This window comes from Myotis daubentonii, chromosome 14 (assembly GCF_963259705.1).
Source record: "Myotis daubentonii chromosome 14, mMyoDau2.1, whole genome shotgun sequence".
In the NCBI taxonomy this organism is placed as follows: domain Eukaryota; kingdom Metazoa; phylum Chordata; class Mammalia; order Chiroptera; family Vespertilionidae; genus Myotis; species Myotis daubentonii.
In genome coordinates this window covers 27171368-27425512 of record NC_081853.1, presented here as the reverse complement: position 1 = coordinate 27425512, position 254145 = coordinate 27171368, and the positions used below count along the sequence as shown (strand labels likewise).

Below are 254145 nucleotides of genomic sequence, written 5' to 3'. Positions count from 1 at the left end.
GTGAAGAAGAGCTATGTGGTGCTGTGAGGACATCCGATGGGGAGACCTAACCTAGTCTGGAATTTCAAGGGAAGTCATCCTGGGGAAGTAACTTGAGCTGAGGTCTGAAAGATGAGTAAGAGTGAAAGAGAAGAGGGTGTCCATCCAGGCAGAGGGAACAGCGTGTAGCGAAGTCTGCTTCTAGAAGGAGCACGGTGCATCAGAAGCCGGAGGTGGCCAGAGTGCAAGGAGATGGATCTGAAATGTCTGGAAGACAGGAGCCATACCATGCAGGGCCTCCCAGGTTATGCTAAGAAAGTGAATCTTCTATTATGAGCAATAACAAGCCATTGAATTGTTTAAAGCAGATTAGGACACAAAGAGGTATTTTAATCAAATTTGTATCGTGAAAAAGTCACTGTGGCTGAAATGTAGAGAATGATTTAGAAGATGGTAGTATCCAGAGGTACAGCAGTGAGGAAGCTATTGCAGTGGTCCAGGCTGGAGGTGAGCGTGACTGGGATCATGTATTGTCAGTAAAGATGGAGAGAAGGGGGTGGAATGAGAGCTATTTAGGAGATAAAATCAGCAGGACTTGATGTTGGATTGATATGGAAAGGGGGGGGGAGGTCGAGGATAACCTTTTGGTTTCAGAATTGTTGAAACACACGGGGGCTCGATCCCCAGGGTGAGGCGTGCAGGAGGCAGCCGATCAATGATTCTCTTTCATCATTGATGTTTCTATCTCTCTCTCTGCCTCTCCCTTCCTCTCTGAAATCAATAATATATTTTTAGGTGAAGAAGCTTAGCTATGTATGGGGAGAAGAAAAAGAAAGGATTTTACCATTTGCGGGGAGGGAAGAACAAAGGATGAAGAGGCAAGGAAGCTGAGGTATTGGCAAGAGACTGGTTGCAGCAAAGAACTACGGGGCCTGGGTTTAAGGAAGTGCAGACCTCAGTGTGTGGTGTGGGGGCGGGGGGGGGTCAGAAATGAGGTGTCTCAGTAAAGGCTAAAGAATCTATGTTCTTCAAAGCCCGTTCACAGCTGTTTTCCAGTTTCTCCCCCAAGCAGTCTTGTGGTGGCAGAGCCATAAAGGAGCGAAGGGGCTTTCTGGGCTCAAAGACAGGACAGTACCCTTTGCTTTTCAGAACAGTATTTTCACCACCAACAACTGACTCCATATTGACTAAAGTTTATATAAAGACCAGGGACTGGGACAGTGACAACGACTACTTTCCTCAAAATGAGCATCTGTTAGCTTGAGACTCTAACACAGTGGTTCTCAACCTTGGCTGCACGTTAGAATCACCTGGGAATCTTTTTAAAATCCTGATTTCTGGGCCTCGGATGATGTGCAGCCTAGGTTGAGAACCACTGCTCTAATACCTTCAGAGCACTAGGTCATTCTTTTGTTGTTGTTGTTCAAAATGTTCTTCTATGGCCATTGGAATTACCAGGCACTGTTCTGAGCATCTAACGGATATTCACTCATTTAATCCTCATATCAACCCTTTGAGGCGGACACTGTTGTTATCACCCCATCCATGTGTAGTGTGGTTATCTCTTGCTGCATGGTGCCACCAAACTTAGTGGCTTAAAAGAACCATTTATTACTATTTCACAGGGTTCCGTGGTTTTTCTGTGATTGGCTGAGTGGGCCTCCCATGTCGATGCAATCAGCGAGCAGTGAGGCCAGAGTCCTCTCAGGCTCGACAGCCCTGGGCACCACCCAGTCCAGATCTAGGAGGGTGGAGGGATGGGCTACACCTCTCAATGGTGTGGGGGTGGCAGGCACATGCAGGGAGGGGAGGAAGGGATGATTCCCAGTGAGAAAACCAAGGCACAGAGAAGTCACATCACTTACTCAAGGTCACACAGCCGGTCTGTGGAGAAACAGAGTTAATCCCAGACAGTTGAGTTCCTGAGCCCAGGAGCACAGCACAGCCTCTCAGAGCAAAGCTGTGGGGGTTCAGAGCACAGCATTCTTCACAGTAGAACCGGAGTGCTCCCGGGGTTACCTTCCAGGGGTTTGAGAGAGAGGAAGACATTCTAAAAGTACTATGAGTGGAAAGATGATGTGGGTACAGATTTTAAGGACTATCTAAGTAAGGCTCTGTGTCTCTATCCAATTAGGAAAGAATGGACATATAAGTGTGTGTGTGTGTGTGTGTGTGTGTGTGTGTGTGTGTGTGTGTTTTCCTTCGTAAGTAACTAAATCTGAAACGTTAGTCAGCTGTTACAAGGGATATGGGGGAGCCTATGGCTGGGACCAGGGAGTTAGGATGGGAGGTGTCCAGCAGCCGCAGAAGGGATGAAGCTCCTTGAGTGCCCCCTGCTGTAGAATGTCACATCTCTACTTCGGAAAGGTTACTGCCTTCACATGAGCCAGCGGGGATTGTCAGAGAGAAGCTGACTCACGGCCAAGCGGCCAGTTTCTCTCCCAAACTCTGACACCCCGCGATGGTGCACAGCTCAGGTCCTGTTCATTTCTAGTGTCTCCGTTTCACTGGACCAAAAGGCCAGGCTCCACACCTCGACTTGGACATGCCCAACTTCTGTGTAAATGTGGTGAGTAGAATGGCAAGCTGTTTCCCAGGCCGTTTCTGATGTTTCTCTTCCTAAAAAACAAAACGCAGGGTCACTATTTGTGTCATCTCTCACAGGAATAGGAACCGGCCTCCGCCGCTATTGCTTATGCCGAGTATGACCACGTCCCAGCGGCAGACCGCCTTACCACTCAGTATCGTTCTTCCACCAGGCAGGAAGCCCCTCCCTGGCCTCCTCCGGAGTCGCCCCTCCACGGGGCAGAGAGTCTGCAGGGCCCACGGGGGTGTGCCCACCCAGAGTGTGTGCCCACCCCAGATGGCACTCTGAGTACCCAGGCCCTGAGAAATCCCCACCCACCTCCAGGGCCGGCTCAGGCCTCTTCCCTACTGAGCAAGCTGTTTGCAGGGGACGTGGACAGAGTTTGTGATGTCGTGTCAGGGTCCACATGTGTGTGCATAAGGCCCCCAGCAGGGTTTGGGGGTAGGAAGAAGCTATGGGACCAGACCTAGGCTCCGCCCTTCTGTGTGGTCTCCTTCCAGCCAGAACACCAGAGGGCCTGGGAATCCCACACGCTCACCTGGCCTCCCGGCTGGTTATGGAAGGCAGCTATGCTCACCACTACACCACCAACGCCAACCCAGCTGGTTATGAAGGTATGTTTGTCAAGGGGAGAGAATGCAGGGATCCTCAAACTTTTTAAACAGGGGGCCAGTTCACTGTCCCTCAGACCGTTGGAGGGCCGGACTATAGTTTAAAAAAAAAAAACTATGAACAAATTCCTATGCACACTGCACATATATTATTTTGAAGTAAAAAAACAAAACGGGAACAAATACAATATTTGTATTTACATGTGGCCCGCGGGCCGTAGTTTGAGGACCCCTGGAATAGGGCATTTCTATTCATGTTAGCCTGACTTAAAATTTGTAAATATTTAGACACGTGATATATAGGCTTCTATCTATGGGCTTGCCCTTGACCCTGCAAATGTTTGGTGAGGGTTAGGGGGGCTGTCACTGCTCCCCCAAGTGGCTGGTTCTCATCACACTAAGTCTGTGCACAAGCTCCTGGCCATATTTAAATGTTCCTTCCCACCCCCAAGCATGGGGCCCCACCTCCAGACTTCTACTAAAATCCTTTCGTTATTTCGCAAAGACTCCCTCTATGCTCATTTCTCTGATGACCTCCTGGGGAACCCAGCTCATCATTCAACTTCCAGCTGCTCACACAAAGCATTGCATAGAGTCCACTCTCAGTATAAGCGATTGTTCGATTCTTTCCGCTCCTCTCCCCGCCCTTCCACCCCAACCCCGGTCTGTCCTGCTAAGTGTGGTGGGTAGCTATGGGTTTTCCTGCTGGGTCCTTTTCTGTTTTTATGATGAAAGCACCCGAATTTCCTTTAGAAACCACCCCTCACTCCCTGATTCCTCAGCCCTACTTTCAGACCGTATGGATCATGTTGGGGGCAGCCGGGTGAGTGAGAAACACATGGCCCGGTTTCCGGTGCACTGTGTCTCTGCATCTCAACCCAAGAACAGGAAACCGAGTCAGAGTCTCGGTTTCCACAGACAGTTACCACAGGCAGAAGAATTGGCTTTAAGCAAAGATGGGTCCAAAGGCTCAAGCAAACTGATTCATATTTTCTCTCTCTCTCTCTCTCTCTCTCTCTCTCTCTCTCTCTCTCTCTCTCTCTCCTACCTCCTTCTGTCTCTCCCTTCTCTCTCTGCCCTACTTTCCTCCATGTTGGTTTTGGTCTCAGGCTGGTTCTCTCCAGTTGATGGCAAAGATATGCAGGCTTAAGGAAATAACCCCCCGCCCAAAAAATAAATAGTCTCCAAAGAGAGTGAGGACACTCTGGTAATAATCTCCTCTAAACATCAGAGCCTGCATTAAACCCATGACATCCAACACCAGTGACACTCTCAGGTAGATTACGCGCCTCCTTCTAGGACACAAAGAAGAAAAGTCCATCAAAATGACCACAACGCACACTGCCTGCAGCTCAAACTAACCGAGCCGGGCACTCCACCCGCCAGGCGCTCTCGTCTTTATTCCTCAGTAGGACCCAGAAAGAAGGCATTGCTGTCCCCTCTAACAGATGCCAAAAGGGCCAGGTCAAGGACCTCAGCCACAGTGCATGCCGCTAGGGAGAAACCTGGGGACAGAATGAGAGGAAAACATTTTTAACATACTGTTTAAAAAGTGTGTTCTTTTTTTTTTTTTTTTTTTTGCTGTATTTATGTAGTAGCTCTTTACTGATACATAATACATAAGCAGATACAGATGCATTAGCCTGCTCTCCACTCCTATTAAGTACAGAGCAGTTATTCCCCTTAACCGTGCCAGTTCCTGGAAACTGGAGTAGACAGATCCTCATAAATGTCCACATTGCTGGGGTCACCTGTAAAGGCCTCGACTGACCAGACAAAGGCGCTGAGAAGTGAAGGCCTGGTGTTCCTTGAGCAGCACAGGTAAGGGGACAGGTGAAAGGAGAAAGGGTGTGGCCTGAGCCCCAGCAAGTTGATCCCTGGGGGTAAGGAACTGCCAGTCACTGGGCTCCCGGCTCCTCTGTGGTCACCTTTACTCCTTCTCCCTGTGCTGACCAGCCTCCCCTGCCTCCAGTGGGAGATGCTGCCAGCCGCACAGGACCTTACAGCGAAGTGTCCGTCAGAAATTGACTGTCATCCCTGGGTCCTATTTGCCAGTTTCTGGAAGAGGATATCTGACACCCTTCCCTCCCCCGCCCCCCTTCCCCCTTGGCTGGGTGTCCTTGGTCAATTTACTCCGGTTCAATTAGTTCATCTCCTCTCCTAGTTAAAGGACAGAGCCTAATAGAAGATGGCTGCAGAGCCCAGACCCCCAGGGCAAACTTCAATAATCGAAGAAAGCAGAGTGGGTGGGAGAGGCCCTCAAGTGCCCCCCAGGTGGTCCCCCGGGGACAGGAGCTGCACCGTCAGTAACTGGAGACCTGTCCTGGTGGCTGCGGCTTTGCCATCCAGTTATAGGAAGGGCTGCCTGGCTGAGGGGTGGGCTGGGCCCTGTTGGACAGTGGCATTTCACGTGTTAGTGGAGGGGGGGGGGATGTCACGTGGCAACGTGAAGCGCGTGCTTTGAGTAGGTATTTGTGAAGGATGCCTCATCCCCTGACCTACGGACGTAAAAACGTGAGTTCATTCTGACAGTGTTTTCATCTCACTTTGTCTAATTGCAGACATGTTATTCTTAAGAAATTTCATCAAATGGAATATGTGGAACTTGTTTTTGAATATGTTCTTTGTGGGGAAAGCATGTTTTAAAAAGAAAATGTGTTTGTGTCTGGAAAATGGGTAATGTAAGCAAGCCGCCTGCATTTGAGAGAAAGCTGGTGGAGGCGGGGATCGGACCTGTGCTTAATTCCCAACCGCTGCCACCTCCAAACCCCTGGCTGACTTTCAGGGTGGAAGCCCAGGCGGCCCTCCCTCGCTGGGCGGGGGTCTTGCAGTGTCTCTGAAGAACCCTGAAGCAGACAGACAGACCTGGAGGGGACTCGGGCCTTCGTGTGGACCAGAGGACAATCTCGCCAGCAGAGGTCACTGACGCTCCAGCTGGGACTCCGCGCAGCTGAGCACATCACAGTCACGCGCCTCCCGCCTCTTCATTAACCTGCTCCCTGCCTTGCTTTTGGAAGGAAATATCGGTGTCGCCGTAACCAAGTGTGTGCATGCTATGCCCAGTTTTTCTCAGTAGTACTTTACCCTTTGATATTCCAAACCTGAGGGGTTTTGTTTAACATTAAGTTAATACTCAATACGACAGGCACTAACGCGAGACACAGAATAGGTTCTGCTTCAACCTTGGATTGTGCCTGACCAGGTGGAGTCCATTCCATAATCTAGTTACACTTGCTTCTTGCCTGGGTTACTGGGAGTTTACCCCCTCTCACGCGCGTGCGCATACACACACACACACACACACACACACACACACGTCTAAGTTAACATGCAAAGACCCCAACAGAGTAAGGATGGGCGCTGTGGTATAGCGTGGAGTAGTATAACCCAGTGATGGGAGCGAAAAGAGAAGGTACCTGTGGAATGACTGCAAAGAACGAGAAGCATCGGTGAGCCAGCCGCCTGTGGGCCCAGAGCTAGCCGTGGACAACAGCTGCACACAATGGACCAACTTGCCAGTGTTCTCAAGTGGCCACCAATAGAGCAAAGAGATGCCACCAAGGGTGGAGGAGAAGAAACTGCATTTTCAGAATGAGGGAGGACGTACTCGGGCACCTAAAAACCACTGGATTGCCACATGACAGCGCCCATCTCTCAGGGCTAAGAGGCTCCATCCACAGAGGCCAGATGAGAATACCAGCTTCATGAGCCATTAGGATGTGTAGCCTGTTCCCCACCCAGGCAGACAGGTAACCGCACCTCACAGACACTGGTCAGTAGATGGGTGATGGTCCTATGAGACCAGAAAGAGGTACAGAGGCACAGTGGCAGCAGGAGGTCCCGTGGGAAGAGAAGGAAGCTGTCCATTTATCTGGGAGGAGCTCTGAGAAAGAAGCATGTGACCTAGGCCTAAGCCAATCAAAACATTGCATGTCCACGGTCACAGTGATTGGCTCAGCAATCCACGTAGAGCCAATAAGACTTAATGGCCCCCGGGAATGCTGTAAGCGAGAACGTGCGTTTCTCCCCTGACTGGACTTGAAGCTGAGGAGGTGTGGGATTTGGAGACACTGCCTCCTTCTTGTCAGCATGAGGAACACCTGGGGCCGAGGGGGACCACCCGGGGTTCCTGAGACTGTGAGTAACCCACTGGGAGAACCTCAAGATAGGGGACATTGAGTCCTGGTAGCATTGGTTGAGCCCTAAATCCAGCCACACCTGCAGTTAATGCTACTCCTGGGTTTCCAGTGAGCCTGTGATCTCCCCTTGTGCCAATTAGAACCTCACTCCTGTGCCTGCTGGGGTGGAAGAGATAAGGTAGGTGTCCTCCAAGCCACTCCTGATGTCTGATACCTTTATTCGCTTCTGTCAACTCTGTCTGTAAAATCTACCCTCACAATCAGAAGATGGACAAAGCCAGCCCAAGCATCAGGCCCTCGCACAAGTCCAAGGGCAAGAAGAAGAGCAGCATCGCACACTTATCCTCTTCCTCAAAGGCCTTCAGCAATCCATCATTTAGACCAATTCTTGGCAGAGAGGAAAGAGATGGCCATAATATGGGTTATCACCTGGGGTTGGGTTCACCATCACCCAATAACTGTACAACATTGGGGACCTTTGAGCATGGAAGGAAAAGACATGAATTATGAGTGAGCAGCCAATATCTTTGTCATAGGATGGCCACATTGGCGATCATCCAGGCCAATCCCAATTCAACTAAACAAATTATTTTTTAACTTTAAATAACCCATTGCCATAGTAAAATTGGATGACAGCCATTGACCAGGCAAGCAAGGGTGCTGTGCAAATACCTCTGGTGGCTTTTGGAGGCCCTTGGTGACAATAAGGGCCTTCTTGCTCTGTTTACCACAGATTCTCTCCAGCAAAGGCAGAGACTTGATAAGTGTGCTCGGCCTCTTCCTGGGTAAAGGTCACCCCTCTGGGAGAAAGCGGCTCATTGTGTGGCCTTGCAGAACAGTCATCATTTGTTTCTTCTCCGTGAAACTCAGCAGTCTGGGAACAGAACTGAAAACCCTTTAACTCTCCTTGCTAGCTCCACCTCAAGAGCACACCCACATGAGCCCGGATAAATGGCCCTGTGAGGGAGGCATGTGGGGGTTGGCAATGACCCTGGGAGGGCACGAGGTTGAGGGCAAGGGGTGATTTCCCAGGAAGTACCAAAAATGTCACCTAAGAGGCTCATGTACTAACAATTGGCCTTTTATTTCCATTCTTTGTCCACAGTGATAGAGGCAGAACGAAGGCTATCCTTGCTGCAGGTAGAGACTGTGTGTGTGTGTGTGTGTGTGTGTGTGTGTGTGTGTGTGTTAACCGTGAACAGGGTCTGTGTACGTGTATGAGTGGGAGGGAAATAAGGAAGCACCAGAGAACCAGAGAGTGAGTTGTGCCTGCTGCAGTTAACCCACTTCCCAGGAACCACCTGGTTCCACAGGGTGACACTGTTTTCCCTCCCTCCCAGGGTTGGGAGAAGCCCATGGGACCTACTGGGTGAAAGAACAGGTGGGTGCTGGATCATGATCATTGTTGTGTGCTCTCTTAGCCTCTTTTCTACCTTGGTCCATGTTCTGCTCTCATCCTTTCTCCTTGTCTCTACATATAGCTGCAGTTAGGAACCCACTGCCCCAAGAACAGAGTATGTGTACCACTAGGGGCACTGGGATAATTACAGGGGAACACATCAAACATTCTGTAATTTAACTAAAGGCACGGTGCATGAATTCTTGCACAGGTGGGGTCCCTTGCTGTGGCTGGCGATAGGGCCTATCTGGGCCATCTCACCAAGTCCCAGTCGGGGCCAATTGGGGCTGGCGGGCCAGGGGGAGGGACCACGGGAGGTTGGCTGTGGGAGCCAACTTTGAGCATCTGCCCCCTGGTGGTCAGTGCACTTCATAGCAACCAGTCGACCAGTTGTGCGGTCTACTGGTCTTACAGGTCACTTAGGCTTTTATATATATAGATAGGTTCTGCATTAATTTTACTTTTTATTACAAAAAAAATTGTAATGAGAATCACAATTTGTAAGGTGGTCATGAGAATCCATTGGTCCTTGAGCTCTTCCTACAGAAGAATGTTGAACGCCCCCTAGAGGCTGGAGGAAAACAAGACCCAGATGGTGGGAATCTGAGTGGCATCCTGGAGCATAAAAGCAGTGGCTTCAGTATTTAAAAGCACATCTTTTTTTTTTTTTTTTAATACATTTTATTGATTTTTTACAGAGAGGAAGGGAGAGAGACAGAGAGTTAGAAACATCGATGAGAGAGAAACATCGATCAGCTGCCTCCTGCACATCTCCTACTGGGGATGTGCCCACAACCCAGGTACATGCCCTTGACCGGAATCGAACCTGGAACCTCTCGGTCTGCAGGCCGACGCTCTATCCACTGAACTAAACCGGTTTCGGCTAAAAGCACATCTTTGGTCTCCTAATAGAATGCTCTCTTCCTACGCCATACTTCTGTTAAATACATCTATCTCATCTTAAGCACTTTCTGTTTTTACATTAACAGAATTCTATAAATTACTCAATGGAAATAGCTGCTTTCTAGGGGACAGCACAGAGAGCTGTAAATTCCTGGATTCTACACTGATTTCTAGTTCCACTTTCATTTAAGTCTTTTAACATGTCTCTAACTATGTTTTTCTTTTTATTCCATCATCCAAGAAATTACAGGACATTACTGACATATTAATGAGTTTTTAGTTAAGAATTTAAAAGGAAATAATTCTCTAGAGCTTGGTTTCAAAGCAAGTTTCATTGAAATTACACTTCAGTGCCCCACATAACAAGCTACATCGTATAGAAGATTACACAGCCCACATGGTGTGGCAATCTTTTTTGTAAATTCCTCTTTTCTCATTGCAGACTCAATGCAACTGAGACATCTAGTGTCCAGTTCTAAGAAAAACAAATATCCGTGGGTTCTAGGTTTAAATAAAATCACCAAATCTGTTTTATGGTACTTGAAAGTAAAACTTGAATTTCTCCCCACCCCCATCTTGGAAACCCATGGTGTTTCCCAGGTGAAAAATGTGTTCATATTTCAGCAGCTCAAGAAATGGTTCCCACATCTAGTGTTCTTATTACAACAGTGTTGCCATTCACGTGAATGAAATATACCCCCTCAGTCCCACCTCATTCTCTTCCAACTTTTTAAAGCAATTGTCCCCGATAGAAAACGTCTCTTTTCCAGTGGCATTTGAGTCCAGGTCACACCTTGTTTCTGGATTTCCAGTCACTAAGAATTTCCTCAAGAAGAATGTACATATAAACTCAAGGTATGTAAAGTATTTTCTAAATACATAAACTACATATTATATAAATATAAAATATTTTATAATATACTAGAGGCCCAGTGCATGAATTTGTGCATGGGTGGGGTCCAGCCGGCCTGCCCTATGGGGACTGATCAGGGCTGGGCTGGCTGTGGGGAGGGGCCACGGGAGGTTGGCCAGCCAGCCCTGTGCCCCTGATCAGGCCGGTTGGCCGGCCGCAGTGGGCGTCATAGCGACTGGTCGTTCTGGTCATTCCAATCATTCCAGTGTTCTGGTCACTGGCTTTTTATATATATAGATGTCATATAAAATATATATGCACAAATAATACATATTCATTTCTATCACATAATAAATAATATTTTCATATAAATTTGTAAAGTGAATTATATCTTAAAAATGACACCAACAAAAGAAAAAAATAGATAAATTGGACATCATTAAAGTTAAAAACTTTTGTATTTCAAAGGGCATCATCAAGAAAATGAAAAGACAGTCCTCAGAATGGTAGAAAATATTTGAAAATCATATATTTGGTAACAGTCTTTTATCTAGAATATATAAAGTACAATTACAACTCAATAATAAAAAGACAAATATAGCAATCCAATTTAAGAATGGGCAAAGGATCCAAATTGACATTTTCCAAAGGAAATGTTAGGTCCTCTCAGGCATCTGAGTTGCCTCACAGAATAAAGTTATAAATTTAAAAAACAAAATCATAGTAAATTCATCAAAAAGTAATAAGTATATTAAATAAAAGTTATAGAACTAAATCAAATTCACTTAAACATTCAAACTCTTCACAGACTTAACGTTATCAAAATACTTTCTAATTAAAGTCTTCATTTTTCCAATAACACAAATAAAAACACAGGTTATAATGATGATTATAAAACATATAGTGAACCCTATTTTTTAATAGTATTGGTCAGTTTACTGGACCCAACCTTTTTCCTCTCTCTTCCCACAACTGCAAAGGCTGTTTGTTATCCAAGGCAGGTGCAGAGGTGTGACCTCAGATCCGTGGTCTGTGAACCCAGGACCCAGAATGCACGGTGCTGATGCCAACCTGGGGCCTGCTCATGTGCCGTCTCTCATTTTATTTTTTTAAAATATATTTCTTTATTGATTTCAGAGAGGAAGGGAAAAGGAGAGAGAGATAGAAGCATCAGTGATGAGAGAGAATCATTGATCGGCTGCCTCCTGCACACCCCCTACCAGGGAACGAGCCCGCAACCCAGGCATGTGCCTTTGGCCGGAATCGAACCCGGAACCCTTCAGTCCGCAGGCTGACGCTCTATCCACTGAGCCAAGCCGGCTTGGGCCGTCTCTCATTTTAGAGTGTGGGACTCTCTAAGCCCATGGGTCCCCATTCCCAATCTCAGCCTTCACCTCTTCTATGGCATTTAACTTTCTGATTCGAACTGAAGAGATTCTGAGTCCTGTGTGTGCTCCATCCCCTAGTCCCCTCACGGTTTAGGGCTTTTCCCCTTCTTTACGCCTGCCTGAAATGGTGTGTTCAAGTATTCTGAAACTCCTCGATGATGCCCCTTCAAACCTTTAAAACACCTTGCCAATATAAGGAAATAAACACTTACAAATGCTGCTGCCATTATGATTTGGTCAATATTTATTAGCTCCTTCATATCAGTTCTCAATGAACACTTGTTGAATCGCATGTAAAAGAGTGAATCACAATGTTAATAGCTGTATTTTGGGAAATAGTTCATCTGGAAGAGAAAGCAAACATGAATGGTAACAAACATGCCAAAGGGAACAGTGATGAGAAAGACTTGGCTGTTGAAAGTTAGTAAATGGTTACTGTGGTGAAAAATACATGGTGTTGGCACATAACTGACAGGCTGCATAAGGGAACAGAAATGCAAGTCATGAAATTGATATTGACATGTAAGATTGTGCCATTTATACTCAAGGCATGAGCACAAATCAGTGGAAAAGCAAATGGTCTGTTAAACAAATGATGTTGAGATTATTGCCTATTTGGGGGAAATATGTGAAGTTTGGTTCACACAACTCACTAAAGTAAATTTCAAATAAATTAAAAAGTGCAATGGGAAAAATAAAAACTAAGTGCACATATATCTGATCTCTGGAAAGAAGAGATATTCTGAGCACAAAAATGATGACAGAAATGATCACAAAGAAAAAGACTGAGTATGGATTTATAAAAATTAACAATTTCTACATGATGAAATATGACAAACAAGGCTAGAGAGAGAGAGAGAGACTAAGAGAAAATGTCTATATATATGTGTGTGTGTATATATATATATATATATATATATATATATATATATATATCTCGTATCCATTGTGGGTAAATATTTTCTACATTCTCCCCCCTTTCACCACCCCAACTAAAAGGATCATAAAATGCATCTACTGCTGATATGGAGCCAGGAACCAGGAAAGGAAAGATAAGACATCAAATGCCAAAAATATAAGATTTTAAAAAAGATTTTGGAAATCTCTCCAGAAGTGGAGAAAGCAAGCCAAAAACTCCACGTAACAACACTGGCAGGATTAAACCACAGACAGGAGACAACGGGAGCTCAACATCATGTGAGCCGATAAGCTTTTCTGCTGACATGGACAAATAGGCCAAGGCGTGCGTAAGTACTTGACATAAACTGTCTAGAATATATGTGTCCTTGTAAAGCACAATCAGTAACATCATTGGCCAGGATTCTCGTAACCATTATTTTTATGCGTTTCCAGCCTCATGACAGATGTTTACAATAAATGGCTGAGGAGCTGCCCGTTTTTCTTTTCAATCATCTTTTCTCAGTGACGTCTTGCCACCCTGCCACTATAGAATGTATTTCTATCACAGATATCGGTGTCTCCAAGTGACACCGGCAAGGCACACAGGTCATTCTATCGATGGTTCCCTCCCCTGACTACTTTTGCGTAACAGAAATGTTGCTACAATTTAATGTACAGATCCCTTTATCTGAAATGTCGAGAACGGAATTAAACAAAGCAACTGTTTCCTAGAGAAAGGGTAAGAAAACAGCCAGTGTAGCTGAAGACATGAAGCCAAGTTTAAAAATGTACAAAGCCTCTAAATGCCAGAGAAGGTCCTCAATGAGCACAAGTTAGAAGGGACCGCAGCGTGTTTATTTGCAGAGATTGTGCAAAAAGCTGGGTTTTTCCGTTTTATCCCACAGGTGGCACTACACCAGCACCCTGCCTGTGAACACCAGCGAAGGGGAAAGAGAGCCGGGAGCCATCTAGACCACTTCCTGTAGCAGCGATCATGGGACCCATTTTTTGTCTGTGTTTGATTGTGGCCTTCGAGAACCTCACTCTCTCACAAACCATAGCAACACAGGACCACACACAGGAAGGCACTTCGTAAAGGGTATTTGTTGACGCTGATTCAAACCATTCTTCCTAGAGGTAAATTCACTTATTCATTCGCTCATTTACTTTGTCAGTAAGTGTTCTGGGGATATCTATCCTATGTCAGGCCCTGTGCTTGGTACTGGGGATTTAATGGTTAAAAAAAATCCATGGACCCTGTTTTTATGGTCCTTATGGTTTAGTGGAGGGAAGAGAGATTACTGAAATGCTCACATTAATGAAATAATCATGGACTGTGGTAACTCAAAGGAAAAGTATAGAAGCCATATACCAATACAGACATCAGAATCCAGGTAGAAAGCCTGTATAAATATGGACTACATTCTGTATAGAATGAAATAGGAATTGTCTGAAATGTGAAAATCTACCCTGTGCATATCTGTTATGTTATTAGGAGTATCTGTGGCACTATTTAAAATCACCTCCCAAACCTAGTACACTGCTGGTGGGAATGCAGACTGGTGCAGCCACTGTGGAAAACAGTATGGAGTTTCCTCAAAAAATGAAAAATGGAACTTTTTGTTTGACCCAGCGATCCCATTTCTGGGAATATATCCTAAGAATCCTGAAACACCAGTCTGAAAGAATATATGCACCCCTATGTTCATAACAGCATTATTTACAACTAGAGGCCTGGTGCACGAAATTCTGGCATGGGTAGAGTCCCTAGGCCTGGCTGGTGATCAGGGCCGATCAGGGCCTTTTGTCTGCTGTCTGGGCCTTCCTTCATTCCACGCCACGCCTGGTGGTCAGCGCATGTCATAGCAAGTGATTGAACTTCCAGTCTCCCAGTCAAACTTCTGAGGGGACACTTTGCCTATTAGCCTTTTATATATATGCTAGTGGCTCAGTGCGCAGATTCGTGCACATTAAAAGCAAATTAATTAGAAGAAATATTTTAATATCACAGCAAGCTAACCCATGGCCAATTCTGCAAGGAATTGGGCTCCCTCCTCCCTCCTCTCTGGATCTGGGGTGCGGGTGAACCAGATTCGGGGCTGACAGGGCCTCAGCAGCAAGCTAACTCACAGTCAGCAACCTAACCTACCAGTTAGAACATCTGCCCCTGGTGGTCAGTGCGCATCATAGCTACCGGTCGAACGGTCACTTGGGCTTTTATATATATAGATAGATATAGATAAACTAGAGGCCTGGTGCATGAAATTCATGCACGGGTAGGGTCCCTAGGCCTGGCCGGCAACCAGCCGGGGCCTTCCTTCATTCCGCGCTGCCCCTGGTGGTCAGTGCATGTCATAGCGAGCAGTCAAACTCCCAGTCAGTCGAACTCCCGAGGGGAACATTTGCGTATTAGCCTTTTGCTATATAGGATAGTCAAGATCTGGAGACAGCCCAAGTGCCCATCAGTGGGATAAGTGGATAAAAAAAGACGTGGTACAATACACAATGGAATACTACGTGACTGTAAAAAAGAAGGAACTCTTATCCTTTGAGACAGCATGGAGGGACTTGGAAAGTATTCTGCTCAGTGAAATAAGCCAGTCAGAGAAAGACAAATATCACACGATCTCATTTATATGTGGAATCTAATGAACAAAAGGAACTGACAAACAAAATAGGACCAGAGTCATGGAAGCGTGGAACAGACTGATAGATCTCAGAAGTGAGGGGTGTGTGTGTGTGGGGGGGGGGGGGGACAGGAAGAGATTAAAAAGAGAATCTGCATATATGGACACAGACAATAGTGTGGTAAAGGTGGAGGGGGGAGGGGAGATATGGGGGACACCTGTAACAGTGCCAACAATAAAAAATAAAATAAATTCGACTCCTAGCCCCACCATGATAACCTATAGATACAATAACCAACAGATACAGAAAAAGTGTCCCAGTCATTGCTCATCAAACCTTACACTTCAGCCAAAGTCTAGCATGGGTTCCAAATTTCCCCTCCTAAATGGCTTTCCTCCCGCCTCTTGCCCTCAAAATGCAGTAACTCCACCAGAGACTGCAATAATCTACAACTTAAATTTCCCAGGCCTGGTTTTCTTCGAGTCAGTTTCCTTCTCATGGACCAGTCAGATCCTCTGACGCTGTCAGAGCTGACATGTTAGTTTCTCACCCGATTACTCAAGGATCTCTGAGACATGCTCTAAGCTCCTTTCGGTCCCGCCTCCCATTGGCCCCTGCACAAATCCTGGAGGGCAAAGGAGTATAGCTACACCCCTGGAAAAGATATGCCTCCCTCCCTTCCCTGCCTCTCTCCTATGCCTTTGATCCATGCTATTCTGGCATCTGAAATGGCTTTCTGTCTTATCAATAAATGATGTCTTCCTTAAAATAAAACCACCAACTTTTTAGGTGTTAAAAGTCCTTTGTTTATTAAAAAATAACAAACCTTGATGGCAAAAATAGTGGTTTAAAGATACTTGCTTGACAATGCCAGCCCTCCCATTGACAACATTTCATTACACCCGTCTTCCAAACTGTAGGGCTGGGGAAGCACAGTCCTGCAGCGAAGTCTCCCTTTGCAGGCCCAGGGCCTAACTCCTCGGGGGAGAAAATGAGCCCGCACCTGGGCAGCCCTTACTGGTCCGGAGGCCCCTGTGAGTCAGGGACCTGGAGGATGGGAAAGAGCCCTTTCACCTGTTTGTTGAGATTTGTCCTCAGAGTTCTGGTTTCCTGTCTGCAGACCTACATCTTCTCCCGGCCATTCACTGGACAGATGCGGTCTACCCACAGGGCTGCGGTCCCGCCCTGCAGGCCTCAATGGAGCATCCACCCTAAAGCATGACATGGGGAAGGGAAAATTATCAGTTTATAGAATGGTGATAACAGTTCTGGAATACTCGCATACGCTGCTTTCCTTTATACAGGGGCAGGCAAAAGTAAGTTAATAATAATAATAAATATAATAATTAATAAATAATAATACAGGAATAAACTCTATTTCCTGTACTCACACTGTAGACCTACTTTTCTTATACTGACCTCTCCTTCCCCTCCCGCCCTACCCGCCCCATCCCCACCCCCACCCCCGCCTTTGAGACCTTTCCATTGGCCTGGAGGAGGTTTGGGATTGTTACAGAAGGAATACTAGTACAGGCAAAAAGAGAAAGGGGAAGAAAAAGTTAAGAATCAGCTTCCAAATAGGATTTTGGGATTTTTCAGCCACCTTATCTGAAAGGCTAAGCTATGTAAGAGAGAAAAGATGTTCTAGATTTCTTTCTTTCTCCTGTTGGCATATCACAAACTAACCTGCTCACCGTTTTACACGGGGAAGTCCTGGCGTGGGCAGGAAAAGAAAGAGGAACATCCCCCCTGTCTGTCCTGGTGGAATACACAGGGGAAGGGGAGAGAGAGCTGGCTGGGGAGCGTCAGAGGTGACTCTGATCTCTGGTCTCAGGATTCCACCCATGGCGGGAGGTGTGCTGAGCAGGCGGAGGAAGGCCAGGGCCTCTGCAGACTTCTCTGGGCCTCGGGGAGGGGCTCCTCCTGCAGGTTGGCGGGCATCGCCCTGGGAGCGGCTGTATCTGGGTTGCACTCAACAGCACAGCATGATTCTGCAGGGAGGGAGAGGGAATGTCATTTCCTGGGCTGCCCCCAGGACCAGTAGGGAATGAATTGCACCAAGAAGTTCTCACCTGCTCCTGATTAGAGGCCAGGGAAGTAGCTGATTTGACAGCCAACAGGCCTCCAGGCATCAGTGATCACGAGGGAAAGGTGAGTCAGCAACAAGACTCGTGGTGGACATTCTGGGCAAGAGTCAGATGGGGTTGTGGGGGCCGTAGCGGCAGCCAGAGCAGAGGCTGAGTCATGAAGAAGCACCAGCAGGCCCTTCCCACCAGTAGGAACCTCAGCAGATAGAGCCTCAGCAGCGGGGACTCACAGGACTCCGGGGGATGAGTTGGATACAGCCCAGGGAGTGTCCCGGCCACCACCACAGCAGCAAGCAGCCAAGATGCAGAGATGCTAATGACCTGAGAATCCCATCTTCTCTCGGCGTTGAGGGGAGTGCATGAGCCACAACGCCACCCAGAACCCAGACACCATCTCGCAGAGACAGAGAGGGAGGATGCAGATATCTAGACACTAAGCATGTTTTACATAAAGAGATGGACCAGCCCTAACTGGTTTGGCTTGGTGGGTAGAGCGTCGGCCCGCAGACTGAAGGGTCCTGGGTTCGATTCCAGTCAAGGGCATGTACCTTGCTTGCTGAATTGATCCCCAGTAGGGGGCATGTAGGAGGCAACTGATCAGTGTTTCTCATCAATGTTTTTAACTCTCTATCCCTCTCCCTTTCTTTCTGTAAAAAATATATATATATATATATATATATATATAGAGAGAGAGAGAGAGAGAGAGAGAGAGAGAGAGAGAGAGAGAGAGAGAGAGATGGACCATTTACCTTACATGTGTATTTATTTTTAATGTATTTTTTATTGATTTCAGAGAGTAGAGGTGAGGGAGATAGATAGATAGATAGATAGATAGATAGATAGATAGATAAACATCAATGATGAGAGATAATCCTTGATCAGCTGCCTATTGCATACCCCACAACCTGGGCATGTGCCCTGACTAGGAATCAAACGTTGACATCTGATTTATAGGTTGACACTCAACCACTGAGCACCCCGGACCGGGCCCTAACATGTCTATTTAAACTGTGGTGCCAGAGTATTTCCCAGCTATTCGGTAGTTGGAGGCTCCTAAGGAAGATAAGAATAATTTTTAGAGAAATAAAGATGGTACATTTTCTCTGCACATGTGTGAGCAGGGTGAAAAAACCTGCCACCCTTCACACATATCGGCATTGCCAGCTTTTCCCGTCCTCCTCCTGCTGCTAAATTTGGCGCTGCTTGGGCTGCTCGGTTCCTCCCATCCACCCACACCCAACTGTGGAGAAGCGCGTGGAGAGTCCAGACCAGATTTCTGGGATTTTCGATGCAGAATTGGGGACGTGGGGAGAGGGAGAGAAGTGGTATTCGCCGCATGGGTAGATTCTAAGGAGAAAAGAATGAAAAACAAGCTCCTCTAGCAAGAAGCCATGGAGAGCAGGGGCATGAACGTGTGCAGCCGCATGGGGTGGGCATGGGAGAGGGACAGAGAGGGATGCAGCAGGGAGCATGTTACTCAGGCAACAGAGTGAGAGATGGAATGGCTGGACATTCAAGGAGAGGAAAGGTTACATACTTGGATCTCATTTCTATTCCTTGAGATGAAGAGTAGAATTTCTGCCCTGGCTGGTTTGGATAGAGTGTTGGTCCGCGGACTGAAGGGTCCCAGGTTCGATTCCAGTCAAGGGCACATGCCTGCGTTGTGGGCTTGGTCCAATGTGCAGGAGGCAGCCAATCAATGATTCCCTCTCATCATATCTCTTTCTTCCTCTCCCCTCCTCTCTGAAATCAATAAAAATATTTTTTAAAAGGGGGGAAAAGGAGTAGAATTTCTATCAGACTGCCTTCCGTTGCCTCCATCACTTTGTTGAAGACCTGTCTCCTTCCTCCAGTAGCAGCAAATGGCAGGCAGGGCCACCAAGTGATGAATCAAGAGCATTGCCCATCAGGTGACTCATGAATGAACAACTTGGACTCCAAGAGATGGTTTCATAGCATCAGCACATAAAATGTGCAAAAGTCCAGCTTGCAACAACTGGGATCATGCTTTGGGCTCCAATAACTGCCAAGCGGTAGCTTAAACTAACGGGCACCTATTTTTCTCCCTCATAACAAGCCTGGAGGAAAGCAGTTCAAAGCTCGTGTAGAGGCTGGAAGATTTCAGGACAGGAATTCTCTTGGCCTTTTTAAAAACGTATTTATTGTTGACACTATTACAAATGTCCCCATTCCCCGCTCTGCCCCCCTCCCGCGGGCCCCGCCCCCCTCCCCTAGCCTTCACCACACTATTGTCTGTGCCCAGGGGCTACACATACATATATTCTGTGGCCAATCTCTTCGCCTTCTTTTACCCAGCCCCTCCCACCCGCCTCCCCTCTGACAGCTGTCAGTCTGTTCCATGCGTCCGTGCCTCTGGTTCTATTTTGTTCGTCAGTTTATTTTGTTCATTAGATTCCACATATGAGTGAGACATGGCACGTGTCTTTCCGTGACTGTGCCTTTCTGTGGCCTTTTTGTTATGGTCACAAGAAAGCAGCTGCATTTCCAAACGTTGTATCGTGTTTAATGAAGGAAGAAGGTAAGGGGGCCACAGAGAGCAGGTGTGGTGGCAGCCTCATCTGTCCCTTCTGCCGGGAAAAGCAAAAGGCTCCTGGAAGCCCCAGGAAGGCTCCCCCTCGTGCCTCGTTAGGCATAACCAAGTCTAGCTGTCGGGGAGGCTGACACGGCACATCTGCCTTTACTGACCCCTACACTGAAGGCAGCAGAGCAGAACAGCCCTCGTGGTTGTAAACCCAGTGGAAGCGGAGAGGCTCAAATTGACCTCCCGGGCCAGGGCTGTTGTTAGTCTTCTCCCAGGTGTCTTCTTTCTGCCTTCAGCCGAAAGGGGATGAGACCAGGAATGTAATTAGAAAATGAAGCCCCTGGCCAAGCCGGTTTGGCTCGGCGGATAGAGCGTCGGCCTGCGGACTGAAGGGTCTCAGGTTCGATTCCAGTCAAGGGCACATGCCTGGGTTGCGGACTCGATCCCCAGTGTGGGGTGTGCAGGAGGCAGCCGATCGATGATTCTCTCTCATCCTTGATGTTTCTATCTCTCCCTCTTCCTTCCTCTCTGAAATCAATAAAAATATATTTAAAAAAAGAAAAGAAAATGAAGCCCTGACCCTTTATAACATGAATAAGTATAGCATGTTTTTAAAATCTAGTTTTATCTAGAAATGGGAAGTATCTGTTGAGTTAACTGCAATATAAAAGTCTCCTCCTGCCAGCCTGGCCTTTTTGACTCGTTGGAGGTCTGATGGGAAAAGAAAGGAGATCAGAGCTGAGCGTTGACTTTATGAGAGATCCTGAACCCAAGCTGTGCTGTTTGGGGGCCTAGAATTGGGAAGATGGCCTTTCTTGTCAGCTTTGCTGACACCTGGAAGCTGAATAGGCTCTGAAAGGCCGTGTTCTCGGTTTTGGCCTGGACAGTCTCACAGCAGGCACCACACGGTGGTGAGAGTCCCTCAGGCTACCTCCTGAGTGTTCACAGTGACAGAGGGAAGCCAGAGCAGGAAAGGAAGAACATATCAAACCCAGCAGCCCCCTCTCTGCCAATGGCGAGTCTAACTGAACACTTGGGCACTCCTGGAAAGAAATCGTTGGGGAGAGGTTGAATTATTCAGGCAAGTGAACGGCAGAGGCAAGATCAAGAACTTTGGGTTAATGATGTTAGCAAGGTTTCACGTGTAGCCACAAGCTGATATGGTTGCCTGGAGATTCGACCATAATAACAAATATGGAAACAACTTGTACTTTGAAATAAGGTTTTCCAACTTCCACAACAACCCACACAACATGGGAGATGTTTAGACCTAGCCCACCACTAGACAACAGTTCATGACCCGTGAGCTTCTCTCTCCTTGGTGTCTCTGCCAAAATGAGCTTCTTGTGACACACACAGCCCCAGCCCAAGGGGAGGATTGCAAACCCCAAACCCTGCCTCCTTCCCCTTCTCCTTCCTCATCTGACTTCTGAGGTGTTGCCTTTTCTCTGCACCTAAGCTTCCTGCAAAGCCCAGGCTCAGCCCAACATGGTTATGTGGTCGGCTCTGGTTTCCCTTGTGGGTTTTAAATTCAGAATGCTGAGTTCATTTATTAGCAGCTTCTCTCAACAGGCCACCCCATTCATTTGCTCATTCATTCATTCCTTTATTCATTCATCACTCATCAAACATTTAGTAAGTGCTTTCTGTGTTCTTTTATGTTTCATATATGCACTAGAGAGGCAAAGACAAATAAAATATTGTCCAGTCTTTGAGAATCTTACATACCGGCAAACAAGTAGGAATGGTAAGGGTGTTATGAAGATTCCAGTGAATGTATACACAGTGTACTATAGTGGCACAAAGGAAGAAGAGGCCAGTTCTATGGGGAAAACCAGGATGTAAATCGTGGGTATTACACATATTGAAATATCTTCAGTTGAACTTACTATTGAAATATAAGTTGTATGGTGGTCAGAGTTGGCTGCCTACTCTACGGCTATGGGTTTCCTTTCTTTCACAGGAGAACATGGGTTTGGCTTAGCTCTCGGGTCTCAGACAGCATGGCACTTTTGGAACGAGAGTCCATCTCCAAGTCCAGGGACTGTGTTCTCCTGCACGCCCCTACTGGGGATCAAGCCCGCAACCCAAGCAGGTGACCTTGATCAGAATCGAGCCCAGGACCCTTCCATCCACAGGACCGACGCTCTATCCACTGAGCCAAACCAGCTAGGGCCAGATCCAGGAGCTATTGATCAGGCTAAGATAATTATACATTCGTGATTATGAGTGAGATGTAAGGAAAATATACCTGGACAGGGTGGGAAGGAGCATGCGGGGAGAGGGAGTTGACTTCCAGAAAAAATTATCTGGGAAGGGTTGAGAGAGAGAGAGAGAGAGAGAGAGAGGAAATACTTCTACCTGCCATTGGATGTGAAGATGTTTAGAGCTTCAGCAGTCATCTTGTGACCATGAGGCCAAAACCAAAAGAATTGCATAGAAGCTAACCCATTACCTTGCCGTCATTGAGTTGATGAATTAATCATCCCTTGGACTGTGTCTCTAAGGACATTTTTCCCTCAAGTTTTATTGTGATAAAATATACATAACATAAAAGTGACCTTCTGAGCCATTTTAGAGTGTACAATTCAGAGGCATTAACTACATTCATATTGTTGTGCAACCATTACCACCATCCATTTCCAGAACTCCTTTCATCTTGCAAAACTGAAACTCTGCACCGATCAAACTGTAACTCTTCAATCCTCTCCTTGCTCAGCCCCTGACAACTACCATTCTATTTCTGTCTCTAGGATTTTGACTACTCTAGGAACCTCCTATAAGTAGGATCATACATATTTGTCTTTTGTGACTGGCTTATAAACTCACCTGCCTGGGTACACATCTGAATCAGGGAAGAGGGGACACTTTTACTTTGAAATAAGAAGTTTTGATTATTATTCTGCAGTGGACACTTTACATTACTGACATGAGTGTCCTGTATACACTTCACTGAGGGCAGGAGAGAAGTTGAGTCCCAGAGCAGGGGGAAAGGAGATGGAGGGGGAAATAAAGTGGCTTTTACCCACAGAATTCTGCTTATGCCATAAAATGACTAGTACAGGAATTGCTGGCTGCTCCTCCTCCTCCTCCTCCTCCTCCAAACTGCCCTGCTCTTCCAGTCCCTTCCTTGTGGGTTCCTTTTTGTCTCTAGGAGCAACTTGTGCCCTTCTTGGCTCAAATGAGATTCCCCTATGATTCTCTTCTGGAGCCAGCTTTTCCGCTTTGGGATTAACCCCTCAACCAGCCTTTTCACCTTCAAAATGCCATGGGAGCTGCTCAGAAGTTGCTCTCACCATCAGGAATGACTTCCTCTAAGAACTGGACTCACCCAAACCCTCAACACTGGGAAAGCTGCCAAGTGGGAGATGGCCTCTCCTAGGATGGCGCTGGAGTAGCGTGACTGGGTGTGTGTGTGCACTGCAGTGGGACCACATCATGTCCAATGCCAGATGTCCTACTGACTAGCTGCCTGACCCACGGAAGTCTCCTCGCCCTTCTGCGCTCAGAGACATGGTCTCTAAAATAGGAATTGCAACAACAGCAAAAATAACAACAAACAGTAATGATATCATCCACATACAGGTCCACATACAGAGTACATGGCACTAGTACTTTCAGAGACATTCCCCTTGGGCCTGCACTGTTGAATCTCTCCTTACTGATGTTTTCCCCACCCTGGGTTTTGCTGTCAAAGGGGGCTTGGGGCCAGCCCTGTAGCCAGTTCCTTTCTAGTTCCACTCAAGCCTCCTTTCTCCTACCTCAGGGTTTGGAAAAACACAAAGGCATTAATCTACCCAACCACCCTTTCACTGTCCTCCCATGGCACTGAGAAGAGGACCGAGAGGTGACATGTTGGTGTCTAACCTCCCGTGAGTGCAGCCAGCTGGGTCTCCAGCCCCACCCTCCTTTGCTGGAGGCACAAATTCAAATGTGTGTCAACCAGGTGAGTGAGAGTGTTCTCCAACTCAGGAGACCTTGGCTGTGTCTTTACATTATGAAAATCAGCTGGGCCATGGCCTGGTTCTCACCAACTGGATGGAGCATTTCCCTAGGTTTCACGGTGATGGACAAACCTGCCCAGACAGAGAAATCCCTTGAGTACAGACTAGCAAGTGAAACAAGTGCATCTTTGCCCAACGTTCCAGGTTTCTTTTCAGAGCCATGGTTTTTCCAGTTTAAAATGACTAGAAGAGTGCAGTGGAGGTGGAGTGGGTATGCCATCCAGTTCAAAAGCAGGGAGGCTGAGAAACAGCTGAAGTCAGACGGGCCTTCCATCATCGATGGTCCCAGTTCTAACACTCAGGCCTTCAGTGTCCTCCTCGGGCACCGAGCAAATTTGAAAATGTTTCTAATGGAGGAACTGGGAGCTTTAGCATAAAAACTTGCCCATTTTGGGGGGCACATCCTTGTTATGGCCAGGTGTGATCTTAAGGTAAAATGTTAAAAGTACATTTTGAATATTCTGCAAAAATATTCTGAGTTTTTAAGTTCTTGCCTCACCTTCCACCTCTCCAACTTTGTCAAAACAAAAAAAAAAATGCTGATTGGTTTAGAGGTTGTTTGTACAATGTAACTGAATGAATAATGCTTAATAGACAAATGGTACTCTGATGAGGTGATGGGGGAAATTGTGTTATCAATGACCAACTTGCCTTCCCACAGGCCCGCTGGAAGTAGTTCTGCCTCATGAGTGGACAGCCCTAGGAAAATGATCTGCGTTCAAATACTAGAAAGCCAGCACACTTTTCTTCTCCTGGCTCACCAGAAAGAAGGTAATAAATAACTCAGGACCAAGCGATACCCCTTTTATTGCCATGTTTGAGGTTGAAGGGTGCTGATTCAAAACAATGCTGTGCAACGCCAAGTTCTGGAATTCGTTTCTAGCTGTAGGACATTGTCTTATTACGAGGGAAGCCATTTTCCTACCTCAGGCACCATGAAGCAAGCAATGGGTGAAAATGACTGAATGGGTTAAACACTGGTGAAGAAAGAGGAAAAGGACTTAGTAGTGAATGGTTGCTCATCAGAGCAGAGAGGGTAGAGTTAGGAGAGGTGGCCTTTAAATACATTCATTAATAATTTGAGGAAGGAAGTGAAGTGCAAGTTTGTGCATGATGCAATATTGTTCCAGTTACTAAACATCATGAAGAAATGAGAGGAACTCTAGAGGAGTTTAAACACAATGCAAGGGCAATAAAGGGAGGGGAGGTGTAACAGCTTCTTGTAATTGTACTGTGAGTAAGTATTATTAGTCTCTATAAAATTTTATTTCCCAAATATTTTACATGAAGGAAGCACTGACTCTGCTAAAGATCTCTGCAATCGGCCCAGTATCAGTAAAAGAATAATGATGTCCTTAAATGTCTATTCAAAGTCAGAGTAATTAGGAATCATTTTAGATGAAGAAAAATGGGTTTTAGTGAAACAGTGTGATAATTCTGAAATGTGCAATAGGAAGGCTGCTTGAGAGGGGAAAAAAGTGGAGGGCGCACTTCATGTAAAATTGTTTTCATATCTCTAGTGACAATTTCTTAATAGAGCCATGGACTTGGGGTTAAGATAGTGAAAAGGCAGAGAAATTAGGAGAATCTGGTATAGATATTGATATTTTAAAGAAGGGAACACAACTTTAAAAACTAGCTTTTCCTTTCAAATTGCAGAATATTGTTAAAGTTTCCCATTTTAACCATTTGGACGGGTAGGATGATGAATAATAAATACAAATCAGAATTTTCAAAACAGGAAAACTTCAAGTCTGCCGAGTGGAGGAAGTAGATGAGCAACTATGATTGGATCCGTTTTATTCAACAGATAGTTTTTGAGGGAGTTAAAAACATGAAGCAAGGAGAAGAGATAAACAAGCACACAGGTACATAATACCACGTAGAAAGTGCTCAGGGCCCCAGAAAGGTACAGAGAAGAAGCTGTGTCGAGGAGAGAAGGAGACAGATGGCTGTGGCAGCATTTGGCCAGGCGGGAAGAAGGTGGACACTGACGGACTCAGGCCCGAGAGAAAAGTGACTCAGTGTGGCCGGTGGTCAGAGGAGTCAGGTAGGCTGGGTTCATTTCCGACACAGGACGTTTGCCTGAGGAATTTTTACTTTCCTCTGCTGTCATTTCTAGCACTCTTCATGACCTGCAGGGTAGCTTGCTGGCTGGCGGAAGGGATGAATCAAGCCATTGACGTTTTCTGGAGCTGACAAGTGACCAGCTCCAATTTTTGTTTTAGGAAGATTAACTTAAGTGGTGAGTAGGAGGATGGGAGACCTCTTAGACAAGAGCATGAGGCGGTGTTTACTGAATTAATCCTACTACATGCCCAGCATTCCACTAGATACCCCACACACATACTATCAATCCTAAGAACAACTCTTTGGAGAAGGGGAAGTAAGAATAGCATTCCCTTTTTACTGTTAAAAATCAGGTTCAGAAAGGCTGAGTAACTTGCCCAAATGTTGCACATATAAAAGTGGTAGAATTAGGCTCCAACCCACGTCGGCCTGTCTCATAAGCTCATGTCTTTTTAAAAACAACCAAAACAAACCCTGTAACATGTCGGTACTATTCAAATGAGGAGAATTTTAACAAGGACAATGACAGGGACTGGAAAGGAAGGGAAGGGAGAGAAGAGATTTTGGCAGAGTCAGAAGGATGTGGCAACTGAAAACATATGGTGACAAGGGATTTTAAAAAAAAGAGAGTCAAAGTTGTTAGCCCAGATAACAGAATATGGCTGTGAGCTCAGCCTTGGAAAGAAAAATGAGAAATCAAATTTTGGACTTATTGTTTGAAAGGACGGCAAAACACCCACATAAGAGGAGGTAAGCTGACTTTCTCCAAAATGTGTAAAACTCATATAGAGATCACTGGCAACACACCCCAAACTGGAAGTGTTGCTCCTCGGCGACAGGCACGCGCTGATTCTCTCTGGCTGCCCAGCCTTTGCACAGTGGCTTCTCCTCCTTGTCACGTTTCTGCCTCTCCTGGCTTGTTTTCCGTTCACTCCGCAGGGCATTTCCCAGGATGAGGCCCCCCAGTTTCCTCATCTCCCTTCTTTTCTCCCAGGGCCTCTGTCCTTTTCTGACTCCCCACAGACCGAGCTGCTGGAAGGCGGGAGCTCTCTTCACCTTGACCGTTGTGCAGTCTCTGAGGCCATCACTAAGTCTGACCCTCAAAAAAACATTTGTTGACAGACTGACGGATTCCTATTGTTGCCCTGGAAAACAAATACCCTGCCCGGTTAAGTCACAGTTTCTTCCTTCTTAGGGCAATGCAGGGCACAACCTCAAGACCAGGAAATCATCTTCCTCATCACATACCAGGGCATTATTCATGCCGTTTACTCACTGCATGGAGTTCCCTTGAAATAAAGCTGACAACTAGTCAGAGATGGACACATTTCCTAGCGTCAATCAACTTTTTAACAAGCCCGCTTGTGGGGGAGGTTGGGAAGGGGGAGAGGGGGGCGGAGAAACCCCACCCTTCTCCCTTCTGTTTCCGAAATACACAAATCGTGATAAAGGCTTCAGCGTTTCTCTGCGGGTGGGTGTCAGGCACTAGGGTTCTTTTTTGCACCAGCTTTTGCAAAGCAGTAATTTTACTTAAAAATAAAGATGTGTGTGTGTAGTGTGTGGCTAGGGGTGGGGGGATCTACGGATATTATTGAGGGGATCTCTAATGCACCCCTTGCTCCTTTTGAACATGGGGGTTTGAGGTCCACCGGCCTAACTGCATCCTACTCCACCGGCAGTTAGGAGAGGGAAGTCGGCGGGTGCAGAGCGCACTTCCCCGGAGGACTTGGGGGTTCGGGAGGGCCGGTTCCCTCTAAGGGGGTTTCAAGGCTGCTCACAGCCAGGACTTGGGAGCCGCACTCGGCTGGCGCCTCGGCGTTTATGGGGCAAAGAGCAGGAAAGCCAGGAGCGCAGTTCCCGCGGGGGGCGGCGGCCGGGCTCGGGGCAGGACGGCGGGGACTGTGCTGACCGGGTGGGGCGGGGCGGGGCCGCGGGGGCGGGGCGAGCGGCCGGGGGCGGGGCCGGGGGCGGGGCCAGGCGCGCGGCGCCCTCGCTCGGCCGCTGGGCTCCGCCTCGCCGGCTACGCAGGCGGCGGGGCTGCGGCACGGGCCGGGCAGCACCATGGCGGCAGCGGCGGCGCCTGATGCTGCGGCGGCGGCTTCCGAGGCGCCGGCGGCGACTGCGACGGCGGAGCCCGAGGCTGGGGACGAGGACAGTCGCGAGGTCCGAGTGCTGCAGAGTCTGCGGGGCAAGATCTGTAAGCGGGGGCCGGGCTGACGGGACCCGCCCAGCGGCGGCCGCGGGGCTGAGGGGGCGGCGGGCGCGCGGAGGTGCTGGCGCCGCGCCGCGCCGGGGTCGCGGGACCGGGAGGGGGCTCGGGCGAGACGCGCGGGGAGGGCGGGCGCGGGCGAGGCTGGAAGGGGGGTGTGTTGGGGGCGGCGGCGCCCGGACGGGGCGGCGTGGACTGGGCTGCCCGGTCCGGAGGGAGTGGAGCCGGGAATTCGTCCGGGAGGGGGTGCCCGGGCAGCGCCCGCGTGAGGGGCTCGGCCTGGGGGCGCGGCCTGGGCGCGGGGACGCCCCAGCTCGGGGCGCGGCCGGGGGCGCGGGCCGGGGGCGTGAGTCGCTTCCGGCCGCCCGGAGACGCAGGCCTGCGGGCGGTGCGGGCGCCGGGAGGGAGCAGCCCGGAGGTGGCAGCCGAGCGGTAATTACCGGGAGGCGCGGCCGGAGGGGGAGGAGGAGGGCGGGGAAGCGGGGCCGGCCCGAGGGGAGGGGGCTGCCCGTTTCCTGGGCTCCCGTAAAGGGCGCCCCGACCTGGAGGAGACGGGCCGCCGCGGGGCTCCGGGGGCCGCCGCCGCCGGGGTCGGGGAGGGGCGCGGCGGACACCTGTGCTCGCCCGGCTCGCGGCGGCGGGACTTGTACCGAGAGACGGCGTGACTGGCGGTGACGGGCAGGATGTAGTGGCTTCCTGTGAGCAGGTCTCAAAACACACTCCTCCAGCCGGCACTTAACCCACTTAATTCATTTCCTTCGCGTGCATGTAATTACTTCTGTGAACGAGCCGTGCGAGCTGACTTCATACACATTTTTTGCTTAGAGGCTCTGAGCACTACCATGGACCGACTGTTTGAGTCCAGTTATTTGGATTTTTTTTTGGAAATAAAACGACCCTTTGGCGTCAGATTGCCCCCCACCCCCACCCAGTATTGAATGCAGAGGAAAAACTTTTATTTTTCTATTTGTAATCTATAGCAATAAAACTTACTTTTGCCTTTGTCAAATGTCACATTTTCTTTATTCCGTATCCTCAGACGCAACGTGCTTCGTGGAAATAACTCTGAGTTTTGAGGCATGCTTGTGACTTTGTATTGAAGGAAATCCAATTACATTCACATGGCAAACAATGCTCTTTCCTACACAGGATGTAAATTTTTCCTCTTTCTGAATGAGTAGTAGTATTGATTGAGCTTGGATTCTCCCACTTTCCTCTTTTCAAGTTGCTCTCCCGTTGAAGTATTTCTGACTTTATTAAACCTCAGAGGCAGATGTGTTAAACTTTTCCACCTTGTTATTCTCAGAAGTAATCCTCAGGGCCTTAAGAGGGTACAGTTTTTAAAACCTGGAAAATGACGCCAGAAAAGTAGATCTTGTCTGTATCTAACTTCTCCAAATTGAAGTTACCTTCTAGGGTATAAACTCTTATAATTTAATATTTGGGGAAAGTATAAGTGGGCCAGAGTTTCCCCCTTGATCTAATTTTCCCAGTTTTTTTTACTCCTTTACATTTTATGTATTTACTTATTTTTATATTTTTATTGATTTCAGAGAGGAAGGAAGAGGGAGAGATAGGTAGAAACATCCATGATGGGACAGAATCATGGTGGATCGGCTGCCTCCTGCAAGTCCCCCACTGGGGATCGAGCCCACAACCCGGGCATGTGCCCTTGACTGGAATTGAACCTGGATCCTTTCAGTTCGCAGGCGGACGCTCTACCCACTGAGCCAAACCGGCTAGGGCACTCCTTTACATTTTAGTGTCACTTGGTGCTAGGTATTCTCCATTGGAGCCTCACTGATTTACATGGCTGCAGGTTCCATGGAATTGTGGGTTGGGCTCTTTGCAGAACTTACCTGCCCTGTACTTTCACCTGCTCCATGGCAAAGATATCACAGTAGGAGATACCACTGTAAGTGTACTTGGGCCAACAAATTAAAAAAACACACAAATTTGTTTCTATGGTTTAGACTCGCAGTGGCTCTCAACCTTCCTAATGCCGCGCGACCCTTTAATACAGTTCCTCATGTTGTGGTGACCCCCAACCATAAAATTATTTTCGTTGCTACTTCATAACTGTAATTTTGCTACTGTTATGAATCGTAATGTAAATATCTGATATGCAGGATGTATTTTCAGGGGTCGCGACCCACAGGTTGAGAACCGCTGGTTTAGAGCAACCCCACTACCCAGATGTGAAGATTGATCATCCAATTGCTAGGAATATTACCGCTTTAACCATAGTCAAAGTATTCTGTTAGCTCAGTCAGTTAGTTTCTTGCTTTTTTAACTGCTCAGTTTATAGCTCAGATCATAGCGTGTCTGCTTCATAGAAAAAAAAAACGTATCAGGACACATACATGAAGTTTCTCCCCACCTCCCTCGCCATTTCTTTGCCCTCCTTTTAGCTGGTGTGATCCAGAGTTGGTCGACCTTCAGAGCACCGTGAGGAGATGCTGTTTTCTGTTTCCCTGAAACTGACATGTGGGTTTTGCATGGTGGGGGGTTGGGGATGGAAGAGTCACTAGCAGGTGCTAAAGTCACAGAAATGGGAAGAGGGTGGTGGCGCTGAAGATATTGAGCAGCTTGGGAATCATGTCAGCTTCCCTTTTCCTCATCCTGGGAGCTTGGAGGAAAGCGATAGTGCCCACTAGCCTGGAGATTGTGGCAGGTTCCAGACTGCTGAGCGAGAGTCTTTGATCTGGAGAATGAGAGGCCCATCAGGCTGAAAGGGGAGTCCTAGAGGAAATGTCCTTTTTCCTCAACTGGGGTAGAACCCTTCAACTCCAAATCATATCAGCAAAAAAGTGAGGATGGGTTGATTTGTGTATATACCAGTATATATTTGAAGTTCTAGAGCTAACAGTCCATAGCCTTTTCTAGGGGTTTCATTCCATATTTATTAGTTTTCCCATATACTTTTCAAGGTGAAATACCCAGTTGACAGAAGGAAAAACCATTTTGTGGTGTCAGTTTCAAATAATCAATCGACATTAGCAAATCCATTGTTGCTGACAATATTTTGATCCCAAATTCCCTGAGGTCCTTTGAGTGCCCTAGAAAACCATGGCCGTTCCAAATGGTCTGCCTGGTTAATTAATATTCAAGAGGCAGGTTTGGTTGCTGGATGTCCTACCGTTGTCATATGAACCCTGGAAGGAAAGGAAGGGTTATTTCAGACTCCATGCTTTGGTCTGAAGTCCTATGCAGTGAGTGGCAGGTATGCTAGTGCAGAGGAAGCAATTTTGCATTGCTCCCCAAAATAACACAAACCCACACATGAGCAAAAGGGAATTGGGGCTTTCTCCTTTATACTGTCAGGCTTCGTGCTGTTATTTTATGTTGTCCTTTTTGTTTGCTGCTTTTTGTTAAGTTTGTTCTTGTCTAATGAAATCGAATTGTAAAACTTTCCTGAAAGAGCCCATGTCACCTCATTCATGGGTTTACCTATTCAGGAGGGACCAGATTTGTAAGGGAGCCAAATTTGAGGATTTGTGTGAACATTGAGACCTGTTGTATGGTATCAAATTTGGGAACATGATGTGTCCCAGAACTTACTTGGTTTCCCTGACATCATCTTTAGAGAAGAATGGCCCAGGCCAGTGGTTCTCAACCTGTAGGTCACGACCCCTTTGGGGGTCGAACGACCCTTTCACAGGGGTCGCCTAAGACCATCGGAATACACCTATATAATTACATATTGTTTTTGTGTTTAATTATGTTCAATTTGTAACAATGAAATTGAGGGTCACCACAACATGAGGAACTGTATTAAAGGGTCGCGGCATTAGGAAGGTTGAGAACCGCTGGCCTAGGCTGTTTGGCCAGGAAGGATCTGTAGGGTATGCTGGAGTATAGACGGATTCTTGGTCAGGTTAGTCACTTAATTTCCAACTTTCGTTAACCTCTGTGTGCCTCTGTATTCTCATGTGTAAAATGGGGATAGTGAAAACATCTCTATCTCACAGGATTGATTTGAGGATTAAATAAATCCTGTCCCCCCAGAATCTGGGATAGACATGAACCATCTCTCAAGAAGGAGTAAAGTAGGAGATAAAAATTAATCTTTATTTGGTGTTCTTTTCCAACATGCACTGGCATTACTGGTGTGCAAAGCTGATTAAAATCAGAAGAGACCTGTATTCTGTTTCTACATTGTTAATTATTATTCATGTGACGACTTTAAGCAGCTCACTTATGTTTGAGCTTATCTTCCTCATCTTTAAAATGGGAATAATGCTTCATCATGTACATGTTGTTCCCTCTGCCTGGGAGTGTCTTTCTCCTTTTTTCCACCCCATATATTTATATCAGAGAACTCCTGCTCATCCTTCAAAAACCTGCTCCATGTCATGTCTCTTCTCTGGGGTACTGTCACACCCCCGTCCCTGGAGAGAAGGTCTTAAGACTGTATTGCAGAGGAATCACAATTCCCTGTCCATTTCCTTATTATTTAGCACATTTCTTTTCTTTTTTTTTTATTATTAGTTAAGGTATTACAAATGTGCACATTTCTTAAAAATTATTTTCTTTGTTAGACTGTGAGCTCTTCCAAGGTAGAATTTATTCTTACTCATTTAAAAAAACAAAACAAAACAAAAACACGATTCCAGTGTCAGCATGGTGCCTACAACAGAAGAGGCCTTTAGAAAATGCCCTGCCTCTCACTATGTTTTCCTGAGGAGGATTTGAAACACAAGATAGGAAAGTGTTTTGTAAATTTTACAACTAAACAAAAAAAGAAGAGATGGCATTATTAAGAGAAAACTGCATGATCTGTGGCAGAAAGTTCATCCCTTTCAAAATCACAGTGCCAGCTGAGCTTAGGTTTGAACTGTTGCCAAAGTTGCCTCATTAGGAAAAGGATTAAATTTTTCTAAATGCTTTGATTGCTCATTATTAGTGGATTTGAATATTGTTACCTGACTGTATTCCATGATTATTGTTACTAATTGGCCCTGAGTCTGGTAAAGAAAAATCTCATACACCTTACCCATTAAATATTTTTATTTGTCATGGCAGGTTTGAGGGTTTTTTGGTAATAAAATATAAATTGAAACATTTTATTGACCATACAATACAATCGAGAGGGAGAGATTAAAAAGAGTTTTATTCATGCTAAGAATTCATTATTATCAGATATTTGAAATGAGATAAGTTATTTAATAAATTAATAGAGGAAAAGATTTTAAAAGGGTTGGCTCATGCTAAGAATTCATTATTGTCAGAAATTTGAAATGAGATGAGTTATTTAGAATGAAGGAAGAATCCATCTTTCAGAGGGATAGAAATGAGAGAAAAGGGTTCTTTGTAAAAGTTCACAGAGCAGTCTGCTAATCATTTGCTCTGAGGAAGACAGGAGGTAAACCTCAATGAGTTCATAGATTTTTCTTTGTGTTTTGTTTTGTTTTTTAACTTAGAACTCTTTGAGTAGACTCTAAGAGACTGTGGAACTAACCTAGCTGAATTAAACTATCGTTTCATCCTTTAATCATAGATGCTAATCTTATTTCCTTGTTAATGTTCTTTATGAAATTATTTGGCAATAATATCAAATTACATGTTTTATGTATTAATGAAGTTTTATGCTCTAAAAGTTTTATTGTATAGCCATTGATTAATGTAATTTAAGAAACTTTTTTATGTATAGTAAGAAATTCCTATCATATATCTTTAATTTTAGATATCAAAAATCTCTAAAGTAATATACCTTATGAGGTTACACCAGTACACATCAGTGAATAATTGACAAATTTTTATTAAGAGCATGTTTCTAAGAATATCATTAATGACAGAATGACTTTGGAAAAATTCTTTAACTTTGCTGAGTCCCTGTTTTCTTGTAAAATGAGAGGTTTGGATATGGTCTTTCAGATCCCTTTTAGCACCTAGTCTTTGATTATTTCTTTTAAACTTGACCTATTTACTTTAAGACAGTGCATCAGATGCTTTTTAATGCTTAAATGTATTTAGTATGCCTTTTTGGCATAAGATACACTATTTAAAAAACATTTATCTAAGATTTATTAGATCAGATTGTTTGAATCCTAAAATATTTTTTTCTGTGAGTGTTAATTACTTTATTCAGCAGTACATAGTACATATCTGAGTTGTAGGGCACTAGCTGATTGGACCGTGAATTGGACCTAGGCTGTGAATGGAATGCAAAAGTTCCTTACTAGTTTTTCCTAAAGTGTAACTAAGCAATCGTTGTTTTTTAGACCCCTGTATTAGAGGATTATAGAAGTTTAGGGCTGGAAGATAGAGAATGTCTCTTGTTTTTTCCCCTCATTTTACAAATAAAGTCGACAGAGAGTTCAGACAGTTAATGACTGGTGGACACTAGTTCACTAGTATTATCAAAGTTCTTTATAAAATGCTACATAGGATGAATTCATTAGTACTAATGTTGCAAATGTACTGCATTTAATATATGAAGATTACACTGCCTATCTAGTGATATATTCAATGGTAATAGATTTTTGTTGTGCTATCAACACACTCTCATCTGTTCCTTTTTAAGAATTTTGTGAAGTGGTTAGGATTACTGATGAGACAGAGTATGATTGTGACTTGAGTGGAGATTGAGCCTGGATGCTTCCCTGTTTGTGTCATGCTCTAACTCAGCTGTTTTTTGTCCTGACTGCCCATCAGCATCACCTGTGAATTTAAATTCTGCTACCCATGCTCTACTCCAGACCTACTCAATCAGAATTTCTGGGGTGGTACCTGGACATCTGTAGGTTTAAAACCTTCCACAGAGGGTGCTAATGGGCAGCTAGGATGGCAACTCTGCTTTTGCCAGTTGAACAGACTCACCACAAATTACCCGAGTGGCAGCAATCTGCTGTGTGCGTGACCATTTAAAGGGGACCAATAGAAAGTTTGGTGTGATCACAAGGAGGTTTTAATTTGTTTATTTTTAAAAAGATTTATTTATTTGATTAGTTAATACAAATACTTGTTATAAGATACAAAAGGGTATACACTGACAAGTACGTTTTCTTATTTCTGTTGTCTCCCTAACCATTCCCTCTTCATAAACAAGCATTACCAGTTTTTTGTGTGATCCTTACAGAGATTATTTAATATTTACACGCATAAATGTATGAGTATCACACCATACAAGTAATAGCAACATATACACATTGTTTGCATCTTGCTTCTTTTCTTTTTCGTTCTTCCTTTGGTTAATCCTCATCTGAGGATATTTTCTCCGTTGCTTTTCAGAGAGTGTGGCATGAGAGAGGCGCATCGACTGGCTGCCTCCCACATGTGCCCCGATGGGGCAGGGAGTGAACTGGCAACCCAGGCATGTGCTCTTGACCAGAAATTGAACCCGTGACCCTTTGGTGTGTGGGCCAATGCTCTAAACACTGAGCATACTGGCAAGGGCTTGCTTTTTTATACTTAACAATAGTAGTTTGATGATTTTTCATCTATCTATCTAGGGAGCTGCCTCATTTTTAATAGCTGCATAATATTCCATCACCTGGATATACCACAGTTGATTTAACCAGTCCCCTATGATGTTCATTTAGGTTGTTTCTATTCTTTGCTATTACAAACATTACTACAATAAATAACCTCATATGTATGTCATTTTTAATATGAGTGTATGTGCCTGTCAGTAGGATAAATTCCTAGATTTTATGAATTCAGTTGATGAATTGAATGGTATGTGCATTTTTATTTGGAAGGACAATGCCAAGCTGCTTTTCTTGGAAACTATAGCAGTTTATGCTCCTACCGGCAATGTATGAATGCCTATTTCTTTACACCCACATAATGTGTATTTTAAAACTTCTTGATCTTTACTAGTCTGTAAGATGAAAAGAAATGTCTAGTTTGTAGTTTATTTTGCACTTCTTCTAAATGAGGTTAAGGATCTATTTTTTTTTTTTTTGGCTTCATATTTTTAAGAACCATTATTCCATTTTTTTGTGTGTGTGTAAACTTGTCTATTTCTTTTGTCCTTTTTTCTACTGGCTTATTATTTTTACTGGTTGTGGGAAAGCTTTATGCAACAAGGAATATATATATATATATATATAGTTTTTTTTTTAAAGGAAAGCTCTGACTGATGCTTGCATTTATTCTTGAGAACTTGATTGTGAGACCAAGTGAGGGCAATCAGTTGTTGATTTCATCTTTTTATGTAATTTCTGATATTAGAATAGAGATGGAGAAAGAACTGTTTAAGGAAAGGTAAGTGAAGACTTATAAACTGGAGTTAAAAGATAAACAATAGCTTGGGAGAAAATACTTGCAGCAAATCCTACAGACAAAAAGAAAACATATAGCACTTATTCTGTGCCAACCACTTTTAAAACACTTTAAGCATATTAACGTATTTAATCCTCACAGTAATTTTAAGTACAGTCATTGTCCACATTTTGCAGATGAAGAAACTGAGGCTCAGAGTAGCTAAACTAAGTAACTTGACCAAGATCAGACAGTTAGTGAGTGTTGGAACTGTTATTCAAACTGGGCAGGCTGGCTCTCTAGTCCATCCTGTTACTCTGAACATACTATGCTATACTACATCTGTCTTTATTAGTGTCTATGATATATAAAAAGTTCTTGCAAACTTTAAAGAGGAAAAGGCCATTAGAAAAAACAAAGGATCTGACTAGGCATTTCACAGAAAAGGAGATACAAAGGGTTAGGAAACAAAGGAAAATACTGGTAAGATTTAACAGAATTTAATCAGGGAAATACAAATTTTAAAAAGTCACTAGTTTGTGAAAACAGAAAACTTCGTTAATTTTTGGTGAGGATTTATGGGCAAGGTACTTTCCTCACTGTTGCTGTAAATTTAAATGGTAAAGCAGTGTTGGAGAACATTTTGACAGTATCTGTTAAAAATTTAAATGTATATACCCTATGCATTTTTATGTCTACATATCTACCTTACAGAAACACTTGTACATTTGCAGAAAAGACATATACAAAGATGTTTAATGTTGCCTTGTTGGTAAAACAAAGCAATTAGAGACAACTTAAGTGTCCATCAGTAGAAAATAGCTAAATAATCTATATAATAAAAGTCTAAGCGACCGTTATGGCGGAACGACCAGACCGACTAGTCGCTATGATGAGCACTGACCACCAGGGGGCAGATGCTCAACGCAGGAGCTGCCCCCTTGTCAGTATGCTCCCACGGGGAGCGCTGCTCAGCCAGAAGCTGGGTTTATGGCTGGCGAGCACAGCAGCAGTGGCGGGAGCCTCTCCCGCCTCCTTGGCAGTGCTAAGGAGCAGCGAGTCAAGCTGTACAGAGCAGGGAGCAGGCGGGCAGTAAGGAGCAAGGGATCCTGGATTGCGAGGGAGGACATCCCCCAAGGAGCCCTGGACTGCAAGAGTGTGCACCCCCCCAAAGGGGTCCCCCCCCCCACACACACACAGTGCACAAATTTTGTGCACCGGGCCTCTAGTATATTCATAAGTATCTTTTATAGTAGCTAAAAAAAAAAAAAAAAGAGGTGTATCTATAGTATGCAAGGAAACAACTTTGACATATTGTTGAGTTAAAAAAAGCAGTTTGTCAGAGTCATGTGTATAGTATCATGTGTTTTGTTTTTTCTATATATATATGAGAAATGACCAGAAAGAGGTTTTAAAAGATGTACGACATTGGTTACCTCAGGGGTGGACAAAGGGAAATTAGCCTTACTTACATGGTTTAATTTTCTATAGTGTATATTTGTGTATTAGCTGTGTTATAAAAAATGACCATTTGTATAAATGAATTTGATACAATATTAAGCTGTGAGAGCCTCTCTTGCTCTAATGTTGAAGAATATCCTATCTGCAAAAATAAGGGTAACCAAGTGTTAAGCTTCCTAACATTTTAAGTGCACATAGAAATAAAGTCAACTTCTCTGTCAAGATTTGGGGTAACTTTATTTCCTATATTTTGCCTATTTTCACCATTTGTGTTCAAAAAGTTGACTAAAAAGCCAATGTTTTGTTTCAGAGAAATGAAGTAAAAAGAATAATCTTGATCCTTTAAAATATTAAAACATTTGTGTGAATGTTTTGAATTTGGACAATCTTATTTTAGATAACATTTTCTTAGGATGAGGAAATGAACTAACACTTATTGGGTATTTACTCTTTTCTAGGTACTTTGTTAGGCTACTTTTGCTAATTGTTTCTTTAATCCAACTTTGTGAAGAAGAGTGTTATTTTCCTCTTTTAGTGAAGAAGAAGCAGACAGAAAGGTTGTTTGTTCAGGATGCACAGCTGCAGAGCCAGGTTTTCAGGTCTTTAAGTTATCAAAAGTCCCTATTCTTTTCTCTACAAAGTTGCCTATCAGAAGGTATATTGGAAAGAACTGATGAGTACATTTCTCTTGTCAAGAAGTTGACAATTATCCCTAAATTGGTTATGATCTAATGTAATGGATAGTCAATAAAATTAGAATGTTGGAATGCTATAACTTTAGTCCTGTTTTGGGGATTGACATGCACACAAAAATGTTACTCTTCTTTCTGCCTATTTTCATGTGGGTTTGTCTTGCTAGAACACATATACACACAGAGACACACATTCACCTATATACCTTTTTTATATCTAGGTACCACTTTTTTTTTTTGAAAAGCAGTAGGTCATAATGAGTCCCCATTTGGCTCCCTGGATGCTGTTACCAGGAATAGTGGCCATATTCCATATATGGCCTGTCCATGGAGCCCTTAGTTCTGGCTTTTGTTTGCTTGCCCTATGAGGCCCTCTTGGTCAGCTTGGGAGCCTTGTTAAACTTCATGTAGCTGCAGGAACCTTTGGCCTATCTTAGGAGAGAGTCTTACCATTTGTGCTTCAGAGTTTGATTTGCTATTTGAGAAGGGGGCTGTAGGAAGCTTAGGGTTCAACACACGTTCAAAACCGAAACAGGAAGTGGGCAAGGCAAACCACAGGAAGATCCTGCCTGCATCTTGGTGACGTATCTGTATAACCCATGGACGCTTCCTGGCAGTACCTTGTGAAACTTGCCTTTTTATGTACAGTGGTTTCCTAACTTCTTGTTCTGCACTAAGCTTCAGTCAAAGGTGATTAATACAATAGTAATAGAGATAACTGTGTGATTATTGTGCACATGACATGTACTAAAGAACTGGCCCCTAACGATGCTCTGTAGACTTTCCCACTGAGGAGTTGCATCTTACCTAGTAGGACATTTTTAAAGAGTTGCTGTAACTTACGCTCTAACTTTGACTTCATGTATTGTCAAGAATTGTACTTATTGTTCAGGTTTTATAGCTATAAAACAGTTCTTTGTTTGCTGAGTTTAGGCCAACCACCTACATTATGCTGGATTCCTAGAGTCCTTTGCCCACTCAGGTGCTTGCTCTGTGGTGTTACTTTGATTTTAGGCACCTTGATGATTGCATGGCACCTATTTCCATGATGGAATAGGGATTGTTATGATTTTGTAAGGGGTGCTTATCTGCAGTTTCTACTCAGAACCATGTTGCCAGGTCTTTGATTATTAAAGAGAAACCAGAAATAATGTATATATATTATTAACTCTCCCAATTTCTAGATGTTGGCTGCATTTTCTTTTTTTTTTAATACTAAGCAGGCCAAGCAAATCTCTGGCTACCTAACCCCCAATTTGTGTCCTCTAAAATAGTTCAAATCCCTCATTTTAGAGATGTGGAGCCTGAGTTATAAGAAAGGCCAGGTGTTTTTCCACATATTTCTTAAAATAGAAATGTATTACTTCTGAAATAATCTAATTTTTTAAAAATAAATGAGCTCCTCTGGTGTATCCAGTTGTTAAATAACGGATTATCTTTGGTTAGGACTAAATGGCTTGGGTAAAGGGAATTGTGTGCAGATGCTAACTTTTAGGAATCTCTAACCAAGGAAGGGTACTACTACTATTCACTGAGTGCTCACTCTGTTCCAGGCATTGTGGTAAGTGCTTTACCTCAGTTAATGCTCACAGCAACCCTGTAACATAGTTACCCCCCCCCCTTTTTTTTTAAATATATTTTATTGATTTTTTTACAGAGAGGAAGGGAGAGAGATAGAGAGTTAGAAACATCGATGAGAGAGAAACATCGATCAGCTGCCTCCTGCACATCTCCCACTGGGGATGTGCCCGCAACCCAGGTACATGCCCTTGACCGGAATCGAACCTGGGACCCCTCAGTCCGCAGGCTGACGCTCTATCCACTGAGCCAAACCGGTTTCGGCAGTTACCCCTTTTTATAGAGGAGTTTGAGATTAAAGACATAAAATGAAGTACAAAGATTATATTGAAACTCAAATCTCTGTCTCCAAAATGAATTCATGTAACTTGCTATACTTTACTAATACTGAATATGTTTTCAGAATCATGTGCCCCTTTTATTGCAAACATTTCAATTAAACTTTATAAGAAAATTTGAAAGACCTTATGATGTGTTAACGTTACATAGGATTGTCTTGTTTATGTATAATAAGAGAGCATAACAGCTATTAATTTAATTTAGAATTAAATTTTAATTTTACTCTAAACTTGTCAACACCAAGACTATTATATTTTAAGTGTACATTTACTTCATATTTCACTTCTTTTGTGTGTGTGTGAATTTAAATAATAAAGTTTGCATGTTTTTGTATCTTTTCCCCATCTAAAGTTCCATTCCTCCATTTAAGTTTATATTCCTGTTATTAGAACATCACCTCCTGAGTCACTTAAGCCAAGTTATTCTATCTCTGTAGTATCTCTTCCATTTTTCTTTTCCTCCCATTGCCTGTTCATTACTTTAGTTTAGGCCATTTGACTGTCAGAGTGATTTCTCTGAAGCATAGTCTTAACCACACAAACTTTCAGTGTGACCTTTCTTGCTTACTGAATACTGTTAAAACTCTTTAAATTAGCATTTCAGGACCTGTTTGATTCCACCCTTCCTTTACAATCTTATTCCTTCTGAGTCCCCTTTCAGCTCCCTTTATGCTTTAACCCAGTGGTCGGCAAACTGCGGCTCGCGAGCCACATGCGGCTCTTTGGCCCCTTGAGTGTGGCTCTTCCTAAGCCTTAGGAGTACCCTAATTAAGTTAATAACAATGTACCTACCTATATAGTTTAAGTTTAAAAAATTTGGCTCTCAAAAGAAATTTCAATCGTTGTACTGTTGATATTTGTTTCTGTTGACTAATGAGTTTGCCGACCACTGCTTTAACCAATTTGTACTATTCACTGCCTCTTTGAAGGTGCTCCTGCTGTTTCCAACTCCAGACTGTGTCCTCCTACTTCTGGAATATTATCCCTCCATTCTCAGTTTCTATACTTTGGGGGGGGGCGGGGTGGGGAACCAGTTGGAAGAAGTTATTGTGAAGATTAAGTGAAGTAACATATATGAAGTCCCTAAAAAAAAAAATCTATGTGTAGTATATGTATTAACTTATTCAGTAAAGGGTAGCTATTTTTTACGATTTAGCTTTCCTCCCACGTAAGTCTTTGTGTTTACGGTTATCTTGTCCAGGATCCTGGCCTTTTGCAATTTCTCTTGGGGTTTAATCTAATCGTACTGAGATCTGTCTTGGCTCTTATCCCTGTTCTTAAGTTATCCTTTGAATAGACTTGGGCCTACAGGATCTCTTAGGATAATTTCAGAAAGGAATAGCTGTCTGTGCCTCTCAGCACTTCTCTATTCAGAAAGACTAAGCTTTGATTTTTGTCAAATCACCTTATCAGATATGTAAATGAATTTTTAAAATTTTATAAAAAGAAACGGTAATACCTCACAAGGTTGTTGTATAGATCTAATGAGATATTTGAGAAAATGTTTAACATTAATCTTGGAGTATCCAGCTACTGGATAAATATTTATCTTCCTTTCTTACTTATCCCAGTAGTGTCTTTCTCTAGGACACACAGAAACATACATACGAACCTACAGATATCAATGCATGCGTATATTTCCCCCCAAACATACACAGAAGCACATATGTGCATACTAGCACACATGTCCAGAAGCATATATGCCAGATCTGTACCCAGTAGCCTGACACTTGAAATTCTAGTTCTAGGTAAAATTTATATGTATTTACTATCTGGCAACCTTTACATACTAGTAGAATCATTGATCTTGTACACAAAAAGTTGGCCATTTTTCCGTTTTGTTCATCTGTTACCAGTTTTGATTCCCAGTGGTGTTTATCTTCTTAGTTTAAATTGTTTACTTTTTGACAATGACCAAAACCTACTATTTTCTAGAAAATATGTACTTGTCTCCCCTCTTTCTTCAGGTATTTATGCAGAAGTTTCCTTTTCAATGGAGTCTTCCTTGGTTCCCCTTCCTCTGCCTTTCATGTGGTGTCCATTCCTGCTTAACCCTTAGTAGTAACATACCATTCTTATTTATTTATCTTATTTGTTGCCTGTCCACTTATGTTAGCTCAATAAAGATACAATTTTGTCTTTTTTTCTCACTGTTGTATCTCTAGCATATTAATAGACCTAACTCAGTAAGTATTTGGATGTGTGGATTTCTGGATTTGCTTGTTTGTTTTCAATATAATAACTCTGTGTTAACATTATAAAGATTACTATAGTTAGTGCTTTAGGTAACTGTATACAGGAAACATTTTTTTTAACCTTTGGAGCAGTGACATAGATCAACTTACATCAACTGGAAAAAAGAAGCTTATATGCAATTTTGTAATTTGTGATATGATAGTAGAACTCTTTTTTTGCCCATGTTAAAGTTCTAAACACATACTCTTATACTTATTCAGTAGATATCTCAATATCTGTTATTAGCTAAGCATGGTTCTAAGAATTGATCCTTTCCCTTAAGAAGTTTATTATTTAGTGAAGAGACACATAGCAGTTCCTTCTCATCTCTACTAACTCAAAATGATGGAAACCTCTGAGAGGCTCCATCTTCAAATCTTTTTACTTTTCTATCCATATTTGCTCTCCTTGTGATCTTGTATAGTCTTATGGTTTTACAAATATTATGTACTTCCTGATGATTTTCAAATTTTATCTCCATCCAGGACTTCTTTGCCCAATTTTTAATTGCTTGATTTGAGAGAGAGAGCGAGCAGATTGGGGTTGAGGGGGAGAGAAAGAGAGAACGAGAAACATTGATTTGTTGTTCCACTTATATATTCATTGGTTGATTTTTGGATGTGACCACAACCTTGGCACATAGGGATAATGCTCCAACCAACTTTGCCCTCTTGAGATCTGCACTTGGATAGCTAATAGACATCTCAGATTTAATGTGCAAACTCTTTATAAAAATTTTTTTTTATTGATTTCAGAGAGGGTGAGGAAGAGAGAGACATAGAGACATCAATGATGAGAGAGAATCATTGATTGGCTGACTCCTGCATGCCCTGTAATGGGAATCGAGCCTACCACCCAGGCATGTGCCCTGACCTGGACTTCCTGGTTCATAGGTCGATGCTCAACCACTGAGCTACACCAGCCGGCCCCAGTACAAACTCTTGGTCCCTCTCCTCCATCAGGAGGCTCCTCCCTCTGGAAATGGCATCTCTGTTCATCCAGCTGCTCAGGCTGAAACTCTGGGAAGTCATCCTTGACCCCTCTTTCTCTCACACCTACATCCAAAATAACAAAAATCCTGTTGGCTCTATCTTCAATATGTATACTCAGTTGACCACCTCTCTCCATGTCAGGACTGCCTTCCACCCCAGCTTATCTCTAATCATGATTATTACAATAACCTATCTAGTCTTCTGCCTCCACCTTTCCCTTCTGCAATGAGTCTTCTAAAACAAAAGTTAGCCCTAGCCGGTTTGGCTCAGTGGATAGAGCGTTGGCCTGTGGACTGAAGGGTCCCGGGTTCGATTCCGGTCAAGGGCATGTACCTTAGTTTCGGGCACATCTCCAGTGGGAGGTATGAAGGAGGCAGCTGATCGATGTTTCTCTCTCATCAATGTTTCTATCTCTCTATCCCTCTCCCTAAAAAATCAATAAAATATATTAAAAAGAAAACAACAAAAACAAAAGTTAAATGGTGCCATTCTTCTGTTCAAAATCTTTCAATAGCTTTCCATCTCACTCAAAGGCTTTCTATTGGCCTATAAGACCTATTTAACTTACTTCTTTCCCCACCCCTACCTCATCTCTTACATTTTCCTCCCTCTCTCCACTTGGCTTATTGTTTTAGTCATACTGGCTATTTCTTCAGTGTGCCAAATTATCCTGTCTCAGAGCCTTTACATATTTTATTCTTTTTGTCTGTTCATCCCTTTCCTCAGATATCCACATGGCTCAGTCCTTCATTAACTTCCTTCAGGTATATGCTCAAATGCCTTAATAGAAAGGCCTTCCCCGATTCCCTGTATAAAATAACAGTGCTCTCCTCCCATTCTCTACCCTCTGGGCCTGGCACTCTCTAACCCTCTTACCCTACTTTATTTCTTCCATGGCAATAAATATTATTTATTTACTTGTTTAAGAGTCTATGATGTTTGTTTCCCCTGCCTAGATTATACAGCAGTTCTGTGTGGGCAGAGATCTATTTTTATTCATTGTTATATGCCCAGCATTTAGAAAAGTTCCTGGCATGTTGTAGGCACTTAATAAATATTTGCTGAATGAAATATAACAAGTGCAATACAATATGATTATTATAGTAGAAGTACATATGAGGAAATAACGAAAGAGTGACATGACTACCTAGGGATTGAGGGAAGACTTTATGAGGATGCCCTTAAACATCTTTTTTTGGGGGGAAGCAGGTAACAGCATTCCATGCAGTGAAAATAACATTGCAGATGTACGGAGGCATGGGAGAATATAGTTGAGTACTGCTAGAGCATAACCTGTGGAGGTAAAGATTAAGTAAGGAGAGGCCAAATGTGTAGTAGATGGTGTCAGATTATGAAGGGTTCTTATGCCAGACTAAGGAATTTTAGATTTCATTCTGCAAAGTGGGTAGTGTGGCACCATTAACGATTTTTGAGCAAGGGGTGATATATATGTTTACATATTAAAATGGTAACTGGCAACAGTTCGACAGATGGGGAGCTAAGCTAAACAGGGCATTTTATTTAAGCTATATATGATGTTGCAAGCTATGTGTGGTGCAGAGAAACAATTACTATCACATGAGTAGGCAAGAGGCTGTTTCATTTTATGGTTGGACAAAAACCACTGATGTGTAGTGTGAAGGTGTTCTTGGTATACTTGCAGTACATCTATGAGGGAGAAGAAATGCCCTGTGGAGATTAGTTTGCTCATCTCTCAAAATCCATGCTTTTGGAAATTTTTTAAAAATTTAGTTAACAATTATAGAAGTCATAATGTAGACTAGAAAAGATCTTAAGGAGTACCATTTATGAATTCAACAAGAAAGGATGTTGTTACACAATAGAAGGTATTGAGCTTGAAAGCCAGCTTCCTTTCTTCATAGAGGAACAGTTGTTTTGTCAATAATATACCTCCTGATCTTGATTCACTGTTGAAGGAAATAGTGACATTTGAAAATATAATCAGGACTATACTATTTGGTGTAGGGCCAATGCATCTGCTTTTGTAGACAAATATCTTCCTTTGCATATTGCAGTACTCTGGCATGTGCAGAATTTTTTAAATGAGGGATAAGCTAAAAACATTTCTTTCATTCAAATGCAAGTAAAAACCACTTCCATTATTTCATTTGTCTTGCTTAAGTGTCCTATCTCAGCCATATATTGAATGTCTGGAATACTTTAATCTTATTACTTTAAAACATGATGTGTATAAATTTAAGGATAAGATAGAGGTACTCAGGCCAGATAGCTCATTTGGTCTGATATGCCAAGGTTGTGGGTTCGATCTCCAATCAGGGCACATACAGAAATAAACTAATGAATGCATAAATAAGTGGAACAATAAATCTATATCTCTCTATCCTTTCCTCTTTCTCTCTCTAAAATCAATCAATAAAAACTTTTATGTTAGAAAATAATATTGTTTTAAAAGATGGAGTTACCAAAATGGTGCATATGGTTTGAATGTTGAAAAGTTGATACTCCCAGATTCATGGAAACATGACACTGTATTATTGAGCCTATTTTAAAAACCACATCCAAATGCTGCAGTAGAAAATGAAGAAATGTTTGTCAGAGACAGATACAACAGTACAGAGAATTAAGATCCATCTGTCTCCGTTTCCCAGGTTGAAGCATTTACCATTGGATCATGCTGTGCTATTCAACTCACTATCTACTGCAGCCGTGGCCCGTTTGAAATGAATAAAACTAAAAAAAAAAAAAAAAAAAAAAAAAAAAAAAAAAAAAAGACCGTACCCTTTTATGTAATGATGTTTACTTTGAATTTATATTAGTCACACAAACACTCCATCCATGCTTTTGTTCCGGCCCTCCGGTCCAGTTTAAGAACCCATTGTGGCCCTCGAGTCAAAAAGTTTGCCCACCCCTGAATTCTACTGGAACAATAAAAGTCGTTTTTAGTGAGATATTGCTCTGTCATTTCTGAGTCCAAGTTTGATCCAGATAGCCACATCTAGCTGAAAGATTTCCCAAACTCTGATGACTAGTAATGTAGGATGAAATTTTCTAATTTGTTTAGAAATAAAGGGCAAGAAAAGAAACTAGTCTAGGATTAAGTTTATAGAATCAGCTCTAGCTAGTTTAAGCAGAAAGAGATTTAGTAAAATATTTTAAGTGGCTTATAGAATTGTTGGAAAGACTGCGGAAACGGATTCGATGTTGAATTTTCAGCAATGACATTCAGAAGTCACAATGCAACTGGACCACCAACAGAGTTACTATCTCTTTTAGGATTAGAAAGGTGCCTGCAGAATTGGGAAGCTGTAATTTTTAGCTGTTTGTCTTATAACCTTGCCGCCTCTGCATGATCAGGAATCTGCCACTCTTAGGAAATAACCATCAGCAAGCAGCCATCTTCATCAGTAATCTGTTGTCACTACAGTTGGCTCTAGAACAGCCGTGGGCAAACTATGGCCCGCAGGCCGGATCCGGCCCATTTGAAATGAATAAAACTAAAAAAAAAAAGACCGTACCCTTTTATGTAATGATGTTTACTTTGAATTTATATTAGTTCACACAAACACGCCATCCATGCTTTTGTTCCGGCCCTCCGGTCCAGTTTAAGAACCCATTGTGGCCCTCAAGTCAAAAAGTTTGCCCACCCCTGCTCTAGAACCAAGCTACACCTACCACAACCTGTATGATAGAATGGATGCCTTGTGCCTTTCTTCTTTATACCTATGAAACCTGTAACTAGACACAAGGACTTCTGCAAATGCCGCTGCAGAAAATCTGGACATCTTCATGACAGTGCTTGTCAGTAGAAGCAGCCTAAATGCAACTTCCCTTCTCTTCTGCCCTCCAAATTTCTAATGAGTGCATCTGATTGGTAGAATTTAAGTCACATCCACAATCCTAACTGCAAGAGAGGCTGGGAAATGTAGTTTTTAGCTTTCTAGTTTCTGCAGTGCAGAAAGTCATACACCAAAGGACATTGGAATGGGTGAAGAATACTGATCCACCATATGTACCGCAGATATAGATCCTGATTCTCTTTAAGGATAGCCACCATTGAATGGGCTATGGATAAATTGAGAAAATTTGCAGATAATACCATCAATGTTGAGAAATGTATAAGTATTTGTTTTTGTTTATGTATATATATGTATATGTATGTGTGTGTGTGTGTATGTGTGAGTGTATATATGTGTGTGTGTGTGTGTATATATATATATATATATATATATATATATATATATATAGAGAGAGAGAGAGAGAGAGAGAGAGAGAGACTTCAAAGAGGAAGGGAAAGAGAGAAAGAGATAGAAACATCAATGATGAGAATCATTGATTGGCTGCCTCATGCGTGCCCCACACGGAGGACTGAGCCCGCAACTCGGGCATGTGCCTTGACCAGAAATTGAACCATGACCTTCTTGTTCATAGGTCGATGCTCAACCACTTAGCCACACTGGCTCGGCTGTTTGTTTTTTAGTGTGTGTGTGTGTGTGTATTATATCTCCCTATATAATGAAAGCCAAATATGCAAATAGACCAAACAGCAGAACAACCCGTTGGTGGTGGTGGGGGGGCAGCAAGCAGGTGGTGCCAGGCCAGCCAAGACGGGTGCCAGGGGGCAGAGGGAGGGGACGGTGGTGACCAGTGGTGGTGGAGGGGCGGAAGGGGGAGGGGCCACTGGCCAGCGCCATTCTCTGATCACCCCACCGGTTGCTTTCCGCAGAGAGAGGCCACCAGCGGTGGTGGCGGCAGGGCGATGGGGGGTGGGGCTGGCCAGTAAGCGGGTCGCTTCTCACAGAAGGAGGCTAAACTGGGGAGTGGGCCTAAGCTGTCAGTCAGATATCCCATGAGGGCTCCTGGTCTGCAAGAGGGTACAGGCTGGGCTGAGGGACCCCCCCTGAGTGCACGAATTTTTGTGCACTCGGGCCTCTACAATTTGCATAATAGGCTTTTACATACATATAGATTTTTTTAAAATTTAATTTTAGAGAGGAAGGGAGAGGGGGAGAGAGATAGAAACATCAATGATAAGAGAGAATCATTGATTGGCTGCCTGCTGCACACCTTCACTGTATCCCAGGCATGTGCCCTTTACCAGAATTGAACCCGGGACCTTCAGTCTGAGGCCAATTCTCTACCACTGAGCAAAACTAGATAGGGCTGTTTTTTAGGATATTTTTGTCTTTTTATAGTGAAAAATTTTTTAATATACCTAAAATTGGTGTTCCACCTATATTTAGTGGCATATGGATGCCAAAAGTTTTCTCACATTTAAGGTGTGGGTAATAGGGAGTAAGAGAAAATCAGGAGTGGGTTCCCTAACCTGAAGCTAGATCAGTGCTATCAAATACTGAAGCATGGTTAAATAAGGTAGGAACTGAAAAGCAATCATTTGATTTGGTAGCACTTAGTATTATTATTCTTGAAGGATCTAGTTAAGAAATACCACAAATTGCAGGTTCAGGCTATGAGTAGGAGCAGAGTTTATAGAATAAGTTTTCAAGAAGCTTGCCTTTTAAGGAGCAGTAGTTGTTTTGTTTTGTTGTTTTTTGGTTTAATGCACTTGCTTATTTATATACCATAATTAACTAGAACTAGTGAGGCTCAAAGCAAATGCACATGCAAGACTAGTACCATCTTCCAAATTTCCTTAGTTTTCTCTTTTTGTGTAGCTTGATATAAAGTGTGTGCTATGAAGATAATCTCCTTTTGCTTAGAGATATAATGGGTACAATATTATTTTTCTAACCTTCACTTTTGATTTTTTTTTTTGCAAAGTGGCAGTTATTTTGATTTATGTCTTTTATAAAATGCCAATTAAATACTATATTTTGGAGTTGCAGTTTACAGTCTTGATAGCTGGCTTAATCAACATATTTGTACTAGAGGCCCAGTGCACAAATTCGTGCATGGGTGGGGTTCCTCAGGGTGGCCTGCAGAGATCAGGCCCCAGCTCGCACCCCTAGCCCTGCAGCCCCACCTGGCACCCCGCCTTGGCCTGGCTCTGTCCCCTCACCTGCTCCACCATCCCACCTGCAGAGCGATCAGTCGGGGTCAGGCCCCCTGCCTGGCTCCCTCAGCAGGCGGCGGCCCTGCTCGTGCTGCTGGTCACTGTCTGCAGGGTGATTGGCAGGACGATCAGGCCCCTGCTTGCACCTGCTTTGGCCTGGCGCCGCTTGCTCACCTGCTTCACCATCCTGCTGGGGTCACGCTCTTGTCAGGGCCCATTGGGGCCAGCAGTGCCTCCACTGCCGCCTGCTGCCAGTGCCACGTCGCTGATGCCCGCCATGTTCTGCAGTGCCCCCTGGTGGTCAGCGCACGTCATAGTGAGTGGTCAAATGACCACCCAAGGGGACAATTTGCATATTAGGCTTTTATTATATAGGATGCTTGGTGAGTTGGGCACTGATTAGATGAATTCACTGTCAGTGTAATTTATTTGAACATTACTGACAGATACTCAAAGAGTACAGATTATATAACTGCTTTTATAGGAAATGATATGAGTGCATTTTATATATCATATAGAACTTAAGTTTTTATTCTAAGTAAATATGTGATAATATCAAGGTCATTGGATGCTGCAGACAACATAATCTCCATTGTCTCTCTCTTTAAAAGGTGGGCAGTGGAAATGTGTACATTTAATATTATAGTTTTCTTAAACTTCACTTTTATGTGAATGAAACAGGAACATATTCAAGGCCAGTGATTTAGTGTTCCAAGTTTTCTCATTAGATATGGAGCATGCCTATTTTAATTCCAAATTTCTTTACATTCCAGGCCCTATAGAGTGACCTAGTTGGATTTTTGGTTAAAAATAAAACACAGATTATACAGAGGGGAGATATCAAAGAAAGAGAGACTTAAAGGAGCAGAAGGTTGAAAATATTGAAAACAGAATTGCTGAGTGCTCTGGAGTGAAAGGGAGGAGATGGGGTAGAGAGAGCACAGGTAGATGGATGACTCCAGATGAGCCTTGTTTAAGAGGAGGGACATCTAGGGGAAGAGAATGGATGGATACAAAATCAAATATATATTCTTTTTCCTGTTAAGAAACAGCCCAACACATCTGAAGCAATTTTAGGGTTATTTAAAAGATTAGATTCCTTGATTCTTACTTGAGATGAACATAAGTATTTTTACATACTCCATTTAAGTGGTAAATTGAATTTTTTCTAGTTTCCCAATGACAAGTTTAGTAACAATGAGTATCTAACTGGTACCTTTTCATTGATTTTTCTCATTTTAATTTTTTAAAAGTATTTGTTTATTGAGTTTTATTCATAGGTGTTTCTTAACTTTCTGATAAACTTCTTTAAAATGTATTGGTTTAAGTGGCCTTTAATTTTAAAGTTGATAAATAATTAGAGACTTAAGTTTATCTATTCCAAACTTTCACCAGGAAAGCTGTGCTTCAGTGATGTGTCTGAAGTCATTTAGCCACTTGGTAGCAGAGGTAAGACAGGAACATTGATTTCATGATTGTTAGGGCAAAGCTCTTTTCCTTATGCCAACTGTCTTGCTTTTCTAATTTAGTACCTTGGTGTCTGATTTCAGCACCCACACTTTTGTGTGTCCTTGTGGCCCAAGCACATCTTACAAGAACTTCAAACTAGACTTATTGGTTTCCTTAATATGCATTCAACAAATTCAAGTGTCTTCCTTACTGTGTGGCAGTCACTATTTTAGACCTGGGGGATCAACAAATTCTCAGGCCTCAAGAATGAGGGAATCAGAAAATAGACACTTAAGTAATATTAACAGAGTTTCAGATAGTTATAAATGCTATCATGAAAAGAAACAGAGAAATAAAATGTGGTAACAATAGTCAGAGAAGGTTTCACTGAGGAAGGGACATTTGAGCTGAGACCTGAGTGATAAGAGCCAGCTATGGGTTAGAGCACTCCAGGCAGAGGCCCTAAGCTTGAGCAAGCTTGACATGGCTCATGAATGGAAAGAAGGTGAACACAGGGGAAAGTGGGAGGAGAAGAGGTCAAAGAGGAGAAGACAGTTCAGTAGGGCTGTCTAGGGAATTTAGAAATGGGATTGTATTAAGTGAAATGGAATGGCATTGGAGCAGGTAAGTGGCTGACCTGAATGATGTGTTCAAAAGATCACACTGTGTGATGCTGAGTAGAGTATAGGGTGCAACCAGTGAAGGTGATTGAGGAGTGGTTGGATTTAGGATTTATTTTGGAGGGTCTGTTGGACTTGTTGATGGACTTGATGTGTGGGTGGGAGGTTTGGGGAGGATGGTGAGAAAAAGAGGAAGGTGGTAGTAGACTGGGGGAAGAGCCTGTTTTAAGGGAGGAAGTCAGATGATTTGTCTGGGACTTGTTACATTTGAGATTTCTACAGATTCCAAGGAGGCACTTGGGTATTCATAGCTAGTGTTGACAAGAAGGTATCAGACCTGAAAATGTAGATTTGGGAAGCATCAGCATTAACATCATATACTGAAGGAGTTTGCATGGGAAAGGAAGAGAAGGTGGTTCACAACAGAGCTGTGAAGCATTGTAAGATTTAGAGGTGAGGAGGAAGAGAAGTCAGGAGAGAGGGCCAGTGATGTAGGAGGAAAGCCAGAGTTGTGGAAGCCAAGAAAGAGGACAATTTAAGGATGGATGTTAATATTAACTTATTTTTTAACTTATTTTAAATTAGAGGCCCGGTGCACAAGATTCGTGCACTCGGGGCGAGGGGTGGGGTCCCTCAGCCTGGCCTGCGCCCTCTCGCAGTCCGGGAGCCCTTGGGGGATGTCTGACTGACAGCTTATGGCCTGCTCCCCGCAAAGCCCTCAGTTGGACATCCTTAGCACTGCCACACATGCGGGAGAGGCTCCTGCCACCGCCAGTGTGCTCGCCAGCCATGAGCTGTGAGCCTAGCTTCTGGCTGAGCGGCGCTCCCCCTGTGGGAGCACACTGACCACCAGGGGGCAGCTCCTGCATTGAGCGTCTGCCCCCAGGTGGTCAGTGCACGTCAACTGGTCATTTCTGCTGTTCAGTCTATTTGCATATTACCCTTTTATTTATAGGATAGTGCTGCCAGATCAGGTAGGAGAACAGAGAAATGAGTGTTGGTCTTGGCCAAAGGCGAGACAGTTTCAGTGTCATCATGGAGTTAGAAGCTGGTTGGAAAGAGTTGAAGAATGAATGGAAGATGAGAAGTTAGGGAATGCCTGGAGATAATTGCTTTCAAGAAGTTTTGCTGTGAAAGGGACTCTAAAGATGGAATGATACCACAAGGGAGGAGGTGGAGTCAAAGGAAATTTTCCTTTTGTGCTTTTTTAAAATTGGGAAATACCAAAGCTTGTTCATGTGCTGATGGGAATGATTTACTAGAAAGGAAAATTACGATGATATAAGAAAGAAGGATTAATTGTAGAGTCAAGTTCTTGAGTTGGTGCTGGTGGGATGGGGTGGACAGCACATGTTGGAGGATTGCCCCTTTCTAATAACAGGGATACAGTGATGTAATATGACCTCACACGCCCCTTTAAACACAGCTCCTCCCTCAGTATCACCAAACCCCTTTACAAGTTAATCTTTTTTTCCTAATCACTAATTTTTTTTTCCTGTGCCACATCTTTTATGTTCTTTTGGATGAATTAATCCTGTATAAGGTTTAGCATGAAGCAGCTGGTGATATTTAACACCAGTTTCAATTTTTATGCCAACAGGTGAAGCAAAAAATTTATTGCCTTATCTTGGACCCAACAAAATGAGAGATTGTTTCTGCACCATAAATTTGGATCAGGAAGAAGTTTATCGTACTCAAGTTGTTGAAAAATCTTTAAGGTTTGTATAAAATTGGTAAATTATAATTCATATGATATATTTATTAATAAATTGTATACACTTTTCAGACTTTATCAAAAAGACTTTCTTCATATGAAACTTTTATTTTTCTTTTACCTTCTGAGTTTAATTTTGGAATTACAGAGTCTCAGAGTTTGAAGGAGCCTTAATAGGCATTGAGCTCGACTGCCTTAATGCTTGTTTTCTTCTGACAGTTATCTTTGACAGGTGGTCCCTGGCATTTGCTTGATGATGTACCAGTGCCCAAGGAGTTCACTGCCTCCTAATCAGCCTGTCTGGTCTTGGAAATATTTTGACTCTTAGAAAGCTATTATTTTTAGTCGATTAATGTCTAATAAAAGAATTTTCTATGTGCTAAAAAAGTGCTGGGAGCTATGTATTAATATATCCATGAGAACAAGTTAGACACAGTGCTTACTTGCTTTCGTGTGGCTTTTCATTGCCTCAAAGTATATCTTCCTCTTAATTGTTCTTAATTATGTCCCTTGGATTACAGGAAAACAAGTTTCACATGACACTCTCAAGTTTTTTAAAACAACTGTCATATGCCTCAGTTTACTCTCTAGGCTGAATTTTGTCCATTCATTTGAACTTTTCTCAAACTACATCATTATTTTATTTCTCTTAAAAAGAAATAAATTCTTACAGTTTATACAAGCCACTTATCTTTGAAAATGCAATAGCACTTTGAGAGTATCATAGTAAATTCTAACTCATAAAATTGAAGTTGCCACCTCTGCCCTGTGGCAGTGTTTGTGGACAGTGCAGTGCAGAGCAGAGCTGGAAGGGTGCAGCCTTGTTCAGACAGCAGAGTCAAAACAAGGGTCCTGTGGGAGTTGTTGGAATGAACATGTGGTGGATGAAATATTGAATATCATGACAGGTAAATTGTATGTCACGTATATATTATTCAGTTTTATATATTTTTCCTTTATACTTGCCCTTTTTTTTCTCTGAAGTTTTCCCCATTATGTCTTTATTGTCAATATTTATAATTTTGAATGTCTATTAAATTCTTCATAAGAAAGACATTGTATAAAGCTGAAAATACTTTAGCAACTCAAAAAGATTTGAAATAATACACTTCATATCTTTAGTTATAAATTACCTGTCTGTTATATTAGAATTGTTGTTATTTATATGTTATAAATGATGAAACTAAGTCACCAAAAGGCTGAATAATTTGTGCATATAATAAAGGAAGTTAGAAGCAAAACTAAGATTGGGACCTGAAACTATTAAAATCTCAATTTGTTACTTAATGTATACTGATTCCATATCACACAAAAAAATCAGTGATATACAAAACTAGTAATTGTTCATAAATTGAATATTTGTGGTAATTTCTAATATGTAACCTTGTAAATGAGCAACTAAAATTAGCTTACTTTTTTTAACCCTGGCCTTTCCATATATTTGTGTAGAGGAAAATGAAATGATAAAACAATTATTTTTGTCCTTCTTAAGTTATTTTTCTAGATACATAGCAACTTGGAAGATATTTTAAAGTTCGCAGTAGTTATCTTAGGTCATTCAATACAGATTATGTACTAGTTAGACTAAGTACTTTTTCAATTCTAGGTGTCCCCTAGTATTTTTGCTTGTGGAATAGTGTGAAAGAATCTAAACACTTGTTCACATGGTGCTCATTTCAGTGTTGTTTTTTTTTTATCCTTTTGCATATTGTGGTAAGCTGTTAAGTTAAAAATCAGTAGATACCACTTAGATCTTTTGTGGGTTCTGGATATTACAGTTTTTATAGGTAGTCTGTATATAGCGTTTTCATGACAGGTAAGTGGGAATTACATATGGAATCTATAGCTCCTAAATCTTTACCTCACTCAAATCTATATATCAGAGAGGAAGGGAGAGGGAGAGAGAGATAGAAACATCAGTAATGACAGAGAATCATTGATGGGCTGTCTCCTGCATGCCCCCTACTGGGGATCAAACCTGAAACCTAGGCATGTACCCCTGACCAGAATCGAACCCGGGACCTTTCAGTCTGCAGGCTGATGCCCTATCCACTGAGCAAAACCAGCTAGGGCCAAATCCTTTTTAAAAGTATGTGATATATAAACAAGCTGAGGGCTGGCAGTACTACTTGTGCCTGGGGCTCCTCTTCTCCACACCAGGAATTTCCTTAGGAGTCATATGCATGATCTAGTCATTGCTTCTTATGAACCTTGTTGAAAAGTTTTCTTCAAGTGGATTGATTGATTAATTTATTTATAAAATAAAGGTGTGGCCAACCAAATATAGGTATTGTTGAGATTGGGATGATACAGTGACACAGATTACTTGGTAAATAAGTCTCATGTTGTTATTATTAGGCTTTAGAATGTGTTTTAAAAATAATATTCAAGTGTGGGTGTATGATATATAAAAGAAAGTCTACATTTTATAATTGTTTGTAAAATGATACAAAGGAGACAAATATCTGAACATGCCATGCCTTTGCCTAATAGTTGTTATTATATCAATTTCTATGTTGAGACTAATTAGAAGACAATTATTATGACAGTCCAACTTTTAAGAATTTGGTTACAGTTGTTGTGAAACAAGTATTAACAAAAGTTGATGAGGCATTATAACAACTGAAAAGCTGAGTCAACTGTTTTCTGGACAAATTTGGAAATGACTTCTCAAAGAGCATTTTACTTTGCATTTCAGCTTCTCTTTAAGTTGTGACATCCTAAAGAAAGTGCATTTAATGGTGATATTTTCAAAGTATTTTTGAACTAAACATTCTCAGGAAAGAGGAATGCTTGACAAGATGTCCACTAGCATTTTAGAGATTTGTCTTCACAGAATAATTTAAATATCAAAATAGCATTCTTCAAATGCACTTGTAAAAATAAACTATTGCATAGGAAAAACTCTTAGAAACTTGGGGGTAGGCAAAGATATTTACTTAGGATGCAAAAAATACTCATCATAAAAGAGAAAAATTGATAAACTGGATTTCATAAAAAACTCAGCCTTTTGCTCTTCAACAGACACTATCAAGAAAATGAAATTGCAAGCCCCAACTGGGAGAAAATATTCTGACAAAGGACTTGTATCCAGAATTTACTTTTTAAATAAAGGACAACCCATTAAAAAAAAGAAAGAAAACCCAAATAGATATTTCCCAAAAGAAAATAGACAAGTGGCCAACAAGCACATGAAAAAATATTCAACATCATTAGTTATCAGGGAAATGCTATTTTTAAACTGTTTCTGTCACTATAGATTCTTGAACATAATGTGTCAATATAAAAATTAGATCACTAGTTCCTGTGACAGTGTGGAGGGGAACTTTTTGGGGAGATAGAAATGGTCTATATCTTGATTTGGGTAGAGATTACACAGGTGTATAAATTTATCATGTCACATTCACTAGAATAGCTAATTTTAAAAAGACTTTCAGTTGACAATGATACAGAGCAATCAGAAGCTCTCACACATTTCTTGTAGGAATGTAAAAAAAGGTTGGAAAACAGTTTGACCATTTTTTATAAATTAAAATTTCACCTACCCTTTAACCCAGCAATTCCATTCTTAGTTATCTACCCAAAAGAATTGAAAGCATATATCCAAGAAAAGTCTTGTATAAAAATATTAACAGCAGCTTAATTTTTAATAGCCCAAACTGGAAATAACTCAAATGATATCACTAGGAGAATGGATTGTGGGATATTCACAAATGAAATATTACTCAGCAAATGAACTGCTGATATACACAGAAAATGGAAAAAAATCTTGTAGACGTTAGCTGAGTGAAAGAAGCTGGATGCAAGAGTACATACTATTTGCCCTGACCAGTTTGGCTCAGTGGATGGAGCGTCGGCCTGCAGACCCAAGGTCCCAGGTTCGGTTCTGGTCAAGGGCATATACCTTGGTTGCGGGCACATACCCAGTGGGCTGTGTGCAGGAGGCAGCTGATCGATGTTTCTCTCTCATCAGTGTTTCTAACTCTCTATTCCCTCTCCCTTCCTCTGTAAAAAATCAATAAAATATATATATTTTTTAAAAGTACATACTATTTGATTTCATTTGTATGAAATTCTACACCAGGTCTGTCTATAGCAGTGGTTCTCAACCTTCCTAATGCCGTGACCCTTTAAATATATTTCTTGACTGATTTCAGAGAGAGAGGGAGAGAGAGATAGAAACATCAATGATGAGAGAGAATCATTGATCGGCTGCCTCCTGCACATCCCTACTGGGAATCGAGCCTGCAACCCAGGCATGTGCCCTAGGCTGGAATCGAACCTGGGACCCTTCAGTCCGCAGGCTAATGCTCTATCCACTGAGCCAAGCTGGCTAGGGCTGCTGCGACCCTTTAATACAGTTCCTCATATTGTGGTGACCTCCAATTTCATTGTTACAAATTGAACATAATTAAAGCATGTGATTAATCACAAAAATAATATGTAATTATATATGTGTTTTCCGATGGTCTTAGGTGACCCCTCTGAAAGGGTCGTTCAACCCCCAAAGGGGTTGCAATCCACAGGTTGAGAACCGCTGGTCTATAGTGATAGAAATCAGATCACTTGTTGCCTGTGGCAGGTATGGTAGGGTAACTGCAGAAGAGCATAAGGAAACTATGGGGATATAGTTACCATATCTTAATTGAGAAGGAGGCTACACAGTTTATAAACTTATCAAAAATAATTAATCTTTATACTTTGAATTTTATTATATGTAATTTATATCTCAGTAAAGTTGATTAAAAAATAACTTATATTTTAAAATATATTTTAAAGTAGCGTGTTATGTGACATTACCCATTTTAGGTGTTACGTATTATTGTAATTAATGTAGCTTTACATATTTCTGAGATGATGATGACACTGTCCTCCGCTCTTATTTGTGTCCACTTTAGGTGAGCATGACCCTAGACAATTCCTTCAGTTCACATGACTCCTGAAAAGCTGTGTGTTCAGAGCTCAACCTCGCAGTTGAGGTCCTTTCAGAGTTCAACTTGGTTTGTACAGTATTTGGTTGAAATTTAGCATAGAGAATTATTTTGGAGCTTTTGAAGCTTTTCTTACAGTTTTTTAGCGTGTAATTTAATTTTATTGAAAATATTATTTGAGGATACTGTTAAATTTATAATAATGAACTTTCCCCTTTTTCTCTCTAGCCCATTTTTCAGTGAAGAATTTTACTTTGAGATTCCAAGAACTTTCCAGTATTTGTCTTTCTATGTTTATGATAAGAATGTTTTACAAAGAGACCTTCGTATAGGTAAGTAAAGATAATTACTACTCATAATTATCTTTAATCACAACAGTGGTTTTTATGTTCATTCTTTCTCTAAGTATAGAGTGTTGTAAACAACAATAATATATGCTCAGCATTTCTAATCCTTTTCTCTAGTTAGTCTTCATGTTCATTTGTTCATCTGATTTTTAATTTGATCCTTCCTGGTCTTGGTGTCCTATGTTTCCTTTTACCTGATGGGTCCTTCTCCAAAGTACCCATTACGCTTGTTCATCAGTTTGTTGTTTAATATCTAGTTGAATATGATATTTATGGAGCAGAGGCTATCGCTCACAGAGTGTCTTACATTTAGTAAATGTTCAGTACGTATTATGTTAAATGGTTCAAGAATGTTTTATACAAAGATCAGAGTATTTGATACCCCAAAGAACTTCTGTTTTTGAAGTTTTTCTAATAGAACTAATTAATTCACTCTAATATGATAATATGTTTTCTGTCTGTTTATATTGATGACCAATAACTCTACTTCTTAAATAATTGTCTGAGCCTCAGTGGACTACATATGTGTCACATTCATGATCTTTGTACCAGTATCTTTGTATTTTAATAACAGGTAGAGGTCTATAATTTACATGTATTATTCTCTTCCCTTTAGTATCCTGAATTTCATCATCAGCATCTCTCCTTTCTGATTTGAAATATGTCCAAGTCTCCTACAGTTTAAATGATTAAGCTTATTTGACTTAGTTCTCTTAACCACCATTTGTTTCTGCTTTGCTATTGAACTCTTTTTAACAAACGGTCTATATTCTTCCTTTAAGTTTGCAAAAATCATTTAGGGAAAATCAAGTAACCTTAAAAACAACATAGTTTTTCTTAATTTTAAAACTATTACATAATCTTAGTGACTAATAATGACTCTGCACAGGAGTAACTATACATAGTTAAGAATTTGTATATTTCTTCCCATTTTGTATTCCATTCAATGTTCAGTTTTTTCTTTTTTCATTTAATAGCAAGCTATGATCTTCTTCCTATGTTAGTAAATATGTTTTAAAAATATTTGTTACATAATATCTTTTGCATAGGAATGCATTATTTTAACTGTTTCTTTGTTGGTAAACATCTATGATTCCAGATTTTTGGTGCTCTAAATGGTGCTGCTGTGAACATCCTTGTGCATATATTTTTGCATGTCCATTTTTTTAGTATAAATTTTTAGAAGTGAAAATACTGAGGCAAAGGGTATGAATATTTTTAGGATTTCCTCTATATGTTTTAACATTGGTCCCAGAAATATTGTACTAATTTACATTACCCCCAGACATGCATGGGCATAACCATTTCATATCCTCATCCTTCTGGATATTGTTATTGAAAACATTTTACAATTTGATAGGTGAAAAATTAATATTTAATTTTTTAACTTGTATTTTTCTGATTATTAGTGCATTTGGGGAATTTCTTATGTCTTTCATTTTTCTTTTATGAGTTAGTTGCTCATTTTTTTACCCATTTTATATTTGCTGGAGTTATATCTTTTAGTTATTCTTATGTATCTTTATTTGTTAAATATGTTAACTCTTGTCAGCTATATTCATAGCAATACTTTTTCTGTCACAAAAAGCGGATTTTTAATCCTCATCTGCATCCGTCACATTTCACTCTTTAGATTGCCAAGGAAAAAAACAGTTTAATGACATTGTTTTTTCCTAGTTGTCTTTCTTCTGACTTCTTTTTCCTCCATGCATATTCTCCTCTCTCTAGCAAACCCTTAATTATAGATCACCCCTGAGGCTTCATCCTCAATTCAATTAAATAAACATTTATACACACTTTTATGTGGCATACAATGGATGGGAATGTTAAAATGAATAGGACTCAGGCTATCAGAGGCAGACTTGTACTCTAATACTAATATATTATGATAGATTCAGTGCTAGGGGTATGAACAAAGTATTTGGGGGCAGAGAGGGGAGAACAGTTCATTTTGTTTGGTGGAAGATTAACAGACTACTTAGGTAGGAAGATGTTTCAAGGAAATAGGGATTGACAGAAGCAGAGGAGAAAAGTTGAATCATATTTGTGGTGTATCTGCTGGAGTACTAAGAGGAGGATGGTAGACAATGAAGTTGGGAATAATAATTGGGGTAAAGTTGTGATGGACCCTAAAAGCTGTGCTAAGGGATTTGAACCTTATTCTATAGACAGTAGTGTTGAGCCTCTTAAGAATAAGGAACCTTTTAAAAATTACATATAGCTGTATATCTGTAATAATAAAAGGGTAATATGCTAATTAGAATGGACATCCTTCTGGACGACCTTCCAGACGAAGGGAAGCCCGGGTCCTAGGTGCCAGAGGGAAGCTGGTGCCAGCAGCTGGGGGAAAGAAGGCCTACCCTGGCACGAATTTCGTGCATCAGGCCTCTAGTACATATATACTTTTATGGTTTTACAACTTCCTACAACAGTAACTTTCAAACTATAAACTCAGTCTATTGATTACATATTTAAAGTATTATATGTAATTATATATAGCTATATATACACACATGTTTTTAAATAAATATAGTAAGTAAATATATATACACATATACTATATAGTTTATAATTTAGATTAGAGAGATTAGAGGGAGAGAGACCAACCAGAAGGCTGTTACCAAATTAGATGAATAGGGTGATGGCAGTGGAAATGTACTTCACAGGAGTAGTTTCAAATAGGATTTAGGGACTGTTGTGCCCAGATTTCAAAGTTCCCAAGACCCCCAGGGAGCCAGTCAGTCCGATGCAAAAGCAAAGAGTCCTTTATTATGCAAGCCGGCCTGCGCTCCCCGTTCACCAGACCCACCGACACAGCAGAAAGTCCAGTGGCAGAGAGAGCGAGGCCTGATGGGACAGGGGGTTTTAAAGGGGGGTGGAGTGAGGGCAGGAGAGGGCACTGTGGGCCCTGCTGATTGGCCAGGCACGAGTCGGTACAGGATGTGGTCATAGTGATGGCGTGCACTTCCCTTGATCACCATTGGTTAATCCAGAGAAATCCTGGGTGTGGCTAGCAGCGGCTTCTTCCCGTGAGGAAGCACATGGCCCCATCCCAAAATGGAGGATCCAAGGCAAGATGGAGGGCGCAGTCCTTGTCCGGCTCCTGCTGCTGCCGCTCTAACTCGCCACAAGGCAGGATGGCCCTCCCGCACAGCACCCGCAGCTGGCCTGCAGGCAGACCGGGACTCCAGCGCATCTGGGCGGCACAGGCCCAGCAAACGGGGTGCAGCCGGTGGAGCGGCCCAGCTCTGGGGGAGCGGCATCCGCTCGGAGCAGGCCCGGCCCATGGGGCCGGCGCACTGCAGCATGGCGGCCTCCCCGAGCCAGGGCACGCGCCCCACTCCGCTGCCGCCGCTGCTGCACTGGGCCCGGTCCGGGGATGGGGGCAGCCCGCGCTGGGCTCCCGCTGTGGGCTGGGGAGCCAATGCCCCCCACATGGGGCCCGGCAGCCGGCCCACGCAGCCGGTCCGGAGACTCGGACCCGCTCCAGGGAGGCCAGGCCCTACTGCGGGCGCGGAGGGATCTCAGAGCCGGGCGGTCAGACTCCTCCCCCCGCACCGCCCGGAGAGGCAGTGCGCCTTTCAGGGACTAAGGGGCAAAGAGGATGTGAGAAGAGAAAGAGCTGAAAATGTCTTGTTAGTATGGCTACAGTTAACTGGTATAAGGAACCCAGTAGGAGCATTCAGTTTTTGTTTGTTTGTTTGTTCGTTTATCCTTACTCGAGGATATTTTTTCCATTGATTTTTTTTAGAGAGTGGAAGGGAGGGAGGGGGAGAAAAAGAAAAAAAGGGAGAAGCATCAATGTGAGACACATCGATTTGGTTGCCTCCCTCACGCACCCCAACAAAGGTCAGGGATTGAACCTGCAACACAGGTATGTACCCTTGACAGGGAATCGAACCTGTGATTCTTCGATGCATAGGCTGCTGCTCTAACCACTGACCACACTGGCCAGGACAGGAGCATTCAGTTTTGAGTGGAGAATGGGAAGGGGAGAGGATGCTTTTGGTTTAAGGCAAGTTAAATTTGTATTACCTGGGGAACATCTTGGTGGAACATCTTTGGTTGACTGGAATGCAGATCTGAAGCTTAGAGAAAAGAGCTGGAGATGTGGATTTGAGAGTCATTAGTATTAAGTGATACTTGAAGCCTCTGCTGGAATGAATGAAATTTCCTCAGGAGAAGATAAGGAGTGTGTTTTAGGGAAAATGAGGCTTCAGTAAAGATTGATAAGGTGGCCCTAACCGGTTTGGCTTAGTGGATAGTGTGTCGGCGTGCGGAATGAAGGGTCCCAGGTTTGATTCCGGTCAAGGGCATGTACCTTGGTTGCGGGCACATCCCCAATAGGGGGTGTGCAGGAGGCAGCTGATCGATGTTTGTCTCTCATCAATGTTTCTAACTCTATCCTTCTCCTTTCCTCTCTGTAAAAAATCAATAAAATATATATTTTTTAAAAAGATTGATAAGGTATTAGGAAGGTAGAAAGAGATAAGAGAGACTACTATCAGTGGAAGCAAGGAGATTTAATGTTAGCAACTAGAGAGAGGTAGACTAGGATGAGGCTGTTGGTGATTATTAGAGACTATGTCTTAAGAAAATAATTTGTAATTTTCATTGTCTGTTTACACATAACATAGTTATCATATAGTGTTTCTTGAAAAGGCCTTTAGTTGAAGTTTATGATTTTCAAAAGTTGCCTTTGTGTGTGTCTTTTTGCGTGTTTCAAAGTAAAAATTAATTTTATTTTGAGTAAAAATCAGTTCTTTGTGGGTTGGTATCAGAAAACCATGAACTTGGAATGAGAGCTTTTTTCAAGTAAGTTTATTCTTATTAATAGATAACATTTATATATTTAATGGAAATTTTTTTCCTTTTACACATAGAAATTATTATTAAAGTAAACACAGTACATATGTATACCATTTTAAACCCTCACCCGAGGATATGTTTATTAATTTTTAGAAAGAGAGGAAGAGAGAGAAACATTGATCAGTTACCTCCTGTGTGCGCCCTGATACAGGATTGTACCTGCAACCTGGGTATGTGCCCTGACCTGGAATTGAACCCTCAGCTCCTTTAGTGTATAGGGACAGTGCTCCAACCAAATGAGCCACCCGGCCAAGGCCATATGTACACTTTTAAAGTTGGAAAATGGTCTTGCTATTTTCATTTATTAATATTTACCTTTTTATAGTTCGACATATTTTCTTTTGTCATTAGCTCATAAAATTGGGTGATTTATTTTTATTTTGAGTTACTTGAAATTGAGTTCCTTCAATTATTTTATAACTCTGAGTTGTCTAATTATAGATTAAACAGTGCGATACCATTTTCTGGAAATGAAATTTGAATTAGAGATCTGAGAATGTGTACTGATCACATAACTAAGAGCTTGTTTGTTTTTAATTGTATAAGTAACATGGATATTTTTCTTTTTTGTAAAAAATTTTAGCCCTAACCAGTTTGGCTCAGTGGGTAGAGTGTTGGCCTGCAGGACTGAAGTGTCCCAGGTTCAGTTCTGGTCAAGGGCACATGCCTGGGTTTGCTGGCTCGATCCCCAGTAGGGGGCGTGCAGGAGGCAGCCAATCAATGATTCTCTCATCATTGATGTTTTTTTCTATCTCTCTCCCTCTCCCTTCCTCTCTGAAATCAATAAAAATATTAAACAATAAAAAAACACAATTAAAAAATTCTAATTATAGTACTCGAGATAATCCTAATTAATTTTGACCACTGAGCCCCCCCCCTTCTAATACCTTTCCCAGAAGTAATAACTGTTATAAATATGGGGCATAAATTTTTATATTAGGCATTTTATATGCCAGGAACAGTTAGTGTAAAAGATTGATTAGGGATTAATTAAAAACTTGAGTCTTAGGAACCATTTTACACAAAGAAAGGAAATTGTAAAATTGAGGCTTTAAAAGTATGATATATTGTCTTAAGGTATAGTGTCTTCTCTTAAAAACTGAGAAAAAGACAAAAGAAAAACTTTGTGCAAGAATATTAAGCAGCTATAAAAAAGAAGGAACTCTTACCATTTGCAACAGCATGGTTGGACCTGACGAGTAATATGCTAAGTGAAATAAGCCAGCCAGAGAAAGACAAGTATTACATAATCTCACTTATATGTGGAATCTAGTAAACAAAATAAACTGACAAACAAATTAGATAAATTTAAAAGGAAAGAAAGCAAGTATGTATTTCCAGTTCCAATGAATATCCTAATAACATTTAAATTAAAACATATTTTACCTCCTAATGTGAATTTTTTAGTTATTTTTGTTTTCAGAGGATTCTAGGCTTAAACAAGTAAACTGCAGTTATCTTAGTAGGCTCTGGTGACTTTTTTTCTTTCCCCTGGATTTGGGATGATATTTGATAAGAGAATTTTACTAGGATATTGGAGATGTGAATTCCATTCCTGACTATCAACTAATTAGCTGTATGACCCTAAGCCACTTTATCTTCTTAGGCCTAGTTCATAAAATAAGGCTGAGATTAAGATAATTCTTTTCCAGCTCTTTAAATTGTAATTTCTGCTGGCATTTGGCTCTTAAGTCAAACCTACTGTTTAAAATTTGCCTGGGATTGCACTTTGGTGCCTGTTTGCATAGGTACTGTATCAGTTATCTATAGCTAAGTAATAAACCACTCCAATACTTAGTGGCTTGATACAGCAACCATATATTTGCTTATGATCTTGTAGTTTGTCAATTAGGGTGGAGCCGAAGTGGGTGGTTCTTCTGCTGGTCTCATCTGGGGTCACTAATGTGCAGATTGACTGGGCTGAACCATCTGACTCATATGTCGCATGGCTAGTACTGGCTATTATCTGGGCCTTCCTCTCCACATCATGTAGGTTCCAAGAGGGTAATAAGCCCAAATGCACAGCTGCTTATTAAGCCTCTGTTTGTATCACATTTGCTGGTGTTCCTTTGGCAAAAGCAAGTGACATGTCAAACCCAGGGTTTGTGCTGGAGAGGACTCTACAATGGCATACACCAAGGAGACCATTAACATACAAGTCTACCATGGAGAGCAAAGTGTACCCACCTAAACCCTATAAACTGAGGCATCGTTATATTGCCATTGACTGAATTGCTGCTATTGACTGCCAGAATTTATTCAGTCTTCTGGTCCTATTTCATCTTGTATAGGCAGTCACACTTGTCATAACTTTTATCTACTATTTCATCCATTTCTCCAGTGTCCAAATAAGACTGGGACTGTCAAGATTTTGCCAGTTGGTGATCTGTATCAGGATGGAATTTCTAAGAATATGCTTTGTCTAAAAATGGGGCCCAAATATAACATAGTGTTTACAAACAGCAAGAAAGTGCTGCAGAGAAGTGGTGCTGGAAAGCTAAGAATCCTTTTTTGGTTTTCTTTGGTTTTACTTAGAGACCAAAAAAAGATGGTTTCTTTGCCCACAGTTCCTTCATTTCCTTTTGTGTTTCCTCTTGTCTTATTTTAAGGAACTAATACAGTACCTAGTGTGTGGGTGTATGTGTGGGGTTATGTGATCTAAGCTCTTTCTCTCTATGAGTTTGCCAGGACAGTGAGGAAATGCAATATTACCTATAAATAATTTGTTGGGTAGTTGCTCCTGTGTGATCATTATTATTATTTTTGAGGTTGGTGATTTCATGGCCAGTGAAGTAATGAGTTAACTTTGTTTAAAACAGTGAACAGTAAACTAAAACAATCTTTGGGACCACTAGAGGCACAAAACAGGTTTTTAACATCATTAGAGCTAAAAGTTGTTTCTAATACAGAGGAGGTAAATGAGAGGTAACATTTAAATGTGAGGGCTAATTTAAATAAATAACCCAAGATCACATAGCTAACAAGTAACAGAACTGACACTATGCTACTAAATGAATGTCTGTGTTGGAAGGAACATGGACAGGGGTACCTTGGTTTTGAATTCTGGCTTAGGACTTGTTAGAATCTAAGGCAAGTTTTTAAATATCATTAAGATTTCCTCATCTGTAAGATGATGATTATACCCTCTACACACAAGATTGTTATGAAGAATAACCAGAAAATATGAAAGAATATCTACTGTCTGGTGAATGTTCAGTAAATGCTGGCTTGTCTTTCTCAGTGCTCTTTCAACTGTATCAGGCTGCCTGCCTTTTACAATCACTACTTGCCATCTAACCAGTTTAACTAAGGGTAGCTCAAAACAAGTAAGAAAGATGAGGGTTTTTTGGGCCTTTTTTGTATTTCAACTTCTCCTTCCCATATCTCTCCCTCTTCCACATTCCCTTGCCCTTTACCCTCCCTCTTTTCTTCCTCCCTCTCTCCTTTCCTCCCCTTTTCTCTTCCTCTTCCCTTCCCTTTCCTCTCTTGATGTTATACTGCCTAAGAAAGTGCTGAATATGTTGCAGGTATCCTAATACCTAATGACTTCAAATATTTCCTTTATTTCCCTCTGTCATGTACTTGTGATCATGTACTTGTCACTGCTTCTTCAGGTTGGCTAATGTTGTGCAACTAAACCTTTGCATTTCAGAAACTGACATCTCTTTAGAAAGGAATTTGATATATAGAATAAGAGCTGGCAATAAAATTGCAGGTTTTTCTCAATTTTTGAATGGCTTATTTATGCGGCTAGTCAGAGAAGGGTTTCTGTCTCAGAACACAAGAACCATTCAACTCTTTCATGACAGTGAATACCGTGGATACACAAGATATGAAATAGGAGGAAGAGGACACTTGCTTCGGGGATTTTTTTTTTTTTAATCTTGTGAACTAAGAGGATTCTCTTTTGGGAAGGCACCTGTAAGTAAAGATTTATTTCCAGTGATGGAGTTGTGAGTCATAAATAGAACAGGTAGATTCCTACTATAGTTTTTATATGCATTATTGGTTAAGTAGACTTTGGTTAGGAGAGTCTGGAAATCAAATCACCATTTAAATCACAGTGCCACTGATTATTTGTTGAATGTGTAAATGAATCAAACCAGTAAATTTCGAAATAAACGTTTTTAAAAGCCCTATTTTAAATTTTAGGGCTTGCTTTAGTGATATTTGTATATATTACACATGGTACACCTACATACATATTCATAAATTATGAAATTAAAAATCCTGGAAATTGTAGAATAGGAATTTAAAAAAATATTTTTATTTATTTTAGAGAGAGGAAGGGAGAGAGAGAAATATCCATGTGAGAGAGAAACATCAATCAGTTGCCTGCTGCACATACCCTGACTGGGGATTGATCCCACACCTGGGTATGTGCCTTGACCTGGAATCGAACCCGTGACCTTTCAGAGCACAGGACCACACTCAACCAACTGATCTACACTGGACAGGGCAAGAATAGGGATCTTAACCAGGACTGGACCAGCGAGTTTCTGGATGGTGGGTAAACCCTCTTAAAATTCTATGCCAGATAATATCTGTGCATTTTTCTGGGAAGAGTACACAAAATATTCATAGTTACTAAGATTCTTAAAGACAGAGGTGAGTGGTCCTCAAAACATATGAACTTCAGCTTAGGACATATAAGATCTATTTCTGTATGTATGCGTGTATTTACATATATATGTATTAAGCTGTTATACATTGCCTTAATGTTTATATCTGGTGTGAAATCAATGGTAAGTGATCCACTTGATAGAATTGTGATCATCTTTGTCATATGTGATGAAACAATATTGAATACTTTGTCATAATTCAGTATCCTAAGCCATTCATGGTATTATATTAATTTACCAGGAATTTGATACAATCTATAGGTAAAACATTTCAAGAGGTTTATATGATTTGGCTCTTAACCTAAACTCCTCAGCAGCATGAAGAAAATTTAGGTGTTCCAGTTAGTGCTTGAATTCTGTACTTGGCTTGTAATCTGTATATTTAGTACTGGAAGAATTTCCTTTTTCCCCCATTAATTTATATCTTAAATACAATCCCCCAAAAGGCTGAAATATATTATTTTCCTAGTGTCATTTCCTACAAGATTTGAATGAGTTATATATTTACATGAAGATTTTGGGCTTCACATTAGATTTCATCCAACATATTTAAAAGAAAGTTGGAAAGATTTATGCTTGTTGTGAGGGCTAATTTATTAATTTTTAAATTTTACAAGTGTTAATAAATACAGCTACTGAATTTTCAATAGTTCTCTTTTGGGTTATCTAATAATACAGTTGCCACTCTCGTGAAAATATATGTGGCTGTGTATTTTAATTATTTTCTTAAAATTATACCTACATATATAGGTAGTCTTTGTGGTTTGAGTTCCAGTCATGATATGAAGCTAAGCTTATCAAAATTTTTAATACGGTTAAATTTTTAATAACATCTTTATTGAGGTGTAATTCACATACCATAACTCAGTTGTTTTTAGTATATTAACAGAGTTGTGCAACCATCACCACGATCTAATTTCAGAATAAAAATTTAAAGATAGTTTTTCTGTTTGTTTTGTTGTCATGCTTTTCCTTTTCACTTGAAACACAAAAACTGACATACTATTTTCTAAAAGTTTTCAAATGTTGAACTAAAAGACCAAGATAGATCATAAGTGAAAGATACCCTTTAAAGTATAATTAGGGCATTTAAAATGAAAATTCTTATTTAAAGAAAAGAAAGTGAACTCTTTTTTACTTTTGTGCATATACTTTGTTGAAGTTTTGTGTAGAATCTTCGAATAAGTTGTCAGTCATATGCAAAACTTATGTCTACTTCTTAAAACTTGAATTGAGGAAGGAAATGCTTTGCACCAACATGGCAAATACTTCATTATAATAAGAACATTTGTTTCTTCCTCTTCATGATACTTTATTCATTGTACTGTATCTTTCTCTGAGAGGTAGAAACTCTTTAAGGAACTGCCTTGATTTTTTTTTTATATGCATTTAAGCAGCATAAGCAGTGTTTGCAATATTTTGATAAAAGCAAATTTTTAATATCTTTGCTTTAATCTCCCTTAATTTTCAATATTGTCAGTGATGTATGATGTTTTTCTTTTTCTCTTAGTTTGGGCTTATAAACTCTTATTAAATATAAATATCAAACATATGGTTTATTTGTAGCATTAAAGAATTAGAAGGATCAGTTTGTACTATCATACATTGCTTTTTGCACTGATTGTACTTTGGGTGAAAACATGAGTGTAATAAGTACTAAAAAATGCAATTGCATGTAAATACAACTGAGTTTTTGTCTAATCCCCTAATTCAAAATGACCCAGAGAAGGGCTTGCCAAGGGGCAAGGAAAAATTAGCATTTTTCAATCTTTAAAATATAGAAAAATACTTTATAAAAATGTATTTTTAATATTAATAGGTATGAATTATTTTAAAAAAATTTCTACAAAATATTAAATATAACAGTGCTAAGAATTGCACAAAATGTCTCCTCATTGTTTTACTTATTTCCTATAGGAAAAGTAGCCATCAAAAAAGAAGACTTGTGTAACCACAGTGGTAAAGAAACTTGGTTTTCACTGCAGCCTATTGACTCCAATTCAGAGGTTCAGGTAAATATTAAGTTGTAAGTGGTGTAAGAGATTATCACACAAAGAAAATGAATGAAAAACAAATTATACTAGTTCATATACATAGAGTTTATACCTTATTTTAAATTCTGGCACCAAATAATATAGACCTTTGGGTAATATATAGTTAGAAGAAAATTCCTTACCACATGAATTCAGGAATAATACATCTGTGTGTGCATATATGAGTTTGGGAAGGTTATATTAGGGGGACATTTTCCCCCTTCCTTAGTTCTTTTGTTTCAGTTACAGTGACAAATTATTAAAGCTTTTTCAGATGGGGAAAAGTTTTTTTTTTTTTTTTTTTTTTTTTAATATATTTTATTGATTTTTTACAGAGAGGAAGGGAGAGAGATAGAGAGTTAGAAACATCGATGAGAGAGAAACATCGATCAGCTGCCTCCTGCACATCTCCCACTGGGGATATGCCCGCAACCCAGGTATATGCCCTTGACCGGAATCGAACCTGGGACCCTTCAGTCCGCAGGCCGACGCTCCATCCACTGAGCCAAACCGGTTTCGGCAAGGGGAAAAGTTTTAAAGGAAGAACATGTTTTATTGACTCTGACTTTGAGGAGAATCCCTAGATGTCTGTGATTTCATCTGTTCTGACCTGGATGCTTTACTTTATTCTCTAGTTAACTAGGCTTAGGAAAATGCTGTTAATTCAAACCATGTTTGAGCTCACCAGACCGTACCTTTATTTTCACACCCATCCTTTCTATTGTTCACCTTTTATTTTTTTAATTTGAAAGGGGTCCATTACTCTTTTTAAAGCTCTTCTTTCCTCTTGCCAAAATAAGAGGTCTTACAGATTCTGTATGTGAGTAAAGATGGATATTTAGCCATGTATCTTTTCTTTTTTTTTTTTAAATCCTCACATAAGGATATGTTTCTATTGATTTTAGAGAGAGAGAAAGGGAGGGGGAGCAAGAGAGAGAAACATCAGTGTGAGAGAGAAACATCGATCAGTTGTCTCCTGTACACACCCCAACCAGGGATCGAACCCTCAACCTTTCAGTGTATGGGATAGCGCTCCAACCAACTGAACCATTCTGGCCAGGGTTAGCCATGTATCTTAACTTTCTATTTGGTTTTGAAAAATCTGAATTTCTCTTAGAAATTGTTATTTCTAGCTAAAAGGAATCCCTTTTTAATAACCTTATTTATTTATAAAATATGGTAAGGATTGTGAAACCATTTCCCGAAGGCATAATTGCAAGCAGAATTCTTCCTCTCTAGAAGAAGCTATAATTTGCTACTGTGACTCAAACAGAAGTTTAAGACAAGAAAAAAGTGCTGCGCACACATCCACAGATATTTGCAAATAAAGTGTTTCCTCATAACCTCTCAAGCATTCTCTTTGGTTAAATTCTTAAAAAATTAAGTATTGATATACTAAAATCCCTTCTTAAGCACAAAATATAATTAAAACTTTTCCTGTTTTATCCACTGTACCCCATTTTAATGTTCTTTTCTTTCCTCTTGACAATAACTGTTATTCAGATCCCAATTATACAGTATGGTAAATGATCAAGTGAGAGGCAATGTAGTGAAGTGCAAAGGATTTTAAAGTAGAAGTCAGAAAATTTAGGTCCTAATTGTCTTATTGGTTACTTTATTGACCTTGAATTTTATTTTTATAAAATGGAAATAAAAGTTAACATGTTGACTCATCTGATGTAAGAATTAAGTGAAATGCCTTTAAGAATATTTTGAAAGCTGTTACATACTATCCAAATATAAAATATCTGTTTACCACCAGTTGATCCAGTGGCCATTTCCCTATATACACCTCTATGAAAAGGCAGATATGAAAGTTTTAAAGTACCAGTTTTTAAAAATAGTTTTAACAAAAAGCAAGATAATAGGCTTTGAGAATTTGATCTAAAATGAACTTTGAGTTATTTTAAGATGCAGTTTTTAAAAATCCATTCTTATGACCAATGTAAATTTGCTAAAGGATTTAAGAGCCCTAGTTCTCAAAAAGTAGAAATGTCAGCATTTTTCATTTACTATGAGTTATTTTCATGAACATGAGTTATAATCTTTATAGCTCTTTATTCTTTTTTAAAAATATATTTTATTGATTTTATTTACAGAGAGGAAGGGAGAGGAATAGAGAGTTAGAAACATCGATGAGAGAGAAACATCGATCAGCTGCTTCCTGCACACTCCCTACTGGGGATGTGCCCGCAACTAAGGTACATGCCCTTGACTGGAATCGAACCTGGGACCCTTGAGTCTGCAGGCTGACGCTCTATCCACTGAGCCAAACCAGTTAGGGCAGCTCTTTATTCTTAAATTAAACTTACTTAGTAAAAGCTCACTATTTAAAATAAATTTGGAAAGAAGAATACTTTAGGGGGTGGGAAGAATGTATAACATTTTTCAAGTTAATATGGCACCATTGGGAATATTGTTATTTGGCCCCAAAACTGATCTAGGAATAGTTAATTAGCTTTGTGAGTCTAGAAAACATAGAAAAGCAGTCTGTGATTCATATAGACCCTACTTGTTAGTGAATTTGTTAATTTGCATAAGTTTTACAAAGTTTTATAAAAGTATGGAAATGAGAGCTATTTTGATGGAGCATAGGAAAAAGCTATAAGACAGATTGAATTCAGCAGGAATTCCATCTAATAATTACTATTGGTAATTATGTCAGTCTATACCAACCAAGTACTTAATATACATTATCTCATTTAATCTTCAGAACGGGATTATGAGGTATAGGTAGCATTATCTCCATTTTACAAATAAAGAAATGGATTCTTAAAGGCTGAGTGATGTCTCCAAAGTCACAGCACTATTAAGTGATGGAGCCATGATTACAATAGAGATCTTGGGTGATTCTAAAACTCTAACCACAGTGCTTTACTGCCTTTTACTGTTCTGTAAACAGGAGGAGGATACCTTAGGGAACATCTGAGTATTAGGAACACAAGCCTACTCAAAAAGATCAAAGAAAAAGGAAGGGACATTAGAAAGTTCCTAGGGAAATTCTTGGAGTATAATTACAGGAACTTCAGTTTGGCCAGTAAGAGCTAGAAAGTTGTTAGGCATTTACAGAGGAGCTGTATTTTAAGTAGAGGTCAGGTTCTTACAATAATAGACTAGACACCGTTCAAATAGTCATTTTTTAAGTACTTCAATTTCTCATAAATTACACTAAAATATTGGATAGTCGGTTTGTTTTGGTTGACCTCTACATAAAACAACTGGCTTGCATTTGAGGCCATGGTATAGGTAAAATATATATTGTATCTGTAAACTTCCACTCAATGAGCAGTAGATATTGCAGGAGGCACATGGGAACTGATACTCACTGATTCATTGCTCCCTACTCTTATGCTCACTGTGCTCATTGAGTGTAAGTGCTCACTGTTTAAATAGTATTTATTTTCATATTCATTTTGTAAAGTGAGTTAATTTTTTTCTCATTAACTACTCACTTTGCAAAATGAAAGGGAAAGGAAAAACTATGTGATGAGATTCTGTTGTATTCTTTCAGAATTTTTATTTATTGATTGACTTTAGAGAGAGAGGAAGGGAGCGAGAGAAACATTGATTTGTTGTTCCACTTATTTATATATTCATTGGTTGAATCTTATATGTGCCCTGACTGTGGATTGAGCCCGAAGCCTTGACATATCGAATGACACTTTAACCAACTGAGTTACCTGGCCAAGGCTGTATTCTTTTTGTATGTCTGATGAGACTGCATGTCTCTCCTTAGGCTTTTCTTCATAAATACACTCTTAATTTCTTGTTAACAGCTTTAAAAAAAAAAGGCCACAACAGCCTGTGAGTCTACATGATCATAAAGCCCCCTCACTCTCTAAGATCTGACTCATTTCTCTGGCACAATTCAGAGAGAGAATCTGGCCAAACTTGAGTCAGTGGTCCACTGCAGTCTGATTTGATATGACTGTAGGTGGTCACTACAGAGAAATCTGTTTTGTGAGCTTTGGGTAGGCATGTTTCCCAAGAAAGGGATTTGGGTAGAGGAAGTGATTGGTATCTCTACTTCAGAGGTTAAGATGTTTGATTTCCTAGTTCTACCACTAATAGTCATTTGTACCCAAAATAGTTGCTAACCTACAAGTAGTTGCCGGAGGATCTTCATCTGTGAAATGAGAACTTAGGATTCCCCAGGATTCCCTTCAGTTTCAGTAGCAAGATAAAAGTAATTTAGCCCTGAAATGAAAAGATCCCAGTAGTAGTAAGATGGGTTTTATACCAAAACAGTTGAAAAATTGCTATAAACTCTAACCTCTTACTTGGACTTGTTTCCCAGATGCTTTATTATTGCTTTTAATCATGTTAATTATTTTAACTCTAAAATCACTCTAATCTGCCTTCATACTCCGCAGGGTGTCAGAGAGAGAGCACAACAGCTCTCACTAGTGTTGCCCATGACATTGTGTCACTAAGTCTAATGGACTTGGTCCTTCTCTTACATGGCTTTTCAGCAGCTTTTTGATATCGTTGACTACTCTCTCCTTTTTGAAGCATTCTCTTCTTTAGTTTCTGGTCATCCTCCTACTTCACTTGGAATTATTTGTCCACTAGAGGCCCAGTGCATGGATTTGTGCACCAGTGGGGTTTCTTGCCCTGGCCTGCAGGGATCGGGCCGAAATGGGCTCTCCAGCATCCCCCAAGGGGTTCTGGATTTCGAGAGGGCAGTTCTCAAGTGACACACCCCAGAATCAGGCTCCCTCCTCTCTGGTTCCGGGTGCATCACCCCGCAGCTGCCAAGTCACTGCAGTTTGGCTGCTCCTGTGTTGAGCGTCTGTGCCCTGGTGATCAGTGCGCATCATAGCTACCAGTTGAACAGTCAGCCGGTTGCTTAGACTTTCATATATATAGATATTCTTTGCTGCATACGTGAAATTAAATTGGATTGAGTTGGTGCCTCTTCCTATAAATCCTCTTTTGGCTCTGTGATCTGCAGCCATGCTGTTAGCTATTTGGTCCTGGAACTCATAACAAACTAAATATTTCTTTCTTTCTTTATTTCTTAGGTACTATGATAAAGAGCATGCCTTTACATAAGACTGATTAAACCAAATCTCTCATATGTGGAAGTTGGTACTCTCATTAATTAAGGGTGTTTGTCTCACACAACTTGTACAAGCAGTAAATCCAGATACACTGTCAATCACATCCTTTTGATGTAATTGCTTAGTTAATAAGTCTTTACCAACAAGCTGATCTTGAATTTCTGGGTCATGCCATAAGTTATTGTTTTTGTAGTTTTTCTTTTGGATTCTGTCCTCCCTCTTTAAGCATTTAAAAAAAGAAATGCATTGATTATAACTAATAAAATAAATCGGGGTTTTTTACATGCCCTTTAAGACATATTGGAATTTGTAGGTTGATTTAAAAATATTTAGCACTGGCCAGATGGCTCAGTTGACTGGAGTGTTGTCCCATGCACTAAAGTGTTCTGGGTTCCATTCCCAGCCAGAGCACATCCCTAGGTTGTGGGTTTGATCCTCAGTCTGGGAGCATGCAGGAGGTAGCCAATCAATGTTTCTCTCTCTCCCCCTGTCTTCCTCTCTAAAATCAATAAAAGCATATTGCCCTGACCAGTGTGTTTCAGTGGTTAGAGCAGCCGTGGGCAAACTACGGCCCGTGGGCCGGATCCGGCCTGTTTGAAATGAATAAAACTAAAAAAAAAAAAGACCGTACCCTTTTATGTAATGATGTTTACTTTGAATTTATATTAGTTCACACAAACACGCCATCCATGCTTTTGTTCCGGCCCTCCGGTCCAGTTTAAGAACCCATTGTGGCCCTCAAGTCAAAAAGTTTGCCCACCCCTGGGTTAGAGCATTGGCCTGGGCAACAAAGGGACTCAGGTTCGATTCCCAGTCAAGGGCACATACCTGGGCTGTGGGTTCGCTCCCTGCCCCTGGTCAGGGTGTGTGGGGGAGGCAACCAGCTGATGTGTCTCTCACATCGATGTTTCTCTCTCCATTGTCCATCCCTTCCTTCCACTCTTTATGAAAAATCAATGAAAAATATATCCTCAGGTCAGGATTAACAAAACTAATAATAATAATAATAATAATAATAATAATAATAAAAGGCATATTCTTCGGTAAGGATTAATTAATTTAAAAATTAAGAAATTTAAATTTGTAAACATGAAATAACAAAGGAATGAACCTTCTAAATCATAATAAATACTTCTTTAAGGAGAAAAAGAAAACTATCCATACATAAATAAGACGTAGTAAATAAAACCTTTATTTTGCATCTGACAGGTAGTAGTGTCGAAATGGTTTACAGATTTAATTACTGTATATGAAAACATCTGTCAGAAGTCTAGAAATTGAGAAATTTTCCCCTCATGTTAAAAAAACTTACCAGTTGAAATATACTGAGTTCTTTTATGTAGAATATTTTTAAAATTTGATATTTTGTGATAAAAACTAAAACAGTGTTTAGACTCGAGATTTTAAGAGCATGCATTATATTTTGCTCAAATATCTATATTCATCTGAGTTTCCCAAACTGTATGCAGAAATTCCCATATCTTCTATAGCGTACCAAGAATAACATAATATAAAATTAACATAACATTTTTCTGTGTGAAATTTTTGTAAAACTAATTGAAATGAAGTTAGCATATAAAATATTAAACTTTCAGACAGTACCAGAATAATGTCAGTTCCTAAATATGCTAATACAGATTAAAGTGATACAGTTGCATATATCAACCTAACATACTCAATGCTATGGAATACATAAAGAATAATAATACCTTCCAAGAATTTGGTTTCTTTTTCATTAAAAATAGAGAATATAGTGCCAGATATCTGATCATTCCAGTGTTTTCTGACATATATAAAAGGTATGTTATTGTGTTATTGAATCTCCCTTAAATATTGGATAAAAAAGTAGTTGTGGACCAAATCACATTGCATGTTTCTGATCAAACATAATTCCTTGTCAGTCTTATAGTTTCCTCTTTGTAGGCAATGGCTCTGTTTTTCTAGTTGCTTTTAAGATTTTCTCTTTATCTTATGGTTTCATCAGTTTTTACTGTACTCTGTCTACTTGTTGTTTTCTTTATATTTATCCTACTTGGGTGTTCCTGGGGGCACTTGAATCTTTGTCTTAATGTCATTCTTCAGTTTTAGAAAATTCCAGGCAATTATCTCTTCATCTGTTTGGTTTTTTTCCCTTTCCTATTCTTTCTCCTCTCTTCTGGGACTACAATTACATGAATAATAGACTATTTGCGTGCTCTCTCTCTCTCTCATCTCTGCTTCATTTGTGAATATTTTCTACTGACTAATCTAGCTCCTATTTTATTAATCTTTTTTTTTTTTTAGCTGTGGATGATTTGCTGTTAAATACATTTTCATTTTGATTATTTTATTGCTTAATTCTAAATTTTTCATTTGATGCATTTAATAGTTTCCACTTATTTGCTAGATTTTTTTCCTATCTTAAACATTTTTTTCCTGTCATTTTTTAAAATTGAATTTCTTGGGTTGACATTGGATTGTTATGAATTAAACAGCTATTTTAACCTCTGTCAGTTACTCCAACATCTGCATCTTCTGTAAATCTGCTTCCTTTTGTCAGTTTTTTGTTTTTGTTTTTGGTGTTTGTCTTGTATTCTGGCATGCTCAGTAATTTTTGATAGAATGCTAGACATTGAAATATGAAATATTTGAGAAATAATTTGAAGCTCTGGATTTTTTTTTCTTCCTCCAGAAATTTACTTTTGCTTTTGGCATGTGGGTAGATTAGAGGTAGTTTATTTTAATCCAGTTAGGGATTTGGCTGATTCTATGCTAGGTTCCAGTCTGTAAGGACTGGTCTGTGCTCATTCTTGCTCCTCAGGCATAGTCCCTCAGAGATTCTAACAGAAAGCCTAGGTGTTTACTATCTCCAATTTTTTAAAAAAAAATAATTTTTATGGACTTCAGAGAGGAAGGGAGAGGGAGAAACATCATTGATGAGAGAGAACCATCAGTCAGCTGCCTCTTGCTTGCCCCATACTGGGAACTGAGCCCGCAACCCAGGCATACGCCCCCGACTGGAATTGAACCCAGGACCCTTCAGTCCGCAGGCTGACGCTCTTTCCACTGAGCCAAACCGGTTTCGGCTGTAACTTGTTTCTTTTACTAAGTATCATGTACATATTTCCATATTAAAGTATACATTGAGGTAGTATTTTACAGTTTAGAAATCATAATTTTTTAAATTTAATTCATAATGCTTTTTAATTTTAGTGTTCCACACTAATAGTGTGTCTTGTGTCTCCTATTCTGTACCAACTCTTTTCTTGACCAGGTTAATACACAATTATGTTATTCTTGGCTAATACCAAAGGAATGTTATGTTTAACAGCCAGTGGGAGTAATGAACATGTTAAGTAGGCTCTGACTCAGTGATAATGATTCCTGGTAAAATCTCTTTAAATATCTTATTTCTAGGCTCGACTTGATACAGTGCAATGATTTTTAGTTATGAATGAAATTATTATACTTTTTCTCCCCTCCACTTTAAAGGTTTTTTTTATTTTCTTAGAAATAGAGATTCTAGACATTCCTTGGAGACAGTAGGGAGTGCCTTGTCAGCATACAGTTTCTACCATAAAATGCACACATGTTAAAATAGTAAAACTGCTTTGAGATGCAAATGTTGGTATAGTTGGCTAGGTTCACTAAGTGACACACACATGCTGACAGGACAGCAGACATGATTTAAAATTCTACTTGAGTAATATTACAGATTACTACAGATCATGGACCTCTTCAAGGTCATGCTTGAATAGCAGGAGTTGTGAATATTAAATACAGGACAACAAAAGATGTGTTTTATAAATTATACTAGAGGCCTGATGCATGAAATTCGTGCAAGGAGCTCAGCCCTTGAAACCCCGGCTTCATCTGGAAGTTGGGATAGTCATTAGTCATTCTGCCATTTGGTCTAATTATCATATTGGCGCTTTATTATATAGGATATGACTTTATAAATATCTTTGCCTAGATTTTTAGTGGAAGATTTGCTTAATTTAATTTTAAATCCATCTAACTGCTAATTTTACTACCACTGGTGCCTTTCTTTAGAGCTTGGCTTTCTCATGCAGTTTTTGTGTTGAGACCAATCAATATTTATTGCTCATCACTAACCCTGAGCTTTGTACTAGTATTTAGTGAATCTCAGATTCACTCTTGTCTAACAAGTCCTCATAAAATAGAGAAGCTGATTCAGGTTAGATTTCTATGAAAGAATATCTGAAAGGGTTTGTTTCAAAAAGAAACAGTGAGTAGATAATGAACTTTATTACCTCTAATGAAATTACTTATGTCATCAGCCCGTGGACATCACACCCCTGAAGTCTCCACATGGCACCATGGGAATCTGCCTTGTCAGCTGGGTGGAGATAATCCAGCACCAGATTCTTAACCAGTGCAGAATTGCTCATAAACCAGTTTAGAATTGCTCATCACCAGTGGCAGAATAGAAATACTAAGTTCTAGATCATATTGTTCCTAAGCCTTAGCTTCTTTAAAAGTTGATAGTTTGCTTTAAATTTATACTTCTGAATATTTTAAAATCCATTTATTTATGGCTATTTATAAAAGTGCTCCATTGTTTTTAGTATCCCATTTCTCCATCAGTGCTCTTGTCCATCTAGTGCTATCTTTTGTTTATTGTTTCCCCAACTAGATTGTGAGCTTCTTATATGTCAGGGGTTCTCAACCTTCCTAATGCCTCGACCCTTTAATGCAGTTCCTCATGTTGTGGTGACCCCCAATTTCATTGTTCCAAATTTAACATTATTAAAGCATAGTGATTAATCACAAAAGCAATATGTAATTATATATGTGTTTTCTGATGGTCTTAGGCGACCCCTGTGAAAGGGTCGTTCGACCCCCAAAGGGGTCGCGACCCACAGGTTAAGAACCACTGTTATAAGTAATAACTATGTGTTATATACATCTATGCACACCTACCCACTCCCACAGTGCCTCTTAAAATATAGTAGATATCCCATAAATCTATTATTTAAATATTGACAAAATTACATTACTAGTTTTAACTTAGTTTTATTCTTTTAGAATTGTATTATTTCTCTGTCTTTAAATGATACTTCCTCTGCCCTTATTGATGGTTTGTCTTTTCTGGGAAAAGCATTCTACGTTTTATAATTAGCTTTTATTTCAAAATTCCCTAAAACATAAGGGTTACCTGTCTTTGTAATCCATGATATTTGAGATACATAAATATTTGTTGAACTGGGCATAAAGTTCTTAGATTTGAATACCTAAGCATTCAAATGTTTGATATAAGCATTTGACTATTTCTTATCTTTCAGATTTTTGATCTACATTGCTGGGTATTAGTCATTTAATAGGTACTTAATGTGGGCAAAGCTATGTGTTAGGGATCACTAATATTTAGTGCATAACTAAATATAATGAGTTTCATTTGACAAAATATGTACCTTTAATATTTTGTCAACAAAACAGATTACTCAATTTATAATATTTTTTTGTCATTATAGGGTAAAGTTCACCTTGAATTAAAGCTGAATGAGCTGATAACAGAGAATGGAACTGTGTGCCAGCAGCTTGTTGTACAGTAAGCATATTTCTTTTACTTAAAATCAACTAGAAATAATTGTCCATTTTGTATTCTTTGAATCTTAAGCCAACTCCCTATTTTAAATACTTTAGAAATTTTTTTCAAGAAATGAAACTATGCCATTTCCTTATTAAGTTGATTTCCAATTTATTTTCTTATATGTAGTCTACTCAGGTTCTGATAAGCCATTAATTAATTTAATCAATATTTATTACTGCATGTGAGTTTAATGATAGGTTTAGGCAATAGGGTAATAGAGTATCACAGGTAAGTGTGTCTAACTGGCAGGAGGGAAGTGGAAAGGCTTCCTAGTGGAGGGCCCCTAGGAATTCTGATACCACAGAGCAGAGCATAGGGACCTTGGTACTAAAACTAAATGCCTTTCTTGAGATTACCAGTATTAATTTTCACCTACTTTGAATCCTTTCCTCCTCTTTTGCCTTCAAGTCATTTTTTTGATCACCCAGACTCTAACTTTCTAATAGTTCTGGAAACCTGTTCCAGCCCAATCCCCAACCTTTTCCCTCCCACTCAGATTCTTCCTTTATGTTATTAACAAACTACCCAACATCCCTGACTTCCTCTGAATGTTTTCTCTATCTTTGTCTTAACTGGTATCTGACTCTCCCCTGAGATACTGTTTCCTCTACTGCTTTCTCAATCAGAGGTTGTTTCTTTTTTTTTTTTTTTACCATACCCACATACCTTGGAGCCAGGAAGTAGGGTAAATGTTATTCTCCTATTGCTGCTCCAGACTATAATTTATTCTGTTAATTGTCAATACCCCAACTCCTTTGAAGTATCCTCTCTCCATATAAATATATATTTTTAACTAGAGGCCTGGTGCACAAAATTCTTGCATGAGTGTGGTCCCTAGGCCTGGCCGGTGATCGAAGTGTGAGCATCTGGTGTGGAAGGGCAGGTACCAGCTGACCTCTGGGCCCCTGCGCACCCCACTCTGCTTGAGTCATTAGGCCCCCGCCCTCCGCCGCCACAGCTGGTAGCCTTCTGCTGGGCAATTGGGCCCCCACTTGCACCCACCTTGACTTGGTGCTGCCCGCTCACCTGCTCCACCATCCCACCCCAGTGCCCCTCTCATTGGGGCCCATCAAGGCCGGCAGCACCTCCATTGCCACCCACTGCCAGCGCTGTGTCACCATGCCCACCATGTTCCGCATCGCACCCTGGTGGTCAGTGCATGTCATAGTGAGTGGTTGAACTCTCGGTCAAACTCCCAGTTGAGGGGACAATTTGCATATTAGGCTTTCATTATATAGTATATTAATGTATTTTTACAAGTACATTAATTACTATATATTTTTTACTTAATTTTTCTGAACTCTTTCAAAAGAAGGCTATATATTTTATGACCTTTAAGTATTTTAGTGTTTATTTCCTAAGGATAAAGATATTCTCTTAAAATAACTAGTTATCAAACTCAGGAAATTTAACATTGTTCAAGTAAAAGTATAATCTGTAGTTATTATACTTAATACCTTAATCTACAGTTATTATATTTCACTTTCATTAACTGTCCCAATACTGTCCTTTAGGATATTTTATTTCTCTCCATGAAATAATTTAGTCCAAGAGCATGTATTGCATTTAGTTGTTATGTCTCCTTAATCTCCTTAATCTATAATGGTTTTAGCTTTTCTTTGTCATGGTATTAAGATTTTTGAAGCATACACAGACCAGTTACTTTTCAATTTAGATTTATCTACTATAAACAGTTGAAGATTTGTTTGCAGGTCGTTCTGCCTAGACCAGTGATGGCAAATCTTTTGAGCTCGGCGTGCCAGCATTTTGAAAAACCCTAACTTAACTCTGGTGCCGTGTCACATATAGAAATTTTTTGATATTTGCAACCATAGTAAAACAAAGATTTATATTTTTGATATTTATTTTATATATTTAAATGCCATTTAACAAAGAAAAATCAACCAAAAAAATGAGTTCACGTGTCACCTCTGACACACGTGTCATAGGTTTGCAATCACTGACCTAGACTGACAGCATATAGTGAAGCATACTCCTGTGCTCAGTTTGATTATGTTATACATTTGAAACACAGGTAGTTGTTTTGTTTTGTTTTTTTGCATTCAGTTTAATGTTGTTTCCCCCCATCCTTGTTGGTTTACTTTTGTTTTTTGAATATGTAGAATATTAGCATGATTTCAAGTCAGAACTATACCAAAAAGCATTATTCAGAAATGTTTTCAGTCCCTGTTCTCTATATGCTGATTTCTACCACTGTAGTGTTGTTTTTTAATCCTTATCCAAGGATAAGGATTAATTTTTAGAGAGAAAGGGAGGGAAGGGGGGGTGGGGGAGAGAGAGAGAGAGAGAGAGAGAGAGAGAGAGAGAGAAATATTGATATGAGGGAAACATTGATCAGCTGCCTCTCACATGAGCCCTGACTGGAGATTAAACCTGCAACAATTGGTGTACAGGACGATACTCCAACCAACTGAGCCATCTGGCCAGGGCTCTGTTTTGCGTACTCTGCACTCAATTTCCTTCAGTGGTTACATCTTACATAATTATAATACAATATAGAAACCAGGAAATGGGCATTGTACACTGTGTGGTGTATTCTATATCATTTCATCACATATATAGATCTGTGTAACCACCACCACAGTTGAGATATAGAACTATTCTATCACCATAAAGATCTCCCTCATATGATTCCTTTATAGTCAAATCTATTCCTTTCCCCATCACCATCCCTAACCTTTGATTACCAGAGTTTCTTGTGGATAGAATATAACTGGGTCACTTTTTATATCTACTCTCCTAATCTCTGTCTTTTATTTATGAGTTTACCATTTGCTTTTAATGGAATTATTGATAGATTAGGCTTAAAGCTGTCATCTTATTTTTGTTTTGTTTTCTGTTCCCTCTTTGTTTTCTTTTTCCTGTGGGTTACTTGAACATTTTTCAGAATTTCATTTTGATTTATCTGTAGTGTTTTTCAATCTATGGTGTATTTCTTTGTATAGTTTTTTTAGTTGTTGCTTTAGGTATTACATTGTACCTTTTTTTAAAAATTCTTTTAACACCCACCATTTGTAATATAATTATTATAAATGTTTCCTCTAGGTACTTTGAGAACCACATCAAACTGTTATAATTTTTGCTTCAACCATTTAAAGTTAACAAAATTTTTAAAAGTTAGAAAATTCTATTTAACCATATTTTTGCTCTTTCTGTATTCTTTTTCCTTACTGTTGTTTCAAAATTCCTCCTTTTGTCACTATCTTTATGTTTAGAGAATTTCCTCTTTTTCTTTTAGGGTAGGTCTATCTATTGGTGATCCAGTCTCTTAATTTTTCTTCATCTAAAGATATCTTAATTTTTTTCTTCATTCCTGAAGGATATTTTCACTGCATATAGAATTTTTGGTTGACAATTCTTTAAAAAAAAAAAAAGACAAGATAAGAAAGAAAAATATACCACTTTCATCTGGCTTCCTGGTTTTTGATGAGAAATCTGTCATTCATATTGTTTTTCCTTTGCAGGTAATGTGCTGTTTTTCTCTGGCTACTTTCAAGATTTTTTTCTTTGTTTTTTAGTTTTCTATGTATTTTAGTCTGACTGCTGTGTATCTTGACATAGTTTTTTTTTTTCTTTTTGTTTATCCTGTTTGGTGTTCACTCAACCTCTTGAATTTAAAAAATATATCTTTTTGCCAAATTTGGGGAATTTTCAGCCATTATTTCCTGTAATACTTTATCAGTCCTGCCATCTTTCTCCTCTCCTTTGTGAGACGTCAGTGGCATGAATGTCAGATCTCCTGTTACAGTCCCACAGCTTCCAGAGGCTCTGCTCTTCTCCCCCACCCCAACTCTCTTTTCCCTCTGTTTTTCATTTTGGGTCATTTCTATTCTTCTGTCTTTAGGCTCACTGATTCCTTCCTCTGTCTTCTTCATTCTGATGTTGAGCCCATTTATTGAGTTTTAAATTTTTAATTATTATATTTTGAAGTTCTGAAATTTCCATTTTGTTATCTATATCTTTTATTTCTTTGGTGAGAATTTCTCTTTTTTTGCTGAAACTTTTACTTTTTTCATTTATTTTAAACATGTTCAGAATTTCTCAATGAATCATTTTTATGATGGCTGCTTTCACATTCTTGCCAGATAATTTCAACGTCTATGTTATCTCAGTGTTGACATCTGCTGACTGTCTTTTCTCATTAAAGTTGAAGATTGTCTGGTTTTTTTTGGTATGATGAGTGGTTTTCGGTTCTATCCTGGACATTTTGGGTATTATTGTTATGAGACTCTGGATCTCATTTAAATCTTCTATTTTAGCCAAAGTCCTCTGACATTCTTCTGGTGGAGGAAGAGGAGTACCTATTCATTACTGTCAGGTAGAGGTAGAAGTCCAGGTTTCTGACTTAACATCTGTTGATTCCCTTGAGAAATGTTCCTTATTATTGCAGATTGGAATGATCGTAGTTGAGGCTTCCCTTAGTCCTCTCCTGTGACCACTCTCACGGGGGTGGGGAGGAGTCCTAATTACTGCTCTGTGACCTCTACTGACACCAGGGTTGGGAGGAATTAGTTACCCTTGCTTCCCACTCATCCTTCTCTGACACAATCCTGGCATGGAGGGGAGGAGTGCTTATTGCTACTAGGTGGGGATGGAAAGCCAGGTTCCCCATGTGGTCTCTACTGATACTGCTGGGGAAGGGGCTTGTCAGAGGTGGAAGTCTACTAGTAGATTCTCCCCTCGTCCTTTGGCCTCTGTTGATGGGGTAAGGATGGAGCCACGTTGTTCTTCATGGTGTCTGATTAGAATAGGTGGTTATTGTCTAAAAATGATTTCAGCTCAGTCTGGGATATATAAAGTACAGTAGTGCCCCTTATCAGTGGTTTCACTTTCTGTGGTTTCACTTACCCACAACCAATCACAGTCCAAAAATATTAAAAAGGAAATTTCAGAAATAAACAAGTTATAATTTTAAATTGCACACAGATCTGAGTAGCATGGTGAAATTTCACACTGCCCTGCCCATCTAGCACAGGATATGAATCATACCTTTGTCCAATGTAGCCACACTGTACTGCCCACCGTTAGTCACTTTGTAGCTGTCTCGGTTATCAGATCGACTGTCACAATATTGCAGTGCTTATGTTCAAGTAACCCTTGTTTTACTTAATGACCCCCAAAGCACAAGAGTAGTGATGCTGGCTGCTGGGAATCCGGATATGCCAGAGAGAAGCTGTAAAGCACTTCCTTTAGGTGAAAAGGTGAAAGTTCTCAACTTAATAAGAAAGAAAAAAATTATATGCTGAGGTTGCTAAGATCCACAATAAGAATGAATCTTCTGTGAAATTATAAAGACGGAAAAAGAAATTCATGCTATTTTAACAAGAGAGAGACTACATTTATATAACTTATTAGAGTATTTGGTTATAATTATTTTATTTTATTAGTTATTGTTGCTAATCTCTTCCTATGCCTAAGTTATAAGTTAAACTTATCATAGGTATGTATGTGTAATGAAAAACAGTATATATAGGGTTCAGTGCTATCTGTGGCTTCAGGCATCCACTGGGGGTCTTGGAATGTATCCTCCAAGGATCAGGGGTGACTATTGTTTAAAGAAAGCCCAGGGAACTCATTGCTGTATCTTTCCTTGGGTCCCAAGATTTCTACTTGGTTTGTCTTTTCTTCACCTTTAAGATTTTTCTTATGTTTTATATATAATGTCCACGGTGTTTAGTTATATTATTAGGAGGAATAGGGGGGCATGCATCTACTCCATCTTGTCAATGGAACTGGTAACGAGTTGTTGTTTTGTTTTGTTTTTGTTAATCCTCACCTGAGGATATTTTTTCATTGCTTTTTAGAGAGATTGGAAAGAAGGGAGGGAAGGGGACGGCAGGGGAGTGTGGAGAGAGAGAGAAAAAGATGGATGTCAGAAAGAGACATCGATTGGTTGCCTCCCATACATGCCCCCCAACAGCAGGGCCGGGATGGAACCTGCAACCCTGGTACCTGCCCTTGATCCGGAATCGAACCTGCCACACTTCGGTGCAAGGGCTGACGCTCTAACCACTGAGCAACACTGGCGAGGACGGTTGGTTTTTTTTCTTTTCGTTTGTTTTTGTGTTGGAGGGGTGGTTCTTTTTGTTAATCCTTACTCGAGGATATTTTTTTCCATTAATTTTTAGAAAGAGTGGAAGGGTGGGAAAGAGGAAAGAGAGAGAGAGAGAGATGTTAATGTGAGAGACATATCAATTAGTTGCCTCCCCCATGTGTCCTGATGATGCCTGGAAATGAACCCACAACCCAGGTACATGCCGTTGACCCAAATCAAACCTGCAACCCTTTGGTGTATGGGCCTATGCTCTCACCACTGAGCAACACCAGCCAGGGCCCAGTTTACTTTTTTTATGCTTATGAGTAGTATTCCATTATATGGAATTTGTTTATTCACTCACCAGTTCATTGTTTTCAGTTTGAGGCTATTATAAAGAAAGCTGCTGTAAATGTTCGCAAACTGGTTTTTATGTGGATAAAGACCTGTCTGTATTCTTTTTTTTTCCTCCTCTTTTTCACTTAAGCCTCCATTGTCTATACTCACTGACTTGCAGCAACAGAATACCAGTAATAGGCTTATGGGATTCGTTGTCGCTTTCTCAACTTGAGAGGTACTTTGAAGTTTGTGGTATTCTGTTTTTCAGTAATGCTGAAGGTATGGTTTCAAGTGTTGTTTTCTGTGTGCTTCTTGGTTTTGAGGGGTTATGTGTGGAAACATTCACATCTTAGCAGTAGCTGTTATTCCCCAGACAGAAGCTCCTCACTGGAGCATTTCTTATACATCAGTAAGACCATTTTCCACTGGTCTTGACCACATTCTTCTTACCTGCTCCTATTTCACTTCCCTTTATGTCTTTCTTTTTTTTAATCTGCCACTATAATTATTTTCTTGCAGGTTCCCTAAATCCTCTGCTCTTCTCTTCATCACTGTTATTTATCTAGAAAAATCTTAATATTAATTAAACTCTTCCTCTGCCTTCAATCTGCACCTGAATATTGCTGGAGAAAAGGCACACAGCCAGACTGATTGTACTTTAAGTTTATGACCACAAACCTTACATGGGTGCTTATAACTGCCCTGGAGTTTTATTGTGCTTCTCTAATGCACCAATGGGATTTTCCATCACTGCAGACTGTATATTGGTCACATCTTCCTAAATATAAATCTGCAAACCTGTATTGGCACCCATATTTTTGTCCTTATTGGGGGTGAATTTTTCCATCTGAGTTCTGGATTTCTTCTAGTTGCCCTACTCAGAGACTTTCTTTGTTCCTTCAGATATCCCTTCTTCTGTTTCATCCACTTTGCCCTCCCTTTTAGATTGTTCTCGTCATCATGTAAACATGTTCTAAGGTCTCCCATCCTAAAACACATACCTTTCAAGACCTCATCTCCACCACTTTCATTCCCATTTCTCTGTTCTCCTTCGAAGATAGATTTCTCAAAGTATAGTCCTATATAATAAAAGCCTAATAGGCAAATCGACTGAACAGTGGAACGACTGGTTGCTATGATGTCCACTGATGACCAGGGGGCAGATGCTCAATGCAGGAGCTGCCCGCAGGCCCCAGGCCAGCCAAGGTGGGTGCCAGCAGGGGCCCCCTGATCGCCCCGCCAGTTGCCCCACAGATCGGCCCTGATCGCCGGCCAGGCCTAGGGACCCTACCCGTGCATGAATTTTGTGCACTGGGCCTCTAGTTGTCTAATAAATGTAAGTGTGTCTACACCAGAGGTCCTCAAACTTTTTAAACAGGGGGCCAGTTCACCGTCCCTCAGACATTCCACACGTGCGCACTGCGGGCCCGGAACGAGTCGGCTGCTAAGCAGGACAGGCAGCGGCGGCAAAAACACCTGGTGGGCCGGATAAATGTTTTTGGCGGCCCGCATGTGGCCCGCGGGCCGTAGTTTGAGGACCCCTGTTCTATACACTAGCTTAGTTCACTGAGAAGGCTTAGAAACAGTGTCACCGCAGTAGCAATGAGCATACTTAGCACCCATATTTTGGTTTCTAAATAGCATTCTCCAATCAATACTGTCTGGTAGATCTTTCTGTGGTGATGAAAATGTTTTGTATTTTAACTGCCAGTATAGTAGCCACTAGCTATGTGTGTGGCTATTAAAACTTGAAATATGGGTAGTGCTACTAAAAAACTAATTTTTTAATTTTTTCTAACTTCAATTAAATTTAAGTAACCACAAGTGGCTAATGGTTACAGTATTAGCCAGAGCTGCACCAGTAAAAAGAACTTGGACTTCTTTTTAGCAGTGGCTAATTTCAAGGCTTGGGCAGAGAAGGAAAACTGAACGGTTTTAGGATGGAGGAGACTGAGATGTGACAACTAAATGCAATTGAGATCCTATATTGCATCCTGGACCAGAGAAAGGACATTGGTGAAGTTTGAGTAAGGTCTATAGACTAACATTGTATCAATGTTGGTTTCCTGTTTCTATAAATCTACTTTGGTTACACAAAATCTTAATATTGGATGATGGGTATACAAGAACTCTATATATTATTTTATAACTTTTTGAAAGTCAAATTATTTCAAATGATAAGTTTAAAAAATGTGTTTATTACCTTGTGCAATCAACCCATGTCTTTTTTCTAAGTTCCAAACTCATATGTCCACCTGCCTTTTTGGCACCTTCACTTTGATATCTCACAACATCGCAATTTAACACATTTAAAACTGAAGTACTGATTCCCATATCTATCCAGCTCTTCCCCATAGCCTACCAAATGGTATCACCATCCACCTAATTGCTCCATGCATAATTCTGGGAGGCATTTAAAATCTCACACATTGGATCCATTTCTTATTGATTCTATACAATAGTTCATGAATTTTCTGATTTTAATAATATCTACTGATGTCCTTATTTCAAACTACCAATCATTTCCTACCTTGACTATTTCAGTAGTTTCTTCGTCAGTCTTCAACTCTGCAATGCATTCTCTTTATAGCAACCCAGAGTAATCTTTTAAGACATAAATTAGATTATGTCATTCCCCTGCTCAAACACGTAGTGATTTCCCATTGCATTTAGAATAAAGTGCAAGTCCCTTATCTTGGCCCACAAGATCCAGCATGTTCTGACTCTGCCTGCCTCTTTGATTTCATCTTGCGGCATGCTTTGTCTAGTAGTCCCTATGCTTGCTGATCTTCTCTCAATTCCTCAAATGTGACATACTCTTCCAATTTAGAGTTCTACAGAAATGTGCTGTTCTTTTTACCTAGAATGCCCTTTGACCATTCTTTTTTTTTAGCTGGTTCCTTCTCACCCTTTAGATTTCAGCTTAAATACCACTTATTTTAAAATAGGCCATTCTATTCTTTTTCCTTCATAACACTTACCACTATTTGTCATTACTATTTTTTTCTTTATTGCTTATCATCTACTCCTTCAAGTGGACTCTCAGCTCCATGAGGTCAGGAAACATGTTTGTCTTGTTCACCTCATCACCCCATAACCTGACACTTAATAGGCACTAAATTTTTGAAACAACTAAATGAAAAAAGAAGGTAACATTTGTCTGGAAGAATCAGCATGATGAGTGTTTGTGTGTATGTGTGTATATAATTAAAAGCAGTTTGATATTACTTAGTATGTGTAGTTTGAGTCAAAGATTGGTCCGAAGTTGGTGAAGTAGGCTAGAGCTAAATCTTGAGGCTCTTATGTACCATATGAACTTATGATGGAGGTTGAGGTCAGTGACTGGAAACCTTTCTGCTTTCCTAATGTAAGTATTTAGTGCTATTCATTTTCTTCTAAGTACTACTTTAGCTATCTCTCACTAATTTTAATATGAATTTTCATTTTTATTCATTTTAAAATACTTTATAATTTATTTTCTTTTTCAACTTATGGATTATTTAGAGGTGAGTTACTTTCATTTCCAAATATTTCAGGATTTTTCAGATATCTTTTTGTTGTTGAATTCTAATTTAATTCTGCTGTTGTCAACATATTTTGTATGATGTGAATACTTTTAAATGTACCCAGACTTGTTTTTTGCCCCCAAAGACTTTTTTTTTAATTTTAGTAATTATTTTATTTAGTGGAATATAATAGGCACTAAATTTTTGAAACAACTAAATGAAAAAAGAAGGTAACATTTGTCTGGAAGAATCAGCATGATGAGTGTTTGTGTGTATATAATTAAAAGCAGTTTGATATTACTTAGTATGTGTAGTTTGAGTCAAAGATTGGTCCGAAGTTGGTGAAGTAGGCTAGAGCTAAATCTTGAGGCTCTTATGTACCATATGAACTTATGATGAACTAATATATTATCATTTCATCATGTAATCAACATATAAAAAACTATTAATGAGATATGTTGCTGTTTTTCCATACCATGTCTTTGCAATCTGGTGTGTATTTTATACTTAGAGCACATCATATTTTGGAGCAACTACATTTCAGGTGCTGAATAGCCAGATGTGGTTAGTGATTATTCTACTGAAGAGCACAGTTCTAGAAATTTTTTATTAACAGTAATCTGCTAGGTGCTTACAACTTATAAAGGGGGCACCCAGAAGAAGGCATCAAGAAGTTTGTGTCCTTCAAGTGAATACTATTGCCAAAAGCAATACTAGGGAATATTTTCATATTTCAGTCAATTTTTAAAATTAGTCTGAATCATCAAGAAAATGACATTTGTCTTTGAGTCGCTACTGTGAATTTAAAAATAATATATTTTTTGTTCTCTATGAAATAATTACAGTTAACATGAATTTTTCTTAAGGTCTTTACTCTAAATATAGCCAAAACTATGGCTAGGATTGAAAATTTTACTTTTTTTAAAAAGCAACATTGTTTTCTTTCTTTTTTTTTCTGTTTTATTTTTTTTAATTGTTTTATTGCTTAAAGTATTACAAAGGGTATTACATATGTCTCCTTTTTTCCCCCACCCTTGACAATCCCCTGGCCTCCCCTACCCCCCAGTGTCTTATGTCCATTGGTTATGCTTATATGCATGCATATAAGTCCTTCGGTTGATCTCTTACCGCTCCCCCGCTCCAGCCCCCTTACTCTCCCCGGCCTTCCCGCTGCAGTTTGACAATCTGTTCGAGGCAGCTCTGCCTCTGTATCTATTTTTGTTCATAAGTTTATAATGGTCTTTATTATCCATGAATGAGTGAGATCATGTGGTATTTTTCCTTCATTGACTGGCTCATTTCACTTAGCATAATGCTCTCCAGTTTTATCCATGCCGTTGCAAATGGTAAGAGTTTCTTCTTTTTTACAGCAGCATAGTATTCCATCGTGTAGATGTACCACAGTTTTCTAATCTATTCATCTACAGATGGGCACTTAGGCTGTTTCCAGATGTTAGCTATGGTGAATTGTGCTGCTATGAACATATGGGTGCATATATGCTTTCTGATTGCTGTTTCTGGTTTCTTGGGATATATTCCTAGAAGTGGGATCACAGGGTCAAATGGGAGTTCCATTTTTAGTTTTTTGAGGAAACTCCATACTGTCTTCCATAGTGTCTGCACTAGTCTGCATTCCCACCAGCAGTTCACGAGTGTTTCTTTTTCTCCACATCCTCTCCAGCACTTGTCGTTTGTTGATTTGTTGATGATAGCCCGTCTGACAGGTGTGAGATGGTACCTCATTGTTGTTTTGATTTGCATCTCTCGGATGATTAGTGACTTTGAGCATGTTTTCATATGTCTCTTGGCTTTCTGAATGTCCTCTTTTGAAAGGTGTCTATTTAGATCCTTTACCCACTTTGATTGGATTGTTTATCTTCCTTTTGTTAAGTTGTATGAGTTCCCTATAAATTTTGGAGATTAGGCCCTTATCAGATATGACATTGCCAAATATGTTTTCCCACACAGTGGGCTTTCTCGTTGTTTTGTTGATGGTTTCTTTTGCTGTGCAGAAGCTTTTTATTTTGATGTGGTCCCATTTGTTCATTTTCTCTTTAGTTTCAAGTGCCCTAGGAGCTGTATCAGTGAAGAAATTGCTTCGGAATATGTCTGAGATTTTGTTGCCTTTGGATTCTTCTAGAATTTTTATGGTTTCCCGTCGTACATTTAAGTCCTTTATCCGTTTTGAGTTTATTTTTGTGTATGGTTTAAGTTGGTGGTCTAGTTTCATTTTCTTGCATGTATCTGTCCAATTTTCCCAACACCATTTATTGAAGAGACTATCTTGACTCCATTGTATGTTCTTGCCTCCTTTGTCAAATATTAATTGAGCATATTGGTTCGGGCCGATTTCTGGGCTCTCTATTCTATTCCATTGATCTATATGTCTGTTCTTGTGCCAGTACCAGGCAGTTTTGAGAACAGTTTGATATCTGGTATTGAGATCCCACCTACTTTGTTCTTTCTCAGGATCGCTGCAGCTATTCGGGGTCTTATTTTATTCCAGATGAATTTTTGGAGAGTTCGTTCTAGATCTGTGAAATATGCCATTGGTATTTTAACTGGAAGTGCATTGAATTTATAGATTGCTTTGGGTAGTATGGACATTTTAATGATGCTGATTCTACCAATCCATGAACACGGTATGTTCTTCCATCTGTTTATGTCTTCCTCTCTCTCTTTTTTCAACACCCTGTAGTTTTCTGAGTAGAGGTCTTTTACCTCTTTAGTTAAGTTTATTCCTAGGTAACTTAATTTTTTTGGTGTGATGGTAAATGGGATTGTTTTTTTAGTCTCTCTTTCTGAAAGTTCACTATTGGTGTATAGAAATGCCTTAGATTTCTTGGGGTTAATTTTGTATCCTGCTACATTGCCAAATTCATGTATTAAGTCTAGTAGCTTTTTGATGGAATCTCTAGGGTTTTGTATGTATAATATCATGTCGTCTGCAAATAAGGACAGTTTTACTTCCTCTTTTCCAATTTGGATGCCTTTTATTTCTTCTTCTTGTCTAATTGCAATGGCTAATACTTCCAGTACTATGTTGAACAGGAGTGGTGAGAGTGGGCATCCCTTTCTTGTTCCTGTTCTTAGGGGAAATGGTGTTAGTTTTTGTCCATTGAGTATGATGTTGGCTGTGGGCTTGTCATATATGGCTTTTATTATGTTGAGGTATGATCCTTCTATTCCCACCTTGCTGAGAGTTTTTAATCAAAAATGGGTGTTGGGTTTTGTCAACCGCATTTTCTGCATCAATTGATAAGACCATGTGGTTTTTTTCTTTCAATTTGTTTATGTGATGTATCACGTTCATTGATTTGCGGATATTGTACCATCCTTGCATCCCTGGGGTAAATCCTACTTGGTCATGGTGTATGATCTTTCTGATGTACTGCTGGATCTGATTTGCTAAGATTTTGTTGAGGATTTTGGCATCTATGTTCATGAGGGATATTGGCCTGTAATTCTCTTTCATTGTATTGTCTTTACCTGGTTTTGGTATTAGGGTGATACTGGCTTCATAGAATGAGCTTGGAAGTGTTACTTCCTCTTGAATTTTTGTAGTAGTCTGAGGAGGATAGGTTTTAGTTCTTCCTTGAATGTTTGGTAAAACTCCCCTGTGAAGCCGTCTGGTCCTGGGCTTTTGTTTGCTGGAAGCTTTTTGATGACTGCTTCAATTTCTTCCACAGTTACTGGTCTGTTGAGATTTTTAGATTCTTCCTGATTGAGTTTTGGAAAGTTGTATTTTTCTAGGAATTTGTCCATTTCCTCCAGGTTGTCTAGTTTGTTGGAGTAGAGTTGTCCATAGTATTTTTTAACAATCATTTGTATTTCTGTGGGGTCTGTTGTTATTTCACCTCTATCATTTCTGATTTTGTTTATTTGGATCCTCTCTCTTTGGTTCTTGGTGAGCCTGGCTAGAGGTTCGTCAGTCTTGTTTATCCTTTCAAAGAACCAGCTCTTGGTTTCATTGATTTTCTGTATTGTTTTTTTCGTCTCTATGTCATTTATTTCTGCTCTAATCTTCATTATCTCCTTCCCTCTGCTCACTCTGGGGTTTTCTTGTTGCTCTCTTTCTAATTCTTTGAGATGTAGAGTTAGATGATTTACTACCATTTTTTCTTGTTTTTTTGAGATAGGCCTGTAGAGCTATAAACTTCCCTCTCAGGACTGCTTTCATTGTATCCCATAGGTTTTGGATTGTTGTGTTTTCATTGTCATTAGTTTCCAGGATGTTTTTAATTTCTTCTTTGATCTCATTGGTAACCCAATCAATATTTAATAACATGCTATTCAGCTTTCAAGTGTTTGAGTATTTTGGGTTGTTTTTATTGTAGTTTATTTCTAATATTATGGCCTTGTGGTCTGAGAAGATGCTTGGTATGATTTCAATCTTCTTGAATTTGGGGAGACTTTGTTTGTGACCCAATATGTGGTCTATTTTTGAATATGTCCTATGAGCACTTGAGTAGAATGTATATTCTGTGGCTTTGGGGTGAAGCATTCTGAAGATGTCAATTAAGTCCATCTGATCTAGTGAGTCATTTAGGATTGCTGTTTCTTTGCTGATTGTTTGTCAAGAGGATTTATCCAGTGATGTCAGTGGTGTATTAAAGTCCCCTACTATGATTGTATTGTTGTTGATCTCTCCTTTGATATCTCCCAGGAGTTTTTTTATGTATTTGGGTGCTCCTGCATTGAGTGCATATATGTTTATCAGGGTTATATCTTCTTGTTGTATTGATCCCTTTAGTATTACGAAGTGGCTTCCTTATTTCTTGTTATGGCATTCACTTTGAGGTCTATTTTGTCCGATATAAGTATTGCTACCCCAGCTTTCTTTTCATTTCCATTTGCCTGAAAGATATTTTTCCATCCCTTCACTTTCAGTCTGTGTGAGTCCCTTCTTCTGAGGTGGGTCTCTAGTAGACAGCAAATGTATGGGTCTTTTTTTTTTACCCATTCAGCCACTCGATGTCTCTTGGTTGGAGCATTTAGTCCGTTTACGTTTAAAGCTATTATTGAAAGGTACTAGTTTGTAGCCATTTTTTGTGTGTGTGTTGCTGTTTTTTTTCTGAGCTTTTTATTTCTTCTTTTTACACCAGTCCCTTTAGCATTTCTTGCATTGCTGGCTTGGTGGTGATAAACTCCCTTACCCTTTTTTTGTCTGTGAAGCTTCTTATTTCCCCTTCAATTTGAATGATAGCCTGGCTATTCTTGGATTCAGTCCTTTACTTTGCATCACTTTGTAAATTTCTGTCCATTCTTTTCTGGCCTGATGTGTTTCTTTTGAGAAATCATTTGATAATCTAATGGGAGATCCCTTGTATGTAACTTTCCGTCTCTCTCTTGCAGCCTGTAAGATTCTCTCTTTGTCCTGAACATTTGCCATGGTAATTATGATGTGTCTTGGCGTGGGTCTTTTCGGGTTCACCTTGTTTGGGATTCTCTTTGCTTGTGTGACTTTTTTCTTCCCCACCTCAGGGAAGTTTTCTGATATTTCTTCGAATAGGTTTTCTAATCCTTGTTCTTCTTTCTGTTGTTCTGGCACCCCTATCATTCATATGTTGTTTCGCATGTTGTCCCAAAGCTCCCTTAGGCTCTCCTCCTGTCTTTTAATTTTTTTCTCCAATTGCAGTTCAGTTTGGGTGTGTTTTGCTTCCTCGTCTTCTAATTCACTAATTCGGTCCCCCGCTTCTCCTAGTCTACTGTTGAAACTTTCAATGGTGTTTTTTATTTCAGCTGTATCGCTCTTCATTTCTTCTTGGTTCTTACATAAGTTATTGATTTTTTCATCTCTTTCTTCTTGCTTCTTGCATAAGTTGTTGATTTTTAACTCCATCTGGTTTATGCACTCTAGGACCCTTAATCTGAATTCTTTTTCTGTCATGTCGCATGCCTCTGTATCACTTAGCTGCTTTTCTGGCGAGTCCTCCTTTTCTTTCCTTTGGGGTTTTCTTTGTCTATCCATGTTTGATCTCACTGACATATCTAGATGTTGAGTCGTTCAGTGGCTGCTCCCTGGGTGGCAGTGGCTCCTCGGGCTGTGGTTGCTCCTCGAGCGGTTGTGGTAGCAGCTGCTCCTCAGTTGGCAGCAGCTCCTCTGGTGGGTGCTGTTCACAGCTGTGGTGGCTCTTCTGGCTGGGGGGGGAGGCTTCACATATAGCTGCTGTTCCTCAGACAGAGGGTGTGGTGATCAGGAGGCTGCTGTTGCTTGGATCTGCTGCGTTAATTTAAAGGCACAAAATACAACACAACAAGGCACCACGTACCAGGCACTGAACACAAATGTATTCATGATATTAATAACCCCAAATAAAGGTGACCACCCTAGCTAAGAGAATTAGGGGATAAGAAAGAAAGAAGAGAAAAATGTAAAAGAGAAAAAAGAAAAAGAAAGAAAAAAGGAGTGCCAAAATGAAATTGGGAAAAAGGAGGAAAAAAAAGTAAGAGAGAATGAAGTAGAAGAGGGGAGGAGACTCATATACTATTACAAACTCCGATAGCACCCCCACTAATCCCAACAAATTCCAGCAACAGATCCCTGGAGATGAATGCAAACTACAAACAACCAATAATATCAAGCGAGGCAAGTGAAAACAGAAGCACAAAAATAACCGGGGGGGGGGGGGGGGAGGGGAAGAAAAAAAAAGACCAACCAAAAAGAAAAAGCAAAACAACCTCACAAACAATCCTAAAGAAAACACCCAATATACTCAACAATCAAGCAGACAACACCAAAACAATAGAGAGAGAAAAGAAAAAAAATTTTGGATAGTGAAGAAAGATAAGGGAGAGGTGTATAAGGATTTAGAGCAGGGGATTGGAAATAGGATATATAAGTAGGGTGAAATTTTGATGGGGTTAAAAGAAGGAATAGGGAAAATCTAAAGCAGGACTAGGGTAAGAGAAACAGGAAAACAAAAGGGGAAAAGTGAGGAAGAGGGTTTTAGCATAGAGGTAAAATTGAGGTAGAGAAAAATGATGCTAAATGAACGATGAAAATAGAATGTAGAACACTAATCCCAAAATAAAATAAAGAGAAAATAAAATGGCACTTTAAAAAATGGTAAAATGGTAGCAGTAATAATACTGGTTAGAAATAAAAATGTAATTAAAAGGGTAAAATCAGATGATGAAAAAAGAAAAAAAAATTGGTTTCTTAGTTAAAAGGTGAAAAAATAAAAATTTGCAGTAGTTAAGGTCCTTCGGTTCTTCTACTCTTCAGTCTGGCATGCCTTAGTCCTGCCAGGTATTCAGGAGAGTGTTGAATTTCCCTGCGATACACTGTTCCTCGGTGTTGTAAACCACAGTCCTGATTTTAAAGCAGGCCGTATTTGTTTCCCAGATTGCCTTAATTTGTGTTTACCTAAGAGTCAAGTTTGTGGCTCAGCCTCTGGGTGGCAGTGTTTCTGGATTGGCCTCCAAGGCTATACGGCCTCTCTATCCAGTAGTTAGGGTTTATTTTCTCTATTGCACTTAAAATTGGTTTGGGGAAGTCCACTGCCCAGAGCTGGTTTCTTAATCGTTACCCCGCTCTGTGTTGTTGCTGGGACTGAAAGTCCCTCTATAGGCCAGACCCTGTTAACTCCCAGGGACTAATCAGATTATTTTAATCCTTCATCTTGTTCAGGGTGGAATCTGGGTTTGGCTGTGCTCCTTGCCTGGGGGCTGGAGGTAGGAATCCTAACCCCTGGAGAAAATGGCTGCCCTAGTCCTGGGCTCAGGGGTGACTCAGCACTCAATTTGCTGCCACCTCTCCTGGCCCCCCTTCTCTCCTCGGCCTCTCCCCAGATTCCACTCGTCCGCACCTTCTCCCTCTCTTCAGCACAGGTGAGTGTCAGTATCCGAAATGTCCTATGAACAGGGTTCAGTGAAAACAAACAAACAAACAAACGTTGGCCGCGGAAACGGGGAAGGCTGAGTCTCTGTAAGCTCCTCTCTTACCGGCACTGCATGGTCTGGTCAGCTCTTCAGGCTGCCCCTTTTAGGCTCAGTCCTCTGTAACTACAGAACCCAGATCTCAAATCCCCCGGCGCTAACAGTCCCGCGAATCTACTTTCCCCAGTCAGGGGCTGTGCCTGTCCCAAGAGACGCGGCTGTGTGCCACTCGGTCTCCCTCTGATCCTCTGGGCTCAGAGGTCTGGCAGACTTTGCTGCCCAGATCCCTGTTTTGTTTTTTTTTACCTTTCCAGTGGAACTCTGCCCTTCCCAGCTGTAAACTGTCTCACCAGCTGAGTAATTTCACCAATTCGGGGTGGGAGTTATTAGTTTCAGCTGCTTACTCCATTCGCTCCAGAACAAGACCTGGGATGCGTCTGCCTATTTCGCCGCCATCTTGAATCTCTGGAAGACTATTTTTTATAAATGTTAACTAGAGGCCCAGTGCACAAAAATTTGTGCACTCAGGGGGTCCCTCAGCCTGGCCTGTGCCCTCTTGCAGTCTGGGACCCCTCAGGGGATGTCCACCTGCGGGCTTAGCCCCGCTCCCCGGGGGGAATCGGGCCTAAGCTGGCAGTCAGACATCCCTCTGGCAGCCCGGGAGCCCTCAGTGGATGTCCACTTGTCAGCGGGGAGCAGTCCTAAGCTGCAGTCGGACATCCTTAGTGCTGCTGAGGAGGCGAGAGAGGCTCCTGACACCACTGCTGTGCTGGCAGCCATCAGCCTGGCTTGTGGCTGAGCAGAGCTCCCCCTGTGGGAGCGCACTGACCACCAGGGGGCAGCGTCTGCCCCCTGGTGGTCAGTGTGTGTCATAGTGACCAGTCATTTCCAGTCTTTCTACTGTTAGGGTCAATTTGCATATTACCCTTTTATTATATAGGATTATATCAGGTCTGTTTCCTCCCTGAATTTCTATCAGTTTTTACTTCATTTATTTTGCAGCTCTCATGTTAGGAGCTTAACATTTAGGATTGTTATGTCCCCTTGATAAGTTGAACTCTTCATCATTATAAAATGACCCTCTAACGCTTTGTTGTGAAATCTACTTTGTCTGATGTTAGTATAGCCATTTTGACTGGCTATCTTTCTTCCTTTTTTAATGTTTCTGATTCACATTCTAAATATAACTTTAATTTATATTTGTATCTCTTCCCTCTTAATAAAAATCTTAATTTCTAACATTAACATAATTACTTATCTTCTATATCTTGTGAGACATAAAAAATAAATTTAAAGTAATATTGCCAATATTACCACTGACAGGTAGGTTAGTTACTGAATGAAGTTTAAGAGATCTTTCTGTTATTTGTTCTAAGAATATATGTCACTAAGGATATAGTCAAATACTGTGTTCTAGTCCCTTGAAATTAATTCTTTTTTGTTTTTTAGTGGTTTCTCAGGTTTTTATTTTTAAGGATTGCTTCTTAAGTTTAATTTTACTTTTGATATGTAAAGGTTTTTATGTTTCCAAAGTCAGAACTTATATATGATATATTTGGGGAAGTATCACATCTGTTCCCAACTCTGTAGCCTCCTTACTCTTATATTTAAAAGTTTTGGACTTTTTCCCCATTATTTTTGAAAATATAAGCAAATACACATACATACATCTACACTAATAAAAGAGAAACATGCAAATTGATGTCACTCCATTACACCTACCAGCCAATCAGGGCGAGTATGCAAATTAACCCAACAAAGATGGCAGCGGCCACAGTGCTGGAGGCTTGGGTTGCCCGGGCGATGGAGGAAGCCAAGCTTCCCGCCTGCCCTGGCCGCCACTCAAGGGAGAGAACAACACGCAGGCACGTCCAGGAGCCTGAGAGATCAACATAGAGGGGCACCTGCTCCAAGCCTCCACAGTGTGGCTGAGGGCAGGCCCCCAGTGGACACACACACACACACACACACACACGGGGTGCCTGCTCTGAACCCCTGCTGCCAGACTGTGGCTTAGGCCTGCTCCCTGGGCCATCAGTAGGACATCCACTGAGGGCTCCCAGACTGTTAGGGGGGACAGGCTGGGCTGAGGGACCCCCACCCCGCAGTGCACGAAATTTCATGCACCGGGCCTCTAGTATATAAATAAAAATACATTTACATTTCCCACTCAATTCTTACACAAAGTGTAGTGTTCTGTAACTTCCTCTTTTTTTACTTAATAATATATCCTGAAAATCACTCTGTGTCAGAGTAATTAGAGAATATTTACCTTATTCTTTTTGACAACTGCATAGATTCCAATATAAAGATTTACAGTAGCTCATTTGATCAGAGCCCTACTGATGGACATTTGGGTTGCTATTACCCATATACATACTGAGTGTTCTTTTGATTAAGTATTAGCATAGTATGTATTTTTCCATTCTTTTACTTTTAACCTAATTTTATTTTTTTATTTAAAGTGAGTTTCTTATAGGTAGCATATAATTTTCTTTTTTTCTTCAATCTGAAAATCTCTGCTTTTTAATTGGCATGTTTAGACCATTAACACATCTTTTTAATATGTGTTTATTGCTCCGTCTTTGTGTCTAATCTTTTCTTCTGCGGTATTGAATCTTCTGTTACTCCCATTTAGTGTGTTTTTCTTGTGAGGCCTGTGTTTTTCATCTCTAGACTTACATTTTTAATTAAATTTTTACTGTCTTCTGTGTCTACACCAAACATATGAAATGCAGTTTAATAACTGATTTTTAATATCCTTATCTACTAGTTCTATTATCCATGTCATTTTTGGTCCTGTTACTATTGATTTGTTTTTCTTTTTCATTGTGAGTCATATTTTTTTGATTCTTTGTGTTTCTGCTTATTTTCTGTTGGAATTATACTTTGTGAAGTTGCTGGATATTTTTGTATATATTCCCATGAATATACTTAAGGACTCAGTTAAGTTACCTGGAAATAGTTTAATTCTTTTGTGTTTTGCTTTTAAGCTTTATTAGGCCTTTTGTCTAGGGCTTATATTCTCCCACTATTGAGGTAGCACCCAGTTTTCTGTGGCTGCTTAGACCTCTTTCTAGCCACTTGTGGGCTTCAGGAATTGTTCCCTTGGCTCTTTTCAAATGGTTCTTTCCCAAGCCTCTGGTAGTTTCCTCATATGTGTTTGCTTATCAGCACTCAGCATTCTTGTACCTTTCTGGAGGGGTTTTTTTCTGTGTGCAGTTTTCTTTCCTTCAGCATTCTGCCCTGGAAACTCAAGTCACTTTGGCCTTCCCCAACTGACCATTCTCCCTCCTCTTCCTAGGAAAACTGTACAACTGTAAGCTGGGACATTTGGAGGGCTCACCTTGTTTATTCCCTCCTCAGAAATGACCATCCTGTGCTACTGATTTTGTCCTTTTTTAAATAAAGTTTTTTCTAGTGGGAGGGTAAATCTATTTCCTGTTCTTTCATCTTGGCTATATGAAGAAGTTAACATTTGTCTTTTAGTTAAAAAAAAAAAAATCCAAGGAAAAGAATCAAATCACTCTATATTATAAACTAGTTTGGACTAAATTTATTTTCCTTTGTAATTTCTAAAAATAAATGTATTAATATCAAATGCTTTATATCTAATGTATAAACAAGATATAAGATAATGTATACTATGGTGGTCATTTTCAACATTTTCTGCTCATCTATGGTTTATGATATGAAACTACTTGGTTTACTAATTGGAAGAATAGTTGTATCCTACGTATTAGAAACATAGTATTTCGTAATATATGTAGCAAGTAAAATAATCTGTATTTATAATATTACTTGTTTTCCACAAAACTCAATTTTTAAACTCTTACATTTAAAAATTGAATATTTCTGGTGATTTTTATAGACTTATAAGTATCATTGTTTTGGGGTATTATAGAAGTCTTTGTATACACTGCATTTTTCTCAGTTTTTTATACTTCATAAAATTATTGTAAATTTCTATAATTAAGATTCTCATAATTAGTGTTTACATGAGACACATTTGTATTACAAGGAGAGTAATACAATGTATTCAGGCACCGGGGGAATGTAGAAGGATGCTAGACCTTAGACACAAGTAAGAAAGTAGAAGTTGAGTCTTGGCCCACTTCTTACAAATTTTGTGTTACCTTGTTAGCCTTATTTTGTTACTTTCTGACATAACCTTTTTGGGCCTTCTTTTTTAAAATGGCATGATGGTACTCTTTGATACTCCAAAGCAGTTGTGAGAATTGAATGCTTTTGTGAAAATGCATAGTGAACTGCAAATGCTATATAAAAATCAGGTATCATTCTGAGGTTTAGCCTGAGAAATGTAAGTTTCACACAGTATGTACAGTGGGAAAGTTTGATTGTACCTAAGCCTAACATTAATAACCAGAATCATTATCTTGGCCTATGCTTTCTTTGGTTAGTTTCAGAAATTTTTAAAATTTGTTTTTTATACCAATTTAATAGAAATGAGTCATATTATCATTTCTTTCTTTACTCGGCAGTACACCATTTGTACTTCACCACATATATGATCTGTGGGTTGTGGAGAGAAATGAGGATGTTGCTCAATAGCCCACATCTTTCAATGAAGAATACTTCTCAGCAGCACTGATGAATTTTTCTTAGGCATTAGGAAATGCAGATAGATATTAAACTGAATTCATGAACTCAATAATATTTTGTGAGAAAATTTGAGGAGCAGGTCATTGAGTCAGATTTTGTGATCTCTCTAAATACCAACTGCTGTTACCCATGGAGTGGATTAGATGCCTTGGTTTTTATGGTTTAAAACATTTTCAACAGAATGATGCAGGAGCTGTTGCTGAGAATCAGAATAAAAGGCTACATACAAACTCATCTGGGGCTTGCCCTCCATATATGAATCAGATTTTGTTGTTATTTTGAGTTTTTTATTTTCTATATATGTTTCTATTTTTATTTACATAACATGATTGTTGAATAACATGCAATTAAATCAGAGCTTTCTGGTTCACAGCCTAGCATATTTTTTTAATCAGTTTTGTAATAAATAACCCTCTGACATCACAGCCTGTTGCTATGAGAATAGAACATTAAAAAATTGGCAGAACAAATTTATTTAACAGGGTAGCTCAGGATAAGTTTGAAGGAAAAGAGGCCAAGCTACATTTCCCATTTTTCTTTTTTTTTTCTTTTTTTTTTTTTTTATATATATATTTTATTGATTTTTTACAGAAAGGAAGGGAGAGAGATAGAGAGTTAGAAACATCAATGAGAGAGAAACATCGATCAGCTGCCTCCTGCACATCTCCCACTGGGGATGTGCCCGCAACCCAGGTACATGCCCTTGACCGGAATCGAACCTGGGACCCTTCAGTCCGCAGGCCGACGCTCTATCCCCTGAGCCAAACCGGTTTCGGCATTTCCCATTTTTCAAGTATTGACTTGGCCCCTTTAATTCCTAAAGATATCTAACAAATATGAAATTTGAAAATATGCACCATTAAGAAACATATTCACTGAAACCAATGGAAGGTATTCCTATCACAGGTCTAGTGTACTTGTCAGGAATAGGGTTGTGAAGTCAATGAATCACAGCTCCATGTGATGCACAGGCCTTTCCATCAGGTTCCAATGTGGTTCCTCACGGTACAGCCAGCATTAGAGCGGGATGGAAGTTTCCAGAGAAAGGCCAGGATACCCTGGACCACCCAGGAGGTCAAAGGGCCCACAAAGCCGGATATCTCCCCTCCTGGCGGGTACATGGTGTCGTTCCTTTTTGAATCAGATTTTAAGTGGAAACCACAGTTGTTTCCTTGTTTCTCATTCATGCTTTTAGCAGAGGATGTGCTGCCACAGATCTGGCTAAGTTTTGTAGTTTCACCTTTAAGGTTCACACCGCTTTCTTTTCCTTTTTAGAAGCCACAGCAGTTTTAATATATTGTCAAACCACAAAATGTACCTTGTTAGATATTTAGTGAGGATATGTATGCTAAATATTATTTGGTAGTCTCAGTACTGATTGTATAATCCTGTTTTGGGATTATAGCATAAATAAATGCAGGCATACATACATATATTTGGGGTAGGTGTTGTATAACACCAAGCATGTGGAAAATAATTTTAACTCTTTGAATATGTTAATTTGTATTTAAAAATAATGTCTTATATTGCCTAACCTGAATATTACATATTAATTTTCTTTTATTCTTCCCTTAGCATCAAGGCGTGCCATGGGTTGCCTCTCATAAATGGACAAAGCTGTGACCCTTATGCAACAGTTTCTCTAGTGGGCCCTTCTAGGTAATGTTTATTGAATTATGAGATTTTTAAGTTTTAAAATTTGATGTAAGAATTATAAAATTAAGGTTCTAAGAGCAAATTCTAAGTAGCTATTTGTGACACAAAATAAGGCTTTGAAAGAAAAATCTTTAGTGAGTTCTATTATATACTTGTAAACAATCGAGTCCTATTTTTATAGAAAGAAAATGGATATCATTTCAAATCTGCCAGACTCTTAGGCTGTGGGGAAGGAACATCAGTTTTATAGTAGTGAAAATGTACTTGAAAACATAAACTTCACTTTCTTTATTCATCATCAGCCTTCCTACTGGCAAATGTCTTAGGTTTTATGCAGGTAAAATTCTGTTTTGATAAAGACCAGTTCAGAATAAGGCAGTTTCCATATTGTTACCTGGAAAGCAGCTCAGGACCAAAACTGCCTTATCTACTCACGGCATCTGTGCTGAGAGAATTCGAGGTGTAGACAAAGTGCTCAAGTACCAGGACATGGAGTGCACCCACCAAATCATTAACTTAATCAGGCTAATTTAATTTAATTTGTGCTGTTTGGTAGTTTTAATTTCATTATGGTTTTTTTCAGAGCCTGACTAGTCTGAAATTTATCTACAACTGGAAGGTTAGAATCAGGAAACAGAGCACAATATTCCCCCTACACAAACACAACATTCAACACACAGACACACATTCCTTCTCCCCAGTCCCAAGCTCTCTAGGTATTCTTATTTTTTAGAAAATCACCAGTGAGCCACTTGAAAAAATTTGTGTATGTGTGTGAAATACCTAGCACCATGTCTGGTATTTATTGGGTACTCAAACAGTGGTATGCTATTAACATACATGGTTTTAAATTTAAAAGGAGATAGATACCCTGTCTTATAACATTCATGCTGTCGGAGGAATTTAATTTTATGTGTTAAAAATATTTAACCTGGTTGAGCTGTTTTTGGTTTCTGTCTTTGTTTGTAGTCTATACCCGATAGGCAAATGTTTAAGTGTAATTGTTTAGTGACATACAGATAGAAGCTATTTGGCATATGAATTTTTTTATAGAAAATCACTATTTTTGATATTGTAATATAATTGTATATGATGTTAACTTTGGAGGAGGCTGGGGAAAGGCTGTGTGGGACTTCCCTATTTTTTGTAACCTCCTCTGAATCTATAATTACTTCAAAATAAATAAATAAAAAACATTTTTTTTATAAAGCCTCATTGTAGCTGAAGCCCAGGAAGTAAACTGAGTTAAGAATGCTTTTTGTGTTTCTCAGATATTTTTCAACATAGGTAAAGGCACTCTGAATCTCATTGTCTTCCTTCTGCCATTTATTCTAAGTTGCTTGTAAATTAGAATGTGTTATTAAAACACCTGACATAAGCTTGGCACTTAATCTGGTATAGCCATAGAGAGAATCATACAGTTTTGCTATATATCAGGTACACAAAACTTGAGTATTCTTTGATTTGAATTTTTAGACACCTCATTTGCTGCCCCCCTCCCCCAAGTAATATTTAAAACTGCAGTCTTCCCTGAGGCATCTTAACAGCTGAACAGAGGTCAGGCTCCTTGGTTGGAAATAGCATGTTTTATAATTGTGTGCTGTTAAGTTCTACAAGGTAAAACTCTACCACATTGGAACAGGAATGACCAAAAGAAGACAAAAGTAAAGAAGAAAACAAGCAATCCACAGTTTAATGAAATCTTTTATTTTGAGGTAATTTTCTGTTTTATATAAATTTTAATATTTAATACTGATTGTTGATTTACTTCTTTTTTCAAATTACTGCCAGAGTAATCATTTTACCAACTAATGTAACTAAGCAGTCCTCTTCTGAAAACAGGAGAGCCATAGTGCAATGCAGTTGAGGCTCAATATATAAAACAAATGAAGGCAGAGCTCTGATTGATTTGGGGATGGAGAGTTCTAGGGGCACACCCACTTGCCAGTCATCCTCAATATCACACCCTTCTCTGTGCATCCCCCCACCTCAGCCAACCCCCGCCCCCCCCCGCCCCCCCCCAGCACACACACCTGACAGACAGTGGCCACAGGACTCTTCTGCAGAGTAGTGTTTGAATACCACTAGTGAAGTCAGAACAACTTAGTTCTGTTGTTCTACATTTATTAATGGTTGTTACATCTAGCCTAGAGAAAAGGAAGGGGCAACTTGGAACAAGCATATGGCCCTTTGAAAGTCAAGACCTGACCTGCTGGTTATATCCAAGCATACCTATTAGGCCTGAAACGTTCATTCAAAGGGTTCTTTGTTGAGCTGATTATAAAGATAAGTTTCAGTGTCTGCTAGTGGAACAAGAGACACAAACACACATGCAAGTGTACATGCAGCAGTAACATGAAGTAGATATTGAGGACCAGCTGAGTTAGTAAAGTCAGAGGAAAGAGAGTATTACAGAGAAGGAGCATTTTGAGGTAAAACAGAAAGTTGTGTCCAAAGACAGCAAGTAGTAATTTGCCTAGAAGGTTTATGTAAGGGAATAATGGGAACTAAGCTTTAAAAGATAGAGTAAGACAGCGGTTCTCAACCTGTGGGTTGCGACCCCTTTGGCGGTCAAACGACCCTTTCACAGGGGTCGCCTAAGACCATCCTGCATATCAGATATTTACATTACGATTCATAACAGTAGCAACATTACAGTTATGAAGTAGCAACGAAAATAATGTTATGGTTGGGTCACAACATGAGGAACTGTATTTAAAGGGCCAGAAGGTTGAGAACCACTGGCCTAGCTGGTTTGGCTCAGTAGACAGGGCATCGACCTACAGACTGGAGGGTCCTTGGTTCGATTCCGGTCAAGGGCATGTGCCTCGGTGCAAGCTAGATCCCTGGCCCTGGTCGGGACACATGTGGGAGGCAACTAATCGATGTGTCTCTTTCATATTGAGGTTTCTCTCTCTCTCTCTCTCTCTCTCTCTCTCTCTCTCTCTCTCTCTCTCTCTCTCTCTCTCCCCCCCTCCCCCTCTCTCCCTCCATTTCACTCTCTCTTAAAAACAATGGGAAAATATCCTCAGGTGATGATTAACAACAACAACAACAAAAAAAGAGTAAGACCACCTAATCAAAGGCCTGGGTGCCTGCCTGAAGTGCTTAAATACTAGCCATTGAATGTTTTTGAGACTGGAAATTGTAAGAGTAATGCAGTATTTGAGGAAGAATTAACCATGATCTGCAGGCCAAATGGCTGAGGGAGAGAGAACAGAGATCAAGAGACTGTGATTAAAAAAGGTAGGGAGGTGGGGAGGAAGTAGATCTGATCCAAGAGAGTAATATGGAAATAGAGAAGAAGGCACAGATGAAAAGGAATGGCAAAGGCAAGATAGTGAATTAGTTATAGGAGAAAAGACAAAGGGAGGAGTCAACTGTTGTCTTCATGATTTCATATCTGGAGAAATAGAAAAATTAAGAGAAGGAAAACAAGTGGTTCATTTTGGGGAATAATTAGCTTGAGGTCTGACATGTAAAATCCTCCAATAAGCAGTTTATGACTGAAACTTAAGACGGGGGATAGTTGCAAATAAAGACTCAAGACTTGCTTACAGAGAGTCAAGAAAGGCAGGGGGTAGAGGTAGGTACACAGTGAAGGAGAAAAGTGTAGACAGGCAGTTCTGGCACTCATTCGGTATTCAACTTTGAGCACGTCTCTTCGTTTCAGTACTTGAGCTTCCTCATTTTTGAGATGAGGATAATAAATCTAGCTGCCTGCTTCAGAGCAGTGATCTGATGAACAAAGGAGATAATAGATCTGAAAGCACTTTGTCAACTATGCAGCACTTGCAGCTCTTAGGACAAAATAAGAAATAAAACCTTAGAGAAAACCCATAGTTGTAGGTTCTGTGGAAAAAGAGGTACCAGAGTAAGAGGCAAGAGAGCAGGTTTCCAGGATAGTGCCTGGGCACCGCAAAGAAAAGAATGTTTCTGGAAAAGGAGGTACTGTTGTGTGATTGCTCCTTCAGATAGAGGGGTCAGTGAAGGTGAGAACTAAGAACCCATCATCCGACTTGGTGATTAAGAGCAGGGTTTTAGGCGGGTGACCTGTGAGGAAGCCAGATATGAAGAGTTACTGTAGTGAGTGGGTGGTGAGGAAGTGGAGGCTGTGAAGATGGTTTACAGTTTTCAGATATTTGTCTGAGAAAGGAAGGCGATAAAGGGACTATAGTTTAAGGGGAGAATTTTTCTTAGCCTTGAGTGACATTAACAAACTGGTAAAGAAAACTGTAATTAAATCAATTAGTAGAGACCACAACCCTAAAAGGACATACCTGGAAAGCTGCTGAATATTCTATTAGGATCTTTCCCCGGAATCTCCCCTAAAATCTTAACCCTTGAAACCCTTAGGAAAGAGGACCCAGTGCGCTCTCCCTCCTGGGAGCAAGCCAGAGCCTTTCCCCTTCCCTTCTCCTTCCCCTTCCTCCCCACCCTCCCAGGTGTCTTACTTTTTGCTTCCTGACTCCCAAACTCCCTGGGCCTGCCCTTTAGCTCTATAACAGGTGCCGGGGTTCTTGTCCCGGCATCTAGAAGGGTTCAGGAATCTGGAGAAGGCTGTGCGTAGATTAAATAGGAGTCCAGAGATGAAGCATAATTTTGAAAGGCATTTGGGGGTCAGAGGAACCCAGTTTAAAGGAAACTAAGATCTAAGTTCTCCTCATCTCAGGACCCCATGATTTTTATTAACACAACTTGTCCTGAGGTGAGGCAGAGATACACACTTCAAAGGGTATACACAGCATTGTCAGAATGGGGGAATTAGCCTACGGCTGTTCAGGTGTTTGGCCAGTAGGAGGCAATAACATGTAGATTAAGATGCCCTGAGCTGTCTGGCAGCCACAATCAATTTAATGTATCCTATTCAGGTTTGGGGAAATGCCCTCAGCCATTCCCAACAAGTGACTACATGTATGACTCAACCCTGTTGAGTCCCCAAATTCCATCAACCTTTTGATGAAACTTTTGCAATTATGACATGCTAGAATTGGCTTCTGGCAACAGGGATGGGGACCGTCCTGCCTGTGAGATTTGGCCTGGCCCTGCCAAGGCAACCACAGGCTGGACTCCAAATTCAATAAATCTAAGAGCTTTTTTCAGAGCAACATAAATTTATATTAAGTCAATTATATTAACAATCCTATATAATAAAGAGCTAATATGCTAATTAGACCAAATAGGAGTATGACCATCTGGACGAAGCCAGGGCTGTGAGGGCTGAGGCAGTCGCACAAATTTCATGCATCGGGCCTTTAGTTACGTTATAACTATCCAAATGGCCCTTGGCAGGAAAAAGGTTCCCCACCCCTGCTCTATAACTTGTTTCCTAAGCCTATTTCTTCTAGGAATTACTTTTTCTACCTCTGTGATTTACCAAATAAATATTCCCTTAAAAAAAGGTGAATGCTTACTGTGTATTACGTGTGGGTGGAGTAGTTTAAGAAAAGAAGAGGATCATATCTTGTTGAGAAGAGGAGGGAGAAAACTCACAAGTAGAAAGGACTTTATGGGAATGGACATGTTCAGGTGGATTGTAGTTGAGGAAGTTCCTGCCAATGGCCTTGATATTTTCAGTAAAAATGTGAGAAGGAAGTATAAGGGTGGCGTTGGTATCTTGAGAAATACGGGACAATGCAGCTTCACTGAAATACAACACTCATTGAGTCACCAACAGATTACAGATGAGCCAGAGAACCTGATGTTGCTTTATATTGAGTTGATAAGGAAGGGTATGGAGGCAAGGTTGCTTTTGGTAATTTTTAATCCTCATATACTTACTGATTTGAGAGAGAGGATGGGAGGGACAGAGGGAGGAAGGGTGGCGGGGAGGAAACAAACATCCATCAGTTGCCTCCTGTATGGTATGTGCCCAACAGGGGATCAAACCCACAGCCTTTTGGTGTATGGGATGACGCTTCCACCAATTGAGTCACCCTGCCAGAGCTGCTTTTGCTATTTTCACACCACCTTATTCTTCCATGGCTATTTTTGAAATTAGCTTTTGGGTAAAATATTACTAGGCATTTTCCTCTGTTTATAATAAACAAAATTGAAGATTTTAAAGGTGATTGATTTAAGTTCATGTAGGAAAAAGATATTTCAAACTTTTTTTTACTAGAATATTCTGTTTACAGGTAACCAGATCCAGTAGTTACACCAGAAAATCCCAGTTCCAGGTAGAAGAGGAGGACATTGAAAAGCTAGAAATTAGGTATGTGACTTGGAGTTTTACAGAATTTCTTTTTTCTGTGCCAAAAAAAAATCCTAAATTTAACTGGAAAAGGTGAACCAATCTTAATAGAATTCTCTTTAGCAAGTTGGTTGATGAAACTTAGAGGAACATGCATCTAACTTAAATCCAAATTATCTTTCCAAAATATGATTCTTGACAGAACAGTCTTTATAACAGAAATAGTCTTTATAAACAAAGATGAACTAATTTTCACCTATTTTATTTTTAAAAATTTCTCAAATTTAATTGCTCCTTAAATTTCTGAATCATAGCATAATGGATGCAAAAAAATATATAGAAAAGTAATTACATATTAGCCTATTTAGAAATAATGTTTTTATTCTTCTTAACATATCTGCTGTCTAACAGAAATTTCAGTGAGGTAAGAAGTCTTGTAAGATAATTCAACAGGTGCATGTGTTTGAAGTTTGTGCCATTGCCTAGATCTTAAATATCTGTGCTGTTTGGAAGGGGAAAGTTTTTGTAAATGCATGTATAGGTGTGGTGTTAACAGTGTGTTCATCTAAAGGATGTGTTAATCACATGTTTGGAATGATCAGGTAGTATGTTTTTCTAAATTGCCTATCTTTACACATTAACTGATTCTAATTGAGAAACTAGTTTCTTTTCTCCAATTCAACAAAGTAACTCTATAGTCCTTACTGTTACAGGTTATAATATTAAAATAAAACCTAGACTTTGAAACTAAGAAACTTAAGTTCTTTCTTTTAGACTATTTAAAATGGTTACTTTCTGTGCTTATAAGTAAAAGCTACTGCAATATTTTGCTTTCTTAGTTTAGATAGTGGGGTATATGACAATGCTAACATCTCTTTTAAGCATGTAAAATTAATGCTATAATCCAAATCAAAGTAATTTGAAGCTGTTTGGTGGTGTGTGTTCTCTTAAGCATTGTTTGCAAACAAATAAAGCCAGTTTTAAATTTTCAGGATTGACTTGTGGAACAATGGAAACCTGGTCCAAGATATTTTCCTAGGGGAGATTAAGGTTCCTGTGAACGTGTTAAGAAATGATACCTCTCATCAAGCCTGGTAAGAAAACAAACATTCTAGTGAACTCTCTATATTATACTGTACATGCAAATAAATGCCTACAATAATCATAATGAAATAAGCCGAAATCATTAACATTAATTGATCTGGTCAGTAATTTATTGTTGCAGAAATGTAAGTACATTGACCTCTGGTACTGAGACAAAAGTACTGAATTGTCTAGGGATATTTTTCTGTTTAAAAACTAAATCCTATCTCTAAGGGGAAATGGAAAACATTTTAAACATCACATAAGAGTTGCCCACATAAGACGATGCTTCGTCACAAATTAACATCTGCATTTGAGAAGCTTCATTAATGGTCATGAAAACTATGGATTTTTGAAGGCAAAGGGTTTGTTGTAGGGAATTAGCTGTTTATGGGATCTAACCAGTGGTTCTTCACCACACCCCATTGAAACGCAGTATAGGTGGCCCTGATGTTATTTTCTAAATGTCTAGGGTCTGGGTATTGTTGAGCTGATTCAGTTAATACACTTTTAGGACTCTGGTGGTCACAACATTATTTTACCTTTTATGACTCTTAATAGTGACATTAAACTGATGTTAAACTAAACTTAATGCTTAGGCATTAAATTGATGTTACCTTCCTTAGCAGAATTGGTGTGCAGCTATTGTTTGTTCTGTTTATGGTACTTGGAAGCTCTGTATCCTGTCCTTCCCAATTGGTTGCCCCTCAGCCCTTATGCTAGACTTGGGTTTCAGCTGAGTGTGAAAGAACATGCTTTTCTCATTTACTAAACTTTTAAGGCCCACTTTTTAGAACTCGGTTTCAGTTGCCTGAAAGAGGAGTTGAAACTGAGTGTTTAGATGTTTCTTACCATGGGCACCAGTCTCGTTTGTATTTAGAAGAGCCTGCCTTTCCTGATTGGCCATCAGACATTCTTCCCTTTGGACTCTGTTGTCCTCAAGCAGTTATCCCTTGAAGACTGATTTTTAGACTCTCAAAATTTTTATTTTTTAGCTCTTGCTAATACAAATCTAAGATTTATTGACCTTTATGGTGGCATTTTGTATGTTATAATTTCTAAAATGTATTCACAGAAGAGGGAAAAATTAAACTTAGTCACTGTGAAAAATTAATAAACATTTGTCACCTTCCCACCCGCCCCCATCCCCACCTGTCTTCTTTCACCTTCCATAAAGTTATGTACATTTTAAAATGAAAATTTTGAACTCAGTTTTTTTAGTCTTTAAAATAATATGCCAAACTACTCATTACAAAATAAAAAGTAAGTTGTGCCTCCCAGAGCCCCTCAAAGTGAAATGTGCCACTTAGCCTGTATATTAAGTAAGTCTATCTCTAGGCAGGCCCTCCCAATGTGGCAAAACTTTGTCCAACTACCTTGGCAGGATGGAAGAACACTAACAAACAGAAATTAAATTTATTCCGATAGATTTTTTTTTTTTTGCCAATAGTATTTTAAAATAACTTGCCAAAGTATAAGTGCTAAATTTTATCTAGTATGCAATAGGGACATCTGCTAATTTATTTATACTCCCATAGATGTAATGTAGAAATTAAATCCCTCTTAAGTAGAAATTATTAAACTCTTATCCTCCTTTGTCAGTTGTAGAGCTATAGCATCCCCTTGTGGGATTGATGGCAACTGCAGGAACACTCAAGAAAAGCTTTATTTACCTTATAAGTCTTCAGGCATATTCTTTCTAATCTTGATATTAAGAAAGATATAGAATAATGATCAGTAATGTTTTAAAAGCATCAATTTGATTTTTCATAGAATTTCTACTTAGTATTTATCTATTATAATCCTTGTCTGAAAACTGATTTTTTTTTTTTATTGCTTAAAGTATTACAAAGAGTATTACATATGCCTCCTTTTCTTTTTTCCCCGCCCTTGACAATCCCCTGGCCTCCCCTACCCCCCAGTGTCTTGTGCCCATTGGTTATGCTTATATGCATGCATACAAGTCCTTCGGTTGATCTCTTACCCCCCCCCCCCCGGCCCTCCACCCTCACCGGCCTTCCTGCTGTAGTTTGACAGTCTGTTCGAGGCAGCTCTGCCTCTGTATCTATTTTTGTTCATAAGTTTATAATGGTCTTTATTATCCATAAATGAGTGAGATCATGTGGTATTTTTCCTTCATTGACTGGCTTATTTCACTTAGCATAATGCTCTCCAGTTCCATCCATGCTGTTGCAAATGGTAAGAGTTCCTTCTTTTTTACAGCAGCATAGTATTCCATCGTGTAGATGTACCACAGTTTTCTAATCTATTCATCTACAGATGGGCACTTAGGCTGTTTCCAGATCTTAGCTATGGTGAATTGTGCTGCTATGAACATATGGGTGCATATATGCTTTCTGATTGGTGTTTCTGGTTTCTTGGGATATATTCCTAGAAGTGGGAACATTGGGTCAAATGGGAGTTCCATTTTTAGTTTTTTGAGGAAACTCCATACTGTCTTCCATAGTGGCTGCACCAGTCTGCATTCCCACCAGCAGTGCACAAGTGTTCCTTTTTCTCCACATCCTCTCCAGCACTTGTCGTTTGTTGATTTGCTGATGATAGCCATTCTGACAGGTGTGAGATGGTACCTCATTGTTGTTTTACACCATACAAAAAAATAAACTCAAAATGGATAAAGGGCTTAAATATACGACGGGAAACCATAAAAATACTAGAAGAATTCAAAGGCAACAAAATCTCAGACGTATGCCGAAGCAATTTCTTCACCGATACAGATCCTAGGGCATTGGAAACTAAAGAGAAAATAAACAAATGGGACTACATCAAAATAAAAAGTTTCTGCACAGCAAAAGAAACCATCAACAAAACAACAAGAAAGCCCACTACATGGGAGAACATATTTGCCAATGTTATCACTGATAAGGGTTTAATCTCCAACATTTATAGGGAACTCATACAACTCAACAAAAGGAAGATAAACAATCCAATCAAAAAATGGGCAAAGGACCTAAATAGACACCTTTTAAAAGAGGACATTCAGAAAGCCAAGAGACATATGAAAACATGCCCAAAGTCGGTAATCATCCGAGAGATGCAAATGAAAACTGATTTTTGATGGTTCCAATTTGATTTTATCCTCAAATTAAACATGATTTAGTCATTTCCCATTCCTTTCTTGGCTCTTCAGTTCCATGGTAATTATGTGTGTTCTTTGTTCTGAAACTTCTATGAAATGTTAAGATTAGCTTGTTAGTGTTGATATTAGTTAACTTTAACTTGAACCTATGTAGGTACTAGAATTGTATTTGACTTTTTGAATAAGTAATATACTTACATGGTTCACCGTTCAAAAAGTCGAATGTCACCTGCTTTTGTCCTCCGGCTAAACAGTTTCCTTCTTCTGAGGCAGCCACTGTTTTTGAGTTTTGAAAATATTTTATGTATATACAGGCAAATACACATATATTCTTCTTTCTCTTTCTTTACACAAAGGGACATATTCTGTACCTTGCTTTTTTCACTTATCAATTTAGTAGAATCTCAGTAAGTATTTGGTGTCTCTCTGACCATGGTTAAGACTCTGGCCCTAGCTGTTTTGGCTCAGTGGATAGAGCGCCAGCCTGTGGACTGAAGGGTCCCGGGTTCGATTCTGGCCAAGGGCACATGCCCAGGTTGCGGGCTCAATCCCCAGTAGGGGGTGTGCAGGGGACAGCCGATCAGTGATTCTCTCTTATCATTGATGTTTCTATCTCTCTCTTCCCCTTCCTTCCTCTCTGAAATCAATATATATATATACACACACACACACACATACACACACACACACACACACAGTGAGGCCTTGTATTATAAATAAAAAGGATGTAGTTTAATCACATTTCACCAGTTACCTCAATGCCAGAGAACTTAATGTGTGTAAAACTATTGTATAATTATACAGCTTGGTACAACAATTTGCACCCAACTGATTTAAAAGTGTGCATTAAGAAAAGAAAATAGATATAAATATATTTTCATGTTATAATTTTTAATTTTGAAAGTAAGATTCAAATAGTGAGACAAATGGTTGGGGTTTTTTTCAACATACAATAAATATGTACTTATACATACTTGAAAGTAGATTAATATTTAATTTGAGATGAGTTGGTTTCCTACTTTGCCAGTTTGAGCACCTAATCTTTAATCTCCTATTTTAGTAAAAATCCATTGATAAGGGTTATCTTTATGGAATCAGAAATATTCAAATATTATTGAGCTGCCTTTGAGCAGTTATTTTCTAGCTTATATAGCATTATGAATGAATAATTATAGTTTTTGCCTGCCTACCTCAATTTCAATTATACAGACCTTATGGTTAAACTTTCTAAATGCTGATATTTACTAGTAATTCTATTAAGGGGCTGTCAAAACTACCAACTCCTGTGAGCATAAGGATTACTTTTATGCCTCTCTAGTTGTGAATGAAAAAAAATATGTGTAAGACAACTCACTGACACTTTCATGTAATAATTTATCTTTATTTCCTGTTTCTTATTCTTTTAAACTAAAAAACTTTATTCAAAAACTAGGAAAAATGTATTTCAGATCTTTCTTTTTTTTTTTTTAGCCCTAGTCCTTAGGCATGCCAGATAGCCTCTATTTAATAAATCTTAAGGTTTTTCCCTTTAGCTCTAGTTTATACAAAATTTCTTAATTTACGAGGAATCCTTCGGGTGATTTAAATTGAGCCTTTTGTAACAAAGTTTTAAAATAATAAATCAAATTTAGTTGGTAAAAATATAATAATTTTGATAATAATTGAATTTAAAAAAAATTTCCTAAACCCGCAAGCTTATCAAACTCTTAGAGAGCTTAATTTTTGTATTATCTATATTTTTTGTTTTTGTATAAAAATCTATTGATAGCTTTCTAGTTCAATATATAACCAATATTAAGCCTCTGAAAATTAATAGTCTGCTACTTATGAATTGTCCTCACCTTAAATATTAAATGACTTTTGGTTTAATTTTTTATAGCTTAGCTGTTTTTGTACCTCACCAACTTGGATGCTCAGCTCATTACCATCACATGGAATTGACTGTATTTTTATTTTAGGTACTTGCTACAACCAAGAGACAATGGAAACAAGTCATCTAAAACTGATGACCTGGGGTCTCTTCGATTGAATATATGTTATACAGAAGATTATGTGCTTCCTTCAGAGTACTATGGTCCTTTGAAAACTTTGCTGCTAAAATCACCAGATGTTCAGGTACTTTAAAAATTTGAAGTGTATGATTTAATACTAAAAAGCTATAGTAGTTATGTAAATGAGGAGGAAAAGATTTCAAAATGTCAAGTCTTATCTACACTAATAAAAGACAAACATGCAAATTGACCATACCTTTGCTATGCCTTAAGCCATGCCCACCAGCCAATCAGAGCTAATATATGCAAATTAACCCAACCAAGATAGAGGCTGGCAGCCACGGAGCTGGAGCAAGCAGAAGGCTTGGTTGCTCCAGTGATGGAGGAAGCCAAGCTTCCTGCCTGCCGCGGCCGGCTCTGAGCTCCACTTAAGGCAACAAAGTTTCAATTATAGAAGGTAAATTAATCCCAGAATAAAAAGAAAAAAAGGAGAGGCTGGGAGCTTCTGTCGCTGGGGGGCTTGGCCAGCCTGAAAACGGCCCTCAGCCCCTCACCCAGACTGTCCAGGCACCCCAGTGGGGATCCCCACCCTGAGGGGATGTGACCAGCCTGCAAACAGCCATCAGCCCCTCACCCAGGCTGGCCAGGCACCCCAATTGGGACCACCACCCTGAAGGGGGTGTGACCAGCCTGCAAACACCCATTAACCCCTCACCCAGGCTGCCCAGGCACCCCAGCAGAACCCCCACCCTGATCCGGAACACCCTTCAGGGCAAACCAGCTGGCCCCTACCCATGCACCAGGCCTCTATCCTATATAATAAAAGGGTAATATGCAAATTGACCCTAACAGCAAAACGACTGGGAATGACTGGTCACTATGACACACGCTGACCACCAGAGGGCAGATGCTCAATGCAGGAGCTGTCCCCTGGTGGTCAGTGTGCTCCCACATGGGGAGCTATGTTCAGCCACAAGCCAGGCTGATTGCTTCCAGCACAGTGGTGGTGGCGGGAGCCTCTCCCGCCTCCTCAGCAGCACTAAGGATGTCCAACTGCAGCTTAGGTCTGCTCCCTGCTGGTAAGTGGACATCCCCCAAGGGCTGCCGGGCTGCCAGAGGGATGTCTGACTGCCAGCTTGGGCCCGATCCCCCAGGGAGCGGGCCTAAGCCAGCAGGTGGACATCCTCCGAGGGGTCCCAGAGGGCATAGGCCGGGCTGAGGGACCCCCCTGAGTGCACAAATTTTTGTGCACTGGGCCTCTAGTTAAGACAAAAAAAAAATATATATATATATATATATATATATATATATATATATATATATATATATATACACACACACACACACACACACACACACACACACACACAGGGATGGGGGAAAAGTGGTTTAACAGGTGTGAGTACAAAAAACACAGAGTTTATTCTTGTATTATTAACTTATTAATTATTGTAAACCCACTTTATTAATAACCCTCAACCTACTTTTGCCCATCCCTATACACATATATGTATATTTAGTTCATCTGAATGACAGTATCGTGATTCTAATATGTGCTCTAAATTTATCTCTTATAGTTAACTCGTGGTCCGGTGCACGAAATTCCTGTATGGGGGCAGGGGAGGGACCCTTCAGCCTGACCTGCACCCTCTGGCAGTCCAGAACCCCTCGAGGACTGTCCGACTGCCAGTTTAGGCCTGATCGCTGCAGTTGGACATCCAGCAGTCAGACATTCCTCTTGCAATCCAGGACTCCTCACTCCTAACTGCCTGCTTTCTTGCTCCTAACCACCTGCCTTCTTGTTCCTTACCACCCGCCTGCTCACTCCTTACCACCACTTGGTTTGCTGCTCCTTAGCACTGCCGCAGAGGCAGGAGAAGCTGCTGCAGAGGCGGGAGCCTCTCCCGCCACCGCCTGTGCACTCACCAGCTGTGAGCCCGGCTTCTGGCTGAGTGGCGCTCCCACCATGGGAGCACACTGACCAGGGGCAGCTCCTGTGTTGAGCGTCTGCCCCCTGGTGATCAGTGTGCATTATAGCACCCAGTCATTCCGGCTGTAACGGTCACTTAGGCTTTTATATATATACTAGAGGCCCGGTGCACAAAAATTTGTGCACTCGAGGGGGGGGGGGGTCCCTCAGCCCGGCCTGTGCCCTCTCGCAGTCTGGGACCCCTTGGGAGATAACGACCTGCTGGCTTAGGCCTGCTCCTGGGTGGCAGAGGGCAGGCCCAATCCCTCGGTGCAGCCCCTGGTTGGGCTCAGAGCAGGGCCAATTGGGGAGTTGGGGCGCCTTCCCCTGTCATGCACAGAGCAGGGCAGATTGGGAGGTTGCGATGCCACCCTCAGTCACGCTCAGGGTAGGGCCGATTGGGGGGTTGGGACACCGCCCTGTCACACTCAAGGCAGGGTCGATGGGGAGGTTGCAGCGCCACCCCTTGTCACACACAGAGCAGGGCCCATCAGGGGGTTGAGGAGCTCCCCCCTGTCACTCACAGAGTAGGGCCGATAGGGAAATTGGGGCACCGCCCCCTGTCACACTCAGGGCAGGGCAGATCAGGGGGTTGAGGTGCCGCCCTCTATCACCCACAGAGCAGGGCTGATCAGGGGGTTGGGGTGCCGCCACTGTCACACTCAGGGCAGGGCCGATGGGGAGGTTATGGCTCTACCCCATCACACACAGAGCAGGGCCTGTGGGGTGGGGGGGTTGGGGCGCCGCCCTCTATCACCCACAGAGCAGGGCTGATCAGGTGATTGGGGCGCCGCCACTCTCACACTCAGGGCAGGGCCGATGGGGAGGTTATGGCTCTACCCTGTCACACACAGAGCAGGGCCCATGGCGGGGACGGGGGTGTTGGGGCGCTGCACCCCATCACACACACAGCCGCAGGGTGATCAGGGGGTTGGGGAGCTGCCCCCTATCAGGCACAGAGCAGGGCTCATCAGGGGGTTGGGGTGTCTTCCCCTGTCACGAACAGAGCAGGGCGGATAGGGAGATTGTGGCCCCGCCCCCTGTCACACAGAGCCGCAGGGCGGTCAGGGGGTTTGGGCGCTGCCCCCTGTCACGCTGATCCCGGTGCCGGGAGGCCTCTCGACTCTGCTGATCCCAGTGCTGGGAGGCATATTACCCTTTTACTCTATAGGGTAGAGGCCTGGTGCACGGGTGGGGCTGGCTGGTTTGCCCTGAAGGGTGTCGTGAATCAGGGTGGGGGTTCCCACTGGGGTGCCTGGCCAGCCTGGGTGAGGGGATGATGGCTGTTTGCAGCTGGTCACACACCCTTCAGGGTGGGGGTCCCCACTGGGGTGCCTGGCCAGCCTGGGTGAGGGGCTGAGGGCTGTTTTCAGGCTGGGACTGAAGCTCCAAACTGCTCCTTTTTTTTTTTTTTTCTTTTTTATTCTGGGCCAGCTTTAGCTCTGGCTCCAGCTCTGAGGCCTCTGTTGCTGAGAGCAGGTATCTGGTTTGTTTAGGTTCTATAATCGAAGCAATGTATAACTCCAGCTCTGAGATCCCGGCTCGCTGAAAGCAGGTTTCTGGGGTTTTGTTTAGCTTCCATATTTGTTACACTGTTTCTTAAACTGCAGGCTCAGAGGCCAGCAAAGCAGGCGGGGAACATTGGTTTCCTCCGTCACTGAGGCAAGCAAGCCTCATGATAGTTTCAAGCTGCCTGGCTGCCGGCTGCCATCTTGGCTGGCAGTTAATTTGCATATCTCGCTGATTAGCCAATGGGAAGGGTAGCGGTCGTACGCCAATTACCATGTTTCTCTTTTATTAGATAGGATAGATGAACATATTTGAATTACTTTTACAGGCTAGTGATTGAATATTTAGTTACATTTCCTTGATTTTGTGCTGTTTTCTACCTTTCTATATTCCAGCCAATATCTGCCTCAGCTGCTTACATTTTGGGTGAAATATGTCGAGATAAAAATGATGCTGTTTTGCCCCTTGTACGACTATTGCTGCACCATGATAAACTTGTTCCTTTTGCCACTGCAGTGGCTGAATTAGACTTGAAGGATACACAGTAAGAGTTATATTAAATGTTAATTATTTGCTATTGAATTTAAACTTTAGTTTGTCAAACTGTTTCTATAATCTTTCTCCTTTTGTATTGACCAGCTTTACTGTATCATAGTCTAAAAAGAACTGCTTAGCATTAATAAAAGGGTATTCTTTATATTAACAAATAGTATCCACCAACCGTAAAATGAACAATTAATGATAGGTGTTTTTTGGTGTTTTTTTTAACTCAGTGTCAAAATATCCTGTTTCTAGTCTTTGCTTCTTATAATGATTCACATGCTGCAAATAAAATACCAGGTCAGAAGTTTCTTTTTCCTTGTCCATTTGTATCACCCTTATGTGCACAGGTGTGGCATTATAAAAACAACAATCTGGTGGCCTCCTGTGCCTGTCACAGTCTTACACTGTTGTTGTAAACACAAATATGGTTTGCTTTTTTTTTTTTTAATTCTTATCTGAGGATATCCTTAGAAAAAGAGGTGGGCGGGAGAGAGAGAGGGGGGGAGAGAGAGGAGAGAGAGAGAGAGAGAGAGAGAGAGAGAGAGAATGAATTATCAATGTGAGAGAAAACATTGATCTGTTACCCTCTGTACCCCACCCCGACTGGGGATCAAACCGGCACCCTTTCAGTGCACAGAACATTCAACCAACCGAGTTTCTCCATCTGATGCTTTTTTAAAAAAATTGTTTTCTTATATTTTCATTAAATAGTTTTTATAAGTTTGAAAATCCTAATGGCAGCAAGCTTTTAAATGGATGGTAAAAATTACTAAGATTGTATATATGACCAACTCAGATATCTCATATTATTGATTTGACAGCCACTGTTTAGTACACTTGTTTTCACCTTATTTCTACTTGTATTTCAGAGATGCAAACACAATTTTTAGAGGAAATTCCTTGGCTACCCGATGTCTAGATGAGATGATGAAAATAGTGGGAGGGCACTACCTGAAAGTAACATTAAAACCTATTCTAGATGAGGTACGGAATGAATATACATACTCGGATAACAATAGTTTGTGTGGCCTTATAGCACCTGTTTAATTTAGTGATCTATTGATGGGAATGATATATCCATTCATGTATTACTGAAAGAATAAGGCTGAGCACTTTAGAATTAAAATAAGTTATTTACTGTTTCATTAGTGGAATTTTACTCAAAGGACACATCGTAGTATAATCTACATAGTTTTTTGTTATTGGATTTCTGTTTAGCTAGAGTTTCAAATTTATGAAAATTTTTTCTATATAGTTCTTCAGGAATATTGTGTATATTATCTCTGGATGGGAGTTTTAAATTTTGTTTATTTCAATTTTTACAATTAATTTGTATTATCAGAAAAGTATTTTCATTTTGCCAAATATTTTAAAAAGCATTAAATGAAACATTATTCTATTCTTCAGATATGTGAATCATCAAAATCTTGTGAAATTGATCCTATTAGATTGAAAGAGGGAGATAATGTAGAAAATAATAAGGTAAGTCCTTGTTATTTTTATAAGTCCGTTAAAATTGGCCTTAAAAGTATACCTATCTCCCGTTTATGTTGTAGTAACGTTATATGGAGGGAAATAGTGCTTTTTATTCTTTACATAATGCCTATGCCATTAGCAGCATTTCCTGTGTCTAATTTTTAGAATGTTGTTATCTCCTCATTAAGTTTCACTTTATATTTGTTCTTGATTGTCTCTTTTTGGCTCTAGTAATAGTAGTGGAATAAGGCTACATCTAGTTTCAGCCTCATCCTGGTCAGTCCTTTAGGTTCAAACTGATCAAACTAAGTAACACAATGACTTGGTCAGCCAACACTTGTTGCCTGTGGGAAGAGTCACAAGTTTTCATTGCAGTCGATAACAGTGCCACAATGTCTGTGTGCCTGGATATCTGAGTTGTTTTCCTAATTTCCCCGGGATCATTATACTCTCTGTTGCTTCTTGTGTGGTTTAGTCCATACATTTACTTATGTCTACCTATGTCCACATCTGATATATTATCAGTAAATGAGGTCAAGATGTAAATTGTCCTTTCACTGAATGAGTTTAGAGAAGGGAAGCAGAGCTCTAGAATACTAGATAGTGACTGCCTAATTGAGCTTGTTTTCATTGCATTTTTTCCATGAAGGCTGTTGAAGATGTGTAAAAGTCAAAATCTTCATGTTTACCTTTTTAAATCCTATAGGAAAATCTGCGCTACTATGTAGACAAGTTATTCAGTACAATTATAAAGTCAAGTATGAGCTGCCCCACTGTGATGTGTGATGTCTTCTACTCTCTACGGCAAATGGCTGCGCAAAGATTTCCTAGTAAGTGCCTGTGTTACTACATCATGCCCTTTCTTTTCCAGTATTTGATTTTTTGTAGATTTACTGTGTATTTGGTTTATGTGAAATGGTTTATAGGTACAGTCTTATTTAGTTTTCCAAAAATAGTTCCTGCTTTTTAATGAAACATATGATTTAATTTTCTTACAATCTCAAAACATATATTATGTTTTATTTTAATATAATGACAACTTTATACAAATCAAAATCAACATTCTTTTTAAGAAAGGCAAAATTTAGAACTATAACATTATATAAATAAACCTTTATACCAGGTGCTTATGAGATTGTTAAATATAATAAACAAAAACACCTTTGTTATTTGTACTAACTCCCTTTTCTACTTGTATACATTCAGATAGTGAGAATTTTTAGTTCCATAAAAATGACTAGATCTGACAGCTTGAGAATTATAGGTTTTGGGGGTGATAAATTTTTATAGAAATGGTTTTAGACGTTAAAAACATCTCTGTGCCCTGACCGGTTTGGCTCAATGGATAAAGCGTCGGCCTGCGGACTCAAGGGTCCCAGGTTCGATTCCAGTCAAGGGCATGTACCTTGGTTGCGGGCACATACCCATTTGGGAGTGTGCAGGAGGCAGCTGATCGATGTTTCTCTCTCATCAATGTTTCTAACCCTCTATCCCTCTCCTTTCCCTCTCCCTTCTTCTCTGTAAAAAATCAATAAAGTTTAAAAAAACAACAACAAAAAAAACCATCTCTGTTGTAATATACATAGAATTTTGAGGTACATATGTCAGTAACTGGCGTGTTTTAATTTTGCACAGTAGCATTGTCAAGGCTTTGCTTAGTAGAAACATTTTATAAAATTAAGAGTTGCTATCTCTGATTGTCAATACTTGGAAGTATTCTAATTATATGCATCTCTGATAAGTAAGTAAACTTGCTATAGCTGTCTTTCCAGATCTTCCTATAGTAGGGCAAAGGGAGGAGGGGGAAGATAAGGCAGCTACTTAAATTATCAATCTTACCCAGCTGTGTGAAACCTTAAGTTTATTTCTATAACCATCTGAAGAGATTTTGTTATTTTTATTGATTTTAGAAAGAGAGGAAGGGAGAGAGAGATGGAGAGGGAGACAGACAAAGACATCAATTTGAGAGTGAAACATTCATCAGTTGCCTCCTGTGTGTGCCCTGACTGGAGATTGAACCTGAAATCTTTTGGTGTACGGGAAGACACGCCAACCAACTGAGCCACACCGGCTAAGGCATATCACGTTCTTTTAAGTATGAATGTGTACATATGTGTGCAGTTATCTGACCCTCCACTAAATTTACCCAGTGCTAAGGTGGTGGGGCTGAATTGTCCAACTAGCATGTAGGTAAATTAAGATCTAGATGACTTTACTAATTATAGTGAAGACATAAACACTTAACCTCACATAAGTATACTAAATCTGCTCTTTGAAACAAAAATAAGGGGAGCAGAGACACTAACATATGGAAAGATGAAATGCTGACTGAAATTATATTTTGGTGAGTTAGATCATGGTAACTACATTGAATGCTTAGTGACTGAACAGACACATGCTATCCTATATTATCTCCTACTCTCATCTATACAGTACCACATGAGGCAGGTATTGCTCCCTGTAGGTAGATAATGAAACAGGTTTAGAGAAGTTTAAGTAACTTACACAAGATTCATGACATGGCCAGTAGGCAAGCAGGTTCTCCAACCTGGGTCTGGTCTATTCCAAAGTGTGCACTAGGCACAGAACTCTACCCAGTTAGTTATCTTGGCCTAAAATATGCTTTATCTGTTTAATTCTTGTTTATGTAAATAATCTAAAACACATCTTTTATATTTCATAAGTGCAAAAGTATCTCCTTGACTGACTTGTTGTTGACTTAAATATTAACGTCTTCATATCCTCAGTTGATTACTGTAGTGATATTTTTATTACCAAGAATTTTTATAGTTTCTCATTTGTCCTTATCACTCTGGGAAGAAGATGGGGAGGCAATGAGTGGGTAGCAGGTAGTATTGAAGAATTACAAATAAATGACTTGTCCGTGACTGCCTTTTGAGTGACTTACAGGAATTAGAACTCAAACCAAATCCAGACATTTGTGCTCTCCCCACCTGCTTCTTTCCCGTCTGATTGTTGGGTTAAGTATAGGCTCCAGTCTGAAATGAAAGCTGTAGGTTAATGATCAAAGCCCAAGTTGTCTCCATTTCATTTGTGGTTTTGATGGAATATGAATAGTTTTTTAAAAGTAAAGGTTTTAGCCTAATTGTTTTAATGGCATAGTCTTTGATATAATCAAGATTTCTGAGGGGAAAATTAAAATATCCTAAAACTGAAAATCTCCTAACCAAGTCTTCAGGGATTCAGTATTGTCACTTGGTAGTGCTAGATACTACTTTTATTTTTGTTGTAATTTCAGGAGTCTCTTCTTGCAGATTGAGGAAAGAAGTATGTTTCCAAATTAAAATATTTCTGAAAATCTAGCAGCTTTGCCTTTCATTTTATTAGTGATTTTAGATTTTTTTTTTTAGTCATAGGATTTTTTTCTTTTAATTTAGTCATAATCATCACTATCATCTCATCAATTCAGTCCTGACTAGGCAAATTATATTGATCTCCTATTTAGTTTACATGTTTTCTCAATATTTTTTACTTTGTCATCTTTGTTTTTTAATTCAGTGTTTTTGTGCATGACATTTCACCATTTTTTTCCTGCAGATGACCCTCATGTTCAGTATTCTGCAGTGAGCAGCTTTGTATTTCTTCGTTTCTTTGCTGTAGCCGTAGTATCACCTCATACTTTTCATTTGCGACCTCACCATCCAGTAAGTGTTGTTCTTCTCAAAGCTTTATTCCATTTTTATTTTTATTAAAATGAAGAAAAGGTAAAATAGGCCACTTTCACTTAGCTATGTTTTCTTATAATTAAATTCACTGGACCTTTTTCTTGGCCATTTTAATCTTTTAGAGAAGGCTGAAAATTCTATTTTTTGTTATTGCTGTTAAAACATATTACACAGAATAATAAAATACTGATAATTGTTGAAGCTTGGTGATGGATACAAAGAAGATTCATTACATTTTCCATACGCTATTGTGTATATTTGTAAATTTCCATAATATAAGGGTAATTTTTTAAATAAGTTATATGTTTAGTTTAACCTTGCAGATGTTTTTAAATCTTACAGAAGTTAAAAGAGGCTCATTTCTAAAAGGTTTAGAAACTTTTATTGGAACATAATTTGTTTCGTATCTCCATATTTTTGCTTTTTATTCACCTGAGATGCTATTATAACTATGAAACTTAAAACCCTTTTAAAGCATATAATCTTTTTGTTGTGAAGTCCTACTTAATTACTTAAACAGGAGTCTATGCCACATAGATTTACATTTCTTAACACTTTAAAACTCCTTAGTTTTCCTGTTAGTGTTTCATTCTCATACAGTGTATTTCTGCTGATTCTTTAACCTTTTATGTCCCAAATATTTTATAATCTTATCTAATTGCTTTTGCTGCTGATTTGTATAACAAATAATAATAACCAAAATTTATTTAGTTCTTACTTTGTACTAGGCTTTGTTCTAGGTACTTTATATGTTTTAACTTAGTCCTCCCAATAACCCTGTGAGGTAAATTCTGTTATCTCCATTTGCAGAGAAGCAAATCACAATTCAGTAATATCTCCAAGGTCAAACAACTAATAAAATATTATTTGATCTCACTCAGTTTGAATGGAATTAAACAAATTCTGACTCAGTCAGTCTTCCCAGTGTGTGAGCTTACTTACCCCTCTTAGGCAGTCAGGTGTTGGAGCACCTATACTGTGTCAAACACCGCTCAGCACTGGGGAGGCCATGATGAGAAAGACCTCCCTGCCCTTAAGAAACTCACCGAGCCCTAACCGGTTTGGCTCAGTGGCTAGAGCGTCGGTCTGCGGACTGAAAGGTCCCAGGTTCGATTCCGGTCAAGGGCATGTACCTTGGTTTTGGGCACATCCCCAGTGGAGGGTGTGCAGGAGGCAGCTGACCGATGTTTCTCTCTCATCGATGTTTCTAACTCTCTATCCCTTCCCCTCCCGCTCTGTAAAAAATCAATAAAAATATATTTTAAAAAAAAGAAAGAAAGAAACTCACCGACTGATACAGTGTATAGAGGACCCATGGTTTGGGGGGTTAAACTGGGCTCTGAGGGCCACTCCTCCTCTTGACATTGGCCACTCACTCATTTAACTTTGAGAACTGAATGGGCCATGCTGCTTTGGCAGCAACATATCCTTTCTTGTCAAAGAACAAACGGTCTGTGAGTAACTGCAGCAGTGAGAGGGCCAGTGTCCTTTGGTCCACATGCTGTTCTGTCTATGACTCTGTCACTGAACTCGGGAAGCAAAAGCTTCGCAGCAGTGCTCTGGACATAAATGGAACTCCTACCTCTGAGCTTGTGACCCTGCCATATATTCAGACTTTAGTTTGCATGTTCCTGTAACAGATGTTGCAATAAAGTCCTTCTAAGCATAAACTCTTGTTATTTTAGATCACTTTTCATATGCCAGAAGGTCTGCTTCATACTGGCATATATTGTTTACTTTTAAGTATAACCTTATCCCTTTTTTTTTTTAAGAAGCTCTCATTCTAATTGGGGAAATAGGGAAAATATATAAGGTATGTAATCGAAAGCTACATGTATAAATCTAAACCTAACACCTGATTAGCACCAGGTAAGAAGTATAGACAGTTCCTACTATACAAATTGAGAGCCAGTGAGGATCCCAGGAACCTGGGGTGATGACATTGTCAAGGCCCAGTGATGAAATTTGTAGAGTGGTTGGGGAGGAAAACCAATGAAAGTTCATGGGATTTTACATTTAGAAGTTCTGTGAATTTTGAGAAGCCAGTTTTAGTATAGTAAAAGAGAAGAAGAAAATCAGATTGCAGAAGATTAAAGACTAAATAGGTGAGTGTAGTTTTACTAAGAAATACATCAAAAGTGAGCTAGGCCTGCTGCTAAAACATGGGCACTCAGGCATGTACACATGTGTGTATATACACACATGAATGAATAATTTCTAAAAAACACTAATTTTAAAACATGGGTTGCATTAACATTGACACAGTAGGTCACTCTTTCCACCTTGGATAATGGACCCAGTAGTTACCCTCTGCTTAGATCCGATACGAAGTAGGTGACTTCTCATTGCCTAATTTGAATTTAGGTCTTTGCTTCCAGGTGGAAAGTCTTGATTGCATAAATCATATAAATTATTGAATATGTTTAGAAGTGGATTGGGAACTACCATTTTAAGTTATAAGGTAGAAAAAAGTAGATGCCATTGACATTTCAAAAGTGTACAATTTATTAGGTAATTCAAGCTGCCATACTATACAAGACAACATATATATGATATTGATTGAATTATAGCTTTCAAAAGTGACACATCATAAATATAATTACTTTTGGAGGAATTGTCAATTACATGTGGCTTCTTTAGTCTCTTTATTCCTTAGTCCAATGAATTATGCCCATCCTTAGCTAGATTTTAACTACATTGCTTTGAATGAACATTTTTAGTCATTGTTTGTAGAGCAATGTAGCCCATTCACTCTGTTCTACTTTTTTATACAAATTTTGGTTTTTTAAAACTTAACAGGAGTTTTGTGTCTTTTTACATTCTCTAGGATGCACCGACAATTAGAACATTAACTCTCATCTCAAAAACCATTCAGACTTTGGGAAGCTGGGGGAGTTTGTCCAAAAGCAAGGTAAGTCTTTGCATCCTTGCTTTGTATTCACACTTCTAAATGTAGTTCTACCCTGTGCCCCCTTCTCTCTCAACTCATTTCCTTCTAAATTAAAAGCAGAGCAAAACCAAAATGCATAGATTGCACAGATGCAGTAGCTGTCTTTTAGATAGATTCTGTGTCTTAGTCACCTGTTACAGACAGATTCTATCTAGGAAGGGGAGCAGGTCTGGTAAATAGATGCTCGCGCCTCCTGTTTATTCGTGGGCACCATAATCATCTAACGCTATTGAGGCAATCTTTAGCTCCAAGCCCTAGAACTCTCTTAAGATATATGATTGACTCCTTTTAGGGCTTAATCCTCAGCTTTATTAAAAATATAGTCCACTGTTTTCAGTTCTCTACTTAATATATATTATATAAATCCTGTGGTGTTTTTTTTTCTTTAGTCAAGTTTCAAGGAATCATTCATGTGTGAATTTTTTAAAATGTTTCAAGAGGAAGGATACATTCTAGCAGTTAAAAAGGTATGATTGTTTTACTCTGAAATTATTAACATTTCTTATCATAGAGCATTGGGGAAATAACATTTCATAATATTCCTAAGAGTTCATCTTTAGTTTAAAAAAATAATGTAAAATTATCCATTAACTATAACAAGGCTGTCTCCCCCCCGCCTTTCTCCTTCCACTCAAAACTATGGGTTTTTTAGCTTTGGAAACACTAAATGAGTGTTGGCAATAGCTACTATTACCAGTGTCTTAATAACACAAATTATAAGTGTCCGGAGTTAGGGCTTTTCAACAGTAGCACTATTGGCAATTTACTACAGGTAATTCTAGATTGTGAAGGGCTATCTTGTACATTTTAGGATGTTTAGCAGCATCCCTGACCTCCACAATTAGACACCAGTAACATGCCTCTAATTTGACAACCAAAAATGTCTTTAAACAGCCGAATGACCCTGAAAGACAAAAATTGCCTCTGATTGAGAACCTCTGGTCTTAGGGGTAAAGGCTTAGTATGTGCCTGATATACAGTAGTAAAAAATACATGAATTACTGGATATTTTATAAACAGTATAGGCTTATGATAGCAATATACAAAAATTGTTATACTTAGAACTGAAAATGTTTTGAAAGGATCTAAAATTTCTCAAGTCTTTAGTTTTGAATCATTCTAAACAAAATGTAGCATTACTATAATACCCTAAAAATTTGTTAAGAAAAATTGTTTTGAAGTATATATCTAAACTTGCCTTGAAGAAAGTACTATATCTTATTTATCACAGTTTTAACTTAGTTAATTCAAATTAGCAAAGCCAAATTTTAAAGATTTCATTCAATTTCTGCAACATGATTCACAGCTGATTGCCAAGAGTATATTTTGTAGAAGTCTGTTTGTACTTTTTTTGTACTTTTAAAATTTATACAGGGACTCAGTAAATGAAAATGATAATTTAAAAAAATTAAAGCCTGTTGTAATCTTTTCATCTAGAATAGTGCGAGCTCAATAGGATATCAGAGTTATAACCTATTTTCTCCTGAAGCAGTGGCCAACGTCACTAGTGAGAATAATACAAGTGAGAAGTTTGGGTTTATAAGCTTTTGCACTTTATAGTGCAAAATATAGTAAAATAACTCAAAATTATTTTAAGCAACCATTGAAGGCTTTTGAGGAGAAAGTCTTTCAAAAGAGTAGGCAGAGAAAAAGCTGCCCTTTTATTTATGGGACATTGTTTAAACATTTGTGGGCAGTGTAGGCAGACTTTTGTTTATGATCTACTGTTGTTGTTTTGTTTTATAGTTGTTTTTCTATTTTTTTATGACTTAGGCCATAGCAGCATCTGATTTTATTTTCCCTGGTATAATCAGAATGTGTTGAGTTTATAAGGTCAGTGGAGAAAGTATGTAAGGGTGCCAGGTGTCTAGTCTGTTCTTCATCTGCCCTCAGTCACCCACTCACATTCTCATGGGCTATCACCATAGCCTGTTTCCTGCCAGATTTGGTTCCAGGCTCCTAAGCTAGCATAGGCTATTTTGCCCTGATATAAGAGTTTTCTTTATTATTCACTAGCTAAGTCTGAATATGTGCAGTGCTATAACGTGCAAAAGCTTATAAACCCAAACTTCTCACTTGTATTATTCTCACTAGTGACGTTGGCCACTGCTTCAGCAGAAAATAGGTTATAACTCTGAATCCTATGCTAGTCCCACAGTGTTTAGGGAAGTGAACCTGGATAGGTCTATAAACAAATGACCATATAATTTCATGTCCAAACCTGGATACTTTCAAGAGTAAAAAAGGAATCCTATTTGACTATGTTGGGACCACAGTTACAGACAAGGATAGCCCTGAGCACACTGGAACCTATAGTCCATCTTAATTATTGTTTCCTTTCACTTTGTCTAACTGTATTTACCCCATAGTTTCTTTGTATATAACAAATAAATGTAATAATTATCCTAAATATTTGTCAAATAAATCAGTGCCTTCAGGCAAAATTAAGAAATGAAACCTTGAGATAAGCCTGTTACATTCCATTAGCGGGTGGTCCACAGTGAGAACTAAAGATGTGATAGGTCACTTCTTTAGTTCCCTTAGATACTTCTTCTATATCACCACACACGTGTAATGCAGGAGAAACTCTGCCCTCATTCTTTCACTTGCCAAGATTTCCTTCCAGCAAACTAGAAGAAAACATCCCATTGAAGAATCTGGGTTCTGGCAGGTAATTCACAGCCAGTTTTAGGAGAAAATGGCTGTTCCCACAAATTCTATTTACATTAGGCACTGGTACCTCAATATCATCCTTATTAGAATGTACTTTGTTTTTGTTTGTTTGTTTTTTAAGTTCTAAATGGGACAACATAGAAAAGTACAAAGGAAAAAGTAAGGACTGCACTGGTTGGTGTAGTTCAGTGGTTAGAGCATTGGCCCCTAAGGGTCTCAGGTACAATTCCCAGCCAAGGACATGTACCTGGGTTGCAGGTTCAGTCCCCAGCCCAGGCGGACACCATGTGGGAGGCAACCAATCGCTGTTTTGTGCGCGCGCGCGCGCTCTCTCACTTTCTCACTCTCGCTCTCTCTCTCCCTCTCCCCCCTCCCTCCATCCTTCTCTCCCTTTCACTCTCTCTAAAAATCAATAAAAAAATCTTTTTAGAAAAAAAAGAAGTGAAAAGGCAAGGACTAAACGTATAGTTCATTTATGGAACACAATAGGATTCCTCTCTAAGAACAAGAATTATTTCTTGAACTACTGATTTGCCTTCCCATGAAAGCCACATGCCAAGAAGCTCTTAACAAGGCGAGGTGGCATATTTACAAAGCTACAAGCTCTTCACTGAGTGGCTTGCCATTGCTAGAGATGGGTACTTTAAATTTTCCTGAGCCACCGCATTCCCACATTTTTCACAGGAAGTTTATAAATTGTGATTAGATTCAGTTTATTCCAGAGAACTCAGCTGTACTTCAGTCACTCCTGTGAAGTACTGTCAGGGCTAAAGTCAATTATATATAGAAGTCAACAAACTCTTCTCTGAAAAGAGCTGGAGAGGAGTATTTTAGGCTTTGCTGGACACGAAAGGGCTCTGCCACATATTCTTCATTTTTGTTTTTGTTTTTACAACTCTCTAAAAATATAAAAAACATTCTTAACTCACGGAACTTACAAATACAGGCTGCAGGTTAAATCTGGCCCGAAGAGCCATAGTTTGGAGATAATATAGGTTTACAATCCTATATCTAAAATCATTGGGACCAGAAGTATTTCAGAATTCAGTTTTCATAGTTTTAAAAGTTATATGCTATATTTTATTTTCTTTTTTCTTTTTTTCTTTATTGAGTAAGATATTATATATGTGTACTTGTCTCCCCATTGCCCCCCCCCCCCACACTCATCCCCTCACTCCCCTGGTGTCTGTGTCCATTGGTTAGGCCTATATGCTTGCATACAAGTCCTTTGGTTGATCTCTCCCCCTTACCCCCACCCTCGCCTACCTTCCCTCTGAGGTTTGACGGTCTGATGGATGCTTCTCTGTCTCAGGGTCTGTTTCTGTTCATCATATGTTGTTCATTATATTACGTTGTTCATTATATTCCATAAATGAGTCAGATCATGTGATATTTATCTTTCTCTGACTGGCTTATTTCACTTAGCATAATGCTCTCCAGTTCTATCCATGCTGTTGCAAATGGTAAGAATTCCTTCTTTTTTACCGCAGTGTAGTATTCCACTGTGTAGATGTACCACCGTTTTTTAATCCACTCATCTGCTGATGGGCACTTAGGCTGTTTCCAAATCTTAGCTGTTGTAAATTGTGCTGCTATGAACATAGGGGTGCATATATCCTTTCTGGTTGGTGTTTCTCGTCTCTTGGGATATATTCCTAGAAGTGGGATCACTGGGTCAAATGGGAGTTCCATTCTTAGTTTTTTGAGGAAACTCCATACTGTTCTCCACAGTGGCTGCACCAGTCTGCATTCCCACCAGCAGTGCAGAAGGGTTCCTTTTTCTCCGCATCCTCGCCAGCACTTGTCATTTGTTGATTTGTTGATGATAGCCATTCTGACAAATGTGAAATGGTACCACATTGTCATTTTGATTTGCATCTCTCGCATGATTAGTGACTTTGAGCATGTTTTCATATGTCTTTTGGCCTTCCTTATGTCCTCTTTCGAAAAGTATCTACTTAATGGTAGGTCCATTGCCTGTTTTTTTATTGGGTTATCTGTCTTCCTTTTGTTAAGTTGTATGAGTTCCCTGTAAATGTTGGAGATTAAACCCTTATCAGTGATAACATTGGCAAATATGTTCTCCCATGCAGTGGGCTTTCTTGTTGTTTTGTTGATGGTTTCTTTTGCTGTACAGAAGCTTTTTATTTTGATGTAGTCCCATTTGTTTATTTTCTCTTTAGTTTCCATTGCCCTAGGCGCTGTATCAGTGAAGATATTGCTTCAGCATATGTCTGAGATTTTGCTGCCTATGGATTCCTCTAATATTTTTTATGGTTTCCTGTCTTAGGTTTAAGTCCTTTATCCATTTTGAGTTTATTTTTGTGTATGGGATATGCTGTATTTTATATAGTACCCCCACCCCCAGTGAGGTCTGGGGTTGCACCATTGATATCAAACACATCAATGTTTGGTGTGTTTTTTTACATGTCTTTAAATGGTATATTTATACATACATACATACATACATACATACATAGGGTTATTACACAAATACATATATATGCATAAGATATATATAAACACAAAATTGTATTTAGGCCACTTGATGGGTAGTTAGAGGGTTGCTCAAGGATTAATTTGACAAGTTAATTACTGTCTTTTTTTTTTATCTTTATTGTTCAGATTATTACAGCTGTTCCTTTTTTCCCCCCATAGCTCCCCTCCACCCGGTTCCCACCCCACTCTCTGCCCTTACCCCCCACCTCCATTGTCCTCATCCATAGGAGTACGATTTTTGTCCAGTCTCTTCGCACACCCCTTTTCCCCCGAGAATTGTCAGTCTACTCCCTTTCTATGCCCCTGATTCCATTATAATCACCAGTTTATTCTGTTCATCAGATTTTTTATTCACTTGATTTTTAGATTCACTTGTTGATAGGTAAGTATTTGTTGTTCATCATTTTTATCTTTACCTTTTTCTTCTTCTTCCTCTTCTTAAAGAATACCTTTCAGCATTTCATATAATACTGGTTTGATGGTGATGAACTCCTTTAGCTTTTTCTTATCTGTGAAGCTCTTTTTCTGACCTTCAATTCTGAATGATAGCTTTGCTGGGTAAAGTAATCTAGGTTGTAGATTCTTTCTATCCATCACTTTGAATATTTCTTGCCACTCCCTTCTGGCCTGCATAGTTTCTGTTGAGAAATCAGCTGACAATCGTATGGGTACTCCCTTGTAGGTAACTGTTTTTCTCTTGCTGCTTTTAAGATTCTCTCTTTGTCTTTTGCTCTTGGCATTTTAATTATGATGTGTCTTGGTGTGGTCCTCTTTGGATTCCTTTTGTTTGGGGTTCTCTTCACTTCCTAGACTTTTAAGTCTATGTCTTTCACCAGGTAGGGGAAGTTTTCTGTCATTATTTCTTCAAGTAGGTTTTCAATATCTTGCTCTCTCTCTTCTTCTGGCACCCCCCTAATTTGGATGTTGGTTCGCTTGAAGTTGTCCCAAAGGCTCCTTACACTATCTTCATATTTTTGGATTCTTTTTCCTTTTTGTTTTTCCAGTTGGGTATTTTTTGCTTCTTCATACTTCAAATCTTTGAGTTGATTCTTGCGATCCTCTAGTGTGCTGTTGGATCTCTGTATAATATTCTTTATTTCAGTCAGTGTATGCTTAATTTCTAGTTGGTCCTTTTTCATATCCTCAGGGGTCTCACTAGACTTCTTGAGGGTCTTACTAAATTTATCAGCGGTTTCTAGAAAATTCTTGAAAAACCTTAGAAGTGTGGTTTTGAACTCTATATCCAGTAGTTTGCTTTCCTCTATTTCTGTCCTTTATGACCTGTTTCTTTGTCTCTGCATTTTGGCTGCTTCCCTGTGTTGATAGAGTGGCTTTCTGTGCTAAGTGTCCTCTAGGGCCCAGTGGCTCAGCCTCCCCAATTACCTGAGGTGGACACTCTTGGTGCACCCCTTTGTGAGCTTTGTGCGCAATCTTGTTGTAGTAAAGCCTTGATTGTAGTTGGTATCACTGGGAGGAATTGACTCCAGGCCTGTTGGCTGTGAGAATCAGCTTTGTCTGCAGTGGGAGAACTTCTGTGCTGGAGACCCCCTTATGGGGCAAGACTTGCTTCAGTGGGGCTTTGGTGCTCACTGAGTCTGCCCCCTGAGTGTGTCCCTTATGGATCTGAGTAGTTGTAATCTGGATGGTCCCACTCGGACCACTGGGTACACTGGCTCTTGGATCTCTAAGGAGGTGCTAATTTAGCCTCTGCCTGAGGCTACCCAGCAGGAGCAACAGAGAGGTCTGCAGATTCCTCTTCTTTGTTTGGGATTTGGCGGTGCCCACATGAGGCCCAGCTGTGAAGCAATGCAAGCTGCTGTGGGGCCTTGGGGCTTCTTTTGGATGTTCTGGGTCTCTTTGACCCAGCTGCAGTTTGTTAGGTAATTTTAGATTGCAAAGGGCCAGGCCATTCATATGCAAAAGCCTCTGCACACAGCTTGGGTGGGGTGGGGTCTCAGGGAATCAACAGGGCGGAGCAAACAGCTATGGCTGATCCTCAGCCCTGCCCTAAGAGGCCTCAGGTCTCAGTGTCCCTCGGTAATCGGTAATAGCTGCAAGCACCTCTGAGAGAAAGTCTCCCTCGAGTTCCACCGGATGCCAGACAGTCCAGTTTCTCCCTGTATGAGTCTGGGTCCCCAGAGACTCGCCCGGAACTGGAGTTCAGGGCTGTCGGGAGCTTGTGTCTCCCTTCTGATTGAAAAAGACAACCATGTCCTCAGTTGCCAGCCCTTTCTACCACGCCTCCGTACCTCTGCAGTTTACTTTCACACCTCCTCTGAGTCTCAGTGTGCTTTTCTCTTTCTTTCTAGTTGTAGAATTTCCACTCAGCCAGCCTTCCTGTGGTTCTCGATGATGTCCGTTTTGTCTTTTAGTTGTATTTTTGAAGTGGTTGTGCGAGGCAGCAATTTCAGGTGTTTACCTATGCTTCCATCTTGGTTTCTCCCCACATCAATGTTTATATAGCACAAAGTATGAATATTTACACTAAGTAGATAAATACAGATTATAAATAGCCTTACTCCAGTTCAGGTTAAGTTATACCCCCAAATGAGTTTAAAATCAGAAGTAAAACAAAAAATCTCTTTGTATTCAGAGCTTTAGAGATACCAGAATTGCAGTTAAGAGATTATAGATTGAATTCTTTCTACAGGGAAATATATTGTGGTTTTTATTTATTTTATTTTATATTTTTTTAATTCTCACCTGAGGATATTGTTCCATTAATTTTTAGGGAGAGTGGAAGAGAGAGGGAAAGACAGAAACATCGATGTGAGAGAAACACATATATTGGTTGCCTCCTGCACATGCCCTGACCAGAGCCCAGGCTGGGAAGGAGCCTGCAACTGAGGTTCAAGCCCTTGACCAGAATTGAACCTGGGACCCTTCAGTCCATAGGCCAGTGCTCTATCCACTGAGCCAAACTAGCTAGGGCTTACTCTGGTTTTTAAATAACTTAAGAATAACCTTTTTAGAATACCTATCATTTATTAATTACTCTATAATTAAATATGTTTTGCTTTATAAATTACAATTATGTATATTTCTTAATATTGAAGAATTTTACAGTATTATCCATGGCATTTAAAATAAGCTGAATTTATGATGTATCATATCACAAAGTAATATTTGCCTGTTTGCCCATTTAGTTCTTGGATGAAATTTCATCTACTGAAACTAAAGAGTCCAGTGGTACGAGTGAGCCTGTGCAACTGAAAGAAGGGTAATTCAATGAAATTAGACATTAAAGTCACATTTTAGTATAGGTGTTAAGTAAGTACAAAGGGTATGGGTTTGGGAGTGAGGAAATAGGGGTGGGGGTGTGGTTTCTGTGCTACAACTGCCTAAGTAACATCCATCAGGTAAGTCACCCACTGTCCTATAAACTTTGTCAGATGGGCATGACTCCTTGTCTATACAGTCCTAGAATTGTTTTGCAAATATAGTAAGATTGTGGGTATTAAGCAAATTAGAATTACTATTTGGAAAAGTAACAGTACTATTCAGTCTTAAAGTGGTATTATTGAAAGTTTGCGGGGGGGAATCACTCATTTGGCATTTTTAATTCTGGATGGCACAGTTATAAATATTTAAAATGAAAGGACAGTTTTTTGGATTAACTTTTAATATTTGTAACTAAATGTTTACATCTGATGTTTTGGCAGTGAGATGTATAAAAGAGCTCAGGGAAGAACTCGGATTGGAAAAAAGAATTTCAAGAAACGGTGGTTTTGCTTAACAAGCAGAGAGCTCACCTACCACAAACAGCCAGGTAGTTGTGTTTATGCTTTATTGTGGGGTTTTTTCCTGGTTCTCAGTGAAGGTTTCTTTTTGCTGCTTAATGTGACTCTAATGAACCTTTTCACTAATACTATAGCGTATAGTTTCTCACAGTGATGCACACATACTATTTATTGAATGCAATAAATATTTGACAAGTGACACCATGTAAGTTACATTTTTCTCTCACATGCTCTGTCTTTTTAAAATTCCTTCTGTTATAATCAATAAGAAACAACATTAAGACTTCTTAGGGCTTGGAAGTTTCTTTAACTCTCAAAGCCAAATTGGTAAGAATCATTATCTAATAAATGAGACAATACAGTGGTTTGCTGGTTAATGTCAATCAAAAATTCTCAGTCATACCATAGGTAGTGATTCCCATAAAGTTATCAGATTCATTCTAGACTGATTCAAAGATCTTTTCTTTGAATATGGTTCCACAGATTGAATTTCCCCGTTGTCTTTCTTGTGCAAATATACCTCTAATGCATCAGTTTTCAGGTTGATTTCTCCAAACTGGAGCTAAAACTTAAATACTTGAAAAGTAATCCAAGTACAGAATACTTTTTTTAAAAAAATTATCTTTATTGTTGAAAGTATTGACAACAGGGGGGTGAGGACATGAGTGGAAAGGTGGGGGGGCAATGGTGCGATAAGGACACATATGTAATAACTTAATAAAGAAAAAAAAGAAAGTATTACATATGTCCCCTCTTTTTTCCCTATTGACCTCCCCCCTCCCAACACACCCCCTCAGGCCTTCACCACACTACTGTCTGTGTCCATGAATTATGCATATATGCATATAAGTTATTTTAGATTTTCAGGATAGTCACCCTAATCTTTTACAGCCGTCTCAACCCCATATAAATCAACCTTATTTGTGTACGTATGGTTTCCTTTTTTGAAGCTTTTCAAAGCACTTGCCTAATTTTCAAATAAATAGTAAATGTGTTAGTAGGGGACAGACACTAAGTGTATTTCAGTAAATTATAATTACAACATGGAAAATGGCATAAATAGGTTTGGGAACAAACCCAACAGACTTGGTAAGCAAAAAAGCTGAACCAGTGGAACAGAAGGATACAGGCTTAATAGACAGTTGCCTAGCAACCACAAGCATTCAGCATCCCATGAGCATCATCATTTAGTATGTTTTACAGAGGAAATGGGGAGTCTCAGTCAATCTATCAAATCTGTTAGGTAAAGTAAGAGAGATTCTGCTATAAATTCTGAAATGATAAAACAAATACCAAACATAGGCCACTTTTAAGAGAATGTAGAGTGCCAAATAGAGTGTTTTTTGAAGAATAGAGTAATAAGAAAAATTTTTTGTTTCATAATTTCTTTGAATGGCCTAGTCAGAAGACTGTATATGTCCAAATATATTAATAAGACAAAAGAAACCAAGTGCGTTTTATTTTTAGGCATCCAGATAATTTTTATGGCTAAAGATCAATAGGCTATATACTTGCCCTTCCAGACAGCATTTTTTATGCTAAGCATACTTCAAGGGATTTAGAAGTTATAGTTTATGTTGAATACTATATATATGTCCTCACATACATAGCAGCATTCTTTTTTAAAAAATATATATTTTATTGATTTTTTACAGAGAGGAAGGGAGAGGGATAGAGAATTAGGACATTGATGAGAGAGAAACATCCATCAGCTGCCTCCTGCACATCCCCACTAGGGATGTGGCCACAACCAAGGTACATGCCCTTGATCGGACTCGAACCCGGGACCTCTCAGTCCGCAGGCCAACACTCTATCCACTGAGCCAAACCGGTTAGGGCCATAGCAGCATTCTTAAAATAGTTGTCACAATGTGCCAATTATGTTTACATTTCAATTTTATTGAAATAAAATGTAAGGTGTGTCATTCTCCATGAATAAATTAGCTATTTTTTTTCTTATTTAAAGTATTTTCTAATCCAAGCCAGTATTGTAAATTCTTTTTTGGTTTTAGAAAATAGGAATCAGATGAGAGCTTTGGACCCTTCCCTCCAAAAAAAATGTACATACAAACTAGACACAAACTTTGCATGTAATTTCAGGGAGTTCGTAGACCCAAAGTCTATTCACAGTTCTCAAGAACCTCTGTTCTATCCCGTGATCTTATAAGCATAAAATTGTGTAGAATGATTAGTTGCTCTAGGTATAAAATAGACACATTAGAAGTTACATTGTTTTCAGGCCTTAAGAAATTTAACATGTTGGAATGACATTGGAGGAGTGAGCTCTATTATGTGAAGTTTACCAAAGGCTACAGTTTTAAGCATCCATTCTTGCTGCTTTAACTATTTTGATGGATTTTTCCAAAATGTATTACATGCTTTCCTGCCTTCTAAAAAAGAGTTCATTGAACGTAAGTTAACGTTTTCTGGATGACTTGGGTCTGTCATTGATAATATTAATTATTACATAATGCTCTGATTTAGTGATGTTTTCAGGGCTGTTATGGGTGTGTGCAGCTGTTTACTCCCCAGCTAAATGCCTTGGACTGCTGTTGCTTTTTGTGTTCCTGTGTTTGCTTAATACAACTTTTCTCTATTCTCTTTATGTTTAGGCTGTCTCTTAATTTCTTGTGCTGTCAGTGAACCATAACTTAACATCTCACTTCCACCTCCATCACCCACCTCCATTTTTTACTGCTAATACACTAAGAGTGAGGATACAGGTTCTGTGTTTGTTAAAATTATGCATAAGATTAAAAGTCTTTGATGAAAGACTTCAGGAATTTTTTCTAAAATAAAACACATGGGCTTTGGATTCTCTGGTTGTTGAGCAAATGTTTTGTTTGCTTCCTGTTTCCTTGCTACTTTCTGGATAGCCACAGCTGCTAGTTAAGTCTCTTGCTGCACTTCCTACGTGACTTTGGTGTCTGAAAGAGTGCCTCCCAAATTTCCTATCACATAGCTCTGAATCATTGAGTCTCACTCTATCCTCTTACTGGAAACTAGTATTCTGAATTTTTCTGCCACTTAGAATCAAACAATATAGTCTTTTCCCAAATTATTGGGAAAGGAATTAATAGAATTTTCTCATTATTAAGGGTATTTCTCAAATAAGTTATTAAAAATTTGTTGCCTGCTTCGAGAATTACTAACAAGCAATAGTAAGCAACAGAACTTCAATACAACTAAAGTAATGTGTGGCAAGTGAATATTATGGGTCACTCAATCAGTTATCAGTCATGCTTACATTGACAATTTTTTATGGGCCTGTCTGCTTGGATTATGGTTTTATATTGCTGCATTGTGATGCAGTCATCTACACCTGGAAGTGCTCCTGGTTGTGGGCTGGGACCAAGGGAGTTACTGGTATTCCAGCCTCTTCCTTTCTCACCCAGCCTCTCCTTTTGCATTCTCCTTATGTCGCTTCACCAGACTACTCTTGCAATTCTTTAACTTGTACTCTTTTACATTTGTGCTTTTGCGTATGCTCTACCTAGAAATCCCCTTCTTTCCTTCTTCACCTGTGTAATTTGTTGTCCTTTAAGCCTCAAATCCAGTGTTAGCTCTTTACAGAAGTTATTTATAAGCCTCCAGCCACCTCAGTTGAGCTCTTCCTTTACTATGTTTCTTTAAGGCTTTAGTGATAACTTCTGTGACATAATTGGTCCTTACTTTTCTCTCTCTCTCGCCCTAGTCTTTAAAATCCTTAATGGTTAGGGGCCATGTTTTACTACCTTCATTAATACATTAGTAAATGTTTTTAATAAATGGTGTTTTTCAAAGAAGGCCATATCTTCTGGATATGTTGTCATCTGAATTATTTTAAGAATCACCACTCTAGGCTTCTAAACTGTTCACCAAGCATACTAATAATAGATTATTAACAAATTAGTCTCTAAAATTTTATCCTGTGTTCTCCAAATTTGATTAGATATTGTCTACTTTTGGGAGACCTGGCATATTCAGATACATACATATAGCCTACAGAACTTCCATATGATAGCAAATGTTCTAGCTCATATAGCTTGTGGACAATGTAAAAGAAATTTCCGTGAAGCTTTAAACAGAAATCTTAATACATTTGGGTTGACTTGATTTTCACCTGCTTTTTTTTTTTTTTTTTTTAATCTTCACACTGTTCTAGACTTGGAGAACACAGTAGTGAATAAAACATACCAAAACCCTTGCCCTTGTGGATCTTGCCATTTAGTAGTAATAGACAATCCATACAAAAAAGTATGTACCTGTGCACCGAAAGGTTGCCAGTTCAATTCCCAGTCAGGGCAGGTATGGAAGGCAGCCAATCTCTCTCTCTCCTTCTCTTAGCATGTCTTTGGGTGAAGATTTAAAAAGAAAGTATGTTATATTGGGTGATTATAAATGAGATGGACAAAAAGAAGAAGGGGAATATAGAATGATGGGTTTATTGAGTAGAGTTGTGATATTAAAAAATTTTTAAATGTCACTAAGAAAGTGACATTTCAGCAAAGACCTAAAGGTGATGAGGGAATGTGCCATGTGGATATTTGGGGTAGTAATAATGCAGACATAACTAATGGCAGCCAGTACAAACACCCTGAAACAGAAGCTTGCCTGGAGTATTCAAGAAACATGAGAAAGCTCTTGCGGCTAAGGAAAAAGAAAAGAGCAAGGGGTAATCATAAAAACTGATGTCAAAAGATCATGGAGAAGTTAGACTTTATAGGGCTAATGGACCATTGGAAGTCTTTTAACTAAGATGGAAAGGCATTGGAGAGTTTTAAGCAGAGGAATAACATTTTAATGGGATTAATCACTCATGCCATATGGAGTGCTGTGAGAAGAAAGAATGCAGGGTCAAGGAGACCAATTAAGAGGCTGTTGCAGTAACTCAGAGAGCAAGGGGGCCAGTTGGTAACAATGGAGGTGGTAAAAATGGATCACGTTCCTGGTCTGTTTTGAAGATAGTACTCACAGGATTTGCTAAAGGATCAGGTATCAAGAGTGAGAGAAAAAGGCAGGATCCTCCCACCCCACACTGCCCAGCACACTATTTCTTCTATAACATACTTCTCTTTTCTGGATTCATTATTTATTTTGCAGGAATTATTTCAGATAGGCTTTATGGCTGATAAATTTTCTGAGTCCTTGCATATTTTTTAAAGAGTATTCATTTTACCCTTACTCTTAAATGATAGACTGAATTTAACATTATATTTCCTCAGAACTTTTAAGATATTACTCCGAGGAGTCCTAGCTGGTGGCTCAGTGGATATAGTGTCAGCCTGGGGACTAAAGGATCCCAGATTCAATTCCAGTCAAGGGCACATCCCCAGGTTGCTGCCTCGATCCCCAGTAGGGGGTGTGCAGGAGGCAGCCAATCAATGATTCTCTCTCACCATTGATGTTTCTATCTCTCTCACTTTCTGAAATCAATAAAAATGCATATATATTTTTTAAAAAGGTAATACTCCATGGTTTGCTAGTTTCCATTGTTGCTGATGAGAATTTTTATGTCATTCCTCTAATTCTCAGTCTTGATTCTTCTTCCTAAAAACTTAAGACTTCCTTTAGCTTTCAAGCTTTGATATTTTACAGTCACCTGCATAGGTATTGCCTTTTTGCTTCTATGTGCTCAGTACTTGTGGATCCTTTTTATCTGAAGATTTCTCCATTTATCTCTTGGACATTTTCATTGGTAATTTTCTCCTGAACACTATTTTTCTTCTGTTTCTGGAATTCTTTTTTTTTTTTTTTAATATAGTTCATTGATTTTTTTTTACGAGAGGAAGGGAGAGGGATAGTGAGTTAGAAACATCAGTGAGAGAGAAACATTGATCAGCTGCCTCCTGCACATCCCTACTGGGGATGTGCCCGCAACCAAAGTCCATGCCCTTGACCAGAATCGAACCTGGGACCCTTCAGTTCCCAGGCCAACGCTCTATCCACTGAGCCAAACCGACTAGGGCTGTTTCTGGAATTCTTATTAGACAGCTATTGAAACTTCTAAATCCATCACTGCGGCTCTTAACGTTTTTACTTAACAGTTTCTTTCTCTTTTTTGTACGTATTTTTTAGAAAGTCCTCAGTAAAGTCTTCTGTTTTAATAATTTACTTTGCAATTCATTCTATTTACTGTGAATTAACTCTGATGACATGACAGTATATGTGCCTGGGAGCAGTGTGCTTTTTCTATGTATGCCAAATTATAATTTGTCCAGAAATTAACAAATATAGCAATCCTAGGGTATGTGCATGCTTTGTATATTCAACAAATCTAAAAATAGAAATTTCCTGCAAAATTTGTAAATTCTGTGTAACCTCTGTGGTGCCCCCTGTAGTGTAGATCGGCACCCACATACATGTCTTCTGCCCCATAATTTGTCACACAGTTTCCTCAGATTTCCTCTCTTTGTTGTGTTATGTGTGTGTCTCCTTTTAGAGTTTGGTGATTTCCTCATCTCTTTGGTGATTTTGTGTTGTGTGTGTGATTTGCTCATATTTGTTTATCTTTTTTGCGATTTTTTTGTGATTTTCTCATATTGTGTTTTACAGTTTGATTACTGCTCGAGTGTTCGGTGGCTTACGGCCCTTGATTGAGGGAGGGGCAAGGGTGCTAGTGCTTGTTTTCTGGTGTAGGTGCTCTTCTTCCCTCCTGAGGGCCAGCAGCTACCTGTGACATGGCACTGCTCTACAGCCCAGTATGCATCCTTGCTGCTTTAGCCCAGGATATATGCCTCTGTTGACTGATGCTTAGCACAAGCTGCGGGTGTGGGAGGAGGAGAGATGAAGACCTAATTGGCCCAGCTGTTCCAGATGCAGCTCGCCGGCGAATCATGCTGATGTGTCTGAGTGTGTCCATTGACCCTGGCTTAAGCTGTCTTCTAACCAGTCCTACTTGTGCAGATGTCTTCTACGCTACATGTAGCTCCGCCTGTGTCTTTCTTGAGTTTACTCCCTCCCCATTTCCCCTGCCATAAATTTGACCTTGTCTGCTTTCAGGAGACCACTGTTGGTTTTTTCTTATTATTCTGTGCATTTACAATTTATATTTGTTAAAGTTAAATGTCATTTCCTTAGAAAAGTTTCCCCTAACCACCCAATTTAAAATAACTTCCCAATTACTTTCTATAACATCACCTCAGGTAATTTTCATTATAGCATTCATCTCTACCTAATATATATTTGTCTATGTCAGTCTTTCCAGACCTAAACATCACCTTCATTAGGGGCCTATTATGTTCTGCTTACTGCTTAGTCCCAAGTGAGATACAGTGTCTGGTATATAGTACACATTCAATACAGTAGTTGAATTAAGTGATTTTATGTGTTTTTTTAATTATATATCACATCTACTTGAATTACACAAATTTTAGATTTTATGATAGGAACCAAACTTAGCAAATAGTCTATGTTAACCTCTCTGTTTAAGACAGAAAGCCTTTATTAAACAAATAACTCTCTTTGACCAAAAAGCTGTACATTACATGGACTAATGTAAAATGCAAAGGTCTTAACCTCCAGCACTTTAATCTACATGTCATTAAAAGAAAGTTTGGAGAAAGAAAACAAAGCTTTGACTTTCTAAGAACAACATTACAAAATGACCAGAAAAAGTCATTAATCCTATTTGTTTATAGTTCCTATGATTATATGAGATCAAGTCTGTTCTCATGTAAATTGTAAGTTGAAGTGCATCATATCCTTCATGCCATATTATTATGGAGCTTCTATTTTTTATTGATTTTTTTAGAGGGAGAGAGAGAGAGAAACATCGATGTGAGAGCAAAACATCTATTGGCTGGCTCCTAAGCGTGCCACCTCTCTTCCCGCTCCCCAGGATTGAGCCTATAATGTAGCCCAGGCTTGTGCCCTGACTGGGAATCAAACCCATAACCTTTCACTATACAGGATGATGCCAACCCAACTGAGCTACCCCAGCCAGGACTGGAGCTTTTTTAGCAAACTCAAATTTCCAAATTCTTAAATTGGGTTAAAGATTCACTGTACCAAATAAAATTTTTACTTTTGTTCCCTGTATCTCTTAGAGTAAATTTGGTAGCTCTAGTCAGCTGACCAGCCAACATGTGATAGTAATGAACAATTTTTCAATGAAAAGTCATTATTTTGAGGGTTACCCCTTATTTATATTGGAAAACCAGAAAAATTTACCTAGATATAGATTCACTGCTCATGTGATAACTCCATGAATGAAAATTAAGCAAGTTTCGAATAGGCCTCTGTCACTAAGTATTTTTTTTAGGTCTCCATTTAATATTACAAACTATTATAACATTTTACCAAATTATATTGAATGTTAAGAAAAGATTTATGAGAATTTGTTCTAATCAACTAAAAAATGCTTTTTGAGTATCATCTCACAGTAAAATAAAAATAATGCTATATATATAAAAAATAATTATAACATTTTTATTTTCTACATAGAGATCAAATTTATTTCCACATTTTTCCTTGAAAATGTTTTAATTTTATACTGATAAAAAGTAAAAAGGAAGTCACTTTATAGAAAACAATCAAAAGTTATCTGTTCCATAAAATAAAGAATATTTATATGTGTGCAGTTTGGAAATCTGTAGTTACTTATACTCCTACCATCAAGAAGATGAACTGAAACCTTACAGAATTAGCCTCTTAGCGTTATAATTCTCAGGAAATTATTTTAATTTTGTTGTACTTGTTTTCTTTTTAGGGAAAGATGCACTTTACACAATTCCAGTGAAAAACATTCTTGCTGTGGAAAAACTGGAAGATAGCTCTTTCAACAAGAAAAATGTAAGTTACAGAAATAATTAAAGCTTTTTAAAGTGCATATAATTACTTAGTTGAAAATTTTCCAGAGGTTGGTCATTTTAGTGTTTGCCATTAATCATTAATCAACACTAATAAAAGAGAAAAATGGTAATTGGCGTACGAGCTACCCTTTTCATTGGCTAATCAGGGCTATATGCAAATTAACTGCCAACTAAGATTGGCAGTTAACTGCCAACAAGATGGCGGTTAATTTGCATATGTAGGCACAATGCAGGGAGGCGAAAGGGAAAGCAGGAAGAAGCCCCCTGCCACTGACAGTGATCGGAAACCCAGGGGGGAGCTAAGAGCTGGGGGGCAGGTGCCTTTTCCGCCCTGGCCAGTGATAGCAGGAAGTAGGGGTGGAGCCAGCGATGGGAGCTGGGCATGGTCGAAGCTGGCAGTCCCAGGAGCTAGGGGTCCCTTGCCTGGGCCTAAAGCGAAGCCCACGATCGTGGGGCCGCTGCAGCTGAGGGTCCCCGCTGCCCGGGCCGGACGCCTAGGCCAGAGGCATCAGGCCTGGGCAAGGGGCCTATCCTGCGATTGGAGGGTGATGGGGGTCAACGCCTGAGGGCTCCCAGTATGTGAGAGGGGGCAGGCTGGGCTGAGGGACACTCCCCCCCACACACACACCCAGTGCACGAATTTCGTGCACCGGGCCCCTAGTATTTTATAATTGGTGTTTAGAACTGTCTTAAAATTGTTCGTTATTGTTGATGACTTGTAGAGTCTGCCTAGCCTATTCAGTTAACAGCACTTTTCTCAATATTACCCTATTAAACTTCTCAGCTTGACATTTAAATCTTTAGTGATATATTCTCAAACAATCTGTGCAATCCTATCTTCTGCTGCCATTCAGTACCTACCATTATACTCCAGCCAACCAAGGCGATTTCCTTGTTTTGCTCTATTTCCCACTGCTTTGCCGTTACTTATACTTTTTCTTCCATATGAAATTCCCTCCCTTTATTCCTATTTATATGATAGTCCGTTCCTTTGGCCATGTATGGCTTCTAAAAATTATATGGTGATGATCAGTTTAGTATCATGTGACTCAGATTGTCCTTGCTTGAAAAGTAACAGTTCATAAGCTACTTCAGCAACAGTTATCTAGCCAAGCAAACTATATTTCTGTGATATACCTTTTTCTGTTTTGTGCTATGTCGTGGTTTTTAGACTGTCACTAATTTTTTATCTTAATTGCCTATAAAGATGTTCCAAGTAATTCATACGGAGAAACCACTCTACGTCCAGGCAAATAATTGTGTAGAAGCTAATGAATGGATAGACGTACTCTGCAGGGTGAGCCGGTGCAATCAGAACAGGCTCAGCTCTTACCATCCCTCTGCATATCTCAATGGCAGCTGGCTCTGCTGTCAGGAGACCAGTGAAAGTGCTCTCGGCTGCAAGCCATGTACTGCGTAAGTTTCTTTCCAATTGAAAAAGCAGTGTTTCATATGTGGTCTCTCTGCAATGGAATATTTCCAGCCATAAAATGAGATGACGTACTTTCATATGCTACAACACACATGAGCCTTGGAAACATGCTAAGTGAAGGAAGCCAGACAAGAAGACCATATACCTTACAATAATATTTATGTAGTGTCCAGAATAGGTTAGTTCATAGAGACAGAAAGTAGATTGGCAGTACATGGGGTGGGAGGGCAAGAGGGATGGAGAGTGCTAATGGGTAAAGTGTTTCTTTTTAGAGTGATAGAAATGTTCTCAAATTAATAGTGGCTGGCACAAGTCAGAAAAAAGGGCAACATAAACTTGAGCCAAGATATCAAGGAAGAAGGGCTAAGCATTCTCTCTTTTTTTTAAAAATATATCCCATTGACTCCTCACAGAGAGGAAGGGAGAGGGATAGAGAGTTAGAAACATCGATGAGAGAGAAGCATCAATCAGCTGCCTCCTGCACACCTCCTACCGGGGATGTGCCCGCAACCAAGGTACATGCCCTTGACTGGAATCAAACCCGGGACTCTTCAGTCCCCAGGTCGACGCTCTATCCAGTGAGTCAAACCGGCCAGGGCAAGCATTCTCTTTTTTAAAATTTTATGTTTTTATTGATTTTAGAGAGAAGAAGGGGGAGAGGGAGAGAGAGATAGAAATATCAATGATGAGAGAGAATCATTGATCAGCTGCCTCCTGCATGCCCCCCACCAGAGGTGAAGACTGCAAACCAGGCATGTGCCCTGACCGGGAATCGAACCATGACCCCCTGATTCATAGGTCAGTGTTCAGCCACTGATCCACACTGGCTGGGCTAAGCACTCCCTTTTATGATTGTATAGAACAGCTATTGAATGAAGAAATAACGTGTTACTATTGAGATGAAGCATAGGTTATGAAAATGATTTCACTTTTAAATTCCTCTTCTTTTGATTTGAGTTGCATAATAACCAAGCCTCTGTTGGCCCTGTTTAATTTAATTACCAAATGTGACTAGATTCCTTAGGTTCCTTCTACAAAATTCTGTGGTTTTGTTTTTTAGTCTCAAACTGTCAAAAATGTTTGGTATGTTAACAAAGTGAAATTTTCTCAATGTCTTTAATTTCATTTTTACCATAGAGGTGTCCCTGCAGACATCCAGATAGATATTGATGAAGACAGAGAAACAGAAAGAATTTATTCCCTTTTTACCCTCAGTTTACTTAAGCTACAGAAAATGGAAGGTAATGTATGATTAAAATATTTTTATTTAACCATGTTCCTTAATTACCAGTTCCTGAAGTATTGCTTTGGCATTATCTTGAAGTTGAAAATAATCATAAATGTTACTTATGTGACAGTTGACAAACTGTCAAAGGGGGGAGAATTTCTCATAGATTTTCATGAAGTAAAAATGCTATTTTTGCATAAATGTGAGGATCATAATTAATAAAATGAATGTATTTTGGTTATCTGTGCATTCCCAGGGGAAATCTCCCCAGCTTGAGACACTGGAAAAGTTCTTATTTCTACTACTAATTACATTTATGGGACATAGTTGTCTGATCAGAGATTTTGCTGCTCCTTGTAGAGGCTTGTGGAACTATAGCAGTGTATCAAGGACCACAGAAAGAGCCTGATGATTATTCTAACTTTGTAATCGAGGATTCTGTAACAACCTTTAAGACAATTCAGCAAATAAAAAGCATCATAGAGAAGCTAGATGAACCTCATGAAAAGTATAGGAAGAAAAGATCAAGTAGTGCAAAATATGGGAGCAAGTAAGTATTTTTAAGGTACTTTTTAAACATAGTTTGAGATTGCTCTGTACTCACACCTGAAATGCAGGCCTCCTACCTTCATTATTCAAGACCCAGCTCAGAACCTTCCTCTTGTGTGAGAATCTCCCTGGCCAGTGATCTTTGTCTTTCAGTTCTGGTATCATCTCCTCATGTTGGTGCTGTACATCATCTCTACTTTTAATGTTATATCCCAATGTCATCCATTAAATTGAATACCTGGTAGCCTGTTATTCGTTTTGTTTTTACTGACCCTCTTCCTCCTTAGTATCTCCCACAGTGCCTTATACATACTACGTACCAAAAAAAAAAAAAAATGTGATGTCCAAGTGCCAGAGTACTTTATAGTAGATTTTTGGATCCATCTCAGCTGTAGATGGATACTACAGTGGATAACAACACAGCTAACATTTATTAGGAGCTTATTCTAGCACCAGGTACTGTGCCCAGTACTTTAGATCAGATCACTTAGATTATTTTTAGCATCAAGTAACAGAAAATCCCAGTTGAAGTCTTAACCAATAAGAAATCTTTTAATCTCACAAATTGAGTCCTAACTTCTACAGTTGTTTAGCTCACCAGCTCAGCACTCTTATCAAAGTCCATCCAGCCACTCAACCTCCTCAACAGGTGATTTCTGTCCTCAGCTGTCCCCTCGTGCTCACAGATGGGCTACAATAGTTCCTCACATTTTTATATAATAGTGTCCAGAGGTAGAAGGAGCTGTTTTATCCTCACTGAGAGAAAAGAACCTTATCTGATGGTAACTCCAGTTTCCCCTAGGCTGCAGGACTGTCCCGGACTAGCACTAGAATATTTTTCCTGTTTACACAGAAGTCAATAGGGAAGGGACAGTCCTTAGACCAGCAAGTAAGTGTGTGCCACAAGGTACACTGTCTCATTGATCCTCACGTCAGCCAACATCGTGACATTCCCATTTTCAGCTAGAGTCACTGAGGCTCAGGCAAGAGAAGTGCCTTGCCCAACGTCACACAGCTGATGTGTGAGGGGACTTTGAATCCAGGCCCCATCACTTCAGATGTGTGTGTTTTAAATTATTAAGCAGATTAATAATTATTTTTGTGCTTTTTGAGCAATAAAAATCAGTTTGACAGGTATAAATGTTTATGTTCTCCCTGGATCGAAGGCTCAGTATATTGTAAACATCCTAATCCTGTCTCTTCTACATTAGCGTAGTCGGTTCTCTTCCCACAGTACCATACGGTTTTGGAGCCCCAGGAAGTTTCCCTATGAGCCCTAGCCAGTGTTGGCCATCCTTACGTAGTAGGTCCTCCTTGTACACACACACTGTGCCCCTCTCCAGCTTTATTTTTCTCGATCAAGAAATACCAATCCCTCTTGTACTAAATATTTTACTTCGTTTTATTTTCCTTATCCCATAATGTAAGCTCCAGGAGGACAAAAGGTTTTGTCTATTCTCTTCACTGTTGTAGCTGTAGCTTCTGAAATAGTGCCTGACATTTAATAGGTGGTTAGGTGGTCAGCAAATACTTGCTGAGTTAATGAAATAAGACTTGGCATGAGAGATTACCAAGGGAAAATTATAAATACTTAATAGATACTATGCAGTGTGTGTCACTTTTTAAAATGTTATATTTTTTAACTTTTGAAAAAATATTTTCTCTTTTTTTCTAGGGAAAATCCAATTGGTGGGAAAGCATCCTAGAGTTTGACCAATTGATTCGGAACTGGAAAATATTTTTGTTGGAGTTTTTCAATTCATCATATGTTTTGTTTATAGTATTTAAGAATGAACATTGGCTTCAGTGTCATCTGCATTCACTTTGTATTTAATATTTAATAATTGGAATTAACTGTTTGGGAATCCCATATTGATGTATTGCTATAGAATTTGAAATCCAAGATTCCCTTCATATCTGTGTGTCGAAAGCCATGTTTCTGCAACTTTTTTTAAATAGAAAGAATCTTCCTAAAGAAGCTTTGTAACAAAAGGAGAACTCCTCCGTACCATCTCTTTTTGTAACACACTCCGTGTTCTGTGGACTTTTCACTACCATTAGTGCCTGCTCTATACTGCCAACATTGTGTTGTTTTCTAGAAAATCCCAGCCCACAACTCAGAGCTTTCCATTTATTTAGTTCACCTACCCTCTGCCTCCAAAAAAAAAGAAAAAAATACGAGATTTTTCTTTGGTCCATTAGTCATTACAGATTACATTAAGAGCAGTGACTGAAACTTTAGAAAACTGCCTGATTAAAGATGTAAACAGAACTCAGATAGGAGGAACCAGGGAACATGCACTGTTGGGTGCATCTTGTTTACATTTGGGATGAATGGTGGCAAATGAAATAAAATAAGACCACTAAATTTTTTTCATTGTTTAAAATATCAGGTACTCATTTTCTTGATTTGAGAGTTCAGGTTAACATGACTTCTAAGGACATTTCTTCTGAAAAAGGAGAGAGTAAATAGTGAACGAAGGTGGTGGGAAAATGACTCGACTTCACCTGCTATTCCATGTTGTGTTATATAAGGGCCACCATCGGGACGCCCTCTCCTAGTGTGACTGTTACCAAGTTGAGAGCCAACTCCAGAACAGTCGCCCAGCGCACTTTAATAATCTGGGCTCCCAGCCCCAGATTATGCTTTAGATACTCCATGGTATCTAATCCTTATGATCAGTTCAATGATCGGTGTTTAAGTCTAGAAATAGTGCTTTCCTGAAAATGTTTATATTCATTGCTATTTCCTTATTGCCTGCTAGCCAAATGGAATTTGGGCAAGCAACTGTTTGAATCCTGTTTTATCCTAATAATTTACTTTTATCCTAAAAACCGTAACTGTAAATAAGCAATCGAAGCAAGTTGCCAACTTGAAGTCAAGAGGGACATACTTTGCTTCATCAGTATTAAAAACCACGGTACTTTTATTTTGTCTTTTTAAACTTAAATATTTTCTAAATGTGGTACTTTGAACCTTGGAGTATTTACACGTTTCGGTTTAAAACTGTGACTTATTAATGTAAGTCTGGCTAGTAGTGCTTTTTTGTTTGGCTCCCCAGGGCCTCATTCCTCTGCTGTTACCTATGAATACTTTGATTTTTACTACCTGATCTGCTTTCTCTGCCTTTTCCACACTTGAAAACATATATGGCAGCTCACTTCACCCTAAAAACCTGGAAACCCCAAGAAGGAAAGAAAAAAACGATACAGACTACTCTTGCCATAAACGCCAGTTCTGGTTCTTAGATTAGCCACTTCCACCAGTTGAAATTGAGGTGATCTCTTACTTGTTTGTTGTTATTGTTTGTTTTGTTTTTTGTTCAACTTTGTGTTTTAATATTCATTTAATAAGATGATGGGCAATAGCAAAGTTTTCACTCCCAGGAATATAATTTATCAAATTGAATGAATTTATTTGCCAAAGAAATATGTTTATAATATCACAGGTAATGGTTAAGTGTCAAATGAGGCTTTCCTTATTATTCAAAAAAATGACAAATGCTGTGGCTTTTGTCTCTGATTTTGAAGCCTAATTTCATGCATTTATCAGAAAGTCTCATTCATACCAGGTTTTAGAAAACAGATTGTTTTAAACGTAAAAGCACCTTTAATTTGTTCTAACGGTACATACTGTAAAGACAGAATGCAACAGAGCTTTTCAGGTGTGCTTGCTGATGTGAAAAATACAGGACTTATTCTCGAGTTAAACTACCAGCCTTGATTGATATTATTTGCTTCCATTTTTATAACTTGGAAATTAATATGTTGCTAGTAAATACCGGTTTTTACAGTGTCCAGTTTTAAAATGTAAGTTATCAAAACTTAATGTAGTGCATTTGTGTAACCATATTGTATTATTGAGAATGTATTTTTATTTAAATTTTATTTTCTTATCAAGAGTATTATAAAAATTAAAAACTTTTGTAACTGTTGCTTGGAAATAACTCAAATAAATTACAAGAAGCCCGTCTATTCTTTGTGAGACCTTACTTTCTTACTGATTTAGGAATTCTTGTTTAAAATTATTGTACCTGGCTTATTCGTAAGGGAATGACAGAGTGAGGAATCCTCAGTTACAAAAAAAACAAAGCAGTTTGGAAAGGGCTCTGTGTTCTTACATGTAACCAGGCTGATGTTTGATGGACTCTGGTCATTTCTTGTTATTCATTCAACAGACTTGTTTTGAGGGCCTACTGTGTGCCGTGCAGGGCCCTGTCGTTCCTCGGAGCCATGCACGCCTGGTGTTCAGGAATATATTTTACTCCTGTCTGGGTAAATAATTTAGAGCTGAGTGTTCAGCCTATGTTAGACTTTTTGAAGAATCTCACATTCTGCTCTTCTCAGAAAGGTCGACACCATAGTCTCTGGTGATTCAGGTGCCGCACCGACTCTGCAGGTGAGCCTGCACCGGAGCTCGACTTTCAGTGCACCCTTCTGAGTGTTGGGATTCGATCACGTCGTGCCGTTCTGCTGATATGTCTAGAGAACACAGAGGTACAGCCCCAAACGCCGGTCAGTCAATATCTTGTACCCCCAAGGAGAGGGGCAAGAATCCTTCCCAGTAGAACCTCAATAGCCCTCTGAGTATCTCTAAATCAATCTTCATAAAACAGCCCACATGACTCCAGAAGAGGTTAACAAGGAGGAAGGAATAAGGTTCTGAATCTCTAAGGATCTTATTTGTATTGAAATACCAGATCCCAGCTCAGACTGGCCCGTGTTATTAGAATAAAACTTGTCAGAAATATTAAAGAATTGGGGTTCCACTCCACAATGTAAATAAGCTATTTCTTTGAAGAGAAAGGGGGTCATACTTTACTAGTAGTTGGGTTTCCTTTTCCAAATAGCGTGATTCCAAAATGAGAGAGAACTGAGGCTAAGCAGGGTCCCTTTATGTGTACACAGAGCCTGGCACTGCTGTGTTCTGGTCTCTGCTGTTTCTCTTCTACTCTAGGCCAATGACCAGTGCTGACCCTACAGAGAATAACCTATCTTGGGTAGACATGACATGCTTCAAAATAAACTGACCGATCTTCAGAGAGTTGATTTCTCATACACATTCTCACCTGAGGTTCGGTTTTATCTGTCCAAAAGGTTCATTCTTTGGCATGTCATTTTGCATTTGACTTCTTAGTTTGGTGACACCACTTTGCTACCATTTTTTAAGCTTATGCCTATATTTTATATTAACAGCAGAGAAGGTGTAACCCAAGCATGTCAAACTCACAGCCCGCAGGCCATATGTGGCCCACAGTGAATATTTTTGCAGCCCAGCCAATATAACGGTATGTAAGAAATGTTTTAATAACAATTTCATAACTTAATTTTTACAATATCCTGTTACACATAATTATTAATGAAGTGCAACATTCGCTAATGACTGATTATTATAATTGTGTTGCATTCATTTCCCTTATGTACCTTATGGGCAGGCACACCATTTCTCTCCACTAATACTAGCAGCGAATATTTTAGCAGCCGATTGCCATGTCATTAGTCTTTGACTGACTTGTTTGGTGTGCATAGCAAGAAATATTTCACTTTTGGAGAACAAGAAAACTAGATTAATTTGCATTATGCTTATTCATTTGTGCAGTTATTCAGTTTCTGGTAATGTTCAAGAAAAAATACTAATTTTTATTAAAATGTATTATTTTATGTTAATGATTACTCTTTTGTATTCAGCATGTCTCTATCGAAATAAACCTACATTTCTATGAAAATTAAGCTTTTGTTTTTTTTGTGGCCCACATAAACTTAAACCTTGTTTATTTGGCCCGTGTTAGCCTTTGAGTTTAACATGCTTGCTGTATGTAACCTGTTTAATTACTAAAGTCCTATTACAATTTGTTTAGTTTTTTGCCTGTGTTTCAGATCCTCTTTGTTCCATACTATCAAAACCTTTGTACTTTCTTTGTATTGATCTACTTTTGACGTGGAATTCAGTCTTAGATACAAAGAATTCTTTTGTCAGGAGTGAACAATATTAAATGTTTTCCAAATTTAACATACTCCTCAATTCCTCCCAGAACTGAGAAGGCTACACTGCCTGCACTGTCTTTAAAAAAAGAAAAAAGCCTGGTCTTCTGGCTTGGTTAGTTGGAGCATTATCCCGTCAGGGCACTTGCAGGTTCCGTCCCCGGTGGGGGCACGTACAGGAGCAACTGATCGATGCTTCTCTCTCACATCAATGTTTCTTTCACACACTCTCTCCCTTCCTTTCTAAAATCAATTAAAAAAAAATACACATATCCTTGGGTGTGGATTTTTTTAAAAAGAAAAAATACCCACCATTTTAGACAGATTCTCAGTGCAGGATGGGTAAGTGACCCCTGGAGAGGCATATCAGAATCTCCTGAGGAGATGGCGGGCTCAGGGGTGGGAAGGTATACAGTTTAAGAAGTCATAGTCCATATTACGATTTTACACTTAAAAATTCAAACCAACACCTAATTTTGTAATTCAAACAACAAAAAAGCTCAACACAATCTTGACTCATGCAAATGTATACGTGAAACCTTAATTTTTACCTGGAGGCCTTTTCCAGTAGGGAGCCTGGGATATTTGTGTTATTGTGGGACCGTTGTTTTTAAAGTTTGGGAAATACCGACCCCAAGTCTCAGTCCTAAACTTGACACCAAATTGTGTGTCAGTCGTAAGCATACAGCCCAAATCACTGAGGCTGGTTATACTAGTATTCTGGGGGGAGAAGGGAAACTAAATGAACAAGTATTGTGTCAGATGGTATTGAGTACAGTGGAGCAAAGCTAAGCAGGGAAAGGAGTGTGGATGTGCTGCATACGGGACTAGAAGAGGTGGGGATGGAATTTTAAACTAGGTGGTTAGGGAAGGCCTCACTAGTAAGGAGATAGAAAGAAGTGAGGAAAGGGAGTCATAAGGATTTGTGGAGGAAACTCTTTTAAAGCAGAAGAAAAACGTATGATGTGCTCAAAACAGCACGATGTGTGTGGCCAGATAGGAGATGGAGGTGAAGGTTTTGAGCAGTAGAGTGACAAGATCCACTTACCTTCTGGGTTGCTCTGCCTGCTCTGGGAGAAGTCTCAGAGGGCATAGGAGGACGAGTGAGACCGGGTAGGCTGGCATCCGGACGGGGTGAGAGCAGTGGCTGGTCCCGGGTGATTGCACAGCGGGAGATGAGGCCAGTGAGACTCTGGTTATATTTGATGGTAGAACCAACAGGACTCGTTGACAAATGGAATGTGGGAGAAGGAAAGTCGAGGAAGATCCAGTGGCCCAAGCAACTAGAAGAAAGGAGGGCACAGCGCGACGAGGGAGGCGTGTGCCCATGTTGGTGACTTCCGGAGACCAGGCCCATCTAAATCCCAGAGTAAGTACCAGCACATCCTTCATCTAGTTTTACACATTTCTCATCTCTCCTTTACTAGATTGTAAATGGCTCCAGGGGCAGGAAGGGACTTTATTATACCCAGAGCCCCTGGCCCTTAGACGAGGAAGACGGTCCTGTTCAATGAATTAATGACATACTGCGGCTAATGGAGGAGAAGCAAGGCCTTGGCTGAAAGTCCCGACTCCACTAGAAATTACCTTTATGATCTTGGTCAGGTAACCCCTTTGGGTTTTGGTTTCCCTGTCTTCAAGAACAAGATATTGGGCCCTTGCTCTTCACTAAGCACTCTGCTGAGCCCAGGAGCCCTGGGATGCTGCCCTTCACTTGCTCATGGTCAAGCTGGAGACTGGACCAGAGTGACCTGAGGGTTCTTCTACGACTTCAAGACCCAGGCCACTCATAGGGTCCCTCCCACTCACCCTCCGCCCCAGTTCTGTGTGTAGATAATTCAGTTCCTTCAGGGGGCCCTCCCTGGCAGAATGCTCCCAGCTCTCCTCCGCAGCTCCACAACTCTGGACCAGTTTAGAAGCACTGACCCAGTCAGGCCCTGTACAATCGTATTCTCCTCCTCCTCCTGCAATCCTTAGGGGAATCAATAGAGTCCTGGTCATTAATGAAACAATGAAACAGCCTGCTGTGGGAAAAGAGCCCAGCACCCGTTCTGCCAAGGTGGTGGTAAATTAATTGAGCAAGGAGGTGACTCTAATGCCGTGGTGGTCTGCAAAAAAACACAATCTGTAAATGTCTCAAGGATATGAAATCAAATGCTAAGGACCACCAGTCACAGTCAGCCAAGTAGGCTGTAAGCTCCAGCCAACCAATTTCCATCCTTTACTTCTGCGCCTTCTCTGTATGTCTCCCTGGCTTGTGTGGGCGAAGAGCTCCTACTCTGGCTTGACACTGCCTGGCTGATTTTTGCTTAAATCAACTCTCCAATGTGTTTATATGCCTCCGTTTACCCTTTAACAGTTCATAGACAAAAAGCTGCCTTAAAACAGCAAAGCTGGCACTGACCTGTGAAGGTGATTTTTATTTGGACTCTGATAAGGAGTTGAAGGGACTGACAGCGCACTCTAATGTCACAGAGGACGTTTGGGGTGATCATTGGCCCTTTCAGTGACCAAAGGAGATGAGGCACAGATTCAGGCACTTCCCCTCCTCACGCTGGCTTTGTTTCTTACAGGAAGCCCCTCATTACTTATGGGGAACATGCAGGAGAGTAAAACTGTTAGCGTGACCGAAGGAGGAACGCACCAGGCAAAAAGTGGTAAAGAATTTTAACTTTATTAGGTCACCTGGAAAACCAGGTGGGCTGAGCCCCAAAATGGCGCCAGCACCCAGGGACAGGAGTCAGGGGATTTAAAGGACTCTAGGTGGGCTTTCCTGGCGGGGAATCCTCTGGGCGGGTCCAGATCCTGGGAAGGTCCGGAGGGGAAGGATAATGGTCTTAGCAAATGGAATGTGGCCTAAGCAAAAGGGAATGTTGGTTGTGAAGTGGCCTAAAGGTCAGTTCCCAGGGGAGGAAGGGATATCGATTCAGTTATCTGATCAGACCTAACAGGGTAGTGTGTGCGTGTGTGCGTGTGTGCGTGTGTGTGTGTGTGAGTTTAAAACAGCTAAAAATGCTAGATTTGTAGCAAGAAACATTTGTAGCAAGAAAATGAAGCAAATCATTCAATCTCTAAATTAATTGCCCTATCTATATCTTGGAAATTTTGATACCTTTTATTTTACTTAAATGCTTACGGAAATAAAGAGACTTATTCAGTTAAGAGCTTGAAATGCTTAAACCCAATCACTGTTTGAAAGTATTTTATCCACATGTTGCAAAATATGTGAAAACCTTTACACACTGTCCACTAAAATGTGGTAGGGAAGTAATCATATAACCTGCGTGTCTTAAGTCCTATACAGCAGTATTTGTAAAAGTGCCCAAATTCAGGTAACTTGTTCAGCCATCCTAGCCAAGGGGGGTGGGGAGCGCAGTGGGATTCAAGTGTCCACTAGAGTTGAAGGGTGTTTTCTCAAACCCAGGCCCCGTTTTCCTGAAGTTTTCTGCAATTCCAGTTCAACCAGCTGCACCGGGTGGGTGAGGAGCGCTTTTCCTGTAGCAGCCTCTCCACGGGAGCCTTTGCTTGTCATCTTAAGATGACAGGAGGCCTATCTCGGCCTCAGACTCGGCTACCCCTTCATGGCGGAGCCCGTCGGAGGGCCACACAGGTAGGCTCCTGCCGCCCGTACTGCCGCGCCCTGTGCTGCACTCATGCACACAGATGTTCTAAGTAAGTGCCGTTGTGGGGAGGGAGGAACATTTCTCTATCCTCGGGGTCCTTTGAGCTGGTCTAATCAAATAGGCATGAGGCAGATGAGCAGGAGAGAATGCCCAAGTTTAATTACATGTGTATGTATGGAACCCTGCATACATAGGAGGCCAGAGACCCCACGTACATGAGCGGTTCAGAGATGGAGAGGGAAGCTGAGGTACAGAAGACATTCTGAGCTCTAGGGCGGAGGTTAGGCACCTTGGGGCTTCAAAGGGTCAAGCAGAGAGAGCACCTGTTCAGTAATTACTGGAGAGATCTCCTACGTGGGCTCGGCTCCTAATTTGCATTCTTCTGGCTAAGGGGGTAAGGAGTAGGGGAAGCAGAAGTTTCTTGTGAGCCCGCGGGGTCTCAGTTGCCTTAAGCTCAAAATAATCTGCTTGTGGCTAGGGCACATCTTGGGGCAGCTTGTTCTGAACCTCTACATGATCATTATTACTATGAGGCCACCCATTCTCAAGAGATGAGCCCAAAACACTGGGGTGCCTCCAGCCCTGCGACAGCAACTCAACCTGGGGGTTCTCTCCGACGGGGACCCCACTTTGCTCAGCCAGAGGTAGGGACCTCGTTTTAAAAGATCAGGGCCTCAGGGACGCCAGGTCCTCCTCACCTGGGCTCTGGCTGCGACCTCTCCTCTCTAGGACCTTTGGTCAGTGGTAGGGATAGTCGTGCACGGCATGAGAAGGAGACCCTTAGGGGTGAGCCGTCCATGCAGGAATCTCCACTGTGCTGAGCAGAACCACGCTGGCACCATCCAAAGGCCACAGAGAAACTCCTTTCCCGGGAGCTACTGCTGTCACCAGAAAAGTGCTGGGCCGGAGCGGATCTGCCTCAGGCGGGCGGCCTGCAGTGTGTGGTTCTTGACTCTGTGCAGGAAAGATTTCACAACACGAGTCCAGGTGATTATGAGAGGATGTTTATTAAAGCTGGTAAAGAATTTGAACATTTAATATTGTTCACTGCCCAGGACCACCTGAGTGAAACAAGGAGGGGTTTAGGAGAGAAGCAGCAACAGGAGAGAGATGAGGCGGAACTGTTTTGGCTCACTGGGAAGTCAGAGAAAAGGCCTTAGACCAGTGGTTCTCAACCTTGGCTGCACGTTAGAATCACCTGGGAATCTTTAAAATCCTGATTTCTGGGCCTCGAAGTTGAGAACCACTGCCTTAGACACAGGTTCAGGGTATTAGGCCGGGACCAGCTACCGCTGCTCTTTGCTCTCCGGGTGGCAAGTCCGTGGGGACCCTTGGCGTTTAGGAGATGCACACCTTTGGGGAAAGAAGGGACTGGGAGGTGAAGGCGTGCTCCTGGGAGGGAGAGCGGGAGGGAGAGTGTGCCTTGGGCCCTTCATTTGGATGGTTTTTAAAGGCTGGGAGTTTAGAGGCGGTCTTAGGGGAGATCGTGATAGAATATTCATCAGCTTTTCCAGGTGAGTCCTTTCAGGATCGAGGTCTACCAATTGGCCGGTGCCAGGTGCAGGGTCATGGGTCAGCACAGCTGCCTGGTTTGCCGCTCTCCTGGGCCTGGAGTTGAAATGCAGCCGAGGCCTGGATGTTAACTTTATGGAGAAAAGGTCAGGGGGTCTAAACTGCATGAGCAGCAATGTGTGTGTGTGGGGGGGGGGGGGGCGAGAGGGGGAGGCCACCTGGGGGCGAGGTCTGGCACCAGCTTTGCCTGTTGCTAGGCACCCGGGGCTTTCCGCCCTGGGGACCTTCTATATCTGGCTGGAAATTGCTCAGCCGGTTTGTTCAGCTATCTGTCCTGGTTTCCCCATTCCTCTTGCCAAGGAATTTTCCTAGCGTCTTGCTCTCTGTGTCACTTCCTCAGCACAGCAAAGGTGACTTTCTGCTGGGTGAACTGGCCTTGACTGAAATACCAGGAGCTGTGCAGGTCACCCAGCAGGAGGGCTGAGGACCAACCTGAGACCTCCACACCATCCCCAGGAAGAACTTTGGCCGCAAGTGTGACGGTGGCTCCAGGCCAGGAGGAAATTTCTTACTTTGCAAGCCTTTCCCGTCTCTGTTTCTTCCTCTTCCTCCCTCAACCCTCTGCCCCTGGACTCTGCCTCTTTAAGCCAGTCCCACTTGCATGGGGGGTCCAATAGTATGTGGTCAACAGGAAAAAAACGATACCTGTATTAGGTGTGGTTACTATTCCCTGGGTCCTTAAATCTAAGTTCGTGCAAGGGACCACCCACTCTTGTTATCTACTCTTCCCCATTTGACATAGAATGGATAAAGAAGGGTGTCATCCTGGCCAGTGTGCTCAATGGTTAGAGCGTCAGCCCATGCACCGAAGGGTCATGAGTTCGATTCTCGGTCAAGGGCATGTACCTGGGTTGCAGGTTCAATCCCCCACCCTAGTCAGGGCATGTGTGGGAAGCAACCAATTGATGTCTCTGTCACATTGATATTTTTCTCTCTCCTCTCCCTCATGCCTTCCACTCTCTCTAAAAAAAAAAAAAAAAAAACAATCAATGAAAAAAATATCCTCAGGTGAGAATTAACAATAACAAAGAATGGTGTTGTGTAGATTTGCTGAGGAGAGAGGCTCCAAGGCCCCTTTCTATTCTTCTAACAGAAAAGATGACCTGCCTGGGGCACACCAGAATCAGCTCAACTCAGAGTAGGAAAATGCCCCTCAGTTCCCTCCAGTCCCAGGGCCCTCGCTGTTGACATCCCAAGAATGTCATCTGAGAACATCTACCCTTTTTCAATCCCCCTGTCATCTGAGCTTTCCTGACTGGACGGAGTGGTGGGGAAGCACAGACCACCCTTCTGGCCTCACCCGGCTCTGCCTCAATGCACACCTCCACCCCCCACCCCCGCCCCCCACGCCCGTATTCAGTCCAAGCTGCAGATATCCGGGTGGAGGGCAGGTTCTGGTGCTAGACACTGGGGTGGAGGTGGACCACAGTTCTGGAAGAGGGAGGGGCTGCCGGGCACATTTATATTCATTTTATGAGCATTTTCTTAACGTGACCCTCACAACAGTCCTGACACAAAGGGAGACTCTGCTGCCCACAGAGGCTCAGTGACCTTCCCAAGGAGGAGACTGTAGCCCCAGACCTGTCCCACTTGGCAGGCCAGTGGGTGGGAGCCAGAGTGTGCAGCTTGGAAAGACTTGAAAGCAGGCCAGGGAGTCCCAGACACAGGGTGCAGCCTCCGGATGGGAGGGGCCCAGAGGGGACATCAAGGACCGGGGATGGGGAAACTGGATGAGGAAATGGGAAGCAGTGGACAAGGCCCCTGGGAGGTGTGACACCAAACAATCCAGGAATGTGTTCAAATGGGGTCTGCGTGGGCCCAGGGAGGTGGGGTGTGTGTGGAAGATAACCACTGAAAGGAGCTTCAGCCGAAACCAGTTTGGCTCAGTGGATAGAGCGTCGGCCTGTGTACTGAGGGGTCCCAGGTTCGATTCCGGTCAAGGGCATGTACCTGGGCTGCGGGCACATCCCCAGTGGGAGATGTGCAGGAGGCGGCTGATCGATGTTTCTCTCCCATCGATGTTTCTAACTCTCTATCTCTCTCCCTTCCTCTCTGTAAAAAATCAATAAAATATATTTAAAAAAAAAAAAAGAAAGGAGCTTCAGACGTCACAGCCAGGGGCCCAGGACAGAAGCCAGGGAGCCAGGAGGGCAGCCCGTGGGTGAGCCCTGTGAGGGCCTGAGAGCTGCACAGGGCCTCATTTTGCGGGGCCCAAGCCCTCTCCACCTTCATTTCCCCACACTCTGCTCAGCTCCTCAGGGTGACCCCTGACAAGTGCACTCGTCCCCGGTCCTCCAGGCCCAGGTCTCAGGCTCACTGGACTCACCAACGTGTCACGTGCTCCCAGTGCCTGGTTCTCCGACAGCTTTGCACCCAGCCTGCGGCCACTTCTCAGGCAGCCCACAGACTGGCAGAGTCCTTCTCAGGGAGGAAACAAACCTAGGTACCTTCTGGAAAGTTGTCAGGTACCAGGCAGACTCCTGAGCCCTTGAGCCTTAACCCAGGCCTAGATAACCAGCAAAACGGCCTTTCCTACTCTGACTAATCCCATATTCAGCGCAAACTCCCAGTAGGAGAGGCTCAGGCCTCTGCAAGGAGTCCCCCAGCTGCGAGCTAACAGGCCAGGCAGCTTTGGAAAGAAGGAGCAGCATTCGGTTAGTGGTTCTCAAAGTGAGGTCCCAGGACCAGCACGGGCAACATCACCTGGGAACCTGATGACAAGCAAATGCTCAGGCCCAGCCCAGCCCTCCTGAGTGACAGCTCTGGGGGCGGGTCCAGCCTGCAGGTCCCTGTGCCTGCAGGGGATTCTGCCAGTCACTCAAGGTGGAGAGCCCTGCCTTAGCCCTCAGTGAGCAGGTCTGCAAAGGTCTCCGGGGGCTGTGGATTCTGGGTGTCTCCCCAACACTGCTGAAGAGCAGAAACCAGCCACCAGGTTCTGGGGCAGAAGGTGATTCCTGGAAGCCCTAAACCTCTCTGACTTCCCCTCGATGTTAACACTAGGGGGAGAAGCCCAAAGCTGAATCAAAGTGGCATTGAGCCATCAGAGATTAAAAAAAAAATTAAAGTTCCCAAAATATTATTGTTGGGAGTACTTGGGAAGGCTCTAGTGTGGTGCCTTTTCCACAAATATTATGAGTCACAATAACTATGTTTACCTTCTTTTTCCTTCGGCAAATAAGGAAACATCTGTGGGGGTGCTGATATTTATTTATTTTGGGGTGAGCATCATGATAGTGGAAATATTTTGTACGTGATTATAGAACCCTGGGGCGAAAGCACTGCCCCTGAGGAGGAGGGAGGAGTTAACTGGTAAATCATGTGGACATGCCCTTCCAGGTAAGAAGACCCCAATGTGCCAATCCTTGTTTTTAGGTGACATCACTCCAGGCATCTTGCTTCTCAATAAAAGGCAAGGTCAGGCCAGTGGGAAAGGGAAGGCAGTCCTGGCAGAGGGTGCCTGGCCCAGCAACCTCAAATGATACAGCTTTTTTCTGGGCCTCAGTTTCCCCTGGTTTCTCTGCCTCGTGGGGGAGCTGCAGGCTCAGGCCTCGGATCTGATCTGGAGCCAGGCCCTTGGGAGGGATCCTTACCGGCAGATCCCTTCAGCGGCTGCCGTAAACCTCGTGCCTCAAAATCCTACTGACCTAAGTGACTTCAAGAGAGAGGAGGAGGGGCACCCTCTGTCCTGTGATGACAGAGTACAGAGAACAGCCCTGCTCCAAACCGAACTGGCAAGAGTCTGACCGAAGGCAGGGTGCATCCCGACGCTACGTTCTTGAGAATAAGGCTGGACACGACCAGCATTTGGAGAAAATACTGGTTTTTAACACTGGATTGGGAGAAACAGAAGCATGTATCCACACAAAGATGTATACAGAAGGGTTATAGCAGCTTTACTTGTAAAAAGCCAAGAAATGGAAACAACCCAAATGAATGGATCATCGATCCTCATCTGTCTGTCCATTGGTCCCAACAGTGAACGCTCACTGCTGAGCAGAGGAGCTGAACTACCCACGTGTCCAACAACAGGTGGCTCTTGGAGTCACTATTCTGAGTGAAAGAAACTGAGCAAAAAAGACTGCCTGCTGTGTGGTTCGTTTGTGTAAAATTCTAGAAAGTGCAAACTAATCCCTAGTGACAGAAAGGAGATCAGAGGTCATCTGTGTGTGTGTGTGTGGAGGGGGGGGGGGTGTCCTACAGGGCACAAGGAAATGTTGGGGGTTCTGACTATGCTCACTCTCTTGAATGTGGCAATGGTTTCAGAAGAGGTTACACAGGTCAAAACTTACCAGATTATACACGTGAAGATGTTTATTATTATGACATCGGTAATACGTTAGGGAAGTTTTTAAAAATATGGGCTGAGGAAATATGGGTTGGCAATTCTCACTGCTTCTTGAAGAAACGAGTCACATTTCTGCTAGAGCCCCTACTTTTCCTGGGGAACTGTTTTGTGTGAAGAATTGTTGACACCCAGAAAGAGATAACGGATATTCCAGGGCAAACAATGCATGAGATTGTGAGTTTAGGAACAAGGAATGAAGAACTATAGCTCTTTCATAGTGACAGTGATATTACAAATAGTCAACAAGTTGAGCATTTCTTATCCACCAGGCTCATCATTTTACAAACATTCTCTTATTTAATGCGCACACAGCCTTATTTGTAGACATTACTGGACCCATTTTACAGAACGGGAAACTAAGTCAGGGAAATGAAAAGTAACTTCCCAAGGAGTGGCAGGCAGATCCAGGATTGGACATGGTCTGTAGCACTGAACTCTCAGATTTTAAACTGTGGCCATCTCTGGCTGGTATGATTACAACTGATTTTGGTTTACATTTTTAAAATTTTCACATAGCCTAAACTTTCTACAATGAACATGTACTATTATTAACCGGGAGTACTTTTATTATGTTAAAATTATTATAACCACTCTAATTTTTTTATTACAGTTGACATTCAAGATTATTTCATCTTAGTTTCAGGTGTTCAGCTTGGTGGTTAGACAATCCTATAAAGTGATCCCTGATATTTAAAGTACCCACCTCACACCATCCTTAGTTATTACAGTATTACAGACTCTATCCCGTCTGCTGTACTTCATATCCACCGAGCATTTATGAACCACCAACTTGTATTCCTTAATCCCTTCACCTTTTGCACCCAGTCCTCCAACCCCCCTCCTCTCTGGCAACCCTGTTTGTTTTAGGTCGCGACGGTCTGTTTCAGTTCTGTTTGTTCGTTTCTTTTAGTCTGTAGATTCCGCGGACAAGTGAAATCACATGGTCATTGCCTTTGTCTGACCTGCAGCGAGCTCACCAGGAGTTCTCAAAGCCAGAGCCCCACGAACCATGGACAGATATTTCCTGCGGCTGCCCTTCCTCCTCCTCCTCCAGCCCCGCCCGGGCCGCTGCCCCCTGCAGCCTCCCCCCTCCCCCGCCCCTCCCCGGGCTGCCGTCTCCAGGCGCTGGACCCGCGCGGGAAGGCAGACGGGCCAGGGTGCAGACAGTGCCCCTGGGTAAGTGGCGAGCGCAGGCCGGGGCGGGCGCCTGCCCCTGAACTGTGCGGCCCCTGGTCAGCTGCTCGGGACAGTGTGGACCTGAGCTCCAGGGAGACGGTAACACCCACACCTCCCATTGCCACCCCAGGTGCCCAACCAGGTCCCGCCCAAACTTGCCCGGGGCAAAGCGCCCGCGCCCCGCAGCTAGGAGTGTCCTGGCCTCGGTAGGTAGTCAGGATTCTCTACGAAATGTATTGAAATTGGAGGTGCGTCAAGAGCCCTAGAGAAGGGAGCGGCAAGCAGCCCCTTCTTGCCCTTCCCCTCCACTCCGAGGTGAACCAGCAACTGTGGGAGGTGGACAAGCAGGGCACCCAGGCGGGCTTTCCTCCCTCTCCCCTCCCCCCCTCCTTCTTCTCCCCTCCCCCTCTCCTTATCCTATCCCCCCACACACACCACCACCACCACCCCCACCCCCCCATACACACACACACACCGTTCCACCTCCAGGAGGGAGAGTCAGATGAGAGAAGAAATCCTAGCATAGGTTGGGGCCTCTACTCCTTAAACCTCTGTAAGTATTCATTAATGAATCAGCCAGTCAGTGCTGGCCTTGAGCACCTAGGTAGTTGCGAACCTGGGCCACACATTAAGGAATAGGGAAATGACATCAAGAAATGCTCCTGAGAAAATATTAAGTGAAAAACTCAATATTTAAGAGGGCCTTAATAGACTTTTTATAGAAGGTATGTGTGTATACTCTGTGCTTCTGTAAATGCCCAGAAAAGGCTGGAGAGAAATATTTTATATGGTGGACAGTAATATTGTGGACAGTTCCTGTCTTAGTCTGTTTCAGCCCCCATAACAAAATACCATAGCCTGGGTGGCCTAACCAACAGAAATCTATTTCTCACAGTTCTGGAGACTAGAAATCCAAGATCAAGATGCCAGTAAGATGGGTTTCATTTTGGAGCCTTTTCTCTTGGTGGTCATCTCAACAGCTTGGGGGCGGGAAGAGGAAAAGGGGAGAGGAGGGGAGGGAGAGGGTAAGAGAGAAGGAGGTGAAGGATGGAGAAGAGAGAAGAAATAGGCTCTCTGATGTTTCTTTATAAGGGCACTAATCCTAAAATGAGGGCCCCACCCTCATGACCTCACCCAATTCTAATGGCCTCCCACAGGTCCCATCTCCAAACACCACCGAAATGGGGGTTAGGGCTCCAACAGATTAATTTGGGTGGATGCAAACATTCAGTCCATAACTACCTTACAGGTTGTACCTCAGAATGGTTAAGAATTTGGGTTCTGGAGCCAGACTGGCTGCACCACTTACCAGTGTCTGTCCTTAGGCATATCCCTTAACCTTGCTATGCCTCAGGTTTCCCACCCATGCATTTCCTATTTCCTACGTGCCTGGCTCTGTTCTGAGCATCTGTCATTCTAACTCGTTATTCTTCTTAATAATTCTTGACCATCGTCATCCCCATGTTACTGATGAAAAAGCTTTACATATGTTATTTAATCCTCAAAAATGCCAAAGAGGTAATATTCCCACCCTTTTTACAGATGAAGAAAATTATTCGAGGAAGTGAATTTGATTACCCATAATCACCCTACCAATAATTGACAGACACAGGGTTTAAACAGGTTCCTTTTGACCCAAAGCCTGTCTACCAGCTCCCCACCTGTTTGGTCTCCCAGGATGCCTTGCCAATGTTTGCCAATTGCCTGATGATAGCATCACCTAGGGTGCTTACTAAAAGCAATCCGGGAGTCAGCAGGCCCAGTTCTGTTCTCAGCCAGAGTAAGTCCCTCCTTTGCCTTCTGGGGGCTCATTTTTGTTATGTGACAAACAAAAAGCTAGACAAGTGCCCCTGAGATGGCAGATAGGTTTTAGGTAGCTGCCAAGTTTGGTTGCTCTGCAACAGCTTCCTGGAGCACAGCAGTGAGCAGGTTCTGAGGCCACAGCTGGGTGATGGCCGTGGGGAGGGGGCGTAGGGTGAGTAACCATCCTGGTTGCCCAGTACTTTCCTAGTGTTAGCGCTCAAAATCCTGGGACAGTGGTTATCCTAACAATGGCTTCCCGGGGTTAGACAGTCTGTAAAGTCCCAACCAGAGCTATACTTATGTGATTTTTCCCTTGCCCCAGGTCCCTCGGTGTCTGCATTCTGCTGGGTTCATTCTCTCTTAAAATGTTTTTCACTATGATGGGGTAATTTGTTATGCAGCAATAGGATACTAATACAAGTGTGATCCAAGTTGCAACTGTGAACTACCCCCATGTAGCTCACATGGCATCTAACAGATGTTGCTATTTTCTCTTGAAAATTTCAAATGTCCCTGGTGATAGAAGGAGACTTGACTTGGGGGTAGAACACGCTATACAATATACAGATGATATATTATAGAATTGTGTACCTGAAACCTATATAATTTTATTAACCAATGTCACCACAATAAATTCAGTGGAAAAAAAAAAGAAAGAAAGAAAAAGAACATGTCAAATATCCCTGTAAGTTTGCAACACCTCCCAGCACCTTAGTACACAGTCTGGGAGCTGTGGCTCTAAGACACGAAGCATTTCTAGAGGTAAAGAGGAATGTTAAAGAATGAGAAAAGGGTAGATTCCCCCAAGAAGATTTACCAGTTCTAAATTTGTAGGCACCTGCCCCGCTGGTGTGGCTCAGTGGTTGAGTGTTGACCTATGAACCAGGAGGTCATGGTTTGATTCCTGATGGCGGCACATGTCCAGGTTTCAGGCTTGATTTCCAGTAGGGAGCATGCAGGAGGCGATGGATCAATGATTCTCTCTCATCATTGATGTTTCTATCCCCCTCTCCCTTCCTCTCTGAAATCAATAAAAATATATTTTAAATTTGTGGGCATCTAATAACAGCTTTAAAATATGTAAAACAAAAATTTATAGAATTAATAGCAGAAATAGACATTCACATTTATATACCTCTCTCAAGTGATAGAATAAGTGTGCATAAAATTCTCTAAAGATAAATGTGATAGGAGACCATTGTAGAGATTTAAGCAGAAGAATCACATGATCTGATTTACATTTGAAAAACATAATTCTGGCAGCTGGAGAACAGACCTGAGGTTCAGGTGGAAAAGTGATGGTAGAGGTAGCAAAGAAGTGGTATTCTTTTTGATGTCTGCTTTTCCGAACAGCCCCTGTCTCCTTCCAGTTTCTTTTGGGATGGTTGAGACAATCTGTAGCTGGAAATTTCCCATTTGGTGAAACGCTAATAATTCCCGTAAACCTTTGTCCCTGTGAACCCAGTTCATAGAGTCAACCATTACTTTAAGTTACCACATGAAGTGTAATTTAAAGGACAGAATCAGGACTGATAGGGTAACTTCCTGGGCCAGCAGAATAATAATAACACCAGTGATAACAATGAAGTTTACTGAGCACTTCCACTATGTGCCAGATGTTGTGCTTTATAATCTCACTTAATCCTCATGACAACCAAAAATCTGTCTTACAGATGGTGAAATAGAGGCTTGAAGAGGCTTCATAAAGTAGCTGAGGCCACCCAGTGAGTCAAGTGGTGAAGGTAAGACTAAAATCCAGGTCTGCTCCCCTCCAAAGCCTATGTCCTTAACCACTTTGATACTGCCTGGCAAGCATTATGTCCATAAAGAGAATTGTGCCAATTTTAAATAAATATATCCCTGGTAACATTTAGTACCCACTGTTCATATTAATTGTGTTCCTTTATAAGTGGGTTCCATGAGTACTGCCTTCGTTTTAAAAGGAAGAACATGGATCCATGAATATAGAAATTGGAAATGGGAGAATTCCACTTGACTGTCTCTGTCTTGATTCCCTACTCCCATTGTAAGACAAATGAAGCACCTGAAAATTTTCAGAGAAGGGTGTGCAGCAATATTTGCCAGTTTTGGGGGGTGGGGGAAGTCTAAGCTGCTCCTTAAAACTTAGATATCTGGCCAGAACCGGTTTGGCTCAATGGATAGAGCGTCGGCCTACGGACTCAAGGGTGCCAGGTTCAATTCTGGTCAAGGGCATGTACCTTGGTTGCAGGCACATCCCCAGTCGGGGGCGTGCAGGAGGCGGCTGATCAATGTTTCTCTCTCATCGATGTTTCTAACTTTCTATCCCTCTCCCTTCCTCTCTGTAGAAAATCAATAAAAAAAACATTAAAAAAAATTAGATATCTGTGTGTTGGGTTGCAGGGCAAGTTACTGTTTTCAGAATCCACGTGGAATCTAACACCATAAAACAATGCGAAGAGGAAAGACGGGACAACACAACAGGGAAGAAGCACCCCTGCCTGTCGCTCCAGTTCTTCAAAAGTTCCTGAAAACCTACGAGAAGCATTGTGCACAGACACAGACGTCCGTGTGCCCCGCCATCAGAAAGGACTTGAAAACCAGCATCAACAGCGAACAGGTTCTCAGGAAGGTGAGCGGGTGGGCTCCTCTCCTCATTCTTCTCTGACATGAACTGACTGACTAGGGTTTACTCCCAGGGAACGTGGGTCCTCAGTCCCCTGAGCCCCGAACTGGTGGTGTCGCCCCCTCTGTGCTCCTGCCTGAAGACCAAAGCCTGGCTCTGGTACCAAGGGCCTGCTCAGCACTTCTCCTACCGCCAAAGCTGCCCCTCCCAGTCCTCCCCGCAGGCCGGCCTTTTCTCACACACTTCACCTCTGGAGTGGCCAGCCTGCCCCTCCCCCAGCTCTACATCTGAAAAGCCCAGCCCCAGAGCATCACTTCTGTCCTCACTGCAGGACCTCCCTCCCCAGCACTCCAGCCACCCACTCGGTCCCTCCAAGTGCCTCCTTCCCTTGACAGCCGGCGTGTCCACGTCATCAGGCCAGACCTGCATCACCCAGGCCTCTCATCTCACTTGGAGTGAGGTCAGCCAACACATCATTCTGATTCCAGAAGCACTGGATTTTCAAAAAATTCTAATATCATATTTTTTTCTGAGATTACACCTAGGGATTGGGTGTGAGGGGAATGAGACACTGAAACTAAATGGTCAACTTTTGGGAAGGGGCCTGAAAGGCTACAAGAGGGAGTCTGACACCCAAAGACAGACCAGCCAACTTTACAACATTTCTATCACCAGCGCAGAATGACAGTCCATGTTTCAATAATCAAATACCTACTGATTTCCACATTGCACTCCACACAAAAAGAACCTCCTAAAGTTCCTCTCTAACCATCTCTCTCTTTTACCTAAACTTCCACTTCCCAGGCAGCTGCCCCTGGCCTCTCCCTTCACCTCCCCTCTCTGCCTCCTCTACTCTCCTCTTCCCCCTCTACCCTCCCAGGTCTTTCTACTCCCTGCTCACCCCAGGGAGGAGCTTCCCAGAGTCATCCTTTTGGTGGTAAAATACAAACTGATTTTTTTTCTACTGTAGTTTTTATAATCAGCCTCCACCACTAAATCATAGGGGTTAACTATAAATTTTGTTCAGATTTATAGCTCCTTCAGCAATGTTTTCCAAACATTTTAAATTACAATCACCACCCTGCTGCTCATTGGCCCACGCACTGAAGAGTTGTGGGTTCAATTCCAGACCCGGTCAGGACACGTGCAAAAACCAATCAATGTGTCCCTCTTCCATCAATCTCTCTGTCCCTCCCTCCATCTCTCCCACTCTTTCTACAAGTCAATGGAAAAGATATCCTCGGATAAGGATGAACAAACATAAATAAATAAAATAAATTACAATCACCATCAGAAATACAATTAACATTCTGACCCAGTTATAAGGACTGGTAGATTGCTTTGGTTGGGTTCCATTTTTATTTTGAATATCATTGAAATAAAAGTCTCATAAGACAGTTATTTCTTACTGCTTATAATACATTCTGATGATTTCTTCTTTCCTACTTCATTAAAGAAAAAAAAAATGAAATTGATTTCCTGACCTAAAAATGGGTAGTAACCTGCTGGAAAAATCTCTGCCCTATAGGTCTTTTCATGGAAGTCTGGGTATGGCAGTAACTTCATATGTTTGTGTTGAGTGCACACCACACGCACCAGTGCACCCCTGTCCCAAAATTAATAACTATTTAAATGTTCTTCTAATGTTATCTAATGACAATGTTCTTCCTCCACATATTCAGATGCATAGATGTCTCTTTATTGTTTTTGTTTTGTTTTGTTAATCCTCACTCGAGGATATTTTTCCAATAATTTTTAGAGAGAGTGGAAGGGAGGGGGAGAGACACAGAGAGAGAGACACATCGATTGGTTGCCTTCCGCACCCATCCGGACCAGGGCCTGGGACCAAGTCTGCAACTGAGGGACATGCCCTTGACTGGAAATGAACCAGACCCTCAGTCCTAGGGCCAACACTCTATCCACTGAGCCACACCGGCTAGGGCCGGATGTCTCTTTATGATATCCACCTGTGGTTTTTCTCTTACACCAGTTTGTACTTGTAAGACCCGATGACTCCCAGCCAAGCGCCCTTCCGATTTCCTTGGAACCTTTGCTCATGACAATTCGAGATGAGTGTTACACGCTGGGGCAGCAGATCTGCATCTGGGGACTTCAACTGAGCAACCCGGAGATTGCCAGACTCGTGAGTCCTGCCCTTTCAAAACGTTTATTCGATTAGTCTTAAAATTGACGGGAAGCATATTACATCATGTGTTCCAGCTATAATTCATTTGGTTGGTGACTGATACGCTCCAAGGTTTTCTTTAAAAAAGAAACAAGAGACAATGTATTTTTAGTTAAACATTTCAAACAGACAAAAGCACAGAAAATAATAGAACTGACATCCTTGTATATTTCATGAAATATGCTTTATTAAGGCATAAACATTGTGAATTTTACAAGTACAATAGCTAAGCTTCATCTCACTTCTTCCCCATCTACGGCCCAGAGGCACCATCCCCTGCTTTAATGATGCTCGCGAAGGGAAAGCTGGCTTCATGCCCGCGTCCTCCTGGAGGCTCCCGCCTGTCTCATCCACGGACCTTCGTCTATTCCTCACTAACCTGCCAGTCAATCAGCACATTTTTTTTTAAGTATTTTTTAACACTCTTAGAAGAAAAGCTTTATGGTGTTGGATTTGGCAGTGATTTCTTGGATATGACACTAAAAGCATAGGCAACAAAAGAAAAACGAGAGGCATTGACTTCATCCAGATTCAACACTTCTGTGCAGCCAAAGGCACAGACAACAGAGTGAAAAGGCAACCCACAGAATGGCAGAAAGTGATCGCAAATCACACGTCTGACCAAAGGTTCATAGCCAGGGCATACAAAGACCTCCTCCACCTCACCAGCAACAAAACAAACAACCTGTTTTAAAAATGGGCCAAAGACCTGAGTGGACATTCTCCAAGGGAGATACACAAAAGACCAATAAACACAAGATGCTCAACATCCCCACTAATCACTAGAGAGATGCACACCGAAACCACAATGAGATACCACCTCATGTAAACGAGGGTGGTGACTATAAAAAAAGAGCAGAAAATAACATGTTAGTGAGGATGTGGAGAGATTGGAACCCTTGTGCACTGTTGGTAGGAATGTAAGAGGATGTGGCCACTGTGGAAAACAGTACGGAGGTTCCTCAAAAAATTAAAATAGAATTATCATACAACCCAGCAACTCCATTTCTGGGTATATGGCCAAAAGAATTGAAAACAGGGCCTCAAAGAGATATTTGTACTCTCGTGTTCATAGCAACATTCACATTGCCGAAGGTGGAAACAATCCAAATGGACAGGCAAATGAAAAAAACATTTGGTATATACATACAATAGTATATTATTCAGCTTAAAAATTCTGACACATGCTACAGCATGGACCTTGAAGAACTTAATTGTAAGTTAAATAAGTCGGTCACAAAAGGACAAATACTAAATCATTCCACTTATATGAAGTCCCCAGAGTGGTCAAATTCAGAGACAGAAAGAGCGGCAGTTAATTGCCAGGGGCTGGGGGGAGGGGAGAATGAGCGTTATTTATTGGGCGCACGCAGTTTCCGTTTTGCAAGACAAAAAAGTTCTGGAGAAGGATGGTGCTGATGGTTGCAGGACACTGTGAATGTACTGAACGCCACTGAACTGCACACTTGAAAATGGTGATGATGGTACATTTTATGTGTATATGACCACAATTTACAACGATTTGAAATATATAACCAGAATTTTTAGTTGTTTTCATCCAGAGGGTCAGTCAGGGTACCCAGTCCATTTAAGTCAGAAACACAGCGCTGTCCCTGCATGCTAAGTGACCCTTCACAGTTCCTGAAAGCGTGGCCCTCGTGGCGAGATGGCGGCTGCCGAGAAAGTCCTCTAGATGGCTGTGGTCTTGCCCACAGCAGGGCGTGAGCCCCGGAGGGACTCGGCAAACCGCTGGTTCAGGCCTCTGGGACCCGGCAGAGCCTGTTTTGCACAGACCAGCATGACCAGAGGCGGTGAGGGCTCCTCTGTCGGCAGCAGCTTGAGAAATCCAATCCGCCACCAGCCCAGGCCTCCCCTCATTAAAGAGGTGCTGTGGTCGAGGTTGCGAGTGCTTTTTTGTTCTCAGCCAAGGTATAATTTGGAATCCTATCTCTGACCAACGTGTCATTACCTCAAAAAACCCTAAATCCTCCAGACCTCCCCAAGGCCTCTCAGGCTTAAATTCAGAACGGAGGGAATCCTCAGGTGCTGGTGCTTCTCATTGCTAAGAGGGGGCCTTCCCTGTCAGGAAGGAAGGGACTTCACTGTGACTGGGATCATTTGTTACCACAAGAAATGACCTTGCCACTGACCCCTCCATTCAGGGACCCAGGGAGCAGGCAATGGCTCCGAACGCTCACGTGTCGCCCCCAGTCCAGCTGTGTCAGTGTGAGTAGCACCTCGTTCCTGCATTTGCACAGTCTAGTTCTGAGGAGACCCCCAATCCTAGTAATATCTGTAAGTATGAAAATGAACCATTGGTGAGAGCCTTTAACTATTATAACTTTAAGATCGGCACAGCGGCACTTCTCTACTTTGAAGAACACAACCATAGGAGGATAAACACGTGTTGGTCAGACTGTGAGCATCTGTGTTGGTTTGCTAGGGCTGCCATGACAGAGTGCCACAGACTGCATGGCTCAGACGATAGAAATGTATTTTCCCCCAGTTCTAGAGGCTGGAAGTCTGAGCCCAAGGTGTCAGCAGGGTCGGTTTCTTCTGAGGCCTCTCTCCTTGGCTTGTAAATGGTCATCTTCTCCCTGTGTCTTCCCATCGTCTTCCCTCTGCACAAATCTGAGCCCGAATTTCCTTTTCCCGTGAGGACACCAGTCCGATTCCATTAGGGTCATCCTAATGACCTCATTTTACCTTAATTACCTCTTTAAAGGAACCATCTCAGCAAATATAGTTAAATGCTGAGGTGCTGGGGATTAGGACTTCAACATATGAAAGTGGGAGGGGCACCATTTAGCCCGTAATATCATCTAAAAAGATATGCTGCAATATATCTTATCTCATCATAAAGCTTGGTGTTTCCCATATAATTTTTTTTAATAATACATTTGTGTGGTTTTTTAAAATATATTTTTATTGGTTTCAGAGAATAAGGAAGAGGGAGAGATAGAAACGTCCATGATGAGAGAGAATCATGGATTGGCTGCCTCCTGCATGTCCCCCACTGGGGATTGAGCCCACAACCCAGGCATGTGCCCTTGACCGGAATCAAACCTGGGACCTTTCAGTTCACAGGCCGACGCTCTATCCACTAAGCCAAACTGGCTAGGGCTCCCATATAATTCTTTGATGAGTCTTCACTTTTAAGGGAAATTATTCTATTTGCATGCCACTTTCTCCTTGGGTAAGTAGAAAGTTATTTTAGAAGCAAGAATGTTGAGGTATTTAAGACAACTGACTTTTAAGTAACATGAACACAGAGAGCATATTAACTTTATTGCATAAGGACTCTTTACTTTGCATTCTCAGGCTTCGCTTCTGGAATTGAAGGGGCATGCCACCTGCCCACTGACCACCCTAGAACTCATTGATTGCAAGATGGATCTGTGGTCTCTGGGGAGACTTGGGCAGGCTCTGCAGTTCAGCAGTTTGCATTCTCTTGTCCTCGATTACTGCAGGTACGGCTCTGACTGCTGTCAGCTGGGGGAGGCAAGGCAGGGGGAGGGCAATGTCCCCTTTCCGTGCGTCTCATCACGTCATCACTGAAGGGGGACACTGTAAAACCTCCCTAGAGTTAATGTTCCTGAGTGAATGTTAGGGCTCTCAAAAAAGCATCTATTCACTCATTTATTCTTTCTTTCTTTTTAATATATTTTATTGATTTTTTACAGAGAGGAAGGGAGAGGGATAGAGAGTTAGAAACATCGATGAGAGAGAAACATCGATCAGCTGCCTCCTGCATACCTCCTACTGGGGATGTGCCCACAACCAGGGTACATGCCCTTGACCGGAATCGAACCTGGGACCTTTCAGTCCTCAGGCCGACACTCTATCCACTGAGCCAAACCGGTCAGGGCATTCATTTATTCTTTCAACAAATGTTTGTCCAAGGTCTGTCTGTGCAAGACCCTGTGCTCATTGCTAAGGAAGATGCAAATATACACAAGGTGAGGCTGCTGTCCGAGGGAGCCCTGAGGCTAGCATGCTCTTCTTGATTATGCAGAATGTAAGGTGGACTCTGAATGTCACCAAAGATGTCCATATGCAGCGGTTCTCAACCTGTGGGTCGCGACCCCTTTGTCGGTCAAATGACCCTTTCACAGGGGTTGCCTAAGACCATCCTGCATATCAGATATTTACATTACGATTCATAACACTAGTAACATTACAGTTATGAAGTAGCAACGAAAATAATGTTATGGTTGGGTCACAACATGAGGAACTGTATTTAAAGGGTCAGAAGGTTGAGAACCACTGAAAGTTGAGCGGTAGTGTGGCTAAGGGAAACCACAGCCTCTAGGGACGGTGCAGTGGGAGGGGAGGAGCAACCCAGGGCCATGGAAGGAGGACTGGGAGGTTGGACTTCCCTGCACCTGCTCTGGACAAACTTTAAAAGGCCACTCCTGCCTGGCCCGTGTGGCTGAGTGGTTGAGGATCGACCCATGAACCAGGAGTTTGCTGTTGGATTCTGGGTGAGGGCACATGCCTGGGTTGCAGGCTCAATCCCCAGGAGGGGGCGTGCAGGAGGCGGCCGATCAATGATTCATTCTCTCTCATCAATGTTTTTCTCCCTCTCTCCCTCTCCCTTGCTCTCTCTGAAATCAATAAAAACTTTTTTTAAAGGCCCCCTCCTTACAAAGTCCTGGTACCGCTGAGCCTCCACAGACTCCTTCGGCCCTGCCAGCGGGGCCTTCTCTCCTGGCCGCAGGGTTCAGAGCTCGCTCTCCGTTCGCTTCCTTGAATGGCTACTCAAACCATCCGCTGCTCTTTGCTCAGAAGGCAGACTCCAGGCCCCCTTCCTGCACACGCAGGCAGCCCCTCTGTCAACCCAGCCCACCCCAGCGCCAGCCCTGGCCCAGGAAGCCCAAATCAAAGATCAGCAAAAGTGGCTCTAGCCCTCGCTGGGTTTCTCAGTGGTTAGAGCCTCAGCCTGCTGACTGAAGGGTCCTGGGTTTGATTCCAGTCAAGGGCACATGCCTGGATATGGGCTCGGTCCCCAGTGGTGGGCGTGCAGGAGGCAGGTGACCAACGATTCTCTCTCATCATTGATGTTTCTCTCTCTCTCCCTCTCCATTCCTCTCTGAAATCAATAAAAATATTTTATTTAAAAAAAATAAGTGGCTCTCACTGCCCTAGGGGTGCTTGAAAATGACTAACCCCGTGGGTGACATAGGTCTTAAAGGTCACTAATTGGTTCCTGTCATTTCCTTTTAGATTTGAAAGTGAGGAAATGGAGAGCATTTTCTCAGGCCTGGAGAACAACCACAGGCTTCAAGGCCTCAGCCTGCGCTACTGTGGCCTGGGGCCCCGGAGCGGGCCACGCCTGGGCTCCGTCATCCGCCAGAGTGCCATCTGGTGAGAGGCGTCCCCTGTCGCCCAGCCTGCCTCCAGCGCTGTTCTGTCTGGAATTATATATCCAGCTTATTGACAGAACCCACTCGTTCCCCTCACTTTTCAATGTTTCTCATCATCGTTTTCTCTCCTCTAGTTATTTTGTGTGTTCTTCTTCTTAATGATAAGAGCAAGATCCTCTACTTACATTTGAGATTCAGGGATGTCATGTTCAATGCATGTCTCTGGCCAGTAACATGGCCACCAGGTCTATTTTTCATGCCCTGGCCTATTATTTATTATGGTTATTTATTATTTTATAACGAGGTCTAAGTATTAGCATTTATTTTAGGAGGTGAAGACCTCAAGTCCTGATCTGAGAGAGTGGAAATAACACCTAATGAGCCTTGTATTTGGCCCCTTCCCCAGCGAGCTGCACCTGGATGGCAATTACTTGCAGTGTTCCGGAGCGCTGGCCCTCCTCAGGCCCATAGCAGAGTATGCAGAGATGCGGGGCAGAGGCCCGCCAGCCACAGCCTCGCCCGACTCCAGCAGTCCCCCTCCCGCACTCCCAGGTAAGCGCCGAGAACTAGAAGGAAACTGCTTTGCCACTAAGTGGCCTTCCCAGTGGTCACTTGCAAGTCTGCTTCCTGAGTATGCGTGAGACCAGAACAGGAGACCCCCAGACACTCCCGTCCGAATCTTCAGAATCTGTGACTGTGTGACCTTCGTGGCAAAAGGGACTTTGCAGATGTGATCGAATTAAGGATCTTGCTTTAGGGGATTATCCTGGGTTAGCTGAGTGGGTCCAGTGTAATTGCCAGGGTCTTTATAAGAGGGAGGCAGGAGGGTCAGAGTCAGAGAGCCGGAAAGGTGACAGTAGGAGGAGAGATGGCAGTGACGTGAGGAAGGGGCCATGAGTCAGGAACGCAGGTGCTGGAAAGGGCAAGGAAGCAGATTCTTCCCAGAGCCTCCAGAAGGAGCGCAGCTCTGCCGTCGCCTTCACTTTGGCCTCTAAGACCCTTTCAGACTTCTGACCTCCAACACTGGAAGATAATAAAGTTGTGTTGTTTGAAGCCACTGCGTTTGTGGTCATTGGTTCCAGCAGCAATAGGAAACTAGTGCAGCATGCAAATCAGAAATCTTTCCGTTAAAAGTGAAAGAAACACAAATATAACTAGGGTTTTAGTGGCTCACATGACTGGGGTGTCGGCAGGTGGTGTGGTCTTCAGAGATGGCTGAGGTCAGGGGCGCAGACCACGTCATCAGGAGAACCCGAGTTTGCTGCTCATGACTCTACTAGTACTTCCCTCCCGAGGGTTGGTCTCCTCTCCCAGTGCACTAGGCTTACTGTGGTGATCATGTCACAATATATACATGTATTAAATCATTATGTTGTACACCTGAACCTAATATAATGTTATATGTCAATTGTATCTCAATTTCATTTATTTATTTATTTATTTATTTATTTATTTTTAATCCTCACCTGAGGATATTTTTCCATTGATTTTTAGGGAGAGTGGAAGAGAGAGGGAAAGACAGAGAGAAACATTGCTGTGAGAGAAACACATTTTCTTTAAAAGAAATCATTGGAAATGTAAAAGTACCATTTAGGGATTGTTGTGTGGCAGGCAGGGACAGGTGAGAGGTGTGGGGCTGGAAAAGTGAAGACAAGGAGACCAGGCCAGGTGGCTCAGTTGGTTGAGCATCATCCTGTGCACCAAGTGGTTGTGGGTTCAATTCCTGGTCAGGGCACATACCTAGGATGTGGGTTCGATCCCAGGTGGGGGCATGTGTGGGAGGCAACTGATCAATGTTTCTCTCTCACACTGAGCTTTCTCTCTCTCTCTCCTCTACATCCCTTCCTTCCTCTCTCTCCAAATATATATATATAAAATAAAAGCATAATATGCTAATTAGACCATATGTCCTTCTGGATGACCTTTTAGACAAAGCCAGGGCTGCGAGGGAAGCCTGGGTCTTGGGTGCCAGCGGGAAGCCAGTGCCGGCAACAGGGGGAAGGAAGGCCTACTCTTGCATGAATTTCGTGCATTGGGCCTCTAGTATATATATATCCTTTAGTAAGAATTTTTTTTAAAAGTGACAGGATGCAGGGAAGAAATGTGAAGATCTATTCTGGTTGTTCCAACTGGTTTTCTGCTGAAAGGGGCATTAAGGCTTAGTCTTAGGGGTTCTGGATTTGTTTTCCCTGAGAGCCACAAAAGCCAGGGTCAGAGCTGACCACAGAGAGCGCCTGCCTGCCCTGTCATTCTTCACGGCAGCCTGGACAGGGTGCACACTGCTCCCGCTGAGCCGTGCTCTGAGGTTAGTGGTCGGCACACAGAACCTCTTGTAAGTTCCTCTCATTACTCAGGATCTTAGCAGTCGCAACAACAAAACCCACCCCAAGTACATGTCTAGGTCCTTTTCTTCCTCGAAGGCTGACTGTAACAGGCTCTAACATTGACATTCACTAGAACCTTTTTTGTTTAGTGCATCCAGTGCATTTCAGCTCGTCTGCATTCTTCTGGGTAACTGTGTCAGTCTGCTCGGGCTGCCATAACAAAATACCACAGGCGGGTGGTTAAAGAGCACACTTTCTCACAGCTCAGGAGGCTGCCAGTCCCAGCTCACAGTGCCAGCTGATTCAGTTCCTATTAAGAGCTCTCTTCCTGGCTTACAGATAGCCGCCCTCTCGCTGTGTCCTCACATGGCCTTTCTATGTACATACACACGCATGCGCACACACAGACACCCACATGCACACATGCGCACGCACACATACGTGCACACACACGCAGCACTCTCTGATATCTCTCCAATAAGGACACTAATTCCATCTGATCAGGGACCCACCTTTACGACCTCATTTAAACCTTAATTACTTCCTAAGACAGGAGTGGGGAACCTCCAACCAGCGGCCGTACAAGGCCCACAAAAGCATTTGGTCTGGCCCTGCCGAGGCATTAGGGGTGAGTTAAGTAAATGTTTGACCAAATAGGGCCGGCTAATTTTTAAGTTGACAATTAAGAATGGCCTGCCAATGATGTTATAAATACCCAAATGGCCCTTGGCAGAAACAAGGTTCCCACCCCTGTCCTAAGAGGACAAGTAGGGGTTCAGAATGAGTCACCCCAAGATGTATCTGGTATGTGAATTGTTTTGAACCAAAGGCCACCAAGACATTGTAGACTCAAAAGAAACTTCTACCCCATCCTAACTACCTAGGAGAATTTGAATTAGGGGCCAACCTCAAAATGTACCAGGTAGCTTTTCAATATTCCCCTTGGGTGCTATGAGAGCGATAATGTTTTGAGGCCACCACTTTGTAAGGCCCAAATGTTTGGCTTTCTCTCCTCTTCTGTGAGCTACTTACTCCTAGGCCTCCCAGTAACTTCTCCTTCCCACCAGAGTCAGGCACAGTTGATTTCTGTTGCTGACAAAGAGGCATGACTGCCTCACTATCCAAAGACCAGTTTGTTTTCTTAATTACTTGTTATAATGTGTAATATGTAATCTTAGTAATGATGCCCTTCCTTCCTTCCTTTCTTCCTTCCTTCCTTCCTTCCTCCCTCCCTCCCTCCCTCCCTCCCTCCCCTCCTTCCCTCCCTCCCTCCCTCCCTCCCTCCCTCCCTCCCTTCCTCCTTCCCTTCTTTCTTTCCTTCCTTCCTTTCCCAACGTGTCTGTACTCAATCGTGTCCCTCCTTGTGTATGCCAAGTACTGGTGCTTGGGAGACATTAGTGCATGAAGCAGAGAGCCTGCCCCAGAGGAGAGGCTGGGAACGCATTTGGCGTGTGTGTGCTGCATGGGTGTCTGTGTGCAGGGTGGGTGGGAGCCAGGCAGTTCCTGAAAGGCAGAACAAATATATATGCTACAGTTTGTTGGAAGGTGATAACTGTCATGGAAAAATAAAACGTCAAGCGAGATAGGCAAGTGTGGGAGTCTGGGGAAGGAGAATGGGTATGATTTCAAACAGATGATTGAGTGTGGTTCACCTAGGAAAGGTAGCATTTGTGTACAGAAGTAGAGGTGAGGGAGTGAGCCTGCGGATAAATGGGGAGAGCATTCCAGACGGAGGGAATGGGCTGCACCAAGGCCCCAAGGAACAGCAAGGAGCAAGCAGGGTGGTAACAGGGACCTGGGGTCAAGGGCCTTGTTAGCTAGGAGGGAGCAGAGTAGTTAGGATTTAGGTTTGAGAGGCACCTCTCCATCTGTGTGGCAAACTGTCTGGGTGGGGCAGGGGCAGGGTGTCCTTATGGGAGGCTGTTGTCAACCAGGTAAGGGGTGCCTACCTAGGTGAGACTAGGGTAGTAGAGAGGTCAGCTTCTACATCGGTACCATTTCCTGATGGATGGGGTGTAGGGTGCAAGAGACAGAAAAAGAAGGGTGAACCCTGAGTGCTTTGGCTCAGTGGATAGAGCGTTGGCCTGCGGACTCAAGGGTCCCAGGTTCGATTCTGGTCAAGGGTATGTATTCGAGGAGAGTCTTTCTAATTACCTTTAGCCTGAGGTGAGCATTCAGGTCATAGGCATCTATTAAGATATATAACCATAAAATATTTTAAAATGTAAAAAAAAATTAAAAATGCCGGGAGCCGGTCCATCCTTGCTGTTTCAAGGGACCTGGCATATATGGCATACGGTTCTTAATATGTTTGCTCACCTTTTTGGCGCTGTGTTTTAACCAAAGTCACCTCTCAGAGAAAGGTTGAATCCCCAGGTAGGGATTTTCCCCTGAAGTTAGGGAGGGAATAAAACCCCTCAACTAAGTGCCAGGTGGGTAATTAATCCCTTTAACTACGAACAATCATGCTTAAACTACATAATCTTTTCTCCCTGGAATGGAGATAAGAAACGCCCTAACCTTTGTAATAGAGATTGATAGGATTGAATCAACTGGTATAAATACAGTTGTAACAAGACAGAAACACTCAGAACTCAGAATCTAGAGACAGCAAGAGACAGAACTCAGAACTCAGAACTGAGAACACAGGGCTTGGAAGACAGGACCAAGAGAGACAGAGCCTAGGCACAGAACCCACACAGAACATTCTCTAGAGACAGAAGAACTTCGCTGGCGAGAGCATGCCGAAGGATCCTGGACAGGGACTGGCCTCGGAGCCTGGAGGCAGAGCCTGGTGAGAGAGCATGGCAAGGGATCCTGGACTGAACCTGACTGAGGAGATTGGCAGGAGAGCCTGACTAGAACCTGGTGACTGGACCTGCCTGGAGAACCTGGACAGAACCTGGCTGGAGCTCCGAAGCAGAACCTCTCTGGAGATCCAGACCAGAACTTGGCTGGAGATCCTGGCTGGAGATCCTGGCTAGGCTGCTGATCAACTGAATGCTGTCTCCGTGTCCTTCCTTCTTCGCCGACTCCATCCACACCTTTGGGGACCCCTGGACCTGCTGGGGTTGGACCCCGGCAAAAAAAGAAGGGTGATATGACTCCAGAGAGATAATGCACTAATATTTTTTATAAAATATTTCAAAAAATATGTTCCTCTCTGCTACATTCTTACAAATCCCAGAGATTTGGAGCTATTTTACAGAGGGCAGCTGTGGGATGTGAAGAATCAATGGGAGGCCTTGCAGGAAAATTCTCGGCGCCCTACTTGGTTACTTGTTCCCCTCAAGTCTTTGAGGAAATAAATATGAAAAAGACAGGACTGAACTGAAGTGAATGCAAATTTGACAATGGGTGGGATAATTCTCTCTTCTGAGAAATATCTCTGCCCAAATTGTTCGTAAAATGAAGGCAAGAGCCAATATCTAAGTGTGTCAAAAACCCATCCATGCATCTTTGAACAGGCTTTCTTTTTTAATCCTTTTTTTCCCCCCCATACAGCCAGTCAGAGAGGAAGTTCAACTTTGAACCAGATGACCAAGTCATCTGGAACTGTGAAAGCTACTTCAGGGAAGAAGAAGAGAAAAAACGGTATTTTTTTTTTGTTGTTTCAATTATTCCTCTCACTTCCTTCATGAAATCACTTCCTCTTTTCATGGGCTGTGGGCACCTACTGCTACAGTAATTACTCCAAAGGGAAAAATTCAAGAGGTTAGAGGCCTTGAACAACTGCCGGCTGCCTCTGGTCACTCTTTCAGTCACACTGATGAAAGAAACTGTCCTCAAGGCCACCTGGGCTGGTGTGTGAGGGATGCAGTAAGGGGTGTCCCTGGTTCCTGTCCCAAGGAGCTGACCTTCTGGCCCTTGTAGCTGCCTCAACTGAAGATGGTTATCACGTGCCAGCTCTGGGTGGGGCACACGTGTGCTCCTGCCTTTCAGGGGTATATTAGTTCCCTAGGGCTGCCATCACAAAGTACCACAGACCAGGTGGCTTAAACAATAGAGACGCACGTCTCACAGCTCTGGAGCTTGGAAGTCAAGATCAAGATGTTGGCAGGGTTGGTTCCTCCCGGAGGGCCTAAGGGAGAATGGGTTCCAGGCCTCTCATAGCTTCTGGAGCTTTGCTGGCAACCTTTGGTGTCCTTGGCTTCAAATCACCCCAGTCGTTGCCTTGGCGTTCTCCTTTTGTGTGTGTCTGTGTCCAAATGTCCCCCTTTTATAAGGACACCAGTCACATTGGATTAGGGCCCACTCTACTCTACTCTAGATATGACTTAGATTCAATGTATCTGCCATGACCCTGTTTCCAAATAAGGTCACATGCTGATGAACTGGGGGTTAGGCCGTTGGGAGGAGACAGAATTCAACTCAGCGTGTAGTTTAGAAGCAGGATACACACCTAGGAAACAACAACAAAAAGCAGCATCTGCCAAGGGCCACACGTGGAACCTGGGTTGAGAGAAGGGCCTTCTCCCCCAGATACAGAACTGGAGAGAAGTTCCTGCGAATGAGCCAAGAACCGACCTGATGTGGAAAGAAAGAAAGGACTTACGTAAGGAAAGACCTTAGTGAGGCAGGCAGGCATTTTCAAGGCAAGCCCCAAGCCCAGTGCAGCTGGCACAAGAGGGTGGGGAGGTGACCTGGCAGGAGGTGTGGGCACATGAAAGAGGCCCTCACATGTCAGGTGAAGAGTTGGACTTAACCCAGTAGAAAATGGGAGCCATTAAAGTCTTGTGTCACCCAAGGGATCCTGTGCCTCAAATCAATAGAAACAACTTGCATTGAGTATACATTTACTTTATAGTTTCTCATAAGAGGAGACCATTTTCATGCAAAGCAAATATAAACACAGCTCCTCACATGGGATAGATTCTTTTGAAGTCATAAGGTCTTTGGTTGGGGGTGAGTTTGGCCTTTGGTAGAAGAGTTCTACTTGTTTCAAAATAAAGGGTCAGCTTGAACTGTTACACATCAGCCTTCTGGGCAAGGAGTCCAGATGGTTTCCATTTGGCCCCAACTGGAAACAGACAAACTATTTTTATGCTCCTCCTTTGTGGGCAGCAGGCTTGGGGCCTGCTGCTTGGAGAGATGATCTCGCAGCACCCACAGAAGCCTGACACCTTTTATAAGTCCCCTCCAAATGCATAATTACAAGAATTCAACAGCGTTACATTTAGCAGCCATTTATACGTTATTAGAAGAGGCAAGGAATTCCATGTCTGTGCTTCTAGAAGTTAAACGTCTGTTTGTCCAAGTCAGTCCTGCCTCAAAGCACCGCTGAACACAGATTGCTCCTCAAGCACCAAGGTCTGAACCAGCAGGTCAGAGATAAGGCTCGAGAGTTTGCTTTTCTGTCAAGTTCCCACGTGATGCTGATGCTCTTAGTCCAGGGTCTAACTTTGAGAACCACAACTGCTTCAACCGTGGAAGAAAATCAGATTGCCTATTTTTTATTTATTTTGCTCAGTGAAGAAAATCAGAGGCAGAGTGAAGCTCCTAGATGCCTTTTCTCTGTCATGGCAACCACAGAACAAACAGGGCCCAGGCCCATTTCTGTTCTGGCTTCTCTGTCTCTTCTAGACTCCATCTGGCCCACCTCTGAGCCCCATGGCTCTGAACCAGGGCTCTCTATGAGAACTGGGGACCCTGGGCCTGGAGGGTGTCAGCACTCAAATGAGTGACGTTGGCTTGGCCGATGCCTAGTCACAGGCCCATCAGCCCATAAAGAGCCAGAAGATGGCTCAAGACTGGAAGTCACTGCAAGGTCATCAGGAACAGTCATCTGCAGTTATCTTCCCTGAGCCCCATTCAGCCAGTCCTGCCATGTCACCCCAGGCCCCAAACGTTCCTGAAAGACCCAGGGGTGCCCCATCACCTACGCCTGCTCTGCTTCCCAGCCCAAGCCCCACACCACAGCTTAGAAAGACTCTCCTAGAGTACATACCCATAAAACGGTCAGTCCACAGCCTGGGATTGTTAGACATTTACTCGAGTACCAATGCCACCCAAGTGGCGAATTCACTTCCCCCCAAATAAGGCATTACTGCTTTTATCATAGCCACAGTCCATAGGCATGCCAACAGCATTAAGGAATTCAAAGGTCAAGTTCCAAAGTCAAGATGTAATCTTCAAAAGAACTTTATTGGTTCCAAACCAGGAAGTTACTGGTCATAACCCTGAAATTACTTTACTTGGGATTTTATCCTGGGGTGATAACAAACGGTGGAAAACTTTGTGGACAGGTTCCAAGGTCTGAAGTGTGAACCAACCAACACTAATTATACTTTGCTTCCTAAAGACCTGCAATCAGGCAAATGCAAATTTATGTTCTGGTTTATAAATTGCTGATAATTACACAGGCAGTCACACATGCTTCTTGTTCATGGGGGCGGGAGGCGGGGAGAGAGCTATTTTTAACAAGCTTTAAAAAAAATCTACCTCAAGAGGAAGATCCTACCGGGACCTGGCATCCACAGATGAGCATTTGAGGAGTCATTAAGCAAAAAAATCCGATGCCCACCTATCCTGGCAGTCCCAGAAGAGGCCAGAGAAGGAAGGGCGAGCTGAGGAATCTTCTCCGGGGAACTTCCGGTTCCATGAAAATTTATACTTAACCTTTGGATGCTGGTCCACGTAGGAAAAAGAGCTCTCTCTGGGAGGAATGAGAAAAGGATCATCAGCTGGAAAAGAGAGGGCATTCTGGGCAAAGGGAGCCACAGGACAAAAGGTCCGACGTGAAAGTGCCTGGAGTGGGGAGGGCTGGGCATGTGGGAGGCGTGGCACCCGCCGCAGAGTGGTCATGAGGAGAATGACGGGGATGTTGCTGAAAAGGCCTGTGGACCCACAGGGCCAAAGCCGTGAATGCCCTTGAGGAGTTAGACTTTCTCCTGTGTGCGAAGGAAGCACCACAGTGCTTTCGAAGCAAGGCAGTGATGTCATGGGAGATGAGTGTGGAGACTTTTACAACAGTGCAGGGAAGAGAGGATAAAGCACAGAGCTGAGGCTGCAGAGTTGGACAGATAAGAGTCTAAACGTATTTAGGAGGAGAACTGACAACACCTGGTATTGGGTTCAGTGAGGGTGGGAAGAAAGATTCTGAAGTCAGGAACAAAGGGGGGATCTTGGCAATTAACCAAAGAGCAAGTGGCGGGAAGCACAGAAGGGTTCATATTGGATCTATGGGGTGGCTTCCAGGGAACACGTGCGGTTGTCAGCAATATGTGTCTGGTCCTCAGGAAGCCCGTGGCAAAAGGGGGGACACCTTACACGGAGAGATTCTTCACCAGGTAGCCCCCATTCCAGTGTTTCAGTGACTTACCAAACCCAGAAACGAAACTGGGAAGTGAGGCGGTGTTATTTACTGCATTCTAAGTACCTCTACAACTGTTACTTCACCACGCCTCCCAGTCCATCTTCACAGTGCATCTAAGAGATGAGTATTGTGATCTCTGTTTTAGCAACGAGGCAATTTAGGTTCAGAGAAGTTAGGTGACTTTCTGGGGAGTCGCACAGCACTCTTCAGAGAGATTTTTAAACCCGGAGATTCTGCCCATGTTACTGTGCCTCTTAGCACAATTGGCGTTGCTATGCCGCTGCCAACTTCTCTGAGACAGAGGGGAATAAATGAAAGTGGTCATTGTTGGTGAGCTTGTTTTTGTTTTAAAGTAAAGAAATGTGCCCTAATCGGTTTGGCTCAGTGGATAGAGCGTCGGCTTTCAGACTGAAGGGTCCCAGGTTCGATTCTGGTCAAGGGCATGTACCTTGGTTGTGGGCACATCCCCAATAGGGGGTGTGCAGGAGGCAGCTGATCGATGTTTCTAGCTCTCTATCCCTCTCCTTTCCTCTCTGTAAAAAAATCAATAAAATATATTTTAGAAAAGAAAAAACAGAAAGAAGGTAAGATTAGGTGAAAAATAGGTCGAGGTGCATAGCTGGAATGGATCAAGTGTTACCAGGGGCTGAGCATGGACTCACCTTTACTCCAAGGAAGTTGTTTGCCATCCATAAAAAAGGATTTGTTTCTGCTTGGACTTTGGTGAAAAGCCCAGAAGAGGAAGTCACTGTACTGAGCAGCAGCACCAGCCGTGGTCCGCTCTCATAGGGCACTGTGACTCGCTGGAGGTCGAAATTCTGGAGAGTAGTTTCAACTAGCATTTTCCAACCTGATAGTTTTCATGGGCAAAGATGATGTTGTTACCTCCCTTACCACCAGGTGGAGGGAGATTTGGATTGTTCTTCCCGTGGGAATGTGAGTTGCACCAGGCAATGGCAGGCAGAGAGCGCCCTCCCTCTCCAATGGCACACGTTGGAGCCAGGCTGGCTGCATTGGGGATGTAGACTGGCTGAGGCTGCTTCTCTCCTTGCGCAGGAATGTGGCCTTTGGCCGTGGCCCCATTGGCCTCGTGTTTTATCATAACCTTAACTTTTCAAAGACATTTATATTCATGAAGAGCTTGGATAAATAGAAATATCATATTCTATGTATGTTCATGAATCTCAAGGCATTATTATCTACACTAGACTTGGAAAAACAATGAACAGTGAGATAGAAATTTCCACAGAATGATTGCACGCTGTTTCTATTATTCATGAACTCACTCATTTATTCAACGAACAGTTATTAAACACCTACAATGTGCCAGATACTAATCTAGTATGTTAGCACTGTTGTATGATTCATGTTTGTCATTTGCTATCATCCCCATGCCCTGGATATAAAGACAAATGAAATTTGGACAAACTAGGCGTATCCCCAATAAAACCAAAGGACAGGCTAGTTTTCATCCCTCCGACTGTGTTTTAGAGGCAAACAAATCCTGTCACTTTTATTCAGTAATCCAGCAGATTAGATGCATATCCAAAGAAACCAATGGAATCTTTTTTTAAAACATACTTTAAAAAATAACTTACTTATCACCAACTCTTCTCTCTTCTCACTAGTTAGCATTCACTTCCTGTCAGTTTCATGAGGGCAGGGAGTTCTGTTTCCTGTTGGATTCCCATCACCTCAAACAGTGCCTGGCACATAATAAGAGCTCAAAAATATCGCCTGCTGAATGCACTCAAGTCCAAGACTCCTGTCTAGCCCTGGGGTTATGTTCTCAAATCAATAGATTTTTACATGTCAGGCAAACTTAGTGCATAGCTAAGCGAGCCTTTAAAATCCCTTAAATTGCCCCCACAAAACCACATGTAGATATATGATCTCCAAGTCCCACCCGGTTTCTTTCTGGCTTTGGAACAGATTATTGTTTTTCAGTTGAGCCCCAGGATGAAGTAGTTGGCTAGTGTTTAGAGGGTCCTGTTGCACATGAAACATATAACTTCAAACACTTGGAACCCCCGCCCCCCAAAGCAACCTGGCTTTGGGACTGGAGATTGAGATCTGCCATCTCGCACTTACTGAGTGGATGAGCCAGCATTATAGCCACACCATTCCTCTTTCTCCATCCCCTTCCTGTATTTTTTCTCTGCTAAACTCTTAAACTTGAACTGGTGGTAAACTCCGCAGCACTGACACTGAATGTGAGGCAAGCTGGACAGACCGACAAAGGTGGACCAGACTCTAGGACCACTGGCCTCAGTCATGCAGTCTGTGAAGGCAGAATGGGGTTTTTTTGCCTTTGAATTTATCCTTCTTGAGAGCAAAGAAAATGTGACAACTTTACAGGCTCTTTAAAAGACCCAACTCCGTGTAAGGGCTCTCACTTCCCCAGGATCTGCGGACAACTCATCCTTCTATCAAAAAAATCCAGAGACCTTGACTTTCTTCTTCAGCAAAAGTAAAGGAAGCAATCTCAGTCTTCAATGAAATTTCCTTTCATTCAGAGCAATTTGGAGCTTGTTGTTGTGAAGAACGAAGGATGTACTGAGAGTTTTTTAAAAATGAGTTCTTAAATTACTTATATTTCCTTAATTGGATTACAAAATGCATCTACCCACACGAGTGAAGTAAGTCTGTACGGTTTTTAAAACCTGTGGTAAACGGGGGAACTATTGTGTAAAATAATACAACACAAATTTTCTCGTAGGAATCAAGAAAAAAAGTAAAGGTTTGACTGAAGCTGGTCCTTGGTTAGTGAAATTGTATTTGGCAGATAATGGCATAGACGGAAAAGGAAAAGATGGAGAAAACAGTTTGTTGGAATTCACTCAGATCTTAACATGGTGAGTAGAAAATAGAGAGATTTTATTTGTTCATCTCCCAAAACTAGTACTTGGGATAAGTCATGGGGACTAGTACTTGGGATAAGTCATGGGGACTGCAAGTTGTTAACAGTGCTAAGTGAGGTTTTCCCTCTCTGGGAGAGAAGCAGTAGCCCATCTTGGTCTCGGGATGAGATCCTAAGGGAAGGCCTACACTCACAGAAATGGCATGGCGGACCGTCATTTTGCTTTCTGCTCTGCCACACTACAGATGACAACAGAACTGGCTGCAGATTGGTGGGGACCCAGTCTGGCCGGCAGGGCTCCGTGGTTGAGCTTTGAACTACGAACCAGGAGGTCACAGTTCCCAGTCAGGGCATGTACCTGGGTTGCGGGCTTGATCCCCAGTGTGGGGCATGCAGGAGGCAGCCAATCCATGATTCTCTCTCATCATTTTTTTTTTAAAAATATATTTTATTGATTTTTCACAGAGAGGAAGGGAGAGGGACAGAGAGTCAGAAACATCAATGAGAGAGAAACATCGACCAGCTGCCTCCTGCATACCCCCCACTGGGGATGTGCCCGCAACCAAGGTACATGCCCTTGACCGGAATCAAACCTGGGACCCTTCAGTCCGCAGGCCGACGCTCTATCCACTGAGCCAAACCGGTGCTGGCTCTCTCTCATCATTGATGTTTCTAGCTCTCTCTCCCTCTCCCTTCTTCTCTGAAATCAATAAAAATATATTTTTTTTAAAAAAGAATTTGTGGGGACCCAGTGAAAATGCAAACTCATGGGCCTTTGTTCAATATTAAGAATTTTAGGATGGAAATAGCAGAGCACTGAACCAAGTGAGGAGCCCGTCTGAGCATGGGGCCCTGTGCAGCTAACTGCCGGCTCTGTGTGCTGGGGGATGTAAACACAGCTAATGTGGCCCCAGCGCTGGTAGTCCCTTCCCCGTGTCCTTTTAATTCTGACACTGAACACTTACATCTTTTTGTTCTCATTTTGAAAGCATAATAACTGAGGAACACTGGGGATTGGAACACTTTCTTGGCATATTTGAATCATACTTCATGGTTCTTCTCGAGCAGACTGCCTAGCTCACATTCTCGCTCCACGCTTTCCTAGCAGGATAAGCTTAGGCAAGTGAAGTAGCTCCTCTGTCTGTTTCCTCACTTGTAAAAATGGGGAGACTATTATCTAACTCAAGAGACTGTGTTAGGGTTGAATGGGATTGTGTATGTAGGCTGCTAAAGACAGTGCCTAGGGCGCCAGCTAGCACCTTAATACAAATTGGAAAAAAGGACCCCTCTGGGCAGATGAATGAAAAGAGGCACCACTGCTGGCCAGTGAGTCCGAGGAAGTTACCCTCCTGGGTCTATGTTTCAGGGCCCAGGACTCAGCCAGCAGAGCTGGGCTGGATTCAGCCACGCTCATACCCTGGGAAAGCCCTTTGTGCCAGGCACAGGGCGTAGGCATGTGGGTGGCCATGATCACATCTGATGCATAGTGGATGCTCTATAAAACCACAGCTGACGTGAGACTGTGTAGAATAGTGGTTAAACCCAGGGCCTCTGAAATCAGACCTAGATGCAGAACTGTGGCGCTGTAAAGTTTGTCTTCAACGCTCTCCACCCTCCTCCTATGCATCCCTGCTTCCTCCTTGAGCAAGCCTGTTCTCGCCCAGCTTGTACGAAGCAATTGGACACAATCAGGCCATTCAGAAACCCAAAGTTGGTCAAGTCCTGATTAGACAGACTGTATCCTTGGGAGCAAGACTTCAAGAGGGAGAGTCTGGTGGGATCACTCAGCCCTGGCCTTGAATTCTGGCTGAGAATCATAGAAAGTGTGTACAGAGAGCAAAAGTATGGCCTTGTACTCACTTATTGACCCTAACTGAAATTTCATATCCCCGCACACGGTAAAAACTCAAAATTGTTTTATTCAGTTTCTTTCAAGAGTAGAGGCCATGTGTTAAATTCCTTTTTATCCCTGCAATGTTAGGCACATAACAATATGCATGTAGTAAGCATGCACTCGTTATAATAGCATTCTTGCTATTGCATTTTGCAAGATGCTTTCATAGGAACTGCTGCATTATGTTTTCACCACAACGTTATGAAATAGGCAGAATAGCCCTTTTCAGGCCAATTTTAGAGATGAGCAAAGTGAGGCCCAAGAGGCACATCGCCTGCTCATGATCACATGATTGACAAAAAATAGAAGCTGCCTAGTAACCCAGGCCTTCACCCAGATTCCATGTCCATTCATGATGCCAGAAATTCCCAAAGACAAGTTAGTTCAATAATCCTCAATGAAATTGGAAAAATAAAGACAGGCAGAGTGTTCATTTTTCATGAAGCTAAACTTGATTTAAAAAGCTACCCTTTAGCCTAGCTGGTGTGGCTCAATGGATTGAGCATCGACCCATGCACCAAGAGGTCACTGGTTCAATTACCAGTCAGGGCACATATCTGGGTTGCAGGCTCCATCCCCAGTAGGGGGCGTGCAAGAGGCAACTGATCTATGTTTCTAGCTCGTCCTTTCCCTCTCTCTAAAAATCAACAAAAACATGTTTGTTTGTTTTTTTAAAAACTATCCTTTATTTCAAGACTATGGCCTTCCTAATTTCATGTAAAATATTTGTTCTGTTATAGTGTTGCTAGGTGAGAGTTGTTATTTATTTGACATACTAAAATTTGCCAAACTGACCTTTGTCAGTCCTCCCAAGTTTTTGTTTGTTTGTTTTTTAATACTTTACTGCTGTGTAAAATCTATAAAACTGGGAGGCCCTGACAATACTATACCATACCTTTTGAATGAATGAATGAATGAATGAATAAATAAATAAATAAATAAATAAATAAATGGAAGATTTAAGGCAACCAAAAATCCTTATCCTACCAACTTACTTAGAGTAGACATCCAAACTAGAGATTAAATTGGAAAAAAACTGGATTCAGGATTTCTATAGTTTCAAACTGGGTCAGTGCATCATCATTGGAAGGGGGGTTGGAGGTGGAGGGTGAAGAGGACCTAAGAAGAAAGATCATACTCCAAAATAACAGGAGTGAGTCCCTCTGAATAACCATGCTTGGAACAACGCCATTTTGTTTTGTCATTTTCTTTGATCAGCCTGATCAAATACTCTGCCCACTTAAGGGAACTTGACCTTGGAAACAATGTCCTGGGAGAAATGGCTGCTGCTGACATACTTGAAGCACTGAGAGCCAGAAAGACAGGTAGAGTGTTTTCAGTTTATGTCCCTTCTACCTGTCCACATCCGCTCATTCCGAACTGCTGTACACACCAGCTGGGTGTCCTACAATTCAACTCAATCCTGACACTATCTTCCTGGAGACAGCTTCGGATTCCACATTGGTAAGGGCCCTGCCCCACAAGACAGAAGCCAATTGTAAGACCAGGTTGTCACCTGTGCTTCTGACGGACCCCCTCATTGGGTTTGATTAATTTTCTAGAGCCCCTCACAGGACTCAGGAAACCAGTTTACTCACTAGATTGCCAGTTTATTACAAAAGATATTAAAGGATACAAATCAGCAGACAATGATACCTTGGGTGACATTCCAAACAGAGGAGCTCTGTCCTCGTGGAGTTGGGCCTGGGTGCTGGCATGAGGAAGCATCCTGGTTCCCATCCTAGAAGCTCTCTGAACTCCATCCTTTTGGATCCTTATGGAGGCTTTATTACAGAGATATGGTTGGTTAAATCACTGGCTGTTGGTGATTGGTTCATCCTCTGTCAGGGGGTGGGACTGAAAGTTCAACCTTCTGTTCATGGTTTGTTTCCTTTGGCAACCAACAGCCATTCTTAAAGGGGATTTCCAAACGTCAACTCATTAATATAAACTCAGTTGTGGTTGAAAGGGGCTTGTTATGTATAACAAGACACCATCTCACCTTTATGGCTCTGAAGCAGTTTTTAGGAACTGGGTCAAGGGGCCAAATATTATGACAAAAGCTGTCCTCATTTCTCTTATTACTCAGGAAATTCCAAGGGTTTTGGGAGCTGGGAGCTCCCAACCATGAACTAAGGCCAAATACACATGAGAAATATATTTTGGTCATCTTATAAATCATGATATCATAGGCCTTTTTAGGAAATCAGTGAGAACTCCTGGTTTTAAGTGATGCAAAACCAACTCAAAGTGATTTAAGTACAAAAGGAAATTTGTTGAGCCTGGACAGTGTGACTCAGTGGTCGAGCGTTGACTTATGAACCAGGAGGTCTTGGTTCAGTTCCTGGTCCAGGCACATGCCTGGGTTGCAGGCTCAATCCCCAGTAGGGGGCATGCAGGAGGCAACTGATCAATGGTTCTCTCACATCATTGATGTTTCTATCTCTCTCGCTCTCCCTTTCTCTCTAAAATCAATTTAAAAATATTTTTTTAAAAAAAAAAACAGGAAATTTGTTGACTCATATAACTAAAAGTCCAGGGGTGTTTCTAGCCATAGGTCCAGTTGGATTCAGGGCTTCAAATAATGCTACCTACCTCTATCTCCTAGAAGATCTGCATCTGTGTTGACTTTATTCTCAGGAAATTCTTCCCACACAGTGGCAAGTTGGGTAGCATTAGCCAGAAGTTTACATTCTGCTAGTTTAAACTCAAGAAAGAGCCTTTCTCCTGATTTCATTAGGCCATAATGAGTCACATGCACACCTGTTAACAATCACTGTGCAGGGAGAAGAAATACACAAAGTGGCCAGCTCTGAGTTATGTGCTCACCCCTGAAGGGCAGGGGAGTAAAACCCCAAAGAAAACTCAAGAAAGAAGCTAAAACGGAAGCTGGACAAATAAAAACAAGAGAGATCCACTAAAAATAAAGAGCTGATGAATACCAGGATCAGAATTTTGCTTCAGATGATTAAACTGGAAGTAGAGTCCAGGATGAATTTGATGTTGGGAAATCTGGGGTTAGGAAGTCCAGATAGAAGGCTACCACAACCATCAGGTAAAATATATAAACAGTGGGAGAAGAAAAGAGAGGACTAGTGGGAGTTATTACAGAAATAAATTGTCCCGGGTAACTCACATCAAGAAGATACAGGGAAAGGGTATTAAGTGTGATGAAAGTTTCCCATAAGAATGTGGGAGCCCTGGCTGGTGTGGCTCAGTTGGTTGAGTGTTATCCCATGCATCGAAAGATCACTGGTTTGATTCTGATCAGGGCACATTACCTAATTGCTCTATCCCCAGTGGGGGTATGCAGGAGGCAGCTGATCGATGTCTCTCTCTCTCTCTCTCACTCCTTCCCTCTTCCCCTCCCCATTCTCTCTCTCTAAAATCAATAGAAACATATTATTTTTTTAAAAAAAAGAATGTGGGAGATGGCCCTTTCAGAAGCCTACGACTCAGTCCATGAAATGGAGAGTTGTGAGATATCCTATCCATTTACTACTATGTTCTTCCCCCTCTCAGGTAAACTCCCAGTCTTAAAAGTTACAGTCACTCCTCAGATCTCTTCCGACACCTTCAGATCTATTTGGAAAAGCAGCAATAAATCTAATGTTACCCGTAAAAGGAAGAAAAAGGTATGCTCTTGGATGTTTGTGGATGTTTGTTCCGGTTAGTTACAGCCACCAGGGGGCGCTGTATAGACCCTGCACACTCAACTGGGATAGACTATTACAGCAGATTTTGCACTTGATAATATCGTGAGAATTTTGGTTCTAAGTTAACAGTCCTCTAAACCATCATTCCATTCTAATGAAGGGTGATTGCATCAAAAAAACCTTCTTTTTTGTTTTTACATGTATGATTTCTTGCTCATTCTTTTACAGGTTAAAAACTGAATATGGATGCCATGTTTTCTTATGGATGCTATTTCCATGGCCAAGGAGACACACATATAAAGACATTGCTTGTTATATGATAATATTTCTCACTATAACCAAGCCTCTTTCAGGTTCTAAAATGTGATAAGACTATTGTATGAAAGTTCAAAGTAGTTTTAATCCTATCATGCTTGCCGTTTTCTAAAATTTGGGTTTCACGAGTAAGCCTTAGTAAAAATAGGTGGGATTCTTCTCTAGGGCTTTTTCTCTTTTGCATGTGAAATGTACAATTTGAAGAAAGTCGTGATTTTTATCTAAGAAAGAATCTTCTTTCATAAATATATCCATAGTTGGGAACAATAGGAATGTTTGGAAATAATAACCACTTTCTAAAAGATAATATCCCCTAATCGGGGATCTTACACAAATGAGGAAACATCTAGTCACTTTACCCCAATTCAAATCTCAGACAGCTCCATGGGAAATGGTAGAGGTATGGTTGATCACTGCATGGATGGTAAATTAGATTAAGTTGAATTTTATATGACATGATAATATGGTGCAGAAATGAAAAGCACAGACCTCAGAATAAAAAAGTTAGAATTCTCTTTGGAAACCTGTGACTTTGAACATATGACCTTGGGCAAGCCAGTTAACCTCATTGTGCCTCACTTTCCCCTAATGCAGTGGTTCTCAACCTTCTGGCCCTTTAAATACAGTTCCTCATGTTGTGACCCAACCATAAAATTATTTTCGTTGCTACTTCATAACTGTAATGTTGCTACTGTTATGAATCGTCATGTACATATCTGATATGCAGGATGGTCTTAGGCGACCCCCGTGAAAGGATTGTTCGACCGCTAAAGGGGTCGCGACCCACAGGTTGAGAAACACTGAAGACACAGATAAGAGTAATAGCTTTCTCATTTGGTAATCTTTGAGTGAGATGGTACATGCCAAGCATTTTAAGACAATACCTGTTTCATAGTAGTACATGCTCAAAAATAAATCAGTGGCTGTTATTATTGTTGATGTCAGAATTGAGTGACTACAGGCATTTCACTTTGAACAGCTATACAAGAAAAACAGAATGTACCAAGCTGATTTAAAATAAATATACATGTTTATTGTAAAAAAAAAAATAGAAAAGAAAAAAGAAGACTTAAGACCTCTTTATTTTGAACTTTAAAAAAACTGTCGTTTTTCCATGTATAAATCTAATAAGTGCTGGCAAGTTCATGGGACCAAACTAATGTGGAAGTGGGGCTGGGCATAATAAATGATGTCCACCCTTGAGGCTCTTAGCATCTAGCTAGGAAGACATGACCTCATGCATTACAAGTAAACAACAATAGAGCATCAGAGCTGAAATAATATACCAAGTCTTTCCCATTTATATATCCAGTGTGTGAGGCCTTCTGAGAAATTATTCCTGCTTTAAAAAACAACCTCTTTTGAAATTTGCCACTAACATCCCTGGTTGGGAGTGTAAAGTCTATGTTCCTCTGTAAAGATCTTTTGGCAATGTCTATCAAAATGAAAAAAATACAGCTTCTGATCCAGGCACTGTACTTCTAGAAATTTGTCTTACAGATATACTCTTACACATGTGCAAGGAAATATATGCAGCACTGTTTATTATACATTATAAAAAATTAAATGTGTCTCAAAGGGTTCCCAGGGAAATAAATCATAGGAAAAGTATGTGGTAGAATACTACATAGCCATTAAAAAATAATGTAGATATATAAGTGTTTATGTGGACAGATGTCATAGTAGTACTATTAAACAAAACAAACAAACAAACAAAAAACAGGCTACAGAATAGTACATGTGAAAAATTCATATTGAAAACTAATCGAGCCCTAGCTGGTTGGGCTCAGTGGATAGAGCATTGGCCTGTGGACTGAAGGGTCCCAGGTTTGATTCCGGTCTAGGGAATATGCCTGGGTTGCGGGCTGGATCCCCAGTAGGGGGAATGCAGGAGGCAGCTGATCAGTGATTCTCTCTCATCATTGATGTTTCTATCTCTCTCTCCCTCTCCCTTCCTCTATGAAATCAATAAAAGTATATGTTTTTAAAAACACACACACAAAAATTAATTGAACCTGAGCTGTGTGGCTCAGTGTTTGAGCATCAACCCATGAACCAGGAATTCATTTTTTTATTTCAGGTCACGGCACATACCTAAGTTGCGGGTTCAATCCCCAGTGGGGGCGTGCAGGAGGCAGCTGATCAAAGGATTCTCTCTCATCATTAATGTTTTTACCTCTCTTCTCCTTTTCCTTTCCTCTCTCTAAAATCAATAAAAACATATAAATAATTAAAAATCTTAAAACAACAACAATTAATTGATGTGATATGAGCCAGCAAATTGTTGAACATTCATACAATAGACTAGTATTCAACCTTAAAAAGGAAGGAAATTGACATATGGAAGGAATTGCTACATGAATAAACCTTGAGAACATTGTTAAGTGAAACAAGCCAGTCACAAAAAGGCAAGTTCTGTATGATTCCACTTACATGAGATACCTAGAGTATCTAGACTCAGAAACAGAATGTAGAACGGTGGTTGCCAAGGGGAGGAGGGGGACGTGGAGAGTTGTTTAATGGGTGTAGAGTTTCAGTTTTAGAAGATGAAAAAGTTCTGGAGATTGGTTGCATAATAATGTGAGTATACGTAATACTACTGAACTGTGAACTTAAACATGGTTAGGATAGTCAACTTTATGTTTTGTGTATTTTGCCACAATTTAAAAAAAAATGTTAAGTAAATTCATGTATTATGTGTTTGCCTGTACATATATAAGAATTTCTGGACAGTCTGTTAACAGTACTTGCTTTTTTTCATTGTGCAGGCATGTACATTTCTTGTCCTTTACCATCCTCTAATCCTTCATTCCTTCATCTGAGTTCGGCTCCTTTTCTCTTTCAAACTGCATTCTATCCTCATCTGGTTCCAGCCTTTTTTTTTTTTAATTATTATCATTAGTTATCTAGCATTTATAGCCATCTCTAGTTAGATATGTGGTCACTTAATATGAACAGAACATGTACTGTGGTTCATCTGAGTTTGCCTATAGGGGTTCTTGTCTGGCTCATAAAGTTGGTGGAGTCAGACTCGTGTCTGCCGCCACTACTTGCTGCTCCTCACTGCCTCCGCGATGTTTCCCTTATGCATCAGGCCTCAGGAACACTCTGTCCCTCAATGAGCAGCACACTTAATGGGCAGCACACATTAGCATCTAGTCCAGGGGTGGGCAAACTTTTTGACTCGAGGGCCACAATGGGTTCTTAAACTGGACGGGAGGGCCGGAACAAAAGCATGGATGGAGTGTTTGTGTGAACTAATATAAATTCAAAGTAAACATCATTACATAAAAGGGTACGGTCTTTTTTTTTTTTTTTTTTTTTAGTTTTATTCATTTCAAACGGGCCGGATCCGGCCCGCGGGCCGTAGTTTGCCCACGGCTGAGTCCAATGCGACCCTGTGTCCATATTTATGTTTTTTATGTATTTATGCATCCTTGTCTTCTCTGCCAGACGCCTTGAGCTCGGTTAGCCCGACTCGGTCACAAGGCCTGGCATCAGGAGAGGAGGGGATGAGAGAGGTCCAACAAGAGGTGGGAGGCCCTGAATGCCAACCCTGACTCAGCAGGCATCCACCATCAGATGGTGGTGGTCAGGTGTCTCCTGAGGCTCTCTGTGCCTCCGCTTTCTTATCTTTTAAACAGAGATGTTGTCTGCTTTGCACTGAAAACATAATTATATGACCCTGGGCTAACAATAGACTCCTGACTTCAAAACTGTCACCATTACTTCTCACCATTATATTCCTCCTACATATAAAAGGAGGAGGCTAAGCTAAATTAAAGGTTCTCAAAGAGTGGCCCCAGGGTTCCCGGGAACCTTTCAGAGGTCAGGTGTATTTGCATAACAACACTCAGAGCTATTTCTCTCATCTCTCTCTCTCTCTCTCTCTCTCTCTCTCTCTCTCTCTCTCTCTCTCTCTCTCCAGTGTTTTCCTGAAGCTATAGGATATGCACGGTCATTGCTCTTAAGATAACTTGTAATGGGTTTATTTGTGCCGCTGCCGGCCAAGGGTGAACCTGAGAGGGGGCGGTGAGGGATGGAGAAAAGACAGACAAGAGAATGAGCTGGGTCTCAGCGGGATGCTGCCCCTCTGATGGAGACACAGCGCCATGGGCTATGAGCCGTGTCTTTATTTTATAGCAGATTCCACCAGGCAAAGTAAGGGCGTGACCAAGATGTTTACAACATTCTCCTGGGTTTCGATCCTACTCAACTACATGCACCTGAACGCTATCAAGCCCACATCACTCAGGCACGTGGGGCCACGTGTTCGGACCATAGGTTCACGCTCACAACTACAGCTGTTGGCCATAATTGTGCTGGGAGGGCTCTGCCCTCCACGCTGGGACTTGCACGTGGCCACGAGCGGACTGTGCCCTCTCATCAGTCCGAGGTTTGAACCTGTCCAAACACTATAGCTGCTCTCCACATTTATTATTTTTAAATGAATTAATACATTGCTCTGGTCCACGCTCCGTTGGTTGCAGCATCCGTCATCCTGTACACCAGAAGGTGGCGAGTTCGATTCCTGATCGGAGCACATACCCACGTTGTGGGTTCCACCTCTGGTCAGGGTGTGTGCAGGAGACAACCAATCTCAAGCAATCTCCCCCCCCCCCCCAAAGTCTGTAAAAATATATACAAATACATATTTTTAAAATATTTTTGTTTTAATTTCTTAACAAATATATATTCTCCACAATCAAAAGCCTCTTGAGGTCCTAGTAATTTTTGAGTGTGAAAAGGTCCTGAGACGGAGATGGAAGCTCATGGAGGTCATTCAGCCACAGCAAACCACTGGGGCTTCTGTGGCCAGGCATTTTCGGATCCGGGGGACAGGATGCTCTTGGGGAGTTTACATTTGGGGGAACAAACGGCTGTGCTAACAAGGTAATTTCTGAAAGCCGTAGGTTTCACGGAGGCAGAACGCAGGACACGTGCCTCCCGCACAAAGTGCACCAACCACCACGACAGGACGCGCCAGCGCGGGGGCCAGGCTTCAGCCGCGGTCGCCCCCGGGGCCTCCGGCCTCCGGGCCGCCCGACATGCGAAGGGGCGGAGGGCGGGGTCCACGGCGGCCGGGCGCTGGCGTGCGGTGACGTCATGGCCCGCGCCAGCCAATCGCGGGCGGCGCCTGTAGCCGGCTCCGCGGCGGCCGGCGGCCTGCGGGCGGCGCTGTGGCCTGTCGGGCGGCCCCACGGAGCCGCCATAGCCGCCGGTCTTCCCCGACCCAACGTCTCCGCGCCGGCTCCGCGCCGCCGCCATGGCCGACGTGGAAGACGCCGAGGAGCCCTGCGCCCTGTCCTCTCACTCCGGGGGCGCGGGCTCCAAGTCGGGAGGCGACAAGATGTTCTCTCTCAAGAAGTGGAACGCGGTGGCCATGTGGAGCTGGGACGTGGAGTGCGATACGTGCGCCATCTGCAGGGTCCAGGTGATGGGTAAGCGCTGCACGCGAGGCCGGGGACGCGCGGAGGCTCGGAGAGCCCGCGGCCCGGAGGGTCGGCGGCGGGGCGCCCTGCCCCGAGCGGGAGAGCGGAGGCCGCCGCCCGGGCCGTGGGGTCCCGGCGCCTGTGGCCGGGTGCTGGCGAGAGGCACGGGCAGTGAGTGGGGGGGGGGGGGGTGAAGGTCATTTCGGGGAGCGATGGGTGTGACCCAGGACACACTGGCAGGAACCGACTCGGTTAGTGCGGCGGCCCCGCCCCGACTGTGATAGCGGGCCGCGGAGGGGTGGCGGCGAGGGCCTGGGGCCGCGGAGGGGTGGCGGCGAGGGCCTGGGGCCGCGGAGGGGTGGCGGGGTCCGGCCACACACCCGAGGGATGGGTGCTCCGTCACCTTCCGCCGAACGACTCCTGGGTCCGCTCCCGAGCTGCGGGGACGGCGTTGGGGGGCCGCCGCCGCAGGCCCGGCCTGGGAGTCGGGCTGCTCGGACCGGCCCCACGCGCGCTCGGCCCCCGGGAGCGCAGGGCGGTGCCAGAATGGTCCCGTTTCGTGGGAATTGAGTAACGCGAAGCCCCTGACTTAGACACACGGACCTTCCACTCCCCGCGGGCCCTGCCTGTCGCGGGGTGCCATCCCCTGGGAGAGCCCGCCCTGCTCGGAGGCCGGCCTCTGCGGACGGAGCGCCCGCGTCCACCCAGAGGTGCTCCTCCCTCCGTGGTTCCGGGAGTGAAGACGGGGGCCGAGCGAGCCCTCGCGTGACCGCCTCGCCCCGTGTCGCCGCGGCTGGTTTCTGTTGTGAGCGCTCGGGCCACCTTGGAAACGCGGTGCTGCCGAGCCGCCAGTTGCAGGTTTCAAGGGGGCATTGACATGCAAGATGCCCCGAGAGCTGCTCACCTGTCCTTTCCTGAGCGTAGGCGAAGAAAACCGAGGTTTCTGTCGTTTTAAAACTTTGCGTCTTGCCCGGAAAAATGAGAGAGCTGGAGAAAATAACTTAAAGGAGAATGGCGCTCCCTTCTTGCGGGAGGAAGACTCGCAACCCAGCAGAAGCCAGAGGTTCCTCAGTTTACCCTCCTTAGCGTGCCCGCTAGTCTTTTATGCAGAAGGACTTACAGCAGTGGGATCCACATATTGTTTATGTTTTACTTTTCGAAAGAGCTTGACTTCAGACGCGATCCACTTACGTTGCATATTTAGGTTTAAAAAGTACCGAGCTGATTGGCCTGCCGTCCGGTCCCCTTACCACATAACTTACGCCTTACTTCACAACTGGAATCATGTTTGCCACTTCGGCATGTTTAACTTACGTAGGTGACTTCACTTTTTGTTCTTTAGCAAGGCAGGCTTTGCTGAACATTGTGTCACCTAAATTTCCTTTAGTTTAAAAAGAAGAATGTTCCTAAAAAGGCATTTTATTCTTCTCCCCAAAGGAAAAAAAAAATTTAAACTAGGAAGTAGAAATATGGAATTAAAGTACTGGTTGCTGTCTTGCAACAAATAAACTGTACTTGGGACATTGAAAGTAAGTCAGAGTATGGTCTGTAAGTAAATCTCTGAATTACGCTTATAGCTTTGACTTAGACGATCAAACACTGACCTAAGTAGATAAAAATTCCCACAGTTTCAGGTTAAAAAAAGTTTCTTTTGATGACGTTCCTAATATCTGAAACAGCACATTTGACTTTCTAATGATAGCCAGGTTCTGCTGCTGTGGATTAACGTTGCAGATTACAGCAGCTATACTTTGAGCTCTGGAAGGTGTTCTGGGCTGGACCTTTGTATTTTGTTTAGAGGTGTTAAAATCCACTTGGAGGTCAGCTGACAGCAGGAGGAAGTTTGTTTTTCAGACTTCCCAGCCCTCACCCTCATCATTCTAAAAGGTGTTAGTGTTATTGTACTGCTTAGAAATGTGCTGTTTCAGATATTAGGAACGTCATCAAAAGAAACTTCTTTTTAATCTGAAACTGTGGGAATTTTTATCTACTTAAGTCAGTGTTTGATCGTCTAAATCAAAGCTATAAGCGTAATTCAGAGATTTCTAGATCCTACAAAAAGAGCCCACTTAATCCTATTTCCTTAATATTTGGAATTCATCTCATACACAACTGATTTATTGTGACTTCCTGATCCAAGCTTTGCCTGTCAACCTATTCCGATGTGGTTAACACTCTTGGTTTCCACTGTCCTCCCTTCATTCTGAAAGGAGCAAGGGCTGCTGAGGCAGAGAGGAAGGCTTTTGCTTGCGCTGCCAAGTTATAAAGAGCCAGAGTAACCCTTCATGGCTGTATGTTAACTTGGACATTTGACACAACCCTTTGGGGCCTTTTCCTCGTTTGTGAAAGAGGCAGTTGGGATCACAAACTCTAATTCTGTGATCGCACAGAACCAGAGCCTCGTCTTCACTGCTACGTCGGGATCCTTAAGATACTCAGTCGTTGGCCTGTCTGTCTCCCTATTTGCTGTGAAGACCAGGGATCCAGACTTCGTCATTTTGGTGTCCCCTGTGCATATCACTCCTTTCACAGAGCAGATTCTTGGTAATTATGGAGTTGAAGAGAGTCTTAGGAGGCAATGTTGTTTTTAGTCCACACTGAAGAGGCCAGGGTGGTGTGTGTTTCTAGGGTAAAAACATGCAGAGAGAAGCAAACAAGAGCCTGTGCATAACCCAGTGTAAGAAGAACAGGCTTCAGCTCCACCGTGTGTCTATTTTTACTGAATTATTTTTCTCCAGTTAAAACTTTTTTTTCTGTTGGTTTGAACTTCCGTTACCCAACTTTGACTCTTCTTCCAGCTAGTGAATGAATCCATTTAGTTAGTCCCTAAAATAACCTATTTTACCTCCTTCACCAAGCATGTATGTTCTGTATCACCTTCTTCATCAAGCAACCTAGTATACTGTAGGTTCCCATTCCTAGTATTAACTCCCAAGTAATTTATTAAAATATTTTGCCGTTGTTGGTTAAATGGGCTCAGACTTAGTTTGTAAAGGAAGCATTTTCTTAGAAGAAGAAAAACTCCTAGTTTTTAGAAAGTATTTGTAATTAATTTTAATTTAATATTTATATAGATTATACAATCACATAATTCAAAACTTTAAGACAGTATACAATGAAAATTCCTTCCCACTCAGTCCCCTCCAGGTAAGCTCTATTATTAGTTTCTTGGATATCCTCCTAAAGTTTCTTTATGTATGTATAAGCAAATACCAATATATATGCATGGCTCATTTTTTAAATTTTATTTATTCAAGTATAGTTTACATTCAGTATTATATTTTGTACAGCAGCATAGTGGTTAGATAATAATACACTTTACAAAGTGTTCACCCCAATATTTCCAGTACCCACTTGGCACCATGCATAGTTATTATAGTGTTGACCATTCACTATCTGTAGTTTATATCCCCATGGGCATAGCTTATTTAAAAGGGTGCCTGGAAAATAAACTACCCCTAGGTTGAGCTCTATGAGCATGCCCAGTGAGCTTATAATAACTTCTAATAGAGTGAAGTATTCTCTAGTGGTTGCATCCACTGGCAGGACATCTTTTCATCAGAGCTTGTAAAAATAGAGGGTCAGTAACCCTGGTAAAATTGCTCCTGGTCAGAAGTAGATTAGTAGAGTGCCTTGTACTTTATTCCTGTTTAAACAGTTATGTTCAAACGAGAAATTAATAGAATGAGCCTTTTATCTCCATCTCTAACCCTTTGGGCGTTTTTTGACTTTGAAGTGTCTGGGTTTTAAAAATTGGATTCTGAGCATCAGAATGAGAATTGCTGTTTGTTTACTTTTAGATGCCTGTCTTCGATGTCAAGCTGAAAACAAACAAGAGGATTGTGTTGGTATGTTGTAATTTCATTCTAATGCTTTTTCAACTGAAGGTTTTCTCTCAGTGGGGATGTTTGAATTTGCTATTAAGATTGACTTTATCAATACACAAAAATAAGCTGTAAAGCAGTAATCCATTATTAATATAAAATGTTTTGGCTCTCAGAGGCCTTAATAGAATTCATCTGCAAGTTTGTTTGTTTTTAATTGTCTGTAATTAAGAAGAATTGGTTATATAAGTATTCCAGACATGGGCATAGTAAATATTTTGATAATCAAAAAAATGAATAATCCTCTTCTATTAAGAAAATTATATAAGAAGGAATTTGCCAAAGCATCATTAAAATTTTGAGTATGTTATAGGTCAGTTTTGGTAGCGTTTCATTCTACTAAAGCATTTCAGTTTTCAGTACTCTTATGATAGAGTGTTTAACATTTAATTGAGATAGAAAAATTGTAAGTCTTTTTGAAATATAGTATGTATGTGTGTGTGTGTATATATCTATCTATCTATCTATAGATAGATAGATAGATAGATTAAATTTTCCTTATAGTCTTGGACTACAAAAGTTGTCTTGGCTAAATGTTTTAAGCAGTTCAAAGGTATGTATATCCCAGTTCTTGAAATCATCACTTCTAGATTGCTTTATATACGTGTTTAAACGTTTTTCCTAGAATGAAAAGTTATCTTTGTACTTTGTGCTGGTGTGGTTTACAGAATATGTTTTTATTGATTTTTTTTTATAGAGGGAGGGAGGGGGAGAGAGAGGAGAAGGAAGAGAGGGACGGAGAGAGAGAAAGTGAAACATCAATGAAAGAAAGAAATATCGTTACCTCCCATACCAGGAATTGAACCTGAAACCTAGGTATGTGCCCTGACTAGGAATCGAACCCAAAACCTTTTGGTGTACAGGACGATGCTCCCATCAACTGAGCCCCCTGGCCAGGGCTTATATACAGCTTTTTATTAGTGATCTATGCCATTTTGATCAAATCCTGTTTCTTTCTTCTGAAACACTAGAATGATTCTTGCTTTCTACCTTCTACAGCCTATTTTCATAAGAAGTTTTTTTCTTTTTTATTCCTATGTCTTAATTGTTCTGTTATCATATAGCTCAGATGGTCAAGCAAGGGCAGATGAAGCTCACATTTCAGATTGTAGTCCAGATTGTGGGTAATTTCCCTTAGTTTAAAATTTTTCTTTCATGCTGTTTTAAAAAACACATTAATTTGGTAATTGTGGGGTATAGTCCATCTTTCTTTGATCACAAATCGACCTCTTTCCAGACAGCCACTTTGAAAATTTCATTGTCTGTCACATGAGGAATTGCACTGCTTATTGATGACAACACAATTTATCAGCACTTCTAGGAAACAACTCAGCAGATGTACAGCTGATAATATTTAGAAGCATGTCATCTATTCATAATACCTACTTATGAACTTGAAAACACTTAAAACTCATCTCTTAATAAATAAAAATCAGGAGGATATTTTTTAGTAAAATAAAGCCAAAACATCTCCAAAGTCAGCGCATGACTGAGAACTCAGGTCTGGGATCTAAGGAAGACTCAAGTCCTTTAATCTCCTAACTTCAGGAAGACAGCATATGGAGCTGTATAGGAACCAGGGCCACCACATCATTAACGGATTCTAGAGCTTGGTGGGACGTCCCCTAAGCACAAACCTTACACGTGTAAGTTTCTGTTTCTTTACAGGTAGAAAAAATTATTTTGACCAATTTATCATCTTTATTTGAGATTATGAACCATGATTATTATTCATAATATAAAATAAGCTACATATTTGAGCTTGGTCATTTAAATTGAAATGTCTAATGTGAAATAATCTTTTTCCCCCCCTTTTAGTGGTCTGGGGAGAATGTAATCATTCCTTCCACAACTGCTGCATGTCCCTGTGGGTGAAACAGAACAATCGCTGCCCTCTCTGCCAGCAAGACTGGGTGGTCCAAAGAATCGGCAAATGAGAGTGGTGAAAGGGCTTCTTAGTGCATTTGTCCAGAGCCCTGGTGGATCGCCTTATCAAGTGCCCTACAGCGACCAGGACACTCCGGAGGACTGAGTCTTCCAATAGGAGGAGATGGATCTTTGGTCCTTGAGGACTCATCCAAGGCATTGGGTTAGCATTTTGTCAGTTTCATTTTCAGAAATTCTCTACAATTAAGAAGATAATTTATTAAAGATGGTCTTTCCTATCTCTGTGGTATGTGTCACACTGCTTAGAAGTGCTATAAAGGAGGAGAGAACTACAAATTGAATGACCTTTATAATTTACTTATTGATATGTAAGGGGCTGTGGAAGCAGTTCCGTTGGAAGAGAACTTATGCATGCTTTAAGGTTGATCAGTTAAAAAAAAAGACAATGTTATAATAACAAATAAAATGCAGTTTAAAACCCAACTCTTATCCTTAATTTGTTCTTGATACTTATTTTAGACAGGAAAGGGGGTGATTCATTAAATATTTATTTGATAGGACAATTTTAAGTTTGGGCCAGAGAGCAGGGTAAATAAGATTTCATCTTTGGGCATATGGGATTTTGCTTGTCTTTTAGGTTATCATTCTCTATCATTGACTCATCAAAAAACCCTAGATCTGCACACCTCACTGTTCAGTCATTCAGTGGGAAAGAACAGGGATATTTTCAAGTTTTAACCAGATTATGGTATAATTTAACTGTGTTTCAGGTGTACTGTTAATAAGAAGGAAATGTTTACCACTATAGCATCGGATCAAAAAAAGTTTATTTTATTACACAGTGTTTTAATAAACAGTTTATTCTGTTTACTTCATTTAAGTTGTCATTATTGCAATTTTATGCACAACCTTAAACTTGTTACTAATAAACTGATTTGTCAAGTGAATGCTTTTACTTAATTAGAAAAAAATATTTATATGCATATATATATATATATAAATAAATAAATAAAAGCCTAAGCGGCTGTTACAACTGGAAAGACTGGTCAACCAGTCGCTATGACATGCTCAATGCAGGAGCTGCCCCCTGGTGGTCATTGCTCTCCCATAGCCAACTTCCCGCAGTCCCTTCCTCCTGCCAGTCAGCCAGCCTGATAGGCCTCGATCGCGGCCAGTCCAAGGGATCCTACCTGTGCATGAATTCATGCACTGGGCTTCTAGTTGGTAATGAAAAAGTTTTAAGTTTATTACCTAGAAACATAAAAGTGTAAGAAAATCTTATCCCACTCATTCACATTTAGTGAAGGTTAATTTATAACAATTTATGAATCTTTACATCTAACTAATATGCATACATAAAATATGAAAATCTATATATATATAAAAGCCCAAGCGACCGAATGACTGGTCGACGGGTTGCTATGACGTCCACTGACCACCAGGGGGCAGACTCTCAACGTAGGAGCTGCCCCCTGGTGGTCAGTGTGCTCCCACAGCTGGAGCGCTGCTCACTGACGGACAGGTGCAAGCCTCTCCTGCCTCCGCAGCAACCCTACCAAGCGGCAGCAGTAGCAGGCGCAGCAGGGCTGAGATGAGCAGAAGCAGTGTGGTGCCTGGGCTCCAGCTCCTCCCTGGCCTCAGCCTGATCCCCATGATCTTGGTCTGCGGGGATTGGGCCAAAACCGGCAGTCTGACATCCCCCAAGAGGTCCCGGATTGCGAGAGGGCACAGGCCAGGCTGAGGGACCCCACTGGTGCAGGAATCCGTGCACTGGGCCTCTAATACAATAAAAATTAAAATTCTGTATGCATTCACAATGGCTATTACTAATCAGATTTCTCTGGAAATTTTTGCTTATATATTTTTTCACAAGTGTCCACTGAAAAAAATTAACAATAGCCTACATAATAAGTGTAATATGCTAAGTGTCCAACCGATCAGTTGACCATTCAACCGTTCAACCAGTCGCTGTGACGCACACTGACCACAAAGGGGCAGGCGCTCCAACCAGTAGGTTAGCTTGCTGCTGGGGTCTGGCCTATCGGGACTGGGTGAGAGGGCCAGACATACCCTGGAGCCCTCTTATGGTCCCTCCCCGGCCATCTGACCAACCTCCCATGGCCCTTCCCCATGCCAGCCAGCCCCCATCACCCCAATTGGGACTGGATGAGACAGCCCTGATCGCTGGCCAGGCCAAGGGACCCCACCTGTGCATGAATTCATGCACCAGGCCTCTAGTATAAATATGTTTTGACTATTTGAATGTGTTTGTCATGGGCAATGATCTATTTTAGCAGCTTTTGGACCTTTTTAAAAAGTTGTATCTATAAAAAGTGAGCCAGCCCTAACTGGTTTGGCTCAGTGGATAAGGCGTCGGCCTGCAGACTGAAGGGTCCCAGGGTCGATTCCGGTCAAGGACATGTACCTTGGTAGCGGGCACATCCCCAGTAGGAGGTGTGTAGGAGGCAGCTGATTGATGTTTCTCATCAATGTTTCTAACTCTCTCCCTTCCTCCCTGTAAAAAAATCAATAAAATATATTTAAAATTAAAAAAAAGCGAACCAAATATTTGGCTTTAAAGTAAAGAGAAATACTAAAAATGTTGAGTTATTTTAGTGTGATAGTATGTAAATGAATGAAATGAGGATGGTGGTAATTGATTTTCCACAGCAGACCTGCCTGTCTGCCACCTAACAAAGCTTTCTCTCTATTACACACCATCCTCTGAGGATAGGAAAGGAGGAGGGACGGGACAGAGCAGCACTGACCCTGCCCACCCTGGAATGGGATCAGCTCATCCGCAGAGCCATCGGAAAGTTGCAGCCAAAAGAACAAGCTGTGACATCTAATTAGGAGACCCAACGCAGAAGCTACGCATTGAACAGGTTTTCTGTCCTTGTGGTTAAACAGTATTGAATTCTATGTTACTAGTGTATTGGGAACAGTTGTCATCTTTAACTATTTAATTTCCCATCTATGCAAGTTGCCTTGTATTACGGCTGGCATCTGAGTCAGTAAATTGACCCTATCAAACCGATTACTTCCTTTTTATAAAAAATGTCCCCTTTACTATCCTGAAGTGACATTAAAATGTATATAATAACTTCATTGTACATAGAATAGAAATAAAGAGGAAAGAAATTTATAATCCTTTATATTTCAGTATGTAAATGCTTGGGTATAATTACATCTGAAGACTGTGTGTGTAAGTGATAATAACTCCATATAGACTGTTGTGATTCAGAAACACAAACATTTCCATTGATAAGACTTTTCCCCCTAAATTGGTGGATCGTACATAGTAAAGATCTGAACAAATACACAGTCTTGATTTACATGTTGCGTGTTTGGAAACAATGAATTTTACTTAAAACTGTGCAAAACAGCACTTTATACTATATGAAAACATTAGTTTCTAGGTTCAGATCATCATAAACTGATTTTTCTACTACATGAATGGTGATTGGGAAGTCACACAGGATGCTGAACTGTGTTTCTTCACGTGAGATTGTTCCACATGTTGTAAGACTTAGAACTGTCCTGGCCGCCACCCACCAAATGCCAGGGGTGCCACCGATCGTTGTGCCACCCAAAAGAAAGCTCACGTTTCCAAACATCCCCTTTAGAAGTGGTATTGGCTTATCTGGGAGCACTGTTAAAGTGCTTGTATGGGCAATTAACTTGTATACTTCGTGCCACAGTCTATGAGAAACATCCTAAAATGATAGATACAAAATAAATCCCATAAAACCCTAAGAAGGGCTCTGATTTTTGAGTAGCTACTAACCTAAAAAGAGTGCAGAGAAGCAAATCTCGCTGATCTATGTACTCCTTTAGAGGCGAACAACTCCTAAGTTAGTCTTCAGTGCCTAGGACATATATGGGTGGTGAACATTCACTCACTCAGCAGTCTTCGGAGTCTAAAGAATAAGCTCAAAGTTATTTTATTTGACTGAAGCTAATGTAGAAGCCATTAGGAACAGAAAGGAATGTTTTAAGTGTTCCTTTAGAAGTTTAATAGGTGTCTGATAAGAAAGGTAACTATTTTTAAAATCCTTTGTTGCTTTTTAAGTTACTGCCAGGGGCTGACTTCAGGTAATGCTCTGAAAAGAAAATTAGAAAATTTTCATGTTTACTTTAGTAAGCCCTTATTAAAAAAAAAATATTTAAAGGGAAAATATTACTGATTGGATATAAGGAAAATTAGAATTAAAGTACAAATAGTTTTAAAAACTTGAGCTGCTTTATATTGAACATGTGAGTGATACATGAGAAATACTTGCATGGAAGTTCCTCCTCTGCCATTTTTACATCATTCCATTTCTGTTAGGTTTTGTTCAATGAAGTACATCTTAGAGAAAAAGTATCTTGTCTGCATGTTGATACTCTGATACGCTAGAGCCAAAATACCTGGACTTGAATCCTAGTGCCACCATTTATTTGTGTGACCGTGAGCAAATTACTTCACCTCTCCATACCTGAGTTTCCTCATGTACAATATCTACCTTACCAGATCTTTTTGAGCACTGGAGACTAAATGGTTTATTAATACACATGTAAAACTGAGCATAATTCCCAGTACATGGTAACTGCTATTATTTTATTCATTTTTGGAAGCTCCTTTAATAGAATTGGCACTTTGAAAATAATGTTTTTAATTATGGGTAAAGCATTCCTAATTGTTCTTAATAAGGATTTTGTAAGAAGTTAATTGTAAACATGTTAGATTATTTGAGCATCAATGAAGGATGGTAATGAGGCTTTATTAACAAAAACAAAAAAAGAAAGAAAAAAAATTGTCCTGAGAAATTTAAACTGTTTGGAAAGATCTAAATCTAATGCTCTTACCTAACTATCTTATTTTGGCCATTGCTGCCAACCTCTGCACAATATTCAGATTCTATCTTTTTTTAAAAAATATATTTTTATTTCAGAGAGGAAGGAAAAGGGAGAGAGAAAGAAACATAAATAATAAGAGAGAATCTGATCTGCTGCCTCCTGCACACCCCCTGCTAGGGATCGAGCCTATAACCCAAGCATGTGCCCTGACCTGGAATCAAACCATGATAGGTTCATAGGTCAATGCTCAACCACTGAGCCACAGCAGCCAGGTTTAGCTTCTCTAAAGGAATATGATCAGTCAACAGAATACTGCCTGATGTGACCATATTCTCAACAAAAGTTTAAAGAGCTGGATATTGCGCAACAGAATTGAAAAGACAGGTCACAAAAGAAGGCATACAAATAGGCAGTTAGCACGGGAAAAGGTGCCTAACATTCCTCATCAGAAATGCAAGTTAAAGTCACAATGAAATACCTCTGCACACTCCTTAGACTAGCTCAAGTTAAAAGACTGATAACACCAAGTCTTGGGGAAGATCGGGGGGGGGGGGGGGGGAGGCTGGAATTCTCTTAGATTGCTGGTGGGAGTGAAAAATGGAACAGCCATTCTGGCAAACAGTAAGGCAGTAAAGAGTTAAATATACATCTACCCTAAGACCCAACTATTCTATTCCTAGGTATTTGCCTAAGAGGAAAGAAAACATGTCTACAAAAAAACAGACAAATATTCAAAACTGCTTTTTTTTCATATTTATAATAGCCGCAAACTGGAAATAACCCAAGTGTCCGTCAACAGAAGATTAATGGTATATTCATAGAATGAAATACTACTCAGCAGTAAAATTTTAAAAAATAAAAAGAACAAACTACTGATACATGCTACAACACAGGTGAATCTCAAAACATTATGTTGAGCAAAAGAATGCAGGAATAAAAGAGTACTTAACAGTAGGAGTTTGTTTATATGAAACTCAAGAACAGGCAAAACGAATCAATAGAAATAGAAGAATGGTTGCCTTTTGGTGAGAGCATTGAAGAGGGCACAGAAGCTTTTATCAGGGATGGAGATGTTCTATACATTGGTTTGAGTGAGAGTTACATGAGTATATCCGTTTGTCAAAACTCATCTAACTATACACTCAAGATCTCTCCAGTTCATGTAAAATAAATCTGAATTTTTATAAAAGTGATGATATTATTTAAGACCACATCCAACACTAGTTTACATTTGCTACTAAGTGGAAAATACAAGAAAGTGCATTAACGACTTATTAATGGTTGTTCCATTTGCCTTATTGTTCAACTCTTCACAAAAGCACTCAAATCAAAATAATTGTGTTTCTCATCTTGTTCTGGTCCCCTGGGGAGGTAATCTGAGAAAGCTCCTTGGAGTTCATTAGAAATGCTACATTTTCAGGAAGTTTATCAAAATGTAGACGAAATAAGTAAAGGAAGAGGTGACTTTTTTAAAGGGAAATTTTTATTCATTCCAACTCTCTTCTAGAACATTTTTCAGGGTTTTAAATGTATAAGGCAAAAATTTTAGGTTAGCCTGAAATTCCTCACTGAACTCTGAACTTGTAGCTTTTCTAACAAGGCGTTTAAATCTTAAGGATAAAAGATACGGAGTGGGGTCTTTCCCATCTGTTATGTTTCACAGCCCTGAGGCTGTAGTGTGGGGTTTCTGTGGGACAGATGGCCCAGCACTGAGATCTTGTGAGTACACACAGACAGCGAATAAAACTCAGGAGTGCTGAAGTCCTCCCAAGTCCACAGCCCTGCTGTTCGGAGCTTAGGTGGGTGTAAAGTAAAAGGAGTCCCCACCCACAGCCCTCAAACCCACCATCTAACCACGAAAATGCCTCAGGTCCTCTCAGCTCAGCGCAGGCCAAACCTCTGCCACCTCTGCCCACGTGGACCAGGTGGGAGGGGCCCAAGTGCTCTGCATAAGACCTCCCACAACTCAGTGGTTCAGTGGGTCCAGTGGTCTCAGTGGTCCAGGGGCAGCTCCAGCATCCTATGTGCCCACTACAGGCCAGCACCCCTTCCTGCCCCAACACTCAGTCTGGCCACCATCTGCTTGAGACCATCAGCCTAATCCTGCCTTCATCTCTAGCTAGGTCCGTCAGACAACACAAGAAAGGCAGGCTTTCCAGGTCACCTTGCTTTTTCTTAAATCTAATCCCAACTAGTTCTTTACATCTCCTTTTCTTCCTCCATCTCCCACACCTCTCCAACTTCTGAAACCCTTCCTCTGACAATCATACCAACACCATTTCCTCCATCCTCCTCCTTTGTAAGTTCCCTTCTCTCTTTTTCTAACACTTGGTTCTCACCTGAGAACAATGCTTTTTCTGCAAACACTCCTGTTCCCCTCAGATCACTGGACCTAGCAATGGGCAAGATGACTTCATTTCTTTTCATTCCTGTCTCTCTCCCTAAAAACACCACTCCAATCTCATGTCATTAGACCACCTCTCACTACAGTCCTCTCGTAGCCCCACATTCACAGCCCTTCATCCCATTAGGGTGCTGGCTCTGTACCCTCTGTCTCTCCATCACTACTCTTTGGATATTCTTGGTGATTTCAATATTCACAGAAGTGATGCTTCTAATACTCTGGCCTCTCAATGCCCTGACCTCCTCTCCTCAGTGATCTTGTGCTCTCCACCCCTCCCATGACCACTCACTCCCATGGTCTCATACCTGGAACAAAACTCCTCCAAAGAGTAGATTCTATTGGCTATGTTCAACTTATCTCCTTTCGTTCTCTCTGTTGAACTGACTATAACAGGGTTTCATCACACCGCTCCATTGAAACTTCTCTTACCAAATTCCCTAGTGACCTCCAAATTGCTAAAAACAAAAACAAACCTTTTAGTTTCAATATTTTATTAAAATAGTATGTCTAACCACTGTTAACCAAGATACATGAACTTTGTCTCTCCCCTCCCCCTCCCCCACATGCAGCACAGCACAGCAGTGATTTTCAGTATCCTTCATCATGATAACCAACAGAAATATTTCAAGGTCAATTTTGCAACTAAAAATTAGACCTTGGAAAAATTTGGAAATAAAACATTAAGCTCTCAAACAGAATTTTTTTTTGTCCTCCAGGAGAATAAATGCCAGTGTGCCACTCACCTGACTACACTGCTAGATGTTTGGTAGTTTTTTTTCTTTGTGCACAGAACACCATTTCATTGTTAAGTATCCATTTTTCTAACTATAATCAAAAATTTTCACTCCATTTAATGTTCCTTTTCAGCTTCACAACAACAACAACAACGTGCAGTAAGTAAAACTAACAATAGTTCTCTTGGCCTGCCAGCAGCATTTGTCAGGGCGGGTCACTGTCTTTCTTGACCCCCTTCCTTCACTTGGCCGCTAGGACACCGTCCTCTGCTGGCTTGTCTGCTTCCCCTCTGCACTTCTCACCTCCCCAGCTGCAAGGACTCAGTCCTTATAGTCCCTCCCTGCTCTTACCCCGGAGTGTCGCATCGAGTCCCACGGCTCTCAATGCCATTTATATACTGGGTGATTCCCCGTGAGGATCTCCAGCCGAGGCCGCTTCCCTGGGCTCCAGCCCCACAGATCCAGCAGACGAAGAGCTGCATTCGGATGCCTCACAGGCAGTGCCAGCTGAACAAGTACAAGGCCGAGCTCTTCAGGATTTCCACAAGCTGCTCTTCCAGAGGGTGTGCAGCTGAGTTGTGGGGCATTCATCCTTCCAGTGACTCAGGCCCCAAAACTTGGAATCAGCCTTGTCCTTTTGCTTTCTGCCACATCCCACATTCAACTCACACGCAAACCCTCTTACCCCTCCACTGACCTAGGCTCCAAACGGATTTTTCTAGTTTTAACTTCACCTGCTTCAGTCTAGGAACCTGTTAAAATTGTAGCAGAAACTTCCAGTGGCACCCCGGCTCTCCCAGCTGAGCCAGGAATGCAGGCCCGTGAGTCAGACAGGCAAGGAGCTGCACAATCGAAGCTCAGAATGATGGGAAATAATAAATCATTATTTTAAGTTTTGAAGTTTTGGGGTGGTTTATAATACCACAATTTAATATATTACAGATTTTGTTTATTGACAGTCTCATCCACTAAAATGTCATCTCCATAAAGACAGGGATTTTTGTCTGTTTTTACTGTTGCATACCCTGTGCCTAGAACAGTGCCTGATATCTCTCTCTCTCTTTCTCTCTCTCCTCTCTCTTCTTCTTCTTTTTTTTTCTTTAATATATTTCATTGATTTTCCACAGAGAGGAAGGGAGAGAGACAGAGAGTTAGAAACATCGATGAGAGAGAAACATCGATCAGCTGCCTCCTGCACATCCCCCACTGGGGATGTGCCCGCAGCCCAGGTACATGCCCCTGACCGGAATCGAACCTGGGACCCTTCAGTCCGCAAGCCGCCGCTCTATCCACTGAGCCAAACCGGTTTCGGCTCCTCTCTCTTCTTTGTGGGATGAATGAATAAGACTGAATACACAAATGAAAGCCATGCCAGGAGAACTGTGTTGATTTTACTACTCAATTCTAGCTTTATTAATTCCCTTTTATACATCAAGTTCATTACTTGCAATGAATGATATTTAAATCTCACCAACTGAATCTGATTTTCTCTAGCATAACACATGTCAGAGTCAGCCTTCTATTATGTTCCCTCCTCTGTAGAGAAATAAGGCTTTCATCTCATTTGCTATTACCAAGTGACCCTAATGTTACTACTGCTTAATAAACTTGATGGTGTTTATATACTTTAAAATATTTTTTAACATAACTTCCCTCACCCCACTAGTGGACATTTAGCTGTGGTCTAATGCTTAATTTGTTCACGTTTCCTTATAATCCCCTTATTCTCTCAACTCTCAATTATTTTTATTCTTTTTTTAAAAAATATATTTTATTGATTTTTTACAGAGAGGAAGGGAGAGAGATAGAGAGTTAAAAACATCGATGAGAGAGAAACATCCATCAGCTGCCTCCTGCACATCCCCCACTGGGGAAGTGCCCACAACCCAGGTACATGCCCTTGACCGGAATAGAACCTGGGACCTTTCAGTCCGCAGGCCAACACTCTATCCACTGAGCCAAACCGGTTTTGGCAATTATTTTTATTCTTCACTGAATATGAAAAAAGAAAGTTTCAGAAGCAGACTTACCAAAATTTGTAGCACTGAATACTTCTCCATTCCAGAATAGTGTTGTGTGTTCCAATGAAAATAACTTTGACTTTCATCCTTTTTTTATTATAACCACAAGAAATTTTACAACTCATTCCCACATTTTTCGTACATATCAAAGTATATGCTTTGTGGACTTTATTTTGTTTTTTTTGTTGCTGCTGTTGTTGTTAGCACTGTATTGTTTGGTCTTCTCTAATAATCTTTTAGACTTCTTTAATAAAATCTACTTTTAATAGATTTTTTTTAAATCTCTCTTGTGGACACACTTTCTTTTGTACATCTGCCATAATACATTTGCAAGTTGAACCTCTCTAGTCAGGAAGTATTTTCTGTTTTCTTAAACTATACCAATTACTTAACTTTCTCTCTCAGCTACTGTGGCTCCTTGTTGAAGAAGAATATCCTCTGTATGGGTATGTAGTCATTATCAAAACAATTAGAGTCCTGTTTAAAGAGGAAGATGTTTATGTTATGCCAGATTATGAATCCTAAGGTTCATTATTTATGAATTTAATTCATGATGAAAGCAAGAAACTTTAAACAGGTCTGCGGATTCTGTGGTCCCAGTTAAAGCATTTGCAACTTCTTCTATGTTATGTAGCCTCAAAGCAAAATTTTTCCCTGTGTATTCTTGGTATGGCTTTTAAGGAAGGTCAGAATTCCTGTTGTTACAGTAATGTTTCCTTTGAATGCATGGTAATTGTTTCAGTAGCAATTAAAATGGAGCTGAACTAGATGTGTAGCATTATAACCATGATACCACACCAACCTTAAAATTAGAAAATTTGCCATTTTGATAGGAAACAAATCACAAGGATAATTTCTAAAGCCAATTCCAGCTTCTTCCAGTCCAGACGGAACTCTTTTGACCCCATAGCTTTTCTGTGCCACAGGGGCAGACCCAGTGAGAAAAGCCCTTCACTGAAGAGGGGGACCCCAAGTTCCTAATCCAAACCTGGCACTTTTTTTCTGGTGTCAGTTTTCTTCATGTACAGTAAGAGCTTAGACTGGTCAACACTAAAGTTACGTATGTTGTATTTAACTCAGTCTATGACTGTTGGATAATGTTTGAAGTAAATAAGAACATGCTTGGCCCTGCCTGTGTGGCTCAGTAGTTGAGTGTTGACCCAAGAGGTCACAGGTTTGGTTCCAGGTCAGGACACATGGCCCAGTTGTGGGCTCAACCCCCAGGAGGGGGCATGCAGGAGGCAGCCGATTGATGATTCTCTCTCATCTTTGAAGTTTCTATGTCTCCCTCTCCCTAACACGCTCTGAAATCAATAAAAACATATTAAAATAAAATAAAAGTCAAAACTTTAAAAAAGAAATGCTTGGCAGACTAAGATTACCAGATTTGCTCTTTAAAAGATTGTCCATCTCTGTCGAAGATGGGTTTGAGCTAAAGAAAGACTGGGAGCAGAGAGACCATGAAAACATGCTTATAATAATTAAAAACGTGCTGGCTACTCTTCTCTACAGCAAGCCTCTCTCATTTTCAGTTGAAAACAGGAAATCTTTAAATTTCTGGAAAATATTGCCATTCCTAATAAGAAAGTTCCTTTCATTGAAGGATTTGAAAGAAAATGGTTGGTTTCAATGGACATTTCCTGACAGCTAGAAATTCGTTGCTCCTTCCTCAATGCTCCCATCGGATGTAGTGCCTCCTTCTTTGATGGTCTCTAACCACGGGGTATCGCGGTTATTATGCTAAAAGGAGTGACCAGACAAAACCCTGGCCCCCAGACCCAACCTCTTGTTACAACTGGAGAGCAGCCCCTTAGTCCAAAAGCCCTTCACCTGTGCTTTGAACGCCTGCTGCCTTCGCGGGAACCTTACGCATGTGTTCTCATAGGGTAACCCTGCCCTCTACATAGGGTCCTGCTGTCAGCTTTCCACATGCTACCATTAATAGCTCCCCTCTCCCCGGGGGTGCCCGTGGCTACCCTCTCCTTCTCTTCACAGCCAAACTGCCTCTGGTGCAACCCGCACTCTTTCATCTTCCTTCCTTCTTCAACCCACTCCGGTTAGGCTCACAACCCCCTGACGCCGCCAAAACTATCCTCCAGGCTTGCCTCCTCATTCATCATTTCTTTGTCTTCATCTTGTGCTTGAAAACTAAATTTTTGTGAGAAAAATTCTGTGACCATATGGAAACAATAGTCTAAAATGCATCTAGCTCCATGTCTTCTCTGTTTAGTATTCAAAAAATTTTAACCAACAAGACATCCTTGATTTCATCGAATTATGAAAATATAAAGTGTGGTCTGCTTTGTTGGAAGGATAAAGACCCTCAGCTTTTCCTTTGGGTACTTGTCTTCTACTCAAAGAAAAAAGGCAAAATCTTTACTGTGGAAGAATTTAAACCAGAAGTTGAAGAATAATCTGGGTTCATTGGATGTCTTAATGCTAACATTTTAGTCTGCTTCAGAATTTACACTGCTCAAAGTATCTTCTGTTTCTGAGATCATATAATATTGAGTTATATTATTTCATAATTCTTTCTTTTTGTTTTGTTTTGTTAATCCTCACCTGAGGATATTTTTCCTTTGATTTTTAGAGAGAGTGGGAAGGAGGGGGGGAGAGACAGAGAGAGAGAAAAACATCGATGTAAGAGACACATTGATTGGTTGCCTCCCACACAGGCTGGGGTCCGGGGATCGAGCCTGCAACCGAGGTACATGTCCCTGACCGGAATCGAACCCGGGACCCTTCAGTCCGCAGCTGATGCTCTATCCACTGAGCCAAACAGGTTAGGGCTATTTTTTAATTCTTGATCCTCAAATAGATGTGCTGTTGGACTGGGCAGTGTGCATTGTAAAAGAAGGTCATGCTCTTACTAGAAACCTTGCTTTACTCTTTTCCTTCTTCTAGGTTGTATTTTCAAAATTTAAAATTCTCAGAGAGGGAAGCAAATTAAGCATACGCTATTTCTAATCATTAACTTAAACTTTTTATGTTCTTTTTGTTTCAAATGTTGAATGACATCAGAGCATTGTAAACTTTAAGGACATATACATCACAGACAATGCTTTACACCTCATGATGCAAAATCCCATGGAAGATCTGGGCAAAAAGCATTTTTTTTCTTTAGCTTACAAAATTAGTCATAAAAGATACTAAAATATTTTTGTTGTTTTCTCCTATCATAAAAGTTTATTTTCTTCTTTCAAAAATGAAATATCTCCTCTTTTCACTCTGTGTGTGTGTGTATGTAGGGGGGGGGGGAGGTGTATAGTAAATCGTTTAGTTGCAATAGTTCATTGTTAGAAATCTTGCATGTTGATTAATCCGATTTGCCTGTCTTCCAGTTCCACCAGACCCCACAGCTTTCCAAGCTCATGCGAAATTTCAAGTTGGCTGCTCTCTGCTGGGTGGACATTGGACAGAGGAACCCAACTTCTTCCACATCGCTTAGGTCGCTCCGGACTCCAGTCTGCATCAGAAAAACTTTTGAATCAGGTGTTGATGATTGTAGTAATCATCTAAAAGCTGATGCTTACATATCACTTCGTTGTGCTAGACACTATTTGGCATTGACTTCCCTCAAGAACTTACTCTGTTACTTTCTCTGTTTTCAGTTCATGAGACTGAGGCTCAGAGAAGGTTAGTAACATGCTGAAGATCGCACAGCTAGGACTTGCTGGCAACAGCACTCAGCTTTCCCAAGCAGTGCTGAAGTTAGTTCTCGTAACCATCTCGCCACATCTTCAATCCAAGATTCCTGGCATTTTTCCCCATTGGTGCAGGGTATCCTGACTGTGCTCAGCACTTGGCTCTGCTTCTAAGCTAAGAACTCAATGCTGTTCTTTAATTGGATCGACAATGGCTGTTTCATTGAGTTGGGACCTCAACCCTAATTGCTAGCAACCACATAAAATGTTCTATTTTAAATAGACCTCTTTTTTTTCAGGTGGCTAAGACTTTAAAATAATGATGCTCTATTTACACTTGCCAGGAGGCAACAAATAGTCATTTTATAACGTCTAAATTTTGTGTTCAAATTATTATCTAAATTTTGTTCTCATTAGTCAGGTCATTTTCAATTACTGCAAGAGTGTGTTGTTGTTTTTTTACCCAGATGGTCTTTGCTATCACTAATTAGAATACAAACAAAAATAAGACTAACTTCCTCTTATTTATGAATGATAAAGCTACCAAAAGAGGGGTTAAGTCTGAGCTATTTAATAAGGCAGCCGCTGCCCACATGTGGCTACTGAGCATCTGAAAGGGGCTGGCTCGAATTGAGATGTGTGGTACGAGTAAAATACAAAGCAGATTCTAAACACTCAGAACACAGAAAAGGCTGTGCAATATCCCATTAGCAACTTCTACATCAATTACATGTTGAAATGATAATATCTCGTGCTATATAAAATGCATTATTAAAGTTCATTTCACTTGTTTCTTTTAACCTTTCTCATGTGGCTACTAGGACATCTTGAATTCCATCTGTGGTTCGGCATGTCCCTATTGAACAAAACTGGGATAAAGAAAGTATTTGTGTGAGGGGAATCAAGCAGTTGGTAGCGTATATGTTCATCAGTGAAAAGCAGACTTTTTTCAGTGACAATTCTACCTTTTTCTCAAGGTTCTGCCCTGTCGGACCGTCACTGTGTCCCTAAGGACCCGAGAAAAGGCATCTCCTCCTCTGGAGAGATTCTCAGGCTGGTTTTTCACTCGGAAATGTGGACCCGGGATGACACGTCAAGAACGATAAAGGTACCAGCATCTCTTGGGTGGGTTTCCGAGCGCCTGGCACGGTTCCGAGGGTGGTCACGGCGCAGAGCGCCCCTCTCCGCCACGGGGATGACAGTTCCCAGCGCAGCGGTGCAGAGCCAAAGGGCGCCCACGAGTTCATTACATAATTCTCGGTAGCATGTGGCCAAGTGTGGGTCTGTGCTGGGCTACGGTCTGCAGGCTCTGCCACGCAGACTGGGGCGTCACCGCGATGTTTTGACAGAGCGTGTGCTAGAGGTTGTTTGTTTGGAGAAAAACTGGCTCTCTCTCTCCTCTCTTCTTCCTCTCTCTCTCTCTCTCCCTCTCTCTCTTTCTCTCTCTCTCTCTCTCTCCCCCCCCCTCTCCCCCTCCCTCTCTCTCCCTCTCCCTCTCTCTCCCTCTCCTCTCTTAAGCACTTTGGCATAATACTGAATGACTTTGTTTTCAAGCTGCCTTAGCCTTCCTTTACAGAGAAAAAGCCTGAGTATTCTTTCCCCGTAGGACACAAGTGTTATTTTTGGAGCAGAGGTTCTTAGGCTGATCTCTGTCTAAACCAATTTCTGTTCTTGTGAGGTCGCGGTCTGGGGCGGCTCTGAGCGATCTCGGTGGAGGGAAGCCTCCTGGCTCCTCGAGGGAGGGATGTGGGCAGAGGCGTTGAGGGGCCACCCTGAAACTTGCCTACCCTGGGCCTCACGTCAAGGCTCCCTTGCACTCAGACTGTGCCCCAGGAACGGTCTTGGCCACGTGTGTGCACTGGTGTGCTCTTCCTGCTTGTGTCACTTTGTGGGATATTTGGGGTCAAGGTGACTCCCTCTTTTTTAACCTGGTACCTTAGGCCACAGACTCCTCAGAACTGAGAGAGCCACAGCTGGACAACCTCTGCAGACCATTCGGGGGGGGGGGGGGGGAGTAGGAGGGTGCTATGGGAGAGCACAACGCACTGTGAGGCCACGAGTCCCCGAGGGCCTCCAGGGACAGGTCTCAGGACCCTGGGCTCAGAGCACCCTCTTCTGTAGCCTGCTCTGCCCCAGGCTGCTGGTCGCCAGGAGGAAAAGCTCTCCAGCTTCTCCAGGTCCTCTTCCTGACCTGTCATTCCGGGGCTCACAGAGCTTGAGGCTGCTAGGAAACGTGTAAAATTAGAAACAGCTGAAACCACACACATGGCACCACCTCACTCTGACCCCTTCCCTTGGAACCTGGTTGCTGTGTGTTCAGGGAGCAGGTGTGCGTAGCGGGAGGCCAGGTAACGCCCCAGGAGCCTCGGCGGGTGTCTCAGGCTGCCGCGGCCTCCGAGGACAGGAGGCACCTGCGAGGTGCCCTTCCCTGACCAGCTATCCATAGCCAGCAAAGCCTCTTACTGGGAAACCTCTCTCTGCAGCCCCGCCAGTCCCACCCGCAGACCAGAGGCCTCCCTGCAAATCGCCGGGAGTTACTGAACCTGGGAACCCAAACCAGCCAGCGGGCAGCCAGACGGCCGAGTCCCCCGCAGCGCTCCATCCCGCCTTTCCTTTCCCTGTGCTCAGCCATGGTGGACATGGGGGGCCTGGACAATCTGATGGCCAACACGGCCTACCTGCAGGCCCGGAAGACGTGGGAGGGAGACAGCCGGGAGCTGCAGCGGCGGCGCCGGAGCCTGGCACTGCCCGGGCCGCAGAGCTGCGCCCCGCTCCGCCAGGCGCTGCCCCCTGACTTCCACAGCCTGTGCGAGCAGCAGCCCGTCGGCAACCGCCTCTTCCGGGACTTCCTGGCCACGGTGCCCCGGTACCGAGAGGCCGTGGCCTTCCTGGAGCAGGTGCAGAGCTGGGAGCTGGCGGAGGGCCCGGCCAAGGGCAGCAGCCTGCAGGCGCTGGTGGCCGCTGGCGGCCCTGCCCCCGGGCACCCACCTGCCTTCCTCAGCCCGGCTCTGAGCGCCAGGTGCCTGGCAGACACTACCGAGGACAAGCGGGCAGCCCTGGTGGCGCTGGCCCGGGCGGAGGCCATGGCCTTCCTGCAGGGCCAGCCCTTCAGGGACTTCCTGGCCAGCCCCTTCTACCACCAGTTTCTGCGGTGGAAGGTCTTTGAGATGCAGCCCGTGTCCGACAATACTTCACCGAGTTCCGCGTGCTGGGGAAAGGTGGCTTTGGGGAGGTAAGTGTCTCAGAACAGCCAGGCTGGAAGCTGAAGGATACTGCATAAAGGGGTTTGCTTTGTTTTGCCTTTTTTTCTTTTCTTTTTTTCAATTTCAAGGCAATTTCCTTAATACTCATTTCATGCCACCTGTGGCATGTGTGAAATAAAATGAGATGGCATAGGAAAGACAAAATGTGGAACTGGCCAAGAATCTTTCTCTTGGGGTCCACACCAGGCACCCCCTCCGTGCCCCGGACATTGTGGAGAATGGCCGCAGGTGATGGAGACCCCCTTTTCCCCTTAGTGGTGGTAAGCGGGGGAGGGGGAATTTGAGACAAACTGCAGAGATCTGAGAAAACACTCATCTTAAGGTAAAGTGGAGAATTCATTGTGTACCACTGCTGTGCTCACTCTTTTTTTTTAAGTAGAAAACAAATTTTTTTGAGGTAAAATTTGCATAAGATTAAAATTAACCATTAACCATATATGAGGTAAAATCACATAACAAAATTACCCATTTTAAAATGTACAATTCAGTAGCATTCAGTACATTACGATGTTGTATAACCATCACCTCTACAGGATATTTCCCTCCTTCCTGTCCCTCCCCATCCCCCCTCCTCTCTGTCCCCGGCAACAGCTGGTCTGCTCCCTGTCTCTGTGGATTTGCCGGTTCTGATGTTTCACATAAATGGAATCAGACGGTCTGTCACCTTTGGTGTCTGGCTTCTTTCACTGGGCATAATTTTCGGAGGTTCATCCATGTTGTAGCATGTATTATTCCTTTCCAGGGCTGGATACCATGTGACTGCATGGGTATGTCACATTTCATTTATCCAGCCATCCATTGGTGGGCACCTGGGTTGTTTCTACCTTCTGGCTATTGTGAACAGAACCACTCTGAGCACTTTTGGAGGAACCACCAAACGTTAATATTCTACATCCCCCCACCCAGCAATGCACAAGGGTGCCAGTGCCCTCGCATCCTCACCAACACTTGTTATCTTCCCTTTTGTCAGTACAGTGGGGTGCAGTGGTACCTCATTGTGGTCCCAGCTCTTTCTGGAAGAACATTTCTCAGTTACAGCTTCTCTTTTCTCAGACGCCTGCCGCCTGTTCACTTTGGCTGATTTCTACCCCTCCACCTCCCATATCCTCGCCACGCCCCCACCCCCACCCCCGCCTCTCCACTGCATTCTACTTCTTCCTCTCCCTCTCCTTCTCTCCTTTCAGGTATGTGCTGTCCAGGTGAAAAACACTGGTAAGATGTATGCCTGTAAGAAGCTGGACAAGAAGCAGCTAAAGAAGAAAAATGGTGAGAAAATGGCTCTGTTGGAAAAGGAGATCTTGGAGAGGATCAGCAGCCCTTTCATTGTCTCCCTGGCCTACGCCTTTGAGAGCAAGTCCCACCTCTGCCTGGTCATGAGCCTGATGAATGGGGGAGACCTCAAGTCCCACATCTATAGCGTGGGCACCCGCGGCCTGGCCATGAGCAGGGTGGTCTTCTACTCGGCCCAGATGACCTGTGGGGTGCTGCACCTGCACTCTCTCGGCATCGTCTACCGGGACCTGAAGCCTGAGAACGTGCTCCTGGACGACGTTGGCAACTGCAGGCTGTCCGGCCTGGGGCGGCCATGCAGATCCCGGATGGCAGGCCTGTCACCCAGAAGGTGAGTGGCTCTCCCTCTGCCCATAGGGTGGGGCACAGAGTTGGAGAGGAGAGGGCTGTTCTATTCCCAGGGCAAACAGAGCCTTGGACTTAATTCTTCTAATTTCCTTTTCCCTAAAGCCCTTGGGTTGTCATCTTGCCTAAGTGGAGTGGTGTGAGAGGATTAGCTTAACTGGTTATTTGGGGGGGACTTAGCTCTTCTCTCGATGGAGGCTGAGGGGAGCCCTCTTGGTGAGTTGGAGATAGTCCATGCTGAATCTAATACCAGGGCCTAGGTTTCTTCCACTGATAACCAACTTCCTGGTGCCATGTTCCTGAGTCAATAGAGCCTTTGTTTTCTTTTCTGGAAAATGAGGGGCTGGGCCCTAAAATTCCAGGGGCTGGACCCTAACATTCCAGGATTTTTGCAGGTAAACGTCAATAGGATGAGACAAAGAAAAAGAAGAAACCCCTAACTCTTAGCATGCTGAATTAAATATGGCCTTGTCTGTTGAGTGTGGAATGGGGAAATGTTTTATATTACATGAAGATGAAATTTCAAATGAAGTATATAAAACAGAACAAAGGCAACTGGTGTGTATTTTGATCAATTTTGGTGAAAGTGGCTTGCAGAGAATTCTTTGATTAAAAAGAGAATTAGCCCTGGGCAGCAGTTAGAGCATCGGCCTGCACACTGGAGGGTTTCAGGTTTGATTCCTAGTCAAGGGCATGTACCTCAGTTGCAGGGTCGACCTCCACCCCCAATTGGGGCAAGTGCAGGAGGCAGCCAATCAATGTGTCCTCTCACATTGATGTTTCTCTCTCTTTCTCTCTCCTCTCTCTCCCTCTCCCCACCTCCCCTCCCTTCCACTCTATCTAAAAATCAATGGAAAAAATATCCTCACACCTTGGATGAGGATTTTAAAAAGGGGAGGGTGAAATCCTATATAATAAAACCCTAATATGCAAATAGACCGAATGGCAGAACATCCAGTTGCTGTGACATGCACTGACCACCAGGGGGCAGACGCTTGATGCAGGAGCTGTCCCCTGGTGGTCAGTGTGCTTCCACAGGGGGAGCACAGCTCAGCCAGAAGCTGGGCTCACGGATGGCGAGCGCAGTGGCGGTGGCAGGAGCCTCTCCTGCCTCCGCTGCAGGCGGGCAGTAAGGAGCGAGGGGTCCTGGACTGCGAGAGCCCCAGACTGTGAGAACTCGGGACTGCAAGAGGGATGTCTGCCTGCCGGCTTAGGCCTGATCCCCAGGGGACTCAGGCCTAAGCCGGCAGGCAGACATCCCCTGAGTGGTCCCAGACTGCAAGAGCGCACAGGCCAGGCTGAGGGCCCCCCCGCCCCAGTGTACAAATTTCATGCACTGGGCCTCTAGTTATATGTAATTAAGCAACTTTTTAAAGTAAACAATACAAAGTCTCTGGAATTCTGACAGGTCTTTACCACTGAGTTTCTGTGAACAAAGATGGGAGATTCCCCAGGAAGACAAGGGCCCAAGGCACATTTTAAAATATTCAATTAAAACTTTGTTTTAACACAGTTTTTAGTTTACGAGGCAGAGAAAGCAGTCAGGCAAGGAAGTGAGGAAAATCATGGCAAGTTTTAGAAATTGCAGGTCATTGATTGTATGTGGCTGTGAGGTTTTGACAAGATGTGCAGGACTTAGTACAGTGATGGCGAACCTTTTGAGCTCGGCGTGTCAGCATTTTGAAAAACCCTAACTTAACTCTGGTGCCGTGTCACATATAGAAATTTTTTGATATTTGCAACCATAGTAAAACAAAGACTTATATTTTTGATATTTATTTTATATATTTAAATGCCATTTAACAAAGAAAAATCAACCAAAAAAATGAGTTTGCATGTCACCTCTGACATGCGTGTCATAGGTTTGCCATCACTGACTTAGTATCATTCAAGGGTGTTGGAATGCTTTCCTGTGGGAACAAAAAGCCATTGTAGGGTTTTAAGAAGGGAATGACATGAGTCAATTTGCATGTTTAAAAGACCAATTTGGAAGGTAGATGAGAGGCAGAGAAGCAAGTCAAGGCCCAAGAAGGGATGATGGAGGCCTACAAAAGCCAGTAGGACTGAAGCAGTGGCTGTAAATTGGAGGTATTGGAAAGAGACCTGGTGGGACTTCAGGGTGAGGGACAGTGAGCTGGGGGCGGGGGCGGGCGAGGAGGGGGTCTCTAGCTCCTGTGATCAGAAGGAGGAGCAGAACTGTGGGAAAACTGGCAAGTTCAACTGTGATTGTATTGCATATGAGGCACCTGTGTGACAGGCAGGTGGAGATGTTCCTTCACAATTCCCAGGGAAGACCCTCCGTGGATAACTTAGGTCACATGCCCAACCAAAACCAATTCCACTGGCCAGGATGAGATAGGTCACTGCTGTTCCCAGGAGCCAGAGAGAAGGTCTGCCTGTCTAAATCTCGCGAATTGACAAAAGAGAAATGCGTTCTCCAAGGGAAAATCAGGATGGAAAAGAATGGGAAGGAAGTAAATGTCAGTTAGGCAAAAACAGTGGGTGCCTCTAATAACTGCTGTTACCTCAATGGTTTAAAAAGTTCAGAAGCTTTCTGACCTCTTAATCAAGGAGAAATGGGATCTAGATCCTTTACAAAAGTTTCTATAAGATAGGGACCAGTATTGGCTCCATTTTACAGATGGAAAAATTGAGCCCAACTGGCATGGCTCAGTGTTTGAATATCAACCTATGAACCGGGAGGTCACAGTTAGATTCCTTGTCAGAGACATGACCAGGTTGTGGGCACATGACCAGTGGGGGCGTGCAGGAGGCAGCCAATCAATGATTCTCTCCCAGCATTGATGTTTCTATCTCTCCTTCTCCCTTTCTGAAATCAATAAAAACACTTTTTTTTTTTTAAGAAAGAAAAATTGAGACTCAGAGAGGTTAAGTTACTCATCCAAAGCCACATCACTAATACGTGATAGGAACCAGATATGTCAGATCAAGAGCACTTACAGTTTCGACTCCACCTTGTTAAGTTCCCACACAGGGCAGATGTGGCCTATGGTCTTTAATGCTGTAAAAGGCTCGCCACTCTGGAAAACTCAGACAGAATAAGTGCACGTGATGGCATTCGCATCTCTCCCTCGGTCTGGTCTGATACGGACACCAACCACAAGCCTAGCTGAACCACTGACAGAGTAAGACTTCAGAAGACTAGCACCCCACATACACCGCACTGTGTCTCAGACCCAGCCTCCCACACGGCGACACATATCACTAAACGTGGTCCCAGCCACTGTCTGCACTCACTTGTAATACATGTGATAAGCACCCCTGCCTGTTCTCAGCTGACGTCTACATGCACACAATAAAACGAAATCATAGCACTTTTTAGAGACTCCGGGAAAATATCATAGGAACATTGGGCAGCGGGGCTCATGCTGGAACTTCCCAGATTCAGCATTCAATGCGGGCAACGGTGACCTTCAGGTTTTATGGAACGTGGGTCCTTAGAACTTGTTATTTGGTCAAGACTGGAAAGGAAGTTAGAATAACGACCCCAAAGCTTTTACATGTGTGGTTACCTTGTTCTGCCTTAAAGCCTCTGGCCAACTCCTTACATTCAGAAGGATAGTGGGTCACAGAGGCTGGGCACTATTATACTTATTTTTAAGCCTTTATTATACTGAACACAGTGCTAGAGACATACTGAGTAAGTGATTTTTAAGAGATTTCTGAATATATCATCAGAACTTAACACCTACAGACATCAGAACCATTAGGACCCTGCACCAAATTTTTTTCTTTTTGAAATTACTTCTGAGTAACAGTTTAAGAGCCACATAGGAGAGGCATTCTGGTTACTTCATGGTCTCCACCAAAATTATCACAACCATTATTAACTAAATTCAGTTCCTGCTAACTTTTTTTAAAAACTGATTTTAGAGATCAAGAGGAAGGGAGAGACAGCGATTTGTTGTTCCACTTATTTATGCATTCATTGGTTAGATCCTGCATGTGCCCTGACCAGGGATCAAACCTGCAATCTTGGCATATTGGGACGATGCTCTAACCAATTGAATTACCCAGCCAGGGCCTAGAAACTGGACCACTACAAAAACGTCAAGTCTAGCCCGGCCAGAGTGGCTCAGTGGTTGAGCATCAACCTATGAACCAGGAGATCACAGTTCAATTTACGGTCAGGGTATATGCCTGGGTTGCTGGCTCGATCCCCACTATGGGGCATGCAGGAGGTAGCCTATTGATGATTCTCTCTCATCATTGATGTTTCTATCTCTCTCTCCCTCTCCCTTCCTCTCTGAAATCAATAAATATATATATATTTTTTAAAAAGAAGAAGAAAAACCTTCAAGTCCATTTTCAAAGTATTTACCACTATTAAGAGTATTCAAAAATCTTCACAACAGTCTTGGAATTATTTTAACATTCCTTCATTGAAAAGGCAGTAATTCATTCATTCACTCAATGAATCATTCAACATATGCTTATTGAGCATTTTCCAGGACTGAGTTAAACATGAGGGATAGAATGATGAGCTAAAAATGGACATGGTTTTCTGCCCACTTGGAGCTTGGGGTCTAGTAGGGGAGAGATAGAACTTAGTAATCATTCGAATGAATGTACAATTTCAATTATGATAAATGCTGTGAAGATGTGGTACACGGGGCTCTCCAAGGAGGATTTGACTTAACATGTGAGGATCAGAATTAACCTCAGGGAGATAGAACTTATTTGCTATTGAGAGATAGACAGGCATTTACTCAGCAAAGAAGTTGGGGTGGTGTCTGAGGCTGTGTTCCCTGGAAATGGACTCTGAGACAGATTTACACGTGGAAGATTTATTAGGGTGCACTCCCATGAGATACCAGCATGAGGAAGGCAGGATTGGCAAAGAGAGAAGCTGACCCACAATGAGCTTGAACTAAGACCTCAGGCAGTCCTTCAGTAAGCTCTGGAATTGGGGTGGCTCTAGGAGTTGTCCAGGCTTTTGTATCCCTCCAGGAGCCAGTCGGTGACCTTGGCCAGCTGGCAGAATGGGGGGAACTTGGGTGAGCAGTTCCCTGCTGCAGAGGGTAAGAACCCATGCAGAGAGGCAGGGAGGTGACAGGAGATAGGATTCCAGGCGTGGGAGCCGAGGCTCCAGGACCTGGGCACATACTCCATTGTCTCACTGGATTTAACTTACAAAATACAAATTCAAAAATTTGTCAAGGCAGCCTTCAAAGCCCCCACTGTCCGCCAGGCAGGGCAGCAGCACCGTCCTGCTGGGGGACCTCACCTTGCGCCGCACCTGCAGGCTTGGCACGGGTCAGGACAGCAGTGGGCTCTTCATGGACTTCCTACAAACACTGGTGGTGGGGTCCCCAGAGCTCTATGAGGGGCCCCTGGGCAGGTACGATGTCCATGCAGATGCCAAGGCAGGCTGGCTGAGCCGATTCTGCAGAGATGCCCTACAAGCTGCTCCTCAGGATGGCGTCTAGCAGATCCCACAGATGGTTCCTAGAGCCCATAGGACCGGCTACAAAAGCAGCCATAACCACACCACCCCCCTACCACTGCCCCATGTGTGACTTTATTCTCAAACCATTCAATCAATAAAGTTTCCTACAGCCAAACTGCATCAAACCCCAGCATCGGGCTGCTTCGCCACTCAGGGCCCTGTCCCACTGCACTGGCTGGCCCTCGTCCCAGCGTCTGGAGAGTGCAGGCCAAGAACCTGAAGAGGGGATCTGGGCAGAGTCCCCCAGGATCCACTCCAGGAGGAGCAGAGCATGTCAGGCGATGGGAATCACCAGTGCAAACTGCTGCTTTGGGGGAAATTGAGGGAAGCCAGGAAATGAAAAGCACAAAGCAAGAGGAAACATGGTTCAAATAAAGCTGGAGAGGTGGCAGGGGCCTCACCAAACCTGGCATTACCGGCCATGTAAAGGACTGATTTTTTTGCTTAAGAGCCCATGAAGCCTTTGAAAGGCTTTAATCAAGGGGACAACATGCTCAGAATTCTGTTTTGCAAAATTGCTCCAACAGAAGTGAGCACAGATCAGAGGGGATTCAGGTGGATTGTGGTCATTTGTCATCCAGGTGACAGATGATGGCAGCTCAGCCCACAGCGGGCAGTGGAGCCAGAGCGTGATGGATGAATTGGGAAGAGATTTCAGAATGATCAGGCCTCCGTGGTGTCTGGGATATGGGGTCAGGGAGAGAGGGGTGTCCAGGTATGTGTTAGGTGAGGTTTTGTTGCAGCTACAGCCTTGGACCCAGAGTACAAGAGGGAACCCGGTAAACACACGCCTGCCTTCATGAAGCCCCAGGATGGGGAAGAGACCCACATGTAAAAAGGCAGTGACAAGGCAGTGTGGTCAGGGCTGTGCCCAGCCTGACAGGGGGACATGGGGCCGGGAAGGACTTCCAGGTGGAAATGACAACCAAGTCAACACTTACACAGCAGACAGAAGGTAGGCGGGTAAGAGGAAGGCGAGTGGGCCAGGCAAAGGGATAGCAGATGCTCGTGATCCTCAACTGGGCCCCAGGGGACATGTGGCAACGTCAGGAGACATTTTGGTTGTCATGACTGGTAACTAGTGGGCAATGCCCAGCACAGCATCCCTCCTCAAAGAATGATCTGGCCCACAGTGTCTGTGAGGCCGCGGCTGAAAACCCTGGCCAAGGTAAAATCATAAAACAGCGTGTGAGTCCGGTCACAAAACAGAGTGGCTCTGCAGCTGTCTCGGGCGTGTGGTCACGGCGTGTAGTCACAGCGTGTGAGGGGTGACAAAGGTACAAGAGATGCCAGCCTAGGAGGCTGGAGGAGTCAGATAAGGATATTTGAACCCAATGCCACAGGTGTTGGGGAGCCACTGAAGGTTTTCAGGGTTTGAAGTGACTAAATCAGCCCTGGAAGGATGATCTGGAAGATTGTCAACAGTAGGGAGGCGAAGCAGGGGGTTTGGAACTGGGCGGGACGGCGTTGTCTGTGAGCCGCGGAGGTGAGGAGGGAGCCAGAGGCCTGCAGGGTGCACCAGGAGGGGCTGTCATGCAACACAGTGCAACCCAGGGACCACAGGCCGCTGCGTCATCTAACGTGATGTGAACGTGATGTGGACGCGTGTTGGGAGCTCAGAGCATCCCTTCAGATTAAGTGATGAAAAATGCTCCATATGATCACGAGATGGAAGAAGGGTGAGTGTGCCAGTGAGTCTGCCACTTACTATGGCTGCTGTGTACAGAGGCACAGGCTGACCCCTCACAGGGCCACCTGACCAGGAGACAGTGGGGACTGATGGCTAGCCCATGCTCCATGCACATGGCATGCGGAGTGCCTTCTTTCAAATGCCACTGTTGGCCACAGCCCTGTACTTGACCCCAGGGAAGCCATGCCTCTTCTCTAAGCCTGGTTAATACCACCTGCTTCTTGGGCTTGATGATAAGATTAAGTAACAAGGTAGATAAATGCCTAGCAGAGGGTCAGCTGCTTGGTAGGCAATCAAGAAACGACTGTTCTAAAAAGAAAGGGAAGGGAAGGGAAGGGAAAAAGAAAAGAAAAAGGAAGGAAGAAAGAGGGAAAGAAAGAAAGAAAGAAAGAAAGAAAGAAAGAAAGAAAGAAAGAAAGAAAGAAAGAAAGAAAGAAAGAAAGAAAGAAAGAAAGAAAGAAAGAAAGAAAGAAAGAAAGAAAGAAAGAAAAGAAAGAAAAGAAAGAAGAAAGAAAAAAAAAGAAAGAAACGACTGTTGTGATTATCCTACAAGAAGCCAGGCGCCAGCCTCTGTCACAGTCCCCACTATTGCATCGTTTCTGCCTCACCTGACATGACAGGTACTGCAGCTGCTCAGGTGAGCTTTGCAGCTGTGCCTTGTTCCCTGAGAGGCACAGGGAGCCGGCAAGAGTCCCAGGCTGCCCTGGGTGGGCAGTGGGCGAGGGCGCAGCTCACCTCTAGGCTGAGCCAAGCAGCACACAGTCGTCTCCCTTCCTCATAGCCACGTGGTTTTATTTTGAGCATCTTGGAGGCGGCATGGAAAATATGCCTCAGCCCGCTGCTGGATGGATTCACAGGACAGGAAACCACCGAAGAACACACTCGGGTGAAAGAATCGCAATTACTGCATTGATCGCTGGTGACGTGCCAGGCCCGTCTTTCACTCTGATGGGGTCTTAGAGGCGTCTGGGTTTTTCTCCTTGTGCAGCGGCCCTGCCTGAGACAACCAAAGCCCAGGCTTGATGACCATCCTTGCTACCCTACTGAGGGCCTGCTATGTATCAGGCTTTTGGAGGGCGATCCGTGTGTCTTAATCACTTTCATCTTCATCACAGTCCTAGGAGGTCAGAGCTCAGAGGCTCAGAGAGGTTGAGTAACTAGCCCGGGGTGACCAGCTAATAATTGGTAAAGCTGGAATCGGAGCCACAGCGGACTGACACCAGGTTTGGCAGCTCAGAAAGCATTATTGCAGGGACCCCTCTCTTGGGTCCCTGTTGGGGTTCTCCGAAAGGCGTCTTCCCAGGGGTGTCAGAAAGAGTAGGAAGACACCTCTGGTGAGGCTCCTATTCCCCAGCCAGGAAGTGGCTGGCAGAGAGAGACGGGTGGGAGCAAAGCGGTGGGATGAGCAGACCAGCACAGGGGCCGACCTGGGGAGGGGGGGTGTGGGCGGGGAGGGCGGAGCCTCGGAACCAAGTCCCCTGGGGTCTCAGGCTGCATTCCTCCGAGGTCTGCAAAGGCCACCGCTTAAAGGCGCAGAGGAGCAGCTGGGAACGAGAACAAAGCGGCCAGGCCCCCCTCGGTGGAAGGAAGGAGCGAACCCCAGGAAACAGCTGATAGCGCTAAGCTCAGCTTGTTTTTTTCCTCTGCTCAACAGTTCTCCTGCCACGGCAAACAAAAGATGTACATTTTGATTCCCTCTTCTGTTTGGATTGTGCTGTCAAGTGGATCTGGTTTGTGATGAGCTGGGGGAGTGAGGCGGAGGAGACAGCCGCGGGCGGTTTCTTGCTCCGCTGGCCAGCTTGCTGGGCCCAGGCCACCCTGCCGCCTGGAAAGGCAGAGAGCGTCCTTGTCCGTCTCTCCCCACCTGGTCGTCAAATCCAGCCTGACCTGGCCGCACCAGAGCCGTGGCACCGGCACTTATTCTAATGATGGCATTAAGGTCGCCAACTTTCCAGATTCGGTGAAAGGGGAGACTTACTCCTCACTGTGACCTTGATGGACCTGCACGTGCATGCAAGCGCCCACACACACTCCGCTCTATGGGTGTGTGCAACTATTAAGATAGGAGCTGTGCCCTCTGAGACCCACTGAAGGCCCCTCCCTGTTCTCATCACCTCCGAGGTCACAGTCCACTGCTGACCAAAGCCACACTGGGGCTCCTGTGAGTGCAGAATACACCCACCCCGGCCCGGCCCCTCAGCCCCTTGTCGGCCCAGGGATGAGAGTGACAGCGGCTACAGGGTCAGTGGAAACCCACATCCAACAGCAATAGTGATGTAGCTGGTGTCTGCACAGGCCCCAACTGTGGGGTGTCAGAGTCTGGACACCTGTAGGTGACAGGTGGCCCTGATGGGACTGAGCAATCCACAGGCCATGGCTGTGGTGGAAGGACTTCTTGCTGCCCCCTAGGGGGCAGCTGGGGAGGGGGCAGCCCCTCCGTGGCTTCCTAAACCCTGTGAGGTCTGGTGCCTGAGGCCCCGCAATGCTGGGCACACTTTGTGTTGCCCGACCAGGTGTTGACTGTGTGCATCCGGCAAAGGGCACTATGCATAAAACCAAAAGCAAAACGAAATGAAGCAAAATAAAGAAAATAAAAGGACAAACCACGCAGAAACCTCCATTCAGAGATGTGTTGGTGCTGACACTTGGTGATCCCTACAGCCCTGGCAATGGCAGTTCTGGTCACACGGACTGAAAGCGACTGCTTTGATGGCACAGAGACTAATGTGCAGGGCCCTTTGTCACTGCAAGAGTTAAACCGAGCCAGAGAGGTCAGCTGGCTCGACCCGCCCCATGCTGCCTGGCCCGTTCTCTCCTCCCACCCCACTCTGAGGAGGCAGTTCACATGCAGAAGACAAACGGCTTAAAGGGCAGGCCATTAATTTTTTCAGCTGGAGGCTGCGATGGAATTTGGGTGCTTGGACTCTGGCGTGCGCCTCTAATTCCGTTGTTCTCCTCTGTGAAATACCTCCACTCTTCAAGGCGGCGGTGCCCTTCAGAATCCCACCAGCACCTTTTCTGTCTAGGCTAGGGCCAAGAGGCAAAGTTAGTCCCGAAGATTATTTGGAATGAATCTCGGGCTGCCCTGGCTGGCTGGTGTTTTTTTCACTCCACCAACGGGCTACAGTGCGGGAAAGACGGAGGCCGATTCTTCATTCATTTTCTTGGGGAGGGAACACCGTGTTCCCAGAATACTGCAGGGTCTGGCCCCCACCTCCCAGCAGCCTTTGTAGTGGGAGCAGCCCAGCCAGCCTCTGATGAACAGAGATACGGGCAGAGAAAGGAGAACTTGTTGGGAAAGGGTAAAGGAAAGCAGCTTAAGCCAGAATGGAACAAGGAGAGCACTTAGTACTTGGCACATGGGGAGAGGGAAGGAGGGGACTCCACGGAGAGAAAACGAATCCTGGAGGGGACGTGGAGGGCCAGGAAAAGCAATTTCACCGACTTCCATAGGGGCCGTGTGATGCCGTGGTTCAAAGTGCAGACCTGGGTGGGAATCTCGGGTGGGTGACCGTGGGCAAGATTTAACTCTCTGTGGTTCAGTTTTCTAATCTGCAAAATGGGGGACACAGTAGTCTCTGTCTCATAGGATTATCATGAAGCTTAAACAAGAAATTCAGGTAATGCTCCTGAGAAAGTATTTAGCATGTGATAAGCGCTCAGTTAGTATTGTCCGCTATGATTTCTAATTTTTCTCCCAGGAGGCGTCTCACAAGCCTTTTTCCAGGACAAGGCATGTTCTCCACTTCCACCTTCCACCTCCTACTGAGAAACTGGTGTCTCTCTGGTCCTGATTAGCGATGCTAATCCTTAAAGTCTCTCGGCTCCGAAATGTGCTCATTGGAAGGGTGACACACACAGAGTAGAACTGACCAACCACCACAGTCTGAACTGCAGTTGGATGTTGCTTGTGGTTTTCCTCTGTGCCTCTGCCACCCCAGCAGGAGAGATTAAACCCGAGAGAAGCTGGATAGGAACAGACAGCCCAACTGAGAGTTGAGGATAGTGAAACACTGAATATGGGGAGATCCTCAATCCTTTCCTCAGCTCCCAGAATGAGGTAAGCAGGCTGACACCTCTCAGGTAGGGTACTGGAGGGTCTTTATGGGGAAACTGAACAGCCCAACAAGGTCAATGGATACTCACAGGTGAGGTCCCCATTGACATGGGTTGGCAGGATCACCCTCCAGTAAAGCCCATCCATTGATCAGCTTCATGCTAGCTTTTTAGTGTTCACTCTTACATGTGAACAAATCGTCAAAGATCATTTGTCATTTCAAAAAGCTCTTTAAAATAAAATGCAATGAAAAGAAAAAAGAAAGAAAGATCCAGGTCAGTGTGGCTCAGTGGTTGAGCATCAACCTATGAACCAGAGGTCACAGTTCTATTCTGGTAAGGGCACATGCCCAGGTTGCAGGCTCGATCCCCAGTAGGGGGCATGCAGGAGGCAGCCAATCAGTGACTCTCATGATTGATATTTCTCTCTCTCTCTCCCTCTCCCTTCTTCTCTGAAATAAAAATATATAAATTTTTAAAAAAAGAAAGAAAGAAAACAGAAGAAACAAACTTGTAGAAAACAGGAACAATGCAGGAAGTAGAAGAGACCATTTTTTAAAACATACTTAATATCCTTTGCGATTTAAGAGAAGATATTGCATCCATGAAACAAGAACATATGCTATAAGGCAAGGAACACTCAGAGAAAAACAACAAGGATATTTGCAAATTAAAAAACAAAACACTGATATGTTTGCAGAACAACATGGATAAATCTCAAAAACATCTAAAAGCCACAAAGTGGGCGGGGAGGGCGGAGTGGGGATATCTATAACAGTGTTAACAATTTAAAAAAGAAAAAGAAGCCAGACACAAAAATGTATCTGCCATTCAATTTCATTCATATGAAATCCAAGAACCAACAAAATGAACTTACAGTGACAGAAACCAGAAAGTGGTTGCCTGGGAGGAGAATGGACTAGACAGGGGCACAAGGAACTTTCTTAGACGAAAATGTTCTATATCTTGTTTAGGTGGCATTTACGTGGGTGTATTCAATTATCAAAATTTATTTAACTGACTAGCTGAGACCTGTGCACATTATTCTATGCTAATTATATATTAATAAAAGCATATTTGCAGTCCTGGCCAGTTGTTAGAGGATTGTCCAAAATGCCAATGTCAGGGTTCAATTCCCAGTTAGGGCACATACAAGAATCAACCAACGAATGCATAAATAAGTGGAACAACAAATCAATGTTTCTCTCTCTCAAATCAATCAATTTAAAAAATAAAGAATAAATAAAAACATATTTGCAGAAATGAAAAGCTCAGTAGAAAAATTAAGCCTCTAGATCTAGCTATCAATGTACAGGAAATACACAATACAGAGGAACATGTAACTGATACCACCAAAGTACAGTCAGCAAAATCTGACTGTGGCAAACTCTACAGTTTAGCCAGATTTTCCCAATAAAAACTTGCAAGGGGTGGTAACAGAGGGAGAATTTATATATTCACAGAGATTTAAGAGACATATCCGTCAATCATATGCATTATTTGAATCCAAATTTAAACTGTTTGGAAGACATATATAGGACAATTGGGACAGCATTAGCATATCCAGATATTTGAAAATATTAAAGAATTATTGTGATTTAAGTGAGAGAATGGTACTGTAGTGATTGGTTTTTGGATTTTTTAAAAATGACTATCTTTTAGAGATTCATAGTGAAATACAAAGGATACGAGGTCTAGGATATTCTGGGGCAATGGGAGTGGGCAGGGGAGCAGGAACGGCGCATATAATAGGTAATTTGGGTGACCATATATTTGCTTGCCCAGTTTACATCTGTTATCCATCCCTCTGTTGATCCATTAATCCATCACATCTTTTATGTATTTACAGTAAGTTCCCTTCTTTTTCCTACCTCCACCCCCCAGCACCTTTGCCTTGCTCATATCACATGACCACCCTGGGTGCAAGGGATTCTGGGAGGTAGAGTACTTAACCTCCTGGCCTATAATAGAGAGATACAAGGGAAAGGGAAGACTGGGGTTGCCTTTTGCTACTTTGACTTACAGCATTTCTCAGACTCATCCACCTCCCCCCGCCAGCCTCCCCTCCCACCATCGCATCCCATAGACCTTATATTGCAGAATGTCAAATTCCTTAAAGATCCTTAAAGGTCCCTGAACACCTCACAGTTTTCCTGACTGCATCTCCTGCACAGGCCGGTTAGCGGGATAGCAGTCTCTCCCCTGTGGCTTTATACTCCCATTATGGCATTTACCCTACTTTATTGAATGAACTTTTGGACCTGTCTGTCTCCACCAGCCTGTAAGTTCCCAAAGGCAGGCGCCAGGCCTTATATGTCTTGGTATCTCTAGAACTCACTGCAGGGAATGGCTCCATAGTGAATGGAAAACATCTAGTTACCAGCTTTTACTGCGGTTTACACCGTCCTGTTGGGCAAGCACCAAGGGAGGCAGTAAGTACCTGATTTGGATACAAAGATGAGTAACTATATCCTGGGCCTCAGAGGAGCTTACAATACCCTTTTGTCCGGGCAAATGCAAAACTAGACAAGACGCCAGAACAACAGATGTAAACCGGGACCGTCCCAGGCAAACTGGAATAGACGCTCACCCATATTACGTACTATACACACGCTGCCTCTGTGAAAACAGCAGTCCATGCTGACTCATGCCAGCCTGCCAGACCCCAGTCACTCCCAGAATTCTCTTGCACAGCCAATTACTCCTCATTAGTGCTTGGGTCATTTAATTTTGTTTCTTGTTATCTGTGTAAAAATTATTGCAAATTTAATATCCTAAGACATTACATATACTGTGCACATTAAAAACATATATTTGCCTGGCCAGCATGGCTCAGTGGTTGAGCATCGACCTATGAACCAGGAAGTCACGGTTTGATTCCCAGGCAGGGTACATGCCCGGGTTGCGGACTCGATCACCAGTGTGGGGCGTGCATATATACATTTCTTGGTATTAACACTAGTCTCTGGTCTGTTGTCTTTATTGATGGGCATTGTGGGTGTTTCTAGCTTGTGACCATTATGAATAATGGAACTAAGAACATCTCAAAATAGATCCCTTTCTCTTCCTTCTGGGTCATTTGAGGTACATACTGCAAAGCTAAGTAACCTGGTTGAAAGACAGGAACAGATGATACATCAAATTTTCTATTGCTCTAAGTCTTACTGCTCTAATATAAGCTTATTGTCACTTTAAGGTGTTTTTGTTTGCATTTTTAATTGCTGGAGAAGTTATACATTATGCTTTAACCAAAAGCTACTTAGTTTGGGGGATAAAAACATATTGTCAGGTAAATACATAGTTTATCATTACAAGGTATGTTGTAGGTATTCGTTAAATATTTGTTGAATGAATGAATGTACTAAGATCCCACACAGTCACAAAAAGTGACAAATACTGTATGATTCCTGTTATATGAGGTTCCTAGAGTATTCAAATTCATGGAGACAGAAAGTAGTATGGTGGTTGCCAGGGGCTGGGGAATTTTTGTTTAGTGGATATTAGAGTTTCAGTTTTGCAAGATGAAAAGCGTTCTGGAGATTCATTGCACAGTGATGTGAGTGTTCTTTATTCTCTTGAACTGTACATTTAAAAATGACTAAGATGGTAAACTTTATGTTATGTGTATTTTACATATATATATAATTTTTTTAACTCAGTGGTCGTTTGGTATATATTGTCAGTAGAGGTATGCCTACATTATATGGTCATGCATGTTAAATGAAGTTTCATATGTGCGATTTTCTAGATTAAACGACTGTTCACTTTTTAATGCAGAGACAGACAGACGAAGATATGTGATGTTAATATTACTGCATAGCAAATAGAGTAGGAAACATCATAGACTAGATAACCTTATGTGAACATTCAAAATTAGCAATGAAGTGCTCAACCTCATAACCTTAAAAAAAATAATGCATCTAATTTCCTGTTACCTGTGATTTAAAACAGACAGGCCTGGCCGGTGTGGCTCAGTTGGTTGGAACATCCTTCTGTGCACCAAAGGGTGACAGGTTCCATTCCTAAGCGGGGCCCATGCCTGGGTTTCAGGTTTGGTCACCCATTGGGGCCCGTGTGGGAGGCAACCGATCAATGTTTCTCTCTCACATCGGTGTTTTTCTCTCTCTGTCTCTCCCTTCCTCTCTCTAAAATCAATTTTTTAAAGGAGAAAAATTGTTTAATAAATAAATAAAACAAATGCAGAACTTAGAGGTTTTAGAGAATCCACTTGAACTTTTCACCTTTGAAGATGAGGTGAGGCGACTAAGAGAGAGCGAGTGATTTTCTTTCTTCAAGAGCAGCTACATCGTCGCTTTCATAGTGCACTCCAGCCAAGTCCTTTTTATAGGTCATTGGCCCAATGGGTATTATGTCCTGCCCTGACTGCCCCAGAGCCTGCTGGGAAAGCAGGGAACAGAATGGGTTAGACACAATGTCATGCCAAATCTATAATAATAAAAGCATAATATGCTAATTAGAAGCTGGGGCTGCGAGGGAAGCCGGGGTCCTGGGTGCCTGCAGGCGGCCGGAGGGAAGCAAGCCTGGGTCCCGGGTGCCAGAGGAAGCCAGTGCCGGCAGCCAGGGGAAGGAAGGCTACTCTTGCATGAATTTTATGCATTGAGCCTCTAGTAAATTAATAAACCCCTTAAGAAGAAAAGAAAAGGAGAATGGGTATTGGATAGACAATCAACAACTTCTGTTACACTCATATTAGTGTTTTTGTTTTGTTTTGTTCTGTTTTTATTTGGGTGTTTCAGGCTGGAACCAATGGTTATATGGCGCCTGAAATCCTAATGGAAAAAGTGAGTTACTCCTATCCCGTGGACTGGTTTGCAATGGGATGCAGCATTTATGAAATGATTGCTGGAAGAACACCACTCAAAGATTACAAGGAAAAAATCAGTAAAGAGGATTTAAAGCAAAGAACCCTGAAAGAAGAGGTCACATTCCAACATAACTTCACAGAGGAAGCCAAAGATATTTGCAGACTCTTCTTGGCTAAGAAACCAGAGCAACGCTTAGGAAGCAGGTAAATTACCATGTAATAGAGATGATTCATGATGTCAGCATCGTCCACAGGCATTTGGAGAATGTTGTGGGTTAATGACAAAGCTTTGGGATTACGTTGTGTTATTATTGTCCTACTAGAGGACATTTGTGCACTCGGGGATCCCTTAGCCCGGCCTACACCCTTTAGCAGTCCAGGAGCCCTTGGGAGATGTCCAACTGATGGCCGCAGTGGGACAGCCTTAGCGCTGCCGCGGAGGTGGGAGAGGCTCCCACCACTGCTGCTGTGCTCACCAGCTGTCAGCCTGGCTTGTGGCTGAGCGGCCCTCCCCCAGTGGGAGCACACTGACCACCAGGGGGCAGCTCCTGCGTTGAGTGCGCATCATAGCAACTGGTTGTTCAGCAGTTCAGTTGATTTGCATAGTACCCTTTTATTATATAGGATTATTATTTGCATATTATATGGTTAAGTATTTCTGATATTTTCAAACTCTATGAGCAATTGATATGGAACTATCTCTAAGATATATTTTAAACTGAAAAACTGAGGGGCAAAGCAGCATATATAAAAAGGAAGAAAGAAAATATGTAATTCAAATAGCTGCATACACCATTTTAAGCAGAGTATACAAGGAATGTATAGGATTGGTTGCCTCTTACAAAGGGAAATTGGGGGCTGGTGACAGGGATGCAGATGAGGATTGTCACTATAGAACCCTATTATCTTTTGAATTTTGAACGACATGAATAAATTATCTATTCAAAAATTAAAGCTCAAAATAAAATTAAAACACCAGTACTGAGTGCCAAAGCTCTGGAAAATTCTTCCCCTATTAAAAGTCTCTGTAAAATAGCATCAACCAGTCAACAGATATTTAGTAAATACATATGATGTTGCCAGATTAGTTAATATGGTCAAAATTAGTTTTGAGGAAAGTCAAGGTTTATTGCTTACAATGGAATAATAAGATCAAGATATTTTAGAAGAAAAAAAAATACATAAAAGTTGACCTATGAAGAAACCCTTGGCAGCGGGAGAAAAACAAGGGCTTAGAGCCACAGACCAGACTCCCGTTCCAGCTCTGCTATCATTTGCTATGCACTGGCCGTTTTACCTCATGTAACTGAGTTACTTTCTCTGCGTCTCAGTATCCTCCTATATAAAATGGGCAGGGAGGGTGGCATGATGGTCAAACTCAGTATCAATGTGACTAGGCCACAGTACTCAGATATTTGATCAAGCAGTATGCTAGATGTTTCTGCAAATATTTTTAAAATGCGATTAACATGTACATCAGTAGGCTTCCAGTAAGGCAGATTTTCTTCAGAATGTGGATGGGCCTCATCCAATCAGTTGGAGGCCACGGAGAAGAGGGAATTCTCCCAGAAAACCTAGCTTTGGACTTGAACTGCGACTCTTCCCTGGCTCTCTAGCCTGATAGCTTACCTTAAAGAATTTGGACTTGCCAAGCCTCCACCAGGAAAAATATTTTTCTTGTCCTTTATGTACATACGCAGGAGTTCACAGGCAGATGTGACTAGGAGGTGGTTAGAATTGGGGGCTTATGTGCCATCTTAAGAGGGGAAGGGGAGGAGGAGAAGGGCACTTATAGGCAAGCAAATGACTTGTTAGTCCTGGTGGGGGTGGGCACTGTGAGAGAACAAATGTCATGTCTTTTAGGGCAAATAAACGGGCCCTCAGGAGAATAGATGGGAGATACCATAGTTTTGTGACAATATCTATTTTTGGTGTGGTGTTGATTTCTGTCACTGGCAATATGAGTCAGTCTTCCCTGGTTCCAAAACTCCTGAAAATCCCCAGGGAGAGGATTGATGAGTTGAGTTCTTTTAGGAGGCTCTGCTTTTATGCACATGTGCCTCTGTTGACTCTCAAATGCCCTTAGCTCAAAATAAGTTTTATGTCACTGTGGTGCATTCTGGATCCTTTGGTTCTGCCCCTCTGGAGAACCTGGCTAATACAGTGGGCATCTCCCTGCTGAGCAGTGGCTCAGAGATCCTGGCTGCTTCCATCTTTTTTTTTTTAATATATATTTTTATTGTTTTCAGAGAGGAAGGGAGAGGGAAAGAAAGATAGAAAATCAATGATGAGAGAGAACCATCGATTGGCTGCCTCCTGCATGCTCCCCGCTAGGGATCAGCCCGCAACCCAGGCATGTGCCCTGACCGGGAATCAAACCGTGACCTCCTGGTTCATGGGTTGACGCTCAACCACTGAGCCACACAGGCCGGGCGTGGCTGCATCCATCTGGTGGCTTCCAGGTGCCGTGGCCTGAGAAGAGAACCTGGGAGCTTTGTGCTGCCTTAGCCGGGAAGTGGCACACTTCACGTATCACTTCTGATGGCCAGAACATTCCTTGGACCCTCGCTAACGGTGAGGGGGCTGGCCGGTGTTGTCTTCTGTGTGCCCAGGAAGGAGAGACCTGGATTGGTGACCACTGACCATCTCTACCATCTGGTTCTTGAGTATCAGAGGGCACACCTACAGTGGCCGAGGCAATGGGGGAAGCGAACAGTCCCTTTTATTTTATTTTCATATTTTTAAATGTATTTTTCAATTACAGTTGAAGTACGATGTTATATTAGTTTTAGGTGTATAACGTAGTGATTAGACATTTATATAACCGACAAAGTGATCACCCTGATAAGGCTAGTACCCAGCTGACACCATACACAGGGGAGCAGTCTTGTTAGATGGCTTCCCCGGAGGGAATACCACCCACTTGGTGTGTTTGAGGATCTATCTCAATACCTTTATAAGCACACTTTGGGTCTATACAATGAGATGTTGACAAACTTCTTCAAGAAAATGCCACCTTAAAGCACTGGATCGTTGCCTAAAGCTGCTCCATCAAACCTTTTTATAAAACATACGTTGTTGAGCCTGTTTTGAATATAACTGTTTACAACATTAAAGAAGAGTCATATTAAAACCAGCTGTTCAGTGAAAAAGAAAACCTTACAACATTTTCATTTCAGCTCTTCATAGTTTTGAAAAATTCATTCATGCCCTGGTCGGCGTGGCTCAGTTGGTTGAGCGTCTTCCCATGCACCAAAGGTTGCTGGTTCAATCCCCAGTAGGGGGCGTGCAGGAGGCAGGGGATTGATGTTCTACTCTCACATCCATGTTTCTCCCTCTCCCTTCCTCTGTCTCTAAAATATTTTTAAAAAAATTTTTTTAAAATATATTTTATTGATTTTTTACAGAGAGGAAGGGAGAGAGATAGAGAGCTAGAAACATCAATGAGAGAGAAACATCGATCAGCTGCCTCCCGCACATCTCCCACCGGGGATATGCCCGCAACCCAGGTACATGCCCTTGACCGGAATCGAACCCGGGACCTTTCACTCCGCAGGCTGACGCTCTATCCACTGAGCCAAACCGGCTTCAGCTAAAATTTTTTTTAATGCAGTAAAAAATTCACTCAAATGTGATTAATTTTGTGGGTGTCCTTCAAAGCAGAGCGAATGCCTGGAGAGCATGTTACATAGCAGAGAGGTCAAGTGCCCCCTCCCCAATGCACCTACGAGCATTTAAAATAAAGTGAAGTGGAATCTAATGAACAAAAATAAACTAACAAACAAAAGAGAAACAGACTCATAGAGGACAGACTGACAGCTGTCAGAGGGGAGAGGGTTTGGGGGGCTGGGTGAAAAAGGTGAAGGGATTAAAAAAAAAAACACCTCGTAGACACAGACAACAGTATGGTGATTACCAGAGGGAAAGGGGGGTGGGGGTCAACCATGGTGTTTCCCAATAAAATCAAAGGTGAAGGCCACCTAAGTATTTCGCAGGCTTCATTCTGATCGGCCCATGCAGCAGAGCAAGAGCAAATACCCATGCACTTGTCTGACTGCATTTCAGGCTAATGCCCACGGTTCTTGGCAGACCAAACCCCACAGTGTGGTTCTCATGTGTGGGCAGCTGGTATCTTATCGTCATTGAATGGTATGAGAAAATCCATTATAATCCCCATGTGGGAATCAGTAACCCAAGAGCCCCTGTTAATGCTGGCAAATATATTCCACTCCAGCAAGCAGGGGAGTCTGCCTGCAGCTAGCTGCCAGGTTGCCTATTACAAAAGACGCCGCCTCCTTCAGTAGCCTCTCCTCTTGGTCCAAGAGGAGATGGGTCAAAAGCGCCCTGCAGAAGCAGCCCGGGGAAGACTCAAGAGTAAAATCACCTTCATGCGATTGCTAGCTACAGATCTCAGGTGAACTGGATCAAAGTGATCAGCTTTGTGGAGGCCTGGACACGGAGGGCAAGGAGTGGAGGTTGGGAAGCCTGGTCCTCTGTGGTTAGCATCAGCAAACGCAGACTCTAATTGGAAAAGGGCATTGTTATGTAAATGTCCCAGGCCAAGAGACTGAGAAAGAGGCCGACAATTCTAACATCACATCAAGAATTTATTAGGGGAACTTACATACGAGGCATGTCTTGGGCGGTGGCAAGATGCCATGGATCTCCATGTGCAGGTGATAGGGGTTATATAGTACAGGGCAGGGTGGGTGGGGTACTGGGGTGACTGGTCCCAAATTAGGGGGAAATGCCTTACATGCTTGCCTGCGGCTGGACAACGTTCTGCTCAAAGAAGCAGCACACTGGGGTCTAGGGGAGGGGTCCCTCAGACATTCTCTGAGAGGAGTTTCCAGAGGCAAGCTTCAGCCAGGATCTAGCTGGCGGGTCCAGGAGCGTCAGGCACTGGTCACACCATGGAATAGTCTCTCCCCCATAGATATAAGGCATGGGCCCTGCCTTCCAGAGGCATCTAGATGGGGGTCTTGAAGAACATTAAAGAAAGCCCTTAAGTGGTTCATCGATCCCTTGTCTTATGTGACACGCTGCAAAAGGACTGCATTCAGCCGTCCTGACGGACAAGCCCAGGCCATCCTGGTTTCTCCAAGTTAAAGCTGATCAGAGTGAGTTTAAGGCGCCCTCTTCACCTCTGGGACAATGTGATCATGCCTGCCAGCGGCCATAATGTGGTACAAATTCCTTCCTCCTGGCACCTGGTCCCATTCCAACTCCTTTGTTCTCTGTGAGACACAGGCCTGGGGCTCATTCCTGATCTGCTTGGATGGAATTCTAGTTCTATCCTTGTTCTACCACATTTAAAATCTGTCTGAGACCCACCACCCAATCTCTCTGATACCTTAAAATGGTGAATATTGCTGTGTAAATTATACCTCAATACAACTAACTAACAATGTATATAGTAACCCCCAAAAAGTATTCACACTTTAATAGCTGGTAGCTCAATTTTGAAAGTAAAATGTATTTTAATAAACACTGCCTTTATAATTATTAAAAGTGAGTGTATACATTTTGGGGGAATATTTATGTCCTTGAAGCTTCAGTTCATCCCAGTAACCCGCCCTCAAGGCTTCTACTCTACAGGCTATAAACCACACAGATATTGGGCAGTAGATTATAAGAGAAGGCAAGTCTTCATTTTTCCTTCTTTCCATTGATGGAGACTTGAAGACCTTTAGAAGAAAAGAGAAACCTTGTAGTGTCTCAGGATGCAGCTCTCCATACCTGTCTTTTCAGTCTGGTTATACTGGGGAAAGCCCAAAGAGGCCTGGATGGCCTTTCTGGATGGGACTCGGCCAGAATCACAGAACAACAACATAAGTGAAGGGTTTAACGTGTTAGCTGAGAGTAGGCTCTGAATACATGTTAATTATTATCACTATTAGTAGCAACATCCTTACTGTGTTTAGACTCTACTCATCTTACTGGGCAGAATGTGCTTCAGTAATCATGTGACATGATGGGGAGTCTCTGAGGGGTGGGCTGGGCTTACTGTCTTGTTTCCAACAAATAGAATATGGCAGAAATGATGAGATATCATTTCTAAGATTAAGTATTAAAAAGATTGTGCCTTCTGTCTTGAACTCTACCCCACTCCCCTGATCATTTGCTCTGGGGATAACCAGTGACAATGTTATAATAAGGCAACCCTATGGAGAGGCTCACATGATGATGGATGGAGGCTTCCCAGTATTATATGAGTGAGCTTAGAAAGAGATCTTCCCCCAACGCCAGGTGAACCTTCAGATGAGACCACAGCCCTGACCAATAGCTTTACTGCAACCTCCCAAGAGACCTCGAGGTAGGGGCACCCAGTTGACCATGCCTACATTCTTGACCCACCGAAACTGTGAGATAATTAATGTTTATTGTTGTAAGCCCCTGAATGTTGGGGCAATTTGTTACACAGCAACAGGTAAATAATAGAAGTGGGTACACATTTGGAAACATACATTTTCCCCCTTATTCTGAGGCAAATACTGGAAAAATTTCTAGCATAAGAAAGGAAGATTTGATAGCAAATAAACATAGTCTTGAGCACCAACCATATGCTCATTCATGCTACTGACAATTACGAATGGATTTTGTTTTAAGTTTTTTAAAGATTATCATGCCAGCTGGGGGTTGGGGAAGGGGCAGGGATTAGGTGGGCTCCTAGAAATCATGTTCTGTGATGAGTGAGATGTGAGTGTGGTCTCTCAAAATGTGAGTGGTTGTAATGTGGAAAGAGACATTAACTTGTTCCTGTGACCCTGAAGGGCAGAGCAAGAGGCGAAAACTGGAAGTTGCAGGCAAACAGGCTCTGGCCCCACTGATGTTTGCTTGTGTTTCATGGAAACACCAAGAATGAAAATCGTGTCAACTGCTAGATTCTTGGCAAATCACATCTATGTGTGAAGGCTGTCTGCAAACAGTAAAACGCTACAGTCTGCATAGGGCAGAGCTGCGGGTGAGGTTTAAAGTTATCATTTTTGTAAATGACTCTTTGCATCGTTATACTGTCTTGGCAATTGACCTGTGTTACAGGAAAAGAACACAGCACGCTATGTATTGTTAGGACGGTTCCCGTTTGGGTTTGTTACGGTGTCGGGCTGAGCATCTCCTTTCTTCACAGAGAAAAGTCAGATGATCCCAGGAAACACCCTTTCTTCAAAACCATCAACTCTCCTCGCCTGGAAGCAGGCCTCGTGGGACCCCCATATGTGCCAGACCCTTCGGTGGTTTATGCCAAAGACATCGACGACATTGAAGATTTCTCTGAGGTTCGGGGAATCGAGTTTGATGATAAAGATAAGAAGTTCTTCCAAAGATTTGCAACAGGTGCTGTCCCCATAGCGTGGCAGGAAGAGATCATAGAAACGGGACTGTTTGAAGAATTGAACGATCCCAACAGACGTGCAGGTTGTGGGGAGGGTAACTCGTCCAAGTCTGCTGTGTGTTTGTTATTATAAGTTGTTCTCTCTACCAGACAGGCAGCAGGAGTCTCAGCTGACCTAATCCTCGAATGTTCCTGTTAACCTAAAAATAAAAATAAAAAAGGGCTTTCAAGATGAGAGGCAACACGCATTTATTGAGGTCCATAAGAAGAGCTATTTGGGACACACTGATTCAGACGGGAGCCCAAATGGTGTTCCGATTAGGAGACGAAGGCGACGGGAATGTATGAGAAAGGGAAGGGTGGCAGTTACATCAGTGAGAGGAAGCCATGTCCATCGGTGCAGAGAACATAACACAGCGATGTTAATTCTCAATAATGCTATTTTAGTTTCCAGTCCAGTAGTTATAGGAACTGCTTTCTTGTTATCTTTGCAAACAGATTTTTAGGACAAATGTTGCCCTAGGCCCAGTCCAGAGGTTATTTTGTCCTGTTTTAACATTCCAGAGATTTGAGGCCCAAGACACACTAGGCAGTGTCTCTGGCGGGGCAGTTCTGGTTTCATTTTAAAGTGGCTCCATTTATGTCGTGTTCACATTCCTAACACACGAAAATCTATTACAAAGGGAACTGATCAATCAGGAGGGCATTTATCATAAAGCAATTCAAAGGACAGCCTCTCTCTCTCTCTCTCTCTCGCTTTCTCTCTCTCTCCTTTCTTCCTTCTTCCTCCTGTCCTCCCTCCCTCCCTCCCTCCCTCCCTTCCTCCCTTTCTTTTTTCATAAAGATGAGTGCAGTCTCAGTTTTCACTGAGGGCTGGGAAAAGGAACACAGGTTTATTTTGATAAACTAAAAGCATGAGCTCTCTACTATCATGTCCCTGAAAATTACACAAAGTCCTAGGAACACAGAAAGGAACTTTGTGGTGTGCACAGAAAATGAGCATTTGCAATTCTTAGTAAATAATCATTTTAGTTTTCCTTTGTTTATATCCTTTCTCCCCTTCATCTTTCAGGTTGTTTTTTTTTTCCTGCTTCTGTACTTATAAAAAGGATTTTGATGCTGGAAGTTAAGTGTCCCTGATATCCTCCCCATAAAAGAGTGCGTTGTAATATTTTGGCAATATCTCAGATTATAAAATAATTTTTAATTTACTGTAGGTCTCTTTTTCATATTGATTTCGGAGAGAGGAAGGGAGAGGGAGAGAAAGATAGAAACGTCAATGATGAGAGAATCATTGATCGGCTGCCTCCTGCACACCCCCTACTGGGGATGGAGCCCGAGACCCGGGCATGTGCCCTGACTGGGAATGAAACCATGGCCTCTTGGTTCATAGGTTGATGCTCAACCGCTGAGCCACGCCGGCCGGGCAGGTTTAGTTATTCTCTCAATATATATTGCTGCAGGTCACGAGCCAGGCTCCATTTTGGTTTTGGGAGATACACTGGGCTTTGTCCCTTTAGGCTTTTTAGATTGGAAGGTGCTTTGTTCTCCCTCAGTCTCAGTAAAACCTTATATCTCTCTGGGTAGAGATGAATTTTGTTCTCTTCATTTCCCCCCAAATTTTCTGCACTGAGCACATCTTTTTAAAATCAGGGAAGGGACATATATTGATTAAATCAAGCAAGACCCATGTGGTTGGACCTGGGAGTGCAGCGTATGCCCGGCTGGCTCTGGCCATCCCTGGCGCCGGAGGAGCCCCCTCCTGCCAAGGGGCAGCAGCCTGGGTCCCAGAGTGAGGCCAGGCCCCCCGCTGAGTCAGCAGAGTCTCCCTGGACAGAGCCAGCAGCTGGTGCCTAAGGCGGGGCTAGACCGGGGCTCCACCAGCCAGCCTGTGAACTGCGGCTGGGCTGGTCGGTGATGAAGTTCTTACCAAGCCTCAGAGAAGTGGAAGAAAGAAGAATGCAGCAAGTGTTTCCTGTGCTACTCGCTTCACAATAGCTGTGATGAGGTAGTTAACATGTCCTCTTTTATGAAGTCCTTGATGCTTCACGAAAGTAAAACTTGGAGAGCCTATGGCCGTTCCTCAGATTTATTTATTTTTATTTTATTTTTCTGACCTGTGCAATCTCAAAACCTGGGACTCCCTGGCCTGGATGACCTGGAACGGCATTCCAGCTAAAGGAAACCTGCACTTCCATAGAAAACGGTGCATTGTTCAGAGGAGGATCAGCAAACTTTTCCTGGAAAAAAACAGTAAATATTTTAGACTTTGCCGATGGCAACCACTTAACTCTGCCTCCACAGTGGGAAGGTAGCCATCGATACCGTGTCAGGCCTGAGTGTGGCTGTGTGCCAATAAAGCTTTGTTTACAAAAACAGGCGGTGGGGCTGGAGTTGGCCCACAAGCAGTAGTTTACTGTTCCCAGTCATAAATAAAGTCTTATTATTAAACCCTGCCTCTCCCGTCTGCACCGCCAGCTGCCACATCCATTCCTGCCATGCGCACAGTACCTGCAAGCAGCAGGAGGCGCTGTCAGGGGGAGAGGCCGGGAGGAGAATGGGGGAGCCAGGAGAGCCCAGGCCAGCCTCTGAAGTTCACCTGCTGGCGGTGCCGAGTGCGCTGAGCCTGAGGCCACCAGAGGCCCACGGGTCCCTGGTGGAACAGCCCTCCTCCGAGCTCTGCCGCGGTGCAAATGCAGCCTGTCCACTTACATTTGAATGGCAGGAAACAGCACGCAGTTTTTTTCCTGGTATAAGTATGTTCCAAAAGTTGCATAGGACCTATCCTTAAAAAATCATCTATTGTCTACGAGTAGAGATCATTGACTTAAGAGTAGTCTGTGGTCAAGAAGCAAAAAAACTTTTTAAAAATCAAAAGAAAGGACAAAAAAAAAGAATAGTCTGTGATCAAGGTTAAAGAAAATGCAGGAAAACTACCAGCACCGCGCCTACAAAATGTGTAGTCAGAGCCACACCTGAGCTCCCTGAACAGTCAGCACGGCCTCCCATGCAGCTTTGCGAATTTCTTCCGGCAAGTCCACGTGTGTGCCCTCTCGCACCCCAGAGCTGGCCAGGCAGCCGCCAGCATCGCCAGCACTGCTGCCAGTAATAGCAACACAAGAAAAGCTGCCAGTTACTGAGCACTTTTTGTGCATCACCCTCAATGCTCACAACCATCCTGCGAAGCAGGTTTATGATCTGCATTGTGTCAACGAAGAAAGGGAAGTTCCGGAGGTTAACGTACTTACCCACTTACACGGTAAGTGCTGAGCGACCCCAGGCCGGCCTGACAGCTCGTGGCTGTGAGGTTACTGCTTTCCCATGGGAGGAACTGCCTCTGTCCCTCCCTGAGAACAGAGTTAGTGGACCAAGCCCAAGGAAGAGAGGAATATATATATTTAGGCCTTACATGGACTAGCAGGGCCAGGCTGAAGGGAGGGGAGTGAGGCCCCTAGGTCACAATGTTTATGACGGCAATCACTCTCAGGACCAAGCAAC

General features: G+C 42.1%; 4 protein-coding genes and 1 long non-coding RNA gene across 15 annotated transcripts; 4 read left to right on the top strand and 1 right to left on the bottom strand.

Annotated features, from left to right (window-relative positions):
* Positions 1-11799: 11799 nt before the first annotated feature.
* LOC132215489 (uncharacterized) lies at positions 11800-17414 on the bottom strand. The gene is made up of 3 exons (XR_009448534.1): positions 17074-17414; positions 16462-16598; positions 11800-12203 (listed from the first exon to the last, which is right to left on the bottom strand). It is a non-coding gene; the product is annotated as an uncharacterized LOC132215489 (long non-coding RNA).
* A 10679-nt stretch (positions 17415-28093) lies between these two features.
* Positions 28094-154484, top strand: RASA2 (RAS p21 protein activator 2). Of its 4 annotated transcripts, none has more exons than XM_059663752.1 (24): positions 28094-28287; positions 53465-53582; positions 58738-58841; positions 70265-70359; positions 80918-80994; positions 105016-105099; positions 106739-106811; positions 111234-111310; positions 112282-112383; positions 117431-117587; positions 121337-121485; positions 122354-122468; positions 122892-122966; positions 123667-123790; positions 126519-126625; positions 129474-129557; positions 129986-130063; positions 137915-137988; positions 138431-138537; positions 147198-147280; positions 148508-148716; positions 149870-149973; positions 150321-150510; positions 152185-154484. In XM_059663752.1, the coding sequence occupies exons 1-24, from the start codon at positions 28152-28154 to the stop codon at positions 152213-152215; spliced, it is 2553 nt and encodes an 850-aa protein (XP_059519735.1). In that variant the 5' UTR covers positions 28094-28151; the 3' UTR covers positions 152216-154484. The 4 variants fall into 4 exon arrangements, with proteins under 4 accessions (XP_059519735.1, XP_059519734.1, XP_059519737.1 ...); XM_059663751.1 differs by having other exon boundaries at positions 138431-138540; XM_059663753.1 differs by lacking the exon at positions 28094-28287 and adding an exon at positions 28524-28731 and having other exon boundaries at positions 138431-138540.
* A 24293-nt stretch (positions 154485-178777) lies between these two features.
* On the top strand, positions 178778-200230 carry LOC132215141 (uncharacterized). The gene is made up of 7 exons (XM_059662909.1): positions 178778-179167; positions 179573-179718; positions 184995-185084; positions 191525-191660; positions 194778-194884; positions 197082-197194; positions 197444-200230. Exons 1-7 carry the CDS (start codon positions 179043-179045, stop codon positions 197453-197455), a joined length of 729 nt encoding a protein of 242 aa, XP_059518892.1. The 5' UTR covers positions 178778-179042; the 3' UTR covers positions 197456-200230.
* A 2386-nt stretch (positions 200231-202616) lies between these two features.
* Positions 202617-209680, top strand: RNF7 (ring finger protein 7). 8 transcript variants are annotated; one of them, XM_059663744.1, is made up of 5 exons: positions 202623-202964; positions 206763-206810; positions 207351-207399; positions 208395-208492; positions 208665-209680. In XM_059663744.1, the coding sequence occupies exons 1-4, from the start codon at positions 202797-202799 to the stop codon at positions 208451-208453; spliced, it is 324 nt and encodes a 107-aa protein (XP_059519727.1). In that variant the 5' UTR covers positions 202623-202796; the 3' UTR covers positions 208454-208492; positions 208665-209680. The 8 variants fall into 8 exon arrangements, with proteins under 8 accessions (XP_059519725.1, XP_059519727.1, XP_059519729.1 ...); XM_059663742.1 differs by lacking the exons at positions 208395-208492; positions 208665-209680 and adding an exon at positions 208159-208388 and having other exon boundaries at positions 202617-202964; XM_059663746.1 differs by lacking the exon at positions 207351-207399 and having other exon boundaries at positions 202632-202964.
* A 13699-nt stretch (positions 209681-223379) lies between these two features.
* On the top strand, positions 223380-250895 carry GRK7 (G protein-coupled receptor kinase 7). Its single transcript, XM_059663741.1, is given in 7 exon segments — positions 223380-223483; positions 223894-225558; positions 225561-225607; positions 226823-227216; positions 227219-227259; positions 243247-243518; positions 250444-250895. Coding segments are annotated over 6 exon segments (1644 nt in total). The 5' UTR covers positions 223380-223483; positions 223894-225005; the 3' UTR covers positions 250781-250895.
* The last annotated feature ends 3250 nt before the right edge of the window (positions 250896-254145 follow it).

What these genes read in the sequence shown, in the direction of transcription:
- RASA2 (XM_059663751.1), top strand. Translation starts at nt 28,152, where the DNA reads ATGGCGGCAGCGGCGGCGCCTGATGCTGCGGCGGCGGCTTCCGAGGCG. An exon ending in TAAAACCTATTCTAGATGAG is followed by an intron (nt 122,469 to 122,891) that starts GTACGGAATGAA and finishes TCTATTCTTCAG; the next exon opens with ATATGTGAATCATCAAAATC. An exon ending in CTACCACAAACAGCCAGGTA is followed by an intron (nt 138,541 to 147,197) that starts GTTGTGTTTATG and finishes TTTTCTTTTTAG; the next exon opens with GGAAAGATGCACTTTACACA.
- LOC132215141 (XM_059662909.1), top strand. Translation starts at nt 179,043, where the DNA reads ATGGAGAGCATTTTCTCAGGCCTGGAGAACAACCACAGGCTTCAAGGC. An exon ending in ATCCGCCAGAGTGCCATCTG is followed by an intron (nt 179,168 to 179,572) that starts GTGAGAGGCGTC and finishes CCCCTTCCCCAG; the next exon opens with CGAGCTGCACCTGGATGGCA. An exon ending in GAAGAAGAAGAGAAAAAACG is followed by an intron (nt 185,085 to 191,524) that starts GTATTTTTTTTT and finishes ATTTTCTCGTAG; the next exon opens with GAATCAAGAAAAAAAGTAAA.
- RNF7 (XM_059663742.1), top strand. Translation starts at nt 202,797, where the DNA reads ATGGCCGACGTGGAAGACGCCGAGGAGCCCTGCGCCCTGTCCTCTCAC. An exon ending in GCGCCATCTGCAGGGTCCAG is followed by an intron (nt 202,965 to 206,762) that starts GTGATGGGTAAG and finishes GTTTACTTTTAG; the next exon opens with ATGCCTGTCTTCGATGTCAA. An exon ending in ATGTTTTAAGCAGTTCAAAG is followed by an intron (nt 207,400 to 208,158) that starts GTATGTATATCC and finishes ACAATTTATCAG; the next exon opens with CACTTCTAGGAAACAACTCA.